Source organism: Rhamphochromis sp. 'chilingali', assembly GCF_963969265.1.
Source record: "Rhamphochromis sp. 'chilingali' genome assembly, chromosome: 14".
Lineage (NCBI taxonomy): Eukaryota > Metazoa > Chordata > Actinopteri > Cichliformes > Cichlidae > Rhamphochromis > Rhamphochromis sp. 'chilingali'.
Genome location: NC_137941.1, coordinates 28,124,224 through 28,412,581, shown reverse-complemented (window position 1 = coordinate 28,412,581; position 288,358 = coordinate 28,124,224). Strand labels below are relative to the sequence as shown.

At 39.9% G+C, this 288,358-nt stretch overlaps 6 protein-coding genes across 8 annotated transcripts; 1 reads left to right on the top strand and 5 right to left on the bottom strand.

The window, feature by feature from the left end:
* Positions 1 to 56,212: 56,212 nt before the first annotated feature.
* On the bottom strand, positions 56,213 to 57,885 carry LOC308410415 (ADP-ribosylation factor-like protein 4C). Its single transcript, XM_080903736.1, has one exon. The coding sequence runs from the start codon at positions 57,436 to 57,438 to the stop codon at positions 56,860 to 56,862; it is 579 nt and encodes a 192-aa protein (XP_080759862.1). The 5' UTR covers positions 57,439 to 57,885; the 3' UTR covers positions 56,213 to 56,859.
* Positions 57,886 to 98,999: 41,114 nt separating this feature from the next.
* Positions 99,000 to 145,030, bottom strand: LOC308410382 (SH3 domain-binding protein 4). The gene is made up of 5 exons (XM_080903676.1): positions 144,890 to 145,030; positions 121,708 to 121,929; positions 118,588 to 120,944; positions 99,809 to 99,997; positions 99,000 to 99,394 (listed from the first exon to the last, which is right to left on the bottom strand). The coding sequence occupies exons 2-5, from the start codon at positions 121,829 to 121,831 to the stop codon at positions 99,170 to 99,172; spliced, it is 2,895 nt and encodes a 964-aa protein (XP_080759802.1). The 5' UTR covers positions 121,832 to 121,929; positions 144,890 to 145,030; the 3' UTR covers positions 99,000 to 99,169.
* A 24,682-nt stretch (positions 145,031 to 169,712) lies between these two features.
* Positions 169,713 to 213,646, bottom strand: LOC308410567 (dual specificity calcium/calmodulin-dependent 3',5'-cyclic nucleotide phosphodiesterase 1A-like). Of its 2 annotated transcripts, XM_080903971.1 has the most exons (16): positions 212,611 to 213,646; positions 196,521 to 196,547; positions 189,175 to 189,288; positions 188,902 to 189,084; positions 182,904 to 182,970; positions 181,414 to 181,530; positions 181,174 to 181,314; positions 180,753 to 180,853; positions 180,137 to 180,262; positions 179,375 to 179,476; positions 177,053 to 177,173; positions 176,172 to 176,253; positions 175,449 to 175,569; positions 174,250 to 174,434; positions 172,878 to 173,042; positions 169,713 to 172,801 (listed from the first exon to the last, which is right to left on the bottom strand). In XM_080903971.1, exons 1-16 carry the CDS (start codon positions 213,339 to 213,341, stop codon positions 172,749 to 172,751), a joined length of 2,436 nt encoding a protein of 811 aa, XP_080760097.1. In that variant the 5' UTR covers positions 213,342 to 213,646; the 3' UTR covers positions 169,713 to 172,748. The 2 variants fall into 2 exon arrangements, with proteins under 2 accessions (XP_080760097.1, XP_080760098.1); XM_080903972.1 differs by lacking the exons at positions 169,713 to 172,801; positions 172,878 to 173,042; positions 174,250 to 174,434 and adding an exon at positions 174,611 to 174,676.
* A 7,414-nt stretch (positions 213,647 to 221,060) lies between these two features.
* On the bottom strand, positions 221,061 to 229,508 carry dusp19a (dual specificity phosphatase 19a). Of its 2 annotated transcripts, XM_080902314.1 has the most exons (5): positions 229,357 to 229,508; positions 226,119 to 226,367; positions 225,061 to 225,107; positions 224,754 to 224,906; positions 221,061 to 221,607 (listed from the first exon to the last, which is right to left on the bottom strand). In XM_080902314.1, the coding sequence occupies exons 2-5, from the start codon at positions 226,342 to 226,344 to the stop codon at positions 221,407 to 221,409; spliced, it is 627 nt and encodes a 208-aa protein (XP_080758440.1). In that variant the 5' UTR covers positions 226,345 to 226,367; positions 229,357 to 229,508; the 3' UTR covers positions 221,061 to 221,406. The 2 variants fall into 2 exon arrangements, with proteins under 2 accessions (XP_080758440.1, XP_080758439.1); XM_080902313.1 differs by lacking the exon at positions 229,357 to 229,508 and having other exon boundaries at positions 226,119 to 226,368.
* A 9,269-nt stretch (positions 229,509 to 238,777) lies between these two features.
* On the top strand, positions 238,778 to 265,977 carry frzb (frizzled related protein). The gene is made up of 8 exons (XM_080902715.1): positions 238,778 to 239,177; positions 247,584 to 247,832; positions 255,316 to 255,351; positions 256,122 to 256,172; positions 259,510 to 259,575; positions 261,846 to 262,050; positions 262,366 to 262,429; positions 263,182 to 265,977. The coding sequence occupies exons 1-8, from the start codon at positions 238,973 to 238,975 to the stop codon at positions 263,224 to 263,226; spliced, it is 921 nt and encodes a 306-aa protein (XP_080758841.1). The 5' UTR covers positions 238,778 to 238,972; the 3' UTR covers positions 263,227 to 265,977.
* A 6,880-nt stretch (positions 265,978 to 272,857) lies between these two features.
* dnajc10 (DnaJ (Hsp40) homolog, subfamily C, member 10) lies at positions 272,858 to 288,153 on the bottom strand. The gene is made up of 25 exons (XM_080902541.1): positions 288,049 to 288,153; positions 286,831 to 287,087; positions 286,551 to 286,713; positions 286,349 to 286,399; positions 285,111 to 285,193; positions 284,743 to 284,874; positions 283,988 to 284,081; positions 283,760 to 283,837; positions 283,516 to 283,559; positions 282,092 to 282,157; positions 281,575 to 281,640; positions 281,405 to 281,494; positions 281,163 to 281,273; positions 280,966 to 281,080; positions 279,363 to 279,490; positions 277,835 to 277,951; positions 277,642 to 277,743; positions 276,169 to 276,229; positions 275,583 to 275,677; positions 274,756 to 274,889; positions 274,520 to 274,573; positions 274,242 to 274,389; positions 273,931 to 274,053; positions 273,306 to 273,413; positions 272,858 to 273,231 (listed from the first exon to the last, which is right to left on the bottom strand). Exons 2-25 carry the CDS (start codon positions 287,038 to 287,040, stop codon positions 273,220 to 273,222), a joined length of 2,385 nt encoding a protein of 794 aa, XP_080758667.1. The 5' UTR covers positions 287,041 to 287,087; positions 288,049 to 288,153; the 3' UTR covers positions 272,858 to 273,219.
* Positions 288,154 to 288,358: the final 205 nt, after the last annotated feature.

Genomic DNA, 288,358 nt, shown 5'->3' with positions numbered 1-288,358 from the left:
ATTAATGTTTTGTTTAGATTACATGTCTACAAACTGTATGTACGTATAGAAAATTGTGTATGTTTGATTTTTTTTCATTTATTTACAATTTCATACAATATAATTTGCTTCATAGTTTTATTTTTATCACACTGCTCCCATTGACACTGGGAAAGTCTTTCACCAGATTACATCAGCACAGCAGCACTGCAATGCAATTAATGCAAATCTTAGATCTAAGGGTCGAAAGCTATAACAGTCACGCAAAACAATCACAGCTAACACATTATGGTTGTGTATTATCATTTATTATTAGGTTTAATGCCAGCAAAGGTTAATATCTCAATTAACATGACATAATTCATGAATAGATCACTAAACACACAGTCAGCCGAAATTAATTTTCTTTTTCCAGAGACTTTTTACAGGCAATTGACTATAAATCAAAGCATTGTGTTATGACTGTTGTCGTAATTTTAATATGTAAATTTGAGTGTGCAGGTGCTCCTCCATGATTGGTGCATCTAGGGTGGACGGATCGTACCGATAGGCAGCGCATAAGACGACACCGCCAGGGACTGCCAGGTCATTCATCCTCGGCCCAACCCAACCGGCAGACCGTGTGTTCACTGTTTAACTATATTGGTTTAATGTAGGAGCATGTAGGGGTGGACCGCTTTTTTTGTGTGATTTTGACTAGGTAAGTTTTATTTACTCCTGAGATAGGCTACCTTTTGTTTGTTGTTTTGGCCTTGGGTTCACCCCGAAGTTGTAATTCGCTCCCTTCCTTTGTTTTTAAATTCACTCATTGTCAATAAATCACCGTCACCAAGTGTTAATTGCGTGATGTGCTGCTTGGGGTTGGACGGGGATGGATCATCCTTTATGTTGTGGTCTGGCCGTGCCTAGATGGGCCCTAACAATTGGATAATGAATTGTTACGACGCATTCTGATGCAATGAATGTATGGCTCAATCGTCAAATAAAGACAAAAATAGTATGTGCATTCTTTTTGTCTGACTTATAAATCCATTTGCATGCACAGGCTTTATTTATAAATGTCAGTCATCATGAAATTATGCAGTCACACACGAGCCTAATTTCCACTCCCATCTCATGACACTTCCTCCTTACTGCACATTCTTTCTTCCATATATATATATATATATATATATATATATTAGGGGTGCAACGATACACAAAATTCACGGTTCGGTTCGGTTCGATACTTTGGTGTCACGGTTCGATATTTTTTCGATACAAAAAAATGTTCATGCATTTTTAATTTGTCATTTATTAAAATTATAAATATATATTTTAACTCAAAAGTACAGTTTTTAAATTTAACCCTAACCCTTGTGCGTGTTTTTTATTTTGACAGCGAATGCGCATCTGCGGACCACTTATGTGCAGCCCTGGTTATTTAGCTCATCATATTGCAGCCACAGAAATTATTTTGTCCATGAAACCATAAAGCTGCACTTTCTTTTTGCCTTATAGTCTGATTTGTCATAACTTCTCCGTTTTGTGGTAAGCTTTTCTTTGGCTGTCACTTCTTCACCCCGACCTGTCTTATTTGGCTCAGCAGAACTAAAATATATATACTGCTGCTTTTACACACGCACTCACATAAGCTCAGCGATTCTCTGCGCGATCAACCTCTCACATGTTTAAGCTTGCTGCGGGAGATTTCACTTGTCATGTTTGCATAGTAAGCTAACAATTAATAAGACGATGTCAGAGGAATTGGTGCACAAATTATCATCACTCACAGATCAGTGCTGTCGCTCTCTATACACAGTTCGCACGATTGCAAAGTGAAAGCAAAAAAACAAGCGCAAATTCAAACGCGACTTCAATATGTCACATATTGACAGTGGCTCACCGATGCCAATGACATAATTACCCAGCTACATTTCTGAAAGAATGCAAAAGCATTGACATATATTTTTCCTACAATAGCCCGACGGGCAGGGAAGAGATAGATTTTGGTAGCCCGACTGAAAAAAATCGCTAGCTCCGGGACGTCGGGCTAGCGATATTGCGAGCCCTGTATCTGATTGAGGAATCACTCATCTTTGGAAAAGAGAGTTTATTACAGAGAAATGGCTCTTTCCAAAATAAAAGCTATACTATCCGCTTCTTCTGGGCTATATTCTCAACAGCATAAGGAGAATCATGTGCTAACAGCTGTCTAAATGACTCGGCTAAAGTTAGTAGCATGCTTGCTTTTTTTTGTCTGCTTCCACTTGTCTTTGCACTAGGATGATGTCGGCGTAAATGTGCAGTCATATTCGTTGTGTTCCCACTAGTGCTTTCAGGTTAATCTCGTTGAAATGACCTTAACGCCACAACACGGCAAATCTCCGTTAACGAGCTACTGCCGATCGCTCCGTGCATGGGGCTAGACAGCCAACACGTTAACGAGCTAACTGCGCTAACACACTAGTTCACACCAATGTAATTGAGCATTGCATGGCACATCCAACATACTGTTTTACTTTAGTCCATGACTCGCTTACCTTCAGGGTCATACGTCACATGAAAACCAAAATAATTCCAAACGCCAGATCTGAATGAGGTTCAATTTGCCTGTTGCAAGGAGAGCTTAACTTCTGTCTCGCTAGCTTGCCCTGCGCTCTTCCTTCTGACTATGCTGTCTGTGTTGAGCGCTCAGTGGATCTGCGCTCGACAGTGCAGCCTAGGCGGAGTAGTCGAACACAGATTCACTGAGCGCTCAACACAGACAGCATCGTCAGAAGGAAAATTGATAAAATAAATTACAAATGTTGTATTGTTCGATACATATGCGTACCGAACCGAAAGCACTGTATCGAACGGTTCAATATCGATACGAATATCGTTGCACCCCTAATATATATATAATTATAATTCCCATCTCGCCCCTGCGGGTGGTCTATCCTAGAGGCCTGGGAGCTTGAGGGTCCCGTGCAGTATCTTTACTGTTCCTTGGACTGCGCTCTTCTGGACAGAGATCTCGGTGCTGTTCCTGCTGGAGCCACTCACCTAGCTTTGGAGTCACTGCACCTAGTGCTCCGATTACCACTGGGACCGCTGTTAGGTATTTCTGAAGTTTCTTGTGTTCCTTCTTCCTGATGTTGCTGTAATTCAGCATCACTACATCTATCACTACGGTCGTCGTCTTCTGCTTGTCTACCACCACTATGTCTGATTGGTCCCACAGGACCTTAGCTCGGCCATTCTCGACCACCCTAGGGAGTGTCTCCCATTTTAAACTTCCAGGCCATACTCGGCACAGATCTATGCCGGCCACTTGGTTTTGGCGTTCCATGTATGCCTTGCCTGCTAGCATTTTGCACCCTCCTGTTATGTGCTGGATTGTCTCTGGGGCATCTTTACACAGTCTGCACTGGGGTCTTGCCTGGTGTGATAGACCCCAGCCTCAATGGATCTTGTGCTCAGAGCTTGTTCTTGTGCTGCCATGATTAGTGCCTCTGTGCTTTGTCCAGCCACTGGTAGTACTTCTAGATGTCAGCCACCTTCTCTATCTGCCAGTGGTACATACCTTGCAGGGGCCTATCCTTCCAAGATGGTTCCTCCTCTTGCTCCTCCTTCTTGGGTTTCTGCTGGACGTGCATGCGTGGTTGGAGTTACTTCCTGATGTATTCGTGGATGCTTGTTGTAGCCCGGATCTTGTTCATTCTATCTATCTATCTATCTATCTATCTATCTATCTATCACCTGTACATGTCTGTGAGAACTGTCATGGATCGCTGTGTGGCAAGCAGGAGGAGGACCCAAATGCAAAACTCACAGACACGGGGATGAACTTGAGAAACACAGCTTTAATGCTGGCACGGCAGAACACAGGAAATACAAAACTAAACTGGGGAAAAGTAAACTAACACTCGCAGGTAGACACAGGAAGATCCACACAACATGAGGGAGAACGCGACGCCGAACAGAGGGAGACGCAGACAGAAATACACAGAGGGTTAACGAGGAAAGTGGGAACACACGGGGAACACAGCTGACACAGATAACCATAACGAGACAGGGCGGGTTGAACATAACACTGACGGGAGACGGGCAGAGTCAAACAGAAAGTACACAGAGGTTCAGACAGGAGGAGAGAGAGCACGGGGAAAACACAGACATAACGGGCTGGGGAAACATGGAACAACCACAACGGGAGACGAGGGCTCATAAATACACAGAGGGCACACAGGGGGGAGAGAGAGCACGGGGAGAACTTAGACATAACGGGCAGGGGAAACATGGAATAAAACATAAGGAGAGACGAGGGCTCACAGATACACAGAGGGGCACACAGGGGGTAAAAGCCACGAAGGGAAAACACTTAGGGAACAACACAACAGGGCAACTCAGGAAACATGGCCTAAATAGGGAACAAAATACAAACATACAAGAAAACTAAGAACACTGGGCCAACATGGCCCAGGACCATGACAGAGAACAATATTACAGTGGACTGTGCAAAGCTTTACAGGCTGATAATGAGTGTGTTTGTCAACAAAGGCAGCATCAATGAGGTAGAGAGTTTCACATGTGTGAAACTGTGGCGTCAGAATCTACTTCACCACAGCTTACTGTGTAGTCATGACACAGCAAACTACAAAGATTAAATACACAATGTATTTCACTGCAGATGAACACTGGGATCAGTATCTGATGTTCTGATGGTCACATAAACACTGTTTATGTCACTAGTGAGTCATAATGCCAATCATTTCATTTATTTTAGGCTTCAAGATGATGCTAGTTGGGTATTGGATACCAGCATTCTGTTGTGTAGAGGCTCAACAGCAGACCCAAAGACACATGTTTTGCTTGTTGGCAGTCTAGGACTAGTAGAGTGACAGCTATTACCATTACCAACTGGAGTTTTCCTAAATATGAAAAGAGCCACAGTGCTGTACAGTAAGGAATCACAGGATCCATTAAAAAAAGAGAGAAAAAGAATCATGACACAGTCATTAGAGTATGTAGTCATAGGATCAACATTATGGCCTTCATCTTTCTTTCTTTGAGTACGATATGGACTTGCCAGTAAGATATACTGACAAGTTGACACATAGAAGATCCATTTCATGTGCTTAACTGCTTCATAAAAACACATGACATCACGGAGATCATATTTCAGAGCCTGTCCACAATGCAGCAAATTTCTATTGATAATCAATGCCATATGGTCGTCTGGTGTTGTCTCTAGTTACAAGAAGCATTTGAAGTCATCAAACAGGAGGATCACTTTCACGACACACGCTTATTACAGACAGATTGAATCAAGTGCTCAAATTTTAATCTCAACGCTTTTTGCTAAATATTCAGTTCAGAAATCAAAATATACTGAGAATCTAAACAGGGATTGTAGTACACCAAACTCTGGACTTGGGGATGGGATGATTTAGCTTTTTAGTAGTGCTGTCACAAAAGTCAGGGAGTGATTAAAATGTAAACAGTTCCTCCTCCAGGGACCAGACATGTGATCTGGAAATGTGCTTGATCTCACAATGAATATCTCACATTGCTCAAATCAGTTTTATCACAGATGTTTGATGAAAAAAATCAATATCAGCCCACTTAAAAGAACCAGAAATGGACTTAAGGCACAACAACTGATCATTTTATATCATTTACTGGATAGTGGCTTGTAACAAATCAAGTTTCTCATAACATAACAATTATGGTTCCACACATGTGTTACACATGTGTTTGACTGGGAAGAAATCACTACAGAAGATTCAACATCTCCTGGAAAATACTAAAAACGGAATAGAGGTGACTGATTTCAGAAATACACGCTCATGCTTGTGTTTTTTTTTGCCTGTGTATGACACAGACTGATCAAGGACCTAAGTATGATTTAGACTTCTGCAGGAGATCCACCTACGATGTAACCATAAACCCCTTTTAACCCTAAACCGTAACCTTCCAAGCTATTCAGTCGCCGCAAGCTGTGCCAAGCCAATGTGTTGTTGCATTTCTCAGGATCTGCATGTCAGTTTACGTGGAAGGTTACAGCATAGGGTTAAACAGTGTTTTCGATTATGTCCCAAGTTATGGCATAGATTTCACAGATTGCACAAGTCTAAGTCAGACATCAGTTGAAAAAATGCTCCGTAGCATCTCTAGATGTCAAAAATAACGATGGGCACCTTTAATATACAGAATGTTATATGAACATCAGTATCCCTTCTGTGTAGTCAGGTTGGGCTTGCAAACAGACTCTTCTGGTTTGTTAGTTGTTGTGGGAGTGGATGATAGTCAGTCCAATTGACATCAATAGATTAAAAAAACAATTTCTTTGGAAGTATTACCTGCCCATCAAGGGCAGGTATCTCCATGACTGGTCGTTCAGGAACAGGAACTCATTGTTAATGGAAGCGTAAATAATACCATAGAAACAAAGTAATTATGCTTAGACACAGAGCCCATAGAACCAGAAGAAATTGCTTAACTGGTTTTTAGTTAACACAAGATTATCTGCTGAATGAGAGCTCAAGCCTAACATACTACAACACTGTAGAAAAGCTGCATTTCTTAAAAAAGATTCTTATTAATTTCTTAGAAATGTTTTCAAATAAAGCAATAACAGAACCCCTGCATTCTTGTAGGTTTACAGAATGCACACAACAAAAGTGTGCATATGCCCACTTTCCTGCAGTCTGGGTTAGAGACATGTCATACCTCTGTGGTTTACATTTTCAACATTGGCTCTTTAGTCATATTTTGCTTATACAATCAAACCAGCCTGTGATCATCTCTAGCCACCACCTGTGACCCTGAACTAGACGAGCTGTTAAGAAAACAAAAGGATCTGATATGCAAATTCATGACCGTTTCACATTTGACCCCTTTATCATGGTGTGGATTGACTTTGTGAGAATATGAATCAAATCGTGCTTAAATCACTAGTATATGATCTGGTTTATGTGAATGGTGCTGAAGAAAAATAATTATTGTATTCCCAAATATGGTTTTGTAGTTTTTCTGAGACATTTTTTGTCAAACTATGTTCACTTCGTCCTGCACAGGTTTGAGGTTTGTCCTTTTATTTCTGCACTCTTCTAATCATGGATTTGAGAGCTGCTTTTTTGTTGACTGTAGCTGGTGAGAACCAAGAAGCAACCTACAGAGCTGAAAAATTAAGTCCACTTCCTTTAAGGGCCACTTGAGTCGGGCTTTTATTCAAGTCCTACAAACCCCTAAAATGCCGACTTAACAGCTTTAGAGAACATGCAGACAGCCTGGTACAGAAAATGATTTGGGGCTGTGTAGAAAATTTTAAGATGCACAGTAGGTTACATCCTTTGCTAATGCACTGGACTGGATCACTCAGCCTCTCTGCTTTCTAACAAACTAAATGTCTAAATATTCTTTGGTTGTTTTTTTGTTTTTTTCAGTTTCTTTTTTTTGTTTGTGTTTGTTTTTTGCTTCTTCTTGCAGATGTGAAAAATGGATGCAATTACCACTGTATCCTCATGGGGATGCTAGTGAGGGTTGGGCCTCATTGCATATCTGCAATACTGCAAAAAACAATAATTATATTTTTAATTATGAAACTTATTTGTAGGAAAATGAAACTATAAGAACCTGCAGTAAGTTCACAGTGTTTATTATACAGTGTTGTGAAAATGTTAACGCTTGATTGCACTTCTTTTTGCCAAGGATACTACAATCAGTTATAAGGTACAAGTCTGAATAACCTTTTTCCCTCTTTTTTGTTTGTTTTTTGATCTATGTGTTATTTGATGATCTGAAACACAATTATGCCAAAAAATAAATAAATAATTAAAAACATTCAGAAAGGGGCAAATACTTTTTCACAGCACCAAAAATATTATTTAATCGTATAATTGTAGTTATAATTGTAGTGGACGACTGTTGATACTTTTAGTTTATGTTTAAATATATATACCAACACAGGGGTTCTAGGTTACACGGCACATGACATTCTTTGAATCAAATGTGTACACACTACTGTATGTCTTACAAAATCCTCACACAAACTTAAAAGGCAGGCAAAACTAGAACTCAACCAAACCATGTAAAATGGCAAATTTCTGGTGTTTACTGAGATGTACTTTTCTGGGTGCAAAAACCCTCCTAGCACTTTGAAATCCCTCACTGTAAAAAAAAAGAGTAAACAGCCAATGCATTCAGCTTTATGCTTCACTAAATAGACTCTTGGGCCTCCACATCGGGAATTCTGCCTGGAATGCAAAATGAGTGTCTGCTGCTGAGATACAGGTAAACGCATCGCATACAAACATGCGCACCTCCTACTCTGCACTGAGAGATAAATCAAAATAGAAATTCTGTTCATACTTAACATGCAAATTCTCACTGAGGTTTTAAATCTTCCCACCTGCATGGGTTCTGCATGTGCATGTATATACAGACCGTAAAATCTGCGTCTTGTGTTGAATTACCAGACTGCTGGTTGAACAGACGGGGTTGCCTGGCAACACAGTTTGCACGCGAGGCAGCGAGTTATGGGATCACGGCGCGTTCGGTCAGGAAAGACCAGCCTGTTTTGGTCGAGAGAAGATGAGGGGAAACCCTGAGTTCATGCTGGCTGCAGATAAGAGCACATAAGCTGAGAAATTTAAGTGGACTGACAAGCATGAAACAAACAGACCATCTTAATATGCTGACATGTAGTCAGTATGCAGTACAACAGATTTCTATGTGCGGAGAACAAAAATGCATTTTGATGCAACCATCTGCCCATCGCTGATAACAAGTCAGAGTGTTTGTCATTAAGCACTCAAGGGGAAAATAATGAAGCCAGAATTTTATAAATACAGAATGTTGATAATTAGGTTACGTGTTGTATGTGAGTGTGATTTGGTTTTGTTTAGTTTTTTTAATGATGTCTTTGAACCGGTCTTTCTCCAGAGTGGAATGGTTGTACAGCATGCAGCATCTTTAATCACTTTAAAAAGCAAAAAGTTCTCATATTCAACCTGAAACTAAACCACCTTGTTGAAATTTACATACTACACTTGTACATACATAGTATGCATAGTGTGCTAAATGAACGTCTACTAATATTCATTGCTAAAAGGAGACATAACAACTGCCTTGATTACAGTCCACAAGTGATAAAGTTAAAAAAGACACAATTTACACAAGGTCTCACAACAGGTGCTGCAGGTCCCAACAAAGACCAAGCCATGAAGTCTGAGAACTGTCTGTAGATCACTGTGATAAAATTGTTTTGCACCACAGATGAAGGTGAGTTATGAAAACATTTGTCAAGCTTTGTCAAGTAGAGCCAGAAAACAGTCACATGATTACATCTAAAATAAGAAAAACTGTTTTTTTTCTGTAAACAAGATATTTTGTATATGATGATTCTAAAATTAGCACAGAAAATCTTTGATCCAGACGATGTTTTTTGCTTTGGTTACTGAATAACCAAAGGAAAAAAGTAGCACTTCAGGAAACACTGAGAAATTAACTATACACACGTTAACAAATGTCTTTTAATCTAGTGCTTCCTGGAATAAACTGGTTACAGTTTTTCCTTATTTTTTGCTATTTTCTAGTTACTAAAGTCAAATTATGCGCACAATTCTAAAAACATGACATTCATAAATCAACAGCATGACTCCAAACTGCTAAAGTCTGAGTGCAGTTCCATTGGCCTCACTCATTCTAAATCACAGTTTTGCAAATGAATACAAATTGCATCATTTAGCACACTTTGTTCACCTCGAACGTTGGTCTACAACTGTGTATAAAAGAGGCCTTGAGTGACTCATGCAGGAGTTAGGCAAGAAAACTGAGCAGCAAGAACACAGAGGAAGCATGAGGGGAAGAGTAAGAGGAGGCCTAGGTGGCAGCAGAAGACAATTTGCAATTTGATTTATTTATTTCCTTATTTATTCATCTTTTATTTATTAGTTCATGTGGTTCTGTAAATGCTTCAGAACAGAAATCCCTACTACTATTCACCAAAATCAGAAAAACTAAACTAAACCTTCCACTTACTTGTATGCGTTTGAATATGTAACATAGCTTCTGTCATGGTCCGCGGCCCGGCGTCCGAGGTGCTGATGGGATGCCCACTCCCGTGGGCGTGGCTGCTAACTCCACACCTGCATCCCATCCCAGGCGATCACCAGGTGGACTATTTAATCCTGCCCAGCCTGCTGCTCCACGCCAGTCCGTAGTCGTCCTTCAGCGGTAACGTACACCTGCGGGAAAGCCCTTATGCAAACCTATCCGTGTGAACTAACACTAACTCTGCCTTGTATACTCAGATCACAGCTCGGCGTGTTTGAGCCACCAGCCTGTCCACCTGCCTGTCCGAATTTGGATCACGATCAGCCCCAGCCGCCTCGACCTTTCTGAAGCTTCTCCCCACGGACCCTCACCCCTCCCTCCGGTTCCCTCGGCCCCGCTATCATCGTAAGACGCGTACTCTACTTCCCTTCGTATGCTGCCGTTTTCCCCGCACCCCAATAATCCTTTTTTCCTTTTTCTGTTTCAGCCTCCCACAGTCCCGCTCTCGGCGTTCCTGCGCGATTCACCTCCCGGTCCCTCAGTTTTTCTGGTTCCGTGCGTTTTTTTCCCTTCTACCCTCCCGGGACACCCTCAGTTATAATAAAGTTTATTTTTTGTTCTCTCGTACCGCTGTGTGTGTGTTCTGCTCCTGGGTCCAACTTGTGCGTGGAACTTCGGTTCATGACAGCTTCGCAAAGCCAAAATACTCATGCCCTCATACTTCTGATGACTGTACACAGTTTCTGTTTGTAGCGTTTTGATTTTATCACATATATCTGATGTTTTGGGAGATATAAGTGTTTCGGTGGAGGTTTCGAAAAGACAGAAAATTGTTTGCGATGTCTGATGTTGCAAGAGATGTGGCAAGGGGTTTGGACAAAACTCTTTTGAATTTGAGGGATTCCAACGATTCTGGAAATGCTTTTAAAACACATTAGGAAAAACTGTAAGTGTGAGTGCCGTCTTTTTACTTCTTAGCTTTCAACAATCGTGACTTAATGAATAACACCACAAATAACAGTGAGTGTCCAGCCCCCTCACATTAGTGATCACATAAGATAAATTTATTACAATAGCTATAGCTACATTATTCATAGGAAGTTACTGTCCTGCACAGCTTCGGTCTTCATTGGCAGAAAACCTCCTGCTCTAATCAAAACAAGACAAAGGTAGAAAAGGATGGGGAACAACAGAGACAGCCTACAGGGAGGTGGAGGTATTGTTGTGCTAACAATGTGGGATGTGGAAGAGAATTACCCAGGCTTATGTAAGTGATAAAAAGGGGAACTCCTACCCTGTTCATCACCCTGCAGCCAAATATACCCCTCCCCAACTGCAGTTACCACCCTCAGTGCTGGCAGGGTGGTGGGAGCTGGATGTGGAGCTGAAAAGATTGACATTGTGGGAAACACTCACTCACAACACCCACTGAATCTGCGAAACTTGGCAGGACTTAGCACAGGGAAACACAGCACATGTGTTCAACTTTTCAAAAGTTTTTTTTTTTTTTTATCAAACACAACTCTAAAAGAAGGTAAACAGTTTAATTATCTGATGTTAAAGTTATGCTGGAAATGTAGTTCTGTAACAATGGTGGTTGAGTAAAGGTCTAGGCATCACTTGAGGCAATAGTCTTGGGATCATGACTGTCTGTTTAAAGTTTATTGGCAGTAGCTGTTGCAATATTTCTATCCAGATCAGAGTACCAGACTAACAGTGTTACCCCTCGTGCTGGGTTGCTGAAGTTTCTATTAAGGTGATCAAAGAGAGGTTTATCCACTTAACACACTGTTTGCTGCTACAACTACACATGTTTCTTTTCCAAATATTTATTTATAAGTGACTTATGTATGTATGTATGTATATATATGTATATATTGTACTATTCTTAGTTAGTGTATTGTCTGTCTTGTCTTAATGTTGGTTTAAAATGGAGCACTGTAACAAAAAATAATTTCCCCCAGGGATCAATAAAGTATTCTGATTCTGATTCTGATTCTGATCCTTTGTGGAAAAGGAATATAACTAGATTTTCAAATTTGCATGCAAGACAACAGTGTTGTCAATGTTGTTACACATTAGTTTCTTGCAATTTATGCCTAAAGACTCATGGTGACAGGTTTCTTCCTACTTCTTTTCTAATACTAACATATCTGATGGTTTAAGTCTGCAGTTCAATTTCTTTATACTGACAGAAAGGGCTGTTCCACTGGTCTTATCCATTCAAGATCAAAGGTGGTCCACAATGCACAATCAGTTCAATCTCCGTACTTTACACTAATGTTGTTTTATGCTAGAAAATATCCGTTTTATGCATGGCAATATCTGGGAATATTTATAGGTACAGTACTTGGAGCTGCTGTCGATGAGCACTCAAAAGTCCAGTCCATACTAAAAGTTATAATTGTTTAAAAAACTCACAGCCTGTCCAATTTCATGACTGCTTATCAGACAAACACATACGCACAGATATAACCACCAGTTCTGTGGCAGTTATTTGAGCAGTTTCAAATATACTTCTTGAACCTGAGACTGGTTTCACTCCCTTTTGTTTCCAGACAGGTTTGGTTGCTTTGAAAAGCAGAAATGGTACACTTTTTTTTTTTATTATTGAGAAACGTTAAAGGGTTGAGTTAGGATATTTATAGTTTCTACTCACGTGACTATGGAACGCCAGGACTGCCATAATGAATTAATTAAATACACCATTAAATAATTAATTAAATGTGGCAATAATTAATTAAAATTGGAATTAATTAATTAAATAGTTATGACACATGTAATTAATTAATTATTGACACATTTAATTAATTATTTATGTATTTCACATTTTAATTAATTATTGACACATGTAATTAATTAATTATTGACACATTTAATTATTTATGTATTTCACATTTTAATTAATTATTGACACATTTAATTAATTATTGACACATTTAATTAATTATTTAATGATATATTTATTTATTTCATTTTGGCAGTCCTGACGCCTGGCTCTCGTCATGAAATAATTTTATCTGTCAGCCTCACCCATCAAACTCAGGGGGCGGGGTTAACGCTGATCGAGTCAAAACCATTGCTTTGGCCTGGTGGCCATTGTTTCTAGCACACAACAACCGGCATGTGGAAGCTAACAGAACTGAGCTTTGAAAAACCCTGTTTGTGTGTTACCAAATACCGTTTTAATATTTTTTTAGCCGAGAATGTAGTGGTTTAATCTTCATGTGTCTGGTCGGTTTGTCAAGATACAGCCTCTTTGCAAAAGTGTTTCGATGATTTCGGAGATGTCTGCCCAGTCTCACGGCAAAGCGTGGGATAGACCCGCTCGCCTCGCAAGCAATCCCACCGACAAAGCGCAGGCCCCGGTACACAGCTGTAGTAACCCCCGCTGACTTCTTTTACTGAGGTTATATTTATCGATGTTTTATTTCCTGATGTTCTTATGTGTCCTACGTGTTTCAGTCGCCAATTCTGAATTATAACTAACATTAAAAACATGTTTAAGGAGGAGAGAGAGCAAATAAATCTGTTTAACATCTGATCTTTGGGTTTTTGTTCAGTAATCAGCGTGACCTGTGTATAAACACATAAAAGAGATAACGTTGGTGTTTCCGTCATGTAGTAACTGCTGGCTTTAACTGTACAAAGGTTGTTCGACACTATGAAACACATACAGACTTCATGATGTTCGGCTAATATTTTTATTGTGAATATTAATCATGCTGACCTCGCTCTGTACACCACGCAGCGAGGTCAGCATATCCACGATATCCTCAGCTCCATGAGTTAACACAAAGTTTCCCAGCTGACTATCTAACTGCCAACTATTCCAGAGACGTGAAAATATACAGCATAAAGAAAAGTGTAAGAGACTCAGCAGCAGATTAGAATAACAGTTATACATTTAATAAATCACCAAATGAATCCAAGAAACGAGCAAACCTGTTCCGACAATTTGAATTTGTATTCCCTCAGCTGCAGACTCGCTGCTGTTTAAATGTTTGAAAAGGAAGATTAGATATAAAAAACGTCAAACATAGACTCAGTCTGCCTTCACATTTGATATGAGGCCAGCACGTATAGTGGCCTCAGCAGGCTATTACTGAAATACACGTGCTATATCATAAACTATGATATAAACAGGGAGGTCCTATTAACATGTTTAGTTTTAAAGGACACCTTCCTGCCTTTAGTCTCATTCATGAGCAGTATTAGTTTTCTTCTAACATCCAGAAGTCTGCACAATGTGTTTCATAGTTTGTAACAAGCCTTTGACAGGTAAACATAACATGACCGAAAAAGCAAAAAAAAAGAAAAAAAAAAAGAGAGAGAGTGTTGACATAAGAAGAGAAAATTCTCTCAATTATGGAGACAGACAAATGGTTCATTTATGTTTGATGTGTGTTTATTCCTCCCTAAATATCGTCGGTGAAGTTCGCCATGCATGTCAGATTTTCCTGCGCATTTTTATACGTCTGCCAACAGAGAGAGAAAAAAAATCACATTCTAACAGACAGCTGGTGCTTAGAATACAGTTGAATAACTATTAAAAAACAGATGATATTTAGATGATAGTTCAGTCTAACACATGTGCCAGTGAACCACTAAACGTCTGTGAAACTATGCAGTTATGAAACGTAACTTTAACCTCAGCCAAACCGATTTGCTCAGTTGTAAATAAAACAGCGAAGTAAACGTGACCCGACAGACAGAACCTGAGTGAATGAAGTCCAGCGTTTAACCACTGAGAGCTAAAACTCAGCTGAGGTTTGAAAGCTGTGTGCCGGTGATTGGACATCAGCCGCTGATAAAGCTATTCGCCTATAAAGTGCTCTGTAAGGAAACGAGCTCCAGCAGCTCTGCGCTCGGGGAAAATACTATATTTACTTATCTTGTGCAGAAAAATGCGCTGACATTGCTTTATATCGAGCACCGGCTGCCCAGTTAAACTGTGACTATCACCAGGTAACTAGGCGTGTTTCTTGAATTAGCAGCAGGTGTTAAACAGCTGACAGATGAGGAGGAGGATGCATGCAGGTAAACTGAGGGTCTGTTGAGCTGATCGCTGGTTTCGTGAGAAAAATGTCAGCTCGTTCTTTATGTTACAGAAGCACAGAGACACAAGACCAGGCGGAAAGAGACGATCGTTCGGTGAAAATGAGAATCTGCGAATGCAACATGTGGAACACGGAGAGTGGAATATGTAAACAAACCGGTTAACGTAACCCCCTCGGTGCACTCTGCATGCTAACTGTTAGCAGAGCTAGTGAAATCTCTGAAAACATCTGAGCACTTTTGCAAACATGTTCTATGTTGACAACCTGACCAGACATACGTCGCGACATTCGCGGCTAAAACACTGTTAAAAGTGTAGCTGGTGACAGAAAAACGGGGTATTTTAAAACTACACCACCACCATTGCTGCTTGTGATTTGATCTGCATTCTGGGATAACTGGCTGCCCCAAGTCTACACAAGCAATCGATTTTCTAGGATCGACCTGTTTTGACTTACTTTGCACGGCAACCAATCAAATGTTAGAGAAGCTGCATGGGCAGCGTTAACCCCGCCCCCTGAGTTTGATGGGTGAGGCTGACAGATAAAATTATTTCATGACGAGAGCCAGGCGTCAGGACTGCCAAAATGAAATAAATAAATATATCATTAAATAATTAATTAAATGTGTCAATAATTAATTAATTACATGTGTCAATAATTAATTAAAATGTGAAATACATAAATAATTAATTAAATGTGTCAATAATTAATTAATTACATGTGTCATAACTATTTATTTAATTAATTAATTCCAATTTTAATTAATTATTGCCACATTTAATTAATTATTTAATGGTGTATTTAATTAATTCATTATGGCAGTCCTGGCGTTCCATACGTGACAGCATTCAGCTGCTTTTTTCAAATTCACAAGTTAATCTGATAAAATCCTAAGAAAACAAAAAATAAAACACCACCCAGTCCTCATACCTGAGAGACTGTCATACACAGCTGGATCCAGCTGGTTCCTTCAGGCAGGTACACATAAGCCCTGTGTTTACACACCTGGAGAGCCTGCTGTTTCAGAGACAAACATGTAGAAACATGCAGGGATGCAAAGAAATCCCACTGTTTGTACTCTCACTGAACCACTTCACACTTCTCACCAAACCCAGCAAGAACACACAGCGAGTCTTCAAACACAACATTTTTTTATTAATTAAAAAAGACTTGGATGCACAAACTTTACCAGACATTTTTTTGTGACTCACCTCATGAAAAATGTTTCAATTAAGTATTGCTGCTGTTGGGTTTATTAGTTTTATGACCCATATGACCCATTGTTTAACAAATGCTTGATGCTTGATGGGTCTAAAAAGACCTGAATTCAGATATTAAGAACCTCATTACTTTTGTCCATACAGAGTATTTAGTGCAAAGCTATCAGCTAATGGTAGCATACATAGATACAGATAGTTGTTAATCAGTATTAAGTAACATAAAAATAAAAATGTTAGCAAAAATAAAATAAAATATTAATACTATAAACAAAATTGGAGCACTCTTGGTGTCAGAGCAGTCAACCCCACTGCAAGATCTACAATCACTGGTGTTATTTGCATGTGCGCAAGCTGCTAGTTCAGTGCAAGTCCTTTATGCAAAGAGTCTTTCTCAGACCTGGGACAGTTTTTCCAGGAAACTTGTTTTGCCAGGGAGGAGGTGCTGCCTCGCAGGCTAACGTCAGGAAACAAAAACTGTGTCTCGTGAACAACACATTACATAAGACTGCAGCACGTCTGAGTACAGCACCAACATAGATATGTGACTAATGACATTGTGAATATTACTTTTTTAAAAATTTCAAATAAAGAGTAAAAATTTAATTTTTCAGTTTGGCCAATCAGACCCTCTTAGTGGTGCAAATACGTAGTTTTTAAAGCTTGGAAACATATGTTATCACCCGGTGAAAAAGTACATACAATAGGGGAAAGATTTGTGCAGACAGCATGTTCGGGAACATTGACTTTTAGTCTGAAGCTATTTCTGAGTATACATGTACCGGTGGGAAAGACGCAACAATGGTTGATGTCAAAACTGCATCGTCATGACAGCTGTAGGGTTTTTTTTCTTTTGAAGTCAGCAATTTCATATGCCTAGTTTACACCTTATCATAAGTTTCATTTTCCTGTGTGAAGATTTACCAGCAGTGTCAACCCCAAAGTTTCATCTGTGTGATTCATGTGATGGTTCCCCATTTGATATTCATCAGACTCTTTGTGATGTTAAAATGTGACTGTCTGATCAGTGTAAACTATATTTTTTTCTTAGTGTTCACTGAAGCTCTAAACAAAAGAAAAACAACTTGTTTGTTCTTGCACAAGTTTGCTATAAACCACACGTGTAAATCTGTGATCAAGGGAGGAGAAAGAGAGAACTAACAGCAAACTGAAGGATTCAGAGGAGGCTGGCTCAGCTCAGCTCTTCATGTTTGACACAGTTCAGCTATCCAAGTGGTGGGATTTCCAGCCCTGCAGCTGCTCTGTGTCCCCAGGAGGCTGTAGGGAGTTTTGGAAGGAAATCAAACATTACTGCCAGTGATTCATTTAACACCAACCCTCCCCCAAATCCTCGACTATCATGCAGTTTCTCTCTCTTTCCCTGCCATCAACCTCTTGACCTCTGTGTCCATCCTGCCCTCGTTCCTTAGCCTCTCTTACTGTAATCCAGTGCAATAATGGATTCTGGTTTTAGGTTACCATGGAGTTTAGTTACATTGATGCTACTTGTTCTGTTTGCCTTAATTATATTTAGACTCTTCACACATCTAATTTTTATTGGTTTTAGTTGCACATTTACACCACATATTACACATTTAATTTTGTTTTAAATTGTTCACCAATGCAGACAAGCATGGTTTTATTTGCTGCTGAAGTTTCAAAATATTGACTTGCTCTTAAGACTTGACTTTCATTGTCTTAATTAATGCACTCGATATTATCTTTGCATTTGACAAACACGAGTTTGATTTGAATGTTTGTGACTCAGACTGAGGGGTTTGATGATAGCTGTAGTATTAACCTTGTTATACAGTGCTGTGTTTGGGTTTTTGTGTAGGTATTTTTCTATGCAGAGACTGCGCAAAGACCTACACAACCTATTATAATGTGTTTGCATGCAGTCCTCCAGAAACCAACAGCACATAACTCAACACAGATGACATGTTGGGTCAGAATGAAAAAACATTAAAGATATAAACCACTAGCTAATGGACCAAGAACACCACAAGCCCACAGGCCACTTGTATGTTACACTGTTACTTATGTTATTAAACAGCTACAACATGTAAATGACGGTCTGCATAGGACCAGTGCAAAGGCATAAAGAGCCATTAAACAAATGAGCTGAAGGGAGAATGGCACAGGAAGTATTCCATGTATTCAACAAGCATCCATCATGGATGCCCTCTCTTGCATGTGCTATCCATTTATTTCTAGTAGTGCTGAAGTGGATTATTTCCTGATGTGTGCTGCACGTGTTAAATCACAGCTGTAAAAAAATATCCTGAGCTGATTCTTCCTAAATTGGAAAGAAGTGAATGTACAGTGCTTTTCACTTTTTAATCAGAGTACAGCAGTCAATTAGAATTCTGCATTTTTTCTTTTCTCTTTTTCCCCTCTTGACTGCTAACTGGGAGACATTACATTTAATGTTAATAATGGCTGTAGCCTTAGACAGTTAAGGGAAACCTCTGGATGGTAGCAGCTCTGCCTGCACACTGAGCTAATCAGTATCTGATATTCAAAGGCTGACAGAGCTTTGACTCACCTTAGCAGACTATACATCTTTTATGCATTCACACAGTTATTCACTGCATGTCACATCCCATTTCATATACAGCCTGTGTTGGATGTGACATGTTGTTTGATACACACAGCCTGAAATGTTCAATCAAATCAAAGCAGTGTCTGACATGATTATTAACCCTTCCTTGAGTCTGGACATGCAGTGCATCCTGGGACAGCAGATACGGTCTCAGCAGAGCAGATGTGTGATTGGTGGCGACAGGAGGCTTGGTGTGGAAGAAAATGAGGGCTGGCAGCAAAAGTAGTAGCTCTTTTTTCATCTTGGTGCCATGTTCCTCGCTTTGCTCAGTGCTTATTATACAGATGTCCTCAGCAGCAAGTCTGCTGTGCGTGCAGAAAAATCACAGTGAAGTCATTAAAGTCAACACAGGGAGAGGAAATGTCATTAAGTAAGCAGGTCACAAGAAAAAAAATATGGGGATAAGTAATGAATTATGTTTTATTGAAAACTGTAAACAAATATACCATTTAGTTGTCAAAACTGTACTGTTAATAGAAATGATGCATTTGATGTCTATATTGACTTTTGGTCTTTGTAAAAAGAACTTGATCATTCGTTGATTTAATTCTTTTTTACACTTAAGATTAGCTTCATTAGAAGCATGGATGTTTTGGTTGGCAGGTGCTGGCCCCCCGTTTGGCTTCACCTGCACCTATATAAATCATTGTCTGTGATATTGGTACGTTTTTAAGTATTTTTATGCACTTATTTGACAAAGCCTAACCAAGTCTATCCAAGAAGGCCAGTCTCCAGTTTCCATGAGTGAAATTCTAGTATTTGATTAATGTCTTACTCAGCACTAATTTGGAGGATCTGATTCACGCCCCTGATTCACTCGACAGGAACACTTCACTAACCAAGACCGCTAACGTTACCTGACATTCTATCACTGCTCACTCATGTCTAAATATGGGCATTTCTAGCTCTAAAAACCATGAAGATGGCCATAGAGATAAAGTCAAGGTTTCAAAATAAACCAGTGGATAATGCCTAGGTTTATCTAGGTATGACTATGATCTTTGCATAATCCAAAAGGAAGAAAGCAAAAATCAATAAATATATACATAAATAAATAAAAAAGAATTACCTCTTCTTTAAATTGTTAATTAGCAGATGGCTTTAGATGACCTCAGCTTTATTGTGGGCTTATTACGACTATTAAGAATAAATGTATTCCTGCTGTAAAGTCCCCTTTGATCATTATTTTTATAGCCCATAGGAAACTTTGCATCAGTTGTCTGTAAATTAGGAAGGGCATTGTCTAAACCTTCACACATTGAGAGATTTCTTTAAGCTGTTTCAAGAATTGAATCAATGTTGTATCTTCTGTGAAGCCTGTGTACTGACAGCCCAAGCTATCAAAGTAACATGTGTTTTCACTTCTCTTCTTCCTTTGTTCTTGCTTTCATCAGCTGGAGCTGATTTGTCTAGGAGCACGACGTCACTATATCCTGGTAACACAAAAGCAACAGTGCTGTTTTGAAATGGAAATTATATTACACATCAAAGCATCACAATCAGATTTGAATAAAGTAATAACCATTTCAGTTGGAAGTAATGACAGAAAGAAATTATAATTTAATGATTATCGTGTGTAAGGAGTGTGCTGGTTATTAGATGCCCAGTTTAGTTTCACTAACTAAAAACATGGGGCTGGGACGTGACATTCTGGCTTCAATACAGCGACCATGATGTAAATGCTATAAAAATCAGTCAGCTCTCGACTAAATCTCAGTGCTTATGGAAGCTTTGTTGGTGTTTAAAAAGCAAAATCCATATGTCATGTCTACTCTGGGCATGATTCATGCTGATAAGTTTATCGCATTAGACAGTGGTTCACCTCTGATATCACTGGAGAAGTCACATGTCAAGCAAGAGATTGCACAGTATTATCGAAACTATAACATCATGTATAACTTTATAACTATAACCTTTTTTTCACTTAGATGTTTTCACTATGTATTTATACAACACTGTATTTAATCATTAGTTATTATTAATATCTGGATGTCTTCCAGATCAAGTCTTTTGTCTTGTTTTCATCTCCTCACCCCCAACCAGTCACAGCAGATGGCCATCCCTGCCTGAGCTTGGTTCTGCAGTTTCTTCCTGTTAAAAGAGAGTTTTTCCTTCCTACTGTTGCCATGTTCTTGCTCATAGGGGGTCTGTAGAGTCTTAAGGGTCTCTACCTTGAGATAGCTGTTGTTGTGATTTGGTGCTATACAAATAAAGTTGAATTGAATTGAACTGAGATTGAACTGAATGGCTCACAAAGAATATAACAGAATAGAAAAAAAGGCCAAAAACTGAGATGCCGCTATTTGAAATTAAAACTCCATGCTGCTCTTTATCCAGTTCCCACCAACATACCTGCAAAGTTTAAATGAAACAGGTTAAACAACACACACACACACACACACACACACACACACACACACACACACACACACACACACACACACACACACACACACACACACACACACACACACACACACACACGTCATTAGCTGCACATACTTGCCCTCTAACACCTGAGGTTTAATGGTTGCAGTGCCTAGTATGTTGATTTAGCATGCTAAGATGCACAAAGAATAGAATTTTAAAGGGAATAAGAAAGCATGCACAAAATTTCATGACAATCAGTCAAAATTCTGGTAAAAATATTTCATTTAAAACAACATTTAAAGGAGGTCCATCCCTTATTGTGATCTTTCATTTAGAATCAGTGTGATGAACAGTCTGATACTGTCATCTGCAAGTATAGCTAACAATCTGTACAGACTAAATTGTGGGTATTCGTGATTCCAAGAGGATAATTCCTCTTGGGGTTCTTGTTGGACAAATTGAGCTTGAACGCTTCCTTTCTGTAATGTTGGTAGTAGACGGAGGGCTGGCCCCAAAGGATGTCTTTGCAGCCAACACAAATATCACCAGGGCAGCTGCCTTCAAGTCAGTCCTTGAATGTTAATAAAGCGTGCTTTGTTGTCAGCATCGAACACTGCAACAATAAACAGGGCAGGTTTGGTTTTATGTTTCAGTATCTAGTTCACTTCCCCGAGGACACAAGAGAAGAAAATCTCCTTCTGAATTTTACAGAAAAAAATTGTAATCACTCAGTATAGACACTTTTTGACTCAATATTTGCTTCATTTTGTTATTTTATTCTTATAATAAAATGAAATGTAGCTTGTATGCATGGTTAAATGGGTTTAAGTAATCGTTGACTCAAAGGAGAAAGGCTTTTCTTCTCATTTTTGTGGATCTGAAAATTTTGTATGTTGTACAGATATATAATATAGTATTTTAAGTGTGTGGTATCTTGGAGAGTAGAAATAGACTTTATATTTTATGGTTAAACATCCAAAGAATTCTTGCAATTTCCCTCCTCATTAAATACCATTATATCTCTGCTCCAAACCTCCACAACAGTCTATCTATAGGATCAGAAGAATATTTCAGGCACGTAAAGGATCGTGAGCTTCTCTGGCCTCTTGAGTATGTGCTCGTCCATCATCATGACCACCTCTCCCATCCCAAATCAAAACATCGCACGACAGCTGGCAACAACCACTGCTGCTGCGTTTGTCAAGGCTGCACCCTGGAGGAGGGTGTTTCTTTCAGACAGTGATGGTCGGTGATTTCAGAGGGTAGGAAGGATGAGACAACTCGACACTGCTTCAGTCCACAAGTCAAAGCGTGCATTGATGTCTGACTTTGTTTCATCATTTCTCTTTGAATCCACCATGGGCCCTGATTCAAGACACGAGTCCCAGGATACAGAAGAAGGCTAGTCCTGGATTAGGAATTAGACCAGTGGATCTCTGTTATCCTGTCTATGATGACCCACAGCGTTTCAGTGCAGCAGAGCCTGTCCTCAGGCTCCACAGGACTGCTGGCCATGTCAGCTAATATTAATTCTATCCCTGTATATCTCCAAATTACTTCCTTATAGGCAACTATAGAACTCGTGTTTAAGAGCAGCTCTCAGATTAATCATGTTTGCTCACAGAGGGAGTCATGAAAGATCCTGATTAATCCCATAGTGGATATATAGTAAAACTGAATAGTATGCTACTCTGCAAGAGCACAATTCAATTTTTAATTTCAATTTAGTAATGTTTTGTTTATTTTTGTGAAATACTTGTAACAATTGGGATAATCAACAATGAAACTGATTTCAAATGTAACATACTCTATTTAGAAGAGATACATTTACAAGGCATCAATACATAATAATAATAATAATAATAATAATAATAATAATAATGGATACTTTATTGATCCCCATGGGGAAATTACTTGTTTTTCTCTGCATTTGACCCATTCACTCAGTGAAGCAGTGGGCAGCCCACTAAGCAGGCGCCCGGGGAGCAGTGTGTAGGGACGGTACCTTGCTCAGGGGTACCTCAGGGTAGCCGTTAAGTGGATTCGAACCGCCGACCTTCCGACAATAGGCTTCAAGATCATCTCCTTTTCCTCCTCTGCTTCACTTTCAGAGCTCCTGTCAGTCCAGTATGTGCACTTGTGACACACTCACAGTCTCCTCTGCTTCGTCTCTGAACGTAAAATTCATTTTGAACAAGATTGAAATTTGCCAGATTTAAATCACAAACAAATCTGGGAAGTAGGACACTAGATTGTGTTGATTTGGTCAGAAAACTCTGCCCTTTCACTGTGAGCAATGCAACAAGGTGCAAGCCACAAGTCAAATACATTCACTGTAGTAGTCCTGCACTGGTTTGGTTTTGTTTCTGTGTTCCCGAAACAAAAACCGATTGGGTTGGGCAGATTGTGGACCCACCTCTGGGTGGACTCTGGGGTACATGTCCATTGCCCATCTCACCTGCTGCTCACCAGCCTCATCAACAGCCAGTATTTACCAGCTTCAGCACACAGTCCCTGCTAGATTGTCTTCCACTCTTGATGGTAATTAGGGTGCTTTATAGCGCTCCTTCGGTCTTGAGGACACTTGGCTCTAAAATCCTTGTTTTCCAGTGCGTCCAAAGAGCAGTTTACTTACCAAAGTCCTTTACCTGTTTCCAGCGAGCTGGTCCATTTCTCTTGGAGCACTCATCGCAGCTACCACCACAGAGCAAACCATAGCCCATCCCCCCACACTTGCGTATCCTCCCCAGCATATCCACAAGTAAGCAGTCTCTCGTACAAACAAACCTCAGAATAGCTCTTTGAAACCACTGCTAAAGGACTTACCTAAACTAACCACCTCTCCTCTTTCCCAGAGAAACCAGTCGCGGTGCCCAGATCTGTCTCCCACAGCTACCCTTGTTGTAACCTTTATCCTGTATCAGTAAGCTGATGTTCTCTCTCTGCTCTGGTTTGAACTTAATATCCCAAATGCATGAGTGCAAATGTCCAGGGCAGGATTGCCATTAAGCATTCTAAAGTTAGCAGTAACACTGTAAATAGTCTACATATACATAATAATGTACATCATAAGATGACTTAGAATGTGACTTTACCACATTTGCTTTTCTTTTTATGAGTACTGTCAGTTTTCATCACGTGTTTTAAGATGTTAGGTTATAGGCTAAGAATACAGATTTTACACGTTTGCACTGATACGCCTTCCTTAGCTTGTGAATATCACCAGAAACAAAAACAGAAGGCTTTACCAATGAAGCCATGTAGTAATGTATGTAAAGAGAATTGACTTTCAGCTGCTCCGTTATTCCCAAGGGGTCACCACAGGGGATGGATCTACATATTTGGATTTTATTTCAGCTGCTCTTCCTGATGAAACTCTCCCATTAATCTGGATTTGGGACTCCAGCTAGGAATACACTAGCTTGTGGCCCCATGAGGCTGTACAGTGTGACAATGGAAGTGTTACTTTACATACAGTCACATTACATCTTATTCAGTGAAAACATGAAACCCGCTTTAACACTGAAAAAACACCTTTAGCTGTAACAAATAAGACTTCCACTCTGACAATACCACTCACAAGATAGAGAGAGATGCCTGAATAATAGAGGCATGATACAATACCAGCGGCGTTTAATATTTCATGTAGGTGATTATGATCAAAATTGACTCTTCTGGAGCACAAAAATGAACAACTAAAAATGGATTTTAAAAATATATATAAAACATAAAAAAACTAAACATAAAACATAAACAAGACTTCAAAATATTTTTTCTTAATGTGATATATGAAGATATGGAAATTAAAGATGGAAACCGCAGATTATCTTAGCAGATATTTACATAACAAAACTCATTTTTCTGTCTTTCTGATGTCATAGAGATGATGTATCTTTGGTGCCTCAAACTGCTTTAACAACCATCGGTACAACCATTTTTAAAAACTAAGAATTTACTGCAGCTGTCTGAGAAATAACAGTGAACAGCTTTCTTGTTTGAAAGCAGTGCTTCACTGTCGTTTTGTGGTTGCCCCTTCCAGTAAGCAGTGCCGATGTGTAAAGCAGGAAGCAGTGAGCTGTTATGTGTGGGCTGCAAGAGTGAGTTCTCAAGAACAGGCCTAGCTTCTCTTAAGCACTGTTTATCACGGTGACAGCTCCCTCCCCAGATCTTAACTCACACCCTCTTTCCCAAACGTTCTGCTAAAAAAACACATTTTATGGACTGGGTAAGATTTGAGTGTTGACAGACAAACAAGTCAGGACAGGAGCGTGTTCCAGCACATGCGTGCACACGCCTCACGTGACGTGGCTGCAGCTCACTGCCGCGTCATCACTTCTTTCCTTCCCGCAGCACTCGGCTGTGTCGCAACTACTAATTTCCTGTAACATCAGCATCATCCTCAGAAGAGATGTGAGAAAAAAAAAGAGTAAAAGAGAAGCCTGCTTGCTGTGAGTTCCAAAAAACACTGCCTCACCTGATTTCTACAAGCTGTCACAAAGCAGAAAACCCACTGTGAGTGACGGGAAGTTGTACATACGTGATTCATTCCCCTGTGATCGTGCAACTTAATATTTTAAGCTGATATTCAAAGTGGATATTGATGTGTTTCCAAGATCACAACAAAACATTCAACATGTGGAAAACCTAGACTAAGCAGCTCTGAAGCACCTGTACATCGTGTCTTTTAGTATTAAAATAAAGGGTACTTAAATTACCCTTTAAGTCTTTTGTTTTTAGCTAATTTCTCCTTCAATTAATAAATTAGCTAAAACCCCACCTGCAAGTGTTGGTGCTGCTCAACTCACTGACTACTCAACTGCTGTTTTTTCTTTAAAAACTGGCTATTTAATTGCACGTCTTTGTCCTGTGTCCCTGCCCTCACCCCCAACCAGTCACGGCTCTGCTGGAGGTTTCTTCCTGTTAAAAGGAAGTTTTTCATCCCACTGTGTCCGACGTGCTTGCTCATAGAAGTAATCTGATTTACGAGGTTTCTCTGTTTTCTCTGTATTACTGTAGGGTCTTTACCTTCCAATATAAAGTGCCCTGAAGCAACTCTTGTTGTGATTTGCTGCTTTATAAATAAAATTGAACTGAAAATTGAACTGAATTGGTGAAAGCAGTACTTAGATCACCTGATATTGTATTGTTCTCTTGATGAAGCATTTCTGTTGTGTGCTTGTCCCATTTCAGGGACAAGTTCTAGTGCATTAAGTAGCTGACATAAAAGTCACAATGTTACTATTATAGTGTTATTTCATTTCCACTATGACAGCTGAAATCCAAAGAGTCAAAAAAGTTAGATTTACTTTTAAATAATCTCATCTTCTATTGATGTAGTAGTTATAATGAGATAAAAGGATATAGTGGCTTTATGCCACAGTCAGCCAGTTTCTTTGTACCACGGCTGTTTCATGTCCCTATTTGGTTCTTTGTTATTTTAACCATGATTATGAAGGTTACAACTTGACAACTTATTTTTTCTCCAAGACATTATCTTCTGTGGACATTACAAAGTTTTTTGGTGCCTCTCTTTAACGTCTATCATTCATTCTCCCATGGGTGATGGATTACAGGCACAAACAAGCTAGTTATATGATTAGGCTGGAAGACTTGCTGTTTTCAGTAGAAAAATAGCCCCGATTTGCCAGTAGTAAACTTTTCATGTACTTGTAATTGGTAACATTAAATAACATCCTTAATGATGACAAAGGCTTTCCCTTTAAGTAAAAAAGCAGGAGTCATTCATAGATGGTTTAGTCTGGCAGTGAATTTATATCCTCCATCTGGAGACAGCTCCTCCTCCCACCTTCTCCCTCCCCCTGAGCTCTCTTGACCTCTCGACAGCCACGCCACAAAGGGAGGGGATTCTCTTATCTAGGGCCTGGGTCTGAATAGCAGTGCTTTCCTGGGAAACCTCTACTCCAGTGGGAAAGGACAACAGATCTTTTGTGTTGTTTCTCTTCCACTGTTCAGCCCTTCAACTAACCCCCAACCCCACCCCCCATAATGTCAGGTCTACAGGGACTACTGCCATTACTTGACCACCCTCCTCCTCCCCCTCATCTCATTATCTGCTCTCTTAAAATTCTTCCATCTTCCACCTGTAGCGGCCACCGATCCAGCAGACTGATGGTGCTACTGTATACTTGATAAATGTTATTTGAATCCAGAGTGAACCAACCTCTGCAGTCCCCCCACCCACCCCCATGCTTGTTTGGGAAACAAAGACAGGTCCACCTGTCCCAGTTCATACAATAGCTGAAAGAGGCAACCTCATAGCAAAGCATGTTTGTTCAGCAGCTCTACTGTAACACTAGCTGCCCCACATTCAGCATACCCTAAATTACTCACACAGTGCACTGTTAAAAAACTGAGATCACATAGAACACGTAGAATGTGACCTGGAAACACGGGTTTAGCTCAGTGAAAAAGCCTCAGTAAACAGAAGAGACTAGATTTACTCACCACAGATTTGACTTTTAACCGAAAGCACTTTTTAAACTAGCACAATGTCAGTCTGGATCCTATATGATAGGAAAAAATGTTAAACGTAAATTCTTTCCAATTTAGCCTGGCTCCCGTTTCTTGTATGGTGTTCACTTTGGTGTCCCAGATGGAAGTTTCTCAACAACTGATGGATAAATAACCTTCACTGTTTGTGCAAGTATTTGTGATGCAAAGAGGATGATGAGAGGGATGGTAGCTTTAGAGGTCCTTGGTCTTATTTCCAGTGCCAGCTAACATTTCCACTAATGATAAATACCTCTACAAGATGGATCACAGATCATTTTGGTTCATTCATAGTTTTAACAAAAGGTGGCCCTAGTTGCTATTGCTATCCACTAGTTTTGGACTCTGTATTTTAGAGTCTCAGCTTTAGTGCTTTGTCCATTGTCATATTGGTTTCATGGAGCCAGTGACCTGAGTTGTACATGAGGGAGTCGAATGCTAATTTATCTGCTAAGGCCAACAGGCTAACTACTTTGTCTATTCAGGAATGCATCTTAGCAAAAATGTAATAATGTAATTTAGTATTTTTTTTTGTTGTTTTTTTGTAAAACACTAAATTGATAATTAATAGATAACAACAACAATAATATCTTAGCATTAACAATATTGTTTTGGTTAAAGAGTTAGCAGTAGAGCGAAGATGAAAGAACACAGTTTTTTACTGTATATAAAAATGGCTTTAATTCTTCAGCAGTTAATCCAATGTGTGTCTTCAACCCAGCAAATTCGCACTAAAAGTCGGCATTTTAAGCCAAGTCATAACCTTTAACTTTAATATGTTTTAATATATAGCTACAATGACAAGAATTGAACCCAAAAACATGAATCTAACTATCTTCTTTAGTCAGGGAACACTCTATGTTTTTAAACCAATCTACAAACCACTTGGAAAGTGAAACTAACCCTTCCACAATAAGTGGAACAGTGGAAGATTTTCACGTGACAAGCAATCCCACAAAACTCCAAGGAGAGTGTGTTATCAAAGGGCCATCTCCATGTTAATGTTTATTGCTACCCATCTCCTCTGTCACTTCGGGTTATATTTAGCTCCTGCAGACTTTTTACCCATTTGGGTCAGGGCTGTCTCTGAGGCTGGAGCACTTGTGCCTGGGCTTTTTGCTCTCAGACTACAGGCATCATGTGAATTTTAGAAGGTCTTCAGCCTGCTCTTCCATTTATCTAATGGCTGCTGGACTTCACTCAGTCTCCAACCGAGTGTAACACCAACACTTCTCTTTAAAGGTTGCCATCATTTTTTAAAAGCTAAGAAGGGTAGATAGAATATGGACCTTCTATGTCTGGTTTTATTGTAATGTTCAAATGGAAAGATGAATTTCAACTTGAAATAAATTTTTAAGATTGGCTCACGGTATGCTGCATGAGACTGGATCAAGGTTAAAATGAAAACTTTGTTGGTGATATATATATGACAATAAAGGCTGCAATGGAGTAATATTTCACATTTACAAATATTTCGGTCAGGTTTCCTGCTCAGTGCCACCAAGAAGTTTAAATTCACTTTCTAAATGAAGTGAACCATGACATATATCTGATATCCTGTTTGAGCAGAACTAAAACCTCACATTACTGATAATTCATGATTATTCTGTCAGTTATGTATACAAAGAGCTGTCGACTCTGAGCTTGCTTATATAATATAGAGTATAAATTATTATTCTGGAAGACACCATCATTTTAGTAACCCTACTAAACTTATTGAATTTTCATATGATTTCTCCTGCCATGACCAGCATGGTAGGATGACGATAAGTTAGCCAAACCAAATATTTCTTTTAACAATTGTCTCTTCTATGGTAATAAAAATGTTTTCTGTATGAGTATTTTTAATAATAGGACTATAAAATAAATCTGAGAGTCGGAGTAAAGAAGATCAGTTTCAGTAATCAGATTAGGGATTAAAGCAGCAAAAGGCAGGAAGAGGAAGCTGAGCTGAAGACTTGTAATTTCCCCTCACTGAATCAGCGAAGGGGCTTTCAAGCACGACAAGTCTCAGTGTGCATTTTTTTACAGGCTCAGCCCTCCTTACATGCACACAAATTTTAATACCCACACATAGTTGGGATGGTAAGCAGGGTTTTCGACAGAGTACATTCATGGCTTGAAGGCTATCCTTGTGAAATGTCTCAATGATTCATGGAAAACAGCTCATTCTATAATTTAGAGGTTGAGGGTTTACATGTTAAATGAGGAGAGCTTTATTTTGAACACTTTAAAGCTTTGCTCAATCTCCAGTATAAGTGTAATTTTAAATTATAACAAGCTCACTTTGTAACATGTGCTAGCAAACAGTTCAAAAATCATACATTCCTATCAACAAGGTCAAGGAGAACTGAATTCATGCTTTTCTATAACTATCTCAATAGTAACTCTACATGTTCTTCCAAATTGCATTTGATCTTTTGTTTTTGTCCTTTTATCCTTTTAGAAGCATTGCTAAAAAAAAAAAAGAAAGAAAGAAAGAAAGAAAGAAAGAAAGAAAGAAAGAAAGAAAGAAAGAAAGAAAGAAAGAAAGAAAGAAAGAAAGAAAGAAAGAAAGAAAGAAAGAAAGAAAGAAAGAAAGAAAGAAAGAAAGGCTTTCTGCTCATATGTCAGAATACACAATTGTTTATCTAGAGAAAAATTCCATGGGAGATGGGATACACCCTTGACAGGTTGCCAGTCTGTTGCAAAGCTAACATGGAAAGAAAGATCGCCATTCATGCTCACATTTACAGCTAATTTGGACTTTGGAGGGCAGCTGGGACAATCAAAGAGAACTCATGCAGGCACATGCATGCACCACACAGGGAGCCTCAGCTGGCTAGCAGATTCAACCCCAGGAACTTTTTACTATTAGGCAACAGTACTAACCACAGTACACACCAACATGACAACTCAGACAATGCAAGTTCCAGTTTTGCATAAATCAGTTTTAATGGAGTTAAACTAGAAAAAGCTCCTGATGCAGAAAGGATGTTTAAGTAGAGGTTCAAAAGCAAGTCTGTTAACATGGCTATTGACAAAGATTCAGTGGTATATGTGCTCTGTGACATCTATGTCTTTGGTAGCTGTTGCACCCTCATCTCTAATTGAATTATATCACGGCTCCAGAGGCACCAAGACATCTTTCTTCATTATTATACGGTGCTTAGGCTGAGGTTACACTTGCTTGTGGACTCACAGACAAGCAGGGGTTTTTTTTTGTTATGACATTTTCTGTGAATTATGGAGACCTTTTAGTTTTAGCACAGTCTTTGTAATGAGCTACCTGCCATTTTTCTAAAAGTTCATACGTTTATTTATTGATGCTGACTTCTTTCATTTTAACTACAGCAACATCTATCATGTAAAAAGAACATATTGTTGAAGCTGCGTTCTTTTTCTTATCACAAATGTGTAATTAAATGTTTTACTAACAGAGCAATTTATTAGTTCAGCCCGTTTAATATAAAAGTGAGCTGTATGTGACCAATGACATAAAATAAGTTTGGCATCCCCGCCTTAGATGATGACATGTGATGTCACTGGGGCCAAAATGGACCCTCACATATTTGCAGACATGGAAATTTATAATGCACATTTATTGTTTAAGAATTGAAATTTAAAAACTATCCTCAACACATAACTTTAGTTATAACCTCTGAAAAAGTGATAATTTGCTACTTTTTGTTTCAAAAGTGTTTTAAATTCCCCTCCTATAGATCTGCAATGCAGCTAATGTTCAGGACCAGCTAACAGTATCAAACCCCAGATTAAAGTGCTGATAAAAGTGATCTGCTGGCTTCACATCTGTTCCGCCATACCCTGTATGGTTTCACATTTCAGGACAGAACACAAATAAAAAAAAAATAAACTTATTGAGGATTTTTACATCCAGCTTCTTGTTATTAAACCGAGAATCAGACTTTTTAAAACTTCTTAAGATGATCATTTCACAGCAGAGTGCATTATTATTTAAAAGGTCACATATCTGGAACGTTGTTATTGTAATAATGTAAATCAGCAGTAGAAATATGTGTTTAAGTAATTGCATTCTCCTCCAGGACTTGAATTACCAGCAGTGATATTAAAACCAAGCAGACACTGAACACAGCAGCTGGCATTCCCATTTCTTCACCCAGCATGCTTCTAACGTGCACATCACATCATCATTTAAACGAAACCACATGCTCCACTGCCAAAGGTCTGTGACTTTTTTTACCACGCACCATATAATGCAACTCCATAGCAGCTCCTTACTGTTGCTGTTTTCTAAATCTGATTGTAGCTCGAGCTTCAGTGGAACTGTTTTTGTGTTGCATCATTTTCAGAAATGAGTCACTGTCTCAAAGCCACGACTTCAAATACAAGTTTTGATTACAGTTTTAAAATGAACTGTGCAACCATTTCCCAAACGTCTTATCCAAACACTCCTGATGGGCGTTTTGTGCAAAGGCTTTGGCTCAGGATCAGTTCTGACAAAGCGACCTCAAACAGATGACTCAGTGAATCAGCTGCTCACAGCAGTAAAACTTATGATTGTCTTAAGTGGGATATTGTGATACAGTAATTCCTAAACAATGTCTGAGTAACTGACAGTCCTTTATCTTAACACTGCATTACTTCACCCAGTAACATTACTTCTGGTTAAATATCGCCAATTCATTCTATACTTTCACTTTATACTTCTATGTAACGACATGTCAGAAGAAAATAATGTTTACCTTACAAAATATATCGACCCCTAAGAATGGGTGAATTAGGCAAGTTGTGTAAAGTGCTTTGAGTGCTCAGTTAAAGTAGAACAGCACTATACAAGAATCAGTCCATTTACCATTTACTGCCTGAATCCATTCAATTTCTTCCACTGGAGCCGTCTCCAGCTGTCATAGGGCAGCTTTTTCTATTAAAGCCAACACTGCGTGTTAAGAAGTGACTTGAGACGAGTGATGCAACAGAAAGAAAAAACAGTGCTGGCAGTGTTTCATGGTTGTGTCACTGTTCTTGGAAAAGTGGGCACACAATAGAGACTGGCAGGTGTGTTACCCTAAAGTCCCAAAGTGGGAACTACAACGTGGAACTGGAGTAACTTATGATAGTTACAGACAAGCAAAACACTCACTTAAATCTGAGGGAGAAAATCCAGTTTTAAAAACACCTACTTCACAAGGTCCTAACCTTCAAAAACAATCAGGAAAAGATTGTGTTTTTACTTGAGACTGTGACTGTTTGATTTTCAGAGAATTTAGTCTTTGGAACAAGCAAAAGTACTTCGTTAGAAAAAGGACAAAAAAATAAAAACTTACAGGAAATTGATGAATGGATCAGCAGAACCAGATTTCTCTGTTATCAGTTAAATGTCATAAACAGAATAGTATTTAAAAACAAGGGCAAGCTTCAAAGCTGTCATGTAACCAAACTTAGATAGAATCCGGTTTGACTTTTAAGTCAGTACCTCTCTCCTTGAGAAAACTGGCCTGGATAAACAGGTTTCTTTAATCTGCTTGGCTCTGATAACGGAAACAAAAACAGTTTCCTTACAGTGATCACTGCAAACACCCAACACTAGCACACACAGTGTTTGTAACATGTTTTCATATTGCAAGCTTCTTTTTTTTTTAGAACTTAGCAAGCCTAGCCTAAATTTTCAGACCATTTTATCAGCAGTGCTTTAAGGACTCAATCCATATCCAGAATGAACTGTGTATTCTAAGAAAGCAAAGAGCTATTTTACCCTGAAGGCAAAGGTTTCAGCAGTAGGAGACATGCAGAGAACATGGGGTCACTCAGCTGGACAAAACCAAAGGTTATAAAAACACTAATTCACCCACTTCTGTCTCTGGATGGAGCTCACCTTTGCATGACCTCTTTCAACATGTCACTGCTTAAAGTACAAATGAGTTTTCCATACAGTTTTCCTTCTGCCCCTGCTTGTATTCTCTTTTTAAAACCTCCCATTAATTAGCTTACAGAGCTTAGTGTGTGATATCAGTGTCAGTGAGTTCAGTCAGATCAGCTGCTCATGTTATTAAATTCCTAATGAGTCGCCCAAGAGGCCCTGATATCACACAAGGACACTTCAACAACACCGAGTACCACACAGATATCAACCCACTCAAGATTTTGTGGCGTGCTGTCATGACCTTGCATATTTACGGCAAGTTTGAGCTTTTGTGTCTATTTGTGTGATATTTTTTATGAATGTTGTGATGATTTTAGGTATTTCATGGTCAGGTCTGGCTTGAAGACATAACCCCTGAGAAACAGTAAAACTGAAGATCAATCTTAAATCATTTAATGGTTTCAAGAAACAGAAAGAGCAGATAAGATATTTTCTGTGTGTTGTCTTCATACAGGGGTCGGAATTTTTTTTTTTTTTTTTAACCCTTCTGAGGCCCTGGGACCATTTTTGTACATTTTAGTTTTTCAGTTACAAGCCATTTGCACTGTGTTGAATGGAATATAGCCAAATTCTCTAAAAAAAAGTTTGGTATAAACAATAAAAGGCATCAGTAAACCAATCAGAAGCCTGTTAGGAAGTCTTATATTGTTTACTAGCTGAATTAAGGATTTTTTTTATGTGTAAACTCCCCAACAGCAAAAGGGTCAAATTTACTAAATGGGGCAAAATAGTTTGTGAGCACAAACCCGTAACTGGCACTCATAGGTGTAATTTACAAAAGATTGTGCCGTTTTCTGAACACAGATGCAGTCAGTTTGGGGGCAATTAGCAGTAAGCTGTGTATGGCAAATATTAATAAATCAGTAAATATTGTCTTATATTTTGTGCCTTGAGACAGGAGCTCCCAGAAATACATATGCAACAGGCTCAGTTGCAAAAATCTCTGAGCTCCCATCGCTTACACACAATCTTGTCACGGCACACTGTGCTCTCTTTGTAAATACCAATAGCACTTTTATTTCAAGCCAGTGTGAGCTGGCACAACTTTACTTAATCTCAAACACTCTTTAAAACTACTACAAAGAAGAACAAATAGCTAAACAATTTTTAAACAGAAACAATGGTGTGTGGAAGACCCTGCTATCTTACCGAAATGTTTGCACTGACTTTTAATGTGGCAGGGACACACACCCACCACACAAGCGCACACATACTTCAGTGCTTGCTGCACATGCCCCAGGAAATCCAGCAAACTGCCAGTTTTTACATTCACCCCAAAGAAGTCTGTTGACCACACAAATCTACATCAAAGCTTATAGCAAAAAATTACTTCCGCACTAATGAATAATTTGTTAAAATGATGGGGTGCAAACACAGTTTATGCTTTCATTAGATATGATTTAACATTATTTTGACAGAACCCAGACGAGCAGGGAAAGCAAGCCTCTCCTGACACAAATGAACAAATAGTCTCTAAACAGTTTGCCCTCAGTTGCTCCTCTTGCAGTCCATCTTTGTGTGTGAATGCATTGGGGGGATGGCCGCCTGCCAAACAAGTGCAGTCCCTATGATGTTTTGAAGGGGGGTTGACATTCCTGTATTTCTGAAGCAATCCAACGAAAAGCCAAAGACAGCTGGACAGGAACCACCTGACCGGTTGCTATGTGAACGCCTTTCTTTGCTTTCATCCTAAAACAATTGATAGTGACCAAGTCAGTAGCCAATCCACATCTGCTCTGGCTGATCAGCAAAGTCGCAATCTGACTTCAGGTCTGTGTTCTTGTTTGAGCTGAAGGTGTCTGCTAAACTTCACTACAGTTCCTGTCAGCTACTCTTTGCTGCCATTGGAGAGAACTTCTTACCTTAAGAAGTGGCTTTCTGAATTTTTCATTAACTAGTCATTTCTTTTCACTACAGCTTTAATATAACAGAAACTGGTGGTTACTGTGGTGATAAACGTTAATTTAGAGTTGAATAGAAACTTGAGAATATTAACATAAAATGATCCATCCAACCATTAATTTTCTATATTATATTAAGGTCCAGTCCAATCCTGGGTCTGCCCTGTGGGTCTCCTCGCAGTTGGAAAGGCTTGTTACACTTCTTTTCAATGTGGAGGGCTAACAGTCACAATCTTATTCTTTCAAGTACTACCAACAGCCCATGGCTGTAGGTGAGATGTCTTAAGACAAATCATTTCTGAAGGCATAAACACTGTGGCCCTGTCTGCATCAATTTATAGTTGAGAGCTGTTAGCTAGAAAACATTGTTCTGGTTGCATAACCCACTAATGTGATTTCCACACTGCCAGTATGCAGTATCTGTGGTCACTTTTAACAGAGTTACCTCAAAGTTGAGATCAGTCCACCTCACGGTACCATTTGATCTGTTAATCCTGTTGATTTCACAAAGAACTTTCTGTGCATACTGGATTTTTGCCATACAATCCAACAGTCTGGTACAAAACCAACTCAATTAGCACAACACTACAAGCTCTTATATATTATCTTGAATGTGTACATGTTGTGCCATGATTAATATCTGTTTTCAGTTTTGGTGAAATAAACAGCAGCTTTGTTCAATATGCAAAGATGCCATAAAAGGTGTGCAGAGACCAGGAAATAGTGGACATTGTAGGCAATTCATCCTACAGTGACACAAATGTAAAAAGCAAAAAAAAAAAAAAAAGAGACCATTCATTGGACTTTACCCTTTTATCCAGCTAACAGTCTGCGTATGATTATCACTGTATACATATTTGAAGCAGAAATCCTCTATGATCATGCAGAAGGAAATAATCTCTTTCTCTCCACGGACTCTCCTCCTTCCTACTGAGAGGTGATAATGACTACTTGATATCATCGGTGAGGTGTGAAGCTTGGAGTCACATGTCTGAATGGTTTAATGTGCTTTTCCTCCTTCACATGCCAGTTTCTTCTTCTACATGCAGAACGTTACCATGGTAATGGCCTAAACTGTCAGCATACAGACAAAGACTTAAATGAGATTAGGGATGTGCAGATCCAGAGAAAAGACTTGGGGATGAAATGTGGGTATTTAGCATTCCAAGTGTAAACTGCAAGCCAGTGTGCTGCTTGAATGAGTACGCACTCACCATTCCCATCTCAGTAAAGATGTGTGTAAACACTTCTGATGAGCATCTTTGCTCCCATTTTCACCTCAGCGGGATGGGCAAGAGTGGAAATTTCTATCTACAGTGAGCATCAGCTGCTCACAGCATGGCACTTTTTCATAACCACAAATCTCTTCCTCCCATAAACTGCTTGTTTTTCCATAAAGCTTTGTTCAAATAAGTTTTTAATTCATTAGCATTTAGCACTGGAACAACTTCAGCAGAATCACAGTGATCAGTGGATTTGTTTGGAGCTAGCAGGACAAATACAGGTAAATAGTTTTTTGGATTTATTGTTTGATTTATCAATTGTCGACCACTAGCAAAGACAGATTCTAAACCAGAGGGTACTCGTTTTGTCAAACTTTTTTTTTGCTATAAAAAACAAAGAGTCATGGTTTGCAGACACAACACGCAAGGTTTGCCATGTCTGAGAAGCTCTAACCTACTCATATGGAAAAAATCTAGTGCTCATGTTGACTATAGTTATGTCAATGTTCCAGTAAAGTACTGCAGTGTGTTTTCTTTGCCTCCAAATTACAAAGCCCAGATTTTGTACCCAGAGTGTGGACAGGCCTAATCAGGATTGTTGTTTTTTTTAATGTTATCCTTAATGCAGTTCATATTCTTTCTCCAGCTCTGTAACCATTGGGATAATGGTCAATTAAAATTTTATGTGTTATCTCATGTGCCCAAATTGCCTGATGTCATCAAATCCTCCTCTCTTACATTTAAGTAAGTAAGTAAGTAAGTAAGTAAAATTTATTTATGTAGCACATTTCACAGATAAAAATCACAAAGTTAAGGTTAGAGATACGCTCTTATTGTCTTTTTTTACACGCCTTGTGTTCCAGTGTAAAGCGCTTTGAGCACTCAGATAGAGTAGAAAAGCATTATATAAGAACCAGTCCATTTAACAGTGTAAGGAAAAACAAAACCAATGAGCAGAAATAGGTGAAGTAGTAGGTTTTACAATCACATGGTGTGATTCAATAGTTTGAATCCAGGTTTGCATGCTGCATGCACTGCAATATTTGCAATTTCGTTTTACCTTTCTAAGACACAGTTTGATTAGGTTTAGGTTTTAATAATAGAATAGAATAGCCCTATATTGTCAATGTACATACATAGCAAAATTGTGTAGTTTTATTAAACTACACAATTAAAACTACCCAGATTAGATTTAGGTGGTGAATCGTGTTAATCAGGTCAGCTCTAAATTGTGATGATCACAATCATATTCTGTGCTATCAGATTATAAAATTTTAATTTTTCTTCTCATTTTTCTCCATATTCTTGGCAACTGGAGGACAAAGTAATCATTTAAACTGAATTATCTCCATTTTTTTCCAACAAAAAATTTATTTTTTTTGTCCAAAGCAAGAATTAGCAATAGGCTTCAGAGGTAGGCTTGGGTTCATCAACAATGATAACTTAGACCTCGGAGGAGGTGGTTTAAAACATAACATGTAAAACATATGTAAAACAAACATATAAATAATGCAAAGTTTTCCCGTCTGCAGCCAGCTTCTGCAACATTTCCTTGGTTACCATGGGTATATGTCTTTGGTTACCATGGTTATGTGTCGCGCAACAGTAACAACACTAGCAGAGCACTTTTAACCACAATGTCTCCATGCCAATTTTACAAATGAAGAGTGTCCGAAGAAACTCTGTGAGTCAGCACTGCACATTTAAAAAAGACCCTACAGATGTCCACAGTGCACTAAGATATGAAGCTGGACTCACCAATCAGCGCGTTTGAAATTCACATTTTTGGAAAAATAATCATTTAGAGCATTGGATAAAGGTTCTGTCCAAGCCAAATTGGAACAATTAAATCCTTGTTCGTTTGTTTTTTGCTAGTTTTGCTTTGCCCGATCCATGTGGATCGTCTGTCTGTGGTTTTACTGTTCTAGTTTCACTGCCCTCGAAGCATGAGTGAGGAGGTTAAATAACTGTGAGCAGATGACATTTGATGAATCATTGTTAAAAAGGCATTTTACCTAACAATAACTAAGTAATTTAAGTTTCCTAAAATGAATCAGACTTTAACCATGGGCTAGTGAGAGACTGGAACACTCACAAGAGTCATTTTTTTGAAAGAGTCATTGTTGCTATAACAACACTGTGTTTGGATAGCAGCTGAGTTTAGTTTCTCCACAGATAAACTGACCCAGAGATACACACAGCAACTCAGTCAGTGTGAGACCAAACAAAGACTCAGTTGTTTCCATGTGTCAGCTGCTGACCAGCAAGTCTTCAGACAGCATAAACACATTTCTTGTAAAAGCTTTGCCTCCACTCGTGAGTACATTAGGTCATCAAGGAAATCACAGTTTGTCACACTGGTAGGCCTATAAAAGCAGAGGGATTTTCATCTACTTTCATTTCCACTTCTGACATTCTTCTCAAAGGAAGAAACATAAAGGTTACAGATAAAGAAAGCACTGACAGCATTTACACAGGTCAGCTTTTGGGTTACAAACATCATAGGGTAAAAAACGTTGTTTGTTTTTTTTCTGGTCAGTTTCCACTGTGATATAAGGAACTGCTAGCTGCCAGATAGAATATGGTAAAGGTCTACTGATGCTATCCCTAGTTTTTCCCTGACCTCGGTCACAGTCATGTTTTGCAAGAAGGGCTTAATACAATAAAATTGTCTTTATTCTGGCTAAGGTTAATTAGCATTAGCTTACTTGCTACCAGGGTAGCAGCTAGTTTGCTAATCTTGCTTGTTATTTCTTGTTGTACTGACGTTACCAGTAGGAAAATATTATCTAAAGCCTCATCAGTTTTTGTCCTTATGTGGGGTTTCTGTTATAGTCTGTGTTGTGCTTGGAGCTGGTCACTTGTTGACCTAAGTGATTAGTGTACCCATTTGGCTAATGTTCGCAATTGTTGAGAGAGGTATTGAGACAAGGTGCTTGGGAACTGGCATGAACATAACAATATTTGAATTTTCATGAAAAATCCATCAAGCAGCCTTCACATAGAATTCAGTCTAGACTCTCAGAGGCAAAAAAGAAAAACTGCATTTAGCCTGATCTAAGGCCAATACGAGGTAAATAAAGTTAATTTTGTAAAGGTTCTGTAGCAGAGTCCTAAAACTATATACCAGGCAATTTGAGAATAATAGTCCATCTTTAACAACCCGTTCAGAGCAGAAAAAAACTTCAGAAAAATGATTACTCTTTTGGTGCCATCATCATGGATAAAATGTGATGTTCAAATCTATCTTCTAATTCTTTTGTTTTATCATCAAGATGAGAAGCTGCTGCTCTGCTGCGAAGACTTTCTTCTGGTTTTTAGCTTTGATGTTGGTCAATGAAATTAAGTTCAAAACGGCCCCACTCATTTAGCTTTTAATAGATCCCAGCTCTGCTTGTTACATAAGAACATGACAGGGTCATGATTAGACGATACTGAACCAGCTCCTCTTGCTGCATTTCATTAAGTCAATAACCAGCTGCTGACATTTTATGGATTTTACAAGAGAGCAGACCTTTTTGAAGGGCACGTGGAAATCGTCCTGGAACTTATTAGCCTGAATCATCAATTAGTCCAAACAGTTTGTTGTTAATTTTCAAACAGCCCACAGCAGTACAGAAGTGTTTTTGTCCTTGCGCTTGTTTGCTCTTCACTCCTTGATGGCGAGCTCACAATCTGCTGAAACATTTAACGGTTAATGTTCAACGCTTCTCCAGAGCTGCAAACAGAAAGACGAGTGGCTGTGAGTTAGCAGTAAAAGTCAGCTCGTGTTTACTCTGCCAGGCTGAGCCCTGGTGTGCATTGACATTTGACCTCACCCATCCCCCACTTGGCCAGCAGGCGTTAGTGTTTCTGGGAACTACTCTCAGTAGCACAATGAACTTCTGCCGTGGGTGTTTTTTTTTTCTTAATTTTCATAATTTCTGAAATTTTTAATCTGCAACAGGGTTTCATCAATATTTGCTGATAGGTTGCAAATACTAAATACCAGTTGATCTGTAGGAAATATGGAGAATTTCCAGGAAAACAGCAGGTCTTTGAAATAAAACGTTACCAAAATAGCATGAATAAATCTTTAAATAGGTAGCTAGTGAGAATGAGGGCTCATGATTCAAGATAACATGAACCTTAATGGGTCACCAGAATAGTAAATAGAGTTTTTCTTTTTACCATGAAGCCTGTATTCTGACACAAGGTGAGTCAGTTTACTTTGTTTCCTTTTGGTTGTTTTTCCCTGCTTGAAAAAGATCTTCAAAGAAGGTTGTTGGGTTTCACCAATTATCAAAGGTTTACAAGTGTTTAATTTGGCAATGGGAATGCTGAGGCAGCGGTGGGATTGCGACAAGGATTCCTCTGTGAAGTGATTTTGCACATGTCAGACAGTAACAGAATTTCATATACTGCTGTCAAAGCCACTTTACACAGGAGCCATCTCATCTGTTAAGCAACAGAGAATGAAGTGGTAAAGTGGAAATGTAAAAATATAAATAGCAATCCAGTTTTGAAACACTGTGGTAAATAAAGAAATAAAAATTTAAGGAAAGAAGATTTCCAAGTGAAAAAAGGGCAGATGCACTCTTGTAGCATCACAATAGGACCAGCACTTTAAATATCATATCTCACAGCCAAACAGCACAATGGTTCAAAGGATAGATTCAGGGTTTATGAAGCTTTTAAAAGCAGACCTTCCCAGGCTTTGTGGTAGCCATTAGTAGGACACGCCTCCTGTTGTAAAGCGGACACCTGGAAAGGTCTTTTTTATAACTGGGGCACAAAGCCAGTTGTACCACAAAAACAAGCAATAAACACATTAGGCAGCCTCCACCCAAACCTGCAGGACTTCATCCAAACAGAGCAGTCAGTGTACAAAAACAGATTTAGATACAGTTTAAAGACTTTCTGGTGGTATGAAAGCATATTTAGAGAAGTGCTGTGTCCTAAGTTCTTGGTGCTAGAGGCGCCAAGCGGTGCAGTCACAGTTATCTCCCTTAGGCCATTGATTAACCATTATTTGTTGATATTAATTTAACAATTGTTTGCTTATTTTGTGGTGGTCATGTAGCCTTGATTAACAGAAATATGGGTGTTTTCTCCCTAATGTAGCAACAAAACCCTAAGTAAGGTGAAAAGGGGGTTTAGCAATAACTTGAGATACTATTTTTGAATCTTTTCACTTCCTCTTTTACTCTGTAAAAGTTAGATTAAGGCAATAAAGCTACTTGGTTAGGAAACGATCATTTAAGTCAGTTTATGGATGATAACACATCATGTTGATCCAGGGGTGCCCATTGATGAGTAGCTCAGAGTAGAGTTTCTGTCTCTTCATATCAGAAACAACCAGAAGGTTCTGGTTCTGCCATGGGAAACAAACCCCAGCATGTGCTGGAGAGATTTTATATATATATGTCATTTTTTTTGGGAATGCCTCAGAATCTTCAAGAAGGAACTGAAAATGTGGATGGCCATCTGGAATATCTTGTTTGTTTGTCTGCTACAGAATAACCCAATAGATGGAAGAAAATGCATGCATGAAGAGAATCCTTCCAAAGAGCCATTATGTTGGTTGAGTTGACATTAAGTAAAGGAGAAGCTCCTCTTAACCATCTATCATGGCACACCCTGCCACAACAGATGTTGTGCCCTACCAGTAAGATCCCTCAGGTCAGATCTATGGTTTTCTTTCATTTGTTTTCACAATTCCTCAATAAATAAATGAGTTTGGGTCTAAAGATGTAGAAACCAGCAGTTGCCTTTCTTTCTTTCGTTCTTTCTTTCAGAGCAAGGCTGGCTAAGTGCCACAGATTCAAAAACAGATTGAACAAACAGAAATGACAGATAATGTGAGAGTCTCTGGAAATGGATGGGGATGGAGCTGGACTCCCTCAAGGTGGTGTCGGAGAGGCAGATGCTGTCCAAGATAAAGACAATGTTGGATAACACCTCCCACCCACTCCATGACATGTTGGTCAGTCACAGGAGCTCGTTCAGTGAGAGACTGAGATTACCGAAAAGCACCACTGAACGACACAGGAAATCATTCCTGCCTGTGGCCATCTCCCTGTACAACGCATCCACTTAACACACTGTTTGCTGCTACAACTACACATGTTTCTTTTCCAAATATTTATTTATAAGTGACTTATGTATGTATGTATGTATATATATGTATATATTGTACTATTCTTAGTTAGCGTATTGTCTGTCTTGTCTTAATGTTGGTTTAAAATGGAGCACTGTAACAAAAAATAATTTCCCCCAGGGATCAATAAAGTATTCTGATTCTGATTCTGATTCTGATTCTGAAAGCAGCAGGATGACAGAAATGAGAGCAGGAGAAAAAGAGAGGGTGCGTGGGAGGAGGTTCAGAAAGTGAATAAAAATGGGGGCAACAAAAAGTCTGCTGCATTTCCATCTGAAAGACGTTTCCCGTGGAAGAAGGATGTCCTTTCAAGGTGTCTGCTGAGGGCAGCCTAAGCAGGGAAGCTAGAAGATCCCTCCATATATGCACACTCTGACTTCCAGATAACCCCAGCACCCCTCCACACACTCCAACATCAAAGTCACCACCTCAAAGCTAAAGAAACTTATTCCTACACAAAACAAATCTTCCATTCATCTTGCACTTTTCAGGCCCTGTAGGCATGTTAAAAATTGTGATGACATTATATAGAAGTCTGAGATCATTATCGAGCATCTGTTATGTATGATGAATGACCTCATTCTGTTCACCAGAAAAAAATAGAAAACATTTAACTCAAATTCAAACCAACCACAGTGTGTAACAGCATCATTACACAAGCAGACATGAGCGCTGGTTTTTAACCAACAACCCAATGTGGCTCCTTCACTCAACTCGCCAATTATATCACAACCTTTTTCACTGGAAGGCTGAATTTCTACAAGCAAAAGAACTTCAAAGGAACTGCACAAAAAAGGGCACCAACAGGTCAACAGATGAACTTTTCACTGGCTTGGGAAAAATACTGATCATTGTTGGGATCAAAAATTCCTCATTGAAAATTAACAATATGAGGGTGGTGGTGGGAAACTGGGACACACTCCGGTCTTTAAAGCATTAAAAGCATTGCCACTGCCCAAGAAACAGTTACAGTTATTGATATTTAACAGATAATTTTGGATCCTCCTATAACTTATAGTTTACCATTTGTGTGACCACAGGGAGCTGTAGCTGATTGTTGCCTAGCTTCACCTTCACTCGAGTCACTTGAGAACCAGACACGTTAACTGTGTTTGAGGTTTCGGTGCCTGTTAATAGAATGACTAACAAATTGCACAGCCTGCTGTGTGGTACAGCCCTTCCCAAAATAACTATAGCATTTTAATAGTCTGTTACCAAACATCAATTGACACCTTTCCCTGTCTTTGCAATGCACCCATACACTTTATGGATGCATGACCAAGGCTTGCTAGCCCTACCTGACAATTGAACATTTGACCATTTTGTCCAGATGTGATCTTTTCTGGTTAAAAAAAAAAACCCAACATGGCAGCAGCCAAACAAATTAATATTTAGGCTTTAAAATGAGTCCGAAATTGAATGGGTGATGTTACGCTGGCTGCTGTATATTCTATGTACAGTCTGTTGTCACGATGAAAAGCAAATTAACACAAAGGTCGATACTAGAGATGGCACGATACCACTTTTTTATGTCCGATACCGATACCGATATCATAAATTTGGTTATCTGCCGATACCGATATGAATCCGATATAGTGTTTTTTAATCAACAAAACTGTTTTTTAAATATCTTGCCGCATTTTGTATAAGTTCATACTCAAGTTTAAAACAACAACTACACTAAAGCTATTCTGTTATACCTGTATGCAAAAAAAATTATTTCATAGTTCAGCAATACTGATCAATCTAATAAACTTAAACCTACACCATCCTCCCTATTCTGGTATTTGAAAGAGTACTTAGCATAAATATTAAGCAACCTAACTAATAGGGTTCCAACTCCCAGCAACAACAAAAATAAATAAATAAAAAATGGGGAACCACCCCTCACGCTCCACCTCATGATGCTTAATCGACGTAATCAACCTTAATTTGATGCAGTGTGAAAAAAATGCACAGAAATCAATTATTTTTCAAGAAATATTAAATAGATTCAACATCTTTCTTCAACAGAATTGCAGACTGCACAGATGGTACCTTCACAAAGGAAAAAGTACTATAGCTTACTAGGGTATATATATTAGACTTAATAGTTACTATATACAGTAATGGACTTCTATTCATTTTGCATCAAATTAAAACTTTGGGTGTCAGATAATTATTTATTAAAAGCGAGACATTTTAAATGAGAATAAGAAAGAAAAGTATGTCTTTGTGCCCCCTTTTCCCTGTTCATGCCCTATCGGCCCCCCTGGCTAAACTTTGCTAGATCCGCCCCTGCACAGTTACCAGCGTCAGCTATGTAGAAAAAGATCCTCGAGTAGAAAGTAATATTAAATAAATTCTAACAACAGCTTATCAAGCTTAAACGTGCTTCTGTTGTTCAGCCGCTGGTTTCCTCTTTCTGGTGCAAAGTGGGCCAAAAACAAACCAGAGAGACGGACTCGCGACAGAAAAGCCGATCAGCTGATCATTAAGCAGTTTCATGATTGAAGTAGCAGCAAGAAGAGGCAGTCGCTTGTTAAGCTTAACGCAGGAATGCTTTACAAACATTCAGAGATGGACTTACACACTTGCTTTACTTCTCTCGGGATAACTTTGTCGGAGATGAAATGCCGGGTTGCTAGCAAAGCTCCAAATGCTATCCAGACCACCGACAGGTCCCGCATGCCACAGCCGCTCTATCACGTGATGCACACTGCTCCGACGTGCTAACGTTCTGAGGCGAGTTACGGCGTGTTGCAAGTTTTGTGAGGTGCTTTCGTGATATTTAATGGATCGGATTACATTTTTTATTTTTCTCCGATATCCGATCCAGTAATTTAGGTCAGTATCGGACCGATACCGATACGTAATATCGGATCGGTCCATCTCTAGTCGATACATCTGCTCAGAAACTGCCTGAGTATCTGCACATCTGTACGTTTTTATGCACTATCGCAGTAATGCAGCGACATGTCAGTAGATTCATTATAAAACAAAAAGGAATTGATCATGACACACATTCAGTGGCACTCTTTTTTTGACAAACTGTAAGCTGACACAGCTCACAGCCTACAGCACTAGCTTTTGTAGCTACTGCACCTTTTTGGTGGATTGAATTTATGTGAACATTTTTCCACCAAACTTGAGAAATAATTTGACTTTTGTCTTTCAGGTGAAGCTGATAAATTGCAAAAGATTATGTTTTTTTAAAGTTACAAATGCACTTGTCACTGGACACAATTTAAAGATCTCATAAAGGGGAAAAAATCAGGCTGACACTGGGTTTCATTCAAATTGTAGCTCTTGAAACTCAACAGTTTATAAATCTCTATCTCCAATTCCTTTTTAATCTATTCTAATGTAGTAAAAATGAAAATGTAGTCTACATCATTCTACAGCATACTCTGAATGATTCATTTGGTCACCCGATTGCTTACCACTGATTGTCCAGTCTTGCTGTTTTGATCAAGAGCTCCTCCCAGCATATCTGAACCCCTCCTTTCAAATGTAGTCTGACTGTTACCTGTGGCATGTGTTGTCTGGGTGTTGGTGCATTCTTTTCCTGTGTGCAAGAGTACCTTAAGTCTCTTTTCGTTTAGCATCAGCAGTGTTTCAATGAAGTGTCTAAATATAAAAATGCACATACAAATCCATACAGTTCAACATGATCAGAAAACTTGACCAATGTATGTGTGATGTTTCTTGCTGGTGATAGATTACTGGCAGCATCACTGAGCTGCTGTTTGATTATGCAAAGTCTGACAGGCCTCTTTTGTCATTGGATAAAATGCATAATTTATCTTCACTTTACTAGGCAGGAAGCAAAAAGAATAGATTACCATTTCCCTTTGTGTGTATGTGTGTGTGGTACTGGGGGAAGATGAGTCTTGGTGCCAAGATTAATGGTCTGGACTGGTAGCGTCAGCGGCTGGAGGAGCTTTTGTGTCCCTGAAGGCCTCGTCTCCTTATAGAGGCATGTTTCTGCTCTCAGACTAAACTGCAGCAGCACGACGACACATTCATCAGTCTGCTGCTGAACACATCACAGGAACAAGGGAATAAAAGCAACACACAGCACAGCGCAATGTGTGGAAAACCTCCCATATCTCACTCATTGTCTCACTGCCTTTAATCTCTCATGTCAGCAATGGTACATTATTGATCAAATACAACCTAACACACATCTACTGCATACATTCATATCTTAATTTAGCCCAAATAAATACAACATCATAATAAATAAATATAGCTGGGAAAGATTAAAAAACAACTAAACCAAAACAGAAGAAGAAGAAACTGAAACAGAAAAAGTGAGTTTAGGAAATGAAAATTTGAAATAAACCCAGTGGTCCAGAGTCCGCACCTATTTACTGTACGCAGACATTTCCCATATTAATTTGATGACCTCTGCCTCCACCAATGGGAACATCCAACCAGTGTATTGATTCACTGGATTTGAACAGCAACACCATTACTTGAAAAAAATTCCTTCAGCATCACACTACTTTGGTAGTGTTACTACTAGTAACTAAAAAAACCTCTTCCACACTTTTCCACATTATTCCACATAATTCTTCCACATTTCTTTTTGATGTTGAGATCAATGTCTCTGTCTGTTCTCAAAAAATCTTGGCACAGTTCCTCTGTGTTCTGGAAAATGTGAGTGTGGCAACTGCTCATGAAATGCATCAAACTACACACACATTATTCCCTCTGGTTCTTTGTCAGCTTGCTGAGCTCATCAGTCTTATTCTTTAAGCAGCTCACATTCCTCATGATGATACCTGATTTATCAGAGAACCAAGAAGATGCAAGTCTGAATGAAATACATGCAATATGATTAAACCTAAACAACAATATTACAATAGTAACCAATTTGTTTAACCAATTAGCTAGCTAGTTGTGGACTGTTTCCTTGTTTTTCTTGGAACCAGACAATACAAGGACAGCTTTTTCAATGGATACTAAATCTGAATCATCCAATTTCAAAGCGCCCGTGAATGGCAAGTTTTTTGAACACTAGCCGTTCATGGTAGTGTTCAAAACTTTAGTGTTAGACAGAAGGGATATGTGAGTTTCACATTGTCGGTAGGTAGAATAACAATGAGTGTAATAAGCTGATCTGCCAGGATTACAGTGAGCTTGGCTGAATTAATGCTAAGATTCATTTTGTTCAGGTACTTACACTGTAAGTTAGGTACAATAATTTTCTTTTGGTTGTGTGTGTGCACTTTGTCTTGTTTGGAGACTGTAGGGGTTGGTACCTTGTGACAGCAGCTTCATTCCCTCTGTGTTGTATATTGTTGTGAAAACAGTACTCACACATGCTTTACATATAGCATGGGGAGGGGGAAGAACAACAAAGAGCATGACCTATATATGCCCAGGACATCTGAACAATGCACAGCTTATCAGTCCCCCGAGCACACAACAACAGCTGCAGGAGCTAGAAAGAGATGATCCACCAGAGACAGAAGCTTTCTGTTCGAATCCTCCTACACCGTCCAAGTCTCGACATGTTTCATGAAACCAGAGCAGTGATTTAACCAAGTCCTCACACTTAGTTCAAGACCACTTATGGTCTTTCTTTTGTTCCTTCAATATTTCCATTTCAAGAGGTTTTTGGTTTTACATTTCAGATGGATGTGGGGTCTGACCAAAAAGATAAAAGGGCATTTTTTAACCTCACAGTCTGACTTTAATTACAAACTGGACTCGGAAATATGAAATTAGTTTAGTGTCAAAAGATTTTCCCATCACAGTACAATTATAATATTATCTATATCATATTTAACATTAGTTAAATTGCCCACATTAGGTTTACTGTGTGTATTCATGGTGCCGCCAGGAGACAAAGACAAGTCAAGAAGGCTGTTGTTGAAAGCATACAGTGTCAGCTTATTATCTTTTAATTTTCTGTAGCGACTGAAGCTGCACAAAGACACGATTCTCTGTAATCAGCAGTTTGTTTTGCACCAGCAGACAGCTCTGCTCCTGCTTTAAGTACATAATTGGAGAGCTGAGGGAGACACCAACAAAGACCAAAGAGGGAGGAAAGAGAAATTAAAGGAGGTGGTGGGGAGTGAAAAAATGCAGACTGCAACTAAAATGCTGCTCGGACATGAAAGGTGTGAAAAATATAACTGCCTAGTGCTTTGTTTTTTTGTTTTGTTTTTGTTTTTGTTTGTTTGTATTTTGTTTTTTTGGGGGGGCGGCGGCGGGGGGGGGTTAGTTTATCTGACTGCTTAGAAACTATCTGATCTCACCACTGACAGCAATTCTGACTTCTAACTGCACTTTCCTTAAATGCAACTCTAAAGAAGATATATTGATATTATATCATGTGATATATAAGTTTTTTAATTGCTTTAGAAACTGTAGGATTAACCTTCTGTCTTTGGATAAACATTGGTTTGCCCTTTTGATCTGCACACAGGAGAAGTTTCCCTTCAAGTCGTTTTGCTAAACATGTTCTTCTAGAAAGGTTGTATTTAATACCAAGCCCTGATCTTTCCCAACCAAGTTTGTTTCCTTTTTTTAAATTTTGTTTACTATTTTTAAGGTCATGCAAAGCTACAAGCTTTGCATGATGTTAAAGAACAGAGAGAGGTTGGCCAGAAAGCCCTGAAGGTATAACTTCTATGTGCTATGTTGATCCCAATCATGCATGTGCCGTCTCACTTCACAAGACAACACCCAACAAGCACTCCAAAGCAGATTTGACAAAACTAATGGAATATCACTGGAGAAATATTTGGCAACATTTGGAGGTTCCAAGTTCTCAGATGTGAAGATTTGCTCAATTTCTGTTTTTCTGTAATAGAAAATATAGATGATAATGGTAAGTTGGTCAAAGACAGTTTGGATTTTTAGAATTTTTCTGCCACATTATACTTTTAATTAAAAAATGACTGAAAATCTGTTTCCAGTTATATACTGTTGTTCAGTGATGGAATAATGAAATGAAATGTTACCGTTTGAAGGAGCATAGAACAACAATTAGAAACCAAAGGAATTCAAGTACTCTTGCAAAACCCAGGTCTCAAAATGAATGATGGAGGACATCAGAGCTGAAATTCTACATCAGAGGTTCCAGGTTTTAAAAAAGAAAGTAGAATGAATTAAATTATGTCGTCCATTGGGGCAAGCTTTTGGAACAATGGTGTTGGTGGATATTCAAGCAAAGCAGCTGCCTCCTTTGTGCGTAAAGTTTTTCCACACGACTGTTTCTGCAAAAGTAATGATGACCAGTATAACAATATCATAAGATGTAGCATGGTGGCACACAATAAAAGTAATATATTTCATACCTAAAACAAAACTTTAGCACTCATTTTTTTTGGTTGATTGAGGTATTGGGCTTCAATGAGGCACTAAGAAGTCAGATTGATAAATCATGTCAGCAATTGGTTAGTTGGTCAATCTAAAACTGTAAAAGATGACACACTTTGTGTTCTCCAACTACTGTGTACAGTTAACCAAAGGTCTGGTTTCTGTAGACAATAAAGCCATCCCTTCAACATAAACAAAGACAGCCTCCTCTGGGGGTTGTGCTTATTTGGAGGAGCCTGGTTTTACAGACCACTCGTGTAGCTAAATGTGTTGTACACATGTGGCCTTGAGAGATGTTTCCAGCTGCAGCTTCAGCATGTCTCAATCTGACAAATGGGTCAGATGAAAAGAGGCTCTACTGTCAGTGAACTGACATCAAGTAGAAGGAGACAAGTACATTTTTTGGGCTTCCTGGCATCACTTTTGGCTTTGCTTTAAATGCTTGGCTCCCTGCTGATTACTTACCACTAATCATTTACATCAGCTGAAATATAAAGATATTTTATGTGTTTATTTGTGGAGAAAAGTGTGAGCCTTTGTTAGCGTCATTCAGAATATAATATCAGAGGTAACGCACTGATTTTCACACCACAGCATTCTGAAAGCTGAACTTGAGCCAAACCCTGCTGGCAAAGAGCAAACAGAGACTGTAGGTAAATGCAGACTGCTGTAATGATTAACTAAACCTGGAAGCCAACCAGACATGTGTCTCACTGAAATGAAAGAAAAAAAAACACATGTCACAAATCCTCACAGAACCTCACAGTGTTATTCCCACTAACTGCCCACGTGTCTTTTCAATTTCAGATTGGTTTTCTTGAAGTCTTTCTTATTGTTGGCTTCTTAATGTATAAAGTACTGCAGTCAAGAGTCTGAACAACTGTCAGCTCAATAAGCTGTAATTATTATTTGAGCACAAGCTATTAAAATTTGGGCCCCAACTATGTTCAAAGTATTTAGAGTACTTGGTAGAATACTGCAGCTTTTAAATATTTTACTCAGTGTAAACATTGTATAGCTTCAAAGAAGAGCTGCAACAAGATGATCCAGAATATAAAAATGTTATCAAAAGGACTGAATGTTTTGGGGGTTTTGTCTGGGTTTGAACGAATTTCAGGGCACATTAAAGGAATAACACAGCATTATGCCATTTTGTCATGATAAACAAATGTTAACCCCAAACACAAGACAGGAAATCTGTTGTGTTTGTGAATCGCTGTAGATGGACTGGGTTCTTTGTGGTATACTGTTGCTATGGTGAAGGGTAATCCTGAGATGACAAGACTGCCTGTTTCCTTTTTTTGTGGGAAACCACTCGATGTTTTCCTGAACATCAAAAAAGAATCAAACACATTTCTCTCAAAGTGAACTTTATAATGAGGATGTTCGTGAAACTCTAACATGCTAGCTTTTGTTTTTATCTATTTTAAGCCCAAAAGTCTTAGAAAAGACTTTAATTTGAAAGCGCAGAACACATGAATTCTTTTTTTGACAATTATAATATTAATAACAGAGATTTTCCTGCTGCTGTGACATTTCATTTTGTCTCAAACTATATATATATTAGTGTGAGATTCCTTGGTCTAAAATATGTAAAGAGAGAAAAAAAACTTTCATTAGAAAATATCAGTGGCCACGGGTACTACTGCATTCTGATTGGCTGGTGGCTCTTCATTATATATAGATAACCTTGCAGTTCTTGTGTATCATCATCTTTCCTTACATGAATCCTCACAGCTGGAAGCTTTTAGTTTCAGCTGTTACTAGGCAACATCTGCTGATGGCAGAAACACAGATGTTTATTTTAGGCCTGACATAGATAGTGCCAATAAAATATTTATTTTTTGCCAGTGCCGCCTCAGTATAAAATCAAGTCTGTAGCCATGTTTAGTTCTGAAGTTATTGTCAGCTCTGAGTGCCACAGTCATAATGATAACATGGTGAAAATGAGAAGGGTGCAGTGTTCACTGTGTTTAGCATCTTAGTATATCATGTTAGCTAGCCAACACAAAACCAAGATTTTACACTTCAGTTTGTGCTGTGTAATCCTTTAAAAAAAAATGTGCTGCCGTTTCTGTGGACTTTTATGTTCTCACTGTGTGTGAGCTGATTCTCTCTGGCTTCGTCCTGCAGTCCACAGACATGCAGTTAGTGTCCTATGTTAGCTAGGATAGACTAGGCCATCCACCTCTTGAATTGGATAACCAGTGGATGGATGAATGGATGGATGGATGGATGGATGAATGGATGGATGGACCATATAAACACTGGTGGCTTTAAAAATCTGATTTTAAAATTTTGCTTTTTAAAATCTAATTTTAGCTTTGAAAGTTTGATGTGTATTATTTCTTTAATTGTAAATTCAATGTGTTGCTAAAAGATGGAAACCACAGCTTTAAAAAAAATTAATAATACAGGAAATGCTCAATTTTACAGAACACAATTTTGTTTTATTCATGTGCAGAAGCACAACACAAACATACTGATATGTTTGTGCTTAATAAATGAGCACCAACAACTGCAGTTCCTCTAACATTCATTTGGACGTTGCTCAAAAAGCAGGTCAGTGCTCAGAGATTCTTTAGTTAAAATGCAGCTTTATAGCAGTAAGATATTTACCTCCTGTTACAAGGGATGATTTTGGCGTCTACAGTACATTTTTCCATTTCTTTTTGTTGCTTCTTTGTTTTAATTCGGTCTTTTAAACTCCACTCCACTGTTATGAGCGACAGGTGTACCAACACAGGACGTTATAGTCACTAGCTGTCTGCTAGATCTCCTCTTCACTAATCTGAGTCACTGAACTGTCTCTCTACTGTTTTTGAGAGGCACAGTTCAGTAGTAACTTATGTGGCCTTTTCAGCCTACATCTTAAAACAGGATCCATTCTGTTAATGCAAATGAGGACGTTTAGCACATCTACGTACTGCTCTCTCTCTCTATTTATAGACAATCAGAGATTTGCCGGGAAGAGAAGAAAAAGGACAAAACAACTCAGGAAAGCCACAGTTTGGAGTTTAGATCAGGACGTCACATTGGCTACTGCCAAAAGAAGGAAACGTGAGAACAGTAACCTCCTCGAGGCTGTAAATGAAGTAATCACACAGTAACTAGTAAAAATAATTCAATGAATAAAAACTCTCCATACACAAAAGATCAGAAGCAGATCAGTGTAAAAGCAATGTGTGGAGGATTTGTTGACTAGCAGTGGTACAGCAGAGCCATGTTTTCACAAACGCTGGTCCATGGTGTTTGCTTTGATGCAAATGCACGAGGAACCTTATGCATATGGGCAGCGTCACATCACATCCTATCACTGGTCTCACACTATTCCATCGACAGACAGCTGTTTGCGTGAATTTTACGGAAGAGGATTAGGGCCACTGGAAAAAAACAAAAAGTGGGCACGTCTTTTTTTTTTTCTTTTCCAAAATTCTGAGAGAAAAAGTCAGTTATCAGCAAGCCAAGAACTTTGTGCTTGAAGTTTGTGTTTTTGTGACTGTTTCAGCCTATGAAGAGATACTTTGTCTTAGTTTTGACTTAGCTCAGCTACAACAGAGATACCCACACAATGACTTAAGGCCACATAAGTGTACATGTAGTTGCTCTTAAACCTTCACCAGACTCCCCATCTTTACAGCAGACAGTCATTATTCTCTATTTACTACATAGCGCTTTATAGTTACTGTCTGCCACTTTATGAGTGTCTGGATTCATGGAGAAACATTTTACTGAGCCATGAATTTTCAGTTTTTGAAAAAGAAAAGAGCAGACAGTGCAGTGCAGTCAGGAAATACACCTATTATCCAGTTTGTCAAATAAATATTCAATACAAATACTATGTAGTTATGAGTCTTATGTGGCTACTTATTACATTCTAGGTAGCTTCTTTGGGCTCGAATGGAATTAAAAGAAAGCAGAAATATCACACAAAAAAGAAAAAGTCACTAAATCGTTTAGGTGTTGATTCATATTATCAGGCAATCGAAGGAGGGATGTAAGTCTGCATCAACCACAGATTCAGTTCCTCCAGTTTTAACTGGAAAAATCTGTACAGTAAAATGTCCTGTTAGGCTCAACGAGTGTTTTGGGGATGTTTTTGGCTCATTCACTCTAAAAGCTCTGTGTCCCTGAGGCTGTTCAAAGGCTGCCTGTAGTTTAAGGGTTTTCCATTTCAGCCTGTGTTAGAGAATCCATCACAGTGAATCACAATGTCTGTAATTATTGCTGTTAAATCTATATTGTTTCTCTGGTCCAGGACTGCACTGTAACACACTGTAACTGTAACTAACACACACAAACACCTCTGCACACACTACTTTCCAAAACACAGTTTGAATGTACTTTAGGTATTTCAACAATGATTAAACGTTATATTTTCTGCATGCACTCCACAGTATTTTGGAAGCAAATATTGTCCTTCCTGCTCCAAATTTTGCAGATTTCCAAATATTAATATTCTCTAATGCACTTAAAAAGAAATATAAAGTATGCATATGCATTATTGTTCTTAAAGCTACCCAGAATTATTTAAAGATTTAGGATTAGAACGTTTATCATCTAACACAGAGTAAAATAGTTAGTCAGTACAAAACAGCATTTAAACTCTTCATCGGCGCCATGTTTGATGCAGTGCTATCAGTGTTATAACACAGGGCTTCAAATGAGTCTTAAAACGATATCCAGTGTTTTCGACAGCAGCTTCCTACCCTGTATGAATTTCTGATCAAACATTCTGCTCTCTTATGAACCCTCCCTGTCTTGTTTTTGGTCCTGGAAATGCTGCTGCTTAAAACATAACAAGAACACAGTCAATGTACAGTGTGATGCATTTAGAAGCTACCATGCAGCTTGGATAGATTCAGGTAAGACATGTGTTTTGTGTTTAAAGTGAAAAAGCACGCGGTACAAAGAATATTCGCACGTTTTCTCATTATTCTCACAGAGTCCTCAGTTTGCTTCTGCCTTATTTAGTAATGAAGTTCTTGTTCTGCAGAGATGGAAGGTGATTAACTTTGGAGTAATTTACTCACACAAAACGAACAGAAAACCTCTAAACACACAAGACTGACTCACGGTGGATTCAGATATTTTACTCAAGTACACTCACTCACTTACATACTTCTCTAGTTTACCTCAATGGTTTCCAGTTTGAAACTGAAGCCCCTCATATCTTCCTCAGGGTTTGTTTACATGATTTATGCATCTCTTTGCATCACAGTGCACAGCACTGTAAAAAGGTGGCCTGGTCTTCAGAACGTTTCTCTGCAAAAAGCACCTCTTCTCCTGTGTGCTCTGCTCTTCTTTACACTCAGTACTTCCGGTTACCGATCACAGGTGTTCAAACATGAGTTTTTCTACAGCAGCTATTAGATATATCCAGAAGAATTACACATATATGAAGATATTTCTTTGAATGTGGTGGACATTTTATGAGCAAAGTATTTTTATAATGAGCAGATTAATCAGTTATATAAACAGTTACTTTCAAACAGTTTAGCCCAAATACCTCACATCCACCCACAATTTGTGACTTGTATGATGAGGAAATATTTAAATAAACTACAAGATAAATGCCCATATTAGTTACAGAGTGATGTGAAATATTTGGGACAGAAATCTATACCGTCCTAGGGCACATTAGCCTAATTTGATCACCGCTTGCTGCTGTAAACAGAGCACCGCAATGCAGATCCATAAATTTCACAAACGAGCTCCGGCTTTCCTCCAAACATTTATTTCATGTGCAGATGATTAAAACAAAGATCTGAGGTCAGGCTGTTATTAGCTTCTGCCTGAACTCTGTGACCCCGGACTTATCGTTGACCCCCACCTGTGATTGTATCTTGATGAAGAAATCACTATCTCTGACTTACTGTCAGCAGTCATGTCCGCCTTTTTTTCTCCCCACCACACATCCTGCTGCCACCGTAACCTCCACATCACCTCTACTTCTCAGCAGTGTGTAAATGAAGAACGTGACCCAAAACTTTGATTTAAAATCTTTTTAATATACAAAATACTTCAATTTTGGCTTCTTAGTACATGAATCACCTGAAACTGCTCCTCTAATAATACAGTGTAGTTCTCTACTGTCTGTTAGCAAATGAAAAGTGCAAAGTAGTGGACTCTGTCTTCTGTCCACCACGCAGAGGAAAGGCTACTTCAATGCTCCAAAAGCAGTCAAGATCAAACCTTGATCCTACAGATGTCTGTGTTCAAGACAGAAAGAGCAGGGGCACGAGTGACCCGAGCCACGTGCAAAATCAAACTCGTTTCCACAAAGATGTCCTGTGGGTGGAAATAATAATAATAAAAAAAAGAGTCCAGGGTGAGCCAAAGCTTCAGTTAAAGCGTGTTCAAAGTCTGAGATAAAGCCACAGATAAATGGGCCAGCCTGTTTATCTGTTCCTCTCTCTCTCTGTCAGTGCTGCAGCTCCAAACAGCCCAGTCAAGTTTCCTGTTTTGATTTTGGTTATCCTTGTGTGTTTTCTGTCCTACATACTCTTGCCCGCAAAAGCATCTGAGCAGGACTTCAGTGGCTGAACAGCTTTATTCCAAAAATGAAAAAAAAAAAGTCACTGTTAAGGGCAATACTGGTAAAACCCGAACTCCTTGCAGTAATGTCCGGCGGCTGTTACCGCTTCTTTTTCTGCTTTAAGGATTTCCTTCTTTTCAGAATCATCTCATACAGCTTGTCCATGCCCTCGTGAAGCCCCTCGCCTATTATAGCGCAGGCAGGTTGGATGTGGTAAGTGGTGGAGGGGGTGAGCTCGTGCAGGGCCAGCTGCTTCTCGATATCCGCCACCGGGAGGGATTTGGGCAGGTCCTGCTTGTTGGCGATGACCAGCAGCGGCGTGCCCTGGTTCTCCGCAAACTTGGTGACTTTGTGCAGTTCAGTCTTGGCCTCCTCCAACCTGTCCACATCTACCGAGTCCACGACGTATATGATTCCGTCAGTGCAGCGGCTGTAGGACTTCCACAGGGGCCTCAGCTTCTCCTGCCCCCCCACGTCCCAGAAATGACAACTGATGCCCTTCGCAGTGCAGTTGCTCAGCTTGATCTTCTCCGTGTTGAAGCCGATCGTGGGGACCGTGTTGACAAATTCATTAAATTTAAGTCTGTAAAGAACCGTGGTCTTCCCAGCAGAGTCCAAACCCAGCATGACGATGTGAAGAGACTGGAAGGCAGAGATGCTGGAAACGCTGTTGCCCATTATGGCATTTATTCTGCAGCTGCTGGTTTTATCTCCCGATTCAAGGGGAAGAAAACAGTCCTAAAGCTCAGAGCCTTCCACTTCACGGGTAAAAAAAATCCTTAGGTTGGGATAGTGGAGAGCGGAGAAGCCCCGGTGCGCTGTGGATGACCGATGAGCTCTGCTGTGGCCCTCAGCAGCAGCAGCAGAGGACGCAGAGCTCCGTTCATTAGTATTCTCCTCACACACTCGCATCCATTTGGCGACGAAGGAAAGCTGCGCTGTAAGAACACTCCAGAGACAACAAGGATGACACCGAACAGCCCAACGATCTCTCTGGAAATTGCGCACAAACAGCTCCGCGGTCCGCACCTGTGCGGAAGAAAATAACATCCACCGTTTAATTCACTCACTCCTGGAGAACACTCCTACACCCGCAACGCTCTCCGTGGCCGTGGTTTTGTGAGGCTGTGTGAGGCGGACAAATCAGAAGCGCCCCGCTACGCTCCACCCACCCGGGACATGCGCCAATGAGAGGGCGAGCCTCTGCGGCGATCGGGTTACTATAGACACGCGAGACTGACAAACATGCACAGCCAGCGTTCATAGAGCCGTGGAGGAGTGTTTGTGCATGAAGCTTTGTTTTATTTGAATTATCAGGCTGACTGAAAGAAACACAAACAGGCAGAAATGGATGGAATGAAACAGGAAGGTGTGCAGATCAACGGCGTTAACATGTTAAAGAAACTGGGCGTAGTTTAGTAATCGCATGGAAACAGTCATAGTCAGGTGCGCCACCTTCTGGTGAAACACAGGAGGCACAGGAGGCATGCAAAAGCTGAAAGGAAACCTTTCAGTCTCACGTTAATAAAGATTTCCTGTTGTGTAAAATAAATAAATAAATAATAAAGGTTGCCCGTATTTAAGCTCGTGTAAATGACTTGTTGGCTCTAATATGTGAAACATACTCCATACAAGTCATGTTGAGCCACAAACAGCTTTCCCATCACAAAGTAGAAGCTGCTAGAAGTTTTTGGAAAGGTCACTTTTATATAGAATTTATTTATTTGTCCAGCTAAAAAGTCTCACTGACATTAAAAATGTCTTCTTTAAACGTGATCTTGAAAAAATAAACAATACAACAGTAGTTATTAATCTGTCATCTGTTCATTTCTTGAAATTTGATGATGTTCCATGACATCAGAGGTGTAAGTGAGTGAACATAGTTATAGTCTGCTGCATTGCTTTCAGAAAACAGAATAAGAACACATTTTCTTACACCTGGTCTCAAACACTGGCCTCCATAAGGCTCCACCCTAAAAGGAGGAAGTCTTACTCACACAGAGACCTAGGTCACCTCTGTGTCACTTACAGGACTAGACTGCTCACAGGAAGCCCTTTTATCATCACTTGTACTTGAACCTTTGGGTTAAGAGTGTGAGCACAAACGAGCTGTGCTGTTTGCTGTTATGCACATCAGTTTGAAATGACTTTGACCCTCCTTTGAAGGATCTGTGCCATGGTTTCGTGGAAAATTATAGTTTTTTCTTTGTTTGTTTACTTAAAATGACAAAATCGCAAATTGAAGTATTGCATATTTACACTTAATGACCTGCCATTTAATGCCATTATCACTTAACATGAACAAAAGTATTATAACATGTGTTATTGCTTTCAGTCTCCCTGGTTTCGTGGGTGCAGTTTGATTTCTGCATAATCTCATGTTCATCACTGACCTCTCCAGGCCCTCCTTCTGTGCTGTAGAGGTTTGTGCAGGCCAGTCAATAACGTTCCCTTTGGTCTTCTGGAGGTAGTTCTTCACCAGGAGAAATGTATTTCAGGTCGCTGTCGAGCCAGACCCAGTTTTGCTGCTGACTGCTTGAGGTCTTCTTTTAAAATCTTCACATAGTCCTCTCTTTATGATCCTTCCACCTTGACGAGATTCCCAGTTCCAGACACACTGAAGAATCCTCACAGCATAATACTCAACTCAGCATCACAGCAAAGTATAGACCTGTCGGTCCACTGTGTCCATTTCCTGCTTTGCTTCTTCAAAGCAGGAAATGGAGATTACATAAACGATTAAGGTTAATATGTGCTAATATGTGCATACGTGTAAATATTTTAATAATGTTTGCTTTAACACCTTCCTGTGATTATTTTCATGCTGGTTTGAAATAAAGTATCTCCCTCTTGTCATGATTCGGCTGTGTGGCAGGCAGGATGGACCCAAACGACCCAAAAGCAGATCATACAAACAACACTAAACTAAACTGGGAAAAACTAATTACAATGTGCACCAGGAGACACAGGGTGAATCACGCACAGTGATCAAGGAGAACGCAACATAGAACTGAGGGAGACGCGGGACATAAATACGCAGAGGGTTAACGAGGGAACACACAGCTGACACAGATAATCATAACATGACAGGGCAGGAGCAAACACAACATGACGCATACTGACGGGAGACTGTCAAAGTAAAACAGAAAGTACACAGAGGCGCAGACAGGAGGGGAGGAGAGAACATGGGGAGAACACAGACAAAACGGGCTGGGGAAAACATGGAATAAAACACAAGGAGGAGAAACGAGGCACGGGAACTCAGATACGTGGAGGGGGACACGGGATAAAAAAATGAGGGGAATTCTAATAAACTAAACAACCTAGGAACCATAGAATAAATAGAGAACAAAATACAAAAACACAAGAAAACTAAGAACGCTGGGTCAAAATGACCCAGGACCATGACACCTCTGCTGTTACTGCAGCCTACTGCAACTTACATTTAAGGTTTTTGAGAGGCAAAGCATGAAATGGACACAGTGGACCGGCATGTGTATTACAAGCTTTGCTGTGATATCTTGTAATACTCCCTCCACCGTGCTTTAGTGTAGGGACGGTGTTCTTTGGGTTGTACTCCTCTCCTTGCTTTTTCCAAATATAAGCAGTGTGACCAGTAAGCTCTACTTTCAGCTCATCTGACCAAAGGGAGAACTTCCAGTATAAGTGATCTTTCTCCAGGTTGTCCTTACCATACTTCAGTCTGGCTTGAAGGTCTCTCTTCTGCAGAAATTTAGATTTTCTTGGTCGGGAACAGGGCGATTTTGAATAAGATAAGATAAGATAAGATAAGATAGAACTTTATTAATCCCTCAGGTGGGTTCCTCTGGGAAATTCGACTTCCAAAAAGCACAGCACCGACCGAAGTTACAGTTACAGAATTGTTATATATATATATATATACATACACACACACACACACACACACACACACACACACACACACACACACACACACACACACACACACATATAAATACAGAGACAAATATAAATAAAATATACAAAGGGGATAAATAGAATAAATAGGAATAAAAAATAAAAATACAAGTGAATTGCACATTTCAAGTATTGAGTCTATTGCACTGTTGACTATTTACAAAAAGTATTGCACAAGGTATTGTACAGTGAGGTGAAGAGGCACTACAGCTTAGTTGTTCCCCCCTCCTTTGTCCTCCTGTTTCCTGTTTCCCCTCCCTCTCCCCTCCAGAGAGGGGAGAGGGAGGGGAAAAGCACCCCCAAAAGTTTTCTTACTTTCTTACAAAAAAGTTTTCTTACTTTTTTGACAATATTTGCTGTTTGTGTGACACACTACTAAAAATATAAAAAGCATACAGTACTGTACTTGTTTGAGACGTAACATTTTAACAACAACAGTATAGATAACCCTCGCTCCCAAAATGCTTTGTTCCAGCTCGGCTCTCCCCTGCTCTGGCTCTAGCGCTCTTGCTGCTACAGCAATGGTGGCTGAGACTCAGCAGAGTGGAGGTGTAAGTGCCTGGCTTAAAACAGGACATATTAGCTACATTTAACCTTCAGTTACTCTTTATATAATTAGGTAGGAGTCAGGCCATGTTTCTTTTTAGCTGAAAAACATTACACCCAGGTAACCTGCAGTGTTGAAAATTTTCCGACAATGTTTGCTACCCTACAATCCGTCCTGCTCTGTAGTAAATTCAGCGACATTTGACCGTCCTGTTGCTCCCATTGAAATGTATACAGCCTATTTAAAATCTAAAACTTTAAATTGTCCTGTTTGAAATGGATACTAACTAACTGACTGACTGAATGCCCATTAACCTTATAACTCCGGTTGTGTGTGTGTGTGTGTGTGTGTGTGTGTGTGTGTGTGTGTGTGTGTGTGTGTGTGTACACAGAGAGACAGCCAGGTTCATAATGGATATGAGGACGTTTTTTCAAAAAAAGGAGCCACATTCAGGTAAAAGTGTAAAATCAAATGATCCGTCAATCAAGAATAATGTTGGATCAATGTTTCAATATTTATATCTTGTATTAGATGTTCATGTGCTTTGGTTATCTGCCTTTTGGTTGAAAGTACACTGAGAGGGGACTTTTTGTTAGTGATCTTAATATAATTTTTTTCATATTAATGTAATTTTTCATCTAATTGAATACAATCTATTTGTGTATGATTGTCAGTCCAAAGAGGGAGAGAGGAAAGAGGGGAACATGAGGAGAAAGGGCAAGGTCAGGAAGAACCAGGTAAGAAAACAGACAGGGAACAGTGACAGGCACAACACAAACTGTTAAACTGACAAAGAGAAAAAAACTCATATAATCTGGAAGCTGTGTTCTCCCTATATTAAAGCTGCTGTACAGAATCTGCTAAACAAACTGGGTTGAAACATTTTTGACCCTCTTTAACAACATTCCAACATAACATTATCATTGGGGAGATTACAATTAATGATATATTTTTATGTGGTTCAGCCACAACTCTACTGAAACCTCAGTCAGTAATAGGTAGGCCAACTTTTGGACCGTCCAGTTGTCTGTATGACTGCCGCAGTACATACGTCACATTTGTGCAATCAGAAAGTGCCAAACAGCCCTGGTGGAGTGAGGAGCTGTAAAGAGAAGCAGATGCTCTGTTTATATTCTAAACATGTTTTAAGCTTGTTTCAAAGATTCTGTACTGCAGCTTTAAACGTTTTCCAAAAGCACACATACACTTATCAGTGTTTCTCAAACTTTTTACAGTGTGTACCACCTGATAAAAATGTCAAGCTCTCCCAAGCACCACTATGAATACATGAAAGTCATAAATCTTACAACACAAAATTATTATTATTAAATTAGTAAAATTAGTATCTGCAATAAAGATTTTTTCATACATTGTTCACATTCTACGACAGGCAAAGTTGCCTCCATTTTTATAGTTTTTATTAATATTTTGTAATAATTTATTTGTAATAATTTATTCTGTTTTGGGAGTGTTTTTTTATGTATCTGTATTATATTATAGATACACATTAAAAGTGAATCTGTCCAAAAAATGCACTCAGTTTTTACTCACTATGAGCATCATTCATTATTCTCCTCCAGTAATTAAGGTTAGGAAATGTATTTTTTCTATTCCAATCCATTCTTCTTTGGCAGCATTTAAATAATCTTTATCAGATTTGATGGTTTTGTTACAGACTTTTTGAAAAAGTGTTTTGCTTTTCTTTCACAATTGTGGGATTAAATTGTGTTAAAATGCACAAAACAGTGATGTCATGTTTTGTGCCGAGGACCCAGGCACAGAGAGACTTGATGAATTTAAGAATCTTATGATTTAATAAAGAAATTTGCAGACGTGCACAGAGATGGTAAAATTCTGATGACTGATAACGGAGTTGAAGACAACAGATGATGAGGACAGGGAGGAACAGGGGTTTAAATGCACCAAGGAGACAGTCAGAGAGAACTTGGGACAACATTTAAGGATGCAGGGACTGACAGAGACAGGTTTAGCTTGCCTGGCTGGGCAGCTCTCTGGGTGCTCACCACCCCCAAAGCTCTGATCCTAGAATCGCCCCTGGTCGGGAACCCCACAGTTCATTCCTGTGCAGAGTTCTAGTAATTAACTTCTTTTAGACTAAAATTCCTGACTCAGCTACGTCATTCACTCATGACACATCTCTCACTAGTTTTCCCACAGTCAATTTTTGCCAGAACACCAGAAACCCCTCCTGTATACGTTACATTGTAGGGTTTCAGGGGGGCATAACCTGCCGTGCACCTCTTAGAAACGTAACCACTCCAACTATTGTTATATAGCACTTTGACACAACCACAAGGTACTTAACATATAATGCACCAGCACAAGTATAAATGTAATGACGCTGGCCACTTGTATGCATGTTGGCTACCCTGCTTTGTGTCCCGGCAGACACATATGTGGCCCATGATGCATTACCGCCACCGTGTGGTAAGGAGTGTCACTACAGTGCAAAAAAAAAAAAAACCCAACAAAAAAACAATTGTGATATCCTGTGCAATAAGGAAGACCTCAGTCATTTCTTTATTTGCCGATGTTACGTCCCCACATAAAAGCTAGGCGAAGAAGGTGGGGGACAGTAACAATTGGATCCGGATTGGAATGAATAGGATGCCAGGCAGAGGTGTTTAATACAAAATAAATCTTTATTATAATCTCTCTCTCACTCACTCACTCACTCACTCACTCACTCACACACACACACACACACACACACACACCCACCCACCAGGCCTTTTCCACACCTAGACCAGAATCACACACTGACCAGCACAGAGGAAATCCACCAGAATCCTCACCCACACCCGCACTGCGCTCCTCCAGCTTATATCACCTCTGGAGGGTAATTGGTGGTAAACGAGGGCGGATGAGCAGCAGGTGCGTCCTAAAGGAGAAGGCAGGGGCACAGAGAAGGAGGAAGAGAGGGAGAGGACAACACCATGCCCACAGCCTCACAGGATGTAACAACCGAACTTGGGCATGTGCAAAAAAACACTGACACTGCTCTCCAAAAACTGTTTCCCCCCTGTGGACAAAACCCTGCCCACCCCCGTTACATCTTAACAACAATTTTCAGCTGCTCCCTTGATTTACAGTAGCTTGTCACATCAGTTTTATTGACATAGCATCTTTCAAGAAATATCACAAAGTGCTCTACAACAAGAAATTCTAAAGAAGAATTATTACAATTATCATTGCAATTGTTACATCAAAACAAGTTTTAAAAGATGTGTTTTTCACTATGTGGTCCACAGATCTCAGGCTCAAATGGGGAAAGTTCCAGAATCTGGACAAAACCTCTGTTCTCCTTAATTTTCAGCCTTGTAAGATACACAGCCAGCCGACCCTGATCACAAGACCTCAAGGACCTGCGTCTGGATGTTCAAGGGTGTGACATGAGAGTACTTAGAAGACTTTGTTAAAAGTCTTGCATTTTCGTTCTGAACAATTTGCTGATGTTCCAAGGAGGGTTAGTCAAGACAAGAGAACAAGGAATTACAGTAATCCAGACAAGATGAAATAAAGGCATGAACAGCAATTTCTAATTCAGAGTGTGATATGTGTTACACACACTCTTAACAGATGTGTTAAGAGAAAAAAGCAAGAGTGAGCCAGAGATTTAACACGATCATCTAAAAGGAACGCTGCTTAAAAAGTTGCCCCCAACGGTTTCTGATAGAAGATTTAGTAAATGTGGCAAAGGGGGGCCTACAGTGTCCATTACCTTTGGCACAAATCTGTCTGGGGACACAAACAAGGACCTCTGTTTTTTCTTCATTAAGCTGAAGAAGACTGTCAGTCATCCAATTTTTAATAGAATCTGAGCACTTATGTAAGACCTGTAGCTATGCTTACTGTAACTCATATGTGTACAGGCCTGTAATAGCCTGTGTAAACATGCTGTAGCAAAAAGGTTCTCTGATAAATCTATATGTATACCAATATGCCTAACAGGTAGTTTAAAAAAATCTTAAAAGAAACAGAATGCCGCTTTTTATAATATACTATTTTATAACAATGTGCAGTACAGACTTCTTCCACTAGATGGCAAAGTCCAACAATAAAACTTGTGAAGAGGTTTCCTTCTATAGTCAGCTGTCATATATCTATATTTCATATGAAACATATTTGACTCAAGAGATGTGACATGAATATCAAGTAAAATGTTGCCTAATCTTTATTTTAGTGCATTTTCACCAATTTATTAGCCTGGATGTAACATAGCTGGACTACAGAATGGGTAAATTTGTCATAGGTCAGAGAGGCTCTGGTGGTCAGAGCAACTTAGTGATTGTGGAAGAGTAAATAGTTCATATTTAAAAGTCACCAAAATAAAGTGTCCTCTTGCCCAGGGTACTCATAATCAGCAGCTTTAAATAAAGGTGGCTCAAAACACGGACACACACATCACACAGTTCCACGAAACGGACATTAAATGTTAGAAGAGCCAGGGAACATGTGCATACACGTTTTCCAGCCCCTTCATTTTGTATTCTAGAGAGGATACCTGCAGGAGAAGCGCTCCGCCCTCCACCTCTCCTCTTCTCTCTAAATGCACACACATTACTCACACATACACAAATCATACACACAAGCTTTGTCATTTTACTGTATGTGGTAGAGCCCTCTGCTGACTGCATGTGTTCCCTGAAGCCTGATTTATTTCCTGGGACATTATCACCAGGAGTATACTGGAGGTAAATAAACTCTATTTTGCAGCCTCTCAAAAAACTGAAATGACAGTCAGGATATATCTGCTCTCCTGTTGCTGGATATCGTTATCTTCACAGGAGCACAGTGGAGCCATTAAACCAGCACCCACACATGAGAAAACAAAGTCACCCTGCTGTGCAGGAGCACTGACCATTGTTAGTGTTTACATACAGATAATACACCCACATTGTTTCTATTCTTTTAAACTAAGGGCACAAAATACACATCTTTATCTGACACACACACACACACACACACACACACACACACACACACACACACACACACACACACACACACGTGTGTGTGTGTGTGTGTGTTAGATAGATAGATAGATAGATAGATAGATAGATAGATAGATAGATAGATAGATAGATAGATAGATAGATAGATATCAAAGATATAAAAAATTTAAAAATATTACTATTTAAAATCTAAGTAAAAACTAATAAAATACATAACATCAAATTGTTTCTAAATAGCTGTTGTGTTAAAATGTTTTTCTTTGAATATTGTTGTAGAAAGCTCCAGTGTAGTATAAATGACAGTGAAGCAGTAAGTTGGTATTGTGGGTTGAACTCTTATAGCCAGCTAAGCTAGCTGGACTTCTCTCATGTTGTTTCTGTTTCCAGACATGATTTTATTCAGTAGACTCTCTGAGCCAGCTGCCTTTCACACTCTCAGCGGACCCTGACAGGAATCTATTGATCACATTGGAATTTATAGCACATACTTACTTGTTTTTAAGTAAAAGAGGATTTTCATCCAAAGGGCCCACATGTGTATGCACCAAATGTTAAAAATCATGATTTTTTTCACTTCATTAGAAATGTTTTTCAGAAACACTTTCATGTTCTCGGTGGGAGTTGATGGGCTACTTTGTATCTATCTTGGTATGTTTATCTAGTGTTTCATGGGTGTGTCAAAATTCTCCTGCAGACCGGCTACAGCTCCGCAGAGTTATGTTAATTTGATGCTTGTGTTTCTACTAAACATAACTTTGATTTGCGAGAGGATATTAAACATTCGCATAAAAGGCTCAAAGTGGGTCACATGGGTAGAAGCAGCATACAGAGAATGAATGTTTTCAAATGAATGATGTGGAGCTGCCTCACAGTTATAACTACCACTTTGCAAACAGACGCGTAGTAACGAACTTATGAAAGAATAATAAAGATAAAATGAATGTTGGACTTTTTCTCAAGGACAAACATGAAACAGGATCCGTGTCCATGAAGACATGGTAAAACATGTCAGATCAGCTTCAAAGGCTATGGCTATCACTTCCAGCCATTTTTAATGACGCTGGTGTTTGAAACGTTTCTTCTTTGTCTGGTTTTGTCAGAAAGGCTGTAGACAATCAGACTGCAGCTGCCATAAAAGATGACTGATGTAAGAGAGGTGTTTGACTGCGAAATCGTGCTAAATGACTCGTGGGCATGTCAGGTTTTATTCAAAGCTCTGCCAAGGGAGCATATCAGGAAATGTCTCTACACTCATGTGTATGATATGAGCTCCCTTTTAAATTTAGTGAAACTCTCCACTGTAAAACCAAACTCTGAGAATATTTAGGACTTTTGCACCTCCCAAGCTAGTCACAGCTCACCAAACAGCAGTTAAAAAAAAAGTTGCACTAGCTAAAAAATGTTGAACATTTCTACTTTTGCCGACTTAAATATTTTTCCCACTTTAATGAAATGCACTTCTCCATTAATATAACACATTCCAGAGTGGGTATGTGAAGTTCCCAGTTTGAAATGAAAAACAGTGGGTTCCTCTTCTTTTAAGTACTACCTTTAAGGGTCACCACAGCACATTCATCTGCCTCCATCTAACCTTATTTCCTAATATGTTAGCTAAAATATTACACATGTTCTGTCACACTGGCTTGTATATTTAATCTGTTTTCATTTTGACTAGAAAAGCTGCAACCCTGTGAGCAAACTGGGTAGCTCTGTTAATGTTACAGAGACTGTATAGTTAAAGGTAGGAGAGTGCTAAGAGATGTTTTTTTCTGATTATAAAAATGATAATATTCTAAGAATATGAGGCTCCATAAACACAAGATGTAATGAGTAATGGTTCCAATGAAACAGAAGTAGCTGCGGTACTTAATTTGAGAAGTTATAGTTAGACTACTAATATTTGCTTAAAAGTATTTGTGATCATTTTCTTACAAAACATAACTGAGCTTCCCAGCAAAGCAGGATCAGAAATCCGAATGTTTGCCTTTTAAATTTAGCAGCTTGAATGAATCACCTTTTTAAATGTAGATCATCTTGCCAATTTTTTAAAGACCCAAGCAGAAAACTTTCATTATTCATAGGTAAGGCTTTTTATATCCAGAAGTGGTGCTACATGTTGTTTTCCAGCTGAATGGAAACATTGTAAACTGTAGGCGGTTGTCGGTGGAGCAGGTTGATTGCTGCTGTAGCTGCAAGGTGCACTGCATGTCTTCTGTTACCCAACGTGAGACAAGTGTGCTCTGTATTAGCAGCTCCTTCAACCTGCTGTGGGGAGATAAAGCCAGAAGCTCTCGATATCAAATGTGCCTCCAGCAGAATGGAATAATGGAAGCCGACAAGACGGGTTCACCTCCCTGAAGAGAGCATCTGGACTCTAGCAGCCATTCAGATAAAAAGACAGAGAAAGTGGAGAGAGGGCCTGAATTCGACTTTCATGCTTCACATCTCAACTCGAGTGCTTTTGTTAGAAGTGGAGTGTTGTTTTTCCTCTCTCTCTCTACCCAGAGGAAAATTCTGCTGCTCGTAACAGCCCTTTCTCAGTCTCCAAAGAAATAAATAACCTCTTTTTTTATTCAAGAATACAGCAGAAATAAAATACACAGTTCAGAGGGAATGTAACCGATTTCTCATTTTGTGTCTGGTCATTTATAAAGCAATCATTTTTTTCCCTGAATCTCACTGTTATCTCATGAGCCGTTTATTTCAGACAAATAAAGATCAATGTGGGAAGAGAAAAAAGCAGAGCATTTTAAATTGGGACTGGGCTGAAATGAGATGAAGGGTTTCCTCAGGACTTTGCTTGAAGCAGTTTGAGAGAGTGGTCAAAATTGATTATGTTTAGAGGAAAGAGGCTGCAGTAAAAAGATATCTGACTTTGAATTTGCCTGTTTTTAACACAGGGTTGACATAAACAAAAATACCTGATTATGACTCTGCAGGTCCACATGACCTCTGGGGTTGTCCTGTGCTGTTTGATACTCTCTGCTTTTAAGATTAGGCTTAAAACGTCCTGTTCTGATAGGGCATATAGTTAGGGATGGATCAGGTGATCCTAATTTCTCCTTAAATTGTGCTGCAATAAGTCTATGCTGCGGGAGCTTCCCATGATGCACTGAGTGTTTTTGTTTCACTCCCCTCATTTCAGTCTGTCCTCTATTCTTCCTGTGAAAAGGTAGATTGTGTTTCCCACTGTCACAGAGGGCTTGCTCATAGGTCAGAGGTGTCAAACATGAAGTATGAGGGCCAGAATCAGGCCGACAAAGACTGGACAGCCTTTGAAAATCTGAATGAGCGCATACATTTTGGACGTTTAACTGTATGTGCGTTGGGTTTTTAAAGCTTTTAGTATTGAATAGCTGGGTCCAGAGTGAGCTTTAGAGCTGTTGGTACGTGGGCTTTAAAGCCAATTACCTCCTGTCTGCTGCTGTAAGTGGATTTTCTCTGTGTAAGGGGGGGAAGGGGGTATGTTTATTTATGAATGCATTACATAATGTTTTACAAGAAAAAATTAAATCACCAACAAATGTAAACTTTTATCAGGGATCTTTACCTTACAATGTAAAGTGATTTGAAGCAACTGTTGTTGTGATTTGGCACTAGATAAATAAAGCTGAATTAAATGTTAGATTTTACTGATTAAAGACTAGAGCCTCTGAGTATTGTTCCTGAACAATGGAGAGTTTTCAGATCCAGGCTCTTTATTGTGCTGTTCGAGCCATTCCTTAGCAATTTTGTGGTTTTGATGTGTCAAAATGTTCTCCTAAGATAAGGTGCTGCTGTCAGTGAGTGTGGTTAGTAAAATGGGCTGTACTTACGTAGCACTTTTCTACTCTAATTTAACACTCAACGCGCTTTTTACCACAAGCATCACTGACCCAGTCACACGGTGCTTTAGTCTAAAAGTACTTTGCCTAACATTCATGCACATACTGGGGACAATTGGAGTTCACCGTTCTGCCAAAGGGCAAATGAACCTGCTTTGCCAAGCTGTGCTTGGTCTGCAGTGTTTAAATAAGTAATGGTGACCAGTGTTACAGTTTGAACAGCCATTCAATGTGATAGCCATATCGGAGACCTGGATAACTCCTGGAAAAGAAGAAGACTTTAAAATAAATGGATATGAATTCCTTCATGTAGACAGGATCAACAAGAAAGGAGGTGGGGTGGCACTTTACATTGATAAAAACCTAAAGTACAAAAGAATGGGAAGAATGACAACTGTTATTGATGGAGTGATGGAATGTTTATCAGTGGAAATAATTATAGAAAAAAGGAAAAACCTAATTGTCAGTTGTATATATAGAACACCAGGATCTAAGATTGAGATATTTAAGGATAATATGGAGGACTTATTTACAAATATAAATCAGAAAAGAATGTTTATTTGTGGGGACTTTAATATTGACTTATTGAATCCAAATCATAATAAGAGTACAGAAGAATTTATTGATTCCATGTACAGCATAGGTTTATTTCCACTGATAACAAGACCGACCAGAATAACATCTCATTGTGCAACTCTATTAGATAATATATTTACAAATATAATAGAAGGAAAGATAAAAAGTGGGCTGTTAATCAATGATATAAGTGACCATTTACCAGTCTTTGCATCGTATAATTGCCATTATAAAGTGAACAACGATGGACATAAGATTATTTACAAAAGAATAAGAACAGAGAAGACCTTAAATTGTCTTAGAAATGAACTTTTAAAGCAAGATTGGAATATTGTATATGAACAAACAGAAGTTAATAAAGCTTACGAAGGATTTTTAAGAACATTTAACACATTACTTGATAAAAACTGCCCAGTAATTGAAATCAATAGGAAACACAACTATGCAGGAAGACCATGGATGACAAAAGGACTACAAAATGCCAGCAAAAAAAAGAATACCTTATATCGAGAATTCATAAAAAAGAGAACAATAGAAACTGAAATGAAGTATAAAACTTACAAAAATAAATTAACTAATATAATGAGATCCTGTAAAAGAGAGTATTACATTAAAAGGTTAGAACACAATAAAGATAACACAAGAGATATATGGAATGTATTAAACAGAATAATCAAAAATGAATCAAGGAATAATGATTACCCTGGGTACTTTATAGAAGGGACAAGAAGTATTAATAACATGGAGGAGATAGTAAATGGCTTTAATGACTTCTTCGTAAACATAGGGCCAAAACTGGCAGAAGAAATAAAGGTTGATGGAATAGAAAGGGACACTGGTGAAAATATTGAAAGGAATAGTAGCTCAATGTTTTTAAGAGCAGTGGAAGAGAAAGAGATTTATGACATGGTTAGAGGACTTAAGAACAAAACCAGTACAGACTGGAATGATATTGATATGGTAACGCTAAAGACAGTTACTGATGGTATCGTAAAACCATTAAAATATATATTCAACTTGTCGTTTCAAAAAGGAGTTTTTCCACAAAAAATGAAAGTTGCTAAAGTTATTCCCATTTACAAAACCGGTGAAAGACATAATTTTACAAACTATAGACCAGTGTCAATACTCTCCCAGTTCTCTAAGATACTGGAAAAACTCTTCATAAAAAGATTTGACAGTTTTGTGGAAAAATATGAATTAATGACAGATAGTCAGTATGGGTTCAGAAACAACAGATCAACAGCTTTGGCACTGATAGATTTAATGGAAAAGATAACGGAATGTATGGATAATAAGAGGTATGCGCTCGGAGTTTTCTTAGATCTAAAGAAGGCGTTTGATACTGTTAATCATGAAATTCTATTAAAAAAACTGGAAAAGTACGGGTTTAGGGGAGTGGTTTTGGAATGGTTAAAAAGCTATGTAGGGAATAGGCAACAATATGTACAAATAAATGAATATAAATCTAATTTGATGGATATAGCTTGTGGAGTACCTCAAGGTTCAGTACTGGGTCCAAAAATGTTTATTATGTACTTAAATGATATCTGCAGAGTATCGGAGATTTTAAAGTTTGTAATATTTGCAGATGGCACAAATATACTGTGTGCAGGTGGGGAATTGCCACAGGTTTTGGAAATGATCACACAGGAATTAATTAATTAATTATTAAAGAAGTGGTTTGATATAAATAAATTATCATTGAATCTCAATAAAACCAAATTTATGTTGTTTGGAAACCAAAAGAAAAACATCGAAGTAGAAATATGTGTTGACAATGTATATTTAGAAAGAGTAAATGAAATAAAATTTCTTGGGGTGATCATTGACCACAAGCTCTGTTGGAAGCCACACATTACTTATGTTCGGGGGAAATTGGCACGGGGCATTGCCGTCCTGGGAAAAGCAAAGCATATGTTGGATCAGAAAGCACTGCACATTTTATACTGTGCTTTACTACTGCCATATATGAGCTACTGTGTAGAGGTCTGGGGAAACACATACAAAAGTAACACACAAACAATAACTATAATACAGAAAAGGGCCATTAGATTAATAAATAATGTAGGGTACAGGGACCATACAAATGCACTCTTTGTCAAAATGCAAGCTATTAAATTCCAAGACTTGGTGAAGCTTAAAACAGCGCAAATAATGTATAAAGTCAGAAATAAATTGCTTCCCAAAGAAATCTGTAAATTGTTCATAGAAAGAGAAGGTGGGTATAACTTAAGAGGGAAATGGAATTTAAAAATACAAAGTGCTAGAACAACTTTAAGAACTATGTCAATCTCAATTGCAGGAGTTAAATTATGGAACAGTCTAACAGAAGAAATAAAAGACAGTCAAAACATAAAACAGTTTAAAGTAAAATATAAAAACCTAATTTTAAATAAGTATAAGAATGAAGAAAACGGGGTTAACCCAGGACGGTAATGTTGCTGGTAATGGTGTTGCGGTTCTTTTTTGGTTGTTTTTTTGTTTTTTTTGTTTTGTTTTGTTTTGTTGTTTTTCCATAACTTGTGTATCTGCAAATATACACATTCTGTATTTTTCATATGAAAGAAACTATACTGTGGTGGGGCTTGCTAATTTCTTGTTTTTGATTTATGTATGTTATGTTTTGTTTTACTTCATATGTTTATATGTTTCATATGTTGTTTGTTTAATTTAAGACAAAAAAAAATTAAATGAATGAGAGGTAAAACTTGAGGGGGTAGGGACAAATAAGTAAATACTTCAGCCTACTCCTTTTCAAACAAATAATGGAATGATATTTTGTAATGATTGTGAAGGCACATGTTTGAAATGTTTGAAATAAAAATGAACTGAACTGAACTGAACTGAATAAATGTCATCATTCATAATTAAAACTGTCACATCCACACATTTATTAATTCTGTTTCAGTCACAAATATTCAGATTTCTACTGGTAGTTGTTTTCCTTATGCCAATTTAGGCTACTTTGTCTCTATACATAAAAATAAGAAAAGCTAGTGTACTGTTCTGGCAGACTGAGGGAAATAGCTTCCTCCCTCCAGATATTTCCTACACAGTGTATATGTAGTAATGACAAGATTGCATTTAATCAAATAAGCTGCTGTGGGCAGGTCATTATCATCAATCAACCACCATTTCTAACTATGTAAAATGACCACATAAATCTGATTTTATCTAGTGGACATGTGCAGTATATTTCCTCTCCATCCATTACTGACTGAAGCCACACACTTGTTTCCTCAGTTAATTTTTAACAGAGTGAGAGGCAACAAGCAGGAAAACAGGTAAATGGATCTTTGTTCCTAGTTTTCCATCTGTGATAAGAGTACAAGACCTTGTGGTGCAAATGTACAAGTATATTTTTGTACCAGGCAGGCAGACTGCTGCTCAAACTCAGACAAGCCTACACTCGTTCATTTTAATGTTCTCTGTTTTGTTTCATTTAAAGATTGTTGATACATTTAATTGTTGCCAATTTGATTCATTTATCTGCTTTATCCACTTTCTACTTGCTTAATATAATTTAGAGGATATTATCTAATTCCTTCACTGTATGCCTCTCTGCTTTAATAAATTTCAGACTGCATGTGTTTTAAAGGCACTTCTATGTAAATATATGTCCAGTATTCAGGCTCTTTTAGATCTGTTTTTGGTTTTTACTACCACTGGCTCTGCTTAATAATCTTGCTGTTTTCTGCTCAGTCTCTAGCATATTGTCTCTCTAATAAGAGACTTTTGGTGCAGCAAAAAAAATGACACTGCAGAAGGAGGCCATTTCAGAGGAGCTCCAGATTTAACTAAAAATTCTCTGTAGGTTCAATAATTTATGACATTGTTATTGCACTATATTGTTTTAAGTTGCTTTACCTAAATGATTTTCCATTTAAGCCAAACTAGCAGTTATTGTGTCATTTGTATCCATATCTGTTGGGGAGAAAACCTGGTGACACAGTTAGCATTGTTCCCTTCACTAAAAAGGTCCTGGGTTCAAAACCACCTGCTGGCCTGTGTGAAGTTTTTATGTTCTCCCTGTGCTTGCAGGGGTTCTCTACATGATCTCTGGCTTACTCAGTTGTTTGTAGGTGCACTTTTTCTTCTGGCAGTCTGCTGGCTTGTAAGTCCCTGCAGTAACACTAACTGATGCAAATGATGTAACAGTGAATTTACAAGCTGCAGGTCACAGCCTCTGGAAACCTGCAGGCAATTACGAACATCCCTTCCCTGTAGTAAAACTGTGTGTTGTTGCATGTTGTATATTTCCCCCTGTTTTTCATAGACAAAAGTCAACAATGAGTTGAACCATCTGTTGAGGCTTTATTAAACTGCCTACACTGCCTGCAGCCCTCAGCTGTCACGGTTTACCTGCAACAGGATGATTTAACTTTTAACAAAAAGCAGGAAGTTGGTGATGTTTTTTCCACAGTGAATGAATCATTTGGTAGTGAATATCTGGGGGGAAACGAAGGTGTGTTTGGGATTTGGTCAAAATATATTTATGTATATTTGGGTGTTTGGGCTAATAAAGGAACAGTCACCACATCCACTCAAATTATCCAGAGAAAGTAGGGCTGCTTAAACATCCATCTATCCATTTTCTTACTTATCCAGTTCAGGGTGGAGGTGGCCTATCCCAGCTGTCAACTTAAACAAGTTAAACATAAATGAATAACAGATTTCAAAATATTATGAGAAAAATATATTTTAAAAATTGGAAGAATTTGGTATTACCTTTTATATTACTTTGCAAAAAGTTATGCATTACTGTCCAAAACTTTGGATGAACTGACAATTTGCACTGGCTTAGAGTAACATTTGCATTTCCTCTTACTCGTGGAGAAGTGTCAGCGACAGCAGACGGTGGCTGGTTGTAACTACAGCAAGTGTCAGTGCACCCAAGTTGTGGTTCCACATGAATAGGTCTGCACCATCTCATTAAAGAAGAAATTTAGACCACTGGTACCGGTCCGTGAGTTGTTTGGTACCGCGAGAGTTGAGGCTCGGGTGTGAAATTTATTGTTTTCAGGGACTTCAAGGTTCCCTGGGTCTTTTCCCATGTGTTATGAATAAATCCTTCCTTTTTTGGTTGCTGTACTTGTTTTATTTTGTTGTATTTTTCCGCAGCACCTTAAAAAAGGCCGGTCCGTGAAAATATTGTCAGATATGGCGCCAAAAAGGTTAGGGGACTGCTGATCTAGAGGAACTAACTCTGAGAACTGGTGAGCTAGTTAATTCAAGACTACTTGAATTAACTATATATATGTGCAAAGGTCCACAATTAACTAAAGAAGTGACAGTTTCTTACAAAGTGACACACGCTCCACAACAGTGAGAACGTCATGGATTCTTTCTTCTTCATTTTGGTTGGATTTCTACTGTGCTGGCTTGTTTCCAATGAGGTGGGCGAGGCCGTGAGTCAGCTGAGGATTGTTTACTCCCGAGACGAACTGTTACAACTTAACTTACCGTATGATGGTAAGGACCTCACCTCATGTATACCGGATTTTATACATAAAGACTCTAACAGAACGAGTGAGAAGAGGAAGAGGAAAAGAGGGAGACGTGGAGGTGTTAAATTGCGTATGAGGAGACAACAGGTCAGTCGGTTTCCCCTGCCGTCTGTTATCCTTGGAAATGTTCAGTCTCTTAGGAACAAACTAGATGAACTCCAGGGAAACGTCAGGTTCCAGAAAGACTTCAGGGACAGCTGTGTAATGGCTTTTTCCGAGACATGGCTGACGGAGCTGGATCAGGACGCCGATTTTTCAATCGACGGTTTTGGAGCTCCCTTCCGCCGGGATCGAGATGCACGGGTAACAGGGAAATCTCAAGGAGGGGGAGTATGCTTGTATGTGAACAAACGTTACTGTAGCGCTGTGACTGTTAGAGAATGTATTTGTACACCAGATGTTGAACTTTTATCTGTGTCACTGCGCCCTTTTTATCTCCCTCGTGAGTTTCCACAACTTTTTATAACCGTAGTTTACATTCACCCGAAGGCTCACCCCGCCTCCACTTGCAGCATCATTTCAGACGTAGTGCAGAAGCTGCAGGCGCTCTCTCCTGATGCACCAAACTTTATAATGGGGGACTTTAACCATGTCTCCCTTAAATCAACTTTGGGCAATCTGTATCAATATGTATCCTGTCCTACCAGACGGGATAAAATGTTGGACCTCTGTTACGGATCGGTGAAGAATGCTTATAAATCCCTCCCGCTTCCTCCTCTGGGATCTTCTGACCATAACTGTGTGCATCTTCTGCCCATCTATAAAACTGTCTTAAAACGAGAGAAGACAAAGACTAAGGATGTTGACATATGGTCAGAAGAATCTGTGCTTACCTTGCAGGAATGTTTTAAGTGTACAGATTGGGAAGTTTTTATTCAGTCTTGTGGAGATGATCTCGACACTTTGGTGGATGTTACTAGCTCTTATGCAGTATTTTGTAAAGACATGATTATACCCCGTAAGCGCGTTAAAATTTACGCTAACAATAAGCCATGGGTCACTAAAAGTGTCAAATCCTGTTTAAGGAAAAAGAGACAGGCCTTTAAAGAGGGGGCTGTTACCGATTTTCAGACAGCCACCAAGGAAATGAAAATTGAGATCTTGAAAGCAAAACAGAGCTACAAAAACCTTCTTGAAAGCAAATTTGCTGCAAAAAATTTGGGGTCTGCCTGGACTTGTATGAAAACCATAGCAGGGTTTCAAAACCCCCAGAGCAGCAGTCAGGTCATTTTAGATGGTTTTAATTCAGACAGAGATTTTGCAAATGCTTTAAACATGTTTTATGCTCGTTTTAGTTCTTCTGATTTTAGCGAGGATATTTTGGAACTGAAACAGAAACTGAGAGATACTCAGCACTTTATCATTGAACTCAGCGATGTTAAAAAGGCCTTTCATACAGTCAATGTGAATAAGAGCCAGGGTCCTGATAATATTAGTGGCCGCCTAATTAAATCTTGTGCTGATGAACTCAGTCCTATATTTCAGGTTATTTTTAACAAATCCTTGCAAACACAACATGTGCCCTCTCTTTGGAAAGAAGCAGTCGTGGTTCCTGTCCCCAAATCTAGTCGTCCAAAAATTCTAAACGACTTCAGGCCTGTTGCCCTCACTTCAGTTGTCATGAAAGTCTTTGAAAAAATCATCAGAAATGTGATTATGAAAGAGACTGAAGGTCAACTGGATCCAATGCAGTTTGCATACAGGCCCAACAGAGGAGTGGAGGACGCACTTTTGACTTTACTAAATCTAATTCTTAAACATGTAGAGAGTAAAGGGACTTTTGCAAGACTTCTTTTCATTGATTTTTCTTCGGCTTTTAATACAATACAGCCCCATATTTTAATTAAAAGACTTTTAGAACAGTTTGAAATCAGGAAAAACCTGGTGGGCTGGATTTTAGATTTTTTAACTGACAGGTCACAAAGAGTGAGAATAAATGGGGTTCTGTCTGACCCAGTGTTCTCCTCCACAGGTTCTCCTCAAGGGTGCGTCCTATCGCCCTTATTATTCACTCTCTATACAAATATGTGTCAGAGCAGACATGAAAACAGGGCCATCATTAAATATGTGGATGACTCTGTTATTGTCAGCTTACTGAAAGAGGGTGAAACTAACCACGGTCCAGTCATTGATGACTTTGTTCAGTGGTGTGAGGAGTCTTATCTCCAGCTGAACATATCTAAAACAAAAGACATGGTTGTTGATTTTAGGAAACAACAAAATGGGCAAGCAGTCACTTTAATTAAAGGTCAGAAAATAGAGCAAGTACAATCATATAAATATCTTGGGACCATAATAAATGAAAAACTGAACTTTGATCAAAATTGCAAATCAGTTTGTAAAAAGGGTCACCAGCACCTTTATTGCCTTAGGAAACTTGTTCATTTCCACATTGACCAAAAAATTTTAACTTTGTTTTATCGTTCTTTTATTGAGTCTGTTTTATCCTTTTGTTTGGTGGCATGGTTTGGTCAGACCTCTGTCACAGAGAAAAACTCTCTAAATCAGATAGTGAGATGGTCCAGTCGTCTGATAGGTGAGCCACAGTCTTGTTTAGCCTCCCTGTACTCTAAGCAGGTACAGAGGATGGCTTTATCAATCCTTAATAATGGTTCCCATCCTCTAAGGGGTGAATTTCAGCTTCTTCCCTCAGGACGGAGGTTTCTATTTCCGAGATGCAGGACAAAGCGTTATAAAAATAGCTTTGTCCCCGTTGCTGTCACTGAATTAAATAAGAACTGTTTTTGATTCGAAATATTAAAGTATGTGTCACAGTGAGTTTTATATATTTACTAGGTATGTGTGTTTTTAAAGGGATGTCAAATGCTGTCATTTTTCTGTAAAGCAAATTTACCTTGCCTTTAGGTATAAATAAAGTTACCTTACCTTACCTTACCTTACCTTACTTTTCATATGTTAAAATAATTTGTTTCTTCTTTGTTTCTTCTTTTAAAACAGAAATGATATTGTACATTTCACTGCCCTTTCTGTGGTGTAGTGGGAGGAGAAACTGCCAAGAAGGTGTTGTGTATCATCTGGACAGAGGAAATGGGAGACTTGGTCGTGGAATGACAAAATGCAGGAAAGCATTCAAAGGAGAAGGAGGCTAGGCTTGGAGGCTGGGCATACAACAAAGATAGAGGTGGCAAATCTAAAGAAAAAGACATGATGAATTACATGGGAGGCTAGATACTTAAGACAAAGAAAAGTACTTGTATCAATTTTTCAAATAGAGATATTAAGCTGGAAAGGATGTGCAACAGGTTAGGGTGATTTAGGAGTTGGAAATATGTAAACAAGTGAAGAGAGCGTACTGGGAAGATGGAAGGAGTATTTTGAGGAGTTCATGAGTGAATGAGGGAGAAAGGAGGACAGATGGAGGAAAGTTAGTGAATCATGAAATACAGAGGATTGTGGAAAGGCAGATGGTTCAGATGACATACCTGAGATGTCCAGGAGAGAGGGCAGCGGACTTTTTGGTCAGACTGTTTAACACAATCTCGTAGAGTCAGAGGATCCCTGAGAATCAGTATACTGACACCAATTTTTAAGGACAAAGATGATGTGCAGAACTGTAGTAACTATATGACATGAAGATAAAAAAAAAAGAGTTGTTGAAGCCAAGCTAAGAAGAGAGGTGGTGATCAGCGAGCAGCAGTATGGTTTCATGCTGAGAAAGAGAACTACAGATGCAGTATTTACTTTCAGTTTGTTAATAGAGAAGTATAGAGAACAGGTTGAACTGTGTTACAGAGATAATACAAGGTATAGTAACAAGAGAGGAACTGTGATAGTGCATGATGAAGTTCAGTGGCAGAGAAGTATGTCAGGGTGAGGACAGGGAGACAGTGGTGAGGTGCACAGCAAGATAACAGATGGAAGACAATGTGATGTGTATTTAGAGCAGGTAGAAGAGAGCCTGGAGAGGTGGAGATGGAGTCAGAGAGACTGGGGTATTGTGAGAGCGATTTCACACCTGTACTTTGTTTCCTCTGGTCCAAATCAGTTGATGAGTTTGTAAACTTGCAGCTTTTTCCCATGATTCGGTTTCTTTTCACACAGAGAAAAATCCAAGTGAACATTTTTTAATCCGTTGACTCTGTGAAGGCAACTTCTGTGACAATAATTAAGTCCACAACAAATTTTCCAAAGGGGACAATGAAGTATATTTATCATATCCAAGCGAACCAAAATGTGTCGCTACAAACCACGACGTGGGAATATTCAGTCTGCTTATTAGCCAGGCAAAAGTAAATACAGGAAGAAGGAGCTGTTTTATGGACTATTGGAGAACACAGAGAATTTATGGCTAGTAGCCCATACAGACCTTTGCACATATATATAGTACCTTGCTGCATCCCAGAAGACAAAGCACAACTGACTACACAAAGTTATTTAGCTCTAATTTGCAACATTTTTCAGAATATTAAGCAGCATCCCAGGTCATAACCAAAAACACCTTTAATATTTTCTTACAACTAGATTACCTATTGTGATCCGGGCATCCGATTCCATTCGATCTTTTAAATCACGGTTAAAAACCTATTTGTTTAATCTCGCCTTTCCTGCCTGTTAATGCTCGCACCTGACTCTTAGACTTACTCTATTTTTCCTTATACATATTTTTTATGGCTTGTGCTTTTATTATGTTTTTATTTTAATATGCATTTTATATTACCCCTGTGTATTAGTGGCATTGACCTGTGAGTATATTTGATACTTTGCTAAGGCCTTATAATACTCGTGTTACTTCTCTGTCTCTTATGTTAAGCACTTTGGTATACCGCTGGTTTTTAAATGTGCTCTATAAATAAAGATTGTTGTTGTTGATTGTAGATTACAACAACATGGTACAGAAGCAGCTCCCTGATCTTGATCCAATTCCAGGCATTCCCACTGAAAAGAAAGAAAATAGGTCCAGCAAATTTTGAATTTCTTTTGGCATTAACAAGAAAGTGTCAATCACTGTCATCAGTGACCATGTGACGGACCAATGCAAGCAATAACCAAGTGATTTGCAGATGCAACCTTCAGATTCTATCCAGCATGATTTCCTCCCAAAATAATTACTCGAACTTTCCCCCAGACAATGTTCAGTTTCCAAACCAGTCTAATTATAGACTGGTTCTCAAAAAGCACCAAGGAAGAACTGGCTCTGCAGAGGCGCCAGTGTTCTGAATCCGACCCTGGCTGTGCCCACTCAAGGCAATACTTGAGATTCTGCATCTCAGAAGCAGGGTACTAAGAATAGTGTTGGGCTATATTTTTAAGAATACCGCAAAACGCTGCACAGAGCAGATAAGGGGGGCTAGAAGTCAGACATAGGAAGAGAATCTAGTAAAAGAACCCACACAGAATAATCTGTCTTCACAATGAAGACTGTGGGAGAACTCTCAAATTAAATACACACACCAAGGGCGATGGATAGTAAGGTCCAGGTGAATCAGGAAAATAATGGGGATGGGGAAAAGGAACAAAAGTGGGAAGTAAAAACACAGAAGGCTGCAGGAGGAGTTAACGTTAACTACAAGATGGTCTAAGAACAGATCCAGATACATGATACAGACAACAACAGGAAAAGACTATGGAACTGATGGCAATACCAAAAACACTGGCAGCCATCAGTGCTACCCCACAGTCTTCTAGTAGATCCTTCTCTCAACCCATCCGGTCACGGCAGATAGCCACCCCTCCATGAGCCTGGTTCTGCCAAGGTTTCTTCCTGTTAAAAGGGAGTTTTTCCTTCCCACTGTCCCAGAGTGCTTGTTCTTCGGGGGTCATATGATTCAAATGAATTCAATTGAATTTATACAGCACCAAATCACAACCACAGTCACATCAAGGCTATTGTAGGGTCTACCTTACAACAACAGTGAATAAAACTGAAATGAGTTGAATAGATGCACTAATGGTATAAGTGTGAAAATCCTAGGTGGCTTTCTTCTTGATTTCACAAAGAGTCACAAGATACTAGACCTCTGACCTTAACCATGATTTAAATCATCTGAGACTTTTTGTAGATGCACCTATAATTTGAAAATCCAACATCATCATGTTCAAAAAGTTGTGTATCCACACCACCCACCTGGCAGGGTGATGACAAAAGCCTGTCAGCCTTTCATGGCTGATGGGTAAAAAGTAAAGTTGAATTTCTTCAGTCATTTTCCTATGAAGCATAAAGTCCTTACGAAATTGAGTTCTGTGCTTTGGCTGTAGTCCTTTATTACCTCGTAAACCTCACAGTGGATGAAAAGTGATGCGGCGATTAGATCTGTCAGAGATGTTTTCCATCAGGGAATTGTGTTGCGGTTGTTGTTTACCCCTCGTTGCCCTGAGGTTCTCACATTATTCATCTCCTGGATATTGCAGTCAGAGTTGTAGCATTAGCACATTGATAAATATATTTTCTGTTTGCTGACAATATAATCATTCGTCTTGACGTCTTTCAATCATTGGCTCCATCTCCCCCTTGCACACACACAAAGGTTGCCATGGAGATTTGCGCCCTGCACTCTGGAGGTTGTCATGGCACCAATGTTTACCGGTGTTTTGTTGGCACGGTGATCTCTCTGCCCCCACCAGAATGAAGCAGTTTAAGTTTGCGGCTGTTGAACACTGCTGGATGTTTACAGACTCCTGAAATGGATCGCAATGACTGACATCGAAAGAGAGGAGGACGCGGGTGAGACTGATAGTGAGGGGAGAAAGGCGTGGGTTTATGGATATGATCTGCCTGTTGAAAGCATCATTGAAGTGGCTATGAGCGCCAATGAGGATACTCAAAGGAAAAGAGCAGCATTGTGCTGAGCTATAGCTGCATAATAAGGAATATATGATTTTTCAGTTTTATCACAACATCTTACCATTGGTCTCCCTTTTCAAAGCTGTATATTAAAAATTCTGCCCTCTGTGGTGCACATTAAAGGAGAGTCTGAAGAAGGGACACAGAGAACAGGCTAGTCATCCGAATCTATTTTAACACTCAACATGACTTCACATTTTTAGATAATAGCACCAAAAGATTTCCTCCCTGTTTCGGTGTAAGTTCAAAGAATAGTTTATTCTGTTTGCCGAGAGCCTGACTGTTCTTCATCCTGGTTTAAATACAAACAATCAGATACTAGAAACACACTCCCGACTCAAAGACTGGAGGGAAAAATAAGGTTAATATATGAAGACTGAGAAATGTTCAGCTCAGTTGCTGTCTGCTGATAAAAGGTAGTTTCTTGAACCTGGTCTCCGGTGCAATGTGATGAAATGCCTTTATCTCTGGCAAACGTATCCTCCTTGAAACCAAGTAGGTTTTTACACAGATGAGGTTTCCTAGGAGACGAGAAAAGAGAAAGTAAATGGCAAGAGAAAAAGGCAGGCTCCACTGAGCTGCTATAGTACACTGTCTGACACAGAGGTGATGCCTTTAACGAGTGATATTCTGACCATTATGTCAGAACTTTGACCTCTTTTACATTTTACCCTCACGAGTTTTAACAGCAAATCCTACCCCAAAAACAACAAGGGTTCAAACCTGTGGGTGAGACCTCCATCCAGTCAATACCCTCCAGCTCTGCAAAGCATTTCATGGACATAATTATCAGAAGTGATGTCAGTGTAATTTAATTAACGTGCTAAAGGCGAGAAGGAATAATAGCATGTAACATAATACAAACTTAACTCATTTTGTATTCTGTTTAAGTCAATTTTTCTGTATACTGTAGCAGCAAATCACAACAACAGAGCCTTCAGTAATTAAGAGAAAACCCAAAGAATCAGACAAAGCCCTATAAGCAAGCATTTGGTGACAGAGGGAAAGAAAAACTCCCTTTTAACAAGAAGAATTTATTCAACAGCGCCAGGCTCAGCGAGAGGCAGCCATCTAATGTGGGAGGGAGACCAGATAGACTGAAATGAGGTGAATGAAGAAGAAACACTCAGTGCATCGTGGGAATCGTCCAGCATCGTATCTAGGAGAGGCTAGCTGGTTCCACAGAAGAGGTGTCTGAAAGCTGAAGGCTCTGCCTCCCATTCTACCGTTAAACGTTCCCAGGATGTTTAAAAGTAGAATGGGAGGCTGCACTTCACAGCCAGCAGTCTGAGTGAAGTGCTGTATTGGGGTGATACGGTACTATGAGGTGTTTAAGATAAGGTGGTTTTAGTCAAAAGGAGATGGATTTGAAATTTGATTCTGGATTTAACAAGGAGCCAATGTGGGAGAAATATGTTCTGTGTTTCCGATCCCTATCAGTGATCTCATTACATCAACTTTTGAATTACAATAGTCCATCCTAGAAGTCTTAATTCTACCACCACTTCCCCTGCCAGTGGCGGACTCCCTCAGGTGTCGGTGCGTTGGTGGTTCTTTGTGTCCGGGGGTGGGCGTCCAGGTACACACCGGCTCACTCCTTGGCGGCCGCTTATCGGGGCCTGGAGCCTGGGGCTCGCTCGGGCCACTTTGGAGGTGGGGTGCCCCCGGCCTCTCGGCCTGGGGCTCGGTCACTCAGGCACGGCTGGCTGCCGGCGGAGCTCACGGGTGCGTCACTGCAACTCCCCCTGGCTTCTGCTCCGCGGCTGCTGAGTGAGCCCTCATCTGGGACTCTCCTCAGCTCTTTCTGGGACAGTGGCGCGGCTGCCCCTCTGTTGGTCTTCCTTGGTCTCTTGTGTTCTGGGGGCCTCTGGATGTCTGGAGTTTTGATCTCCTCCATACCTGCTTCATGCCCTGGAGGACGGGGCTGTGGCCCCCCCACACCCTCTAGCAGATCATTACATGAAGGAACCTTTTAAAAAAACAAGCGCGTCCATGCTCACAGGTGTACACACGGGTGATCACACACACAACCTACACCCTTTTTGGCTCCTACCTCAAAGCACACTGTGTTCTGTTGATCTTATGTGCTGCACAATAATGTTTAATATTTAGTATTTACTGTCATATTCCCATATATCATTGTGATGCTGTTTATTCTATTACTCTTGTTCTCTTCTGCTTGTTTTCTTTTTTCTTTCTCAGCAGGTGATCCAGGTGATTGATATATGCATTTTTTATTTCTTTTTTTTTTTCTGCTCATTCTGTTGGTTTATGTTTTTTGCCCTTCTCCCCCGTCCCTCTTCTCAGCTGTTTCTCTTTCCCTCTTTCTTTCTCCCCTTCTTTCCCCCAGTCAAGTCTGTCCCGTATTCAGTAAGTGAAAATAAAATAAACAATAAAAGGTGAATCAAATGGACCATCACGGCAAGGCTGGGATGGTCAATTTGGTAAAGTAAATCCGTTGGGCATCTTTCTTTGCCTTTAGACAACAATTCTGATGGCAAAAGAGCCAAACGGGACAGGAAAAAAAAAAGAAAAAGAAAAAAAAAAGACTCAAATGAGGTGAATGAAGAAGAAACACTCAGTGCATCGTGGGAATCGTCCAGCATCGTATCTAGGAGAGGCTAGCTGGTTCCACAGAAGAGGTGTCTGAAAGCTGAAGGCTCTGCCTCCCATTCTACCGTTAAACGTTCCCAGGATGTTTAAAAGTAGAATGGGAGGCTGCACTTCACAGCCAGCAGTCTGAGTGAAGTGCTGTATTGGGGTGATACGGTACTATGAGGTGTTTAAGATAAGGTGGTTTTAGTCAAAAGGAGATGGATTTGAAATTTGATTCTGGATTTAACAAGGAGCCAATGTGGGAGAAATATGTTCTGTGTTTCCGATCCCTATCAGTGATCTCATTACATCAACTTTTGAATTACAATAGTCCACCCTAGAAGTCTTAATTCTTCTTATTATTTTTTTTATTTTTTAGAGTGATAAACTGTTTCTATATTAAATGGCTGTTCCTCTGAATACACAGACTTTCAAAGATTTGTAGACTGGAGTAGTTCCAATAAACTTTCTTATGGAAACCAAACCCTGTAAGTGCGGCTGTAAATATATTTAAGTTGCTGTAAAGCTGGGCTTAGCATAGCGTTGCCCTGAGGTAACAAACCACATTTTCATGCCTTACACTGGCCCTTCAAAAAAAAAACTTTTTTTTTCAAATAATGCTACCAGACACATCTCTTTCCAATAAAATGATGAGTTGAAGGTGGTGTGCCTTTCATTTGGGGGGGGGGGGGGACCCCTTTCTGCAAGCTGCACTACATGAGGGACATCTCCATTAGGAGGCAAGATAAAGATCACTATTTTACATGTTTATAGTGAAATAAATGTATATTAAAAATACTTGTATGTGCATGAATATGTTAAGAAGCATATTTGCTTTTTGCTTTCAAAGTAAAACAGGAAACATGGAGATTAGACATGACACATGACCCGGGGAGACGTAGTACAGGGGAGATGACATAACGGACAGCATGACCTTGACAATACAAGACACACTGACATAAACACACGAAGGGCAAGGGAGACTTAATATATACAACTGGCTGGACTACCTAGTGAACCTAAACAAACCATAAACGATAATCATCAAAATTAGGTTAAACACAAAACACTGGGTCACACCACCCAGGCTCATGACATGTAGTTAGGAAGCACTCAGTTAAGCAAAAGTGGCATGTTGTATAGAGCAGTTTGAGTAATCTGGGAGAGTAGAAAAGCGCTATATAAAAATCAGTCCATTCACTGTCTGAACAGAGTTTCGGCATGTTACTTTTGCACTATTATGTTCCGGCGCATGTTGTTATTACATGGCTTGATTAAGGTACACATTAGGCTGACATCTGGGGCCAGAGCTGAAACCGTTCTGGGCCAGCACAGGGCCAGCAGTGTGTCTGCAACTGGCCCATGGCTGCACACCACCTACAGATGGCCCACATACGGCAATGAATGACGGCCCTTTGGTGGCCCAGATCAGGTTTGCCAGATGTAATCCACACATGGGCCAGCACAGGACCACCAGTGTGTCTGAAACTGGCCTTGTACTGGCCCATGTGTGGGCCACCACTGGCAAACTAGGTCTGGGCCACCAAGGGGCTGTCATTCTTTGCGGTATGCGGGCTATGTGTAAGCACATTGTGTGGGCCAGATCCGTTCCATACCAGTTTTGCTGTGTGTGTGTGGACGTGTATTACTTATTGTTGTGGGGACACAAATTTGTTTACACATTCCCATTGTGAGGTCTCGCCTACTTTATAGGGACAAATTGCAAGGTAAATCATTTAATTTTAGGGTGAAGGCTTGAGTCAGGGTTAGGGTAAGGTTCAGGCAGGGACTTGTGATGGGTAGAGTCAGGATAAGTCTCCAGGAAATGAATGTAAGTTAATGTAATGTCCCCAAAAGTGATTGAAACACAACGTGTGTGTGTGTGTGTGTGTGTGTGTGTGTGTGTGTGTGTGTGTGTGTGTGTGTGTGTGTGTGTGTGTGTGTGTGTGTGTGTGTGTGTGTGCGTGTGGGGTTAGGGTCAAATGTTGGATGTATTTTGGTGTTTTATTGTTCTGTGAAATGTTTACATTGTTTATTTGTTGTTTATTTATTTGTTCATCCTTGTTGTACTAATACAACTTATTATAGGATAACTTGGCATTTTACTACCCTTGTCGCACAGTGTTGCCTTGAAGCAACAAACCAATATCTGTTTGTTTTTTTTGGGGGGGGGGGGGCCCTAAAGCTCCCCCAAAATAGGGAGAAATATTTTTTTCCCAAAAAATTAAAAAGTCATGCAGTAGAGGGTTAACAAAGAGCTCAATCTGTTCAAAATCAATAGGTGGACCCCACAATAACAGTAGTATATTCAGGGAAGACAATGCTTGGGTTTTGACTTCTGATAAGTAGCAGAGATAGTCACATGAAATTTAAGGGTTGAAGAGCCCATTTAAATTGTTTTAAAACTGCAAACAAATCAGTTTGAGATGTTTCTTGCTTTTGTCCAGCATAATAATTTTCTATAGCAGTACCAGTATTGCAGGATAGTTATATCATAGCTGCACCAATTTAATGTCCATAATGTAGAGTAACAGAAATGATACCCTGTATGTTTTATGTATCACACAGGAATATAATTTTTAAAAACTTACCCAAAATATATTTGGGGCACATAATAAAAAAAACCGTAAAAAGAAGTGACTTACCTTTAATTCTAAACTCTGATGCAGTCTAATCTGTCAGCATCTTTCTCTTTGCTCTCTTCCCTGTTTGTTGCTGCTCCCAATCTCCCTTCAAACTATAAAACCTGATTGTGTTTAGCGAGCACACACACACACACACAAACACATAAGGATTGGGAGTGAACAGAAGAGGCTTTGGTTTGTGGAAGGGGCTGACGGGTGCCGAGCAAACAGAGCCTCGGCCTCCCTTCCAGGTTTCGATCTTACTCACCTTTCTCATCAGAGAGCTACTATGAGAACAAACAGACTTCTGTTCTGTTCCTGCTGGCAAAGACACAAACTCCTGCTGCGGTACCGACGCTTGTGAACATGCTGGCCAACCTTTTATTTACGTATGAACCCTGAAATCTCCACCAAAAAACAGGGAAAAGTAGAGCAGGAAAAAGCAGTCCATGAGTGCACAACTTCAAGTCACATTTTGAAATCAGAATACTTTATTAATCCCTAAGGAAGTTATGTAATCAATTTAGTAAATGATTTTTCAGCTGTACTGGATTGTACCACCACAGGCCAGTGCTAATAAAAAGGAAAAATGACTTTTATTTTCCTAAAAAAGCCTTCATCCCTATCTGAGTGATATAAAGGCAGAGCATTAGGTCTCTGAAGTCAGAAATGATTTTCTCTACTTCAAGTTTGTTATCATAATAATAATAACAATCTAACTATGATGATCATAAAATATATCTGAATGGCTTTTCCCTAAATCCTCCTAGACACATTAATCTGGATGAAACTTAATTATATAAACTATTTTGGGTACCAGGACAACATCTGTATAGCTTTTGGGAAATATTTTATAACACTGAAATCCTTTCTTATTAAATATATTATGTCTGGTAAGTGATGTCAGAACGAACAGTGACGTTACATCTAAGTTACGTGTTCATGTGTAAAGAACAAGTCAGGGTGACTACATGTGTAAAAATCACAGTATACTAAATTATTTTTTCTTCTCAGTTTTTCACGTCCAGATAACCAAAATAGGCACGTCATTTTGTGGCATTCAATGTTCATGTCCTGACAACATCATAGATTATAGGTCCACATAGCATGTCTAAGCTTCTGTGGCATCAAATGTGTTTTCAAATGCTTTTAGATGGAAACCATTTTTTTTGTTTTGTTTTGGTTGAAGGAAAAGAAAATGGATTCATCCTCAGGGCTAAAACGTGGGTACTGAACTGGTTGTGCAGATTTTAGTACTTCTTGCATGTATTTTTGTCAGTGATGGCAGCACGTGAGGAGGAAAAACAGGAGGCCATCATTATAGTTAGATGTAACTTATTCTGAACTAAGCTGACAATTAAAACCTAATTCATTGAATCTATTAGGACCTTGCATAGGCAAACAACCTAAATTTTCAGTAAACATACCTTTTTTGCCATTTTTACCTTTTTTGTACCATTTTTTAATCCATTATGATTTAAAATCTTGATTGATGTTTGCTATAACAGAGTCCCCCATAACCCACCCAGGACCCTAGGCCCGATGGTACAACTTTAATAAATCATGTAAGTAATTTTTTAGTTAAAATGACTGTGACACATCAAAACACTGAAACTAAAGTGGTGAAAGTATCAGTTCTGTACAGTCACTTTCTTATGTACAGATCTGAGACAGCAGAACGTATCTAATCTCTATTCCCAGTATATTCACACGATTGTCACAATGAAATGCAAGAGGTTATACATCTGTCATTTGCTTTGGTATTTATTGCAAGATGGTAAAGGAAAGCGGAAAATCTAAACAAACAGTCTTTTACTTTGCATTGCGTGAAGGTTTGTCAGTTTAAGAAGCGTAGACAAACTTACCTCTAAAATAAGAGAAGAGAACTGTGGTTCATACAGCAGGACAAAACTAAAAGCTAACTCCTCATTTTCATGACTCAGTATTTAGATACACAAGAACAGAGATCCATCAAGCTTCTGTGAGAGCCTTGTTTGAGTGGCTCATTCAGACCTTGACCTTTCCTTGATGCTCTTGATAGCTGCCACAGCAAAATGACAGCACAATGATAAAAAATGACTCGAATTACACTGAGCTCCTCTTCAACTGGCAGGAACGTCAAAGCCTTTGTCACAGACTCAGCTGTAGTTAAACTGACATTTGGCCGCTGCTGTTGACAGAAGGAGCCGTCGCACTTTATGGAAAGGCGAGGGGGAAAAAAGCACAATCGCTGTAGTCAGAGATGGCTGGACTCAGTCTTTGACTTCTTTGTTTACATTCAGCTGAGGAAAAAAAATTGTGACCGGTTAGAGAATCTAATGAAAATGTTTCTAAAGATTCAAAGGAAAACCCACCAACTGTCAAGTCTATCAAGAACTAGTAAGTCTCGACTGAGCTGTCTTGGTGCATTAGTAAGGGCAGGGCAGGGATAGCTCAGTAGGTAGAGTGGTGGCCCCATGATCGGAAGGTCGGGGGTTCGATTCCCCTGAACAGCTACCCTGAGGCACCCCTGAGCAAGGTACCGTCCCTACACACTGCTCCCCGGGCGCCCAATGGCTGCCCACTGCTTCACTGAGTGAATGGGTTAAATGCAGAGAGGGATTTCCCCACGGGGACCAATAAAGTACACTTTCTTTCTTTCTTCTAGTAAATAGGTGTTTCATGCTGTCTGAATTTCAATGTGCATTTTAAGAACATTCTCATTTCTTAAATAAGGCTGCAGTGTAAAGCTTTGGCATTAGGTTCATGTTATTAACTGGCTTTTCTAATGTTATATATGTTCCCTTTAGAAATACTTTGCAGAGAACAATACCTTGTGACAGATAGGCTGTTACATACCACTGAACACTGTATTTGGTATACCTTGCTGGTACTGGGCTGGACCCTCTTTTGCCTCCAACACTGCTTTGTTCTTGGCTTAGTTTCAACAAGGTGCTGGAAACATTGCTCAGAAATTTTGGTCCATATTGACTTGATAGCATCACATTGTTGCTGCACATCCATGAACAATTCTTCCATCACAACCTAAAAGTGCTCTATTTGATTGAGATCTGGTGAGTGTTGAGGCCATTTTGCCATTTTGTCATGTTCACAAAACTAGTTTGAGATGATTTCAGACATGTTATCCTGCTGGAAGAAGCCATCAAAAGATGGGTACACTGTGGTCACAAAGGGATGGACACAGGCTGCAACAATACCCAGGTACTCTGTTGCATTTAAACAATACTCAGCTGGTAATAAGTGGCCCAAAGTGAGCAAAGATAATATGACCAAGAAAGTTACAGCACCACTACCTGTCTGAGCAATGGATACAAGGCAGGATGGATCCAGGTTTCCATGTTGTTTGTGCCTAATTCTAACCCTACCACCCAAATTCTGCAGTGGAAATAGAGAGTCATAAGACAAGGCAATGGTTTTCCATCTTCTATTGTCCAGTGTTGGTGAGCCTTTGTGAATTATAGCCTTAGTTTCCTGTTCTTCACGAGAATGGCACATGGTGTGGTCTTCTGCTCCTGTAACAAGTGGCTATTTTAAGTTACTGTTGCCTTCCTATCAGCTCAAAGCCGTCTTTCCATTCTCCTCTGACCTCTGACATCAACAAGGCATTTTTGCCTGGAGAACTGCTGCTCTGTGGATATTTTCTCCCTTTCAGACAATTCTCTCTAAATCCTAAGGATGGTTTTGTAAAAAAAAGGATGTGTAGTAGATCAGCAGTTCTTGAAACACTTGGACCAGCCCATCTGGCACCAACAAACATACCATGTTCAAAGTCACTTAAATCATCTTTCTTCCTTCAGTTTGAACTTCAGGTCATTTTGACCTGCATGGCTAAACTAACTGAGTTGATACCATATGATTTGCTGATTCGATATTTAGGTTAACAATCGGTTGGCCAGGAACAGCTAATAAAATGTCTGAGGAGTGTGGTTTGGATGGACTTGAACTTGTTGGATTCATTCATTGGATTTTTAAATTAGTGTGTATTAGTGTATCATTCCTTTATGTGTGACAAATTCCATAATGTTATAATTATAGTTTTCAGTCTTTATTGTATAAGAAGGGGTTTAGAGATCACAGTTATGTCTTACTTTGTATAGAAGGAATGTATTGCCTGAAACTGAACCTGCCTCTGAATGCTACCAACTGTTCTTTCACATAGTTATGAGGCTGTTTGTCTATTTTCTGCCAATAAGTTGACCTTTAAGACCTTGGTGGACGTACACCAAATTGTAATAGATTGTTAACATGAGCCCACTCTACACAAAGTTTTATCAGTATTATCTCAAAACTTTTTGATCTATCATGTTTACAGACCGAATGGCATAATCTCATTCCATTCATAGTAGTACACAGGAAACATATCAAATGATTAAGCTGAGAAAACGTACCATTTTAAGAATATTAGAAAGACTTCAAATTATTTAAATCTGCCTGTCTAATATACAAAGTTATACATGGTCTGGTGCCTCCACCAATGAGTGATTTTATTAAACAAAAGTCTAGCAGTGTTGCCGGGTCTCGACTGACTCGAGCCACTGTTAGATATACTGTCCTCTGTGTCCACTCTCCTTGTCATTGTTTGTTCTAGTATAATGTGATCACTGGTTTTGTCCTTGTCACATGACCTGTAAATAGTGTCTCTGTATGTTTTTACTAACTTGTGTTTAACACCAACCTGCCAGAGGGTCTGCAGATGGAAATTAGCCCAAGGCTATAATGTGGCATATTTACATTTGTTAAAATGTTCATTAATATGTATTGCCCCTCTTTCTAAAAAATAAATAAATAAAATAAAAGAATTCTAAAATATTATCTGACTGAAAGATCATTAGCCCATTTTATGAATTTTGTGGCAGCCACATGTCTGAATAAAGTTAGGACCAAGAATTGTCCAATTCCTTTCTGATATGGGATTCTAACTGCTTAACAGTTCTGGGTCACCTATGTTATATGTTTGGTGTCATGATGCTCCCAATATTATGATGAGACTCTTCTGCTATGAAGCCATGCTTTTGAAATAGATGCAGTAATCAGTTTAACATGGTCTTGTTGAAATACACAAGACAAAACAAAGTGTGGATAGGAGCACATGCTTCTCTGAAACCTGTACATACCTTTGGCGCTTTTAGACAAATGCAAGCCGCCCATTCGAAAAGCTGTATTGAACTGGCAGCTTATAATCAGAGATGCAGGCTTTTGAAATAAGAGCTGATAGCGAGCCGCAAGTTTGTTAAAAGCTTTGCTCTGTAATCCGAAGAGCACAGATTCCATCTAAGTGTCAATTTGTCTGACCACAGAACAATTTTCCAGTTTGCTGCAGTCTATTTTAACTAACTAAGCTTTATCCGAGAGAACACAGCGTTGTTCCTGGATCATGTTCAAATATGGCTTCATCTTCATAGCTTTACGTCTCTGTTCGTGGCCAGTTACTTCAGATTTTTGGAACGTTTCCTGATTCCATGCAGTGATTTCCAATACAGAATCACGTCTGTTTTTAATGCAGTGCTGCCTGAAGACCTAAAAGATCTCAAACATCCACCACTGATTTCAGAAGACAGAGATTTCTCCAGCTTCTCAGAATCTTTTGATGACATTATGTTCTGTAGATCAGCGGTCCCCAACCTTTTTTGCGCCACGGACCGGTTTATGTCCAACAATATTTTCACGAAAAAAAAGAAGATTTATTCATAACACACGTGAAAAGACCCAGGAAAACCGAGTTAACGATAAAAACGATAACAAAATAACGCTGGAAACCGATAAAAACCCTGAAAACCATACATTTCACACCTGAGCCTCAACTCTTGCGGCCCGGTACCAAACGACTCACGGACTCCGAGGCCCGGTGGTTGGGGACCGCTGCTGTAGATGATGAGATACTCAGTCTTTGTATATTTACATTGCTTTTTTTTTTTTTTTTAATACCACTAACTTTTCCAGCTGTTTCTTTCCCTGCCTTCCAACCTGCATGAGATGTGTTGCTGGCCATCAAATTCAAAATGAGTTTTTTATGTTCTACTGTGTATAAGTTAATTAAATTTTTCACAGTGTCCCAACTTTTTGGTGGTAAAAAAAGGGTTAGAGATTTCTGATTTTAGGCAATGGATGGCTTCTCTACATTTTTAGAGAACGTTGAGTTCCTGCATCATGCGCCACACCACAATGGGTCCAAATTTAGAAGCAGCATTATGGAAATGGAAATATCATTCAGCAAGCATGAGCAGAAAGAGAGGCAAGGACATAAAGACTCAAACCCCAGTGAAAATGTACAAAGTGTGCAAAAATTGAGCAGATCATTGCTTTTAACATGTCTTTTCTGGTTCGTACCTGTGCATACTGTGGAACCTGTAGGCATTTATGAGGCTTAGACTATAATCCACTTATTCAACAGTAGAATGTTTCTCTGGAAACCAAAGCTTTATGCCTATTGCCTGCAATGATTAAAAATGTTAAACCCCAGCGAACGAACATCTCGGACACGTCGGAAAAGACAATAAAAAAAGTCAACATGTCGAGTGAGTCGTCTCTTCGTACAGATTATCCCTGGATTTTGAAGCTAAGTACAGAGCTGTGTGCTGTTCTGTAAGCCCTGTCACCCTGGGGAGCTCATTACTGGCACTCCAGGCAGGGATTTGAAGCCTGTCAGCCCATACCCTACTGTAATTAATTCTACTCCTTTTGGCTCTTTTTTATCCTCCATTAATTTGTGTATTTAATTAATGTCTGCTTGCTTTTACGGCACAGAGAGTGAGAGACAGAGAAAGGGGTAGAGAAAGGAATGGAAAGAGAAAATGAGATACAAAGTTACAGACCTTTTTTTTATATGGAAATCCTCTCAATTATCTGAGTAAAGAAGCAGAGACACTCATTTTTGCTTAGTCAAGATCTGGTGGCTCTTTGCTTATTTGCTCTATAATTAGCTGTCTTAACTCAACATAACACTACTATACTACTATATATGACAAGTGATTAGTAACATATGACCTGTGAATTTTGGAGACACAGAAGCTGGTTGTCTAGAAAAGTATAGTGCCCAAGGCACATGATGTGCTTTGAAACTAAAACTAAAAGGCACTGCTTTATTTCTGTCTAATATTCTGCATAACATTATATTTTTGACAGCACATTTATGGCATCTGGGTCTAGCAAGGCAGCTGCAATTTCTTTGTCACCAATTCACAGAATTGATCAAACACCTTGGCACAATCACTCTTGCTGTTTCTGGGTTAAAGTCCATAAAGTTTCTCTCAAAGGAGATGCCAGTTTCCAAGAGACTCTTTAAGCCCAATCACACAGGCCTAGAGACTGGTTGGCAACTGCCTCGCTACCACCAGTTGCAAGGCAAAATTAAGTATTGCCTGAACAGATGTAGTGGTTGCTGATGGTTGCTATGAAATTAATTGCTAATTGAGTCATGCACCGATCAGTGACACTCCCCATATTCACCACGAGTTGCTAGGGGGGAAAAACTGCATTCCTCCAACTGGTTTGCAAGTGGTTTTGGAGGTTGTGTGCTGTCGCTGAATGAGATTGGTAACACAAAGATCTAGGCCTGACTGACTGAGAACTTAGCTTTGCCATGCACCATTTTAGCATTAGCCATCTTCTCCCAACTTTTTGCACACATGCTGTCAGGCCTGTCAGTTTTCTTCAAGACAAGAATCTTACCATTCTTGGAAGACTGAGCAGTTTATCAAAATGAGCTTAAGTTTCAGATGTCAAAGAGACGTAAAACAGCAAAAGGCAGAAAAATCAAAAAACTTTACCTTTACCACCAAAGTAACTTTCCAGGAAGTTATACTTATAAAGTCTGTGCCGTCCGTTCCAAAATTCCAGTATTCTCCAGTACATTTATGTTGAGGAATTTTTGAGTTCTATATGCCTCTCCTTTAAAGTCTCTAGTTAAAATCCTCAGTCCAGATAGTCTTTTATTTGGTGGGGACTACACTTGATTACCAAGACGGGCATGTCACTGCAGACTATGGTCTTTTCACAGATGGCTGCTAAAACTCACTCATCAACTGATGACAAAATTCATTTCATACTGACCCAAGTGGACCCCAGTAAATTTGCAGTTGTGGAAACTATAAAAGCCTTCCTGGTCATCTACACTGGTGATTTGCTCTATGCACGTGATCAAGAACCTCCAGCCCCCATCTTTAAGAAAATGGACAGTATAATGAGAGCAGTTCAACAATGAGAACAGGGACTGGTACATATCATCGACCCTTTTTCATGCTACCTGAGCCTCCCTTCTAGTTTCTCTTGGTCTTGCAATGTATAGCCAGAAACTACCCAGAATCTCTCCTGCATCCCCACCACCTTCAACTGCACACTTTCTCAGCCATTGTTTTTTTTTCCACAAACAGAGCACTGATAACACCTGAAACATGACAGCCTGTCTCCCATGCTTCAGATAAGGAGTTTCCTGACTGTGGTGCCGTTTGTTGGTGATGGTGGTGGGGGTGAGGGGGTTGTTTGCGCAGCCAGCAGCAAGTCAATTCTCACGAATGTCGTGTACAAATATTTACATTTTATTTAGAGTCTCTTCCGTAAAAGTATGCAGTCACAAAAAAGGTTTTCAACTCAACACTGGCTGTGTCACTAGCACATTATACAGTATGCAGCACTGGGACGAAAGCTAGAGAAGCTTTGATAGACAGTGTCATTACAACAGTGGTCTCAACATTGTACATGGTTATTTGTGTGGAGCTCTACTTATTTTTGGCAAGCTTTATAAAAAACACAGAAAGAAAAAAAAACAGATTTTGCATAACAAAGATGAGAGAGTTCAGAACTAAGAGGTGCGAGTTTGGTTACTATATGGAGGTACAGGCTCAAGGTAATCGTTAATCAAGACATAAATCCTTGATGGACCAATCCTAACACTCAGTCAGTGTTCTTGATTGTTTAGTTTACTGTGACCCATATTTCAGCCAGTCAGTTTAAGGTCCGCATTACGCAGGACACAGTGAATCATGCCCCATCTCCACTGTCCCCCTTCCATCTCTCTACTTTGTGCTTTTAGGGCTAAACATGCTTCACTTTTCTCCCCATAATTTCGCCAGTGCTCTTCTCCTCAACTTTACTTTATCCTGAAATAAAATTAGCATCTAAACCCCACTTGCAGAACCACACACTTCATCATGATACTACCGTTTAGTAGAACAAAAGCACTCTCCCAAAGCACAATGCAATGCAGCTCATTAAATTTATTCTGTTTTGAGTCATTCTGGAGCAAAGTTACAAAGTTTGCTCTCACAAACCTAGCAGTTATTTAAGGTGAACCAATTATACTATTCCCTTTTTTTTCTTTGAAAGTGGTCGTTACTAACAATGAACACGGCCAAGGTTTCAGATAATGAGGTCAGCATATGTAGAAGGAATCCCTGTGTGTCAAAAGCTCAGGCGTCATGCTACTCTAAATACTCTTTCAGACATTTTATTTTTACTTTTGGTGCTTTTTTAATGTCATATGCTCACATCTCAGGCTATGAGGATAGAAGCTCCACCTATCTGCTGTTCATGCTTTCTTTATGAGGGGCAGCCAATCAGAGGAAAGTTGGCTTAAAGAGGTGAACAGAGAGCAAAAGTAGCTTGTTTCAGACAGAGGAGGAACTGAGGGGCTGCAGAAAGGCCATGTATGAACTCACGAAATGCTACTTGAAATTAAATGAGGTCCACTCTGAAACAGAGATTTTCAGATGCAAGTCACATGCATCCTGTCAAAGTTCCTTTAAAAGAGAGTCTCATAACTTAACAATTCATTTGAAATGCCTCCAGGCACTTATTTGGGTGAGATAGAGGCAAAAGACCTGCTGTGGTGATCCATAAGATTTGAGTGGATTATCTAAATTAACTTAGATTTCAATGATCTGCAGGGAATAAACACTACACTACCCACTTGATTTAAAAAATGATTCTGTCTGATTCTGTCCGAAAATAATGTTTTAAACAGCCCGCCACAGTTTGACTTCTACTACCATCTTGTCTGCTGCACAATTTTTGCACAGATTTTAATTCAGGACTCTTTGAGAGACCTTTCTCTCCCACAGGCGGGCACGATGCATTCACACTCCTCACACAAACTGGACTGTGGCGGGTTAAGCATGCTCAAATTGCCTAACGGGAGTGCATTCTAAGTCAAACATGGACTGTGGATGTCCATGTCTGACATTCTGAGTTTTGGAAAGGTTGGGACAAGTTGAGTGAACTAGAACAAAGTGAGTATGGCTCAGGTCGAGGGTGATTTATCAATTGATGTTTAGAAGGTCAAGTTTGTTACAATAAATTTAATCAGAAAACAATATAACATTTTTTAGGAGGCCAAAACTCAAAAGATGATTTAAAACTAACACAAGGGTTTTAAATTTTGCTGAAACTAAATTATCAGTTTAAATCTAATAAATCCATTGATTCATGTTCTACAAAAACACTGCGCGTTTCAGTGTAAAACTGAGTGTAGAATCTTCAGTCTCAGATCTTCGAAAATAGAGGACACCAAAATATTTGGATCACTGAAATTTGAAGGACTGCAGTGAGGGAGAAGCTGAAGACAGACCAAAGGTGATGCTTCTTCTTCTTAATGTATAAATAAATAGAACAGATCTGACACGTGAGGATACGAGGATACAATATCTAAAAATGTCTTTTCTTAATAAAAATGTCTGTCTTGGCATTCAATCCACAGATCTTAACCAAATGGTTGCTTAAAAAACTGCTGTGCCATAATAAGACTACAAAAATACATAACTGTGCAAGACTGAAGCTATTAAAAGAGTCTCTGTGAATACTGCAAGCTCCATAGAGCACTGTATTGTTTGCTGGGGACGTGGGGCCTGTCTGGTGATGTTGCCCTGGGCACGAAGAGCTGAAGGCAACGCTGCAGGAACGACAGCAGTAGTGGCATTCAGAGTGAGCAAACAGCTGATATGCAGCATTTCAAACGTTGCAATTTCAAAAAAAAAAAATTGCTCCTGAAGAGCAAGGTGTGCTGGTGTGGGGCAATGCTTGGGTTCAGATGGCATAGTCATCCTGAGCAGAGGGGCTGAAGGCGGAGCTCCGCAGGACATCCAAGCAGTTGACCAGGATGAGCGTGCCGGTCAGGTGCTTCCAGCGTTTGGTGATGGGGTTCTTCATCTTGTCCAGGCCCATGTGAAGCTCTTGGATCACATCCCTGTAGCTATCGCCAATCTGAGCTGCCCACGTGACCAGGAAGTCGTATGCCGGCTTCCACATGGCCTGCAGACAAGAAGAGAAACAAACGTGTCATGATCTCCTGGGACACTGACATGTCGGAAAACTGTCACCGGCTGACAGAATGATACAGATGCACTCGGTCCACTTGTGATTTTGACAGAAGGGAAAAGTGAAACATTTGTATTTCTCAAGATGTGTCACTGTTCCTTTAAAACACAATAATCAGGTCAGGAATCACCTACACTTTCAGCTGCTTAGGTCAGCTGATTTCATCCTCTGAGAAACATGAATGTCTTAATGTTACAGATTCAAACAGACAAGCAAATAACTGAATGTTCAGTCCTAAAACATAATAAAGCTGATCAGGCTTGTACAGAATGGATTTGTTGTTTTTGCCAGTTGCAACTGAAGTTGTTGTTGTGTGAAATTTTTTTTGGGATGTTAGGACACGCATACCTCGCTGTCCACCACCCCGTTCTTGTCACGGTGTGGTGCCTCGTAAGCATCCATTTGTTGGCGCGAAATCTTGACGAGCCTCTCGGCCATCTCCCTCCAGCGGCCGGCTACCTCCACGGCAGTGGTGAGCAGGACAAAGTCCATCACCAGTCGGGCTACAAGACCCTGACAGTCCATCTTCAACAGGGCCTGCAGAGAAAGGAGAGGGAGAAGATTTCAGATGTGGGTTCTAAATAAATTATTCACCTTTGAGTGATGGAGGTCGATTCAGAATCAATTCCTGATTCTGAAGAATTCTGGTTTGGAATCAGTGTTTAATTTCATTTCATTTCATTTCAATTCAATTCAATTTTATTTATATAGTGCCAAATCACAACAACAGTTGCCTTAAGGCGCTTTATATTGTAAGGTAGACCCTACAATAATACACACAACATGAACATACATACAGTGTGTTCACAAAAAGTCTGTTTAAGGTGCAAAGTGACCAGACGCCAGACAGAAGTCACCCTTTACAAAGATACAATTAATAAATAAATGCACATCTAGAGGTTTCAGTTTTTTCCACAGCTGGCCTCTCTAAACCACTGCAAATCTCAGCTTTGTGCAATTTTTACGAACTTCGTGTTGGATGTAGAAGTAAGAACCCTGTGTTGCTTCAGTAGCATATTTATGACATGAGGAATGCAGCAGCTCAACACTGATACACACAGGATCCAATATGAGATCCAGTACACAACAATGTCTGATGTCCAAAGTGTCCCAACATTTTCTTACAAAATTCCCCAGTCTGGTCAAAAATGTCTCTGGTCTTTTACCACGTTCATGATGTAGTTGGGTCTAAATGAACAGTAATTATCTGACTTTCTTCTAACCAAAAATAGGACAACTGAGGACAGAGAGAATACAAACTAGGAAAGAAAAATGCATGATGCTAAAGTGACTCCTGTTTGTTTGAATTTAACTGGTTTGGACAGGAGCCCGGCCCCTCCCATCAGCCCCTGCAACCTCTCTGTCTCTGTCAATTCTGCCCAGATGACTGGTGATTGTGGGAAAACTAAAGACTGCGGAGACTCGCTGTGTTCCTACGGCGGAGAGGACCTGCAGCACGTCAGAGCAGATTTGCAAATCCAAATGAATCTCATGCAAATAAGTGCATTTCCACTAATGTGTGCTGACTTTATGAGTACACTTGTGAAGACAGTGTATTCTAGAGGCTTATATCCATTTATGGAGAAATTTTCATAAAATGAGTTGCAAAGTGTTTTTTCAGCTTTATTTTGATAGATACAGTGAAGAAGGGTCAGGAAAGCAGGGGAAGACATGTGGTAGAAGGCCACGGGTTGGACTCGAACCCGGGCCGCTCTCAGCAGTGTGGCATGTGGTCGCCACATGGGGGGGGGGGGGGGGGGGGGGGGGGGGTTTACACCTGGAGTGCTAATCTTCAAGCAGTGCAAGTTAAGAACTAAGTCTGAATCCTGCCCTTTACAGAAGCTAGAGGGCCCAACAGCACTGATATTAACTTTAGGCCCAACAGTTTGATGTTGCCGTGCTGGTTCCAGGTTTGTGCCAACAACACTGATCTCTTTTTGATAGAAATGCATGGAAACTGTTTCAGACTATATCACCAAATGAGGAACGAAAACTTTCTATTCTGAGTGTCCTCACAAAGACAGAAGTGTCAGCACACACTCGGATGCAGCCTTTGACTTGCAGGCTCAACAGAGCGTAGGTGAGTTTAAAGCTCCACTTTGGACCTCAGCTGGATGTGCAGGAATGTGTGGAACGACAGGATATTGGGGGGGGGGGGGGGGGGGGGGGGGGGGGGGAGACGGGAGACTGGGGGAGGGGGTAAGGAATGCAGATGTCATGCTCCAGCAGCCTCTCTCGCTCTGAGAGAAGACCAGAGGATGAGATAGCGGCAGCTGGGGGCCAATCAGACGGCGTTTTGCTGTTCTGCTGGAATGCTGATCTGTCGCCACATTACATCAAAGACAGAGAAGCAAACTGAGTCGATCAGACACTTCTGGACAAAATCTGCAGCTAAAGTTTGATTTGGACTTTGAGTGACAGACAGAATCACGCAATGTTTGTTTGGTATTTTTCTGGATATCTTTGTGAATGTTAAGGGGAAGAGGATTTTAGCAATACAAGCACCTGTTTCCTTGCTAGATAACAACAGGAAATTCCTGCCAAAATAAAGGAGAACACTTCCTGTCTCAACACAACTTTAAGTCTCTAACAATATTAGAATTTGTTTACTGAGGCAGAAACTGTTGGACTGACAAAGTCCAGCAAACATTAGGAAAATAAACACATATTTATTGTATTTCGTAGGTTCAGAGTTTTTAATTTTATTAACAAGGCGAGTTTAACTGAGATGTTATTATTTTGCTGTATACTGGTATTTTAATGTTTAACTTTTTAACGTATTTCCAATAAAAGAGAATAAGCATTCCCACTCTGGACAAGGAACTTTATGAAAGCACACAAGAACAGAAAATAAACACATGACACAATAAATATAAAAAGAAGTGAGTGGTCACTAAAAAGATAAAAATGCAACAGCACAAAATCCAAGAACAATGAGCTAACACACCACCCTGTGTCCTGCCGCAGAGCACACAGCCATGCGGTGACCAGGGACCGAGGAATTCCAATGAAGGCTCACAAGTTAGACGAATCTCAGCTTTGAGGTTGCAAGCTTGAAGCAACTACCAGTACAACAGGGTCACCAACAGCCACTTTATTACCAAATATAAGCTACACAGCAATGGCTAATAAGAAAATGACTTTACTTGTGGAGAAAGGGTTAAAGGGGCGCTCACACAGGATGACTTGATGCAGTGACGTGGTGACCACACACCATACAAGTCAGCGACATTTAAGCCCCTTTTCAATTAGAACCTACTCAGATCAACTCGCCACGGTTTTCAGGGTTTTCCATTAGGTTACAGTACCTGGGATGAGGTCGTTTTTAGTACCTGCTCAGCTAGGGTTCCAAGCAATCCAAATAGGTACTAAATTCTGACGTCATCAGACTGCATGGCACTGATTGGCTGGTCAGCAGTGTTGGTCAAATTACTTGAAAAAGTAATCAGTAACTAATTACTGATTACTTCCCCCAAAAAGTAATCCCGTTACTTTACTGATTACTTATTTTCAAAAGTAATTAATTACTTAGTTACTTAATTACTTTTTAAAAACACGATTTACAACCTGAATAGGTGATAAAGCGATAGATCTTTCAGCCCAATTCTACTTTTTCTACATAATCAATCATACAAAATGTAATCAAATGGAAAAGTCTCTTTTTTTAACTTGTTTTATCAGTTTTAATCTTTTAACTTTATGCATCAAGCAAAAATTTAATTATATGCAACATTCTCTGACTTGAATAAATTAGTTTAACATTTAAACCTATTTTCTGCACATTCCAGCACATAAAATAAAAAATTTTTTGTGTTTACACTCAGTCTTGCAAATAGATGCAAGTAAAACACAGCAGAAAATAAATAAAGTCAAAGACTCAGCGGTCCTGTTGCTCTATTTTCACCTGTAAAGCAGGACTGCGGTAGGCGGAGGTTTACCCTGGTGCAGGTGTGCCGCGGTCAGTTGAAGAATCCGCGAGTTTCTCTGTGAGTTTCCCATTACGTCGTTGCGCACTTTTTATGGAATCAAACTCAAAGTAAGGTCAGTACTTCCACGCTTTAAACGCTGCACGCTCATACTCTCTCCCACAATCGATATGTGATCCATTGTTGATCTGCACACAGCTGTTGTCACTAACGGCGCACTCGCTTACGTCACTGTCATGAGACATTCTCGCAAAAAAATCACGGTTTTAGTAACGCAGTAACGCAGCGTTCCTACGGGAAAGTAACGGTAATCTAATTACAGTTTTTGCAATAGTAATCCCTTACTTTACTCGTTACTTGAAAAAAGTAATCAGATTACAGTAACACGTTACAAGTAACGCGTTACTGCCCATCTCTGCTGGTCAGTAGTGTCACTCGATGAGTCATGAGAGCGTCTCGTTGACGAAAACCAATTTTGAAACTCGACAAGGGAAATGGCTACAAAAAACAACGCTGTGGTCCCTGAGTCTGACGAAAAGCAACAGACTGAGCAGCAGGTATATATTCGCTTCGATATCCACCTTTGTTGTAGCGTTCATCTTGCACATTTATTGTGTCGCGGGACGCACAGACAAGCATGCAAACAAGGTACTCCTGGGTTGTAATGGAAAACCAGTCGATCCGAGTCGAGTAGGTACTAATGGAAAAGAGGCTTTCGCAACTTCAGGGAATGAAATAACTGCTGTCAGCGCAAAGTGGGCGGCTCCAGAATTAATGTTTTCATAGCTTGAAGTCAAGTAATTGAAGCAACTACCAACAAGAGTAAAGGATACTGCTGATTGACATATGAAAGGTTGGTATATAGATTAGGGGGTTACCTAGGCTGCTTACTGTATGTCTGGATTGTCCCCTAGCAACCACATATCAGCTACAAAGCAATGCTGAGTGAGCTAATCACTTGCTGTTCCACAGGGGCATCTGAACTGAATGTGAATGACTGAAGCAGCCTACCTGCTGGTGCTACCTTCCCTACCATTGGCGACCCAGTATGTGTTAGGGTTGGAGGTAGGGTTTCTTTAACAACCACCCCTTTTTAAAAGTCCGAAACTTAATTCAAAATGCAACATCTTCTAGTTTCTGAAAATGTGCCTATTTAGCATGTTGCTAAAACAATAAAACCCAATAAAACTGTGTCTGGAGCTGCTCCAGCATTACAATAAAACCCTTAATCTAACACTAGACAGGTTACTGGCCACCTGATAGACCTTATCACACTTTTCTAGAGTAGTAGCACAGTGGTGTAATAACTGTCGGCTGTAGCAATGGTCCTTATAATGACCACCCGGTCCATTACAGGCATTATCATGCCTATAATGGACTGAGTGGTCAGTAATCCTTCAGTCTGTGAGGATTTTCTGCTTTACATTTTAAACTTTAAGTGTTATTTTAAGTAAAACTTGAATGTTGCTGCTTCAAAGTTTTATGTTGGTAAGCCAAAAACCAGCATTTTAAGTAAACATGCTACAAACCCTATCTTACATGTGATCTGTAATGCTGGAGCAGCTCCAGACACAGTACAGGTTCTATGAATGTTTTTTCCCTGCAGTAATGAGGTCTATTTCACTGTTTGAGTTTAAAGAAGATGTTCAAAGAAGATGTTCTGTGGATCCGCACTTTGGTCTCTTTTTGGAGCGTCTTGGTGGTTGGAAATCTTCTCCTTGCTGTAAATTTTTGATGGCGTGTTGTAAAGTATTTATCACAGAGCGTGGCTCCCTCACGAGTCACCGAGTCTGATTCTAAACTAATAATTGCACTGCAGAAGGCCGAGCTGGGCACACTGTCATTATTGCCATTTAAAAAGCTTCTATGTAGTGGGATAATACTCTGCCTCTATAGAGGAATCAACTACTGTACTGCGTTTTTCCAAAATGTCAGCTGCTTTATGTGTTATAGGACTCTCTGAATGTTTGTGTGTGTGTTTGTTAAATGCCACCGAGTTTGTTTCACTAGCTCAGCAATCAGTGCTCTGAAGCCCTGCAGCTCTCCCTGCTGCATAAATCATCTGCTTGTCAAAATGAGAAGAAAATTCCTCCAGACATATTTTCAGAGATAACGGCGGTGTGGAAATGAACGAAGCGGGTGGTTTCGGTGTCTGTTGTTACACACCAAAACACACACACAAACACACAGAGAGAGAGAGGGTGCCTTTAGACCTGTAGAAAACAACCAAACTAAAGCAATGACAATTTTGATAAATGATTTGTTTCTTCCATTGTCCTGTTGCAGTTCTTTTCCCCTCACCTAGAAAACTGACAGTCAATCTCTCCACTTCAATCTCCTCCTTATTATTTTTCTATCCCATCTTCATTTTCCATCTGACTTCCTCCACCTCACCCATTTGCAGCCTCTGTGCTCTATCTTTGGCACACTTCTGTCTTTCTTGTCTGTTCTTTCTCATCTCTTTACCACTTTGCGAGCAGTGGTATCAGCCTCAAAAACTAAAACATTGGAGAGATTGGAGAGCCCAGCTGCTGGTTTTTACCCTGCATCTGAACTCTCCTAATTCTTAAGTAACTCCCCCCAAAAAGGCAGAATCTCCTGAGAGTAAGCGAGCTGTTGTTCAGACAGTTATTCCAGAAGCAGCAACTCACCACACCCAACCACTGAAGGAGGGGGAGGAAGAGGAAGTGGAGGGAGGAAAAAAAAGAGGAAGGAGGCCAGGGATGGGGGAAAAAAACCCTAGATTGATCTGTGTACAAAAATGGCATAGCAGAGCGCAAATTGCATATAATGGGCCTCGCCATTTTTCAGAGCCTTCCTCCAGAAATAGGATGTTATTATTATTCCCAAGCTCGATTTGCTCCACTGATCTCACTGCAAGTAATTCAGTGGGGTCAGATGTTCAGCTGCAGAACTGAGTGAGAGCTTTGAAATGAAAATCCCCTTTTAGCTCTGAGATACAACAGAGGTCCCCCGCCCCCCATGTGGTCCCACGCCTCAAGATCTTGTGGAATTTCTACACCGGCATCTGACTGAAAGGAAGAACAGGACGTGGGGTTTCTTTGGTGCTGAACAGAAGACATTCAGCTGAAAGAGCAAAGCTCACAGTCTTTTTTTAAGGGTGACAGAAGGAAATGTGTTTATTACATACTAAACTTAGTGAGCCAATACAAAATTCTCTTTGTATTTGATGCTTTATGTTGAAACAATGGAAACTTTTCTTTTGATTTTCCTGTTGTTGGGTCAGAATTAGAGCTTAAACGATTAATCCTATGACCTCTAAGTGACCGTAACCCTCATGGTCTTCCAAAGTCTGGAAATCAGGGGGCAAGCAAAGTAATCATTCAAACTGACATGCATCATAATTTAATTATTTTACAAAAGTCCTTGTTGCTTTACATAGAGTTTCAGAGATCAGGTTGATCAGTGATTACTTGCACAGCAGACGGTTCATCTAGTCCAGGGGTCCCCAACTCCAGGCCTTGAGGGCAGGTGTCCTGCAGTTATTAGATGTGTCTGTGATCCAACACAGCTGATTCAAATGGCTACGTTACCTCCTCAACATGTCTTGCAGTTCTCCAGAGGCCTAGTAATGAACTAATCATTTGATTCAGGTGTGTAGACCCAGGGTGAGATCTAAAACCTGCAGGACACCGGCCCTCGAGGCCTGGAGTTGGGGACCCCTGATCTAGTCCTTTGACTTTTTGGGGACTTACCTAAGCTGTACTTGGCCTTTTACCAAGAGTCAGGTGGGACAGACTTCATCCCCACTGGACTAGTTAACAATAGAGACTGATGGATGTTTAGAATATTAATATTATGAGTGACATAATAATAATAATAATGGATTGGATTTATATAGCGCTTTTCAAGGCACCCAAAGCGCTTTACAATACCACTATTCATTCACTCTCACATTCATACACTGGTGGAGGCAAGCTACGGTTGTAGCCACAGCTGCCCTGGGGCAGACTGACAGAAGCGAGGCTGCCATATCGCGCCATCGGCCCCTCTGGCCAACATATGAAATCATAAAGGACTGATTGTGGTGGGAATTCAGTATTTTTGTGTACTGTGTGAAAGGATTGAAAGCTAGAAGATGTGTGTGGCATCAAAGACCTTTCGCATACCATAAATTGTTTTGAGCAACCACCTATCCCACATACTCTCATAAGCCATGAAATTCAGAATCAGAATACTTAAATTTTCGACTTTTTGATCATTTCTCACACCACAGTACGGACATTGGTTTCTGTTACTCTATGTCAAACAGTAATAGAAACCAGTGTCATGTTTTTGTTATTGAAACTATGATATATCTCTTGACAATGTTGCTGTGAATGGATGTAGAAAAAAAAGACCTGAAAAAATCTCTAGATTACCGATAATATTACCATATTGTGATACTTGAATTTTTGTCAATACTTGAATTTTTTACTTGAATTCAAAACTTATTTGGTTGTACAGCTTTAATATGTTTTTCAGCCATTATAATTTTACAGTATTAAGAATAACATTTTGCATGGCTTCGTTAAATATACTGAAGCCACTTCACTATAACTGATTCTGAATAGTTTTGTACTCTTTCCATTTTTAGATTTGCCTGAGTTTGTATGGAAGTACCCTACTCATCTATGAGGCATTTATCTTGACCAGACTGATATGGTCCAGAGACCTCAATTACTTTGAGCAGGCACAGAGCAACCCTGAATCCTAATATCAGAGATGCATTTGAAAGTCCTGCATATCCACTGACAAGAAAAGAAAACTAACATCAGTGTTACTGAGGAAGCCAGCACTGACCTGCCACCATCGAGATGGAACCACAGAGATCGAAACACAAAAGCCTAATCAGACTTAAATGATGCTCAGAGGATATCTGGAGAAACCTCAAAAAATGTTACACATCATACTGGGAATACCTCACAAAGTTGCAAGGAGATTTTTTTTTTTCACTCTTTCAATGAAAATGAACAAGCTGCCACAGAAAAGCCACAGCACACTCACATCAGTGTCCACACTGAAAAAGTCTGTGGAGTTGGTCTTTTCAGTCATTTAAAGACCCATTTTAAGAGCACCACAGGAGGTCCATCACACTCCACTACTTTCTTCAAAGTGATCACTGATGATAACGGCATGTAACACTGTTACATTTACTCTTGCATTACTACTGCAAATGACCATCAACAGAAGGTACTTTCAGCTGATCCCCTATTTCCCAAGAGGCCACCACAGTGGATGTATCCACATGTTGATTTGCCACATGTTTTTGCTCTTCCTCACATTTTACTCAGGCTTGGGAGAAGGACTAGGACTACAGCAATGTGAGACCCAGTCAGGCTGGGTTTGTTTGTACCCCTCGGAATCAAGCCAGGGGTCTTTCAGACGTAAGGTTAATGTGTTTAAGTAATAGACTTAGGTGTCTATACATTTCCCTTTAACCATCCAATCCTTGTCATAACATAAAATGACTGCATTTGCAAAAGAATTTTAATAGTTGTAATAATACATGTTTTGTCATTGTCATTTATATTTCTAACACAAATGCTGGCAAATTATCATAAAAATTGGATTTAATCAGTTTCCACCTCTGTGTGGAAGAGAAAGACAGAAAGGTTATGACACTGACTTGTCAGAAAAACATTAAACATTTACAAGTTTATTCCCTCAGACTTTTATGCTTTAGCTGCAGAGAGATTTTCCTAATATTTCTACTGCTTTAGCTATTTTCCATTAAAATGCACACTATTACTGCAAAGGCAAATCAATGTTGGCGAGTGAGTAAGCATCTAGCAGGCAGGTTTACAGTTTAGTGTAAAAACCTGAACGTGCCCAAACATCATGTTGAGGCTACAACAGGCCATGAGCAGATAAGGGGAGAGGAATGGAGTGAGTTAAAAAGAAACTTCAGGGGGAGTGCAGGACCGAGAGAGCCTGTTAAAACTTGTCCAGAATTTCTCAATCACACAGCACTCGGTTTAGGGCAACATAGTGTTGAAATCATGTAATTTTCTTATAACATCAATAAATATTGTTCAATTTTTTGACATGGGTGGGTCTCTACTAACCCCTGAGGGAGATGTCTCGCTCTTTGATATAAGTGTACTGTTATCAGGAAACCTTAATGTGTCTGAAGTATGTGAATCCCTTGCAACGCCCTAGAAAAGTAGCATTGCAACTTTAAAAAATAAAATGATTTAGGTTATATGTCAAAATTCAACTTTTCTGCTCTTTTTCTTAGGCTCACAGCAGTAGTATCTCCCAAAACATTAAATCTGAATGCTTGCATGGCATCTACAGCATTTTATTGAACATTAAGAAGTGCTGCTTGATAATAGCTTTGTACAATTTGAAACAAAGCATGAAAAATTAATAGAAACAACTACAGTTTATGACAAGACTGAAACTCTCAAGCTGCTGAAATTCCTTTTTAATCTAATTTCTTCATGAACAGAATGCAACCAAATGACACTGAATGAATTTGGTGTCCAGCCCGACACTATGAAATCGTCTGCTGAGGTTTTCCTGCTGCTGTGGGTGAAGCACAGGAAAACACCAGCAGAATCAACACTGAGCTGAAAATGAAACCACATCACATCATTTTCTCTCTTTGCTTTTCCATAACAGTTTCACAGGGAGGGTCTCACATGCACCGACATGCACACACAGATTAGCTACCAAAACATATAATAAAAAAATCTCAGATTACAACACACACACACAGAGGGAGAGTGACTTCATTCTCTGCTCCTGTATATATTTTCATAGGAAAAAACTAGCTGCCGCTACATTATATCAGGCTTCTAATTCTCACTTATAGAACCTTTAACAGAAACTTGATTATACTTGGACCTAATTGCAGATTTCATGAAAAAAAATCAGAAAAGTTAGAAATCTGTGATTTTACACTGTGTCAGACATTTTTCATTCTACATCTCAATCTTTCCCCCCGACATATCTTTGTCACAAAACCCTTAGTGTCACGCTCTCTTGCTCTGGAGAGTGTTCTCGTGTGTGTGCAGGTTGCCGCCCTGGTGCATGGAAGTTAATAAGATTGTGAAGCAGCTGGATGCACACACCTAATGCCCATTCTTTATCACACTTCTGTGCTTTTAAAGGCAGGTTTCTCCCATCCACCTTCCCCAGCAAGTTCAGCTTCAGTAGCTGTAACATTAGACTCTTCTTTTCATGCTTTGGTTTTTTCACAAATACATACCCGCTGTTTTCATCTTTAGGAAACTCTTAGTGTGTGCTTCATACCCATGTGGCCCCCAAGAAGAATTCACAACTGACTTCCAAGCTAAACTGGAATTGGACTTTGATTATCAACCTACCTGCCTGCTTATCAGTTAGTTACCCTGCTTTCCTGCAGCAGAACAACAGCAGAACTCTGGCTCCTCTAGCTATGCTCACCACACCAACTCTCTCCTTTCTCTGGTCTCCAGAAGCCGATACAGACTTCCAAACCTGTCTATTCCCCCAGGTTTTTAGATTATTGATGTAGATGCCTCCCTTACTCAATCAATCTCCCAGAACATTGGCTCAGATGGTAAGCTACATCCTGTCTATCTTCATCTGAAAAGAACAACGATGTTGCCATTAAGCTAGCCCCAGAGGGAGTGGAAACATTGGTTCCTTCTTATTGGCAAAGCACACCTGATCCAGGTAACCAGCAGCAGGTAGGGCAGGGATATCTTAAAAACAAGCAGGATGCTGGCCTTCGAGGACTGGAGCTTGACACCCCAGCTCTAAGAGGTCGAGTCCTTGTCATGCTGTGTAGGGACTGTTTGTGGGTGTTCTAAATTTCCTTTTACCTATTGCTTGAAATCCAGGGATGTAATACCAGACACAGATTCCCAAAGAATGTCCCGATGCTCCTCCCATAAATATGGGTGAACTAACATGGAGAGACTGACATGAAGCCACAGTCAACCAAGACCAGACAACATGATCCAGACATAGGAGGAGGCCCTCCCAACTGTCTTTATGTTCCCTCCTCCATACACTCTCAAGTAATCCAATGGGCTCAATGCTGTGAGATTTGCATGCCAGCCTCGAGTGAGTTGAACCAGAAACTTTATTAAACAAACATTCTGATGGTCTGCTCTGGAAAGGGAGGTTTATTCTTATGTGTCAGCCTGCTCGGTCTATGCCTTAAATAAATCTTTCCTACAACCCCCATCAGATCAATTATAACCTCTGGACCCTACTAGAGCAGGGCAATATGACCAAAAATATTTATTACGATATACATTTGAAAATTTGCGATAACGATATAACTGACAATATACACTCAACAAAAATATAAACGCAACACTTTTGTTTTTGCTCCCATTCCCCATGGGATGGATGTAGAGACCTAAAATTCATTCCAGATACACAATATAACCATCCCTCCCAAACAGTGGTCACAAATCAGTCCAAATGTGTGGTAGTGGGCACATCTGCTATATTGAGATAATCCATCCCACCTCACAGGTGTGCCACATCAGGATGCTGATCTGACATCATGAGTAGTGCACAGGTGTACCTCAGACTGCCCACAACAAAAGGCCACCCTGGAATGTGCAGTTTTTTGTGCTATTGGGGGTCTGGGGACCCAGAACCGGTCAGTATCTGGTGTGACCACCATTTGCCTCATGCAGTGCAACACATCGTCGCATGGAGTCTCTCAGATTGTCAATTGTGGCCTGTGGAATGTTGGTCCACTCCACTTCAATGGCTGTGCGAGGTTGTTGGATATTCGTGGGAACTGGTACACGCTGTCGTATACGCCGGTCAAGCACATCCCGAACATGCTCAATGGGTGACATGTCCGGTGAGTATGCTGGCCATGCAAGAACTGGGACATTCTCAGCTGCCATCTGCCCTGAACAATGTGAACCATGATCCATCCGTGAAGCGCACACCTCTCCAACGTGCCAGACGCCATCAAATGTGAGCATTTGCCCACACAAGTCTGTTACGGCGACGAGCTGGAGTCAGGTCAAGACCCCGATGAGGACGACGGGCATGCAGTTGAGCGTCCCTGAGACGGTTTCTGACAGTTTGTGCAGAAATTGTTTGGTTGTGCAAACCAATTGTTCCAGCAGCTGTCTGGGTGGCTGGTCTCAGACGATCTTGGAGGTGAACCTGCTGGATGTGGAGGTCCTGGGCTGGTGTGGTTACACGAGGTCTGCGGTTGTGAGGCCGGTTGGATGTGCTGCCATATTCTCTGAAACGCCTGTGGAGACGGCTTATGGTTGAGAAATCAACATTCAATGCACGGGCGACAGATCTGGTTGACATTCCTGCTGTCAGCATGCCAATTGCACGCTCCCTCATTGCTTGTGACATCTGTGGCATTTTGCTGTGAGACAAAACTGCACATTCCAGGGTGGCCTTTTGTTGTGGGCAGTCTGAGGTACACCTGTGCACTACTCATGATGTCAGATCAGCATCCTGATGTGGCACACCTGTGAGGTGGGATGGATTATCTCAATATAGCAGATGTGCCCACTACCACACATTTGGACTGATTTGTGACCACTGTTTGGGAGGGATGGTTATATTGTGTATCTGGAATGAATTTTAGGTCTCTACGTCCATCCCATGGGGAATGGGAGCAAAAACAAAAGTGTTGCGTTTATATTTTTGTTCAGTGTAATTGACACTAGACAAAATGCTTTACAACTCCACAATTTTATCAGTGCAAAAAAAAATCACTGCATTTTCACTTAAACAAGCAGCTGTTTTTTACGTGCATTAAAGTTATATAAAAAATTTAACAGTGCAAATGCAAATTCCTTGCTGACAGTTTAACCAAAAGGCATTTCCAGTGGAAATTAGCCGACATATCCTCAGCATAACCACGTATAATATCCACAAAACTTAAAAATACGGTAATATTATGTTGTATCACTCCGCGAGGTTCCTGCCTACGATACACTTTCGAGCACCGTGTACCACATAAAATAGTTTCGAGGTCAGTAAACACAACCAGAATTCATACATAAGGCACACGGGATTATAAGGGGCACTGTCTATTTTCAGAAAAATCTAAATATTGATTTTAAGTGTGCCGTATTTTCCAAAAAACACGGTAATAACCACGGCCCGCTAGCATGCTCTACCAAAAATAGTGCTTTGTTCTGTATCTGACGGACGAAAGCTAACCCAGTTCCACACCACTGAAGTTGCAGCATTTTTACAAACCAATTCTGGTTCATCCGTTTCATTCAACGATCCGCTTTCGCCCTTCTCATTCTGCGTCGCCGCCATGCTTTTTCCGCCATTTGCGCATGAAAACAAAGGCACTGCGCATGCACGTTTTACCCATATTCTATCGCAATATTTCATTTTCTTATCATTGCTCAACATTATACCAGTATTACCATGAACGGTATGATATGGCCCAGCCTCCCTACCAACAAACCCTTACATTGGAATAGGTTTTGTTACTGTCCTTCTGAAGGGAATACAGTAATCCTTGAAGTCTAAGATTTCCTAAATCTTTCCACTTCAAAGCACCTTCTAAATTGCTCACCAGCTTAGAGATAGGTAATTTATTGATCCACCATGATTTTCACCTTCCCAGCATTCCTAATGACACCAATTCAGACTGTGAGGGTCAGTCATTTAAGGTGTGCAAGGATTTTTGTAAAATGCCGGGTGCTTAGGTTAGCCTTTCCTTTTGGTTTCACCCCAAAGAAATATATATATATACATATTAGGGGTGCAAAGATACTCGTATCGATATTGAACCGCTCGATACAGTGCTTTCGGTTCGGTACACATTTGTATCGAACAATACAAAATTTTGAATTTATTTTATCAACTGCTGTCTGTGTTGAGAGCTCAGTGGATCTGCGTTCGACTACTCCGCCTAGGCTGCACTGTCGAGCGCAGATCCACTGAGCGCAGGGCAAGCTAGCAAGACAGAAGCTAAGCTCATTGCAACATGGCAAATTGAACCTCCCCCACCCGCATTCAGATCTGGCCTTTGGAACTATTTTGGTCTTCATGTGACGTATGACCCTGAAGGTAAGCGCGTCATGGACAAAAGTAAAACAGTATGTCGGATGTGCCACGCAATGCTCAATTACATGGTGGGAACTACTGCGTTAGCGCAGTTAGCTCGTTAACGTGTTGGCCGTCCAGCCCCACGCACGGGGCGATCCGCGGTAGCTCGTTAACGGAGATTTGCCGTGTTGTGGCGTTAACATCATTTCAGATTAATGCTGACAGCACTAGTGGGAACACAACGAATATGATTTCACATTTACGCCGACATCATCCTAGTGCAAAGACAAGTGGAAGCAGACAAAAACAACAATCATGCATGCTACAAACTTTACCCGAGTCATTTAGACAGCCGTTAGCACATGATTCTCCTTATGGGGACCTGATATGTTTAATATGCTGCTGAGAATATAGCCCAGAAGAAGCGTATAGTATAGCTTTTATTTTGGAAAGAGCCATTTCTCTGTAATAAACTCTCTTTTCCAAAGATGAGTGATTTCTCATAGTTGCTCATTTTTACTGTTAAAATATTAATCTGTTCATAGACATCATCCACCTGCCTCAGACAAGTTCAAATTGGTCCTATGTGCAGGGTCTGGGTCAAGGAAGACAATGGGGTCGCATGGATTGCAGGCGCCTACTAGTCCACAACTGCATCTTCTGTTTAGTTTGGGAACAATGAGGCAGGAAACATCTGCAGGTTTGAGATCCAACAGACATAACTTGGATCATTTCCATTATCCACAACAACAACAAAACTCTCTTTACATACCAACAAAACTCACATCTGACTGTCCTGCAGGGCCAAACTATTACGTGTGCGATGGAAGCTATATTCACACCACTATTTGTATTTACGCACTGAAACAATTCCACAAAAGATGTATTAAATGAAATAACAGTCTAGCACTTTTTAGAATTTAAAACTTCCCTAAAGCTCAAAGCAGCATCTAAAAGGGTGAAATTGAGCATAATAATAAACACACCCCATTAACATCAAGTTTAAGTGTGTTGAGATTTAACCTGTGAGTTTGCCTCATGATGGTGTTTTTACCGTCTACTGGTGGAGTATAAACTGCTCCACAAATAAATGGTTTGTAGACAAAGTAAAGGGAAAGTACATTAATGGTGTAAATGCTTTTCTTTCTTTCTTTTTAACATAATGCCACTTTATTTTTCTGTTGCCAACTGAGCTGTCCATAAATCTGAAATCACTCCCCATTTATTACACTGTTTAGGATGCTAAATGTTCATGTAGTCCACAGCATGTCTCCCCTTTACTTCCTTTAAAACATCTACCATCTATGGCTGTGTTATTATGAGAAAGAAAATGCTTATTTTGTTTAGATGAGACATTTTTACAGCATTATAACACAGATTTTTTTTTCATAATGACTGAAAAAAAATCACAGACTCCAGTTAGTCACACAGAGACAGCTGAAATAAATCTCCAGCTGTACTCCCAAGGTATCGACAGAGAAGTCAAGCTTGTCCCTGCCTGTTGATATAAACAAACCTTGTGGGAAAAAAACGCTAGAATGCACTGTATTGCTCTTTGAAAATCACTCTCAGCAAACCAAAAAAAATTCACTTTAATCCTAGTTTAGTATTCTGACTACTGTTAAAAAAACAACAACAACGAAAAACTTAGCTACACTAAGTTAGTTAGTGTAAGAACACCCTGACCTGATGGTGGCGCCAGAAAATACCCGCGGTTGTCGTAATATTAGAAATAATATTTTAAATTGAAACCAGCTAATTGGTTTGAAGTGTAATAAACACTCCAACATGTTGTGGAAATTAAAAAATGTAAGAAAAGAATTGATGGATTTATATGAATATGAGCACAGCAGTACAGCCCTACTGATTTTACTCCTGAATAAAACATCATGCAGATGTATGGGGAATTAGTCTGAGTGACAGACTTCCCTGCTGTTCTGCCTTCCTGTTACGGTTTATAAAAGATCTGCAAGTTACTCACATGGCAGAAGTAAGTCTCAAATTGTTGTCTTGTTTCTGCCTCTCCAGTGTGAAGATTTGCTCAGTTTCTGTTCTAAACTACAGAAAATTTGTTCTGGACGGTTGGTGGACCAAAACATGGCTTATAAAGATGTCACCTTAAGCACAGACTCTGGAACACAGCATACATCAGTGGCCAAGTTACAATATAAGCACATAACATAATCATCTCATAACATAATACCTTTTGTGCCTCTGCAATACAGGTGCAGCTTAAACTGAATCTCATAATCGTTGCGAAGGAAGATGTATTGCAGGACTGGATGTGTGCATATATACATACAATGTTCCTTTTCTCTACTAATAATCAAAGCACACTAAAAAAGCATCATACATTTTAACACAAAGACTGCTCTTTGGTGCAGCCACAGTGCTTTTGATTTGGTTCTCTTTCGTCTAAAAATAGATTTCAAAATGGCACGTCAAATGGCACACAGGCGAATCGTTGGAGAATGTCCCCCCGACACAGAAAATAGCTCAATTTCCAGAGGAGGGAAGATTTGATCACGCAAATGATTCTGCTTTCGGGGGTGGGGGGGGAGCAGTGTTTGCACATCGGTCAAACGAGAATATGTACGCTGGTAAAACAACCGTTCGTGATACTGAATCTGAGTGATCATTGCGTGCTTTGATTGTCCTGAGAGTAACCAGTAGTTTATGTGTAATCCAGACAGGAATAACATAAAAACAGGCCTATGTTCAAACTACCAAGCAGGGCATATTTTCAGTCACCACCTTTTATTATGTTCTTTTCCATTCTGCAGTTTCTCTGTCTATAAATGTTTCTAACTAGTGTTTACAACCCTGTGCAAATTACAGTGTTTCTGCTCGGCATTACTTCAGCTGTAAGATGTCTGTGACCTCCGAGAAACTCTCAGGAGGATAATGTACTGATACAGAAACAAAGCGTAGAAACAGTGCCTCAAGTCAAAAGGGAAGACAGCCCACTAAAAAGTAATATTTCAGGGGCACACAGACATGTAAAATGTAAGTCGTAAAATGAAAAATGCCAAATTTTACGGAGCACAGTTCCACAAACAGTGTGTTTAGGCATGTAAGGATGAGGCTCGATATCCAGACAGCCTGAGGCGCTGAGGCGAAAATCCACATTTCCATGACAGAAGATGTGTAACTGAGTGCCAGACAGAGCTGGTTTGCACATTTACAGTGAGCACAGCTCAGCATTTTGGCCTTTCCCCCTCCGAGAAAAAAAAAAAGGCTGAATGCACTGAAAAGAAAAAAACACAATACATAAGCATAATGACCAGGCTTCAGACACATCTGTTCACTTTAGAAGAAAAGCCCCAGTAAAATCCCTAAAAATGTTAAACTTCGCTAAAGCGTTCCACATTTGATATTCTACTTAAAGCCCAACTGAAAAAAGAGACGTAAAGAAAAGGGTTTTTGTTATGAGCTGACAAGCACCTGTGTTTCTTACTAACTGGCTGAGCTGTATCGCTAACCCTAACCCCTAATGATAACCTAAGAATACGGGATTTGTTTCCCAAGTTGTCACAACCACTGGTCAAAATCATAGTAATTGGAACTGACACAAATGAAAAACATGCATTTTTCACCAAAAAATAGAGTTTGGGTTACTTCTCATCATCAATCACACGTTAGCCTCACAGAATTAATTAATTCAGTATCATTGTTTCCATTCCTGAAATGTCTTAGTGTACATACCAGAGTAAGAGCCAGTTTCATTAAGCTCTCAACACTTTTTTTTCTTTCCTGGTATTTGATTTATTTGCACATAAAGTAAAAAAATTACAAGTGCAGTCTATGTTATCTATTGGATTTGTAGGATCAGCATACTCATGGGGACAAAGTATTCTGCTGCTCTGCATAGCTCCTCGGTCCTGATTAGACCCCGATGCCTACACAGCAGTTATTGACTGCACTCCCAGCAGAATCAGTAGACTGGACCACAGCCTAAATCCTAAGGCAGCTGTGGGAAGATAACACAGCAGAGGGATAATTATGCTTTAAGAAACAAGTGTCCAACCAAGGGGATAAAGAACAAATAATGCCTCTAATTGGACCAATGAAGGCCATAATGTATCGAAATGAAACTGAAAAGTTAAAACAGAAAAGAACAATTTTCATTTCTTCAAATCGGTTGCTCAAAGAAAACGCTATGTCACTGCTACAGAGGAGGATGCCAAGGTAGTAACTTACTGTCAGGAGTTCTTTCTGGAAGGACTTCCTCTCTTTGCTCTCGGCATTGTTGCAGTCTTCCTTCAGCCTCTCCAACACTGATGCAACCCTCTCTGGTTCGCTGTCCAGCTCAGCGCGGCAAAAATGCGTTAAGGGTAGGTTGACATATCCAAGTGCATCTGCGAATGCTCGCCAGTTGCCAATGTTCTCCATCAATATAGTTCTTACAGAGGCGTAAATATATGTGAGGAACTTGCAGGGCTTCAGTATCTGCTCAAGTAACAATGAGGTTGTGAGGTCAGGCCCAGTGAAGTAAATTGGCTTAACTTTGCCGACCACTAGCACATTCTTACAATGAACAAGTCCCATTCTGCCCTGATAATATCCAATGTACCATTCTTTTGTCCACAACTGGCCCTTCAGCTTGATCTTCTCCTCACTTAACAGAGCTACAAAATCTCCTTTCCTATATTCAAGCAAGTACTGATTTTTTGTTTGTCGTATGACAGTTTTGATTAACTTTCCAAACTTCAGGTTGTTTATTCTCCTGTCCTGAAAAACAGGATACTTAGTGGCAATGGCAAGAGGAGACAAGACAATCTTACCAACTTCCTTCTTCTTCAGGAATCGCCGTTGCGCTGATGTCTTTGGGCCTGCTTTGGGTGGCGGTGTTGGTGTCTGGACACAAAACTGGGCCAGTATACAATCTTGGTCATCTTTGACCTGGATTCTTAGGGTGAAATCCGACACATCGTCTGCGCGTGATGCAATGACATAGACAAGCCTGCTGACTTTGCCTAGCTTAACTTGGAATCCTCGAACTACCCTGGCCTGCTCACTAGCCTTTACCTCATAATTGGCCATGTTGGAATAAACTCCTACACGAAGGTCCTGCGGTCGGGACAGGATAAACTGGTGTTTGCCCCAGAGCTGGAGAGCAACTGGTGGTGCAGACTGGGCCTGCTTGCCAACCTCACTCACCAACAGTGTCTTTGGCGCACAATCATGGCCGAACATAGCCACCACTGTTTTGAAGGATGGATGGATGTGTTTGGGACCATACACTCCCAAAGTTATCTTCTTAACCACATGCTCCCAAACTGTGGAATTTGGAGATAAGGATTGAGCCTGAGCCACGACACACACGTACATACATGGCTCAAGGTTATCCAGGCACACCTGGACTGTGTCTCCATACATGTATGCCTGAGGAACAGGAGTGTAAGGTCCCTCTTTACAATCACTTCGTACACACAAGACTTCAGTAGTCTGCCTGCTCTCCATTTTTACCACAACAGACACTTTCATCTCCAGGGTAACAGTGGTTTTGGTTTCCATGTTGCTGAGTTTAATCTCCACCACAGGGCTGACAGTGGTACAGCGGTCACTGTTGAGCTCTAGCGGCGGGTCTAGCAGAGCTTTAATTGAGATCTGCTGTGTATCCCCAGGGGCGACATGGCCCTCTGGTACATGGATGCTGATGCTGGTTTCCGGAAGCTGGACAGCTCCGCCTGAGCTGTCTAGTCGACATACGATGTTAGTCTCCACCGGCTGCGTTTGGCCCCAGCCTGGGTTCTGGCCAAGGGAATCCAAATCATGGCAGGACCTGGCCAACTTGCGGTGTGTAAGCCATGCAGTCCGGAAATCCTCCCTGCTCTGAAACTGCTCTGGTGCTGGTGCTTTAAGGCCTCCAAAGAAACTAGCAGAGGCCTGAGGAGCATCGGACTGTGCCTGCAGGATGGATAACTCCGACAGACTGTAGGAACGTTTGCTTCTAAAAAACGGGTTGTCTCTGCGCATAACCTGACCGACCCCCACAGGACTTACAGGGTTCAAACTGATAACACCGCTGCCAAAACCATTAATGTCAACAGTGCTGCTGGTGGACTTGGGCAACGATGGAGTGACGGTATCAAACAGAAGAAGATCAACTGATTTTTCATTACTGTTTTGATCAAGTGAGCTCTGGGGACCCCCGTTTAGAAAGGGATTTGTAGAGGTATGGTTAGTTGCAAAAGGATTTCCATTTTGGAAGGTGGTTGGTTTAAGAATCACTCCTGCCCACTCGCCTAGAAGGTCCATTTCTTTGGCTGCCTCCTCATTGCAGTCTCCCACAGTGTCAATCATCCCACTGTCGCTGAAGGACGAGTCTCTGTAGTTAATGGGCTCCACATATGCTGCAGGAATGTAACCCATCTCTTTGTTATTGTGGGCATACCACCACTCTCCTCCTGACGAGTCCAGAACATAGAGGCGATCTCCTTTAGAGAACTTCAGGGTGGTGAAGCTAGACGGGCAGTAGTCCTTAATGGCAACAACCTCCCTGGCAGTGCCAAAGGAGGCAGTTGTGTCCAGTCGTAAGGCACTGGGAGAAGGCACTGGAAAAAAATAAATAAATAAAACATGAAAGTGTGATATTTTTGTGGTGAAATACATCATTATGTATATAAGGCAAGTGCTAGTCATCAACTTTTCAGTGTTTCTATAGAGAAGTAGGGTTAACTTCTAAAATTCTAGAAATAGGGCTTTAACAAATTTTTATTTATTACAAATTATTTCAAGAACTAAATATTTTTTGTCTACATATGCAGAACCTGGGCCATTTATATTCAGCTATGGAGTGTCACTACCAGATGTGCAGACATGGAAGGAAAGCTCTCTCACTATTTCATGCCCCTATTTTGTTTTTTTTTGTTGTTGTTGTTTTCTTTGGGGGGGGGGGTTTGGTTCCTGTGTATCTTACCTACACTTAACAACAATATGTATGGCAGAATGATGGCTCAATGCGGAATGAGTTAGAATGTTCTATGTGGAGTTGTTTACACAGGATTTTACAGAGAGCTCTACAATTATCAAAGATAGTACCTATAATCCCCATAAACACAACTACAAAACAGAGTCTGCATCTAAAGAAGTTCACTGCTGAGTCTGGGGTTTATTTAAACTTTATTCCTAGTTTTAACAATACTGAAAAATTTACCCTAAAAAGCACTTAAAAGTAGTATTTATCAAAGTTTATCTCTGAAAAATAGTAATCAGCTTATTTAAAGTAAAGTACTTCAAACCTGAGAGAAAAACAGAAAAAAAGAAATAAATGACTCTTGTGTCATTAATTTCAATACGCTTTTCAGGCCTGCTGACCTTTGACATCGGTGAGACTGGCTTCTGACACTCCTTCGGTGAGATCGATGAGCGTTCCCTCTGATTTGCAGCGAGGCAGGGAAGCGTTGTTGTTCGTCGTGGCTCTGATTCGATGGGCAGCCATGTTTGGACCAGTGACTGCACACCCGGCGGTGTTTTCGAGCTACTCTAGCGTCCTCTGAGCTAACGGGGAGATCAGATGTCAACAGCCTCCCATGATCACTGTAAGACAGAGAATATATTGAGTCAGCAGTTATTAATTATTATTTAGAATATACCAATGCGTCCTCTCAAAGTAAGATTTTTAATCTTTTAATCTGAATGTTTTTGGTTTTCTGTCTTCTTTAAGACAAACTAAACACCAGTGTGTATAGCTATAGTGGATGTTCAAAATTATTTGGATGATTAAAGTCTCCTAAACTCTTTGATGCTCCTTCAGGAGTTCAGGATATTCATGTACAGATTCAGCCCAGAAAATAAACATCAGTAGAATACAAAATTAAGCACACGCATGAGTTTTGGCTGCCTGGGCGATGATAGCAATTAATCTTCATAAATGTTATCTTATTTATTCAGACTAATCTTCTCCCTAGTGATAAGACTATTTCTGTAATAATTAACATACTCGAAAGAAAAAAGAGATTATCTTGTTTTTGAGCTTCTAAAATCTAAAACGCAGAAGGGTTATATTCAGGGGACAAGTCAGCTGCCAGATATGATCAAGTTAAAACACAAAATATTCCCACATCTTTGGTCAACAGAAGGCAAACTCACACTGCTGTCCACTCTTAGCTGTTGGATTCAAATTAACTAAAAGACATAAATATAACACAGGATCAGTGTTTCCTCCAAAGTGATTACTATCACACTGATAAAGGTTAAGATTAGTAGTCTGTATTTTTTCCTTCTATTAATAAATCCTCCAAAAATACCAAAACAAATAAATGTTAGTTTCTCAGCCCCAGGCTGTCTGGTTCCTGCTGAAGACACAAATCTTTAAAAAATTGTTACAAATATAGTTTCATCTTAAAACTGAAACTATTCTGTAAACAGCATTTCTATACAGGTGGAAACAACAGAAACTGATTCATTCACCTTTGATGCTCCAGCTTGTCTGTGGTGCTTCAAAAAAAAAAGACGTTTTAAGAGCTCAGTTGCTGTAGTAACTGTGTGTCTGCCTGTGAAGCAGTTTATACTTTCACACAGGAAAATGTGAACGATACAACATAGCTTGTGTTCAACATCCTTTAGTGCAATACCAAATATTGAATGAAATGTCTCTTGATATAGTTTTAGGATAGAATAATTGGACTTTTATCTTCTCTTTGTGAGTTACACGTGGCACATATTTCCACACATTGTAATATTTCTTGTTTTTTGTAGATGCATCATGCGACGTTTAGTATAACTTTCTGTCTGCTCTTGCAGTCCTTGCCAGGAATCAGACTAGACTTTAAACCCACTGCAGTCAATATAAACACAAGGCTTAAAGAACAGGAGCGTGAAGAAATGCAAACAGCAGATATGGGTCAGTGGAACATAGCAGTTTGAGAGACACCAGGCATTTCACTGTAATCCATAATTTATAACACAGTCAGCTCAAAGATGGCATAAAGCGCAAGGAGGAAGAGGCCGAGGAAGACTTGCAGCTGTACTGCACTATACAAGCAAACATCCAGTCTTTCACTGGGCTGTAGCTCAGGAGTTTTAGCAGGTCATCTACTAATCTGAAGGTTAGTGGTTCAATCCATGGCTGCTCCTGTCTGTATGCCAAAGAATCCTGATACTGAACTTGCTCTGATGTGTTCATCTGTGTGACAATGTTAAATAGAAAGCACTTAGGTGTAGCTTGTGTAAAGTGCTTCGATTGCTCAAGTACAAAAGCACCATATATGAACCATTTCAGTATTCTGGCTTCAGCTAACTTTGGCAGATGTCAGACACACTTTGTCTATCATTAACATCAATACGATGTTAATATTCACCTTCATAAAATCTGGTAAAGCCAATTTCCTGTTCTCTGCTTTGTTAACAGTTATCTTAGTTTGAACTATTTTGATTGATCTACTGAATTAAATCAGAATTTCTAATGGAAAACAAATACAGTTTATGGAAACCTATACAATGTGCAATGAAAAAGGTGACTGAGGGTATTTCATCACATAACAGCAAGAGATCCTCTTAGACAGCTGCATGCAACCCTGGTGTGCTTCTAACTCACACACGTACACCAAACATTAGATCAAAAACACTGCAGCCAAAGTTTTACAGGCTTCTTTGAATCTTATGTGCACCACGTGTGTAACTGCTTAATTAAACTGGGACTCTAAAGTTTGAGCGCTCCAGTTTAAATTTGTTCAATCAGGACATGTATGTTCTTTGCTTTACATCACACTCATTGAAGCATTTAAAGATTCAAGTTCAGTTCATTCTGTTGCTTCACATAAAACATAGATATACAGACTGTTTCAGACACAAAGGGGATAGGAAGAGGTTCAAACAAACAGCTGTTCTGCTTTAGGTTCTGCTTTTAAAGTTTGATTTTAGCTCCAAAACAAGAAGTCACAGCTTTACAGCTTCCCACTGTCAGCTGTTGACATTTAGAACATCAGGGGAAATTACTGTCTTATGCTTTGGAAACCATTAACAGCCCATTCACTGAAGCAAAATTATTAATTTGGTATATAAAAGCTGCAGCATCAGCTACTTTATAGTATCCCCATAAAACCACATGCAGGGTTTCTGAGTCCTAACAGGCTCAACAAATACCAGCTTATGATTAATCTCTATCCTGCTGGGAGACAAAGATTCACTTTATAGCTGTAGCAATGCATAAAGGTGTGCGTGATTAACCTTCATTACTCTCTAGCACATTAAGTATGGTTTTGTTTTGTGCTATAACCCTTAAAACTGTATCTGTGTGCCATGTTCTCAGTATTAGCACAGGCTGGGCAATGGAATCTAAGGCACATTAGCAACAAAGGCCATTATCACTACTGTCATAAAAATTACTTTATTGTCTTTAGTTTAAACACTGACACGTTCTTGTGGGGCGACTGTTTAGTTAGTGTTTTCAACAAGATAAATTACTTGTCAAAGAATATGGCCAGTTTGCTGTGGGAAGGTTGTACATGGAAATTATGTGCATATAGAGCTGCAAATACAGGTAAGCATATCTACTGACTGTAAGTTAATTTAGGATAGATTTTTTAACTTTTCTTTTTTTTAACTAGAATTTTTAGCCTCTTTTAGTTGTCTGGCCCACAAATGTTATATTCTTTGTTAGCTTGGGCCTCATTTACAATGGTTGGAAACTCCCTAGCAGTCTCTGGAAAAAATGTGCATTCTCCAACCAGTTGGTGAGTGGTTGCTAGAAGCTGTTGGTCATCGCTGAGTCACAATCAGAATTAAAATGCTGCACCAAAACCCTCCCTGAGATTGTTTAAGTCACTAGCAGACTGCATGGAAGATATTGACTTGTTTGCAAACACTCGCTACATACCTAACCTAAGTGAAACTCGAAAAAGTGTGACACATACTAGAAACAGAGACACTTCACTGGTGCAGCAGATACATTTTAAATGTGCAACTTTTAATGAACGGTCTCTGTTCAAACCAGTATTAAGGTCAAGCATATAATAGATACATCAGTCCACTGTGCCTATTTATAACACAGTCACGCATGCAGAAGCTGAGTAAGCTCAGTAACAGCAGAGGGAAATATTTCATTTCAAACCAAAATGAAAATTATCAAGGGAAAGCGCTTAAACAGACATTATTAACACATTTACATATAAATACATATTAGCCGCCTAGCTTAATCGTTACTAGCATAGAAGGATTGTACTTCATACTATCTTTGGTCGCTAGGAGCTTCTTGGCTTTAAATATATGATCTCCCCTGCTGGTACTGCAGCTTATACATGCATGTTCACTTCATGATTCAGAGAGGCACAGCACGAAATGGAGTGTTTGGAGATATCTTCCATCTAAAGAAATGGCCTCCAACTAAAGATTATTTTGGTAGTTGACTAATCTGCCAATTTTTCTTCAATTAGTCAATTAGTCAACGATCATTTCAATAACTCTCATCCTGCGGGCAAACCTCCTGTTCTAGGCTCCAGTGCCTCACATGTTCAGGTCTGCCCACCTGTGAATATCACCCTGTTGTCTCGTCTCACAGCAAATTAAATTAATGACTTAGGAAACATATGAATGTGAAAATAATCAAATGTGTTTTTAACAATACTCAATAGGATCATCAGAAAAAAAAATATTAACTACTATATACTAATACATTTACGTGGTAATAGTATATGACGTGTCGCCAGTAAAATTTCACGTCGACTAATTTTCATAGTCGACATCATCGATATTGGCAACGAACTGCTGCAGCCCTACTGGTGACCACTTCACCAAGTGACAGCAAGCAACATCCCACAAACATTTACCGAGGAATACACATTTTTCACTAATGAATGGTAGTTACTGGGGGATTGACTAGTTTCTAGTGCTGTGTGACTGGAACTTAACAACTGATTTCACGGCAACTGCCAGCAAGCAGTTGAGGAATACTTACGACCCTACCAGGTACACGCCAGCCAGTCTCTAGAATTGTGTGAATGGAGCCTTACGCAGGTCTAGCACATTCATTTTTGGCCTCTGCTGGCCAGAATTTTTTAAAAGACATTTTTCAGGTGAACTGCCAGTAGACCAGCTAAACACTTCAGTATTTTCTCTGGTATTGGAGGTAACCAAATGAAGTGAGTATCAGATTCCCATTCATGAGCATTTTTGCCACCAGTAAAGGTGATATAATATTGCTATCATAATTCACTTCTGCTGCCCACAAGTGGCCAAAATAACAGCTCTGAGGCAATTTTAATTAAGATGATTACTCATGTACATTACACCAATATTAAAGCTGTAGCACTGGTTGTAATTGTATCGGCTATAAGAATGCCTCTTATGACTTTACACAAGACTACATGCTCATGTGCCAAAATATAGTCCATGTCTGAGTTTTTTGCTGGATGAAGCGAGTGGGTCCCTTGGGTCATCTGCACGAGCCGTTTTTAGGTTTTCCAACGTTCAGGCCAAAATCCTCTGGTGGGGCACATTTTTGCTTGGCAGCTCTGAGCTGCTGAAACAGCCTGATGAGGCTCTGAGAGGAGTAGAGTGTAGTGACAGCTTTATACATATTTTAAATCCACTCTTTTTAGTACAGCTTCATGTTTTTGACCATTAATTTGATTATTTTTTTAACTTGTGTCCCCATTTATTGTTTTATCTAATGTCCTATTGGATTTCCAGCCATCCTTAAAGCTCCTTTCTGAATATAAACCGCTGCACAAACAGGTTCATGAAGAAAAAAATTAGCTTTAATCCAAAAATATCACTATAATCCACATTAGTCCAGCCCTAAAGACAGTTTTCTCACTATTAACTCAAAACCAATGTTAGTATGTTCTGCTCAATGGCATATTGTCTGGATCTCATCTGAAATGAGTGGGAAGACCTGGGTGAGGTGAGGTCAGATGTAAACTTTGGGTGGTCTGCAGCAGCAGCTATCCAAACCTCAGCCGGACCACCCTGCACTGTTTAACACTGTAAAACAATGGTGGGCGAGGTCCTTCTGGCATGTATATCTGAGAAAGCGCAACAAGAAGACTCTATTCATGCAAATCACAACATGCTGCCTGGTAATAAGGCGCTTGGAGAGGCCATAATGAGGCTCAGACAGCTTCTTTGCTAACAACATGTCAAAAACTCTCCCTCCAGACTTTTTCTAATAACATTTCTGCAAAGTGTAACTGCTTTAACTGACTTCCATAACAGTTTCACACAATTTCATGTTTCTCATTGGGAGGATTGTGTCAAAAAGGAAAGCTGTGGCTGGTATTCTCCTCTAAGCCACAGTAGAACAAACACAGATGAATGCAGAACAAGTGACCAGAGAACACACAGTAACAGTCTTTTATTTTCATCGATTGTGAAGAATTTTATGTAAAGACCTAAAGCCTGACTGTGGAGGCAGTTCAGCTAAATAAGGCTCTCTGAAAAGAGTAATGCACACAAACCAAGTGTGTGGACAGAAACACTTGAGCAAATAAAGACTTGATGAAGATGTACAGTATATGAGCAGAAAGCTGCATGAGTGCAAGCTAATAGAGTTAGTAGATCCGAAATAGGAAAAAGTGGGAGACAGTTTCCAAGAAAATATCAAGAGTATCTGGATCCAGGGACTAATTCATGCTTAGAGTGGAGGTTATTTCCAGCCTTGGTGGGGGTATACAGTCTCAGGCTGTTCTTGACTTTCAACAAATTTGGCAGCTTTGTTCATCTAATTGACATTTAAAAATACATTTTCTATTATTGTCTAAAGTTACAGCAAGTATTACATCATCTATGAAATACATGTGAGAATATTCAGTTTTCAATGTATTTTCTAATTTCTGGAACCTTTTTTAACTTTCATTTACCTGAAAAGTTTAAACTCCTGACATGAACTTCAGATTGTGTCCTGGGACAAGACAGACAGCATTAACTTACCATGTTTTTAAAGGTGAAAGAAACCGGAGCTCCCTGAGAAAAAACATGCTAAAAACCCATACTCCACACACAGAAGGACCCTGCAAGGGTTTAAAAAAACTCTAGCTTTTTGGAATTTAAGAAATTGTGATTGCACAGACCAAATGACCAAAAGAAAGGTTTATCAGGAATACAATGAAACTTTAGTAGCAACTCCAGTTTGGAGTTGAAGAACCTCCTTCATTCTGCTAGAACACTTAAGATAGGTCATTGGGGGATCTTCCAGTATGACAATGACCCAAAATATATTTCCGAGCTACCATATGAAGCTACCATAAAAATAAGAGACTATTCGTTTCTTTGAAAGTGAGCAGACTTACAAACTCAGCAAGGGATCAACTAATTATTTCCCCCAGTGTAAATGTCCAAAAAGAGACTTCTTGTCGCCTTTAACTACTGTTTAGCTTCTAGCTTTAAAATGTACATCCTTAAAATACATCTTTACAGAGCAACAAGCAATAAACTCTAAATTATTTACACATCCCATTTAACAGGTTCAAAATCGTCCAATAAACTCTGGTGTAGTGGACTGTACTGCAGGCAGCGAGGAGAGATAATTTGGTCATATCTTTTGTTTTGCTGTCTTTCTCTGCGTACTTGTTTAATGGTACTGATCCACTGTCAGCCCAGTTAAAGCCCAGCCGCCCTCAGGCTGTCTGCTGCTCTGTCTTTTAAACTGTCTGCAGAAGGAGGGCTAAGAGGAGGAGAAGGGGGAGTGGGAGAAGGGGGAGTGGGAGAAGGAAGTGTTAACTGCGTTGCAGCGTGAGACGATTTCTTCCGATGCAAACCAAGGCCATGAATATAGAATAATAATCACATCCGTCATTCTCCAACCTCTGCTCTCATTTCCTGTCAGGGCAGTGAGGTGGTCAATTTAGGCAGGCAGCAGGAACGGCAGATAGTTGACCCTGCTGAGGCGCCTTAAGCCGATTTCCACACTTCAGTTCACTGCAGCGGCCGTGGGAGAACATCTCAGCTTGAAGAAAAAGTCAAGTCACTCAGCCTTTCCTTCACGGTCCCTGCAGAGGAAGTGCTCTGCAAAGCTGTCAACCATGCCACTCCTTTTATTCAGCCGTTCACTTCCTGTAGGGTGGATGTCCCTCAGGAAAATGCTGGTGCCAACTGGTTTTTATTACAGATTCACAGGGAAATCACAAAGAGCCTTTGAACAGCTTATAAGGCACAGTGGGCATCTTCATTATAGATAAAACCCACAGTTTAGAAATAATGTGCTCTCCCTGTGACTCTTAGTTATGAAATGTTTTGTTTTTCCCAGACTCTCTAACTTTAATGTCCATATGACATTTGTAGCATACAGAAATGTTATTAAACCTATAAAAAAACAACAACACAACAACTTTTTTAGTGTCAGCATCCATTTCCTGCACAGCAGTTGGGGTGGAGTTATCATATGCTGTTAAGCAAGCGTCTGTACTGCAACATAAACTAATTTCAATCCTGTACAGTTTGCCTTTATAAATGACCATGCCAGTATGCTAATTATGCGTGTGTAATTTTAAATTAGTTTCCTAGATTAGTAGAGCTGTCAGAAATGACAAAGAAATGCAGCAAGTGTTAATGATAACAGACGAATCAACCACTGGATAAGAGGACAGGTACATTAACTAATATCAACTCCAACACTGCCTGTTTTACTTGGAAACATATAAGTTGGTTCCAAAGGCACCTTCACGTTCACTATCAACAACATATCTGCTTCAAAACCATGACAACAAGTGCGTGAGTGACTTTATGAGTGGACTCAACCTTAAGTAGGCTGATGTTTGTTAATTAGCACTAAATGTTAAGCAGAACCAAGGCTAAAGAGACAGGGCTGATTATTGCTTTGATGTTTACTGTCACAAAATATGAATATTTCAGAACGTCTGGGTGCACATATTTACAAGTACCACTGGTAACAGGATCTTCTGTGTTGGGTTTTAAAATCCCAACACCAGCCTGTGCACGGTGAGCTAATTAAACACGACTTCGCCTTGGGCACAAAGCCTGCTAATAAATTAAACTTATGACAGATTGTGATTTTACATTAATGACACATTTATTTTATTTTTCAAGTACAAAACCGTAGGAAATTATTTTTCTGGCCCCACGTTTTTGGGTGGATTTGAACAGTTACCAATCAATTCATATTACAGATGAAATGTCCCATTGGACTGGTGAAATGTCTGTATTGTGTACTACTCTGTGACTCTTTAATTCCAGCTTCATAAAACAAATCAAATCCGGTTTTGCTGTTACTAACAGTGAGATTGGATTTAGCATTTTGAATATACTTGGATCACAGATTGTGGCTTGAAACAGACCCTGCCTTCCTGCTTGCTCATCATTTTTTTTCCTTTTATGCTGTTACTTTAAAAAGGAGAGTACACCATTTGTAAAGAACAGGACTGCAGTGGATAGCCACTAATGATGCTTTGGGCTATAAAACCACCTACTGTACAAGGTTAAAGATGTTTTCCTCACAGCAATAAAAGGAGCCCGATGACCAAATGACAGGCCTCATATTGACCGTCAGCGTAGCCTGGGCCTCTGCTGTGATTTTAAGGGCGACTGCTCCTTAGCAGGAAGTGGCTGAGGAGGAAATGCCTTTGTGATGAGAGGCGGCCAGATCTCTGCTTACTCTCCCTGCCTGTTGCATTTCCTTCAAAGAGCCGCCTTCAATACATTGATAGCATCTGCTCACTTGCAATCATAGATCCTCAGGACACACCAACAAAGAAGATGGCAGAAAAAAGGGCATCATATTATGGTTTTCCTAACACAAAGCTTTTTCTTATTTCGAAATGTTAACAAAACATTCTTGTATAAGTTACTTTCTGACTAAAGACGGACTGAACAGAAACAACAGTGACTCCACCATTGCGTCACATTTAAACCCACTAACACGCACAGCCATCTGAGTGTGTCTCCAGCAAGGGAGGATGAGGCAGCTGACGAGCGCTGGCTGTTAAACAAGCTCTCAGACCTTGAATTAACTTGTGAATTCATGAGATAATGAGAGAAACCCAGCTGCTGTGTTTGCAGGCAGCAGCCCTGCGAGAGATGCAAGAACACAAACACTCTCATACTGAGTCAACACTGCCGAGGCCTTGAGTGTGCGGAAACAAAGTTCCGGTATTTCATGTCCCGCAGCGAGGCAGAGCTCTGGCGCAGGGTATACACAACTGTCAGGGAGACCTGTTTCTGTGCATTTGGAGAGTCATGCTTCGCTGTCACAACTACACCTTAAAAATATTCAAACTAGGTACTGGAAAACAATTGCAAAAAAAAAGGGGGGGGGGCTGAAAAGCGATAAATATAGTGGAGGACATGGGATGCTCTGGTATGGAGTTAACACCAGTGTTTGCCACCATGGGACATCATACACACACAACAATAAAAAGCAGAGAGTCAAACAACAACTCAACCCTAATTTGTGGCGATTGCATTGGTTGTGTCTCGAGATACTCATGACATCACTATAGCCCATTTATGCTGGCATTTGAAGGCATGCATGACTCATCAAAACAGGAGGCAAAGAAATCGCTGAGTTTGTTTCTCTGAGATTTTCTCCAGAAAAGTCTCCAGAAAAGTGAGCATACAAAACCAGAACCAGTGGGAGATGCTCATTAATCCCAAGACAAAAGAAAGGGCATCTTGGTTCCAGCTGAAATAAACACTGTGTAGCTCTCAATCAACACAGAAGCTAAGAAGCGTTGTCCATTGAGTCGAATGTTGAATGGTGAGTGGTTAAAAACATTTCTTTAACAGAAAAGGGAAAATAATAATAATAATAATACTTTATTGATCCCCATGGGGAAATTACTCTCTCTGCATTTAACCCATTAACTCAGTTAAGCAGTGGGCAGCCACTAATCAGGCACCCGGGGAGCAGTGTGTAGGGACGGTACCTTGCTCAGGGGTACCTCAGAGTAGGGCTGGGCTATATCATACCGTTCACGGTAATACCGGAGTAATTTTGGGCAATGAAAGGAAAATGAAATATCGCAATAGAATATGGGTAAAATGCGCATGCGCAGTGCCTTTGTTTACATAAGCACATGGCGGCAAATCAGAATGAGAAGGGCGAAAGCGGATCGTTGAATGAAACGGATGAACCAGAATTGGTTTGTAAAAATGCTGCAACTTCAGTGGTGTGGAACTGGTTTAGCTTTCGTCCGTCAGATACACAACAAAGCACAATTTTTGGTAGAGCGCCCCTTATAATCCCGTGTGCCTTATATATGAATTCTGGTTGTGTTTACTGACCTCGAAACGATTTTATGTGGAACACGGCGCTGGAAAATCTGTCCAATGTTTTAGTACAACTTTGCTAAGCTACGAAGCCACACCGCTTGATGGATTGTCGGAGCATTACAGCTATCGTAGGCAGGAGCCTCGTGGAGTGATACGTACTGTGCTTCAACATAATATTAACGTATTGTGTGTGTATAACCTTTTTTTAAGTTTTGTGGATATTACACATGGTTATGCTGAGGATATGTCGGCCAGTTTCCACTGGAAATGCCTTTTGGTTAAACTGTCAGCAAAGAATTTACACTGTTACATTTTTATATAACTTTAATGCACATAAAAAAACAGCTTCTTGTTTAAGTGAAAATACATTGATGGGTTTTTTTGCACTAATAAAGTTGTGGAGTTGTAAAGTATTTTGTCTAGTGTCAATTATATCGTCAGTTATATCATTGTCGCAAATTTTCAAATGTATATCGTAATAAATATTTTTGGTCATATTGCCCTGCTCTACCTCAGAGTAGCCATTCAGTGGATTCGGACCCCCGACCTTCCCATCATGGGGCCACCATGCTACCTACTGAGCTATCCCTGCCCAAAAAAAAAAAAAGAGGAACGCTTCACAAATTTGCGTGTCATCCTTGCGCAGGGACCATGCTAATCTTCTCTGTATCGTACGAATAAGGACACGTGCTACAGAAGTAACATGTGTCCTTATTTTTTGTCCTTATTTTTAACACAGTTTTACTCAAGTACAGTTCTTTGTAGATATGTTATAATTTCCATACTCTCTGAAGAAGAGAAAAAAGAAAAAGAAAAATATGTGCGACATTGTTCACAAGTGGCAATAGATAGTAGCCACAAGGTGATAAAATGTCCAGGCAACCAACCATCAACAATTAAAACAGGATTAAATTCACTCTGAATGAAAACAAATGCAGTTGTCAAATGAATGAAAGAGTAATGCTAAATAGAAAATAGAAACAAGTAAAAAAAGGACAGTTGTTACAAAAACTTTTTTCTCTAATGATTGGCGACCTGTGCAATTAACATTTTACACCTCAATGACAGGCAAAAGTTGCTGACATGGGAAGGCCCAAAGCAAGAGAAAACATCCAGATAGGTGTGGACACCTAGGACAGATGTTTGTTCATGTACAACTTTTTAGTCCATTATGTGTCACCGTTGCATTGGTACCTTTCAGTATAGTAGTAAAAAAGTAAATGACTGTTACGTTTCGGTGTTGTCAGTGTTTTGTTTTTGCGTGACTGTCATGTGTTTCCTGTTTTACTTTGAAGGTCTGTTGTTATCTTAGAGTGTTCAGTTTACGTTTCCTTGTCTCGTCAGGTCTAATTTGCCCCAGCTGTGTTTCCCTCCTGTGGTCCATTCCCTGATTGCTCCTTCTATGTATTTAAGCCCTGTGTGTCAGTTGGTCATGGTCGTGATCTCCCCCGTGTTGTAAATAGTTTGGTGTTTTGTTGTAAATAAATAGTCTGTTGTAAATAGCTGTGAATGGGTTTGTTAATATTTTCGTTTGAGACACCTTCGTTTTGGGATTTTGGTGGAGAGCTTTAGTTTTTTTCTCATGTGTTTTTTTTCTTATTTTTATTTTCATACGTTGCACGCCGGTTGCCTAGGCCGGGGTGTAACAATGACCACTAGAATTTACATCACACCAAGAAATCTGCTTAAAGATACAGTAATAACACTAGTGTAAGCAGTGCTCTGTGCTATTGAAATTAGGACAAAGTGCTGCTATATAGGTAGGGATGGGTTCTGACATAAACAGTAGTAACCAGACCGAAAAGCAGCGTACATTTCGGTGCTTTATTTTGGTGCTTTTTTTTTTCCTGAGATGTCGTACACTTTGGATTCTAGCCAATCATTTTACCTTTCCAAAGATAGTAGGCGGGCCCAGGTACGTACGTTCTTTTAGAGCAGAGCTACAGATTAAAAATGCCCAAGGCGAAGTGGTCAAAAGTCTGGCTGTACTTCACAGCAAAAGATGCCAACTCAGCAGCCTGCAACAAGTGCTTTAAGCTGATACTGTGCAAAGGAGGTAACACCTCGATTCTGATGAAACACCTGGCAACGCATAGCGTTTTTAAAAAAGCTGAGAAATGCACCGTATTTGATAGCTTGCTGCAAGACCTCACACCGAGCACATCTACTGCGGGTGTGGTGCCTGTTATCGGACCCGGAGTTAGCAACATCCCCCAAGAACCCGAAGAGGAGAGTCCTGGCCCCTAGCCCTGCCAGTGTAGCAGAAATGATGACGGATGATGATGGCAGCAGCAGCCGTTCTTCTTTGGGTGAGTAGCTTAATGTCGTCCCTGTGTAATTTACGTTGAGTAGGCTAACCACGTTATTACATTAATGCAGGTAAGGTGAACTAGCAAACATCATCATAGCTACATGCGGCTGTCTTCTTGTTTGATGGCAGATACTCCCTTCACCCTGGCCAAAAAGGCTAAAACGACCAAAGGAAAAGTGGAAAACAGCTAAATATGAGAGGTTTGTGTTTATTCCATTGTTTAAGCACTGCTTCCAGCCAGGAGTGATACCTTATATGCCCTATAGCTACAGAAAAGGCTAACATTGTTATCTTTTTACAAAAAAACAGCTGAACATGAGAGGTTTTTGGACAAAGTTTGTGTTTTCCATTCTTTAAGCACCGGTTCGAGCACCATTTCAAAAGTACCGGCTTCGCTCCGGTAATGGATAAAGCCTAAATGATACCCATTCCTATATATAGGGCTGTGCGATATGACCAAAATCTAATATCCCGATATAAGACATTTCCCCACAACGATATATATCACAAAAATTTTACATTTTCGGTAAATTCTGTGAATCTCAGGCAACTCAACTTGCGTGAAGTGTTTTAAGCTGGGCGTTGTGTACCTAGAGTCGAGTGTTACATAAGTTGAAATGGCCGCAAATTTCTTTGTGAGTATTTATTACATGCCGTGCTGTGGGGAAAAGCCTGTTCTAAGGTTTATTTTTTAGCACCTGACGGCTCTTTTTAGCGTCTCATCCGTAAACACTCTGCATACTATTTCACGTGATTCCGTTTATTTTGAAAAATCTCAACAGGCTCTTCAGCTTTATTGTGAAAGGTTTATGTGGAAAATAAACAAGTGGACGGTGGAGCCACACGATGGTTTTATCGTCGCTGCTGCTAACAACAATGCATAAAAACATGTGTGAATGTGTGAAAGCTGCATCATATGGCTTGTCAGTCCGTAGTGTGGTTATATAAAATAAGAGAAAGAGAGAACTTTAAGGAATTCTACAGTGACCATCAAAACGATGAAAAAATATTGCCAGAAACAGTTTATTTTACAACACCACGAAACAAACGATAGCATAATATGAAGTAATAAGACTTTTTTCATATCGTCATCCAATATATATTGTTGTATCGAACAGCCGTACTGCTATCTATAGCAATAGTTATACAAAAAAATTAATGTATGCTGAAAAGGAGAAAAAGGAAAGCATGAGCAACAAGGAAAAAGAAGGGGTGAAGTTAAAGCATTGAAAAGAGGAAATAAGTTATGTTCCATTGCGGTAATGTTCATTAGCAGATACTGCACAAGCCAAGAGTAAACAGTCTGCTTTTGTTTTATTCATTATTCAAAGGCATCAGACACCACAGAGGAAAAACCATGATAATTCTGGCTCCTGATGTGAAAATTGCTGGTATCTAATTTGCCTACGGATTTTCAGGTGGAGCAGAAATGGAAACGGAAATGGAAATACCTGACATTCACTTGTTTTAGTTTAAATTTGTATACGCAATTCCTGGAACCAGGAAGATGACCAAATTACTAGTAAATAAATAGCTGTCAATGGATTTCCTGTTAACCAACGGCTTAATGATCTAATCAGCACTCAGACTTTAGAACCATCCCTGGTTCAGACTTCTCATCTTGCCGATGCTCCACCACTCCACCAGGTTGAAAGAAATTCAGCCTGGTAGTTTTCTTTCAATCTTGCTGATTAACAGACAAACTGCAGTAAAGCGTTTGTCTGGAAACAGTTTTAGCTATCACCTAAAAACCAAAGAAGGAATCTGCTCAACTCATTGAGCCTGCACTGAGTTAGGTGTCTCATACCGTCATTACTCTTGTTTTATGAACTCTATTTGTTATTTCTGTTTTTTGACTAACAGAACTCTCCAAGCCAGAACTCCTGATTGCCTGATTGTGCTGGCTCACAGACTTTCCTTAGAGTACTGCGATGATGACCAGGGGCAATAAACCGTGCATGTTTGAATATTTTGACTCCAAACTCCTCTGTCTCTGGCAGTCCCGGGTGCATTCTCTTAAGCACATATTTACGGATAAAGATTAGTTGTAGATACCAGTTCAGTTTTCTTCTGACACCACAAAAGTATTCTGTGTGATGTGTCACTGCTGCAGCAGATGCCTCTATCATCCAGTCTTTCACTTCACTATATAAACACACCAAGGTGGAATGGAGCTGCAGGAAAGAAAAGTATGGAGGAATGCGAGGAATGCCAAGCTTCAAATGAAATCATGCACTATTCTAGTGAAGGAGGAGGGAGGAAAAGAGGAAAATGTATTCTTCTGACGACAAAGACGAGGTTAGAGATCACGCTTTAACTGTCACTCTCTGCCTTTACCAGCAAATTCACTGGGCTGTTTTCAGTGTTACCAGTCTTGTCACGATCCTGAATACAATGGCAGCACACACACAGACACAAACCCATATACCCTAGCCCCAACACACACCCCCACACACACACACTTCATTCCCTTTTGCTTTCTTTAACAAGTCCACAGACTGAAGCCAATGATATGTAAGCTGTGAAGCTTGAATCTATATTACACATCCTAAAAATCACACTGATGGACACGTCAAACAGTCCTTCAGTCCACCATGATCGTTTATTAGTTTGGTCATGTTTCCCACTCACAGTATTAATTGATGAACTGAACAGATCGATCACAATACTAGCAGGCTGCGACAGTTACATTCTACACTGTAGGTTGTGTTGTAGGGTTTCATAGGGGGTTGTGGTTATGATGGAGCTAAAGTGTAGATTTCCCACTTATTCCATGGTCCCTGGAGAGGTGATACTTTAAGAATTTCAGCTAGAAAACAATGACAAGGAAACTTGCTATTTTCTAACTCTGTTAACTGGCCAGACTGTGTAAAACAGCAGGCTAAGGTAATACAATTACTAATGTTATGGATGTAGCTTAAAAATAGTTGTAAAAGTGCATGTTAAATAAAAAGTGCTGCTTAGCTGTAGCAGGGTCCACTTGTAAACTGCAAAATGGGTGGCTATTAGAATTTCCTTTAACTAAAAAGGAATTCAACCAAAATATTGCAAATACTGTATGGTAATTTCAATTTTTTTTACAGTATTTGTACTATAAATACAAACAGTATAAATACTAAATGTATATATGGTCATTTGATATTAAAAGATACAGTGGGGCAAAAAAGTATTTAGTCAGCCACCGATTGTGCAAGTTCCCCCACCTAAAATGATGACAGAGGTCAGTAATTTGCACCAGAGGTACACTTCAACTGTGAGAGACAGAATGTGAAAAAAAAATCCATGAATCCACATGGTAGGATTTGTAAAGAATTTATTCGTAAATCAGGGTGGAAAATAAGTATTTGGTCACCTCAAACAAGGAAAATCTCTGGCTCTCACAGACCTGTAACGTCTTCTGTAAGAAGCTTTTCTGTCCCCCACTCGTTACCTGTATGAATGGCACCTGTTTGAACTCATCATCTGTATAAAAGACACCTGTCCACAGCCTCAAACAGTCAGACTCCAAACTCCGCCATGGAGCTTTTTTGCTGTATATATGTGTAAATACAATATATACACATACAAATGAAAACAATATGTGGTCATGATGAGGGACAGTGGCGTGCCCTCATTATGAGGCGTTTCTGACCATCTAGCCCACCTCACGTGTCCCTGCAGGTCTGCAAGTGTATATCGGGAAGAAAAGAGGACATACCAGGGAAGCTCTGCCATAGGGCCATAGGTCTCTGGTCACTAAATCGCTGCTAGTCAATTCTTGTGTGAAGTCCCATTAAGCCAACAGCAAATGTTTATTGTGAAAAACATTTGTTCATGTTATCTCCTACAAAAAAGAACAGTTTCCAAAACTTTTACAGTCTTAATAACCACTCAGGAAGGCTAGAAAATCAACAAGCCACACAGAGTTTGTCACTCTAATGAGGCCCAATTAGCATCTCATCAGACAAAGTACTGTGTAATCTAAACAGATTTACAGGGTGTTTTAGATCTCTGTACACTCGCCATGTACCTCACATGTTGTTGAATTCCTGTCAGAAATGTCACACTCCTCTCAGAACTAACACAAATGTCTGACCATCAGACACTGCCATCCTTGGAGTCACCTCTAATGTGCTGCAGTTCTGAATACCAAACAATATTGCAGGGACACTGATGTTCACACAGACTGTCATACAGCACGGTTTAAAAACCTTGAAGAAAATCAATCTGATAAACACTGTGTTTCCTTCTTGATAACAGGTGGCGATGACTCTCGTGCAGCAGTGGAACACTCACTCTAAGCGCCAGCTGATGCTGAGCGTGAAAAGAGGGGAGGTAGTTAGGAAAAGACCGAGCTCCAGTATGACTCACCCCTGATATAAAGGCTGGCTTCAATCCCTGACAAGTAAAGCTGATGATGGTGGCCCTGTGCTGCTGGGTGGGGGATGGAGGTGAGGACCAGCTGCCTGTCTGATGCCAACAGCAGCAGTGCCCATGCTGTCATAACTCATGCTGTAATCAGCTGGAACTGAGCTAGAGCAACACCAGGACACGCATGTTCACCCCTGGAGGGGAGAGGGAAGGAGGGGAGGGGTGGGGGTGACGCTTATCTGGAATCACATGTATTCATTCACACAATGAAGTCCGTACAAGTCCAGCTGAAACACAAGACCGGGCCTCCCAGTGACAGAAAGATGAAGTAAGTTTTGCTCCGGGTGAAATGTCCAGAACAAACAAAACGACATTGAGCCACGTCAACCTCAGTCACGCACCACAAATCAAATTTACACTGCAATCAGCCATATGACTGTTGGTGTATCTGCAGTGTGGCTCACAGAAATGTCTGAGACAAGGAAGGGTAGCCTGGAATGAAATAATAACACACGTGGTATGGTCGCTTCGGATTCAGAAGCTGCTGTAGAGGATGCTGTTTACTTAGTTTTGCGTAAGCCGCACACTTCAAATACATTACAGAAATATTTAGTTTTTCAGTAATGTCCTTTTTAATTCATAGATTTGTTTTCCACCTCTCAAACTTCTGGTAATATTCTAAATGTCTCTTTTTATACTTAAATATTGTGCATGCATATCTTATTTCTCTGTGTAACAGACCTCCACTATCATCCAAAAACTATTAAAAATACATTAGTGAGCCATAATGTTGCACTGGGTGACAAGTTCATTAATTACGATAAACACACACACACACAGAGTAGTTATTCTGACTTAATCACACATACCCCATCGTGTTGTCACAAAGATGCATTAATCCCTCACTCAAAATAGTCCCCAGTAAAATGGTAGATATTCTCATCAAAGCAACAAAGATCATTTGGCTTTATATATTTATAAAGGTTTTATATTGTGCTCTGAGAAATGTGTATAAGGGGAAAGTGGTATGCTTGGAGTGGAAAGTTACAGACAGGGCAGTGTAGTCAGTGACTATTTAAAGATGGACTGATACGCTGTTGGATTCTGTGCTTTCATTGTACTTGTTAACTATGGAGAAAAAAAAAAGAAAACTTCAAACATTGTAGCAGTCTGAATAATTCAATTCAATTTTATTTATATAGCACCAAATCACAACAACAGCTGCCTCAAAGCACTTTATTTTGTAACATAAAGAGCCTACAATAATACAGAGAAACCCATAACAATGAAACAATCCACTGTGAGCAACCACTTTGGCGACCGTGGGGAAGAAAAAAACCCTTTTAGCAGGAAGAAACCTCCAGCAGATCCCAGTTCAGGGAGGGGCACCCATCTGCCCCAATGAACACTGTCTCGTAAACTAACAGCAGTCCTAAAAAAAGTTCATATTTTTGGGCAATTTTTGTTTTAATGCAATATGTAATGCACTTGTAAATAGGGCTGCCACAAATGATTATTTTGATAGTTGACTAGTCACCGATTACTTTTGCGATTAGTCGACTAATCAGATCATGCATCCATTGGACGTAAAACGTACAGCTTATTGCACCAGCAGCATCTGCTCTTATATAACTATCATTAGCTTACAGCTTTAAGTGTTTAAGGTATGTGCTAACTAAAAATAAAGACAAGATGATAGTTTATTAAATTTTAATGAAATTTGCAGATTGTTTCGGTTTAATAAACTCCTTGCTATCTAAAATATAACAGGACACCGGAGTATATTCTCGAGCATCTCACACTTCTGATAATCAGTTGTCTGCTTGACGTTTATTCAGCTGTGTAAAAACTATAACTTGTAACCTTACTTGTAAATAAACTTACCCTCTTCCCTTCCTTACACAGAGAACATTACAGCAGGAGACAGGAGGCAACTGGCTTTAAAATCCATGTACCAGCAGCTCACAGATTAACCAAATATGTAAAAAAGAAAACAAGCTTTCGTAACAGAGCTATTCTGCGGACTTCTTTTAATCTGTTGATCTTTTCATGCTCTATTTTTATATCAACTTATCAGCAGGTATGACGCTCAAAGCAATAGAGATGTGAATGAAATTTGACTATATTTTCATGATGTCAACAGATGACAAGGAAATCACACTCAGAGTAAAACACTATTTGCGCTTTGAGACGTGACGTACAAGTGATTACAAAAGAACATTAGAAAGACTGCTCTGAAGTGTTATTTAAATCCAAAGTGGGCGTTAATTCATTTGTAGCGATTTTTCAACCCAGTAAAAGAATCATCTGATTTCATTTGAAACATGACTCACTGACAAAAAAAACAGCCTTCCTATTGACAAAAAGGGAAAAGCACTAAAGATGCAAAAAAAAAAAAGAGAGTGATTCTACAAAGTGGCATTTGTTAAGAACGTCAAGGAGCCACCACCAGTACACCACACAGACAAAGTGACTCTGGAAATGTAAATAGCTGATCGGACTCTCAGCACAGAGAACTAAATAGCACACTGTGCCACATCAACCCATTACACACCAGGTGTGCTTAAATAATCAGCTCAGAGAGCTCAATATTTACACACTCAGTGCATTTATATATGTACACATCACACACCATGCCACCTTATATGCTCTCATATACTGTGTATACACGGAGAAAATGACAAAAACAAAAATAATTCTCTACAGAGACTTTTGGGATGCATATTTGCCAAAGTTTAATTATTTTATTAACTATTAAAGTATGAGCTAGTAAACTGTAGTTGCTTATTTTTTAGCGCTGAATCTATTTTTCATGTAATTGTCTAAGCTGTCAGAAACAGATCTCTTATTTTTGTGACAATTAAGTCTGTTCAGCTGTCTTGAGTGAGTGTTGATCAGTCTTTCACTAATACTATACAGATTCAAGATCAGAAAAAGCTAGCATGCTGTTTTTGTTGGCATATTAAATTATCTCAAGATTCTTTACATATTTCTCAAGATTAAGATTAGGCTACTTTTACCTGGGGTGGTAAGGGCTGGGTTCCAGATAACAAATGCCCCAATGTAGCAAAGAGATCATAAAATATGTGTAAAGTTAGCAATTATTCTACCAGTTATGATCACAAAGTCACCTGTGATGCTAAATAACTTAAGCTAACCTTGGACTCCCCGAGAAGCATTTTATTCGAACTGCATTTTTGAAAGAACAAGATGACTCCCAAACAGCTTCGAAGTGATGCTCAACAAGTGTTGACACATTTTATTTAAGATGATCGGAAATAATGGTGACCACAAAAAATGAGGTTACGCTAGTCAGGGCTGAGGTCCATCATAGAGACGCATAGAGAACTAAAACAACCACAGCCCATGGCCCGGCTGGCAATTAAAAAGGCACTTTCATATTGTTTTTACTTTTAATACCCAGAAACTACACCCATCCTTTATACTGTACATATATGAATGAACTCCAGTTATTTTCTGTTTTGTTATTACTGCTGTAATACTTCAGTCAAACTGTTTTTACTTGTGTAGGATCCACTGCAGGATGGACTTGCATTACTGTATAAATAAAGTACTTTATGAAACACACAAGTGGGGAATTCAGCACTATGTTATCTAAATTCTGTTGGAATTCAGATAACATAACTCTGCTTTTCACCTAATGTTTTTGTGGGTTGTTCATTTTTGTTCCATTGGACATCAGACTGAGATTTGCACAGGACATATTTTGCCTGTATGTGTCCTAGAACCTACTGGCTTCACTAGATGCAGATAACAAAAGGGTGACAACATTGAGCAAGTATCTAGAAACTGCCATAGCTTTAAAACCTGTACAAATGCTACAAAAGAGCATTGAAAATATTAGATAAAAAACCTTTTTCATATCACCATTGTCAAATTTTAGAAAAATACAAGTTTTTAAATTTTACTAATTTCAAATTATTTAAATCTGCCTGTCTAATATACAAAGTTATACATGGTCTGGCGCCTCCACCAATGAGTGATTTTATTAAACAAAAGTCTAGCAGTGTTGCCGGGTCTCGACTGACTCGAGCCACTGTTAGAGGTGATTGTGAACTGGCATTCAGGCGGACCACCTTTTCACAGAATGCTCTGTCATATCAGGGAGTGAGCTTCTGGAATAGTCTTCCACTGTCAGTGAGGGAAAGTACAAGTCTACCCATCTTTAAGAGTCACTTAAAAGGGCGGCTGAGGGACACACAAACATGTAATCATGTTTAATAATCATGTTTTATATTGGAAGGGAAAAAGAGTTAGTGTATTACAAAAAGGGAAACAACTGTTAGTGCAATGGGTGAACGCAATATCACGATGGTCAGGGCATGTACAATACTGGGGTTTGTGCAATATAATTGATGTGTTTCCGTTATTGTTATCTATACTGTCCTATGCGTCCACTCTCCTTGTCATTGTTTGTTCTAGTATAATGTGATCACTGTTTTTGTCCTTGTCACATGACCTGTAAATAGTGTCTCTGTATGTTTTTACTAACTTGTGTTTAACACCAACCTGCCAGAGGGTCTGCAGATGGAAATTAGCCCAAGGCTATAATGTGGCATATTTACATTTGTTAAAATGTTCATTAATATGTATTGCCCCTCTTTCTAAAAATTAAATAAATAAATAAAATGAATCCTACTGGTGATGAGCTTTTCTTAAACGCAGCATTTTTACATTTTATACAACAAAATTATACAAACAAAAGAGTTTCTAATGACCCATGGGAGCTCTAGAGTGGGGCTAGTGCTAGGACTGCATTACAGTCAAATGTTTTCTGTAGTGATGGGGTGGATTTTTCTCCCCTTGGGCCAGTGAAAATTAAGGGGGCCAGTAAAGCTCTGATCTACTGGTCCAGGTGGTGAGTAGGTGGAGGAATGATACATGGGGCACGTAGGGCCCTGGAGGTCAGGGACGCCAATGCAGGAGCAAGGCTGATGACCCAGTGTGCATTGTGTGAAAGCTCTGACCCAGAAAACTGCAACTTGTAGTTATTGTGAGGATGATGATTGTGGTGGAGGTGCTGGTGTCAAATCTTCAGTCGCAATCAGTGTTGTGGTTAATGTGTTGTCATGGAAACCAGTGTGACCCCCTCACCACCACCACCACCCACAGTACACGCACCCACAGCCCTATTTGAGCTAGGAACTAAACATTAGCATACAGTGAGACTATCAGGTTGTAACACTGCTACAGCTCACTATCCGACAGTTATTACAGCTTACCGAGGCTTTAGCTGTGTTTCAGACGGATTTACACTTGAAGACGAGTCACACATGACTTTTAGCAGCGCAAACGAGGCAAAAGAACCGCTACATGAACGGCGGAAAGACCCGTTACTGTAGTTATTAGGCAGGTATGATAGAGTTGCACTCACAGATAGGAAACAGCGAGACGGGGAGAACAAGCCAAATAAAGCCGTGTAACTGTTTAAGTGAGAACATTTTGGAATTAAAACCCAGCTAGAAAGTGCCGTTTTCTCCCCTAACAGCCCAAATGTAAGCACCACTCTCCACGCTGAGGTTCATAAAAAAAAGAAGAAGAAAAAGTTGCTGCTTTTAAACTGCCGCCCTCAGGTAGAGCATAATTGTCTCTTAAAAATCATTTCTAACTGACGCGGAGGCAAACGAAGACGAAAGAAAGATGGAAGCTTACCTGGCAGGGGAGTATTAATATTGTTTTGTCCCATGAAGAAAAGCGGTTAGAAAAGCCGAGCAGGCGCCCTTTCCGTCGAGCTCTCCCGGTGGCAGCGCTGGATGTGTATGTGCGGTTACACCGAGGACTCCTGGAGGAAAGCAGCCGAGCTCCGGCTGATGTCACCCGGACAGGGAGGGGCCTCACCGGGAGACATTTCCATAAGGACATGATGTCACGATGTTGCTGCTTTAAATGACTCTTCTAGAGCAGCAAGAAGCAACAATGACATCTACAGCCACATTCAGCATTCAGTGTTAGAGTCAATAAACGGCTAAGCCCAAGTGCTTTTTTAACTGTTGTTAAAAAACTGTTGTGACTGTTGTTGTGTCACTTTATGCTTTTATCTTCATGTATATGTAGTGTTGATATTATATGCTTGTTGCTTACTTTTAGCGTCACTGATGCTGTCTTTAACTCGGAGTTAGTATTGTTACATCAAACTATGACGTTGTCTGTCTTTGAATATTTTAAAAGGACTTTTAGGTTATTATAGCTGACTTAAGCCAAACTTAACACATAAAAATACTCAGTGTCTTCATCACCTGGAAAAATTCCTGCCTCTTTATTATTCACTGACAATATCTGTGGTTTCCCCCATTTTCAGATGGAGGTGATAAATATAATGTGTGAAGAGGACTGGAAGAGTAGTTTGATGCACTAGAACATTTGTCTGATTATGGCTGCAATGATACATCGTGACCAGGAAATATTTTGCATATCTAAGAATTGTGTGATATTCACATTGTGACTAATATACTCTTCTGTCTGTGACATTTCAGAGTATTACTGTTCAGCAACAGCATTGAATTTGATTTCTTGCTGTTCTGAATTTAAAACTGTGCCCACAAAAAATGTTTGATTTATACACAGGTGTTTATTTTTTTCTGCTTAAGTGTTTGGCCAGTTTTTTACAAAGTGCTGTTGCCAAAAACATCCTAAATGAAAAACGAAAAGCTGCATCTCTAGATGTGGATTCCAACCACAAAAGCTTCTAAGCCAGTTAGAGTTGAAGGATCACTATTAAATCCAAAGTTGCACTGAGGATTTTTGGGACAACTTCTCTCAGTTTGGGTCACAAACATTCTCTTTTACATCGCAGACACTGTTTTTCTTTTTTCCCTAGTTTGATGTGCTTTGCTACTGTGGCAACAAGTGCCTCAGTTTCATCTCTTGGGTGTGATCTCTGCTGTCTCTCTGCGTAGCTTTGCCTCTCTTCTTTGCAGTATTGTCTTTCTCTGCAACATCCAAAACAAAACAAACCAAAACAGATTGCCGTTAACGACAGCACAATCAAATTTATGCAACAGTTTCTGATAATGTATCAATACTCTTATTAGTTACAGTATTCAGATTAGTTTTGGCGTTCACACAGTCGATATGGCGAAAAAAGAATTATAACTCTTGAGCTTTGACTTCCTGTTTACTTTCTTTCAATTAAGTGTGTGTCCAGCCACCTCTGGTCAGCCACACATAGACTGTATTAAACCAGATTGTAACATGCAATCTGATAATAAATAAAGCAAACAAGTATTTGTGTATTGAAAGCAAAAGTACAGTGGCTTGCAAAAGTATTCGGCCCCCTTGAACTTTTCCACATTTTGTCACATTACAGCCACAAACATGAATCAATTTTATTGGAATTCCACGTGAAAGACCAACACAAAGTGGTGCACACGTGAGAAGTGGAACGACAATCATACATGATTCCAAAATTATTTTACAAATAAATAACTGCAAAGTGGGGTGTGCGTAATTATTCAGTCCCCTGAGTCAATACTTTGTAGAACCACCTTTTGCTGCAATTACAGCTGCCAGTGTTTTAGGATATGTCTCTACCAGCCTTGCACATCTAGGGACTGAAGTCCTTGCCCATTCTTCTTTGCTGTTTACAAACGCTGTCCATCTAATCTGACTGAGCTGGAGCTGTTTTGCAGTTTTCAGATCTTGCCACAGACTCTCGATTGGATTTAGATCTGGACTTTGACTGGGTCATTCTAACACATGGATATGTTTTGTTTTAAACTACTCCATTGTTGCCCTGGCTTTATGTTTAGGGTTGTTGTCCTGCTGGAACGTGAACCTCCATCCCAGTCTCAAGTCTTTTGCAGACTCCAAGAGGTTTTCTTCCAAGATTGCCTCGTATTTGGCTCCATCCATCTTCCCATGAACTCTGACCAGCTTCCCTGTCCCTGCTGAAGAGAAGCACCCCCAGAGCATGATGCTGCCACCACCATATTTGACAGTAGGGATGGTGTGTTCAGAGTGATGTGCAGTGTTAGTTTTCCGCCACACATAGCGTTTTGCATTTTGGTCTCATCTGACCAGAGCACCTTCTTCCACATGTTTGCTGTGTCCCCCACATGGCTTGTGGCAAACTGCAAATGGGACTTCTTATGGTTTTCTGTTAACAATGGCTTTCTTGTTGCCACTCTTCCATAAAGGCCAACTTTGTGCAGTGCACGACTAATAGTTGTCCCATGGACAGATTCGCCCACCTTGGGAAATCTTTTTGTAGCCTAAGCCTGCTTTATATTTCTCAATAACTTTATCCCTGACCTGTCTGCTGTGTTCTTTGGACTTCATGGTGTTGTTGGTCCCATTATTCTATTAGACAACCTCTGAGGCCGTCACAGAGCAGCTGTATTTGTACTGACATTAGATTACACACAGGTGCACTCTATTTAGTCATTAGCACTCATCAGGCAATGTCTATGTGCAACTGACTGCACTCAGACTAAATGGGACTGAATAATTACGCACACACCACTTTGCAGTTATTTATTTGTAAATATTGTTGGAATCATGTATGATTTCGTTCCACTTCTCACGTGTACACCACTTTGTGTTGGTCTTTCACGTGAAATTCCAATAAAATTGATTCATGTTTGTGGCTGTAATGTGACAAAATGTGGAAAAGTTCAAGGGGGTCGAACACTTGCAAACCACTGTAAGAGGAAGCTGGAGATCCATCCATGTGTGATCTGGCCTCTTTCTCTCCTATTCTCTCTATCCATCCCTCCTCCTCACTTGCAGGTTCTTTACTATTATTGCCTTGAGGTGACTGTTGTTGTGATTGGAATTGAATTGACCTCATTTGAATTCCTCTTTGTGCTTTTGCCAAAAGGCAAGCAGAGAAGCTAGACTCAAACAAGACTCAAACTGATCACCTATAACCTATTCAGAGGTTTAAATTAATTCAGATCAATTAAAAAGATTAGAAAAAAAATTATATGCATCTAAACGTGATAGTAGCAATTAATTGTTGTTCTTTAACTCTGTCAGGGACCTGGATCTGAGCAACCCAGGGTCACTGAGCACTTATGGACTTGTGTCACATTACATGTGTTTTTGCTGCTCTGTGCTGCTGTCCCTGTTGTTCACGCTTGTGTGTATATAGGCAGGTGTGTGTGCTTGTGTGGGTGCGGCTGTGACAGGCACCTTCAGGCCTGGTGGGTGTGGCCCTGCCAGGTGGTTGGTCACACCTGAAGATCATCACACACCACAGCTGATCAAGCCTCATCGGAGGAGCTACTTAGGAGTGTGGTGGAGCTCTCGCCAACGCTAGATCATTATGTGACTACCCGTCAGTGTTTTCAACATATCAGTAAGTGCAATCCTGCCGCAGTTGGAAAGTGTCTAACGTCTGCCTCTGTTATTTCCCAGGAGGAGACTGGAAACGAAAGGGCAGCAAGCACGGGGTGCATGGACACTTGGAAACGAGGACACAGGGCACGGACACTGGGAGGAAGACACAGCATGGGAGTCTGGGGCGCACGGGGATTTATTGTTGTGTATTATTTACGTCACTGTAAATAAATGTACTGCTTGCATTGAAGAGTCCTGCATTTGGGTGCTCCTTTCCCTCATCTGCATGGGCTGCCAGCGCAGCCGTGACAAATTCACCGTCCATAATTGCACTCAAATATGATTTTCACCCTCAATAAACATGAAATAATCATTTTAAGTAGGACACAGCTAAAATGTATATACAGACTACCGGTCAAATGTTTTAGAAAACCCCAATTTTCCCAGTTATTTATTCCAATTCAAGTCATTTAAGTCCAATGAATAGCTTGAAATGGTAAAAAAGGTAAATGGTGAACTGCCAGAGGTTGAAAAAGGGTAAGGTTACCTAAAACAGAAAAATAACGTACATTTCAGAATGAACAAGAAGGCCTTTGTCAGGGACCACAAAATGGGTTAACAATTTAAAACTGTTCTGCAGCAATGGAGGTCTTTCCTACAAAGAAATTTGAAAGAAAGTCAAGGTGTCAGTGAGTACAGTTTCCTTCACTATATCACAAGGCACTCAGAAACTGGACTAAACTCTGACAGGAAGAGGTTTGGCAGGTCCAAAGCCACAACTGAATCAGAGGTCAAGTTTCTGAGAGTTAACAACTTGCCTGATAGGCGGCTCACAGGACAACAGCAATCACTGCTTAATAGTGGTCTTAGTAAGAAAGTCTAAGCTTCGACTGTGAAGAGAAGACTTCGAGCTGCAAGTTTGACAGGACTAGTTGCAGCAAGAAAGTCATTACTAAGACATCAGAATAAGACAAAGAGGCTTGCCGGACCATGAAACACCACCATTGGACTACTGAAGACTAGTATTATGGACTGATGAATCAAAATTTGAAATCTTTGGTTCAGGATCTTTTTACACAGTTGAGTAGGCGAAAGGATGGTTCCAGAGTGTGTGCCATCAACTGTCAAACATGGAGGAAAGTGTGGTGGTCTGTGTCTGTTTTACTGGATCCGGGATCAGTGACTTGTACAGAGTGAGAGGCACCCTGAACCAAAATGGCTACCACATTATTCTGCAGCGCCATGCAATACCCTCTAGTATGCGCCTAGTTGGTCAGGGGTTCATCCTACAGCAGGATAATGACCTAAAACACAAGTCCCAGCTATGCCAGAACTGCATCAGGAAAAAAGAACAAGATGGTAAGCTTGAAAACATGGAATGACCAGCACAGATTCAAATAAAAATCAAAAGTTGATCAGTCCCATGGTTTAAAAACGTATTGGCATCATGTTTCGTACAGTGTGCCAGTCCACAGATCACAGTCTAGACTGTAAGGTGCACTGCAGCTTCTATCTTAAGTTCAATTGCATCAGCATCTATGACTTTAATTGACATAATGCACAAAGCAGACAAGCCTGAATGTTAGCCATATACTGTAGTACCATCACATTGTACAGAATTGTAAGGAAGTCTGACATTGACACTAAGTACAGATACAGATTCCAAAAGCCTGAAAGAATAATTTATGATTGGAGGAGAAAAGGTGAGAAATCTTTACTTTAGCTTCGACAGAGGTTTCTGTCTGGACCAACAGCAGACCAACACTGCCATCCCTAAAATAGTGCTATTATTATGCTTTAAAAAATAACGTATTTATTGTCAATATAAGTCTTTCAATTAATGCGATTAAAGACAAAGTGGAAATGTAAGGCTCCTGTCTGCAATATATCAAAGTCTGGGTTCCTATCTGTCGCCACATCCTGACAAAAGCAGGCAGCCAAAGCATGCCTATGAAAGTAGATTACATTACACTCAGCTGATCTACATAATCGCTAACAACACCTGACAAATTGTGTTATGTTTCACAGACCTGAAAATAAGCGGACTTCTATCTCTGCAAACACACAAACAGCTTCACTATGAGTGAGCAGCAAGAGTAAAACCAAAAAAATCCCTTTAATTATATTCAGTGGTAGAACTGAAAAAATGCATTAGCTTTTATTATATACAGAACTTGCTGTGCAAAAGTTTTGGGCACTTTGGATGTTTAAATTCATAGCCGTTACTAATACCATAGAGGAGGCGTCTGATCATTTATTCATTTTATATTGCAAAGTGCACTGAGGTGAAGTAGTGCACTTTCAAAGATACAGGGTGCAATATAACTATTTATTTTCTGATTATTGCAAGTTTGGTTACAAGACCTGTTTGAGGTTTATCCATAAACTCATTTATCCTGAACCACACGACACAATATGAGTTTTATCTTGTGGTATGTAGAGGTAACTATCCTTGGTCTAAATGTAATACCAAAAGTAAGGAAAACTGTGTTTGGTGGTTTATTTCTTTGTTGTAACAGTGCTTCTTGGCAATAAATCTCATACTGTTGGAAAGCCTGTTTGTTTCCTCTTGGTGTCTCATGGCTCCATTTAGGGTTAGGGGTCTTAAACGTCTGGAGTCTGACTATTACTAAGAGATGAACATTAAACTAAGTAAGTCATTTAACCCGGTCATTACTAGCAAATTAATCTGCGGTTCGCCAGAGTGCAGCACAGCTCCTACTCTCCATGAGATGTTAATTCCAGCTGTCGCTCTAGAAGAAATGCTGGAAGTAGCTGAACAAAAGAAGGAAAACCAACCTCTGAGCAACTATTGACATGTAACAAACTTTGTTTACCTCCACTTCCCACCAAACCTGAATTAGAGCTCATTTCCTAACATGTGTCTGCTGTTCAAATGGTGTCACCAATAGAGATTGTTAAGCCATCCTTCGGCTTCTTGACAAACTACAACATCCGTTTGTATTTACTCTTGGCTTCATGTGGGTCAGCTTTTGTCCAGGAAATGAACACTGGGCTGATGGATGGATATGAAAGAGTTGCAGCTCCACATCCTGTCTCATTATACTGGGCTGTGTAGCCCTACCATAAGGAAACCTGACTTTAGAGAGTTGTTATTATATTGTTGTGAGATAAAGAGTGCTTTTCTTTTTCTTGACATTTATAATTATTTCCTCTATGTCCCTTCCAGGGCTCTGTGGTTTTCTTCAGTCCCTGTCCAGGAAGAAGATTTTGCCTCGGGCTCACCAGCTCTTCACCTGTCAGAACAGTTTCCTGCACAGTAAATAGGGCACAGCAAAGATCCTTTATGTGAAATTTACTCTATCAGAGAATTCTGATACAACTTTTAAGCTGTAAAGTCAAAAAGTAATCTGCCATCTACATCTAATGTTGAAGGCACCTTGTTGTACGTAAGACTGCAATTTCTTCTGACTATAAAGGAGAAATTCTTCTCTTCAGCTCAATTAGAAAAAAATGACTCTGAAATACTAATATCAGCTGACTTGATGGTAGCATTGGGTTTAAATCCTCACACTAAGTTAAGAGACAAACTAGCACAGCTGTAGGACAGACAAGTACATACTCTGGATCAAAGCAGTGATTCCTGTGAGGAAAAACTTAGACTGTAATAACCCTGCAGTTGGGAGGCTGTGTAAAAACTTTAATTGAGACAGGACTCCACAGATGAACTTCTCATCACAGCGGCAAGTACAGCCGGCATGTCTGCATGAAAGGGAACGTTCTGAAAACAGCATCAAATATTTAACGAATCATCTTTGAGCCATCAGTCTTGCTGTTGTCGGGTAAAGGAAGTGTAAACATACTCTGAGACTCCCGTTCACTCACAGCGTGGGTGAAGAACAGGCCTAAAGACTCTTTTTTTTTTTTCTCTCTAAAGATCCGATTAATGTTTTGATTGAAGTCGACCACTCACTGTTGTCAAAACAGAAAGTCTGACTAATTATTAATGTTTGTATTTTTGACAAATTAAGAAAAAAACACCAGCAGATTAGGCTCGAATTTACGAATCTCTTATTGGGTTGACCGACACGAAGAGTCAGGTTGATTTTTATAAAGAGTGTCTGACTTTACCAGTTTTGTTCTGTTGTCACCTATGATCATAAGATCTGGGTAGACACAGAAAGAAAGAGCAACACGTGGATGACTTACATACATTTTTGTTATGTTTCTCTAATTTTGCATCTGTACACTAACACAGCAGATCTTAAACCAGACAAGCAAGATGTGACTGGCATGCCGATGTTCAGTTTAACAGCAGTATTGCATTAATTGTTTATGAATTACCCACAGGTTTACATAGTCAGTCACTGTCAGAGGCTCCAAATTAATGTGTTAGATGTTTTCTGGTTCAATCTCACCAGGCCTTTCTGGGCTTGAGCGTAACCTTTTGTTTGGACCTTGTTGCATTCGTGAAGACATCTCTTGATTGCAGACCTTGAAAAGGATGTGCGCACCTACACAAGATTGTTCTTCAAACTTGAGTTGTCGTCTGTGAGCTGGTCAGTGCATTCATTCTTTTTAACAAAGTATCAGACTATTGATTTGGTCGCTTCTAAAGTTTTCCTGTCTGATAGGTTTATTCTGGTCTTTCAGTATTACGGTGCTCTCCTTCACTTGCACTGACATCTCTTATTGAGAGCTCCAGTGAACAACTACCAACAAATACAACTTAATGATTCACTTGGAATCAGCTCCAGATCTTAGAATTGCTTAATTTGCCATGAAATAATGAGGGGGCAGGCCCTACTTTTGAGCCTCTGACAGTGGGGGCTATGTATAAAAATGTGGGTATTTCATAAAAAATAAAAAATGCTTTTGTTAATCCCTTTCAATTAAAACTGATCATCTGCAATCACATCCTGCATGCTGGTTAAAAATCCTTTGTGTTGGTGAGCAGAGGCAAAAATTATTATTAAAAAATGTCATTTTACAAATAAATAAAAAAGCCTATGGACCGACCTGTAGGTAAATTCTTCTCCTGGTCCACTGTTGGTTTGCAGTTGTATAATGGCTACTTATGCAAATATAAATACTGACAACAGTCATTCTTCAATAACAAAGTTAAAACACCTTCTTTGGGTCACCTTTGGTGAAAACAGCGATTTCATTATTCATTGTCCCGTTGTCCAATGTGTGCAATGAAAACTGAAAAAGCATAATGCAAGCTGGAAATAGACACAGTGTGCTTTCAGAGACAAAAGCTGCGAAAGAAAACAAGCTGTTTGGATGCAAAGTCCTCTTTGGTGCGCTGATGCTAAACATTGGCTCTGACTGCTGAACAAACTTTCGAATTGAATCATTTTTCCTGGAAATCGCTAAAATTGCCATGAATTCTCACAGCACACATGCTGACTTACCCCAGCAGCTGAAGCACAGGTGTAAGCAGTGATAACACTGAGCCAGCTGGTACAATGCAATGTCCTTGAAAGCGTAAGGTGAAAAGAGAAAGCAGTCATTGATAGTGTTAGTTATACCTGTGCGTGACAAATCCAAATGTGTGCTGTGACAAAAAAAACCCAAAAAACTTCTGTGTCTCATACCAAAGTGTTCAAAGCATGTAGTCTAGCTGACCACGCTGCTGTTTACTCTGAACTGTACTGCACCAAATTAGATGGTCTCTCAAAGGTCAACCGGCACAAGCAATCATCCCCGTGGTGTCAGAGAGCAAAATTACAGCCCTGCTTTCATATTGTCTCTTCTTGTAATGCATGCAGTCATGCTTAAGATTTATGTAGCTTCCAGAAAAAAATGCTTGCACAGCAGTTACTGTATGACATCAAAAAATACCAGTTATAAGTGTACACGGAGCTGCAGCGCTTGTGAAAGTTGGAGATAAGAGCCAAGTTGGTATTTTAAAACCGCTGATAATGGGCCTAAAAGACAGTGAAATCAGCCTGACTTGAAGGTCGATCAGTCTCAGCCTTTGGTTTTAAGTTAGGGAGAGATAATGATGAATAGCAATGTAAATTTCTTCCCTTACGGGGACTGATGCTGCACAAATGCAGTACATTCTGTGGAACATTTAAGTGTTTTCTTGCTGAACACACATCCACTGTGCCTCAGTAATTAGTCCCAGTGAATGTGTTACTCTAAAAGGACAAAAAACATCTTTAAAATGCCCCTCTGGCAGATTTGTCCCAGTGGTGGTTCACTTCACTGCAACAAAAAAAGCCCTTGCCCTCGCCACCTTGTTTGGACAAAAGTGTGGGTCTCATGAGTAGAACTCCAAAGCTGATTTGGGAAACCTCTATTTGAATACTAATATTTAATTGGTGGGGCTTTCTTTTCAAAAACGAACCCTAGCCCGATCTCTCATCAGGCTAGGAAACAATCTTAAAAACTTATTTTCCTGAGAGAAGCAGATGCTGTTTGAATATGAAACCACAGCAGCCAGGACCTTAGTGGTACTGTTCCGGCTTCACTGTTCCATCTTCGTGGATACATCCATCTATACCATAAACTATATGTGTCAAAACAAAGGCCTGATAGCCAAACAATATTTGGGAGATAAAAAGCTTCAAATAATTATTTGGATAAATGAGCTAGTTGGGCTGTTGTGTCTTTAGGCATCTCGTGCAAAGAACTCTGTCAGCTTTAAACAAGCTCAGCTGAATCTATCATTTAAACACTGGCCGAGTAAGGGCATCACTTGGTGCTGTATTATATCCTCAGCTTATCTTTAGAGAAACGAAAGTTCTTAAGATACGTCGTATTAGTATAAAGTATAGTTAGAGGGTTTTTTTTAATATATGTGTATACACTACATGAGTGGCATTAATTTCATTGTTTAAATCTTTAGTAATAATTATAAAGTGAACATTTTTCTTTGCTATAAATGGTCATAGCCTCTTAATGTACATAATAAAGGCATAATGCAAAGATATTTAGAGTCCACACATATCATTCCCTATGTGTTATCAATACAATACAATCAATGGTAGTAAGTAACATAGTTTTGAATATCTCTATATCGCATTATCACTTTGGCCTTCAGATCAATTTATTAATGTTTAAGGAGAGGTCAGAGGTCAAATATGGCATGATATTTTAAATCTTTATAAGTACTTTCTATATGTTGACAGTACACGCCACACTTCTATGGCTTTTTGCCATTTTTTATCCAATAAATTGTAAAGTGGACCTTAAAGACTTTGATGGATTTAAGGCAAATTTGAATGGATTGTTAACATGACCCCACTCCACACCCCTACAGTTTTATTAGAATTCATTCAACATTTCTCAAGCTATCATGCTTACAGCCTGAACAACACAAATGTAAACACTACCAGAAGCATCAGCTCTTTGATCAATGTAGAAATCTCAAAAGCAGAGAAGACAATGTTACATTTCTAAAACATGCCTGAAGGTGGTTTTCCAGAACAAACACTTGGAAAAAGAACTCTAACCATAAACTATCATAATATGTAATTTATGTTTTTTAGATTATTCATTAAGAATAAAATTAAATAATAAATAAATAAAAAGAAGAAAATAAAATAAATAAATAAATAAAAAGAAGAAAATTATTATAACTGAAATAGATCAAAAACTCTTTCCCATGGCCATTTTCCCCTTCTCCAAAATATACGGTTAGAGTGAAGGTTAGGAGGTTAGGGCCATCGCCAACTCAGAGGATTAAGGCATTTAGTTATTTATTTATTTTTAATGAGGAAGAACTAACAGAGTAAATGTGAGTTATCTGGGTATAAATTTGTGGCGGAGGTGTGGTCCCTGACTCAGCTGCAGGGGAGGGGTGGTGCAATGAGCTCAAGGGGGCTTTTGCTGTTTTATAGTGAAGCCGGAGACCAGATAGGAGGAGTGCGTACAGTCAGCTGGAACATTGGTGGACGAGGTGCCATGAACATGAAACGTGAGCATGAACATGAAAACTATATGTGTGCAGCGTTAATAAACACTCCTAAAACTGCGTGTTGGGTCCCAGTCTTTGTAAAATTATTATTAGATTCTCAATTTTTTACTTTTTAGTTCTTTTTGCTATTTGTTTTATTGTTTAAATGAGAATGTCATAAATAAAAATATCACAAAAATAAAGTTTAATAAAGAAACCTGCTGAACATTTCAGGACTTTTCCCACTTATTTCACAGCTATGTTATACACTTGTAAAGCAGAGATGAAACTCTCCTTCTCTTCTCTGTATATTCTAGCTGCTGGTTTCACCTTTTTTTGCATTTCATACATCAGCTTTTCTGTAGCTTATCAAACACGCTGCTTCACTCCTCAACCAAATGATTGATATTCTGTCCTCGCCATCAGACAGGAGACAGAAAACACCCGCTGCTTACAACCAAACACCACCTGAGGAAACAGCAGGCATGTGTCTTGTTGAGCATTCAGTTTAAGGTCTCCTTATTCAGCAGTGGCCCACGTCTGCACACAGAAAACAGGCAGAGAAATCACTGTTTGATTAGTTTAAAGTGCAGTTGACTTGCACTTCTCCGCAATTAACCCCTCACTGTTGTATTCAGGTACTTTCTTTAATTCCTTCTTATGCAGCTTGAAGATGAGAAAAATCATCATGTGCAATAACATCAGTGCACAGTATCATCCTGTTGCCCCCTGAGATTTGTTTTATGGCTGCATCATTCATTTTCTGAATGCCTTGTCGTGTTTTGCGCACTGCCCTAAAATCCAACCTGACAGTGTGTAATTTTTGAAAACTTTAGGGTATTTATTTCTGTCGTAGCTCTCCCCATGCTTCAGGAGAAAACATCATCTTTCTTTTCTGTCCGCTGCCAGCTTCTGTCGGTTTTGTCCCTCTCGTGCATGTGTGGAATAATTCTGTGCCAGCTCTCAAAAACGCACTAAAAATCTGTTTGTTCGCACAGGTGTGTGTGTAAAGTTTTATTCTGCTTGGACTTGTAAACCTACACAGGTTTTTATGTTTACATTTTCTATTGTAAGCACACTGAGTTTACATATAATGAAATACACTGTAGATGTAAAAACTGCCACTTCTGTAATCCTGACCCTTGTCTGTGGTCATCACCACATTGCTGACCTCTCAGCGAGATTGTTACAGTTAACTAAAACTTAACTACCCAGCAGCCTCCCAGTAGATCTACCCATGGTATAAATGTGAAAAGAACCTATGTAAGTTTCTACTTGAGATATAACATTCACAAGATTTTAAGAAAACTTGACCTCTGACCTTGACCTTGTCCAAGATTTTGAGTATGGTATCAATTTCAAAATCCTACGTCGGCTCGTTCTCGAGTTATTGCATTTACAAAGTTGTGTATCCGATACCTCATTAGCCTGTTAAACAGGGTGAAAAACATTTGGTTAACTTGTAGCTAAAAAGGAATTGATGGATGCTTTTTTGAGACCTGGATGTCTACAAGTTTGTGAGTCAAAGTTATGAAAATAAAAAATGTTAAAACTAACACTAAAGCTAACAAAAACTAAAGTAAAACTAAACTGAAACAAGAGAACTCACTGTGGAAAGTAAATGAAACTTAACTAAGAAAAAGTCAGAATGAAATAAAAAATAATAACTGGTGAGAAAATAAACGTTTTTAATTAGAAAATAAAAACTTGCAATCATTCTATGGCACATTAAAAACTGTTGACGTTTTTCGAGAAAAAAAATGTTTGCATTTCTTTAAAATTTCTTTAAAGTATACTATAGGGTTAAATGTGTAAATAACAGGACTTATGCTGGTCACTTGGGCTGGGTGGCTGCTCAAACCTGTTCTGAAGGGTGCAAAGATGCAAGGCAAGGAAGCATGCTACTGTCCTACACAGTGCAGATAAGTAAGTAGCAAACACTAGGTTGACTTTTCTCTTGATTTGATTCATTACCCAAATCCTTGTCTGGGTTTAACCCTAACCCTTAAGGTGAAAAGAAATTGTCAGGAAACCTACCGAAATTGAACTCTTTTTAAACTTTTTTCACCCATAAATGTTGGGAAAAAGTATTGATTTATGATCAGCATAAGAACACGAAACAGGGAATCAGAAAATCTAAAGAAATAGCAGGTTTGACGACCACATCTTGCCCTGTCACCATAAAGATGTATTCAGTTATTTTGTCCACACATGCACGGCAGAAACAAACAGATCATCTATTAGGAGAACTTGCAAACACTCTGGGGGAGATGCTGCATATTTTCATTGCATTAACACAGTCCGAAATACTGCACAGGCGTATCAAATTTTCAAGATAGAAACTAAATTACAAATTCAATCAGCTGCTTATGACTCCTTCTCTCCATTTCGCGAGGGACTTGAGCAAGTAAGAGAAAGATAATAAATATTTGATTAAGGAGATTAATGAGAAAATCCACTGTATTCTTGGAGCATAAAACAGATGGGCTTTGCAGCATGTTAATGTCAGACTTCTCTGTCATGAAGGTGTCATCTATTCCCATCAGAAATGCAATTCAACATGACCCTCAATATAAAATCTCAGTCTGTCTGTAAATGCACATATCTTCTGTATCCACCATATACCCATTACAGCCACTACTCCCACAAGAATCTCTTCATTCTAAACTTATAAGCATGCTGAATGGTGATATGACACATGCCTGGGAGCTTAGCACCAGACTGCAAGGCATTAAAATTCAGCTCACAGGTGAATCTGAAGAGCAACAGAAAGCACCGGAGTTCAAGTGCTCTCAGCGGAGACAGAGACAGATTCTTTTTCTTTCTCTCCTCTGAACACAACAGGTATGCTCAGACACACGTGTGTGCACAAATGCATTTCTGCTTGCATGCTGTGCACATTCAATCACAAACATGGCAACATATTCTCACAGACATGCTGATGTTTCTGTTTCTCTTAAAAGACAACAAGACATTTGTAGCCCAGGTAGCCAAAAGGCACTACTCTAAATGCACCTCAAAATAAAGGAGGACACTATGACACACATTTGAGTTAAGGTCTCGATTTGGTACGACTGAATGTGTCTTTACAAATTCTTTGCATAAGATAATAAGATAAAATACTCTAATGGAACCTTATATTGAGGCACATTGCTCGAAAGTTGTCTGCCATAGTGGAAGTGATACAACCACCAGCTGCTAGACAAAATTTGTGTCTTTCCCCACTGGTTGGCAATGGTTCTTGGAGGTTGCTAACTCTTGCTGGATGAAATCAGCAAATACTCCCTACCTACTACTGAGCACTAATACATCTTGATTAAAGTATGATGTAAACCAGAAATGATTCACCTTCATAGAAAGACTGGTACCTCAGCTTTGCATCCCACAGGTTTCAAAGGGCACAATTGTTACTTTGAAGGCAAACGGTCTCCATTTCCAGTGTGTGTCACACTGGAACGTAGCTGGCCAGTGTTTGTAGACAAGTCCATCACTTCCATTCAAACTATGACAACATATGCTGGTGACCAAAGCAGTCACAAGGAGTCTTTTTCCAACCAGCAGGTGGTTACAATGGGCCAGTGACTAGTCTGCAGGTGGTTTTATGGGCTTTGAAAATGATTTTCTCAGTGACCACGATTAACCTGCAGCAACCAATCGCAACAGGTTGGGGAGCACTCATTTTCCACTCATGTGGTTTCCACAGATCAGTCCATAGGTCTGCATGACTGGGGCTTTATTCACTTGATCCTACAATGTCACCACGATTGTCACTCATCCAAAATGGCAGACAAATTAACGTCACATGATTAGCGGTAACATGTGTGCAAAAGCTCAGTATAAACAGACTGAAACTAATTAAATAACAACCACATCAGGCTACTAACTTTGCAGAAAAGGCTTCTTGTTCTGATTAACGTTAGGGTGGCAGGCAGACAATTAGCCTAGCTTTGATATGTCATCACTGCTGCCAGTGTCATAATACTTACTGATGGCTTACCAGTGTTGGGGAGTAACGGAATACATGTACCGCCGTTACGTATTTAAAATACAAAATATGAGTAACTGTATTCCGTTACAGTTACCGTTTAAAAAGGTGGTATTTAGAATACAGTTACTTTGTTGAGATAAATGGATTACACGGCGGTATTTTCCTGTTTCATATTGTCGCGGGTCAGGACTGTTTGGGTTTTGTTTGACAGCTACGTTCTGTTGTTCCAGGTGGCAGCGTTACGGTTGCCATGGTTACAGGGTGACGCTCTTTCTCTGCGTGTTTCCTGGGTGAGAGAGCGCCTTTTTGTTGTTGTTGTGCTAAGCTAATAGGCAGAATGCTACTCTAAAGAATGTAGCCTCATGGGCAGTGTAGTCCGTGCTGCAGGGAGAATGGACTGCCATACCCGTTATGTGTCTGTGACCGTGAGGAGGGAGAAAAAGGCGAGTGGAAAGGTACGAGTTGTCATCGAGCAAAAACGGGAGCTGGAAGCATGTAAATATAATAATAACCACTGCAGCCAAGAAGAGTGCCTGACGAGCCCAGTTGTAAGTAAGCTATTAAGACTCGACTGTACACTGTGTTTGTGTTTTCCTCCGAAACAATAAGTTCCGTTGGAGCAGCCTTTCAACGCCTCTCTCTGTCTCTCGCAAGCAAAGTTGACCCAGACAACAAAGTAAAGCTATTTTTCGACTACGAGCCCGACACAGACCCGAGGTATTAGTCAGAGGTCCCTTTACTACGGGTTCGGAGCCCTTCATAAATCACAGCAATAGTGCATTCACGTAGTTGTAAAAAGCATGATAATATATTAAGTAATCCAAAGTATTCAGAATACGTTACTGTCATTGAGTAACGTAACGGAATACGTTACAGAATACATTTTGGGGCATGTATTCTGTAATGGAATACATTTTAAAAGTAACCTTCCCAACACTGTGGCTTACTTTCCTACAAATCTTCTGTTGAGCTTCTGATTTGACATCAACTATGATCCAGTCTGATTAATACCCCGGCACCCACACTCTATATTACTGGTAAACAGCATCTTTCCCAGCCACAGACAGTAAAGATGTAGCAATCTGTTGCTTATGTCCCATTATGAAGCCTTGCAATAAGAATTTTTACACACACTATCTTGGTATTTTGAAACAGAGTATGATGAGCATAGACAGTATAAAAGATGAATATAACTTACAGGTCTGAAATGTGAAGACAAGGCAGCATTCTCTTTAGTAGCCACCAGGGGGTGATGGCTGTAGTTGCAATAAGACATCTATGAAATAGAAATCTATGGGGAAACAACTGTCAGCCCTGAATTCAGCAAACACTTTCTTTAGAGTTTCAAATAGTTTCATTAGTTTTTGGGCTAGATCACTCATTTTGGGTCAAGTCGAATTAAAAAAATTAACCAATTTTGTAAATTTTAATGATTTTAAGTGTCAGAAAAGGGAATACTCATTTGTGGTTTCCCTACTCTTATTAGATACTGGATCCACCAGTTGGTTATTTCTGTATTGGCATTGTTGTCTTTCTTGTTTGTTTGAAACACCAGTATAGCTGATGTCAAAAGAAAAGAGTGTCATGCCAGAAGATAATAAAACAGGCTGGAGGACAAGGAATATAAATCAGCCCAGTGCCCATTCTATGTAACCTAGTTGTGCTTACTGTGCAGGACATAAATAAATGTATCAATACAAGAATATGTACGGGAGTCTTTCTTGTAGTACAGCTCATTCTGGCTGAGGTCCCTAAATCTTCATTAGGTAGATTTTCCACTGAGAGGTGATGAAAAATACACAATTTGTTTTTGAGCAAAAGTACATTAATTTTCTATGAATTCCAGTTCAACGCTTTCCTATTCCCATTTTACCCTGATGAGCGTAATTTCTGTGCAGGTGCACCACTTTGTTCGTGAGCAATGAGGATTAAGTATGGGTGATGAAACAGTGAATAACATTCTCTTTCAGCAACAAACCAGAAGACTCTATTCAAAATCCAATTATTATGAACCTCAGTGTGGCAGGCCCTTTTCCTCCCTCTCAGTTTGATGGCATTAGTCACACCATTAGCCCATATAAAGAACAGAAATGGTGAGCGTCAACAGTGAGACAGGCCCTTCATTCACATAACCAGCAGGAGTCATTCTCTGATAGCTCCTGATGATCTTTTTAAACTACTTTCTTCTTGCATAGTTGTTTCCACAATGGCCATCCAGCATTAGCACAGTCATAACACCGGATGTGAGAATGTGTTGCATATGTATACATGTCTTCATTTGGAGGCTGTAAAAACTGTTATGTGGAAGGAACCGGAGCCAGTTTTTACCCCGAGTTTCATTCTCAAGGCCAGCTCACTTAAATAATTGAAGCAACAGTTAAGATCTTACTATCCCAGTTTGCCATGTCTCAGCATCACACACTGTGTAGGACGTCTAAGAAGGTCCATTTAATGGAAACAGACAGAGTCAACATCTTTCATCTGTTAATATGATTTTTTTTAATGTGCACATTCAATAGAACTAACTTGACCATATATCCATGAGTTTGATTTGATTTGTTCAGTACTTATCCCTTTGAGTCTACATGTAAACATAAGAAGATTCTGAATATCTGGATTTCATGCAGAATTTATTTATCACTTACATGCAGAAGATCCCTGGTTCAGAGACACAAAGCCAGCCTTGGGGGGGTCATAAGCTAGTGTGTTCCCAGTACTGACCCCAAGCTCAGAGAAACGTGAGGGTAACATCAGGAAATGCATCCAGCATAAAATCTGTGCCACATCAACTGCCTGCATCCATCTACCGTGAAAACCTGTGGGGAAATAAGAGCACAGCCAAAAGTACTTGTGTAAATACCCTACCACTCCGCCCAGCAACTGTAATCTCTTCATGGCCAGTTTCATTGCTTTTTCGATCAAAGAAATTTTAATATTTGCTGTTCAAATGGAATCAAACCTAAAAATGAGAAGAGTGACTAATATGCCGGTTTGGACACACTGGTTAATCTACTTCTGGGGAAAAGAAAACAGAAATGGCAAATCATACTCACTGTGATACAGATCAATACAACACGTTAAACTCCAAATAGGAAAAAGCAACAGAGCGTTATAGGTTAGCAGTGTGTTACCCTGCGAGAAACAAATTTCACAGAAATCCATCAGGTCATTGTTAAAATATTTTCTGGATCAATATGATGTTTAACTCAAAAATTCATGAAGGAACAATGAATCCAGCATTGCTGAAATATTTATAAGTTTTATTGTATGGAGTGAGGAGTGATAGTTCTCTTTTAGACGAAGGATGTTTGCGCAGTGGAGCTGAATGTTTTTGAGGTTTTTTCTTAGCTGTTTCTCAGACCGTTCAGAGGTACCTCAGTCGATATTCCAGCTCAATGAATGTGAGTTTGAGGGCATTAGTCTTTAATTGTACACTATAAACTGGACTCACTGTGGACTTTTTTGTTTTCTCCCCTTTTGATGGTAAAGTCCCTTTGGGTTTAATCAAGTTTTCTACCAGGCTTTCTACCAAGTTCCTACCACTCAGATGTCATTTGTCCGTCCTCAGCTGTCAAGTTTTAACTACATCAAGAGGTTTCATTTGGACAAGTGACCTCCAAGGTTAGCAGACGAAAGCTAAACATGAATAAGAGCCTGTGTGAAATACCCAAGTTGACATTATCCACGTCCCACTGAAGGACAGCCATTTGTAGGCATGTGTTCCCCCAACGTCACTTGAGTCATGTAAAGGACATAAAGTGACAGAAAGATAATCCTGCAAACAAAGAACTGAGAGATATCTTAAATCCTTTAAATGTTTTCAGTTTTCAGTCTTGCAAAACAATCTAATGACCTATGACACATTTTATAACTCAAAGGTGGCCTTTAATATACTGGCCTGTTATTAAATGCATAAAACAAAATACACAGCAAATAAGCGCTAGAAAATATATGTTTCCTAACAGACCGAGAGGCAGTACACCCTGGCTGCCAATCTGCCGCAGGGCTAACACATAGAGACAGAAAGCCATTTGCATTCACATTCACACTTATGGGCAATTTAGAGTTACCAATTAACCTGTCCCCACTGACTGCATGTCTTTGAATTTTGATCATTATTTACACAAAAAATAATAATTGGAGATCGCAAATGAGGAAAAAGTTGCCTGTGGATGAAAGTCTTTGTCACCACTTTCCTCCTTATGTCTGGGTGATATCCCACTGTGTATGATTGCCCAATAAATGCTGGAGGTCTCTCATTTATGTCTGACACATCAGATGGCCCTTGTACTCTAGCTGTGTCTGTTTTGAATTGGCTTTAACGTTAAACCATTTCTTTTTAACTTGAGCCACAGTCTGCGTCTCAGAGGATACAATGGTAACTGTCTCTGTTATTGTAGCCCAAGCTTCATTTTTCTTTACCATCGTCACACCTGCAGAAACACTTTTGAAAAGTATGGAAAACTTTTTTTGCTTCCACCTCAGAGACGATTGTTTCGATTTCTTCAGTAGTAAAGGTGTTTAAAACTTTGCTTTCTTTTACTCGCCACATTTTTGTAACTTCACCACTTTTTCTCACTCACCTGGAGGTAAACTTGTTTCCTTATACAGAGAAATGGATGTATGGAGGTGGTGATATTCGAACTGCAGGCAGCAAGCATGAGCCTGCTGATTTAAAATGAGTCTGAGTTGCCAACGTATGCACTGCGGTAAGAACAAAATTGCCTGGTGCATACGTCATAAATCTGACAGTAATTTTTCATGAAAACTCATTTTTTGCACAGACTAAAAATGTTTCCACACACATATTGGTAAACGAGGGATGGCTGTAGCTCGGGAGGCAGAGCAGGTGATCAAAAGGTTGATGGCTCAATCCCCATCTGCTCCAGTCTGCATGGCAAATATCGCTGAGCAAGATACTAACCCCAAGTTGTTCTTTAATGCATCATTGGAGTATAAATGCTTGTGAATGGTAAATGGAAAACACTTACATAGAAAAAGCTCAGAAAAAGTGCTTGTATGAATTAGTGTGAATGGGTGAGACAATGAAGTGTTTTAAGTGCTAAGATTAGCTAAGAACCGCTCCATTTACCATTTACCATGTCCTTTGGACAAATGAGACCAAAATGGAGATGTTTGGACATAATCCATAACACTACATGTGGAGAAAACCAAACCAACATCAGCACCTCATACCAGCTGTCAGGCACAGTAGTTTAATTTGGGTTCTTTTTATTTTGCAGCCTCGTGGCCTGGGAACCTCACAGTTACTGTGTCAACAACAAACTCCTCTTTATTTCAATGCAATATTTAGCTGTTTAACAGCTGAAGTTTGGCCTAAGCTGGCTCACGTAGCAGAACAAAGATCCCAAGCACAGCAACAAGTTGAAAAAGAGAAGAGCCAAGGTGCTGCAATGGCCCAAAGTACAGACCTCATGAGTTCTTCAAGACTAGTCAAAAAATAATAACCAAATAGTGTTCTGTACTTCTCCTCCAGCCCATCACTAATACATCCAAGCATGCAGATGATTACATCATCCACTTAAAAGATGAGGTTGGTATTTTCACCTGTGGTCCTGCCATGGCATCACATGTGATGTGATGAAGGTACTGGTTTTCACTCCCATGTGTTTATGCTCCACTACAACATTCATTAACTTTTGTCTCCTCTCTCTTAAAGTTTGAGTTTTGTTGTTTCTCCCCATGTTCTCATTTTTTCTCTTCTCTTTCCCCAAACCTCCCCAACTAGTCATTATAGATGGCTGCCCTGGGCAACAGTGGGGAAAAAGGAAGTTTTTCCCCACTGTTGCCCAGTTATTGTTGAGGTTTTTCCTCTAATATGGTTGTTCACTTCACTAAATAAAGCACCTTGAGGCACCTTGAGGTAACTGTTATATGAACTGGTGCTAAGTGAAGCGATGTGAAACAGAGTCAGGTTGTCAGGAACACACACACCTGGCTAGCACAGGTCCTGAGAAGCTCGAGGTCAGTCCTTGCATTTCCTCAGCTTCACCTTTGCTACACACTGAATTAAAACTCATCCAAAATCAGTGGAGCTAAATTTCCCATCAGTTTTCAATTGGTTTAGTTTGCTACATGTTTCTAATAGAAGTTTCTGATTTTGAAATGATTCTTGATCAAGCCAAACCAACATACTGAGTTTGCTGAGGAGAGAGAAGTGAAATAGGATAAATACAAAACGACTAAATGTAGGGTGATATTGAGAACACGTGCTAGAACACAGAAACAGTGATATTTTTTCAGCTTCTTCTTCTTTTGCATCTTCTGCTTTTTTCCTCTTCTCATTCCTGCCATGGCAGTGATGGAACTGATTACTCTTTCAGCAGAGGAACTGCTGCTTTATGTCATTAGGTGAGGTGAAGTGAACTGGACCCAATGATCTGGATATAGGGAAATAGACAGTGGTAAAAGTGACTGCAATTTAAACCTGTGTCCTATTAAATAGCACACTTACTTTGGTTAATGAGGTTCACTGAAATTTCAGCTACTACCTGTGCTGTTTCGGACAGTTGTACAAAATTAGTAGTTAAAAAACAAACAAACATACGCACTATTGCTTCAACACATATACACAACACATAACACAGATGTACATTACTATCTACAGAGATTAGATAGCAAGTATATTTTATTATGCGTCTTTTTTCATCACTCTTATTTTTGACTTTGTCACAAACTACATCCCTGCATGTTGGATGCTGCAGTAACCTAATTTCCACTCTGGGATCAGTAAAACCAGTCAACGCATCAGTGCAAGTCTGCCAAAACATACAGTAGATTTAGGAATTTCAAAAAGCGATCTGAGACCCTGATAGACCCTATGCCACTTGCTTAAATTAAGTTGGCAAAAGTATGGTCTGACACAGGCCCCTCTGCTGGCAACCGCTGCCATCAGAATTGTACTCCCAATTAGAATGAACTTGGCCAGACTTCAAAGGCTGTTGTAAACCATTAAATTGACCCTTTGAACTCAGAAAGTGAAACTTACTTATTCACAGAAGCTTTTTGGGGAAATTCTGCTGATTCAGGTCGACATTTATTACACCACCAAATAACTAACAGACTCTAACGGTGCAGTTATTATAAATAGGCTAACTATCAGCTTTGATCATGCCAGAGTCTCAATGTGAATCATCTTTGACTATGACAGTCGTGTGTTCTTACACCTATCTGCTGTAAATTCTGTGAACCTACAAAAAAAAAAAAGAAAGAAAAGTTGCAAGCAGTCTTATCAGGTCAGGGGTGGGGAACTCCAGGCCTCAAGGGCCGGTGTAGATCTCACCCTGAGTCAACACACCTGAATCAAATGATTAGTTCATTACTAGGCCTCTGGAGAACTTCAAGACATGTTGAGCTGTGTTGGATCCAGGACACACCTAAAACCTGCAGGACACCAGCCTGTGTGGCCTGGAGTTCCCCCACCCCTGTATTAGGTGATATGAAAAGCAGAATGGCATTACTAAATCTATTTTAGCTCTGAAAAATGTCAGTCTCTTCTGCGAAATGTTTACCATGTTGTCTCTATCTGTCTCCTGTTGGATGCCATATTGCTGTCTACAATCCAACTAACAAGAGCTGCAAGTGTTCAAAATAAATTCTAACATTTTGTGGTGCTGAGAGTGCAATTTGCAGATTGTTAGCTTACATTTTAAGGCATCCGTTAGTCATACATTACCTTGAAACACAATGTATTGTTACGGTTTAGTCGTGCCACTTTTTGTGCAAGAATAGCATGTTCTGTAGCTTCTTGTGGTGCTGTTAGTCAGAGAGCTGATTGGATGTGATTGAAGACACCTTAAGTGTCTCTACACAACACTAATCAATGAATAAAGAGCGGTAAGTGTTAGTGTGACTGCTTGTTAATGACAGTGGTTCTCTGCTACCCTCTGGTGGCCGGTATTTGTTGTGCAACAATAGAATGAGATCCCCACAACATCACAAATTTGGTTTAGTCACAGTGCTCTCTGCTGGCAGCACAAATTTAGTGCATCAAATTGAAAGATTGCATTGCGACATTTTCGGCAATATTTACCTGAGTAAGGTCATGAGTGCTGCTTTCTAATAAATGCTATCAAATTCAAGTTCTTAAAAGGTTTCTGGACTGATCCAAAACTTTGTGTTCAAGGCAAAGGTGCACACTTTTTACAAAAGAAGATTAGGTAATAAATGCATTTCATTATAGTGTACATCTGTTTTAATTTTTATGTATGGAGTCTTAGTACAGGGGCACTGTTGTTGTCCCGGGAGCTATGCTGCCCTAGATGAGAGCAAATCCCAGTAGCTCTATGAAGAATACACTATGGTACATGATTAACCTATACCCTGAAAAGGGTTACCGCAGCCACTCCCCTGAAGAGGCCCCTCACCTCATAGGAGAACACTTGTTGGCCAGGTCTTACCCTATTGGGCCAAGCCAGGTACAGCCATCCTGTGGTCCCACACCCACAGAAGATGCTGTAGGGGTTGGGTGCAACGTGACTCAGACAGCAACCAGTGGTCTGATGGTCCAGTCCTCATTTACTGAAATTAGGTCCTGGATCGTGGAATGTCACCTCTCTGGCATCTCGATACAGGGGGACGGCCTGTTTAAGGGCATGGCAAAGAAGTCCACACTTTGGCTAGGCCACTCCAAAAACCCTCATTTTACTTTATTTTTTGACCCATTTTTTAACCAGTGGACTCACTGCTGTGTTTCACATTATTGTCCTGCAATAACATCCAACTGTACCTGAAATTCAGGACACAAATTGGTGGCTGGATGGTCTCCATAAGGTTTTTCTTTTAGCTAGTTGTCCAGGTCCTGGAGCAGCAAACCAACCACAGACCATCACACTACCACATCATGTTAGACTCTTGTATGATGGTGAAATTGTAGTTTTACACCAGATGATTTTTTTTTTTACTTTTTAACTTTCTATTTACTCGGGTTATCTTTGTCTAATGTTAAAATTTGGTTTTAACATTTAAGTTTGACAAAAGACTAAGAAATGAGACTGGTGAAAAATTTCACAGCACATTAGAAAATAAGGGAAAGTATAATAGGTTGATTTAGTGGATCTTTAGTTTAAAATCTTTTTTTACTTTAGTATTATGTTTTGTTTTTGTCTTTGAAGTCACTTAATATGCATGCACTGGACAGAAATGGCATTCCTGTAGAATGTCCATATAGTGAAAGCAGATACCAGAAGTTCAGATACAGGTCTGTTGACCACCAAATGTAAACAACAAGACTGAATAAAATCAAAGACAGAGCCAGATTTGTGAATGTTTAATACAATAATACAGAAAACAGCTGTACAGTATACAGTGCACACTCTTACACTTTCTCTCACACAAACTCACACTCAAAATCTCATCCACACACAGAGTCAAAGAGCACACAATAACTATAGCACACATTGCATTAACAAACACAGTGCTCACAGAATCTAAAGAGCTTTGACTTTCGGCCATTTTGGCTCCGGCCTTTGACTCATTGTCCATTGCTATAGAAACTGGTGTTTCTCTTGTCACCATGTTGATTCTATGGCACTTTTCTTTATTCACAGCCAGGTGGAGCAACAGGGGCCCAGCACAGGAACAACAAGAGCTGCCTGAACTCTGGGCTCCTGTCGATTTAAAGGTAAATCTTATTTATTTACTCATGATCACACTTCCTTGGACTCAGTGTTCATTATCATTTTCCATCATCTCCACAATCTCTACAATGATGGAGAGTACAGTGTAATGCTATCCTATGGGTATATTGGCCCAGAATACGATAAGATGGCCCATGTTTTGTTTTTAAAAAAAAGGTCACATGTAAACATGTAAAGAAATTCACACCGATTTACTGCTGCTGCTCTGCTCTCTGTGCGTTCAAACTGCCACTGTGTTATGTTTGGATTTTTACTGCTATTAGCCATGGAAAAGGTAAAGCCAGCTGAATGGCAGTCATAGCTTTTTAGCTCCCGTATGTAACATTTTTCAAGTGAAACAGACTCTTCGGTCAGGGCTCAGATACAGATTTGGGATCAACCGTTTATTACAATCAGTTGTAACACAGAACTGACTCTGATTTGATCCTACAGATGAGCTCTGATGTCTTTTTTGGAGATTGCAAAGTACTTGGTTAGGCTTAGCAGCCAGAAAATCCCTCATTAAATCTTTGTTAATCTTTAGTTACCAAGCCTCTTGCCTTGGAGCTAATCCTTTCTATTAGCTTTCTTATGTACAGCTCCCCCCTTCACCTTCTACCTAACCAGTAAACATTTAAAAAGATACTAATTAAATAAGCAAATTCAATATCAGCCTCATGTCAAAAGTGGAAAAGAAATAATAAATTACATGCCGTTTCCATGTAGTGTATTAATAGCATATTGTTTCATGTTAAACTAGAATTTGTTGAAATGTATACTGTCAAATGTGAAAGCAAGAACATGTGATATTTTAGATTATTCGAGTGTTGAGCAGCAGCTCATGACAGCTGTCAAACCATATTCTGTGATCTGTGAGATCTGTGAACTGCAGCAGAGCAGCAACTAGGTCACCTGCAGGTAATGTTCACTACATTGTGCACGCAAACATTAGTTATGCATATAATACAAAGTTTAATTTAATTTGTATTACTTTGAGGAGGCATGTTAGACAGCAGCAGAAAAAGTCAGGGCGGGGTTAATGAATATTATATCATAATATTCATCACGTTGTAATTGAGATTTGATAAGAAAATGAATTGAGTGATTCGGTTTCAATAAAATGCTCTTGAATCAAATACATCACTGATGGTGTAAACAAGCTGTGAATAACATCCACACTCTGTCCTTCTACACAAGGGCTATATGGTTTTTTGCTTAGCTACATTTAACACTAAGCTAATTAAGCTTGTGGTACGATTTCTATAACCAAACTGAGCTTGACAAAACATAAATAACTGACATTTGAGATTACATTTTTATACTGTGCATTTAAAAAGCATCGTGACTGACAACACTTCCTGTCTCTGTCGCATGTTAGTATTTAGGACAAATATTACAGTGTAACCAGGACTGCAAATATTCACTATATCCAGGTCTGTAGATGCCTCCTTTTATGTTACGTTAAAAGACTGCATACAGGAGACCTCCATTTGGTATATATTGCTAACTTGTTAGCACTGTAAATTGACCAATGCAAGTAGGTCCATGGATTTTTCCTTTGCAAATAAACTGAAAAATTTCATAACTTGTACATCACTTTCTACAATGTAACATTTGTAATGTCTTCTGTACAAAGTGCTGGGATATTTTACACACCTGGTAGTCTACAGCTTCTCTAATAGCCATCAGCTATGCTATCAGAATGCTAATATGCTGTCAGTGATAGTGGTAATATACATAAGTTTTGTTTGTGTAATGCTTAAGGTTTATGGCATTTATGGTTTATCTTAGTTTCGCTCTCTAACATTTGCTAATTAGCACTAAGCACAACTTGCAGAGGGGTACTGGGCATCAACCACCTGGCACACATTTTGGAAAGTTTCTCGGCCGATGCTAGTGCAAGACCAAAAGTTAGAGGTTCCAGTTTGCTGAATAACTGCTAACATTTTTGCCCCAAAAGCGTTCGTAATGGCCAGGTATGGTTTAGCCCCAAAAAATAGCCTAAGTCGTGCATGCCAGAAGAAATAATTCTGTATGGTATTAATAATTTCAGCATAGTCAATTATGCCAATATGCAATTGGCCCCATTTAGCTTGCTACTTAGGCGGTACGATAAACAACTGCTGCAACATCATCCAACATGTTTTTGTTTGACATCATGGGTAGAAGTGTGAGATAAAAAGGAGTAGGAACAAAGAACAGAGCAGCAATCACTTTTCACGCTCATATTATAAGTTTAAAACATCACACCTGTTGTTGTGCTCAGCTGCATTAACAAAACCTCGACAACTGCTTCTTAACAGCTCAGTTAATTATTATTCCTAACAGACATTCAGTCTCCCAACTCCCTGAATAGGGTTTTTAAGCCGCTCCACACTCTTTGGTTTTGACCTGCCTGCCTCTGTTTTTATTTAAATGATGACATCTATTTCACAGACAGCATTCCTCCGAATCTCTAATAAAATCACAACACATTTTCACCACTGTTAATGGGCCATGAAGCTGCTAAGAAGCTGTTATCTAATGAATCTTTTCACTCTGAATGTGATATTTTCATGGTCAGTTGTAAAAAAAAATCCCCAAAAAAACAAAGGTCTAGTGGCCCTTTTCAGTCACTGAAGGACCACTTAGTCAGCTGCTGTGTTTAAACAGAGAGTGTGAACTCTGCACGGCAACGCCCTGTTGCCAGGGTCGTCTGCCACAGTCAAATACAGTGGTACGTTTGGCAGAGGGCAGTCAGGCGTTTTCAGGCACTTCATCTTCCTCTTTCTCCTCCTCTGGGGCCTCCCCTGTAAAGGTTACCACAGCTAAAGGTGAGTTTGAGGGTTAAATGTCAGGAAGTTATGTTTGTTGTCAAGTTCATACCATTCAACATTTGGTCTGGTGACTTGTCATGAGATTCACCAGGAGGTGAGCAGTCAGAGTTCTGTGGCTGATCGGCAGCGGGTCCATCAGGAGTACGATGGCTGGTTGAGGCATGTGATTGGAGGTCCACACTTTCTTTTTCTTCTTGCGCCTTGCTGGCTAGCTCTGTTCACAATAGGCAAACACAGGAAAATACACAAATTTTCAACTGAAAAAAAAATTGTTCCATCAAATCTGGGGATCTTCTTCAAGCCTGGGCCCTTGATGGTTTGAGACTCTTAGCTGTTTCTAGGACTAGTGTTGGAGAAGTTTACACTCAGTTCAGTGTTTTTTGCATCTGATATTTGGTGGATATTTACATTAATGGCAAAGCTTGTGTGTAGATACATCACCACAACAACCTGACTGGCAAATGTTTCCAATATCAGAATCTATCTCAGAAGATGAGACACTTTCCCACTATATTACATTCCCAGTATATTAGATATGATATGTGGTGCTAAGCCAAAAATCACACCTAACTCAAATGTTGACTACCCAAAGGTAAACAGGTGGCACTTGCACAAAACTTTAGAAAAAGGTGGACAAATCTCAGTTCAACAATTTAACCTCTCACTGTATTGTGATCATGTCAACAAGGAAAAAATGACTTCGCAGTGGAAAAATATCGATTTTGTTGGGATATTTATCGGCAGCACCGTTATTAAATTTTTTTGTCTTACAAATTACAGCAGTCCACAGCTGAGTGTGTGAAACAAGCACAACAAGGCTAAAAGCACAAAGATGGTAGCTTATATTAAAATAAGGGTACAATTTTCTCAAGAGCATGTTTTATAAAAATGCAGACAAACATTTTCTCCAAAGAGTGTGAGATTATTATATTATCTGCCACGTTAGACCCCTAATTAAAGATTGTGAAATCATTATGTAGTTTTAGTTTGCATTATTCTCCTGACTTAGAAGAAGGTGATAACTATTACAGTTATTAAACTGATTTGTATTACATTAGACTGCTGATTTATTGTGAATGAATGATATTGTTTTATGATGCATTATACTGCTGAGGTATAAGAATTGTATGGAATAAAAGATTGTTGATTGAGCATTTATACACCGAGTATTGTCTTTCCTTCAGCCCAAAGATCAAAAGAATTGGGAGAATTGAACAATTGACATTTGTTACACTGAAAAACATCTCGTTTTTTGAGAAATCACTTATAGATTGTTGGAAGCTTTGTCTTATAATGTCCAAAAGCGCAAAACAAAATAATAACACTCCAAATAAAACAATTTTTTTCTAAATTTGGTTGTAGAAACTTTACCTCGAATGATTCTGAGTTTCTTGAATATTTGTTTGTGACTGTATGTGTACCGTGCACAGATAGTTCTTTCCATCTGTCCTTGTTGCTGGTAATGACACCAGAGAGGTGCAGCTTCAGTGCCAGCAGATCAATGGCTGTCAGGGAAAAGTCCATCTGTCCATCATCACTGTTCCCATGGCGAACACTACTGTGTCTCTGCACTGACTCCACGGTAACTGAACCGCTTCCTGTTAGACTGAAACAGAGAGAGAGGTGTAAAGCGATGAGAGGGACTGCCTTTTCCACCTTGGATGTATTAATGTATTAAGGAAAATTCCATATTGCATTGATTGAATAAAACCTGGTGAATGAGCAATACTTTTTTTCTACATGGCCAAAAACTTTATATTTCTATGAGAAAAACAATGTTACTTGATTTTGTGCAGTGATGACCTGCCCTCACACACCGATCAACATATGCTGTAGTCGAGGCATTTCCTGTGGACATTTAGCTGATTTAAGGTTGGGACTGTTACTGGTTCTTGTACCAACAAGTTATATTTTACCCTCTTTGCCCACTATGTGGTCTTGAAGAACACCAATTACTATTTGTGTCATGTATCTGTACATCGTGCTATGTACAGGTGTGCATCCATGTCCTGCATGCAACTCTCTCCATAGTTTCCTGTCAGTTCTCTGTACTAATAAAGATTGTATAATAAAGACAAAACAAAAAAAACCCCAAATAAATCTTTTTTTTTTTAAGAAAAGAATAAGTAGTTGTACAATTGAGTGATTAGACTGGGTTTCACAGTTTCTGGTCTAAGACCAGCCTATTTTCAATGATTTTTCATCCAAAATCATCAAGTATGAATAAAAATGACTTTATGCAGTGTTGTAAAAACAATTACAAGTTTGTACAACCAGCTTCTGCAGCAGTAACTTACAGTAATAATTATCTGTATGACTTTATCAGTTTCTCACATTGCTGTTAATGTATTTGAGTCCACTATACTTTATAACATTGCTTTAGTTGACTGAGGTTTGTGGGCATCTGTTTATGCACAGTGCCACCACAGATTTCAATCGGGCTGAGGTCTGGACTTCCAAAGACTTGTTCTGATGTGGATTAAGAGTTTCAGCTGTTATCAAGTCTGTTGCTTTTCTTTTGTTGTGGTTATTCACTGAGGAATCGTTCATGTTAAAAACCTTGTGTCTAATACACATGTTGAATAAGTCACTGAACTTACAGCAGTAATAGCAGCAGTACCTGGATCTCCTGTTTCCAGTCTCTCTGGCCTTCCTGTCCTCCTCTATTAGAGGACCAATCACTTTCTCTGTCGTGTCAATCAGTACACTGAAGGTTGGCTCCACAATGAAGTCTATGAAACCTGAATCCCAAGAGAAATGTTAGGATAATAGAAGAAGAGAGAGCAAAATATATAACAAGCGCATCTGTTACGTGTCTGCAGGCTGCATGTTGTCTTTCCCTCTCCTTTTGTTTGCCACTCCCTTAGGTACGCAGACTGCAGGCTGATGTCTTTTTGTTAGAAACACTAGGTAAGTAGGTTGATGCCACCCATGTAATTTTGAGCTTGTTTTGAGTTGAGGTTTAGGGTCTTTCCCCCCTGTTTTTGTTTTTCTAGGATAATAGCTCAGCTAAGTTTTGGTTTTGCCTTTTTGGTGGTTTTTTTGGCACAACCTAACTGTCCCTTTCTCCCCCACATTTGTTGTTTGAATTTGGGTTACTTATTTTGTGAGAGCGCTGCCATTAAACTTTTTTTATAACACCTGTACCAGGTTTCCAGAGTCGTTGTGTCATCCTCTCCTGCCCTCGAGGAGACGTAACAGCATCATTACTAATAATAACTTAATACTGGTTCTTTTTCTTATAATAAATCACTACCAGATAGTAAACATGAGAATAAAGTTTCAACAGCTGTTTGCAAATCCAGCACAAGTTTATGAAGTCCTTTCTCATTGTGACTCTTACCTATCTGAGACTGGGCAATCATCGTAGCTTTACGGTCACAGAGAGGAGAAAAGGGGAGCCCAAGTTCAACCTCTTTATCTCCCTGGAAACAATGTAGAAAGTGGGACAATATAACACTGTGTCTTCAAGTACTCAAGTTAACTTTATGGGATTTGCATTCAGTTTCTGCTTGAGCCTTAAACAATAAAACACAATGGAGACATCCTCCTCATGGAAATAAGCTAAAATATCTTCATCATTACAACATGGGCAATAGAGTCTTTCAGTGTTTCAGAGTGCTTCAGTGATAACACAAAAATGTATTCTTACCGATACAAGTTGACTGGAATTCGTTGGGTGGACTCAAAAAAGTTAAGTGTTGTATAACAAAACAAACAGATCTGCAGCACCCAGGTCATCACCTGTAACTGTTACAGAGCTCATACAGTTTCTAGTAATAATGTCAATTATGTCGGCTATGACAACTGAAAAAGATTTTATTAATTCTAAATGGCTAATTAGGCTAACGTTGCCTTTATTTGTTAATGCAGCAACAATTAGCTAATTTTTCTTTACTGGTTGATTTATTTTTAACATGGCACCAAATTAATTTTGCAGTAGGCATTACAAAGAGAAGGGTATCAGAATTCTGTGTTATTATATGGAGAAATCCTGTTTTAAAGAACCTTCTAAATTGTTGCTAAGCCATGATGGGAAATGGCAGTCAAGGGTTTACTAAAACACTTTTACAAAGTATACAACCAGTGACAGTGCCTGTGTTACACTGATTTTTAGTGTTTTATTGATTTACAGAGGATGATTCCTTGGCTTGATTTGATAGTTGATTTTAAAGTCCACGAGCATCCTCACAAATGAGAACCCTCACTGACAGATGTTTGTACCTGTCTAAAAAATTCCTCCATCAGACTGTGGGTCCAGCGGTAGTGCAGTGGCCATGCTTTGGCTGGATGGCTGATGTCTGCAGCATGAAGCATCAGAGACAAAACCTTCACTTTGTCTATACTGGAAAGGAAAAGGAAACAAAATCATTTCATTAATATCCATCAATCAAAAAGAAACTATATTACCTTGACTAAAAACTGAGCATCTACATTTTTGGACCTGTAGAAGATCAGCAAAAATGTCTTTTGAGAATGACTTGTGAAGGAAAGAAACTGCTCTGCTACAGCTTCCCATATGTTATGTGAACAGTGCTGTGCCTTTTTGTATTTTGATCATATTGTGCAGACTGTACAGTTCTGCCCGCTGCTGCAGCAACAAAAGCAGAACCAGCGTGTTGACAGGCTGATGACAGCGTCTTCCCCCAAAATCCATCCAAGCGTGAGCTGAGAATCACGACAGCTGCCAGCACCCCCTCCATACACACTCAGACACGCTTACACACAGAGACACACAGATACACATGGACACACCTCCGCAGGTCCAGCAGGACTGACAAACATAGAGGAGATACTGGACTCTGGTACTATTCCTGTGATAGCTCCTACAGGAACGCACAGGGCAATCTGGTCCAGCAGCCTGCAGGAGCTTATGTTGGGCCTTTTCACCACACTCCCACAGATGATCTGGTCGTCTCTGTCAGATAGACTAGCCTTGCACAGTCTGCCGGAAAATCTTTTATGAAACTGCAGAGGAATCTAATTTTACATGTTTGAGTGGGAAAAGTCATTTTTGTGTGAAGAATGAAAAGTATTTGTAGTTCAGAGTATCAGCGGGTTTAGAAATGGTAAATATTAGATTTTTAAGATGAAATTGAAGAAGTCTATTTACGTAAGAAAGACAGAAAGACATGTTTTCACTTAGAGAATTTTATTTACCTAAAAGGTTCTTAGAAGTCTTACAAAGTTCAGGGTTAAATTAGCCACAGGCTCAATATAAAACAATGTGGTGACCTGAGACAATGGAAAGCGAACGACAACTTCAAGAGACAACAGCCGAAACAACCATCAGTGTACAAGAAGTGGGCCTACTGGAGAAAAACCTTTTCTACACCTCTATAGTGAGCCACTAAAGTGACTACCAGTGAGAGTGAAAAATATTGTTGACTGACATACATCAGCCGGAGCATCTGCAGGCGACCAGCTGTCAGCTTCAAAGCAATGTGCAACAAGCCTTACTTAATCTTTCTAATCTCCAGCTCAGGGCATAAATCTGGTCACAAAAGGAAATCTGAGAAAAAGATGAGTTCTCTTATTCACTTTATCAGTCTACAGTCTCAGCTTGATAGTTTAGCAACATATTGAATACAACATGATGTTCATTTTGTAAATTATCAACTTCATCAGAGGGGAAAGGGGGATGAAGGAGAGTATGCCTTACTTCCCAGTGTGACTTCCCAGTGATTGACTGGTAATAGCTACTACACCATGTGTGCCCAGTATGTCTTGGTTACTATGCTCAGCTGGAGGTTTTAAGACAGGACCTCACTAACAAATGGGTGACATGATGGTGGCACCTGTTTGCTAACACAGGAACTAATTTCATGCCATCGACACAGCACCATCTTAAACATAATTAGCTGCTACATCTGTTGCAGTGTTAGCTTTCACAGCTGTAAGCCGACCGTTATCGTGCGCTTTCCTCCACCAAACCTAAGCCAACAAATAAGTGATATTTTTCACGGCACGATTTTATAACTAAAGGCTTTCAGGTTTATCGTTTCTTCCAATGACAGACTGCAGACATTCCAAAGTGATATGAGCCAACATTATCTGGAGTCACCAATATGTTGTACAAACTAACCAAAAACATTATCTATAATATCTTATCTGCTAGCAGGACCCTCTCCTGAATCAATTTTATTGGCAATCAAGGCCTCAATTTTGCATGTGGTAGAAATTAAGGATCTGCAAATATCCTGTTTAATAATACAATAAATTGACTTTTTCCAGTTTGCCAGTTACACAACATTTGTGGCCACAGCAGGACATGACGTTATTTTCATGTGGTGGAAATAAACTGATAGAATGAATCCGTTTCTTTTTACTTTTCCATCTGAACTGGAAAAGTTTGGTCACAATGATACATTTATGCAAAATAATATATTTATTTATTAAATAAAGCTGTGGAAAATATGAAAAGTACACAAAGGCATGGATACATTATGTTTTGTTAACAAAACATAATGTATCATTGGCTATCACTGATCTAATGATAGCCAGTTACAAAGGTCAAAGGTCACTAATAATGGCTAGAGTTCTGACCTGTGTGTCTGTGTTAGGGCATTCCTCATGGTCTTGATCTGCTGGAAATGACAGGACATGTCTGTTGACATCACCATCTCTATCACCAGAGACCTCAGCTCCCTATGAAAAATAAATAAACAAACACATCCAGTAATCACCCATCAGTTCTCATCAAAGAGCCCACACCTCTGAAAGTTTGTCAACTTGACATTGTCGAGACGCTGTGGGAACTCAACTTCTTTTGGGTTCAAAAAACAAGTAAATAATTAAAGTTTAGGATTAGGCATTGATTTTTGGTTAGGGTTGGGTAAACGGCTAGGGAAAGCATTATGTCAATGAGATGTCCCCACAAGGATATGAGTACACACAGTGTGTGCGTGTGTGTGTGCGTGTGTGTGTGTTCACATATATCATGCCAGGTTGGGGCACTAACCAGACTTCACACTAACACATGAGGACTGTGTCATCATGTGATGAAAACTCTGTTTCTGAAAACAATACTAGCTGTATAGAAAACACTTTAACCAAGGAAACATATTTAAAATATTTTCAGTCACCTGATTTTTACAGAATCTGCTGGGAATTCTGTAAATGTCATCAGAACAGTAAGTATTTTAAAATAGCCCTTTCTTTGTCTCTTAGAGAAGGAGTTCTGTACATCAACACAAAGGACACAAGGTGGAGTTTTGTATGTAGTTGTGATGTCAAAGCTCAGGGTAAGGGCATTTAGGTGCATTGAGATGGAAGCACAAACATCAAGAATTGGCAGTAAGGGCAAACCTCCAGTCATCTTTGTTCAGGTTGACCAGGATATTCATGTCTTCTTCAGCCATCAGCCTGTAGGCAGCGCTGACATGATAGTTCTCCAGCACTGACCTGTCATTGTACAGAATGGCCACTTCCGACCTGACAGACAGACACAACATCCAATCAGATATCTTCTGCAGTTTGTATACAGAAGCCGCAACATCAGCAGGTTTCCTGTTGTTCCCCTACTTAAGATTCACCACACTTGCTGAAATTTTTGAAAAAAAAGAAGGGTGGGGGGACTCCAGATGAATCCCACTGTGTTATTCCTAGCGCCTCCTTAAACCTGTCACCATGCTTTTGAATCAAGCATCTGGAACTCTGTTGGATGAATTCACAACTCACCCAGTGAACTGGCAGATTCCCATTGTTTTATTATGTAAGATAAAGATGTTTTTCATGAGTCTTTAAACACAGGCCTAATTCATATGTTATGTACTATGTGACAAACTTTATATTGTTAACTTTATATTGTGTTTAGTGTTAAATGTCAAATATCAATTACCTTAAGTTAATTATCTTGAGAAAAACTGTCCCTGTCAAATCAGATCCCCTGATAACCTACATGAAGTGTTACCATCTACATTACCTGGTGTGGATGTGGAAGTTGTTGGTGGTTCCTGTGTGTTCAAAGTCGTGAATTGCTGCAGCAAAAACCATTGCAAGAATTTCCAACTCGCTCAGCCAGTGCTGCACACACACACACACATCATTAGTTAGCTTCTATAGACAACTGTCTTTGCAAGCCATGTGCAGGCAAGCACAGTTGCACAACAAGATTGTGACAAAATGATATCCACATAGGTGTTTTTGAAAATCTACTTCTGTCTTTGTGTGGGCTAATTTAAGGTTTGGACATCAGCAACGTTTTGGAAAATGAGGACATGCTGCGTGGTCCTAGGAAAGACTGTTTGAGGATTCAGCTTTTAAGAATCTGGTTTATTTTAACAGCAGTGTAAAGGGATGCCAGAGGTTCCCCACAAAAAGATGTGCACGTGTGTGTGTGTTACCATCAGTCCAGTGTGTAGCATCAGAAAGTGGGCAGTCTGAGTGACATCAGCGGCATGAATAAGGTTGTGGTAGGGGTTCCTGTGTTTGCTGTAACCGTTCTCAAGCGCTTCAACAAACTGCACCAGAGCCTGCACAGGAATCTGAACACAAAACTGTAAGTTAGCACAAAGACTAAATGTACTTTCCCCAGTATTAAGTTCGCCCACCACCAGATTTGAACAAAATTAAACTGCGAGTACCCTGAACCTGTTGATGAGGTCATAGCGGGTCAGAAGGTCGTAGACTAGGAACTTGAGGGCGTGCTCTCCTGTGGCCTCGTGGAAGGCAAAGACATCAAAGGACCACTGATCCACCTCCTGAGAAATGCATCAACAAATACCATCTCACATGTAAGGTATGATTACAGCAGGGGGGTGTGACATAAAGCTGGTGAGACCTTAGTGAAATGAAGATTTCTGCCAGTAGAGGGCACTGTCCTGATAATGTTTGCTCAAACAGGAAGGATCTAAAACTCAGATTAATTATCACATTTACTTACACAATTACATTTAAAGCCTCTCATTGGGTCGTGCTTTGCATCATGCAAGAAGCGTGGACTAGAATAATTCAATTTTTTTCTAAGTTTGTAGACAAAAGGAAGTGCAGAGGAGGAAACATATATCATTAATGTACTAAATCTACATTGTCCTTCACCACAGTGTCTTGCCTTTCTCCGCTTCCTTCATTTATTGTTTATCTCCTCTTTTCCTTCTCTGCTTCATTTTTTTGTCTACATTTCATTTTCATGCCTTCCTTCCTAATAACCTCTTACTATCCAAAGCACTTCTGTTTCCTGCTTTCAGTCACTGTTTTTGGTTTTTCCACCCTTCTTTTCTTTATCTTACTTTCTTTTTTCCCTGGTAAGCTATCCAGGCTGTACCTCGCCTTTTGTCCTTTGACAGCTAGGACATAGACTCCAACACCCTCCCCCAATCCTGACTTGGACAAGGGTTTAAAAAGGCTGGTTGGCTGGCTGGTTGGCTAGCTGGCGGGATGGATGGATGTTTTATTAGCTCCTTTTATTTCCACCTTCCCTTTACAGCTTTACCTTTTTCTTGTGCTTACCCTCATACTCTTCCCAAATCCCACTTTTTCTTCTCTTCCAAATGTCCTCTCTTATCTCCTTTCATTGCTATATCTTTACTTCATTCCTTTCCTCCCAACCAGGTCCTCACTTCCTTCTCTGTCTCCTTTATCATTACCCCTCTCAGTCTCTCTCTAGCGTCTCCTTTCCTTTTTGCAATTTGTATTTCTTTCCTACTTCCTGTTCTTCCTCTTGTTTTCCTCTCACTTTCTTCCCCTTTTTGTCTATTTCTTATTTCCCATTCCCAAGTCCTCCCTGACTCATTCACTCATTCATTCCTCTTTTCTTTTCACATTGCCTCCTTTCCATTTCAACTACCTTACTTTTTTACCCTCCTTGTCATTCTCACGTTCCTCTTTTCATCATCCTGAATTGCTTTTCCCTGCGTTTCCTACCTTCTTACACACTTTCTTACCTCTTCCAGTCTTTTTGTCATTCTTTATTTTGTTTCATTTTTTGTTTTTCTCTCCCTTCATTTCCTTTTAAGGCTCTGAACTCAGAACTCTTACTGAAAAGGTTTTGTTTTTTTTCAATTGCTAATCAAACGCAGGTTTAATACAATAAAATGTCACCTGCTGCCAGTGGGAACGCAGCAGTAATTTTTACCTTCAGAGCTGTCAAAGCTGTGGGAGGATAGGTCAGACCAGCCATGTTGGACGTCCGTCTGTACATCCTGTTGTCACACACACAGATAAAAATATCACGCACTAATTTCACACATTGATACAGGCAGTGGCATGCATATAAACACTCCCCGCACAGACCCCCTCCAGCCACCCTCCTCCACAGTTTGTGACCAGGATGGATTGTTTGTTGTCATGGTAACCGTATTCTAAACACACACACAGACACACAATGAGCGCTGCTTCGGTGCAGCAGATATTTTTTGATTTCATGCGTCATTAAGCTGCAGCAGATGAACTGATACCGTTCTATCACTGCGAGTCATTTACAATATAATAATAGTGGACTTCACAGTTTCCCTATATGATCTCCATCCCCAGCTCTCTTGCAGGCTAACATTGTTACACTTCATGTTGGACCCTTTAATCACATCTGCGGTGGAGTCAGCCGGATGTTCTGCCGTTTATTTTGAAGAAAATCTATGACTGTTCTCTGTTCTGTCTGCAGGTGTTCCAGATTTCTGCTGCAGATAAAAATAACTGAAATGACTAAACATCTGAAAGTGTTCTTTTGAAACAATCATTTGACAGAATTCTGCGATGCCTCACTGCTTTTCTGCACATGTATAACAAGTTTTAAGATAAATTAACATATAGAGCACTAGGCTCAGAGGTTAAGAGAAACCTCTGCATGTCAGTGAAGTGGCAGGGAATACATTTATGACGTTACTGTAAAGATAAGATACAGTTACATTAAAAAGTATACTTTTCATGTTGTTTATGGCTCTTCAACATCATATAAAAACAATTCACATATCCAAGAAAACTCTTTTGCAGGTGCTGGACTATGGAAGAAAAATGTCAATAGCAATAAAAGGCTAAAGTCTGCACAGCACTGTTTTCTCAGCAGTCCTTTATCAATAAAGGTCTGTCATGGTAAGCTTGGGTTCCTGTTTTTAGTTCATTTAAGGGCTGAAAAATGAAGTAAATTCAACGTGTCATAAACTGCAGATCTTCTAAATAACCAAAAGTGAGTCAATCCTCATAGGCTCACATGTTTAGCTGTAATTGCAAGCACTCTGAAACCCTGCACTGTAACCTATGGCATAACTTGGCATGCACCTCCCTAGAAATGTAACTAAATATTGTGATTGGCCTGTTCAAATTCCTAATGCGCATTTCCTGCTACTTTTTCACAGAAGTTTGTTAATTTATCAGTGACAGAATAAAAATCATTGACTAAATATTGTCATGATCTGAGTGATGTCTGGTGTTTTTCTGTTTGGGTCCTGTGTTCTCCTGTGTCCACCTATGTGCCCTGATTGCTCACCTCCTTCTCTCATCTTCAATCTAACATCTATGGAAAGAGATGTTAGGGATTATGTAGCCAACTGTTCCATCTCTGCACGCAGTCAGAGTAACTCCCAGCAACCCTCAGGTTTACTCAAACCGCTAGTTACACCTCACAGGCCCAAGTTACTTTGGACTTCATTACCAGGCTACCCATCTCCTCTCCATAATAGGCCGGTTCTCAAAGTTCGCTCATTTTGTTGCTCTTCAGAAATTACCCACTGCTACCAAAACCACCCAACTGCTCATTGATCATGTTTCAGGCTCCATGGCATTCCGCTGAAGATCATTTTGGACAGGGGTCCTCAGTTCACCTCCCAGGTCTGGAAGATCTTCACTGCAGTGGGAGCCAACATCAGCCTCAGTTCCAGGTTTCACCTGCGGACCGACGGCCTGACCAAGAGGCTCAATCAAGAGTTGGAATTGGCTCCGTTTTGTTATGACACAAAACTCAGCCATCTGGTCCTCAGAGTTCCCATGAGTAGAGTACAGAACAACTCACTCACCTTATCTGCTACTGTCTCTCACCTTTCAACGTATCCTTAGGTTACCACCTGCCTGTCTGTAGAAGCAGATCTGTTCTTTCCATCTAGCACCACCTGCAGATAGCGCATTTAGGCCCAGAGGCCGTACTCCGAACAGTCGATCAGCACTGCCACTATGCAGATTGCCTCCAAACACCCACTCTCAGATATGAACTAGGACAAAAGGTTTGATTAGCCACTAAAGATATTCATCTTAAGGCCATCTCTCTTGCAAGCTCGCTCCCTGTTTTATTGGATGATATGAGATCGAGATTGTCATCAGCCTTTCAGTGGTTAAACTCAAGCTTCAAGCATCCATGCACATCCATCCCACATTCCACATCTCCCAGGTCATGCCCGTCAACTACAGTCCATTGTGGCTCTTGTTCTCCTGCCAAGTCTCTGATTAAACTTACCCGCAGTGCAATCTCCTAGGGGTAGGCAACTCCAGGCCTCGAGGGCCGGTGTCCTGCAGGTTTTAGATGTGTCCTTGATGCAACACAGCTGATTTAAATGGCTAAATGACCTCCTCAACATGTCTTGAAGTTCTCCTGGTAATGAACTAATCATTTGATTAAGTTAACCCGGGTGATATCTAAAACCTGCAGGACACCGGCACTCGAGGCCTGAAGTTGCCTACCCCTGCCCTAGACGCTGGCTCATGGTAAAATCCACCAAGTCCTCTTGCAAACTCTTTCCCCAGAAATGCAACTACTCACTGTTCTCAATTGCCTGACCTCCTGCTCACATCATAAACTTGTCTTGTAAAGTATGTGCACACCAATGTGCTGCGCTTTTGTGAAAAATTCATTCTACAGACTTGGAACTACAAGCACACTTGTTGCCAAATAATGATCTGAATGGTCAGATCTGTCAATGCTGGCTGTGTGGCAGGCAGGAGTAGGACCTAAACGCAGGACTCAAACACAAAGGGATAACTAGAAGAGGCAGCTTTTATGTGTTGTATCAAAATACTCAGATACTAAATTCACAAAAACAAAACCTAACGCTGGAAAATGAAAACACGAAACTGGAAGAAAACTCGAGGAAGTGATGGACACGAGGAGCCCAGGAGAACACACAGCAACATGGACAACACAACAACAAGTAGAGGAAGACAGGGGACTTAAATGCACAAAGACTAATGAGGGGCTAGGAAACAGGAGGAAACACGGCTGGTAGTAATCAGGCACAATGAGACAGGGAGAAGGGAAACTGAACTCACTGAACACAGGACGAGAGACTGTCAAAATAAAACAGGAAAGACACTGAGACACAGACTAAGAGACAAGGGCTTGACACTGGGACCAGGGGAGAAACAGAAGCAGAGAACAAGACAGAATGAGGACACAGAGAGGATGAGAGACATGACGGACTGGGGAGAACACAGACAAGACCAAGATGACCACAGCATGAAAGGGAGGAGACTAAATGAACACAAATCTAAGAACTAGAAATAGAAATGACAAAACTAGGAAGATATGTAATATTTGAATGTAATATGTCCAAATGTTACACACTGAAAGTGTTAAATTTTGAGGAAGAAAACAAAGAAAGAAAGATTCTGGGTTCATCCAAGTCTCACAAGAAGGCAGCAAGAGGGAGAATTTAATGGTTTGATCCAGGATTTGAAGCTGTATCACCACCGCATTCACACATATTTCAGGATGTGAGTGGGGAAGTTTTAACTCTTGTTGGCAGAGTTGGAAACAACTTCTGAGGAGGCAGAGAAATCATTTCAGAGAGCCGACTGGCCAGAGTAGTGTCTAGCTGTGTGTCTGGGGTTAGTATTATTTTACTATTACCATATAATTGTACCTGTGCCTACTTTGAGCGACGAGCACACTTGTTACCACATACAGTGGTCTGATTGGGTCAGATCTGTTATTTTGGAGCTGAGAAATAGCAAGAATCAAGCTTGGTTTGAAAAAATAAATGCTAAAATACTCTATATTCAGTGAAATGATACGGTGAGTGTGAAAGGTTGCAGTAAGTACAGGTGAGTACAAAAAATATTTTCATGCACAAAATATTTGTGCAAAAGTACAAAAGTCTTTAGAGTCAAACAGCAGGATAAATTGTCATTTGACTGTTTTATCTTCCTTTACCACCTTACTGTTTTTCTTCTCAGATTGCTCTTTCCCTGCCTTTGTTACCTGTGTACTTTTCTACAGCCTTTTTTCAATTTTTCTTTTGTTTTTGTTTTTTTCTCAATTTCTGTTTAAGGTTCTGAGCTGTGAAAAAAATGAGCTCTGACTGAAAAGGTTTTTATTTGTTTTAACTTCTGATCAAATGTCGGTTTAATACAATAAAATGTCACCTCCTGCCAGCGAGACAGCCGCAATCGTTTCTACCTTCAGGGTCAGAATATTCCAGAAAACTCTCTCCAAGTGCTGGACTACAAAAGAAAAATGTCAATAGCAAGAGAAAGGCAAAGTGTGCACAGTTCTGTGCTCCTACAATTATTAATAATTACCTGTCATGGTAAGCTGTTTTTAGTTCATTTAGCTCTATGGATAGTTTCCGCCTGCACAATATTATGGTCCCCATTAGAGTCACACAGCAGGATAAAATGGGGTATGCTTTACTGTGTGATTGACGAGTTGCTGCAGTATGACGGTGAGTGTAGAATTCCTCAGTTTCTAAGTCAGACCCAACTTTTATGAAATGTAATCATATGAATCCCTCAACATTGAATCTGGTCCACATGTACCTGCAAGAGCATTCACAAGGTCCAGCTGTGGAACTGGATTTGAGTCACAGTCAGTGCTGGAACTCATCCCCTGGTGTTCAGGACCTATAAACCAAACTAGGAAAGCCACTTCACTTTGGAGCTGGCTTTGTGTGCAAAAAGATGATCAGGTTCTAGCGAGGGGCGAGTGCAATTAGAAGATCAGTATTGTCTACAGTGTGGTTGTATGTTGAAGTCTTAACCCTCTCGAGGCAGGCATTGCTGATTTGCAACAATTAAAAACTAACAACCTGATTACCCCACATACATATTTTATGAGGTTTTTTTTACTCAAAAGTACCACTGCAGGACTGCAGAAAAAGTTTAATTTGAGCCTGAGAGGGTTAAGAGTAAAGTAAGGTCATTTTAAAAAACAAGCAAACACACAAAAACACCCAAAGTGGAGAGTATAGTTATCGGAAGTTCATTTGCGGAGTGTGGCATACTGTTCATCGTAATTATTTTTCTGGAAATCAGGGAGAAGGTAAGGGTGGACTGATGGGTCAACCAAATGTGAAAGCCTGAGTCCCTTGCACTTCACGTTGCTAATGGTGAGTTTTAATGGCAGCATTGACATTCCAGACTCTTTTCACATTGCTAGTCTCTTCCTGAGTAAGTATAAAACTTATAGTTATTTACAATTCAACATTCATTTTTGACTCTGAATTGACTCACTCCTCCCCTGTGACCCTAAATTGGATAAGTGGATGAAAACCGATGAATGAATGGGTGGATTGTGGGTTGTTATGCTTACATAAAACTCGAACATCAGTTGAGAAGTTGCAGCAAATTATTAATATTGTAAAGGTTTGTGAATTGTCCTGCAGGACTCAGTTCATGTTCATAATATGTTTTTTGTTTGTTTGTTTTTTGTAACAGTCTTATTATATAAGGAGATAATGGGCGATGTCAAAGTTACTTCATTATTTTCTAGGTCAGAGCACCTGGGAGGACATAAAGGAAGAAAGTGAGTCAGTATATAAATTCGTTCCAAGCTCTTCAGCCATTTTAATCCTTGAATAGGTCTGTTAACAGCTAATGGAGTGTGAAGCAGAGGTACTTAAAGTTTTCTGCAGTTTTATACACACTGAACAATGATTTAAAATGAGATTTACAAAGCTTAACTAATGCCTGCTATGTTTAATGGCCATTAGCAGCAGTTAGAGTGAGAATCTCATTGCTGGTGCAGTTGCGAAGACACTTTCTCTATTCATGAGCATTTATTTTGAATTCACAAAACCTGAATGCAGGCTTTTGGAGAAATTATGGGACTGAAACAATTTGTGAATTTCTTTTCTTCACACTCCGTGCAGTATTTCTAGCATGCTTATTAGTGAATACAAGCTTTCTGTTTAGCTGATCAGAGCAACATTTACCTCTCTACAAATATCCCAGCCTGCACTGCATGAACAATGCTCCTGAATCTTGGCTTCTCTTCAGGGCGACGCTTGGCCACACCCATCTTCCTGCTGAAGGTGCACGCCAGCCAGTCACGCACCTCGCTTGGCACCGACTCTGCCTGCAAGTCACTGAGCTCATCTTCAGTGTCCAGCAGGCGCCTGCAGAGAGAAACAGTCACATTTTTGGCAACTGCTGATAAAGCTTTATTTTCTATACAGCCATTCATTCAACAGCCTGCTCAGGCTCACCTGGTCTCATCAGTGTAAACAGCATCCAGCATGGCAGCTGCAAGCTCCAAGTGCCTCCGGAGTTCCTGCAGGTCCACCATACCACGGTCCATCTGCTCCAAGACCGCCTTCAGCCTGACAGCACAAACAAATATACAGTGCATTATACTAATTGAGCAAACAGTAGAAGAACAAGTAAATGATGCAAAGTTATTCAGAAGTTGGACGCCCAGTGTTAAAGGGCTAGGTAACATTTAAAATCCTGTCAGGACCACTTTATTTGAAAGGAGATTGTTGTCTATATCTGCAGTAACTCATATTTGTCTGTACAGTTCTGTTCTGTATGTCCATGTGCATACACTGAAAGCTAAGAGGTAAAAAGAATGCAACAAAGGCCCCTAACACAGCAGAGCAGGCATCAGTTAGAAAACATATGGCATTAATTAACGGCATGTAACGCTTTAGCTGGAGGGAATCTGGGTTGCGAAGCAGCTTGCAGAGGCAGCAGTATCTGTATGGAAGGTGAAGCATCTTAAATATTAGTGAGTAGAATAAATTGAAGAATGTCAGCCTGGGCATCAGCTGATCTGATGGAACTGCAGGCTGAGCTTTACTGTCCAGCCTGACAGAACTAATGTTATGCTCAATTTTCTGTTAGATGCAGTTTAGTCACAAACACAATAAGCACTTTTAATTCGGTTATATGGCATTGATTTTATACTTTAATATAGTCAGGTATCTTCTTTTTCTTCATGGCTGCTGTGGATATCATTCCTCATATTTACAGCATATTTACATTTCTAAACATTCCGGAACTTTGGCGCATTCCGGAATTCCGAACATTCCGGAACTTTGGCGCATCCCGGAATTCCGAACATTCCGGAACTTTGGCGCATTCCGGAATTCCGAACATTCCGGAACTTTGGCGCATTCCGGAAATCCGAACATTCCGGAACTTTGGCGTATTCCGGAATTCCGAACATTCCGGAACCATGGCGCATTCCGGAATTCCGAACATTCCGGAACTTTTGCGCATTCCGGAATTCCGAACATTCCGGAATTCCGAACATTCCGGAACTTTGGCGCATTCCGGAATTCCGAACATTCCGGAACTTTGGCGCATTCCGGAATTCCGAGCATTCCGGAACTTTGGCGCATGCCGGAATTCTGAACATTCCGAAACCATGGTGCATTCTGGAATTCCGAACATTCCGGAACTTTGGCGCATTCCGGAATTCCGAACATTCTGGAATTCTGAACATTCCGGAACTATGTAGTTTGTGCTGCAGAACTGTCAAAGTACTCTTGCCTCTTTTCAAGTATTTTTGCTTTTTTGTTTCTCTCAGTGTCAACTTGAGTTATTTTTATCACTGTGGAGCTAAATTTATCAGCTAGGAGGTAGCTTTCGGTATGTCTGTTCTCAGCTGAAATCAGAAATTATGTGTCATCATGACTCTTTTTTTTTTTTTAATTACCCGATCATTCAGGCCTAGTTCCAAAGTGTCTCAGTGAAAGGTGTGGTACTTCTCTTTGTTCAGGGTGCAGATGTCCAGCTGCAATTACCATGTTTCTCTATATGTTTGATTCTGGAATTGTTTCCCCTTCTCCTCCCTGAGTCTGGTTCTACTAGTGATTTCTTATTATCAGGATGTCCTGAAAACTCCCTGAAAAGAACTTAAGTTAATCCAAAATGCTGCAGCAAGAGTACTGACAGGGACTAGAAAGAGAGAGCAGATTTCTTCTATATTGGCTTCTCTTCATAGGCTCCCTATTAAATCCAGAATCAAATTGAAAATCCTGTTCAAGGTCTTAAATAATCAGGCCCCATCTTATCTTAATGACCTTATAGTACCATATCACCCCATTACAGCACTTCACTCTCGCACTGCAGGCCTACTTGTTGTTCCTAGAGTATTTATAAGTAGTATGCAAGGCAGAGCCTCTAGCTTTCAGGCCCCTCTTTTGTGGAAACAGCTTGGGAGTTTGGATTCAGGAGACAGACACTATCTCTACTTTTAAGATTTGGTTTAAAAAAATGTTGATATGTCCTTTTTGATAAAGTTTATAGTTATTGTTGGACCAGGTGACCCTAAATCCTCCCTTAGTTATGCTACAATAAGTTTAGGCTGCTGAGGGATTCCTGTGAAGCACTGAGCGTTTCTTCTTCAGAATCAGAATCAGAATACTTTATTAATCTTAGATGACGGCTGTGTGCGGACAGGGATAGGACCCAAGATGCAGACTCCAGAGACAAATTTAAACCAAAACAGCTTTAATGCTGAACGCAAACATAACATAACATAACTTGGAAAAACTCAAAATAAACTAACACCGGTGGACTGGCAAAACACAGCAAAATAAACGGTAGATCGCGACATGGACACAGAGAAACACAGGGCTTAAATACACAGAGGGAGCAATCAGGGAATGAGTAACAGGAGGGAAAAACAGCTGGGGCAAATCAGGCCTAACGAGACCAGGGGAAGCAAAACCAGACACATTAACATCAGACATAGACTTCCAAAGTAAAACCGGAAACATAAGACAGACTCACAGGCAAGCACTAAAACAAAGGGAACAGAGACGTGGGACCAGGGCAGACACAGACACTGACTGGACGTGGAAATACAGCAGACAGGGAAGACAGCAACAAAGGAACACAGACAGAAAACCAAAACACTAAAACTCTAACCAAACCCCACCCAGAGGACCTTAACTTAAGAAAAACCCGTAAAGCAAAGCTAGAATATAAAGAAATAACAAAATCAAATAACCAAAAACACAAAACACTGGGTCACCGACCCAGAAACCCTAACAATTAATCCCGAAGGAAATTATAGGTTACAGCAGGCAGCACACTTACAAAGTGCTTCCTTCACCTTTTTCACTCACCATGTGTTTTATATATGAAGGGCCAGGAGTGACACTAGTCTGTATTTGATTATCAGTTAGTATTAATCTCTGGTTTCTTCCACAGCATATCTTTAATCATCACCCCCAATTGGTTGCAGCAGATGGCCGCCCCTCCTTGAGCCTGGGTCTGCTGGAGGTTTCTTTCTGTTAAAAGGGAATTTTTCCTTCCTGCTGTCACCAAGGGCATGAACATAGCGGGCTGTGTGATAGTTAGGGTTCTTTCTAAAACTATAGGATCTTAACCTTACAATATAAAGCCCCTGGAGGTGATTGTAGTTGTAAATTGGTGTCATTTAAACAAAACTTAATCAAAATGAATTGAACTGTATGCCATAAATCAGGGTGAATTTTGTTTGTGTTGTCAGATATGTAGTTCCTACATTATAACAGTATTGTGAATGATACAGAATGACTATCGCTAATAAACTGTCTGTTAACGTGAAGTGCATCACTCAAAACCCGTGTAACGCTCCGTCTGCTTTACTATACTAAATACTGTACTTCACTGGATTTAAATGTACATATAATGTATATGTGTATGATATCCTGCACCTCACGACATCAGTGATATGCTTTTAGTCTGCCTGCAGTCTTCACACACCTGCTAACTGGTGGATTTTCATTCTTAGCACCCACACAGCTGCTGTCCTGTTCACACCACAGAACCAGAACATGAAAATCTGCTTCCTCCAGATGGACACATGACACGCTGCCTCCTGTCAGTCAGCTGACACCCACAGAAAACGACTGGAGTCTCCTCCAGGAAATAAACACGCTGCCTTGTAGAGTGCATCTTCCTTGCGTCTTTGCCAGCCAACAGCGCCCTTATGCCAGTTTGAAAAGTTCTCAGATGGGATGACCTATGACTTACTTTTAAATGATGAAATCAGATTAAGTTACATATCACAAACTAATGGCTTCATTGAAACAGAATTTGTGCAAACTGTTTGAAAGTCATTAGAGGTTAATTATAAGCATTTAAAAGCACTTATAAGCTCTCCAGGCTTCATGAAAGACAATTAGTGCTCTTGTTTGGATGTTGTCTGCCTTTTCTTCTATTTTCTGTCAAGAGAAGTGGTTCAGTAATGTTGACGTCCTGTCTCTGGGGAGGCCAATCCATGACTGATACTGTTCTAATGTGTGGTTTTCTATCCAGTTATGCTTTTACTCCACTGGCAGTAGTTGATACTATTCATCAAGTTTTCCAGATGGTATTGCCTGGTGGATCAAAATCTACTATTCTGCATTCATAATTCCAGGTTTTGACAGCCACCCTTCCACTGAGATCTGATGAGCCTTTGGCAATCAGTAGATCAACTGAAAGGCCAGGCCAGATGCATCTGTCGGGTCCTGTATTAGGTCTTTGCCCAAGGACATGACTCTCAGATACAGTTCATTTGCTGTAGATTTGCTGTAGTTTTTTAGGCCTGCTACTTCAAATCAAATCAATTTATTTATATGGCACTTTTCACAGAATAAAAACCACAAAGTGCTTCACAGTAATATAAAACAGAAATACATAAAATACATTAATAATCAAACATACAGCACAAATCTAATTAAAAGCCAATCTAAATAAATGAGTCTTAAGCTTCTTTTTAAAAGAATAAATACAATCAAGGCAACGTAATGATGGAGGGAGAGCATTCCACAACCTGGGGGCCACCGCTCTAAAAGATCTATCACCTGGTCTTAAAATGAGTTTGTGGGACTAACAACACCTTTGATTAGATGATCTCAGACTGCGCAAGGGAACGTGGGGTTCTAAAAGATCAGAAATGTAGGCAGGGGCATCACAATTCAAAGCTTTAAAAGTCAGTATCAAGATTTTTAAATGAATTCTAAAATGTACTGGAAGCCAGTGTAATGAATGTAACACTGGTGTAATGTGCTCTCTTTTTCGTGTCTTAGTTAAAAGCCTTGCAGCAGCATTCTGGACTAACTGGAGACGGTCAAGATTCCTTTTGCTCAAACAAAGAAAAAGACTGTTACAATAATCTAAGCGAGATGAAGTAAAAGCATGAATAACCATTTCTAACTCAGATTTAGACAGCAAAGTTCGCAGTTTGGAGATGTTTCTTAGCTGAAAAAGGCCATTTCTAATCAAGTGGGGACAGTGTTGTTCTAGGGACATGGCAGAATCAAAGATCACACCAAGGTACCTGAGGCTCAGGATGACAGATGAGCCAAGAGAACCAGGATGCTGTTTGTGATATTTTGTATGTAGCGGACTGTCGACAGGGTGATTTAAAGACTCTGCTGTGTCCAAGCCTTTTAACATTGCCATGGTGACCTACCACCACCCTGTAAACTGGATGAAATTTGTTTTAGTTGCCATGGTAACAGCTGAAGTCAGAGTAGGAGATGGTGAGAAAGATAACTTCAAGACTAGAGAGATTGTGATTCAGGTGCGTCATTTTCAGGTGTCAACAAAACACCATCTGTTTTCTTTTTTAATAACTTGAAATATTCCATGTTATTATTAGTTATTAGTAGTAGTAGCTGCTGAGTTTTACAAATGTCACTGTAGGTTAGAGGTTTCTAATGCAGTGCGTTTAGAACTGTTTCAGTAAAAGACACAACCCCAACCACAAAGGTGAAGTCCCTGTATTCAGTAAGACTTGAAAATAGCCGGAGGCCTTTCTGTGTGGAGTTTGCATGTTCTCCCCATGTTTTCCATGGGTTCTCTCCAGGTACTCCGGCTTCCTCCCACAGATAAAAGACAGGTAATTAGTGGTGTTATGTTAGGTTAACTGGTGGTCTCTAAATTGCTCATGCGAATGGTTGTCTGTCTGCTTGTTCACACTACAAATAAAATAGTGTGAACTCTCAAAGCGGCCCGCATGCGCAAAAGAAGATGTCACACACAACGCGCTCTGTTTAGACCCAGAGCAAACAATATTTGACTGATGGCCCTTAATATAAAGACTTCGGACTTTACGTTTCCCAATTATTGCTTTAAGTTATTTTGTTATTTACATAATAATGTAAATAACCTAATAATTATCCTTATTGCTGTTTTAGAGGAGCGGTGCTTCAAAGGATAGTAGCAGATTTCTGTCAGAATCTGCAGATTATACAGTACAAATAAAATGTTGTCCAACGTTGTCTTCCCAACAGTTTCACTGACATCTACGCTGGATGGCCAGGAAGCGTTCGCGATGTCTTATCGGGCGCTTCTCCGGCGCTGATAATTGGCGTCTGTCTTGTGTCAGTGACGTAAAAGACGGATTTAATGCGACATGACCGTTCAAACAGCAGTCGCTTTCTAAAACATCGGATATGTATCGGATTCAGCACCACATACGAAAGTGACCCAGATCGGATTTGAAAATATCGGATTTGTGCCGTTCACACTGTCACACTATGATCGGATATGGGTCGCATAGGGTCAAAAAAATCGGATTTGACGCGCTTTCGCCTGCAGTGTGAATGTAGCCTAAGTTTACAGTCTACAGTCTCAAAGCTAAAAGCAATATCCCCTGAGAACACACACATTTACAGTCAGATTTGTTTTAAAATTACACAAAATACGTAAAGAAATAGGGAGGGTCTTTTTAAAGAGCTGAAACATGTTTTAGTGTTGCACGTCAAACAAGGCCTCCCTCTGGGAGTGTATCTGTTTTAGACAAAGACAAAGTTATTTTTTCTTTTAAATTTCAGGGTAAAGCAAGTAGTACCTTTTATGTGTCGATGATGGTTTCCACAATTCTAAAATAACATGCTAATTCATTTTCATATTTTTATGATGCATAATGAGCTCAGTGTGCTTTTATGGTGAAAAAAATCTTTGTGCACTTAATTATCAAAGACTTACTCAAAACAACTGCAGAAAGGATTTAATCATGAATCAGAAAATATAGACTGCCAGTCAAAAGTTTGGAAACATCTTCTCATTTAATATTTTTTCTTTATTTTTTACTACTTTCAACATACATAGATACATGCTGAAGAAGAAGAAGGAGAGTGATGGAGTGCTGCGCCAGATAGCTTGGCTTTCACAGTCATCTGACCTAAAGCAAAGGGTGGCTATTTTGAAGAATCTAAAATATAAAACTTGTTTTGAGTTAATTCACACACATTCATAGTCCTGATGCCTTCAATGAGAATCTACAATCTAAATAGTCATGAAAATAAAGAAAAACCTATAAAATAGAAGATGTGTCCAAGCTTTTGACTGGTAGTGTAAGTTTCATAGACCAAAAGACCAAGGGAATGTTATTAAATATCTACACTTTTCACTTCTACACTTTTATAAAGAAGAAAAAAGCAAAAACATCTGCAGTTTAGAGAAGCTGATTTTTTTTCTCTATTTTGTATTTTTCATTTTTCATTCATGCTTGTCAGTTGTCACAATGATTTTCCGCTAAACAAATACACAAGAATACAACTAATTGTTTCAACTCTCCATAAAAACAATTGTGCGTGTATGTGTGTGCCAGTGCGTGCCTTACCTTTGCGATGTACTTTTATATTTCTGCCTGTAAACAAACAAGAACAAACAAGAGTTAATCAAATCGGCCACTCACATGGTGAGTTTCAGGCTAGGTTAGAAGGCACACCTTGAAACAAACATGCAGACTAACAAAGATATTTCTTCTCTGAATAAAGTCTTATCTTCATCAACAAAAACACATCTTCACATTGGAACTAATAAATAAACCACAGAGTATTCAGAAGCTTGAATAAATGTCTATATCGGTATATACAGATATATTTCATTTGTACTGAACTACTCATTAAATTAACAACATGATGTATTTTAAAAGACTTTTTACGAGACCAGATTGCTCCTATAGTGGCCATCAGAAGGTACTTAAGGTACTTTGGCACATTGGATTCACGTTTTAGACCTTGATGGCACGTCCATCATTTATATACAGTTTATGAGTGCACACCAAAGCTACCTGCACTAATGTCAGTGCGTTAGGTGGAAATGCTGCTTGGATTTACTGAAGTGAGTCAGGGGGCTGCATAACAGAGAGCAAACTCAAACACTGCATGCGAAAAGCAAACTGTCATTTCCATTAACCTCGAGACAGATGAGAATGACATGCAACCACGGGAGCGTTACACAACAAAAATGGCAACTGCTGTTGCCTCGAAAGGCTTAGAAGACACAAAGCTAAACCATACATACATGATACATGGCCAACATACTCAAAAACTGTTTGTCCTCTGTGTTAAGTCTTTTAAAATGTCCCTCATTCCAATAAAATCTGAAAAGTCTGAAAGAGACCGGTTAGCAAATCATGTTTTCTACCCATTTTGTGTGCAAGGGTGGCTCAGACAAGCACTCCAAAGCACTGGAGCAAAGGTTTTCGTTCTGGGAATTGAGCCGTCCCAGCAGGGTGTCAAAGAGTTGAACATGGAGAGCGGAGGTGAAAGGAACCCAGCCAAATATGAACACATAGATATGATACACCTCCTTTTAGATTCAGTGTACGGAGGATAGTAGCATATTCTGCAGGCATCATAAATGAATATGTCATCTTGATAAGCAGCCTGAGAATCCTCACATTTCTATGTTTCCTTTTGTAATAGGCACATGCCAAAGAAGAACTGCAGATAGACTGCTAACAATGAAAAAAACTACAGCAGTTTAAGTGAATGACTGACTCTGTGTTACAACACAATTCATGTTTATATCACCAAAAAACCCCAAATTATTAGAACCCTACACAAAGAATAATCATGACTTAAAAGGGATTCAGGGGTTTACTGTCAGCTTTTTCTGTCCTACATCAACCAGGGATCGCACATACCCTATCAAGTTGTTTTTTCTTTGAATATATTTCTAGTGTCACACTCCATTTCAGACTCCATTTTTCTCATTCATTTCTCTGAGCGTGATGGCTGACAATGATGTCACTGCCTCCAGCTCAACATTTGAATTCACTGAGGTTGATTCCTGTCTTACGCCAAAGGGGGCGGGAATATTTTCCCAAAAAGTTGCATCAATAAAGTGGTTGGAAGCTTCTAAATGTGCTAGTGCAGACAACCTTTCCCTTTCCCTCTAAAACACAGATGCCTCATAGTAAGGTCCAATCTGGGGAAGCAGCACCTGTTAAATGATTTATTGTTAATTTTGTGAAACTGTGAAGCACATGATTACATTTTACCGCTGTTATGTGGTGAAGGATGCAAAGCAAAGCCAGTCCATGCAGACTGTTCTCTGATAAAGACAGAGGCCAAGTTAATGAACAGGGTGCCTAAATATAACTTTGTACTGACAAATGATTTGCTGGATGAAATATTAGTCTGCAGATTTTTGTAGCGATGAAAGGTTAAAGAATCTAACATTCCAATCGTGATATTGGGCGTGCAGGTTAAAGCTGTGTCACATGTAAAGAAACATATGATATGTTGTATGTGTGTTTGGGATGGATTTTCAAGTAAATGACCAAATTCCTATAAATGCTGACATCTGACAGATACACACATTTCTGGCAATAATGAAAAAGCTCTCTTACAACTAATGTGTCATGTATGGAAGATCACCTTTGTTACATTTTCACCACACAAGGTCAATGATGTATAGGGGACAAATTTTAAGTTTTTTTGCTGCCTAAATTAAACCAAGTACGTGTTGCTGACTAAAGCACACGGAGCAGGGAGAGAAACCAGAACACAAGCAGTATTTGACATGATGGGATGGAAACACATTAAATAAATATTGACTTTTTAAAAAGAAGTTTAAGGTCCCTTTTCTTTCTTTTTCGCCTCTCTTAGCTATTTTGCTGTTTGTTTGTTGTCATTTTTCTACTTATTTTGTGTCTTTTTGCAGTCATTTTGTGTCTCATTTTTTATTTTATATCTCTTTGTGCTCGGTTCCCTTCTCTTTAAAGTTTGTCTTTGATGTCTCGTGAGTCTGCAGATATTTTTTGCCACCATTTTAACCCTCTCAGGCTCAAATTAAACTTTTTGTTACTAATGCACAACCAAGTCCTGCAGTGGTACTTCTGAGTAAAAGAAAACTCATAAAATATGTATGTGGGGTAATCAGGTTGTTAGTTTTTAACTGTTGCAAATCGGCAACGCCTGCCTTGAGAGGGTTAAGTCATATTACATATTTGTGTCTCCTTCAAAGAATTATTTTGTGTCTTTATGATGTTGTTTTTTGCCACTTTTTAGTCATTTTATGTCTCCTAGAAGTTGTTTTGTGCTACTTTGCAGTAAATTTTTGTCCCTTTGTAGACATTTTATGTCTTTTTGAAGTGTTTTTGTGTCACTTTTTAGTTTTTTCCCACTATACATTGGACGTTGGATAGACATGCAGATCTGATCTATATTGGGTCCATTGGTCCATAGCCAATTCCGTCCAAATTAAGTCCACAATTTGGGCGTCCAGCCATGACCCACTTTGGCCATCAATATGACATTCAATGTTTGAACTTTGGACTGAGGACATCTATAACAGGTACAGGAAATTTACATGATTAATAAATCTAAAGGTGTCCATACATCCTTCATCTGCTGATCAGAAGGTTTGTGGTTCGATCCCTGGCTCCCCCAGTCTGCATGCCAAATATCCTTGGGCTTTTTACACAACATCACTCTTTCCAAATCAGGCCAAAGAGGTGGTACTGGTGAAGTAGTAAGATTTTAATGTTAATTTACATGTTTTCTCACCTTTGATAAATATGCCCAAATCCAATTTGGAAAGTGTTACCACTTCATTACATGTTATGAGGTCAGAAAAAAGGGGACAAAATAGACCTGATTTTACTACTATTAAAACCATGCAAAACAAAGTCAATGTCACCAAAATGCAAGCATTAAATCATGCGTCACCGAACCGAAACACCTATTGGAATGTAAATTTGAACAGCAGATTACCCCACGAGTAGATGACGACGATCTAAACGCTCCATTTGGTCTGAAATTAGCCAGTCACAGCTCTGGAATCTGACCCCAGCAGCTAATCACAGCTCTGACACGTCTCAGCTTTGAAATGCGACTGTAGAGACCTGTTATTTCATGGTCGAATGGTAATTGTACGCCGGCCTGCGTGGGCAGATCAGAGCTGAATTACAAAGCTGTATAAGGCACGCTGATCAGTGCCAGGTCGCTGCATTCTTTTCTTAGTCAGAGAAAACTCTCCAGCACGCGGCAGCAGCAATAGTGACAGGTGAGGACAGAGAGTTTCTGGAGAATGACTCACCTCCCTATCATGACTTTTACAGGGTGACGCCTTCAGCGAAAGAATTTGCATTTTGCGTCTTTACCTCTTTTTTTTTCTTTGTCCTTGTACCAATTGTTTTGTGATTTCACCTACACATTTTCTTCTCTGCATCATTAACACTGAGCTTGTGGAATGTATTTTATTTCGTGCACTGTTCTGTTTGCAATGCATCACTGCAGGGTGTGTGTGTGTGTGTGTGTGTGTGTGTGTGTGTGTGTGTGTGTGTGTGTGTGTGTGTGTGTGTGTGTGTGTTGGTTAACTCCATCTAACCCGCCCACGTCTAGACCAAGTGTCCTGGAGAAAAAAGCTGAACCTCCATTAAATTGAAGCAGTGCACACACACTACACAGTATCAGCCTTTTGTTGTTTAGTTTCTTAACCACCTCATCAGGGTGGCTTCAGATTGGTCCTAAATTTAATTTTTGAAGCATGACAACAAGCCAGACATGCAAAAACCATTATAAAGATTAGTTTCTGCTTAATCTGACCTGGACAGTCTGGTACTTCTTTTAATACATCCTCAGATGGCAGAACGTTTTTTTCATAGCTGAGCTTTCTCAGCTGATTTCTGCTCTTTAATGTGTCAAAAAAGTTATTTTTTGCTTTTGTTTTTACACTTTACACTTCCTCTGTAATTCCACTCAGCTTCTCACCAAAGCCTACTGATAATAAAAATTATGCATCTCAATGTGTAAAAAAACAAAAGTAAATGAAAAGCTGTTCTATTCTCTTTTTGTCCTTTTCTAGTTTACTGCATCGAAATGTTCTGCTGTTACCACGGAAACTGGGGGAAATTTTCAAAAATAAACGAATAAATAAATATCTCCACACTTTTTTGTTTTCTTGTCAAACAGCTTTAAGCTCTGTGATTAATTTATGGATGAACTTTATGTCTGCCAGGAAGAAATAATATTGTAATGAACACAAAGACACAATCGCTCACACAAAGAAACAGCTGGTTTTGTGACCACTTGAATGGGTCTTAATCTTGTATTCATTCATGCTTGCTCTATTTAATTTGGACAAAGTTTATGATAATTTGTACATTTCAGAAACTTGCTTTAACAGGTGTCACAGGTTATAATAGAGAAGTCAATGTCACAAGGCCCTTCTAAATACAGAGTCCCCAAACTTAGGGAGGATTGTGCCTGGAAAGGTCAACAGTGGCAGGCAGAATGTCTATAAATGGAACAGCAGCTCTGCTCTGCTCTGATGATAGCGATACAAATGTACCTGGCAGTAACATGATGAAGTAACCTTAATACTTTTTTTTTTTTAATCAAACAAAAATTTGCAGTCTATGAAAAAGAAATGTAACAACAAGGCTTCTCTTTATATTATTTTTTCTTTTCATTTTTGGTAACTGCACATATGAAGAGACTCAAAGTCAGAACGACTATATTCAAAAGCAGATTGTCTTTTCGTTTGTTTATATTCGGTTGCATGGCTCTTGTCTGAGAACCTCACCACCCTTCCTATAGCATATGGATTGCAGGTAAGCTTGGCTTTGTGGTCTGTCTGAACTAAGTCAAACTTAATTTAATTATATATATATATATATATATATATATATATATATATATATATATATATATATATACATACATATATATATATATACATACATATATATATATATACATACATATATATATACACATATATATATACACATATATATACACATATATACATATATACACATATATACATATATACACATATATATATACATATATACACATATATATATACATATATACATATATATATATATATATATATATATATACATATATATATATATATATATATATACATATATATATATATATATATAAAAGACAATCTGCTTTTGAATATAGTCGTTCTGACTTATATATATATATATATATATATATATATATATATATATATATATATATATATATATATATATATACATATATATATATATATATATATATATATATGCAACATGCTTTATATTGTAAGGTAAAGAGAAAACCCCAACAATCACATGACCCCCTATGAGCAAGCACTTAGTGACAGTGGGAGGAAAAATTCCATTTTAGCAGGAAGAAAACCTCCAGGAGAATCAGACTTAGTGAGGGGCATCCATCTGCCATGACTGTTTAGGGCTGAGGGGAGGGAGACAGGAGGTTCAGAGATACTGTTATTCAGGGAGGAATGTGACGTGAATGTCCATAGAGTTTTTCACAACCTCTCAGCCCATACTTATTGAGATATTTCCATTTGTGGTGCACCACTCAACAGACTGAAACATATAATAATGATTATGCTAATTTCAATGGGGAAGCTCCATATCCACTCGTCTGCCTGCATCCCTCGGGGTTTGGCGCTGCTAGTCTATTCTTCACATTACTTCCACTTTCCTGTGGCGTCAAACTTAATTTTGTTGTCATCACTTTGGCCCAAACATTTTCTTGCTTGTCTTCTGCGAGCTCTGTCCTGTGTGCTTTAAATCTTACTACTTTTCTGCCTTTCAGATCCTCATTCGTGCAACCAGCCTCCTCCAAATCTCCACCTCATCCTCGCCAGAATAGAGATCCTCCAAGTCTTCACCTGCTTCACCTCGCTGCCATCCTTCCTACCAGCGTTGGACTCTGTTCTACTACAAAGACTGATCGGAGTCTAATTGCCAAACAATTATTAATCAAGCTCCATATTGAGAACTGTTCATTCAAATGGTCTCTCCTTAGTCACTGCTACTTTGCAACCCAGAGTGTTACTTTATTTACAACTATGCCTCACAAGTTGTTAGGTCAGAGGTGCCAACAATTCTTGAGTGTGATTAGCATTCAGGTGCAGCAGGGGATCTATTTACTAGGTGCACAGGCACTGAGGGGGGACACATAGGCATGCAGGCATGCAGAGCTTCTGCTTACGCACAAGCAGCATTACTGTCAAACTACAGATGCCTGTTGCCATTACTCACTACCCAAAATAAAACCAGCTTTGTTGTTTTATCTAAGACCTTTTCTCACTGAGCAGAAGAATCCTCCGGAAAACTAAACAAACCTCGGAGTGTGTTCACTCCCCGTGACGGAGTTCCCCTAACCTCGGAGTTCAGTCTTGTCAGGTTAGTAGACAAGCTGAATTCTGCATCTTTATTTTTACACCTCTAGCGTTTCTCATTCTCTCACTGTTGACAGAGAACACATTCACTTGCCAATGTTTATTAGAGGATTTGGCAAAAACGAAACACTTGTCTTGGCGTCAGTTTCTTCAACCAACATACCAACTTCTGCTGATAAATTTCTGTTTCTTTTTTTTTCTGTTATATTTTCCTCTGTTGCCAGCCGGTTACCAACACAAGATGCTGTATAGCAAGCAGGGTCTGTTAAACAGAGCAAGAGTAGCCAAGGGGCATAAATTAAATGTGTGTGTTTAATGGTAATGATGCCGTGCACATTTCATTTAACTGCTGATGAGAGATACTGTCAGTAAACCAAATACTGGTGGTGGCCTGGTCTTCCATAAGATAGTGAATTAGAAGAAGTATCACAGACATACACAATACACTGGGAATCTTGTTATTAAATGTTTTTGTGAACAGAAGCTGATAAAATAAAGGAGAGTTTAACTTTAGCTGTCAAAAAAATACTATGGCAAACGTACTCTTAACATCATTAAATCTATTAATTTTATTTCTGGACATAATTTTCCCATTTGAAACAAACACTAACGGCAGATGAAAAGTCAGCTGTTTCAAAATATGCCAGTATGGCTTCACTAATGCTACGATAGCATTACAGAATGCTAAGTTAGCGTTCTGTAACTATCACCATATGTGAGAAGCTGGAAAAACAGACCAGTCAAATGCATCAGTCTGTATTTGCCCATTAGCTATAATGGGCTGTTAAATTTTGAATGAAGCAGCTACCATGGTTATTATCAAAGGTGGAAAGTAACGAATTACATTTACTTGCGTTACTGTAATTGAGTAGTTTTTTTGTGTATTTGTACTTTTTAAAGTCATTTTTCAAGTCGGTAATTTTACTTTTACTTAAGTATATTTTTTAAAAAGTATTGTACTTCGCTACATTTTCAATCACACCCGTTACTGAGTAAATTAAAAGAACAAACAAAAAAAAACCAACATTGCGCTTCGGAAATACTGCAGGGAATGATGGGTAGTAGAACAAATTGGCGTTGGGTCACGATAAAGATGAGTCTGACATCGGTGGTACGGATCCAGCGAAAAAAGAAACCCTGTCGAATTATGCTGACCCTGAACTCGAGGAAACCGATGTGAACCCCTGGCCTTATTTAAGGGACCATTTCGGCTTCAAGTGCAAGTAAGGCAACAGCTTTATTATGCAGTGTAAGCTGTGTTTGCCCAGAGAGACCGAGTTAGCAGCTTTTAAAAATTCCTCATCAAACCTGCACAAGCATGTAGAGGTAAGTTAAATGAAACCTGTACATTTATTTTAGCAAAAAGGCTGTGCTCAAGTTAATCACATTAAGACATAAGCTGTTATTGGGCACGTTGTTGTCCACGCAATTTAATTTTTTTACAGGATCGGTAAATTGCCAAAAGAAAATACATTTTTCCTGTTTGTTAATAACAATAATTTATTTTAAAGAAATAGTTAAATTAGACAGAAGACAGAAGCGGCTACTTTCTTACTTAACCCACATATGTTCACACTGCAGGCAAAAGAATAACGTGCTGTGCAGAGGTGTTTTTTTTCTGATCTCAAACTGATCTCCCTGTTGGAGCTCAGTCTGTGGGGAGTTATTTTTTTCTCCTTATCTTTCCTCATGTTGTGCATTTTCCATTGTTATGCCTCTCTGACCTGTCTTCCCCATGTGATGTTTGTGTAATGTACAGGGAGTGCAGAATTGCAAGTTGTATTTTTGAGGAATAATTTTATTATTGAACAACAACCATGTTCTCAATGAACCCAAAAAACTCATTAATATCAAAGCTGAATGTTTTTGGAAGTAGTTTTTAGTTTGTTTTTAGTTTTAGCTATTTTAGGGGGATATCTGTGTGTGCAGGTGACTATTACTGTGCATAATTATTAGGCAACTTAACAAAAAACAAATATATACCCATTTCAATTATTTATTTTTACCAGTGACACCAATATAACATCTCCACATTCACAAATATACATTTCTGACATTCAAAAACAAAACAAAAACAAATCAGCGACCAATATAGCCACCTTTCTTTGCAAGGACACTCAAAAGCCTGCCATCCATGGATTCTGTCAGTGTTTTGATCTGTTCACCATCAACATTGCGTGCAGCAGCAACCACAGCCTCCCAGACACTGTTCAGAGAGGTGTACTGTTTTCCCTCCTTGTAAATCTCACATTTGATGATGGACCACAGGTTCTCAATGGGGTTCAGATCAGGTGAACAAGGTGGCCATGTCATTAGTTTTTCTTCTTTTATACCCTTTCTTGCCAGCCACGCTGTGGAGTACTTGGACGCGTGTGATGGAGCATTGTCCTGCATGAAAATCATGTTTTTCTTGAAGGATGCAGACTTCTTCCTGTACCACTACTTGAAGAAGGTGTCTTCCAGAAACTGGCAGTAGGACTGGGAGTTGAGCTTGACTCCATCCTCAACCCGAAAAGGCCCCACAAGCTCATCTTTGATGATACCAGCCCAAACCAGTACTCCACCTCCACCTTGCTGGCGTCTGAGTCGGACTGGAGCTCTCTGCCCTTTACCAATCCAGCCACGGGCCCATCCATCTGGCCCATCAAGACTCACTCTCATTTCATCAGTCCATAAAACCTTAGAAAAATCAGTCTTGAGATATTTTTTGGCCCAGTCTTGACGTTTCAGCTTGTGTGTCTTGTTCAGTGGTGGTCGTCTTTCAGCCTTTCTTACCTTGGCCATGTCTCTGAGTATTGCACACCTTGTGCTTTTGGGCACTCCAGTGATGTTGCAGCTCTGAAATATGGCCAAACTGGTGGCAAGTGGCATCTTGGCAGCTGCACGCTTGACTTTTCTCAGTTCATGGGCAGTTATTTTGCGCCTTGGTTTTTCCACACGCTTCTTGCGACCCTGTTGACTATTTTGAATGAAACGCTTGATTGTTCGATGATCACGCTTCAGAAGCTTTGCAATTTTGAGACTGCTGCATCCCTCTGCAAGATATCTCACTATTTTTGACTTTTCTGAGCCTGTCAAGTCCTTCTTTTGACCCATTTTGCCAAAGGAAAGGACGTTGCCTAATAATTATGCACACCTGATATAGGGTGTTGATGTCATTAGACCACACCCCTTCTCATTACAGAGATGCACATCACCTAATATGCTTAATTGGTAGTAGGCTTTCGAGCCTATACAGCTTGGAGTAAGACAACATGCATGAAGAGGATGATGTGGACAAAATACTCATTTGCCTAATAATTCTCCACTCCCTGTACTGTATGTATGGTCAGAAGGGTAAGTCGGCGCTGGCAAAGGTCGGCAGCCTTAACCCAATTTCCTTCGGGGTCAACCTTCAGGATCAATAAAGTTTTATTGAATTGAATTGCTCCTCAAAATTAACAGAGCAGGGCCAAGTTTAAAAAATGAAAACACATTTTTATAGCAGCTGCCGTACAGCTCAATTCAGTACTTGTTCTCTTATTTGACAGTTTAGAACACATTCTCATGTAAAAGAATTATATGGTTTTGACAGTTTGGTTGGTTTGGTGACCATTATCCATTTTGATGTATAGACTTGCAGTTTAACTGCCACTGAGCTTTAATTTGTAAAGTTTTTCTTTTAATTAAAAAACAACTACTTTGAGATTTATCCCATTGTCTTTTTTGCACTACTCAGAAGAGGCTGTCCTCCTGCTGACAAAAAAGTAACTATGTAACTTTTACTCTGAGTACATTTTGAGACAGGTAATTTTACTTGTACTTGAGTAAAATTTCAGCAAAGTAATAGTACTTTTACTTGAGTAAAATATTTTAGTACTCTTTCCACCTCTGGTTATTATGTAATGTCCTCTTTGCTGGGTTTGAATGATGACATATTACAATGTATTTCCTTGATATATATTCAGTGTTGGGAAAGTTACTTTTAAAATGTATTCCATTACAGATTACAGAATGCATGCCCCAAAATGTATTCTGTAACGTATTCCGTTACGTTACTCAATGACAGTAACGTATTCTGAATACTTTGGATTACTTAATATATTATCATGCTTTTTACAACTATTGCTGTGATTTATGACTATTACTGAAGGTCCGCGGCTCCGAACCATATTAAAGGGACCTCTGGCTAATATGTCGGGCTCCCTGTCGGCTCGTAGCCGAAAAATAGCTTTACTTTGTTGTCTGGGTCAACTCTGCTAGCGAGAGACAGAGAGAGGCGTTGAAAGACTGCTCCAACCAAACTTATTGTTTTCGGAGGAAAACACGAACAAAGTGTACAGTCGAGTCTTAATAGCTTACTTACAACTGGGCTCGTCAGGCACTCTTCTTGGCTGCAGTGGTTATTATTATATTTACATGCTTCCAGCTCCCGTTTCTGCTCGATGACAACTCGGAGTTTTCCACTCGCCTTTTTCTCCCTCCTCGCGCTCACAGACCCATAACGTGTATGGCAGTCCATTCTCCCTGCAGCACGGACTACACTGCCCATGATGCTACATTCTTTACAGCATTTAGCATTCTGCCTATTAGCTCAGCACAACAACAACAACAAAAAGGTGCTCTCTCACCCAGGAAACACGCAGAGAAAGAGCGTCACCCTGTAACCATGGCAACCGTAACGCTGCCACCTGGAACAACAGAACGTAGCTGTCAAACAAACCCAAACAGTCCTGACCCGCGACAATATGAAACAGGAAAGTACCGCCGTGTAATCCATTTATCTCAACAAAGTAACTGTATTCTGAATACCACCTTTTTAAACGGTAACTGTAACGGAATACAGTTACTCATATTTTGTATTTTAAATACGTAACGGCGGTACATGTATTCCGTTACTCCCCAACACTGTATATATTTTCCATTTTTGTTGTTAAATCTTTTTTGTCTAATCTAATTTGCGAACAGAATGGAAAAGTCAGAAAGAAACAGACCTAAGTGTAAAATGTTCTTGTTTTTTACCTTGTGTTCCTTACAATTTCAAAATTGTTAGATTACTATTTATTAAACTGAAGATGTCAAACAGTGTCTGTTAATGTGAGGTTTTGTGATTTAATAATGATTCAAATGTCATCTGTGCAATATTTCACCACTGTATATGTGTAAAATGTGTATATATTCTGTTTCCTTCTTTATATAATCTCTTGATAATAATCTCTATTGTTACTGTTCTATATATTTATTCTGTTGAATAGATGTAGCAAATTCCTTGGCACCACGTTATCTTATCTTATCTTTTAAATGCTCACTTGTAGCATGTTCGTAAATGATTCAACTTTTGATCAAAGCACCACTGCTCAGTCACAATCCACACTGTTACTGCCAGAGGCTAAAGACAGAAGAGTCACCAGCATTGCTCAGGGGGGCAGGACGCTGCTGATGGAACAGACAGTCCATCTCCCTGGTCGATGTGCTATTTATTTGCTGAAATTATTTAATAAACTACATTTTCCAGACATGCATAGGTATTTGCACGCAGTGAAGTTAAGACAACCAATGCAGGAAATATTGGAAGTCTGGTTGTTCTTGATTGCATCACTGCTTGGATGTTTTTGTGGATACTTGGATCATAAGTTAGCTAGCTTTTCCTAACAAATCCCTATTTTAATTTCCAAACCTCTTTGACAAATATCAGAAAGCCTCTGGAAAAAAAACAAACTGACATTTTCAGTTTTAGTAATTCTTAGAAAGAATGACCATGGCTGTGCTTCAGGAAGTATAGCTGGTCATCTACTAATCAGTTCAATCCCTGACTGCTCCAGTCTGCAAGTCAAAGTGCACTTGGGCAAGATACTGAACCCTGAGTTGCATCCGCTGTGTTCACTGGGGTTGAATGTGTGTGAATGTTAGATAGAAAGCACTTAGACATAGAAAAAAGTGATTTTGTGTGTGACTGGGTGAGAGAGACATGCTGTATAAAGTGCTTTGAGTGCTCAGGTACTATATAAGAAAATTTCCATTTACCATTTAGACTAAAGGAAGATCTGAAACTGAAACGATTTAGAATTTTAACTAGCTTAAGGTGGAAAAAGTGACCTGGTTGAAAAAGATCTGACTGCCTGTCATGGGCATGTCATGCAACCAAGACAAAGGGACAAACCACTTCAATCAGACATACAGACTTGTCACAACAGGGAGATGTAAAGGTATGCTTTAATACAACGGGTCCATCAATTCTTTTCCTACTGTGACAAGTCAGCATCTCTGCTGGGAAACGGATTTGTTGACTAAAACATCAGTGTATGCTTTAGAGTACCACACTGACCTTATACATGACCAGTTTAAACAAAAAAAAAAACAGAGCTATCATTTCCTCATTCCTCCTTATTTCTTATTTATTCCTCCTTGGGGACCTACGTTATTGGAATGAAACCTCACAGAGGATAGCACAACGCACCTGGGTTTTTTTTTCCACTTGTAGCCATGCCATGCCATTCTGGAGATACAGCAGCTTTTAAAACATAATGCATTAGTACTCTTTTTAGTCTATACTATTACATTAAATGTGTAAAAAGTTCTTAGATTTAAGTGGACCAAACCAGACGAAGAGCTATAACTAAACTGAACACAGCACTGTCCAGATATTTTGTATGTGACAAATGTTTCTGGTGAAACTGCAGTCGAAGACTGAACGTGTGAGCTGCGAGTCACTGAAAAAATCAAGAAGAACACTTGTCTTAGACACATTTATGTGCTGCTTTCTTCCTTTAAAGACGGCAGGCAAACAAACACAAAAGACTGGGAAAGTTATGTAAAAAAAACAAAAAAAAACACCCAAACTAATTCTTGACGGAGCATGTCACAACTAAACTGCAAAGAATTTGACGACTTCTTTTGTAATCTGCCGTCAATAAATCATTAAGTTTCTGAAGCTTGAGGAGTTTCTGTGTGGGAGTTACAAAATTGGAAAGTAATGCTGAATGGATGTGAATACTTATGATTTTTTGGCCATCTATTCAACTAAAAAAAACATTTTGGATGAATTAAGCAGAAAATTATGTCCTTCTGTGTTTTTGGAAAAGGTAGGAGCAGCATACTTCAGGCTGAAGAGGAGCAGGATTATCCAGAGCATGCATCAGAGCCTGATCTGACGGTACGATTATGCATCAGTGGTAACAGTCACGGATATTTGGATGTCTGTGAAGGCACCGTGAATGCTGATCAAGACACGTTCAAGGTAAAAAGAAAGTAAACACATATCAAGAAAACAATAAAAATAATCTGGTCTCCAGCAGATCTTAAAATTAGGCAAATAAAACCCCAGATGAGCTACAAAACATGACAGTAGTTTGCTGGTCTGGAGCATCGGGGCAGAACACAGCATATCAGCATAAACAGCTCGTACCACTGGTCAAGCAAGGTGGTGGTGGTGGTGCAGCTACAGGACCTGAGCACCTTACAGTTACTGAGTCAGTTACTCTATAAACTCCTCTGTTTACCAAAGTATTCTAGAGTCAAATGTGAAGTCCTCGGTCCAACAGCTAAGACTTGTCCTACACTGGATCATGCTGCGTGACAATCATCCCATGCACAGCAGCAAATGTACAATAAAATGACTGAAAACGAAAAGCATCAAAGTGTTGCAAAGACTCCGTCAAAGTCCAGAACTCAGCCTGATTGAAATCATGCAGCTGAAGCGTTGAGCTTTGATTATACTTTCCGCATCCGTGAGCCTACAAGGGTCCGTTCAGGTCAGAGTGACGGAAATTCCATCATCAGATAATCAGTTTGAAGGTCTGTGCCGATGTCTGAATGCCTGCCACTGTTTTTGAGACCATGTGTACCCATCCACATAGACTTTACAATACAGTGCGACAACTGCACATGGGCCTGTGGAGGCAGACTTCAAAAAAAGTATAACAGCAATGGCTACTCAGCCACCGTCTGCAGAAGGGTTATAATCAAAACTGTGCCAGCAAACTTCAGTGAACTGAAAGAGTATGGTAAAGAAGAGTAATTCTAAAAGCTACTGAATTTTGGCTTTTGTTAAAACAGCAGCGACACTGTGTGACATGTTTTGTGCTGCTGTTCATTTGAGCTTGAATTTACCTCATTTTAACATCTAGTAAGAAGTAGAAAATTTATCTTATGTTGTAATACATAAAAACAGACTGACAGATAACTGCCAACTCTTATGTTCATACCAAGGGGTGCAATTTACAGTCACCAGTTAGCCTAACATGCTTGTCTATATACTCTAGGAGGAAAAGCCACACAGGGAGAACATACAAACTCATCACAGCTCAACAGGAGGCTCAAACCAGCAGTTGCGAGTTGCAGTTCTTGCCATAGCAAAGATGTGTTTAAACACATAGCTTTTTTTTATATATTACAATAATAAAAATGTTTATTGTGTGTTATATGGACGATTTACACATCTAAAACAAAAGTGTACATATTTCAATTTGGCAACTTTAAACAGCAGTCACTTAAAATCCTTACTTGGACTACTAGGATTCATTGCTTCATGCCTACAGGGCATTCACTGGTTTGAAATGCTCAGTTTAGGAGCATTTCAAAGTGTGTTGTCAGATTTGTCAAAGAAAGGATCCGCGAGTGATGATGAGCGTAGTGTGATGAATGAGGCTGTAATTCACAGACTGAAGCATCAACAGGACATTCAAACATTTTGTGTTCGCATGCCCTGCCTTCATCTCTGTCTCTGTTTTCGTCCATCTCCCTGCTGATGTGTCTTTCTTTGCTGAGAGTTTGCTGCATCGCAACGCTCAGTTGTTACCATGGCAACAATGGAGAATAAAAAAAAAACACACTGGGCTCTTTTTTTGTTGTTGTTGTTGCTGCTTTTGATTTGTTTTTTGTGTGTGATCGCCTCAAATTCAAACAGATGTGGCGAGGCTGTTCCGCTGCAGCGTAGGAGTCAGCTGCTAAGAAAGAATCTGACAGACAGACAGACGAGAAGCTGTGACTTCATCAAACACACACACACACACACACACACGCTCTCTCTCCCGTGTTAAGTGATGTTGCACGCCCACCGTTGCCCGCTCATTTTCTGTCATTTGTCTTCCCCTCCATCGTCGGTCCGTGCCAGCATCACCAAGGCAACCGGTCAACCGCACTGATGCCGTCCCCGAGGCTGTCAGTCTTACAGCAGCTCACGGATCCTCACAGCGTGATCACCAATTATCGATAGTGCTATTGCATCAACACACTGACATTACATCATCAGCCAGCTGACTGCGTGATCTGTGTTTACTCACATTCCTCTGAGCCGGATCAGGACCTGGTTGTTGTGATTCTGCTCCAGAGCGTCCCCAAAGTCCTGCACCTCCTCAGACTGCTGTTGCTCCTTCTGCTCTTCCTCAGTCCGTGACATCTCCTCACGCTGCACCTCCTCCTGCTCCTCCTCCTCCTCCTCCTGCTCTCGAGGTTGCTGCTGTTGCTGCAGCTCCTCAGTCTGCTTTACCTCCTCCTCCTTTTGTTGTAACACCTCACTTTGCTGCACCTCCTTTTCTTGTTGCATCTCCTCAGTCTCTTCCTCCTCCTCCTTTTCAAGGTGCTGTAGCTCACTTTCCTGCACCTCTTTGATCTCTACCTCCTCCTCCTCCTTCTCTTCTTCCTGTACCTGCTCCTCTTGATGGCCCTGTTCCCCTTCTGGCTTTAGCATCTGCTCAGACAGCTCGTCCTCCTGCTGCTTCAGAACCTCCTCCACCTTCTCTTGTATTTCCCACTCATGCGCTGCAACCTCCTCTTGTTCTAGCTCTTCCTCCTGCCCATACACATCTTCAGTATCTCCATCCTGTTGCTGCACTTTCTCTTCCTCCAGGTCTTCCTCCAGCGGATGGACCTCCTCCTGCTCCTTCTCTCCCTCTCCCTCCTGGTCCTTCACTTCATCTTCCATCTCATGTTCTCCCTCCTGTTGCTGCAACTCCTGCTCCTCAGCCTCCAGCAACTTCTCAGGCAGCTGCGCCTCCTCCGCGTCCTCGTTCATCTCGGTTTGTGGCAGAGCTCACCGAGCAGAGTTCAGTCTCTGTGAAGTGTCCGGACGTCTCTCAGTCCAACAGAGTCGTGAAAACATCAACACTGATCGGAGCCTTCAGTTCAGCGAAACTTCATCCAACTTTCTGTGGTGTCACCTGATGAGCCCGGCCAGTCCAAAGCGCTGATTTCGGACTGATTGGTAAGGGAAGTGGAGGGGTTAAAGGTCACGAGAATTTGGAAGGAGACAAAACAGGGAGCATAAAAACAGCAAAACACGTCTCACAGAGATCTCGGAGCGCAGTGCCAGCTCTGTGCGCCGACACTGCAGTGACAAAATGATCCCACTGAATGTCCCAGAGCATCGCCGTAGCAACGCAAGGAGGAAGCCGACCAGCAATAAAGATGGGATAGAGTAAGGGAGAGAGAGAGAGAGAGAGAGGAGTGATGGAGGAGTACAAAAGAGAAGCAGAGAACATTGCAGTGCGTTTCCGTGGTAACCCAACAACGGTTGCCAAGAGTGATGGAATTCTGCAGCCGACAGACTGCCCTCCTCCTCCTCCTCCTCCTTCTCCTCCACCTCACCCCCTCCCAAATTCAAATGCACATAACTTTACGCTCTATTCAGATACAAACAGCAAAGAGGCACATTAATCTGTCCTCCCCTCACTCACCCGCAGTGCCTGCCAGAAAGACTGTACAGTGAGATGTGTGTGTGTGTGTGTGTGTGTGTGTGTGTGTGTGTGTGTGTGTGTGTGTGTGTGTGTGTGTGTGTGTGTGTGTGTGTGTGTGTGTGTGTGTGTGTGTTGTTGGTTTTTTTGAAACAGTGATGATGTAATGGTCCTGAAAATGAGAGTCACAAATCCTCTCCAGTCAAGTGGTACAATCTCACAGTCGGTGTAAAGTGCTAATGGCTCCCTCTAGAGGCTGAAAAGATTATTACAGCCATAATTTCCTCATGGATGTAAGATTTTAAAGCTTTAAAAACAGCAATCTTTCCTCTGTCTTTAGCCACACAAATGTAAGGACATGTTTCTGAGTGGCCCTTAAGCTATGTGTCCAGTATATATAATATCTCTAACAGAGGTTCCCAAACAGTTTCCTGGAGGAGGAGGCCAAAATCCAATGGCCAGATGTGACATGGGATTTTGCAATAACTGTATAGCATTAGTGTAATTAGATCAAATATTATGAATTCACGTTTAATTTGTTATCCAAATCAATTTTCCTAAAAAAGTGTTCCAGTGGCAATTTGGTGGGAATTATGTGATCACGATAGATCAAAGTTTCTGGTCATGGTCAAATAATCGGCAAAATACCCTCATAATGTGACATAATTAACCATATAATCAAGCAGAAGTCTAGCCACAATGGTAAATTGACTGATTTTCTACTCTACTATACAACATGCCACATTCACCCAATCACACAAGCACTGACTCTAAACTGAGTGCTTTTCTGACGACATTCACACAAATTCACTGATGTTTCTTGCACAAGGAGGAGCCAGAGGTTCGAACCACCAACCTTCCGATCAGTAGGTGACCTGCTCTACCTCCTGAGCTACAGCCACCCCATGGCTGTACAATGTATGTTAAATCAAGTTGGAAATTTCACCAACCCTTATGGCTGCTTCTTGGTCTTAACGTGCCAAGCAAGTTAAAGAGCTACTTAGAAAGCAAACATTGATCACCTCAATTGAGCACTAGTCTCCACCACAGGCACCAAAACTGCTTGGTGGATTGTGTAATAGTGTGCAGCAGGGGTGGCAAAAATACAGAAATTCTGTACTTAAGTAGAAGTACAGATACCTATGTTAAAAATAAAGAAAGTAAAAAGTAGCTCCTTGAAGGACGTTTCTACCAGCTATTTTTGTGTAAAGCTAACCGAAACTTGTGTTATATTAATGTAATAATAAAATAATATTAGTAGATAGGAATACAAATTTTAATTTAAACTAATTTTTATTTCTAATTGTACTGAGCTTGAACTTGTTAAATAGAACATGAGCAAAGAAAAAGACGGAAAATAAAAGTAACTCTATTTTCTGTTGCCTACGCTGTAGAGAGTGACTTTGTGTCTAAACAGCAAAATGACGGTGGGGGTGGAGGAACCCTAAAATCAGTTGTAATGGCTCATTATGGTGAAAAGAATCACAGCTCACGATCATTTCTATTCAGCACTCCAGTAGATTTTCTTAATGCACAGACTGAGATCAGCTGACCTGCTGCTGCTGCTGCTGGTCTGAGGTTTACTGCTCTTTGTAGGTTTACACTAAACTGAATTCAAGGAGATGTAAGTTATAAGTTGTCCACTAACAGAATTTTTTTTAACATTATACTGAATAAAGCTGGTCTGAAGATGGAATTCAGTGAACGAATCTAAGCAACGTGATGTAACCTAACTCTGACCATGAAACCACAGCCACTGTGCACCAATTGCACACTTTAAATCCATCACAGTACAGCAAACTAACCTGTTTATCCTGCACTGACCTGCAGAGTATAACTACCTTCATATAACACAGTCAGTCTACCTCAGTTTGATTTACAGCATGTTTCGCAATATGAAAAAACTTAATGTGACACATACAGACCCAATATCTGATTTAAAAACATGAGGACTTACATGTAAGCTTTAAATTTCCAATTTATCAAGTCTTTCTCCTTCCTCTCCTGTCCTGTCTTTCTTATCTTTCTCCATCGCTGACTGAAATGAGCTCACTCTCTTTTCTCTCCCTGTGAAATGCATCAGCTGGACTTTTACCTAGCAACACACTGTATGACAACTGCACACAAATTTGTTTGTGTTTTTGCTGATGTTTGTTGAATTTAGAAATGCTGAATCTAAAATTACCTGCTAAAAAATGTTATTCCCTTAATGTTTGCCCCTCTTCTGTAGCGCTAGCTAGATGCTGAAGTACTGTGACCTTCAGTCGTTTATGGGAATTTTTTACTATTCTTCCAGATGTTGGACGTGGACGAGAAGTCTCCACTCTAATTTATCCCAGAGATTTTCTTTCAGGTTGACGTCAGGACTCTGTGCAGGTTAATCTTCCACACCACGTCTTCTACACTAAATTCACTCTATGTCTTTATGACATAGAATTTAAAAAATCATAAAGATATTTATTACATCTATTAATTTGAGTCTTTTAACATGGGAGTTTGTTGGGAATGGGGTAGGGTTAGGGTTAGGATGACAGTCTCAAGTGGCCAATAGAAGAACTGCAATAGCTATAGCTTTGTTTCTAGAGCCAGAATTTGTCACTGAAGTCACTATGTTTGTTAAGTAGGATTTCTTCTCCCCCAAATGTCTGCAACAGGTTCATTTTTCATCCCTGCATGCATCTTACACAGCAGCAACAACATTCTTACCAGGTGTTGTGGGTTTTCAAAATGCAGAGGTTGGTGGGTCCATAGACAGGGTTTTCAACACTGCACCCGCTCCTCATTTGATTCTGCAGCCGATTCACAGCTGAGTGACCTGATGAGGGGGAGAAAGGAGAAGTTTGCTTTAAAAGCCATTGGTGATATTGAAAATACTGAGTTTGACAGATTTTTTTATACTTTAAAAATGTGTTAAACAGAGAGTTTCTAAGTGGAATCCTGTTGTTTTAGAGTCTGTCCATGCTTGTGAGGTGAAGGGTAGGATTATAATAACTGTGTCCATGTTCTCCAAATGAGCTGCTCTTGTGGTTGTAAACAAGCCCTCAGGGTAACAGTTTTCCCTCTGATTGGCCAGCTGGCTAATTGACTGTTAATGGTTTCTTCACTATAAGCACCAACGCTAAACAGACAATTAAAGATGACCATGTGGGCGACTGGAGGAGTGTGTGTGTGTGTGTGTGTGTGTGTGTGTGTGTGTGTGTGTGTGTGTGTGTGTGTGTGTGTGTGTGTGTGTGTGTGTGTGTGTGTGTGTGTGTGTGTGTGTTTCAGTAATATATTCAGCTTTTTGTTTGTCAAAAGGCTTTTTAGGCAACAAGTAGCTCATGAACAGAGCTGAGCAACATGTTAATTAACTGTCAGACAGACACTTTGACAAATAAACCATCTGAATTTTATTAAGTGGACCTTAAAGGTCACTTTCAGATTTTAAAAATAGATTCTGTTTATCAAAACTTTATGTTTTTTATAAAAAAATATTTTAAGAAAGATAAAGCTGGAGCAAAGATGTGGAGTCACTAAAGGTTACATAAGATCTTTTTACAATCACATCAATATGCATTTGGACAATAAAGTAATTTTTATAGCTTTGCCTCTGTACATCACCACAAGGGATTTCAAATCAAACAATCAAGATGTGGCTGAAGCGCAGACTTCAGTTTTTCTGTCAGCAGCTTTTATAACAGTATTTTTATAACTGTTAGAATTACAGACATTTTATACAGAGTCCATTTTCAGAAGTTCAAAACCATTTAGACAACTAACTGATCTGCAGTTTAATTGCCAGATGAAGCATTTTTCCCAGTTATTCCATGTCAAACTAAGAAGATGAAAGCTGTTGATTCAAAATATTGAACTCTTATGTGGTATGCATTCACTGTAACTCTCATTGTGAGGTTCAAATAGATGTCCATGCAAGTGGAAAAGACTGTTTAATAAATGCAAATACACCACTGATTACACTCAAGAACAAGAAACCCAGATTAAACCATATCTATGTATGTAATAGGTGGATGGAATGGTTCCTATATAGTGCTTTCTACTCGAGCACACAAGAACATCTCATTCACACATTTATACAAGAGCTTTCTATCTGGCATTCCCACTCACTCATGAACACATCGGGATCAACTCAGTGTTCAGTACCTTGCCCAAGGATACTTTGGCATGCAGAATGAAGCAGTCAGGGATCAAACCACAAGCCTTTAACCTCTGCTCTACCTCCTGAGCCACAGCCATAGGAAGTGTGGAGAAGGAAAGAAAATAATCTGAAATATAACACATCATCTGTAAAACATGAGGCAGGCAAGGTTATAATATGGACATGTATGCAGCTGCCAGTAGAATTTGATAACTTGCTGTTTGCTGATGATGTGATAGCTGTACTCTCTGCTGTAAACTGATCAGATGGCACTTCACAGTAAAAATGGATGATGAGCCAAAGAAAACTGCAACATCGCCCAAGACTCAACCCAGGTGAACAGCTTTTCTTGAACACAAAACTAGATGCAGGGACCCACAAACAAGCAGCACCTGAAGATGGCTGCAGTAAAGGCCTAGCAGAGTATCTCAGAGGAAACACAGTATTTGGTTAGTTTGTCCAGATAATGTTGAGCCTCTAAAAAGGGGATTATGGGGATACATATAAAAATGGCAACAATTAATAAAATAAAATGTTAACACAATACTTTTGTTAATACCCTCGAATCAAAGCTGAAAGTCTGCACTTCAGTCACACTTTGATTCTTTGATTTAAAATCGACTGTGTTGGTCTACAGAGGCAAACCAAACAACAACTGTCTCACTATCCAAAAACCTATGAACCCAACTGCACTGTGTTGACTTTCCTTTGCTCTATTAGTAGAAAATTATGAGAGATAACTGATTTCATGTAGCACACTTAAGTTTGTTAGTAATTTTTAGTTCTTTTCTTTTTGAACATTATTTAGTTCAGTTCAATTCAGTGTTAGCACCAACTCACAACTAACGTTGCCTCAGTGTATTTTGTACTGAGGCTGAGAAAACCCGGCAATCAGACAACCCAGCAAGCCGTTGGCAACAATGGGAAGGAAAAACAGCCTTTTAACAGGAAGAAAGCTCTGGCAGCTATCTTTTTAGCACTTATCTTATAAAGTCACACCAAACATACAAAAGACTAAATATGACAAGTCTTACTAACACTCTGTTTTAAAGAAATACTTAAATATCAAGTTTATCTAATTACACTCAGCAGCATAGTTTGTGACCCAAACATTTTATCAGTAGTCTATCCAAAGAAGTCTATGTTTAAAGGATTTTCTGTTTGACATATAAAAGTTTTTCATACTCATCACATAGATAATTAAAAAGATCTATAATTTAGTTTTTTAAAGAGGATGGTATGGAGGAGGTATGGAGAACTAGAAAATGACTGTCTGACCTGAAGCTTGCTGAACAAGCGAGCCATCACGAGGCATCACTGTCACAGCCGTCCTTCTGTCCAGGACCGAGCAGAAGGAGCCCATTGTCAGAAGTAACCACAGAAGCAGCAGGAGGAGGGAGGAGGCTCCAAACACACGGATGCTGTGTATATATTTTTACCTGTTGTAGATACATCTTCCTTTTGCTTTCATCCACATGCTGCTCAGTGTTGCTCTGTAGCTCTTCCCAGATGTTGTTAAGCTCACTGACTCTCTCGGGGGAGTGGAGATCGTTTACCCTTTCAAGCAAGTGGGTCCTTGGTGTGTGTGTGTGCTTATGTGTGCATGTTTTTGTATTACTCAAGCTCTGGGGGTATAAATCTGTATACACAGTGACAAGCTGGCGTCAGGTCAGGGCAAGCAAGGCAAGCAGTACTTGTCTAATGAAATCTAAAAATAAGCATCGTTTAAGACATAAAATGAAACCAATCCCTCTCCTTTCATCTAAAACTGTGTTCTGTCATAAAAATTCTTAAAACCTCTTGAAGCCACTGAAAGCTGCATGTCATTGATTTGTCACTGTAACAAATTAGTTGCCTCTTACTTTATATCTTGGCCAACATGTATGACGTTGCGGAGTTAAAGGCTCCGCAACGTCATACATGTTGGAGAATGGACTGCCATACTCATTATGTGTCTGTGAGCGCGAGGAGGGAGAAAAAGGAAAGTGGAAAAGCAGAAGTTGTCATCGAGCAGAAACGGGAGCTGGAAGCATGTAAATATAATAATAACCACTGCAGCCAAGAAGAGTGCCTGACGAGCCCAGTTGCAAGTAAGCTATTAAGACTCGACTGTACACCGTGTTCCTGTTTTCCTCTGAAACAATAAGTTCCGTTGGAGCAGCCTTTCAACGCCTCTCTGTCTGAAACTTGACCCAGACAACAAAGTAAAGCTATTTTTCAGCTATGAGTCCAACACAGAACCGATGTATTAGCCAGAGGTCCCTTTACTACGGTTCGGAGCCGCGGACCTCCAGCAATAGTAATAAATCACACAGCAGTGGTACATTCATGTAGTTGTAAAAAGCATGATAATATATTAAGTAATCCAAAGTATTCAGAATACGTTACTCTCATTGCATAACGTAACTGAATACGTTACAAAATACATTTTGGGGCATGTATTCTGTAATCTGTTGAAGAAGTAATCTTCCCAACACTGACTACTTTTAAGATTAGGCTTTAAACTTTCCTTTTTGCTAAAGCATATAGTCAGGGCTGGATCAGGTGACCCTGAATCCTCCTTTAGTTATGCTGCAGTAGACAAAGGCTACTGTTTGCCTCCCAGCTTCCGTGTCATCTGTCTAGTGTGCGCCATGTTCAGTTTTGTTTCCCCATCTCGTTAGTTAGATCACGTTCAGCTGTGTTCCCTCGTTTGCCCTTGTGTGTATTTATGTCTGCAATCTCCCTCGTACTCAGCTGTGTGCTCTGTTAATTGGTTTAGTTTCCTGTATTCTCTAGTTCAGTTTTGTTTTCTACAGGTATGACAAAAAAATTGTTACTGTTGCTTCCATATTCAAAGCCATAACTGCAAAAAAGTTACAACAAGCATTTCTGTTTCAGTCATTGACATCTGTATTCACTTATTTATTTATTTTCAATTCTGGTTAGAAATAACACTCTGGAGTTTGTGGCTGCCCACCACTCCGAAACAATAAGGATGGGTCAAAATAAATTTCCCCCAGAGATACAAATCTAAATGACAGCATTCAAGCACAAAGACATCGCCCTCAAAAATAAAACACAAAGACGTAAATCATGCCTCAATGAAGAGGAAAGAGAGAAAACATGCTGGAAATTTTGATGAATAATGAGTTTATAAGTTTAATTGGATGGTACCTCTGTATAAGCCACCCCTCTTCTCCTTAAAAAAAAACAGACCATACATTGTAATTATCCCAAATATATTTTTATACTAAAGTATTGTAATTAAAGTAACATTTTGTCTTTGTACTTCAGGACCCATTCATTGCTGGTGTTTTGTAATTCCGCAGTTGTTCCAGGAAGCCGGGGTTTGGTGAGGAGGTGGGCCGAGCTGATTTGACCAATGAGAGGGCAGCATCAAAAGACTGGCCATCGCATGACATCAGGTAGCCAGTGACCACAGCGGGTGCACGTGACACCCCAGCGTTGCAGTGGACCAACACCACGCCTTTCTAATGGAGATACGCACAAAAATAATAATATTAAAACCACATCATTTATAAAAGATCAATATTCCATTCTTTGCCACTTGGGGCAAAATATCCTAATAAGGTCATGTTGTGCGTTTCTTATTTCGTAACAGTCCTCCTCCATAGGCATGTGGGGTGATGAAGGCACAGCTCCTGTTTGACACTCTTTCATCTTTGCCCACAGCTTGGTTAAGTTTAGCTTCTAAAAACTACTTGATTAGTATCTAATTGTGAAAAAGTAGTTCTCATAATCCCTAGGTAACAGACAGACCTTTACAGGCCAACATCCACATGTTGTTGCTGTCTACTTTCACTTGGGACAGTGAAACAATCTTTATTGTGTGTTCCTCTTTCAACTTTGTGGTGTTGTTGGTTCTTTGCCCCTACCACAAAGAACATTATAGACTATTTATAAAAGATCAATATTACATTCGTCCTTTCATTTTCTTCAGCTTATTAAGGCCAGCGAGGCGTTACCAAGCCAGCCGATAGATGTAATCTCTCCAACATCTTCTGGGTTTACCCCAGGCCCTGCTCCTGGTGGAACATGCTTGAAAAAAGTCACACAGGAGTGGTCCAGGAGGGGTCCCAAATCGCTCAATCAGGAAAAGATCAAGCTTGAGGTCTAAAAAAATAAAACCGGTGTAAAATTGTCTTATGCTGTAATGCTTTTACCTTTGGAAGTGAAGTCACACCTGAGTTGAGCACTTTCTAGTAGCAGTAGGAGAAATAGGCTTTGTTTGGGCCATTGCCCCAATACTAATAATGCCTGTAGTGCAACCCAGTGTCTGATTTTTCCCTTAATCCTTAGTTTGTATGTTTGTTTGTCTGTTGCACTTAAAAACACCAGTGAATCATGTTCACAGACAGATCCCTGGTCAGTTTTCTCCTTATAACTTCTTCTAAAAGCTTTTGTATTGTAAACTTGGACATGGTGGCAACAAAAAGGGCCACGATAACAGTTTCATTACCACAGACCCCCGTCTTGTTTCATGATCTCATGTTCTTAAAGTATTTAATGTAACATGCTGTAAACTAAAGTGAGATGTAATTTTTCTGTCATTAACTTTAACGAACAGAATTTAAATTTTATGTCATTGTTTTTTTTATTTAAATCTATTCATTTGAAAGAAAGAACTTAATCTTGGCACCTTATTCTTTGCATTAGAGACAAGAAAATTAATATTAAATTATATTCACTGACAGAATATAATTCTAATTAAACATCTCTCTCTGCCTGTTCTTTCGCTGTTTTGTTGTTGTTGTTGTTGTTTTTAATAATATTTAATTTTGACTTTTCCTGATTGACCACATTCAAAACAGCGGATCAGAGCCTTTGCTTTGACGTCAGGATGTCCAGGCTGATCTTCACGCTCCAACGAGCGCTTTAGTTAATAGGCTTGTTTGTTTGTTTGTGTCTGTGGATGCACATTAGCTTCTCTTTTGCAGTCTGTATCTTCCTTCGCGTGAAAGGTGTACACCATAAGCTGTGTCTCAGTTACCAGGCTGAGCACTCACTGGTCAAATCAGCTGATTTGACCAACGTGCAGAGAAACAATAAGAGCTATGGAGAAAAAGTTGCAGTTCTCCATTAAGATTATTTCAGTTTTTTTACACATTCAACAATGTTGTAAAAAGCTGACCTCTTTATCAACCAAATTTGAACAAAGATTTCTAAACAGGTACAAAATTACAAAAACAGTCATTAAAGTCTGATTTGATGACCCAGTGGTGCGTTATGTGGATTATTATTCTAATATAAATCATCAGAATATGTGATATTTTATATTGTCTCCAAATTATTAGCAATCAGGGGAGAAAGAAAGTACTCACTCTGGCATGCAAAAAAAATATTTTCTTTCTCCGGGTTGGGGTTTGGGATCATCATAGATGATGAATTTGAGATAATTTTGAAAAGGAATTTCTCAGAAAATAAAGGTCATAATGCAAACTCTAAAGTAAAGTTGGTATCAATTAAGTTACATTAATTTATATATTTGTCCTGCAGTCATGAACCCCGTCACATGATGCCTTTGTGGCTGTTGCTGTCGTCATGACAGTGTCCATAATCGAGCGTCGGCCCACCGAGTAATTTGAGTCTGCATTTCAAAGTAAAAGCATCAGTTTGATTATCAGAGCTGGAATTACCACACACAGAAACATATCATTATGAGGATACGCATACACACAGACACGCGCACACACACATAGACTTCCTGTAATCAAACACCTCTAATGACTTTGTAATGACTCTATGTGTGTGTATGTGTGAGTGTGTGTGTGGGGTGTCATGTTAAGGTGAGTCGTGAGCTTCGCTGCTAAAAGCTTGTATGACACTGAGATCTGATCTGAGAGCAGTTGAATAAAACATGACCAAAACTAACCATCTATTATTTAAAACCAAGGATGAGGCGACAAGGAGAGGAAACACAACGAGGTGACAAGGAGAGGAAGAAGTGTTGAAACATTTGTAGCATGTTAATGCATCCCTCAGTTTAAAACCCTTACATCTGACTGCTTGTTGCCATAAGCTAGTTAGTTTGCTAAGTACTTCATTCGGCAAAAGTACCCAGCTCTGCTGTTAATATTGCTTAATAGACAATTAATATAAATATTCATTTATTATGTAGACCATGCCTATTCGTCAATATTTCTTTTTAAAATTTATTTCTCTCTATTTAATCATCTGTAATAGTTTTCAAAACATGCAGTGTAAAAGCCACAGACAGACAGCATGTAGTTAGCAATGAGATCACATGTTAGTTATGTCCTTTAGCATTTATGTTTATCATACTAATGTCTATAGCAGCCATTCCCAAAGTCAAGAGAGCTGCAGCCCCCTTAAAAAACAGAAACTCCCATGGGGCCCATGCAATCTTAAATCTTGCTAACGCTACCCAGTCATATGAGTGTTAAGGCCAATGTGTGACCCAGCTGGGAGAAATTATAGGAGAAATAAATTTCAGAGTAGAAATAAATGTAATCAATATTACTAATCACCTCTTAATACTAGTTTTAATTCACCTTTTATATAGATACATTTATTTATGGATTTATCCTTTAGATAAATCCACATGTAACTTAACATTAACATTAATAATAAACACATGCATAAGAAATTATGTCACCTCAGTCTGAGCCTGCTGGATGAAGTCACAGCATTCCTGGAGGTGAGGGAGGAGATCGGTGTCGGGGTGATCCAGAATACTGACAGTCTTATAGATGAACAGGTCCGGGAAGACATTCTCCACCCCAAAGGCCACATTCAGGATGTGAGACACCTGAGGAGGATAATGTTTCACTATCACAATACTGATATTCATAAAATGAAGCTTACCTATGACTACACAGTCAGAGAAACAGGAACAGAAACATAATTTTGCTTTGATAGTAGTGACTGAAACGAACTCCTTGCTTGTAGGAAAAGAAGCTCACCTTGTGTTTTCTCAGCGTGCCAAAGTCATGTGCAGCATCCTGAGAACCTGCACACACACATACATAAAACTAGTTAGTGTGTGGTTTGACTCTCTCCAGGGTGCCGAATGAAAAACCTGCTGTGTGTATGCCCCAGCATCTACTGCAGGTCATGGGGTCATCAATGGTCTCCCACTAAATCAGTGAGCTCCGGGGTCACGTCTCCTCCCGTCCCTCACATGTAGGGGCTCATGTTACGAGCTCAGTGGTTATCGGCACTGCTGGGCTGAAGGGGACATCCAGGACAGGACAGGGAGACACAGGGAGAGGAGATGGGCTCATCTGCTTATTTTTTTGTACTTCCTAAATTCATATCTAGGTGTTTGTTCTGCAAGTGCTAAAAACTAATAATAAATATTGAGGATATTTGTATTTATACATTGTAATTTTCAGTCAAAGCAAAGCCTCTAAAAGGGGAGCACTTCCCCCTAGTACCTTTGTATTTTTTTTCCAAATTATTTGGCCTTTGTGTTGCTCCAGTCTCCAGGAGTTCCTATGTGGATTTAGTCTTTCTTGGTGTCTGTTATTGTAATCCAAAATTGGCTCTACAATGTTGAAACAGGGCTCGCCGGAGGCCACATTATCCATTACCAGACTTTTGTCTTTCATGTGGCTGAAGCTCTTTATGACTCAGGTGTAGTTGTATAGGAACAGCTTAAATTAGCTGCTGTTTCTGTCCTCTAAACCTCTCTCTGTGTGTAGAGTCACTGATGGTTGATTCATCTAAAATTGTTTTGTTTTTTTAATTTCCTCACTTTTTTGGCACAAGCTGAATAATCACATGTTTCCAAAGAGACACAAAATCTCTGTCTGTTTCCATATCCTCCAAACACATCCTCCTCTATCACCATGTTTTCCACTCACCTCAGCTTTTCACTTGGCTGTCCAACAGAGGAAAATGCCAGTAAAATGCTGAACCCCTTTTAACCAAATGAAATCACAGCCTAGTGGTTGACAGTGGTCATACTCTTCAATATTTCCAGGTATTCAGACAAGCGTTATTTGTTTGGGTTACTCACCCAGTAGAAGGAAGGGCTTGACAATGCCAACCTGCAGGTCCCAGGAAGTGTCAGGGACATATCCCAGCATCTTCTCTGAAGGGGGGGCGGGGTCTTCGACCACAGTGATTGTTGAACCCTTCCAAGTCTCGATAATGCGACGGCCACTCAGTGAGGTCACACGGGTGCACTGCTTCCTCAGCCGCGTCCGAGAGAAATTGTGGATCTCCTCGGTCAAGGACTGCATGCTCAGACTGACCTGGACTGCACCTGAAAGATAAATGTAAATGAATATTTCAAATAACTCCATGTCATCTGTTTAGAGAACCGGATGTGTACGAACGGGCTTACAGTTTCCTGCGATCTGAGGCAAGCTGTCATGTAAAATTCCTGCATCATTTTAGAAGAATAGAAAGCACATTTTTCCAAGCCATTTAAAGGGTTTACATCTTTGATGACACGGAATGGGAGCGCAGAGAGGATAGCAAGATCAGAAAGTACTGACACAGACTAGCTGAATAAGAAAGCACCTCCCCTTAAGTTTGCTCGTGTCTTTTGAGCTAAGGATCATAAATAAGCTCTTTGAATTTTAATTTTTAATGAATGTAACACTGTGGCTTAACAAGAAACCCCTGGATCACTTACAAGTGGTCTTAATAGCTGCTGTAAAGCTTTTTAATTAGGTCCTCTATGAGGTTTCATGTGACACTGATCTTGATTTCTTTTCTGTCTCCCCATCAGGTTCAGAACTCAGTCTATAATCATGCTGACGGAGCACTGCACAATCATGCAATGATTCCCCAATACTCTTACATCACCACCAGTTTCTGATGTTTACTGAATAGAAAGAAGCAGCTGTTTTGCAGTTCATCTTTCATTTTATTTATTTTGTCTTCTAAATTATTTTATTTGGTTCATTATTTTGTCCATTTTGATCCTTATGCCCCAGAAAGGTCCAGTTTAAATTCAGTTGTGTACTTAAAACTCTGGACCATTTTGGTTCACATTGACATCATTGACTCTGGCTGTGATTGGATGGATCATCCTCCATCTTTGGATTTCAGGTTAACAATACTTTCACCAACTCACTTTGACTGTGTGGTGTGCCTCAAGGCTTTGTTATGGGTCCTATTTTGCTTCCTCTTCAGCACATAATTTGCAGAGGTACAGTTTGAGAGGTGTTATCACGTCTGTTTCACTTTCCAAATATGGCTAAACTATCTTTTCTATGCTGTCAAAAATCAGAAAGCTAGTAATTTCCTTTTTGTGTCCTTATGTGTGACCTTGCTGGTTTTGTCATTGCATCCTGTTCAATTTATCTTCACATGTTGAAGATGATTCAAAGCCATCTCTAGACCCAGCAGTCTTAGCTAATTATAGGCCAATCTCCAACCTTCCTTTCATATCAATTAACACACTGAGGTTAATTATGGAGTTCCACAGGGTTCAGTGCTAGGACCAGTTCTGTTCACATTATACATGCTTCCCTTAGGCAGCATCATTAGAAGACATAGTATACATTTTCACTGCTATGCAGATGATATTCAACTTTATCTATCCGTGAAGCCAGATAACACACACCAATTAGTTAAACTCAGGGGAGAATCCAAGCAAACCTGATGGTGGAATTGAACTCAGGACCTTCTTGCCTCACAGCAAGGCACTGTTGCTTAATGACCTTATAGTACCATATCACTCCATTAGAGCACTTTGCTTTCTGACTGCTGGGTTAGTTTTTCTTCCTAGAGAGTATTTAAAAGTAGAATGGGAGGGAGAGCCTTCAATTTTCAGGCCCCTCTTCTGTGGAACCAGCTTCCAGTTTGGATTCAGGAGACAGACACTATCTCTACTTTTAAGATTAGGCTTAAAACTTTCCTTTTTGCTAAAGCATACAGTTAGGGCTGGACCAGGTGACCCTGAATCCTCCCTTAGTTATGCTGCAAAAAGTATAGGCTGCTGGGGGATTCCCATGATGCACTATCAGTATTAGTATTTCTTCCCCAGTCACCTTTCTTGCTCACTATGTGTTAATAGACCCCTCTGCACTGAATCAAACTTGTTATTAATCTCTGTCTCTCTTCCACAGCATGTCTTTCATCCTGTCTTCCTTCTCTTAGGCCAACCGGTCCCAGCAGATGCCCGCCCCTCCCTGAGCCTGGTTCTGCTGGACATTTCTTCCTGTTAAAAGGGAGTTTTTCCTTCTCACTATTGCCAAAGTGCTTACTCATAGGGGGTCATATGATTGTTGGGTTTTTGATTTATTATTGTAGGGTCTGCCTTACAATTTAAAGCACATTGAATGCGACAGTTGTTGTGATTTGGCACTGTATAAATAAAATTGAATTGAATTGAATTGAATTGAATTTGCATCTTGATGCATGATCAATCATCCAGGTAATTAGATCTCCAAAAGTTGATTCTGGACGTAGCGTTTTGTGGAAGAAATGTTTCTTCCACAAACGCTACGTCCAAACGAACAGAATCATCTTTTGGAGAATTGAATTTTCACACATTAAATGGAAAATTCTTGTGATAACTTTTAGAATTAAGTGTGGCTGGACAGTTATAAGAGAGCTACTTCTAACATTATGTCTCCATCAGGACGTCGGGGCTATCATATCAAAATCTGCCAGTTGCTCTGCAGCCTAGACTCAAAGTTGTGACTGTGGCTTTGAAGTCCCTGAACTTTGTAAACCCAACTATGACTTTAGAATCACCATTTGCATTTCTGCATGACTTCTGATCTAAAAAAAAAAAAAAAAAAAATGCCCCGGATAGAACATATCATCTAACAGGAGCTGGTCAAAACTTTTGGTTAAGAAATAAATTTCCCTATCAGGCTGAACAAAAAAATGTTAGTTATCTTTTAAAGAGGATCCATTTCTTAATTTCCAGCTTTATTTTTAAAAACAGCCTGAGCTATGTGTCAGAGAAGACCAGGCAGGTCATGCAGACCTATTCTCACTCACATAAATGAGAGTGCTCAGATCCATCTGTGCTGTTGGCTCACAGGGACTACCTGCCCTTACCCTGACATCTTCATAAGCAAAATAACACATCTAATTTAAATATGCAAATTATTATCTAATTCAAATCATTTTTAAAAATCAACTATTTAGGTTCTGTCCACCTTGTTTTATTAGGTAGCTTAAATTTGTTTTGGATAACCTGACCTAATCATAATGTTAATTTCCTCACCTTGGAACAACAACCAGCACATACATGCTCTGTAATAACATGCACTATCTTTATACAGTACCTGTTTCCTGTGATTGTTGTAATTCAGTTCAGCTTGTATTAGTTTCTCTCAGGGAAGTCTAGCTTAAATGCCAGAAACCAGAGAAGGCGAAGGATCCGGTTCAGTTTGCAGAAGAAAAACAGATGCGTCCCTTCGTCATCTTTTTTTTCACAGTAGGCATGCAGTGTGGTTCAGATGCCTAATACCGACTAAACTTGGTTGCCGTTAGGTCAGGAACTCTGCTGGAGGTGAGCTGCTGCTGTGTAACATGAAACCTGCTGCCTGTCTGAATTTCACCTGTGCACTTTAACAATGACACATTTACCAAGTGCATAACAAACAAACAAACAAACAAAAAAACTTAGACTTTAGCGCAATCCTTTTCATTTTTCCTATGTACTAAATGAATAAATCCTCTTTCCTGTTTTGTTGCCTCACTTTAATATAGAGCACATGCAGCTAAAGCACAATGGCAAAATATATGCTTTTCTATATGATTATATGATAAAATTACAGAAGTAATGTCAGAATATTTTCAAGGAAATTAGTAAAGGACTGGTTGTGTTGGTGTTGGATGTTGTTTCTTACTTTTTCACTAGAGGGAGCCACATATTTGCTTTTCTTAAGCAGCATTAATGAAAAACTACTTCAAATCTGTTGCAGTGCCCAACGAACTGTTAAAATAAAGAGCTACAGTTAGAATGAATTATCAAATGAATAATACATAAAACACAAGTCTTTCAAGGCTTAGTATTTTATTTTATTTATTTATTTATTTTTGCCTGTCCCGTTTGGCTCTTTTGCCATCAGAATTATTGTCTAAAGGCGAAGAAAGATGTCCAATGGATTTACTTTAGCAAATTGACCATCCCAGCCTTGCCGTAATGGTCTATTTGATTCACCTTTTATTGTTTATTTTATTTTATTTTCACTTGCTAAATACGGGACAGACTTGAATGGGGGAAAGAAGGGGAGAAAGAAAGAGGGAAAGAAAAACAGCTGAGAAGAGGGACGGGGATAAAGGGAAAAAAACAAAAACCAACAAAATAAGCAGACATAAAATGCATATATCAATCACCTGGATCACCTGTTGAGAAAGAAAAAAGAAAACAAGCATTTAACAAGGGATAAACAACATCATGATGATATATGGGAATATAACAGTAAATACTAAATATTAAACATTATTGTGCAGCACGTAAGATCGACAGCACACAGTGTGCTTTGAGGTAGGAGCCAAAAAGGGTGTAGTTTGTGGGTGTGATCACCTGTGTGTACACCTGTGAGCATGGACGCGCTTGTTTTTAAAAGGTTCCTTCATGTAATGATCTGCTAGAGGGTGTGGGGAGCCACAGCCCCGTCCTCCAGGGCATGAAGCAGGTATGGAGGAGATCAAAACTCCAGACATCCAGAGGCCCCCAGAACACAAGAGACCAAGGAAGACCAACAGAGGGGCAGCCGCGCCACTGTCCCAGTTAGAGCTGAGGAGAGTCCCAGATGAGGGGTCACTCAGCAGCTGCGGAGCAGAAGCCAGGAGGAGTTGCAGTGACGTGCCCGTGAGCTCCGCCGGCAGCCAGCCGTGCCTGAGTGACCGAGCCCCAGGCCGAGAGGCCGGGGGCACCCCACCCCCGAAGTGGCCCCAGCGAGCCCCAGGCTCCAGGCCCCGATAAGCGGCCGCCAAGGAGTGAGCCGGTGTGTACCTGGACGCCCATCCCCGGACACAAAGAACCACCAACGCACTGATGTCTGAGGGGGTCCGCCACTGGCAGGGGAAGTGGTGGTAGGGGGAGATAGGCCTCCATACCTTGGAGGGCCTGAGATGTCCCCAGAGAGGTGGCGCCTGACACCCAACCTGACATATAGACACAGACATACAGGCACACACAGATACAAACATCCATTCCCACCCTCATGCTCTCATATGCACTTACTCCACACTCAACCAACGTGGAGACAGACATAAAGAGACACTGTACACACGATCACACTCCCCAAGCGTACTCTACAAACCGGGTCTAGGTACCCTTGTCCCTGGAGGGGGAAACTGCACCCAGACCCAGGTAGTGTTTCCGTTTTCTCTGGGGTGGAGAGAAGCAGACCGCCCCGACTCCGCAGCAGCAGGAAGGCCCCACATTCCAGACCCCAATCGGACGGCCAACTCCTCCTCCTAGCCCCCCCGCTCCAGCAGGCCGCAGAGAACGGGGGAGGGGGGGGGGGGGTTAAGACTCCAAACCTCCCTCCGCCCGCTCATTGTAGTGTTGATGCATGTGTGTTCTAAGGTGCATTTAAAACCCAGGAGGGCATGGAGCTACCTGCCAGAGAGCAGCAGGTAAGCGCATAGCCCCTCCTGATAGCCCTCAATGTCTACGTGTATTTAAAATTGAAAGGTGGGCAACAACTACCCCAAGGCCCTGCATGTGTGGGTGATTGTGGTGGAGCGGGAAGAGGGAGGCAGCTGGAGATGGGTAGGGAAGGAAGGGAGGGGCAAGTGACCCCTCCCTGGGGCCAGCTCCCCTGCTGACCCCAGTAGGCACCCCCATACTCTGCAACCCACCAGGGAAAGGGGGTCCAGGCCCATCCGGACCGGGGCACAGTTCAGCAGCGCCGCCTGGCCCCACAGAGCCCGGCACTCATCTTCCACACTACATAAGACAATAGATGACCAGGCTGAGATCTTCCTCCACCTCTCCTATATCTCCCCCTCCTGCAGAGTGAGTTCCTGAAGAGAGGAGACCTCCTGGCTTAGTATTTTTATGTTAATTATAGTGATGTGACAGAGCACATATTACACTATGATGGAAATAATATAGCTCCTGTCCGTCTCCAGCTCATTGTTGTCTTGCTTCACACAGCATGGCCTTGCATATTATAAAGACATCAGAATGCTTCTGATGTGTGGCAGCTGAACATACAAAACTCTGTCTGTGTACATTTTATCAAATTGTAGGCAGGTGTGTCAGTAAATCAACAATCTGACATTCACACGCACAGATGTGGCTTTTAAACTATTTCCATACTAAAATAACCTAAATCGGTGATGTCAAGTTCACCAGGGAAGACACAAAGGACAACTGTTTGCCTTTCCTGGACTGCGCCGTGCACATTGAAGAGAACGGCAAACTCAACATCAAAATTTACCGGAAGCCCACACACACGGACCAGTACCTCCTCTTTGACTCCCATCACCCTCTGGAACACAAACTTGGAGTAATTAGGACCCTACACCACCGGGCAGAACATGTTCCCTCTAAGCCTGAAGGAAAAAAGAAGGAACACACACAGGTAAAGGAAGCACTCAAAACGTGCGGCTATCCTAAATGGGCGTTTTTAAAGTCAGCAAAGAGACACAGAAAAGAAGACCAGACACCAGCGAGGGAGGATAAGAAAGACAGACGCAACAACATTGTCATCCCCTATGTAGCCGGTGTATCAGAAAAACTCAGGAGAGTTTTCTCCAAGCATGACATCCCAGTGTATTTCAGACCCAGCAACACACTCAGACAGAAACTGGTTCACCCGAAAGACAAAACGCCAAAACACAGACTTAACAATGTGGTATATGCTGTACAGTGCAGCGAGGAATGCCCAGACCTCTACATCGGAGAGACCAAACAGCCACTTCACAAGCGCATGGCACAACACAGAAGAGCCACCTCCACAGGACAAGACTCAGCAGTCCATCTGCATCTTAAGGATAAAGGACACTCTTTCTAGGATGCCAATGTTCACATTTTGGACAGAGAGGACAGATGGTTTGAAAGAGGAGTGAAAGAAGCCATCTATGTCCACTGTGAGCGACCATCTTTGAACAGAGGCGGGGGTTTACGACACCAACTCTCTGCCATCTATAATCCAGTTTTGAGATCCCTTCCCAGACGCCTTAACGCCCACTCACATCCTGGGCCATCTGACCTCAGGAATTCGCATGATAAGGTGGGGCCAGGTTTCACAATGAACACACCCGAAACTCTGGCTGATTGGGACCCACGCCCAGTTTCACACCTTGGCTCAGGCGATTAGAGGATCATCAGGGGGTCCTTTTGTCCCTCTGTGGGGGGAAACTCCCACTAGGTTTATATCTGGGACTCTCCACCATTTGACATATCTGTACCAGTGGCTGGGTACTCTTCCTTTGAAAGAGCCAAGAGCCTTCCTTTCCACTTCCTCCATGTAAAGGGACTCTCCACCATTTGACCTTAGAACTGAAGAAGCTTCTCGGATGAGAGGTGAAACGTCTTCAAGCAACTTAAAGAAGTCCAGACGCTTTTCTTTGCAAGCTCCTTTGACTACGATGACCTGGATGACTGAGAACCTTCACAGACATCTTTACCTATAGGACATCTCTAAAGTATATAAAAGTACGGATAAAATCCCAAAATGTGTGCCCTCCTTCACACTTACATTAAACATTAAACTGCTTTTTCAGCTTGTCTACCAGCCATAAAGAAGGTTTTTGGCTCTTTGGTGTTGCCTACACTTTCCAGCGAAAGAGACAGTTTACTGCAACTTTACTCTGATGTTAGTCTGTCATCTGTTAGCCGACTGCAGCTGGTCCAAAACGCTGCAGCACGGTTACTAACTGGCACACGCAAGCGAGACCACATATCTCCCATACTGTCATCCTTTCACTGGCTGCCAGTTAGTTTTCAAACTAATTTTAAGATTTTATTATTTGTTTTTAAGGCGTTGCATGGGTTAGCACGCTCATACCTTTCTGATGTTTTAAATTCGTATACTTCTGCAAGATCACTGAGGTCTGCGGATCGAATGCTCTTGGCTGTCCCGAGGTCCAGATTAAAGTAGAGAGGAGATCGGGCCTTTGCTGTGACTGCTTCTAAATTGTGGAACAAACTGCCCCTTCACATCAGGACCTCCCCAACAGTGGACACTTTCAAAACCTGTCTGAAAACCCACTTTTATTTTGTGGCTTGGATGTTTTTATATTTTTGATTGTCTTAAATGTACAGCACTTCGGTCAACAGTTGTAGTTTTACAATTTTTTACAGACGCTAGGACACATTTCCCAATACTTAGGTCACGTTTGCAAAACTCCTCACACAGTGAGCACAACAGAAGTCTATGTGGGCTAAACTGAGGACCAGTTATCATTGTCTTGGCTCAAAATGCATTCAATGACTACATCTCTCAAATTTCATGAATCATCTTCTCACTCAGACACAACAACTGCCAAAAAGCTTTGTACGGACAGGACATTTTGCATGTGCTTACATACTGTTTTCAAAACTGTTAAACTCATGGTCAAAACAATAACACAATGCAAAACTTGAAAAGACAGCAAAATCCAACAGCAATATTTTATTGAAACATATTTTAAATCTAACAATGCAGTTTAACCAGCCACAGCTGATTCTCATTGTAGATGAACATCTACACAGTTGTTACTCCTTCAATTTTTCAACTCCTTCAATTCTGGCATGCCAGAAGATTCTTTCCTAGGTGTATTACCCTAGATGACATAAGATGTGATGTGGATGAGAACCTGTGGCCAAATGGAGGAGACCGAGTAGATTAGCATTACTATTGTATGTGTATCAGTGGATGGTGTGTATACAAATTCTTGTATTTTGGGATTACTTAGTGCAAAAAAATAAAAATACATAAACATAAATACATGATGTCTGATTCATTCCAGTAACATATATTGAAATTATAAACAGAGATGTGTCCTTGTTTTACACAGGAAAACACTGTGTAATGCTACATGTTGTTAGTGTTTTTTAGGTCATTGTTTTGTGGGTGACAAAGTGTGTTTGTCGGCTGTCAACCTTTGCTAGTGTTCTGGAGGAATGTGTTCATTTGAGACCTGAATGAAGTGTTTTGGTAGTTGTAGTGCATTTTGAATGTGAAATGAACTGCTTTGCCAGGCTGAGGGTCAGTTAGGAGAATTGTGTGAAGAGTTTTGCAAAAGTGACCTAAGTATTGAGAAATGTGTCCTAGCGTCTGTAAAAAACTGTAAATCTGCTATATAAATAAATTTGACTTTGACTAAATCTCACTGATAGATGAAACTGCATTGTGGGTAATGTAGGCAATGCTGTCAACAAGGAAGAAGATCATATGAAAGCAAAAAGGACACTTTTTCTGATTCTGCTGCAGTTACTTTTTAAAACTATCCATCATGAAACTGACAGTGTCATGGGAGTGCGATGTGAAATCAGTTCTCCTTTAACGCCCCCGTGACTTCTCCTTAAACACCACCCTCAGGGCAATACTCACGTTTTTAGCTCCAATTTCAGGCTCTGTAGCAAAATCAGTAATCATTCCAGATTACTTTCAGTCCTTGTACTGTGTGTGTGTGTGTGTGTGTGTGTGTGTGTGTGTGTGTGTGTGTGTGTGTGTGTGTGTGTGTGTGTGTGTGTGTGTGTGTGTGTGGACAGCTGCAGTCTTATTTTTGTTGGAAAAGATTCTGGTAGTTTCCAAGAATATGTCCACATACAGAGAGAAAGAGTTTTCTTTTGGCTGAAATTTTCATTCCCTCAGCACACATGTTAGTGTGGCTATCTTTGTGAGGACCATCGGTGACAGCAGCGCATTCCCACGCACCTAAACTTCATTCTAACCTGAACCCCTTTGGAGGTCTGTCCCAAAACTTACACTGGATCCCACAAGGACAGAGGTGCAAACACACATTCACGCAACGGAGTCAGGTTGCGGGTTTGTTTTGCTTCTCAGACAGTGGAGAGGAGAGAAAATGAGCAGGGTTTTTTCACTTTCACTGGAATGTGCATTCACTGTGCAAGAAACAGTTAATGTGTGTGTGTGTGTGTGTGTGTGTGTGTGTGTGTGTGTGTGTGTGTGTGTGTGTGTGTGTGTGTGTGTGTGTGTGTGTGTGTGTGTGTGTGTGTGTGTGTGTTCATTCCTCTGATAAGATTTTCCTGCCAAATGCGAGAGGGGTTTTATGTCAGAAGAAAAAACACACTTCGGAGAGAAAGCAGAAGAAGGAAGCAATAGTGAGAGGAGGGTGGAAAGGAAGAAGGGAGGAAGGAAGGAATGAAGGAAGGATAGAAGGGAAAGGGCTGACTCAGTTATCTGCTTGTTGATCCATGAGTCACAAAACCCAGAGAGACCATGTCCGTGTGTGTGTGTCTGTGTGTGTGTGTGCATGTGTGTGCGTGCTGGCTGTAACTCAACCCTAACATGGGAAGCTCCTCCAACATCTGACAACCATTACTGCTGTCAACACATGCACACACACACACACTGCTGTAGTTTGCTGCGTCATTTTCAGCTTTATTGGACCAATAACAGAGCTGTTAATGCAACAAGCCTGCGGAGGTCAAAGGTCGACGGCCAGTGAACCACTGAACCAGTTACAGGTCCCCAGTACTTGCTGTTAGCAGGTCGTATCAAGTGCCTGATTGTCTTTGCAACAACTGTAAGAGCACAGTGTAAGACTACAACCACGTGAAAGAATGTGAAATTTTGTTTTATTCATTTTTTTTGCTAATTTCAGGTGTGGGTCCTACTTTTGCTCTCTGTTTCCTTTAGTTATTCCACAGGGAATCCCTATTTTTATTGGAAGCTTCTCTGTATTGTTGTTATTGTTTTCTCACACACTTCATTAACTCGCAGTACCAACCGTAGCTCCCCCAGGGCTGAAAAAAAGGTGCAGTGACCCGGGTGGTTCCTCAAACGACCACCTGGGTCTGGCTCCAAAAGCAAATCAGTCCCCAAAATCTCAAACTTTATAGCAGGCTGTTTGCAGGTCTCTATAGCTAACTTTCTCCTTCATAATAACTGTATGGGGGTTTTTTTCCTTTGGGATGTGGCCACTTTGCTTGACTTTGGTGCTGTCTGACAAATAATATGGCCTTTGGTACTACTTAACAGTGTCCATAGAGTCATAGAGCTTTCTAACTCAACCTGGTAGCCTTTAGATGATAACGTAGCACTCCACCCTCTGATCTACAACAAATGAGGGGATGTCACAGTTTAGCTCACACCAAAGAGCTGGATCAAACTCTATTCAGCTTTTCATTGTAAACATTTTGAATTTTCATAAAGATTATGCTTCTGTGCCCATGCACTGGTGACGATCTGTTCTGCATATGCAGATACAGAATCTGTTTTACAGAGACTTCTTCCAGTGGACAATTTGTAATCTAGTCTTGATCAGTTGTAGACTTTGTGATAAGATGTGTCTGTGTTTGTACTTTAAATGCATATTTTTTTTAATTTTTAATCATTTCAGCTTCTATTCCCCTTTACCTCAGAGGAAAACATTTTTGCTTCGCCTACATGATAGCTTTTGTCACAGGTTACTTTTCAAAAGAGAGCACTTTGAGACTTCTAAACTCCAAACATAGCAGGAAATGTAATGCCTGGGTTCAGAAAGTTATATCAGTATAGATTAGTTTGTGAAATTGTCTTTGTTTGTTCTTGTTTGAATTTGATATTGTTATAAATGACACTATTCAAATGTCTTGAGGCATTGCAGCAGTTTATTGAAGCATATGCAAACATACATGAACAGACAGTATGACAAAAATAAAGTTTGTTCATTTTTAACTATCCTAAAAGTCAACATTTGGTATGACCGCCTTTATTCTCTGACATAGCCTGAACTCTCTTCAGCAGCTTTCATTTCTTTAAGTAGTCTTTAGCACTGGTTCTCCAGGTTTCTTGAAAGACTTTCAAAGCTCTTCTTTGGACGTTTCCTGCCTTTTGTTCAGTTCTGTGAAGATGATCCACCACTGCTTCAATGATGTTGAGGTCTGGGTCCTGATAGCGTTCTGTTGTGTCTCTCTATTCCAATGTACCTTTACTATATTTACAGAGTGTTTGAGAAATGTGTATTTAAACAAGGTTTTACTGCAGTGTGTTTGGGGTCACTGACATGTTGAAAGGTGAAGCCACTGCCATTCACATGCTACATGGCATGTTGGATCAAAATCTGCATTCATAATATCATCAGTTGTGACAACACTATCAGCTGTAATGCAGTCCAAACCATGACAGAGCCTCCACCGTGTTTTACTGACAGCTGCACGCTGTATGCGTCCTCCCTACATACTGACAGCAATCTGAAGCACAAAATCCAAAGTTGGCGTTACCGTCTGAAAATGGTCAGGTACAAGGATTTTCCCATTTGTTAGGACATCACTTTCTGCAGTAGATGGCGTTGATAACACTTCAAGTGTTTTCTAATATTTAAAAAAAAGACAGATTTTACTTTTCTCACGCTCTTACCTTCTCTTAAAGTTAACTGTATGAGGTCTAGCCACTGATTTCGTAAAATGTAGGGACACACACACACATCTACGAGCTTTTCACGGCTTTACTCGTGTTTATTTTTCATCTAAAAGGAATCTATCTTTTAGTATGGAGGATAAGAAGGGGGAAAGGAGAGGAGGAGAGGTGAGACGAGTCCAGGAGGGGAGCTGGAGAGAGAAGGAGGGATAGAGGAAGAGGAGGACGTTGAAGTGTGCATAAGAAAGCAGCTCCTCCCTCCCGCTGTCTGCGGACCGGACGGCAGCAGCAGAAAAGCACCAATCAGCAGGAAAATCGCGTCTAATTTGGGATTTAACTCGAAGTGAATGAGCGAGTCTTCACCGGAGCACGGACCTGCGCTGCCCTCACTTCACTGTGCCCCCGTACCCTCTGTGAACCGACCGACATGCTCTCTCTGGGGCTCGCCGTGTCTCTGCTGGCCGTGTCCTGCGCGCTGTGGCCGGCTGCGGTCGGGGCGGCGTCCTGCGAGACTGTGCGGATCCCGCTGTGCCGGTCCATGCCCTGGAACATGACCAAGATGCCGAACCATCTCCACCACAGCACGCAGGACAACGCGGTGCTGGCCATCGAGCAGTTTGAGGGGCTGCTGGGTGAGTTACTGCCCCTCAGTGCCCTAATAAACTTTTTTTTAATTGGGCAGTTAATTAAGTCATTGAAGAACCTGGTGTGTAATTAACTGACCGTAGAAGCAATCGCACAGTGATTTTTCAGGTTCTCATGAAAACATGTAAACGTTTTCCCCACAACTTTATTTTTAACTTACTGTTCACGATTTTTGATTTTTGAAGTCGCTAATAAGCAGTTAAAGCGCTATTTTAGGGCACACAGATTAGTTAACAAGTCGGGCAAAGGCTGAAACAGCCTGGGATGACCTTTTTATCATCTGCACGTTGCCTTGACATTAACATAAACACCTGACCACTCATAACATCTCTGTAATGTTATTTGGCACATAACTCAGAAATGATGAAATTAAAGTAAGGAGGCTTTAATGTACATACAGAAAGTGGAGTGAAGAACAGACACTTGAATAGGTCACTTCTCTAAAATTACCAAGTGTTTTTTTTCCAGGGCCGTAATCATCATATATATTTGAGGGGACATATGCCCCCAATCAGATATATTCAAATTTCCAACCTTCCAATGTACTTATGGAAACCATAAATATTGTTTTTCTTCTGTGCAATAACAGATGATCACATCTCAAAATACTGATTAGTGAGTGTTATCATGAACTAAATTGATGTCTTTATAATAATAATAATGATTATTATTATTATTATTATTATATGCACAGCAGTGGGTAGGTATAATCAGTGTCAAATACTTTACTTTGCTTTATTTACCTTCTTTCTTCTTAAATATGCATGTAATTGGGATTCAGTAATATTTTTATATCAGCTGTTGACCACCTGACTCTCAGACTTAGATCTCTCACCCCCAGATGTTGACTAGTAATAAATGCTAATCAAATATAAACTAATAAAATACTAACTACTGCCAAGTATTTCCAGCAGATCTGCAGGAAAAATGTCAGGACGTTTTGTGGTGGAGCAGGGCTGGATCTGGTCTGATCACTGAAACCATCGCTTCACTTAGAGATTATGGAAACCTTTTTCTGCCTTTCTTTTTTGGCTGCTGTAGCAGTACTCTGTAATGGAGCAACCATATTTTGAACAGTTGGTCAGTGACAACCCACTTTCTGGTCTGACTGTAGCACTAATCCAAGACAGCACACATCAGAATTATAGCTGGCTACAGGAGGAGGAACCTGAGCATTTTCAGCCTCTTGGGTTCACATGAATTTGGTTACAAGAGCGTTCAAGATTCTGAAATGATCTCCGAGCTGTGGACGTTGTCCAGGAAAAACAGGAATTTCAATTGTTTCGCCGCAAGGGATGACATTCCATTTTTTTCTAATTAGCCAGCCAGTTGACTGTGAAGAATCATAGCATGAGTTGGTTTGAATACTGGAAATTGAATTCCTGGTATTTCCTAAAAAATTCTTGACAAAAATCTGTTTCCATTTTCTGGGGAAAATACCTGCGGTATAATAAAGTTTGAAAATGAGCCCGTTTGGCATCATTTTTAACTGGTTGAGAAGCTTGTAGTACAAAAGACTGATTTTTAAACCAGTGCGTTAGTGTTCAAACTTGTGTACATGTATCTGGCATTTCTGATGGAAACATCTTTGTAATTATGTATTATTTGCAGTTTTGAATAAGATGGTAGTCTAAATATTTTTATTCAACCAACAATACACCTGAGGCAAAAGTCATTTTTCTAGTAAAGCTGTCAAACACTCGTGGTTTTAACTAATCAGTCGGCTAAATTAATCCTTTTTCTGTCTTTCTTCCATATTCAGGGTATATAACCGAATGACCAAGGAGCACAAACAAAACAACACAACCACACTCATTCAAATAGTGCAAAAACAATTCGGCTCTTTCCATTTTCTGTTTTGTAACACTGTGAACAAAATGTCGGTCCATTTGCTTTGTAGGAAGAAACAAGACTTGTGAACATGTCACTTTAGACTGTGGGAACTTTTGATGGCCATGTTAGTTGTCTGGTAGTAAATTGTAGGCAAAAATAAAAAATCAATCAGGAACATAATCAGTGGAGTAATTGACAGCAAGTTCTGACCATGCTTAACCCTGCCGGGAGGCTTTCACTTTTCAAAAGTTTTAGCTTTGGCAGGCCGTGGAGTCTGCACACTTAGCAGGTAAGCTGACCTTAATGCCAGCAGACATCAGCTGGTCACCTATTGCATCCAATTGGCAAATTTTAGTCTTTAGACCTCTGACCTCATGTTTCTAAATATTAGAAGTATGGCCGTCTGTACCGATAACACTCATTTACACATAGTTTTGAAAGTGCTGCGTTTTCTGAGCAGAAATCTTTTTTCAGAACTAGAAATAATGAGAACCTTGGAAAATGGCACAGAAGTTATTCATTTATTTTAAATGACCACCTTCTCTTCATTTTAAGCGTGGCTTGTTGAGCTATAAATCCTGAGCAAAACTGTAAAAACTGTAGGATTATGGGATTGTTTTTTGTTTGTTTTTTTTAAGATAAAGGGGCCTGTTAATTTTACTTAGATATAATAGGAGGTATTCTTCCATTGAAGGGGACTGATATGCTCCTTTGTTATTATTTCCAGACTCCATGAGAGTAGCTTTGTGCGGCTCAAAGTACAAAATAATCCTTATTCATTTTACACTTGAATGTCGGTGCAGTGCTTAAGTTCACGTAAAAACGCGCCCTACTAGCTTGCATGCCTTTAAGGCTACTACTACTACTGCTGCTACTACTACTAATGATAATAATAGTGATAACTGGAATAATTTAGCCACACATAATAACAGTTCAACTCCAAATCTAAAAGTCTCCCATCAGGGAGACTGTTTGCCTGATAAGTTAGCCCCACAGTGGAAGTAAATAGGATTGGTTCCTTTCGCATATTAAAGAAAAAGTTATTCTTGATTCTTTGTCTTTTGAAATTGCCACGTCTCACTACTTATTTCACTCATATATATTCTAGCAAGTCAGGTTAACAAAAAACGTTATTTTTATTGCAGGTGACTTTACATCGGTTTTGCATTATATGATTTAAAAGTAGTTCAACCACATGAAATGTTACAGTTTTACTGTAGCTGCTAATCAAGGCTAGTTAGCTCCTTAAAAAAATAGCTTTAACTTTTTCCCCCTCATTATGATTTTATTTTCACTACCATTTGATGTATGTGGTAATTCAGTTAAGTAAAAGTTTCTAATCCATCAGACCAATACAATTAGGCAAATTAGATTTAGATAGTCTTTTCTCCTTCCACTCAAGTGGAATAGGTCATTATAGAGGACAGTGGAAGTAGAATCGCCTCAGTCAAAATGCATAAAATTTACATTTATTAAGTAAACTGTAACAGGAACTGCCTCGGAGCATATCTGCGGATATCAAATATTACTATCTCTCTGTAGGATTTGGCAAGTAACATTGCTTTTCAATCCTGCACGTTCTCTACACATGCCATCACTGTCTGGTTAAAAATAAACTAACTAAACTAAATATGAGTTCTGATTAAAGGTTTGGGCAGGCTGCCACAGTTAGGTTTGGTTTGGTTACTTTGGCTGATCTCCTCCATCCATACTAACAGCAGTTTGAACCATAAATTCCAAACTTTCAGAGGGTACCTCTCTCCTGACCTACTCCTTACATATTAACTCCATAATTAAAATGTTTTGCTTCAAAGAGTCTTCATTACTCTACTATACCTGTTGCCACTGATTTCCAGTCCAGGCCTTGGGTAATTTTCCGTGCCTCAGTTTGGTTTTTTTTTTTGCCCTGTTCCCTTTCCTTAAGGATGGGTTCTTGACAGCCACCCTTCTACTGAGACCGGTTATGATGATGCCTCAAAGAGCCAAACAGTAGATCAGAGGTCCCCAATCCCAGTCCACGAGGGCCGGTGTCCCTGCAGGTTTTAGATGTGTCCTTGATCCATCACAGCTGATTTAAATGGATAAATTACCTTCTCAACATGTCTTGAAGTTCTCCAGAGGCCTGGTAATGAACTAATCATGTGAATCAGGTGTGTTGACCCAGGGTGAGATCTAAAGCCTGCAGGGACACCGGCCCTCGTGGACTGGGATTGGGGACCCCTGAATTAGATGGATCAGTGGAAGGGCCAGATGCAGCTCTCAGGTTCTGTGTCAGGCTGGATTTCTTTTATTATTTATTTAAGAGATACTGTGTGTAAAATGTCACCACTAGATGTCAGTATATTGCAGTCAATTGAATTCTGTTTCAAGTGCTTAATTGAAGCTAAGGTAGCGGCTGTGGGACAGACAACTCGTGTGAGTGGTTGAGGATTTCCTGACCTTTTCTGTTAGTAAACGCTGCTTTCTTGCTGCTGTTAGTTGCTGTTAGCCTGTTGGATCCTTGCACACTTGGCGAATACACTGTCATCACGTGAGAATCCATTGAAATAACTGTGACAACATCAGAATAAATAAACCCGTTCATGCACATTTTCATGTGTTAGAGCCCCAACCACTGTGTAGGTAATGAGACATGAGGTGGAAAGAGGATAGAGCAGTGGTGGAAGAGAAAAAGGTAGCCAATGTGCAAAGAAAATCTTTCAAAATATACAGAAATATGCGCTGGCTCAAGACTTTTTGTTTTATGATAAATTGTGTGTGTGTGTGTGTGTGTGTGTGTGTGTGTGTGTGTGTGTGTGTGTGTGTGTGTGTGTGTGTGTGTGTTAGCATACTAAAATTTGCTAACTTAAAATGGTGAATAAGATACTTTAAAGTAGGGCTGTATAATAACGTCCTTGTTGTAAAAGCCAACCTTTTTCTTACTTCAAACCAGCAGTTTGACTTAAATTCATTTCTACAACCATATTTTGTATTCTTTGCTAAGGTAGATTTAAATTTGAAATATGTATAGGTGTTCATTCTTATTTTTTCTCTAATCGGATCATTTCTCCCAGTCGTTTAACTTGTAATAAGCGACCGTTTCACATTTCCATGTGAGACAAGCATTGATAACTGCATATGTGGTCACATTCATCAGTAATCTTCACTATTTGAGGTTTCTGCAGTCTCATTTCATGCCATATTAGTTCATAATTTATCCATGTCTGTCTTCAATAAATACATTTAGGTGCTGGCTGAACTTTGAGCTTGGCTGAGGTGGGCGGAATGAAGATTTTAAAAAGTGGTTAAAAAGGACTCTGCTTTAACCAGAAAAATGTCCTAATGAAAGAGCTCTGGGCCAACAACCAGGAAGCAGTTTGAGGTCACAAGTTCAAGCTATTTCTGTGACTTCACTGTGAAGTGGTACAGCCAAACCTCAGACCCACTCTGCAATAAAAGCACTGATCCATCCTCTACCCAGTGCTAAACTCTTTCTGGTCTCATCCTGTTTGAAACATGCAGCAGGATGGCAGATGGTAAAAGTCCAGTGTTTGTTCAGCCAGGGGTCCCTGAATGCACCATGTCTTCACTGACATGAAGAAGACATGAGTCTATCTAGAGGGCTCAAATTAAGTGAGCTGAGACTGAACAACCGTCCTTAAATATTTCTACAACAAGTGTGGATATGAAAGCTTCTTGGTCATAGCATGTAACGTCCCATATGGAAAAGAAATAGTAAAAACTTATAAGTGATTACTCATGAAAGTGGCCACTTTCTCATTACCTTCATATATTGTTTTAGTAAGTATCCAAAACATACAAGTTTCATTATATAATTTTTCAAGGGATCTTATATCTGTTTTCACTCTTATATGCTTTTCATACAAGTTTCACACAAGACAGATACAAACTTTATAAGATTTATATATATCTTTTCCATATGGGGTAATTCTGAAATACCATTTAAAAGGTGAAGAATTCCCAGTGGATGAGCACTTGGTGACAACCTCTCTGTCTTCCTTTTCTCACCCCAACCGGTCGTGCCCAGGGCTGGACTGGGACAAAAATCGGCCCGGGCATTTTAACTAGAGACCGGCCCACCAGGTATTATAGGAAAAGTCATAAAGCCTTTGAATGAAAACAAACGCTGTTGTGACAGTGATGTACAATCTTGTTGGTATATGTATGATTTCTATACATTTTACGTCAGATAAAAACTTTGGTTGAAAGATTCAGATAATTATTTAATAAAAGCTAGAAATTTTAAATGAGAATAAGAAATAAAAGTATTTCTTTGTGCCCCCCTCTCCCTGTTAATGCCCTACCTGCCCCCCTGGCAAAACTTTGCTAGACCCGCCCCTGCACAGTTACCAGCTGTCAGCTACTTAGAAAAGGATCCTGGTGTTATTTGTCTCTCAGAAACAGTTCATAACGTCCCTTCAACTCATTTATATCACCTAAAAGGTAAACCTGTTTCTCCATCACCTGTTCAGCTCTGATGATTCAGTAAGGACATCTCCTGGTTTCATCTTTATGTTTCCCTCTCACCACATATCCAAATCGACATCATGACCAGCAGCTTTACAGCTGTGGCTCCAGCAAACATCAGCTGATACTAGAAATTAATATGAAATAAATTCTAACAACAGCTGATCAAGCTTAAACGTGCTGCTGTTGTTTAACGCGACATCCGCTGGTTTCCTCTTTCTGGCGCAAAGTGGGCGATAAACAAACAAGAGAGCCGATCAGCTGATCATTGATCAGTTTCATGATTGAAGCAGCAAAAGGAGAGGGAGGGGGAGAGAATGAGAGAAGAAGAGGCAGCTGTACAACGTAAAGACGCAGAATAATCTTAATGACCTTGTAGTACCATATCACCCTATTAGAGCACTTCGCTCTCGCTCTGCAGGCCTACTTGTTGTTCCTAGAGTATTTAAAAGTAGAATGGGAGGGAGAGCCTTCAGTTTTCAGGCCCCTCTTCTGTGGAACCAGCTTCCAGTTTGGATTCAGGAGACAGACACTATCTCTACTTTCAAGATTAGGCTTAAAACTTTCCTTTTTGCTAAAGCATATAGTTAGGGCTGGATCAGGTGACCCTGAATCCTCCCTTAGTTTGGGAGGATTCAGGGTGCAATACACATAGGCTGCCGGGGGATTCCCATGATGCATTGAGTGTTTCCTTTCCAGTCATCTTTCTCACTCACTATGTATTAACAGACCTCTCTGCATTGAATCATATCTGTTATTAACCTCTGTCTCTCTTCCACAGTATGTCTTTATCCTGTCTTCCTTCTCTCACCCCAACCGGTCGCAGCAGATGGCCGCCCCTCCCTGAGCCTGGTTCTGCCGGAGGTTTCTTCCTGTTAAAAGGGAGTTTTTCCTTCCCACTGTTGCCAAAGTGCTTGCTCATAGGGGGTCATATGAATGTTGGGTTTTTCTCTGTATCTATGAAGCGCCTTGAGGCGACTTTTGTTGTGATTTGGCGCTATATAAATAAAATTGAATTGAATAACTCCAGCTATGTCTTTTTCTATTCTAGCTGAAGTCCGGGACAAACTGTGTTCCTTTTCAGCTCAATATGAAACTCATAATATTTTCTCTGAATACGGGACGATTCCGTTTTTTACAGGACAGTTGGCAACTCTACTAACTAACCTTATGAATAAAATAAAGTTCATTATCAGTAACATCATAGCACCCACCCAGCTGTATAGAAACTCCGTCATGCTAGCTAGTAGTACGAGTTATTGTACTAACTGACTCACTATTAGTGAAAAGTGTGGAAGGTCACTTTATTAATGGGTCTGTTTGAAATGGAGCAGCTAACTTTTGGATGCCCTCGTCTTTCTCCAGAGTAGGAGTCACAGGAGCTTCCAGTCAGCATCACCAATGACTTGTGTTGCTACCACATGGATTTAAAAAGAAAATAAAAAAGATATTTCCAGGATGGACACCATTTGCTAAAAATGTCTGTTTTTTAAATGCTTGCAGGTGTTCACAACATATTTTCCTAAGTGCTCCAATTTGTCCTCATTTATTTATTTTAACCATATAAGATATTGTGTAACTTTCTTGAGTAACATTGCATATTTACATGTGGGCTGTAATCCATAAATATTGTGACTACAGCTGCCTCTAGCAAAACATCTGTATTTAGAGCTATTTGCAGCTATTTTTATTGCAAAAAGACATCTTTCCACCGATTCTGCCTTTATATACGAATCCATGGAAAAATGTCTTTATACCGCTTGATTGCTTGGATGCTCAAAAGTACTGAGTTTATGGAGGGAGGGTGTTGGATGTACACGGAACTCATATACACAGAGTGAGAGTGGGAAACTACACTGACCTTATTTTACCTGGAAAAATCTCAAGTTCTACTTAAAACAGTACAATGGCATAAGAGTTCACACCAGGTGTACATGATACACCTGGTGTGGGCGGGGGAGTGACTCCAGGGCGGGTGGACTAAATTCAATAGCTGCCACCCCACTGATTTCTATTTTGTCATTTCAGCTGCTCATCATTTATGCCCTCTAATGAAATTGCACATATAACCTATGTTTCCCTTCTTCTTCAAGGTACTGGTTGCAGTCCGGATTTGCTCTTTTTCCTATGTGCCATGTACGCGCCAATCTGTACTATTGACTTCCAGCATGAGCCAATCAAGCCCTGTAAGGCAGTGTGCGAGCGGGCGAAGCTCGGCTGTGAGCCGGTGATGAAGCGTTACAACCACAGCTGGCCCGACAACCTGGCCTGCAGCGAGCTGCCACTCTATGACCGTGGAGTCTGCATCTCTCCTGAGGCCATCGTCAAGGCAGACGGACCAGGTACACTCATTCGTTTGTATTATTGCTGTTATATGTGTGGCTGCCAATTTTGACCCGAGACAGCCTAATTCTGGAAATTGTTCTTATGTTTCTGTTTTGTTTTGTATTTTTGTTTTTTGTTTTTTGTTTGTTTTTGTTTCACCATCACAAAAATGATGTTGACGTTGACAAAGATTATTAAAAAATCTTTTAAAAAAAGCACAAAATCCAAAGAGGGGGAAAAAATATTAAGCAAGTAATCACCATTTTTATAACTAATAAGACCTATTTCCAATGCTAATGTTCATGCTGGTACTTGAAGGATGTCCTTCATTTAAAAGTGCAAGAGACAGTAAAAGGATGGTAACAGGAAGCTGTTCAGTGACTCTGGCTGACGTGCAGAAACATTAAAAACATCATAAACAACATTATAAAAAAAACTTTAAAATCAGCTCCTTTTTAGAGGTCCTGAATGAAGGTGTGAGTGAGCATGACCAAATGATTGATTCGAATTTAAAATGTAATCTTTATTAAGCTTTTTGGACAGTGAACATCAGCTTGTGAATAAAAAGTTCATAAGATGATTATTTGAAGCCAGACACTGTTTAATTCATGTATTTGACCACTGAAGTAAAATGTAGCAGGCTCTAACCTCTTACTAATACCACATACCAGTGTCTGTCAGCATGACCAAAGACTGTGAAAGATGGATGTAGCTACAGTAACATGAGCCCCTGATTGCTTCTGCCATTGCCTTTTTAGTATTTTGAGACCAGATGTGATAAGAAAGGGGTGACTTTGATAATCCTGCCTTTCCAACACTTAGAATGACCAAAATTACAAAGTGGACATGACGTTTTATTCCATATCACTCAGAATGAGAGACTCAAACCATAAACTCAGAAAAGTGTTCATACAGGTCAGGGCTGATGCCAATTTTCCTGCAGATTTCTAAAACACCGACCCTTGTAGAAAAGAAGACAGATTTAAATTGCTTTGCATTGGTTTCTATTTTTCAGACCTGAAAGCTATGTCCGTCTTTCATAGTGTCTGTAGTAATGAAAGGACTATCTGCATTGGAAGGGTTAGCCTTTTCACCAAAGATATTCTGAGTGTCTCCTCAGAATACAGATATTGCTTCACTATTGAGATTTTTCTGAATCAAAAAGAGCAAATATTTTTCTTTGTGAAGACAAAGAGGGAGCTTGTTCACGTGATGGCCCTTCATTGCTATTAAACACAAGCGTTTTTCAGTCTCACAGATTTGTAGCATTTGAGTTTAATTTAAAACATTGGGTTTTCATTATTTAACATAGTTTCAGGATATTTTTAGGAATTCTGTCAATTTCAACACAACTTTTGATTTTGAATGTGTAATTAAGTAACAAAATGACTCTGCAGATTAGTGACATAAGTGCCATAAAGAGCAGCTATGTTCCATGACCAGCAGATGTGGCTGGTTCTGCTGGAGGTTTCTTCCTGATAAAAGGGAGTTTTGTCTTCTACTGTCACCAAAGTGTTTATTCATAAGGGGTTCATCTGATTGTTGGGGTTTCTCCATGTTATTGTAGGTTTACAATAGTACAATATATATACATTGGCAATAACCATAGCAAAGGTGATCCACATAAATAATACCATGTATGATATCTTTAAGAGTGAATTATGACAACATGAAAATGACTCGTACTCCAGTTCTTGCATAGTAAAACCAGTGACATCTTAAATGGTATGAACTGCACTCTTTCTTTTTTTCCTCCCGAGAGTCTCAACATGGAGGCTAACTCCGACGAGGATCGCTCACTGCAATTTTTAGTATATATCAGTGTTTTCTATCATGCTATACTACTCTCAGCAGTTTGTTTCTGCTCCCTCTCAGATAACATGAGTCATTCCCTGTCCAACTTCACTCCCACAGACTTTCTCAAAGAGCTCCTTGATACAGGAGGCCCACTCATTTTACACTCAATAAAACCCTCACTGTCCTCTGCTCCTTCAAACAGATCCAGGACCAGCAGGTCCAGAAAAAACCTTCATCTCAATCCCCTTGACCTCCATAACGATACACCCACATATCTCTGTTCTGCCCCAGCTTGGCTTGGCTCAGCGGGGCTTTGGGATTTTCCCTTGGTGTAATTTGTTGGTTTGCTGAGGTTCTGTCGGGGTGAATCATTTAAGTCATTCCAGTGATTTTCTGTGGGACTCTGGTCTGCATGTTGCTTTACAGAAGTATGTCTACAACTAGAAGCAGCTGCAGTTTTTCAGTGTATTGAAACACCAGCTCACAACCCCAGTTACCTTTGCACGCCTAGAGGTACATGGATGCAGGAGAACAGAGACTTGTACCATAAAGCTAATTCCCAGGTCATTATCAGTGTATTATGCTTTTCCCGTGATTGGATGCCACCCCACATAGCTCTTTTCCCTATCCTCTATTGATTTTTCGGTAGAGCTGCACATAAAGTGGTGTGGAAAGGTATTTGCCCCCTTCCAGATTTTTTTTGTATGTTTGTCACACTTAAATGTTTCAGATCATCAAACACATTTAGATATTAGACAATGATGACATAAGAAAGCACAAAATGCAGTTTCTAAATTAAGGTGTTTATTATTAATGTGAAAAAGTGTGCAGCAGCAGCAACTCATCCAATAGGTCACAGAAGACCCCAGAACAGCATCCAAAGACCTGCAGGCCTCACTTGTCTCAGTAAATGTCAGCGTTCATGATTCCACCATAAGATAGAGACTGGGCAAAAATTGCCTGTGTGGGAGAGTTCCAAGACGAAAGCCACTGCTGAGCAAAGGAGCTTGTCTCAGCTATGCCAGAAAACATCTTGAGAAATTCCTCTGTGGACTGACGAGACAAAAGTTTAACTTTTTGGAAGGTGTCTGTCCCATTACATCTGGCGTAAAAAAGTAACAGAGCATTTCAGAAAAAGAACAACATACCAAGAGTAAAATTTGGTGGTCATGGTGTGATGGTCTGAGGCTGTTTTGCTGCCTCAGGACTTGGTAGACTTGTTGTGGTAAATAAAACAATGCCGTCTACCAAAACATCCTAAAGGAGCAGAAGGTCCACCTCTGAATGGCTTAAGAAACACAAAACTAAGATTATGGAGTGGCCTAGTCAATGTCTTGACCTGAATCTGATTGAGATTCTGTGATGTGAGCTTAAAAAGGTGGTTCATATACAGGGAGTGCAGAATTATTAGGCAAATGAGTATTTTGTCCACATCATCCTCTTCATCAGAATCAGAATGGGGTTTATTGCCAAATGTTGAGCAGGTTTACAACATTAGGAAATTGCTGCGGTGCTTCAGTGCAAACATAGTGTCATAAATAGCACTTAAATAGACATGAAAAAATAAAAGTAGGGATAAGAATTAAAAGTGCTACGTGGAAAGATATGTGCATGAGATATACATGAGATATATACATGAGAATAAGAATTAAGAGTGCTACGTAGAAAGATATATACATGAGTGCAGGTGGTGATCAGTGCCAAACATGAAATGATGCAGTGACACAGCGTAGGGTCATGTGTTAGTGGTGGGAACAGTCATATGGTTATTGTTCATGTGTCCAACAGCAGAGGGGAAGAAACTGTTCTTATGGCGAGAGGTTTTGGTGCGAATGGACCGGAGCCTCCTGCCTGAGGGGAGCAGGTCAAACAGACTGTGTCCAGGGTGAGAAGGGTCAGCTGAGATCCGAGCTGCACGCCGCAATGTCCTGGAGGTGTACAGGTCCTGCAGAGATGGGAGTCTGCAGCCAATCACCTTCTCAGCAGAGCGCACAACACGCTGCAGTCTCTGTTTGTCCCTGATAGTGGCTCCAGCGTACCACACGGTGATGGAGGAGGTGAGGATGGACTCGATGATTGCAGTGTAGAACTGCATCATCGTCCGTGTTGGCAGGTTGAATTTCTTCAGCTGCCTCAGGAAGTACATCCTCTGCTGGGCTTTCTTGATGACGGAGGTGATGGTGGGCTCCCACTTCAGGTCCTGGGTGATGGTGGTACCCAGGAAGCGGAATGAGTCCACAGAGGTGATGGGGGTGTCAGTCAGGATGATGGGGGGGAGTGGGGCTGTGTGCTTCCTGAAGTCCACAATAATCTCCACTGTCTTCTGGGCATTCAGCACCAGGTTGTTGTGGCTGCACCAGGACACCAGACGTTCAACCTCCCTCCTGTAGGCAGACTCGTCCCCGTCCGAGATGAGTCCAATAACGGTGGTGTCATCTGCAAACTTGATTAGCTTGACAGACTGGTGGGTGGAGGTGCAGCAGTTGGTGTACAGGGAGAAGAGCAGAGGAGAAAGAACACAGCCCTGAGGGGAGCCGGTGCTGATGGTCCGGGAGTCCGAGACATTCTTTCCCAGCCTCACATGCTGCTTCCTGTCCGTCAGGAAGTCAGTGATCCACCGGCAGATGGGATCAGGCACATTCATCTGGGAAAGCTTGTCTCGGAGATGGTCTGGAAGGATGGTGTTGAAGGCAGAGCTGAAGTCCACAAACAGGATCCTGGCGTAGGTTCCTGGGGAGTCCAGATGCTGCAGGATGAAGTGTAGAGCCATGTTGATGGCGTCGTCTACATGCATGTTGTCTTACTCCAAGCTGTATAGGCTTGAAAGCCTACTACCAATTAAGCATATTAGGTGATGTGCATCGCTGTAATGAGAAGGGGTGTGGTCTAATGACATCAACACCCTATATCAGGTGTGCATAATTATTAGGCAACGTCCTTTCCTTTGGCAAAATGGGTCAAAAGAAGGACTTGACAGGCTCAGAAAAGTCAAAAATAGTGAGATATCTTGCAGAGGGATGCAGCAGTCTCAAAATTGCAAAGCTTCTGAAGCGTGATCATCGAACAATCAAGCGTTTCATTCAAAATAGTCAACAGGGTCGCAAGAAGCGTGTGGAAAAACCAAGGCGCAAAATAACTGCCCATGAACTGAGAAAAGTCAAGCGTGCAGCTGCCAAGATGCCACTTGCCACCAGTTTGGCCATATTTCAGAGCTGCAACATCACTGGAGTGCCCAAAAGCACAAGGTGTGCAATACTCAGAGACATGGCCAAGGTAAGAAAGGCTGAAAGACGACCACCACTGAACAAGACACACAAGCTGAAACGTCAAAACTGGGCCAAGAAATATCTCAAGACCGGTTTTTCTAAGGTTTTATGGACTGATGAAATGAGAGTGAGTCTTGATGGGCCAGATGGATGGGCCCGTGGCTGGATTGGTAAAGGGCAGAGAGCTCCAGTCCGACTCAGACGCCAGCAAGGTGGAGGTGGAGTACTGGTTTGGGCTGGTATCATCAAAGATGAGCTTGTGGGGCCTTTTCGGGTTGAGATTTACAAGGAGGGAAAACAGTACACCTCTCTGAACAGTGTCTGGGAGGCTGTGGTTGCTGCTGCACGCAATGTTGATGGTGAACAGATCAAAACACTGACAGAATCCATGGATGGCAGGCTTTTGAGTGTCCTTGCAAAGAAAGGTGGCTATATTGGTCACTGATTTGTTTTTGTTTTGTTTTTGCATGTCAGATATGTATATTTGTGAATGTGGAGATGTTATATTGGTTTCACTGGTAAAAATAAATAATTGAAATGGGTATACAGGTATATTTGTTTTTTGTTAAGTTGCCTAATAATTATGCACAGTAATAGTCACCTGCAAACACAGATATCCCCCTAAAATAGCTAAAACTAAAAACAAACTAAAAACTACTTCCAAAAACATTCAGCTTTGATATTAATGAGTTTTTTGGGTTCATTGAGAACATGGTTGTTGTTCAATAATAAAATTATTCCTCAAAAATACAACTTGCCTAATAATTCTGCACTCCCTGTAGACTTATATAGATGTAGCACAGCAGCCGCCAGGGTGGCATACTTTCTGTGCAGAACTGTAAACTGTAAAAAATTGGTAACTGCAATACATATCTCTGTATTGGCAGTTGTCTGGCCAATCTGGCTAAGGCATTCAGGCAGTTTTTAAGTCTGATCTCTTTAAGTTCACCTCCTCCAGAGCAGTTAAATGCCACACCACAGGCTAATGTGCTAATCTGCCATAATGATCTAGTTTTTACAATATCAGGGGGAAAAGGAGAAAAAAAAATGACTGGCCAAATAACCTTGTTGGTTTTTTTTGTTTGTTTGTTTGTTTGGGGGGGGTGCAGAAACCCTGCAGATAGAAAGTTATTGTAGCATCTCAGGTCTGTATTAAGAACCTGGCTTATCGATACAGATGCCAAGGCTAAAGCCTGTTTTTACAGAGCAACTTTGGAAGTTTCTGAAACATTGACGTTTTCCACAGTTGCTCTTTCTGATGAGATAGATGGATGAAAATGTTCAGTTTGGTTTATAGAAGGGTGCTGCCCGTATGTACCTTGCAGGAGGCAGCATTTATAAATAAAAAAATGATAATAATAAAGAAATCCAAAGTCCCACATATCTCCAAAGTTAATTTTCCCTCCTTCTGGACCTTTTCCCACAACCTCCAGGACAGTCTAACCATCCATTTTGCCCAGGTCCAGATCACAATGGTAACAGTGATCACAAGCTTCTTGTTGAAAATATTTTTCTGGTCAGGTGGGACGCAAATTTCCAGCCTCTTCTTCCAGTTGAATATCACTACAAAACCCCCTACTTGAAGCAACCTCTACTGGCTTCTTTCTGTGTAAAGGGAGGAAATTTCGCTTTACACATGTAACAGATGTCTGACTCAAAGGGTAAGCAAAACAAACTGAGGGCTATTCACTTTAGTCGACGGTGCCTTGGTTAAAAGGTTAAGGCTTGAGGATATATGCAATGCTGTTGGTATTCATACACTATAAATAATGTTGCTCTTGGAACTTTTATTGCAACTGACTAATCACATTGTGGTGATGTCATAGCTTTGCAACTAGGCAAAAAAGACCAAAATCTGCTCCCACAACAGCTTTAGAAAGTCGATGAGAGACGATAATGTGCAACAAAGTCGGTGTAGGAAGCGGACTGAGATGGACATTCAAACTGCAGTTCATGTCATGTGACAACCAATGGGGTAATGATGACTTAGGTTTAGGTATAAAGTTGTCATCGTCATAATAATAGTTGTTGTTATTGTCATTGTTTTTACAATTTCTATTTTTTTTTTTCAGTTTCATAAAAATATACTTTTGTGAAAAGGTTCATTAAAATCCAAACTGTCTTTCAGTGCTTTCTCAAAAGCTTTTGAAAGTAAACTTCCCCTGTTGGTTCTGAAGCAACATTAACAAAATTATGATGCTTCTAAAACACACACACAAAAGGAAAAACTCCCTTTTTAACAGAAAGAAACCTCTCTGCTTGGGGGTGAAGTAGTGAATATCAAAGTCATAATGACTGTTCTGTGCAGTTTGTGCATTACTGACACTGCTCAATGATCCACCTGTTTGAGTTGTATTCCGATAAGACCACCATTTTTAATAACGAACCAAAAGAACAAGTTTCTTTCATTTCTGACTGCCATCTTTCTGATCCATAGATCCATACCACCAGGACCCAGCCAGGTGTAACCCAGGTAAGGCTAAACCTTAACATTTCCATTTTCTTAACATGGTCTGTATGTAAAATATCTTCCAGGGCCTAAAAAGCAAAGCCTTAAGCCTACAGGATGGTCAGTATTGGGCAACACCTGAGGGTTGCAAAAAAACCCCAAAACATCTAGTCTTATGAAATCTGTGAAAATGACCCTTATATCTGTAAACACTTGGGTTTTGGGGCTCACAGTCTCATTCTGGGTCATTATTGAATAAAATCTTTACTAAATGTTATAAAAAAAAAAATTTCATTCATCATGTCAGTATTACATCCAGCATTATCCAGGATATGATCATTAGTCAATGACTGCTTGTGTTAAAGAGTTCAGCTGTCACCCTCGATTTCTGTCTGATCCACCCCTCGTTCATCACATCAAGTTTCAAAACCTCAAGTTGGCTAAAGTAGAAAATAAAACTGACCTTGAGGCCTCACAACCAGATTACACCAAACGGTGATGAATTGGTGTGTGTGTGTGTGTGTGTGTGTGTGTGTGTGTGTGTGTGTGTGTGTGTGTGTGTGTGTGTGTGTGTGTGTGTGTGTGGAAACGACTGCATTTTTTTTCTGACCACTGGAAAATCTGACACACCAATTTTAAAATTAGTTCAACATGGGTAAAAGGTCAGCACAATGGGATCTAGATCTCTGTGTCCCACCCCAAAAGTTTGAAAACCACTGGTATGAATTAACTATGAACCTGTTAAAATACTTTACTAAAAAGCGTGTCTTTCCTGGGTTTGATTCCCCTGACAGAATCCAGTCCAGACTTCTCAATGGACTTTCACTGCAGAGGACCAGATGGAGGTAACTTCTGTCTAATGTTATTTATTTATTTATTAACCTTTATTTAACCAGGAAGATCCCATTGAGATTAAAAACCTCTTTTTCAAGGGAGACCTGGCCAAGATAGGCAGCAGCAGGTGTCTCAGAATTACAGAAATTACTCAAACACAGGCAGCAACAACACACATGCAACAATAAGTGAAAGAATACAAATAAAATAAAAAATAAAATTCAAATAAAAATAAAAAAGTCAGTTAAAATGACAATCAATCTAATTGAAACAGTTGCATGTTATGGACTTGGCCTCAAGGATTCGTAGTTTAGACTTAAAAGCACTTAATGAAATGAATTCAGTCATTTTCCATTCCTTCTGCAGTTTGTTCCAGGCCAAGGGCGCTAAATGGACAAAAGCTCTTTTACCAAGTTCAGTTCGGGCAAATGGAACAGAAAGCAACAAGTAGCCATGCGGATGAAGAGAATACCGACCAGCATGTTTCATTACAAGCAGGGAACATAGATAAGAAGGCAGCAACCCAAGTATCGCCTTATATATAAAACTGTATAAATGAGAGTTCCTCCGACTTACCAAAGCAGGCCATCCTACCTGAGAGCATAACTCACAGTGGTGAGTCTGGTACAGTTAGTGATGAACCTCAGAGAAGCATGATACACAGAATCAACCATTCGAAGACATTGAGCAGAAGCATTCATATATACACTCAACAAAAATATAAACGCAACACCTTTGTTACTGCTCCCATTCCCCATGGGATGGACGTAGAGACCTAAAATTCATTCCAGATACACAATATAACCATCCCTCCCAAACAGTGGTCACAAATCAGTCCAAATGTGTGGTAGTGGGCACATCTGCCATATTGAGATAATCCATCCCACCTCACAGGTGTGCCACATCAGGATGCTGATCTGACATCATGAGTAGTGCACAGGTGTACCTCAGACTGCCCACAACAAAAGGCCACCCTGGAATGTGCAGTTTTTTGCGCTATTGGGGGTCTGGGGACCCAGAACCGGTCAGTATCTGGTGTGACCACCATTTGCCTCATGCAGTGCAACACATCGTCGCATGGAGTCTATCAGATTGTCAATTGTGGCCTGTGGAATGTTGGTCCACTCCACTTCAATGGCTGTGCGAGGTTGTTGGATATTCGTGGGAACTGGTACACGCTGTCGTATACGCTGGTCAAGCACATCCCGAACATGCTCAATGGGTGACATGTCCGGTGAGTATGCTGCCCATGCAAGAACTGGGACATTCTCAGCTGCCATCTGCCCTGAACAATGTGAACCATGATTCATCCGTGAAGCGCACACCTCTCCAACGTGCCAGACGCCATCGAATGTGAGCATTTGCCCACACAAGTCTGTTACGGCGACGAGCTGGAGTCAGGTCAAGACCCCGATGAGGACGACGGGCATGCAGTTGAGCGTCCCTGAGACGGTTTCTGACAGTTTTTGCAGAAATTGTTTGGTTGTGCAAACCAATTGTTCCAGCAGCTGTCTGGGTGGCTGGTCTCAGACGATCTTGGAGGTGAACCTGCTGGATGTGGAGGTCCTGGGCTGGTGTGGTTACACGAGGTCTGCGGTTGTGAGGCCGGTTGGATGTGCTGCCATATTCTCTGAAACGCCTGTGGAGACGGCTTATGGTTGAGAAATCAACATTCAATGCACGGGCGACAGATCTGGTTGACATTCCTGCTGTCAGCATGCCAGTTGCACGCTCCCTCATTGCTTGTGGCATCTGTGGCATTTTGCTGTGAGACAAAACTGCACATTCCAGGGTGGCCTTTTGTTGTGGGCAGTCTGAGGTACACCTGTGCACTACTCATGATGTCAGATCAGCATCCTGATGTGGCACACCTGTGAGGTGGGATGGATTATCTCAATATGGCAGATGTGCCCACTACCACACATTTGGACTGATTTGTGACCACTGTTTGGGAGGGATGGTTATATTGTGTATCTGGAATGAATTTTAGGTCTCTACATCCATCCCATGGGGAATGGGAGCAGTAACAAAGGTGTTGCGTTTATATTTTTGTTGAGTGTAGAATATCACCATAATCCAGCACAGGCAAGAATGTTGCAGCAACAAGCCGCTTCTTTGTATTAAAAGAGAAACACAACTTATTTTGAAAATAAAATCTCAATTTTAACTTCAGGTTTTTTACAAGATTCTCTACATGTGGTTTGAAGGTAAGCGAGTCATCAATTAAGATTCCCAGATATTTATAGGTGTGAACCAACTCTATTTTATTACCTTCAAGAGTGGTTACTGATGGGATTGTTTGGGCTCGTCTCCTTGATTTAGAAAACAACATGAGCTTTGTTTTGTCTGCGTTGAGAACAAGTTTAAGCTGAAGTAATGAGTGCTGGACAGCAGAAAAGGCTTTCTGCAAGGAGTCAATGGCTTGGACAAGAGTTGAACCACAGCTGTAAATAACTGTATCATCAGCATAGAAGTGCAAGTTTGCATCTGGCACATGTAGACTAAGATTGTTTACGTAAATGATAAATAGAAGGGGACCTAATACAGAACCCTGTGGCACACCATTGTGCACTGTAACAAAGTCAGAACATAGACCGTCAGATTTAATGCACTGAGTCCTGTTACTGAGGTAGTTTGAGAACCATGCCACTGCTCTCTCAGAGAGTCCTGACTGGAAGAGTCTAAGTTTTAAAATACAGTGATCAACAGTGTCAAATGCTTTTGACAAATCAATAAAAAGGGATGCACAGTGTTGTTTTTTATCAAGTGCAATAGTAATATCATTTACCACTCTAATTGCAGCTGTGATAGTACTGTGATTCTTCCTAAAGCCTGATTGATATTCAGATAAAATGGCATTGATGTGCAAAAACTCCTTTAACTGCTCACACACAAGAGCTTCAAGAACTTTGGCCAGCACAGATAGATTAGATATTGTCCAACCTTTGGTGTAGTTTACATCATTCTGCACCAGTGGTATTGATAATATTTATATTTGGCCCTGAGTGTAGCTTAATAGTTACAGTCAGACCACATTTGGCCAATTGGAAGTATAAAAATTGGTAACATGAGGCAACAGCTATGCTGGGTGCTGTCCAAATGGCCACGAAAGTAAACAAATTTGAATGTGTCATATCAGTCCATGTTTTAAGAACAACCAAATTCATAGATGCCCTCAGACAAGCAACAATCTTGAGTGGATTTAAACTTGCAACGATGATCTTTCTTGGCTCACTCAAATGTGGCATTGCAAATTTAACTGGGAAATGTGGATTTTTAAGATGGAGCTTGGAAGAAACTTTCCTTTGTCAGTGCTTATTTGAAAAGTTGTAATTTGTGTGTCCATAGATAGATGCAGATGTAAGTCAGTCAGAATGAATATGAGAACCTATGAGAAGAACAACTACAACTATGGTGAGTCATCTGAAGTTTTTGTTTAAAGTATTATTTTTATTTTCTTTTTTACACTTAATGTAAATGCATAATTTATTTGAGGTCACATTTTCATATATATGTGTGTGTATAATTTTACTGAGATACAAGTCAGATCGGATGCTCTGAGATGATTTTGGGATCTTGTTTTTCATGTTTAGTACCTGGAAAAGCCTATATTATGGAGAGAGAGTGTCATTTGTTGTTTAGCTTTCATCAGGTGGCTAATCTTGTATCATATTTGATGCTCAGATGCTATTGGTGACACTAATAATGAACCAGTGTCTTTAAAGTAATGTGATCTGAGTAATCCCATTGTTCCTTTTCACAAGTCTGTAAAATCAGTACTTGACTTGCTTTATACCTTAACCGCAAGAAGGTTTTTAACAACCTCGTACACAGATATTTTCTCCCTGAATATAAAAGTAAAACAATTCTGTGCTCCAACTAGAAATAAATTGGAGACAAAAATGCTTGAGGCCAGAAAGGCTTTTCCTGATGAATACAGCACGCAGGCTTGATTTGGCAAATCCAGCAGAGATTTCCATGTGGTCCTCACTAATGCTTTTGGCCACAAAATCCATTTGGGAAAGCTTTTAGATTTTTATTTTTTTCCAAGCAATCATTAAACAAGAGCCCACTTTCAAAACCGTCCGATATAATTGAAACAGAGAAGTTTAGTAAACCTGGTAGCATGCCAGAGTGCACAAGGTGGTCTTTATAAATCTTACTGCTTGCATTCTCCCTTTGCTAATTAACACTGATTCTGATATTACACTGGAATCCAACCTGCCGTGCTGGTTCTGCTTACTTCTCATCCATCTGTGTAGCTTCCATTTCCTCGTTTAGTGGCCTTTTTCTTTTTCTTCTTCTTTTTTTTTTTTTTTTTTTTTTTTTTGCTTTACAGTGATGTCTGTTTTTCTGCGTTAGTTGCATTCTTTGGTATGTTAACCCTGAGACTTCTGCATAGGTTTGTTTTTGTTAGGATGACAGTTTAGCAAATTCCGTGCTCTGGGCTGGTGCTGCTGGATGATTAATATATACATTTTTTATTTTACTTTTGAAGTGACGGGTTTGTAATCAGTAAGTCTAATAAACACGTTTTAATTGTGAAAAATAGGCCACAGGGCTTTTTGGAAGATCCGTTTCTTGACTGTCTCTCTATTAGCCTCATGTGTCAGCGCTTGAGATTTTCTAATGTGAGCATGTCAAGTCTTTTTTTTTTTTTTAAGTAAAATAAAATGCACAACAGAAAAGTTGGGAACTTGTATATCATCAACATGCAAACACCACATATGTTGCATACTACATGCCAGTTGGAGTCCTGGTCATGTTAGCCCCTGATATATAATATTAAATGTATCTTTAATAGTTTTGTAACATTTAGGTCAACTTACCCAAGTCATAGCTAGCTGTCTAACTGCCCTGAGCTGGTTATTTGTTTAGAAAGTGCAAATATCAGTTTTATATCTTTTGATTTGTACCATTATATGACTGTCTCCACTTGCATTTTGCTAGTGATAATGTTAGCAAAAATGATACAGTTAGCTAGCTAGCTATAACTTAGCCAGATTTGTACAGTGTAGCTATATTCCAATGTAAGATGGGTTGCAGTTGCTTTGATGCTAGTATTACAGTAGCTAACATTGGTAAAATGGCCTGTAAATGGCCTGTATTTATATAGAGCTTTACTAGTCCCGAAGTACCCCAAAGCGCTTTACATATCCAGTCATCCACCCATTCACACACACATTCACACACTGGTGATGGTACATTGTAGCCACAGCCACCCTGGGGCGCACTGACAGAGGCAAGGCTGCCGGACACTGGCGCCACATTAGCCAACATTAGGCAGAAAAACGATAGCTCAGCATTAGCATTGATATCCAAAGTCAAACTACCTTCCATAACTCAGGTTCCCCGGAGTTTAATTTTTTTTTTTTCAGGCAGACAGGCTTCATTAGTCAGTGTTTGAGTTTCTTGCTTGCTGACTTGGACAAATTGCTCAATGCCATTAGCTTCCTTACCCACGCTGTGCTGTCCAGTAAAGTTTTCACGAGTAAAATGTGGTATGCATGTGTTTAATAAGGTCTAGTACCAGGCCAAGAAAAATTAAATAATGATTCACACTTAAACCAGGAATTTAAAAAAACATAACAAAAGGGTGTGTTTTTATGGGTTGGTGCGCATTGGTAAGAGGAATTTCTGAATATCTCATATTCAGTTTCCATGCTGGTGCCTTTGTTCTGCAGTGATCAGAGCAAGGGTCAAGGACGTGAGGAATCGCGGTCTGGAGCCCACTGCTGTGGTGGACGTGAAGGAGGTGATCAAGTCTTCTCTGGTCAACATTCCCAAGATGACGCTGACACTCTACTACTCATCCTCCTGCCTGTGTCCTAAGCTGACTCCTGGAGAAGATTACATCATTATGGGCTACGAGGACGGTGAAACCTCAAAGTATGGGCAGTGGAAGATATAACTGATAATATAGTTATTGACAAGAAGAAGTTGGTAAGATAGAAGTCCAGAACTTGTTGAGACTGGGCCCGTGCTTTATCTAGAGAAAAATCTCACTCGTAGAACCAGTATGCTGTCAGACTTTCTGAGACAGCTTCCGATTGTCCCTTTGCTCTGCAGGGTGCTATTGTGATAAATTACTGATCACAGCCAAATGTTACTTTTTTCCTTTTTTTTCAAAAAAGTCATATTTTAGTTTCTTCTTTTGCTAGCTGTTAAACTATGCCAAACATTGTTAAAATTTTGTCTTTGCAGGTTGCTCCTGATTGACAGGTCCATTGCTCAGAAGTGGAAGGATAGAATTGGCAGGAAGGTCAAGGTGCGTAGTTAAATATACCTGATTTTGGTTTTGGGTTAAAATAGAAAGTCTCTAGTGCTGACTGGTTTCAGACCCTTTGCTCTCAACTCTTTTCTTTTTTTTTTTCCCCATCTTCTGCCAACTATGAGCAAATTACTACTCAGGCAAAACTGAGTCAGCAATTTAAAATAAATCATCAGTTTTCTTTGGAACAGGCTTGCAGCTCTTGTTTTCTCACACTCTGAAGATTTGGCATTGTGACTGTGGTGAAACACGCGCCCATCATTGTCATTGCACATGGCAGCATGCACCGAAACTGCTCAGCGCACTGTAGTGTTGTTAATGTTTGAAATGTACCAGAGCAGGAGCATCGGGATTCCCCAGAGACTTAGAGGGAGATTTCAACAGTTGGAAAAACTGAACAGCTCTGCTGAAACCTTTTAAAAACAAAGATTCATGTTTTGCTTTGTTTTCTGTTTTTACTACCTTTTTTGTTTTCTTTGAACGTGTATCATTTAGGGGAAGATTGCAGCAAGTCAGTCGCCATAGGCTTGAGCATAAATGATTACAATGCTGTCACACTTTGCGATCAGTGACTAATACATTGATTGTAGTACCCTCTCTAGAAAAGTAACATTGACAGCGATAGTGATCAATCCAATGGTGAAGAGCAGCAACCAAGAATCTTTATTAGGGATTGTATTTTTAGTTGCTTATTGTCTCCAAAGATGGGGCTGATCATCTTTCACTTTTCTGTCTTTCCTTCTGTCCAGAGATGGAACCAGATGCTGCACAGGAGAATTCAGAGTCGCCACTGAGATCTTCCGACTTTGTGTGCGTGTGACCGTGTGTGTGTAGATATTGCACTATTACAGGCTGTTGTAGCTGAATGTAGTTCATCTCTTCATCTGCCACTGTTTGAAGTCAGTTTTGTCATTTACTTCCTTTGCACAAACATCAATTAGAGTGTGTGTGTGTGTGTGTGTGTGTGTGTGTGTGTGTGTGTGTGTGTGTGTGTGTGTACGTGTGTGTGTATACGTGTGTGTGTATACGTGTGTGTGTGTGTTCGTGTGTATGTGTGTGTGTACACCTAAAGCACTCAGTTAAGAGGGAGGAGCTTAAAATTGCGTGCAGCCATGTACTTTTATTTTTTACTTTTTCCCCCTGCGGTGGCTGTGTTGGCTACACAGCTCCTCTTCATGGTTACAGTTTTTATCAATCCTGGATGTTGGCCATGTTACCATGGTGATGGGATGGACAACATTTGAATGATACGAAAGCCATTTGGACTTGGACATTTTGAATACATCTGTAGCCATGACCTGCCTTCCACTGAGCTCCTAAGAAAATGAAACGTGGATATCTGTGCTTTGTTCAGACAGCAGTGTGAGTAGAAAGCAGCAGAAACTTGTTTTCCTGAATATCATTAGATCCAGTTATCAATGGATTACTGAATGGGCCTCATGAGCACAGGTCACAGCCTTCTGTTTTGGCAAATTCCAACTTTAAAATCTGCAAAGAGCTTCAAAACAGTCACATAGATGTGTAAAAAGACAGTAAATGACTGCAAAGATATGGATAACAAGTTGAAGACTAACAACCATATAAAGAGATACAAATTATCAAAACTCTGTGTGGCACTGTTTTAAATAAAAGAAAAGCCCTTTTTAAAATTGCCTGTAAAATTCACATTTTGCAAATTTGTTAGACATGAATAACACATTTTTAAACATTTTGTAAAGCTTTTTATAACCATTTTTTTAAAGCAGTTGTACATAAAGAATAAAACCAAAAATCTTACTGCTTTGATATGGCATTCAGTATTATGATTTCTTGTTGGCTGATGGTTTACGTGGGCATTATGGGGGTGGGGGGCAGATGTAGGACATCAGTTCCATTATGCTTTTGTTTAACAAATGTTTATTCTCCCCTCAAATCTGACCAGCAAACATATTCTAACATGAATTTACTGTTTTGGTACCTGTTAAAAATTAGTACTATATTTGTGCGACCCACACCGTGACCAATAAAGACTTTTTTTTTTTCTAAGTAAAATTTTAAATAGAAGAGGAATGTGACCATAACTTAAAGAGAGAGTTCACCCCAAAATAAAATGTAATCCACCATATCACCGTGCATAAGGATGCCTGCGTCTGCTCGTGACAGGATGTAAACGCTGATGGCGTCACCCTCGTCAGAACTGTAGTGTTGGTAGTGTCAATGTTTCTATGTCTGATATATCCAAAACTGGACGTTCTGCACCAAAAATATTCATACATTTACATACACATCTCAGTACATGTGAAAGCCAACTGTGGGCCATAAAACCTTTTTTATATTTGCAAGGGGTCTTTCATCATTTGACTAAAAAAAATTATGAATATGTGATAAATTCATAAAATGACAGTCGCGAGTCAGAAAACACACACGATGGCAGACAAAAAGTCCTTAAATGTGTGCTTGTTGCATTTCTCTTAAATTCGGTAATATTAATCTGTATTACATGGATCCTGTATTGGTACATATCTCTTGTGGAGCACAAAAGCTCCACCAACATTATGTCCAAACCTATTTATGAAGGGCAGCCAATCAGAAGAAGGTGATCTTGAATGGCATGCGAAGGGAGCTAAAATAGACTGCACCAAGGCCAAGAAAAATAAGGATTATCTTGAGCTGAGAATCATCCAAAGCTAACTGAGTAGAATCCAAAAATATAATAAAAAAAAATCATGTTGGAAATGTTAGAAAACGGAATGGTTAACCAGTTTTAACATTTCTCGTTTAAAATTGTAGGTAGATATTAAAAAAGGGACTTTGTAACACGTTATTTTTGTTGCGACTAAACTCTAGGCTTTTATTGGAGTTCTCTGTGGACGCAGCCATTGACTTTGTGCAAGAGGCAAAGTAAAAACGTATTCCCATTATGATATTCACATACTATATACTGACATGTAGCACACATGAAGTGCATTACCTTGACATAATGTGCTGTTGGGTTGGCCACAAAATCTGGGGAATGGATATAATGATGATGAAGCATATAAAATAATGGCTTTTGCACAGATTGACAATAAAAATACTCTACTGTTGGTCGTGTGACCAAGGTAAGTTGGCGTCATTTGCCTTAAGCATTCCCTTTTGTGTGTGTGTTTTGTGGTTTTCTTCTCAGAGGAATGGCAGGCTTTGCAGACTTTTCCTTGGATGTTAATCTCTTACATCTGAAAAATGTATGAGCATCACCTCTACTTTTAAAGTCATTTGAAAAACTTTTTTTGTTGTTGTTGTCACAGCAGCCATCCAAACTGTTACCATTCCCACCTGTGCTGTCCCTACTCTGACAGATGTGATCAGTGAGCAAAGTCTTTTTCTTTTCTTTTTTTTTTTAATTGAACTGCAATTTGCTGCTGCTGCTGTCTGAACACAGCCTCAAATAAACAGTATTCTCATTATCGCACAGTAACTCTGTTCATGTAAACACACTAACACTCAGTGCCACACTACTCTGTACTAACACCCTGATATGTTGAATTCTGGACTTCTCGTAGCAGTGTGAACCATTAAACATTTAGACAAGATAAGCTGGAGTGTGTCTGTTTTTGGGGTTTTTTTGTTTTGTTTTAAAAATCGGCCTTAAAATTGAGGCTGATTCATACCATAAAGGCTCATATAGGGCTTCACCACCTTGAACTACACCAGATTAAAAGCAATAAAGCTGAACTCTCAGAATTTCAGTGTTTCTTATTGATGGGAGTAAAGTTTAACAAAGCAGACCAGTAGCCGCATGAACTAGCCACTGTGCGTGCGTGCGTGCGTGCGTGCGTGTGTGTGTGTGTGTTTGTACTGCTTCCAGTAGTTCCTGAGTACTAATTTCCAGCAGTGTTTTCTCAGCTGCAGTTTCCATGAGAGGGAAGAGAAAATGTTTTCATGGATTTACTGCCATTACACCTTATCCTCCTCCGCTTTAGTCCTCCACGCTCTTGTCCTCTCTGGTCTGTGCTCCGTGTTGACTTCAGCTGACTGCCTGACTGAAAACACACCTGGTGCTGGGATAAGGTGTAGTCTGTTTCTGGAGGCTGAGTGGTTCTATTCATGTTCCTGAGTGCTGACACAGCAGAGAGTTTGACACCGGCCGACCTTGTTGACAGAAGTTAAAGCTGCTTTAAATCCTTTTTTTTTCCCCCCCCAACATCTGTTCATCAAGTTCTTAAACACTCATTGAAATAAAACTAAAAAGCACAAGTAGAAATGTTTCTTTGGCTTTTCTCATGTGTCATCACATCTGGTGCTGTCAAATATTTGGTTGTATTTCAGCCCGTTTTGTAAGAGCACTTGACAACGTTTCAGTGCTAGCTTGGTCAATTTTCTCGTCAATGTTTTAACCCTTTTTCATTTTTTTTCTATGCAACATGAATCTGATGTAGTCTGGTATATTGCCATATCCTAGGGTGTTTTTGCCCTAGCTTTTCCTATAGCTTCACTGATACTGATACAATATTATCAACATTCAATATAATATAGTATTTATAATATTTATATAGTGCCAAATCACAAAAGTGGTTGCCTCGAGGTGATTGGTATGGTAAGGTAAAGACTCTACAGTAATACAAAGAAAACCCCAATAATTATATTATGAGCAAGAATTTGGTGACAGTGGGAAGGAAAAACTACCCTCTAACAGGAAGAAACCTCCAGCAGAATCAAGCTCAGGGAGGAGTGGCCATCTACTGGGACCGTTTGGGGTCTGGTTGTAAGGTAAAGACCCAACAATAATGGGTTAGGGTTTTATCAGACTCTCTGATGCACGGTGTCAAATATGAGGCCCGGTGGCCCGAATCGACCCAGCAAAGACTCCAATCCAGCCCGCTAGACAGCTTTGGAAAATATGATGGAGGACATACATTTTTGGACTTTAAGTTATATTATCAGACATTTTACAGCTTTTTTCTGCTAATAAAGACCCCCCCCCCCCCACAGCCATTCATATTACACCGAAACTGTAATAGACAGAAAATAATAGACAAACAATTAAATGTCAGAAAATTTCCTGTGTTTTACTTTCTAATTTAGATATTTCAGTTCAATCAACAAAAATTTTGTTTTGAAACTACAGGACAGTCTGGACAGTGAGCAACCAGAACTTTGTAATTTTACAAATTATCATGTAAAAAGACTGAGACGTGCTGTAGAAATTGCTTTTCTCTGTTTTATATTAGGATATCTCAGGGATTCAATATGTTAATTAAAGATTTTTATGATGACAGAAAGAACAGTTTCACTCGCCCGCATTAAGATCAAAGTGGGCTGAATGTGGCCCACATACAGTTTGACATCCCTGCTTAATGAGTCTCTGTAGCAGGTGTAATCCAATATTTTGGTTATGTTGTTTCACATGTTGGTCAGAATTACTCTGATGTCTTAGCCAGGGTTTAATCTATATATCTCTATCTATAAATCAATTTAATAATTTTGTAATGTGTTAGGAGTTTTATATGTTATCACCTTACATTTTAGCTCTAGTTTTTGGACTCGTGGTTTGAAACCATAGTCACCTAGCAGGGATTGATATCCCATTGATATCCTGACCTAGGTTTCTAGGCCAGGGCTTGGTATTAGTGTTTTGGGGGGTTTAAGCCCTAGTTTGGTCAGTTATGACATAATGTTTAGTCCTTTTTTCTGTTTTGCTGCCTTTATTAATTTTTCTTTCAATATTTTCCAATCTAATGTTTTTCCTAGTATAATTCAAACCCTGATTTGAGCCAGTATCCACTGATGCTTTGTCGCCAGTTCAGTCTGGTATTTGCCATATTTTGGTCTTCTAACCTTTTGATGTTGCAGTCCTGATTCAGATTAGTTATTATTTTTAGCCCTAGTGTGTTTCCATCTTGTGATGTTTTGGCATAGTTGGCTAAATATCTGTTTGTTAGCCACCTTCTCTGAATTTTTTTTGGCCACTATTTCTTGTTGGTGTTGGGGCACTAGTTTTAACAGGGTTTCATCCAGTACCAGTGCTTCAGTTATAGTTCATTCCAGTATTATACATATCCCTCATTTGGTCTGATATATGCCCTGTTTTTTCTGTCCAATCCTTTTTTCCTGTGTTTCAGATCATGATGTTGTCTTAAATTTAGTGGTCTTGGAGTTGTGCTAATAGGGGTTTCAGGGTCTTGTTTAACACTTGGTGGTGTTAAAGGTTAAATGAAATTTCTCCAGTGTTAACAACATCAACAAATGATTATGGAAATGTGGAATCTTTTTTCTCTTAATGATGTTATTTAATGCTAAAATTAAACAGCTTAAACGTACACAGAGCTACTCTGGCAGGATTTTCTCTTGTGTGTTAATCATTGTGATAAGGCATGTAAAAGTTTGTTCTATGCAGCACACAGCGTCACAGGAAGCGGTGCTCTCCAACTCAAATATGGCCAGCCAAATCTCCAAGCGTCCAACACGGAAAGTAATCTGACATCATCATCAAAACACACACGCACAGGACTACCAGGTCGGTTCCCACAATAACTCAGCGAGTGTTTGTCCAACTTGTTGCTCCATTTCACATAATGAAACAATAGAATGCACACGCAGTAAGTGATTCCAGTGGTTTATGGAGCAGTGCTGCGTCAATGCTGACCTCCAACTGCCCACAAAACGGAGAGAGAGAAAGAGGTAAAGGGGGGGACTACATAGAAATGTCCTCCTCTAATAATGTTCAAGTGGAAAGTATCTAAGGTCATTTAGGTAATTACAGTAATAGAGAACATTTTAACTATTGGTCTTTTCCAGACTGTGAGAATTTCTATGTCTGATGGTTACACTTGTATGTAATTATATACAGATTTATATAGAGAGGGACGTGATGCTGTCCAACAGTATAATGTGTAAGGTTTGTGTAACAGGTGAATTACTAAAGGTAGACCTGAAACACAAATGCCTAGCATTATATTTTTTATAGGTGTCACTGATCACATGGACACATAAAGTAATTTAATTTTCATGTCCCCCATAAAATGAACCACGCTAACCTCAGTGATCCTCTCACGTTTCATCTACCGCATAGGGTAAGTAGCAACCAGGTCCTGCTAATCAAAACAACTCTATAAAATCAGAAGTTTTGGCAGTTTGTAGGTGTGCAGCATTCTCAGGTGTCTTAACACATTTTCAGCATTCAGCGAAAACAAACACCTCATAGGAGCTGTCAGTGGCGATGGTAAAGGGGTGATGATTTGGGCTTGTTTTGCAGCTGCAGGGCTTGGGCACCATGCAGTCACTGAGTTGACCATGAACCAAACCAAAACCAAAGTGTTCTAGAGTCAAATGTGAGGCCATCTGTCTGACAGCTAAACTTGGCCCATATGAGGTAATGCAACAGGTCAGTTATCCCAAGCACATCTCAAATCTACAACACAATTGCTGAAAAATCAATGAATCGAGGTGTTGCAGTGGCCCAGTCAAAGTCCAGAGCTCAAATACTGTAGTGGGACCTTGTAAAGAAGAGCGGGCCAAAATTCCTCCTCAACAATGAGAGACTGATAAAGTCCTACAGAAGCAATTACTTCAACTTACTTATAATTACTGCTAAAGGTGGTTCTACAAACAATTGAATCATGGCATGCACTTTCACAGGGCCGCACAGAGCCCTGGGAAAATATTTTTTTCACAGGACTATGTTTGACCTTTTTTCTGTTTTCAACACCAACTGGATGGATTACTGCGAAATTCGCATTCCCACTGGGATGAGATTAATTGTTGGTTATGCCCAAGATGTGATTTGTTGCCAAACAAATAGGTTATCAGCAAAATCAAGAATAATCTTCACGAATCACATGGATTTAGATGGGTGTAGCTACTGTGACGTCACTGGTTTGTGAACTCCTTGAGAAGAAAGTTTTCACTGTCATCACATCACAGTGTTGGCGTTTTCAAACTGGAACCAGCAAGCACGTTTGTTAGCTAACAACTTAAAAATCATGAGTCATTAGCCAAGACGTATATCCAGTTAATCGTGCTTTCTGACTCTTAGAATGACCAAAATGTATAAAATGGAAATAATGTTATATTAGGTATGAACCAAAATGAGTGAGCCCATCAGGAAAGTGCTTACTGCAGTCAGAGCTGAGAGCCCTTTCCCCAAAGACTTCTACAGGGTTTTTCATGCAACAGGTATCCCCCCCTGGTGGCCATTAAAAGGCATTACCTGAATTGGCTTTGCTTCTCAGAGCCAGAGGCTACATTCATCTTTTACACTATGGTGCAAATTAGCCAGATATAAGCATCACTGCTGCTTAGTAGATTTTTACTTTTGAGGTAGACTCTCACCTACTGCTACAGAAGACAAAGAAGAGTTTCTCATTATCATCAAGAAATCTTTAATGTGAACCTGGCCAGTTTCCCAGTGTGATCATCAGAGACAGATTCGATGAAAATTATATGCACAGAAACATTAATATCACCACCTTTTTCTGTCTTACCGAAGGCATGGATGAACTTTAGGCTTCAGTTCACAAGGTTAGCAGACCAGCTGCTATCTACAGCTTAATTTATTGAGTATAGTATAGTCAGTGTCGGGAAGGTTACTTTTAAAATGTATTCCATTACAGATTACAGAATACATGCCCCAAAATGTATTCTGTAACGTATTCTGAATACTTTGGATTACTTAATATATTATCATGCTGTTTACAACTATGTGAATGTACTATTGCTGTGATTTATTATTGTTACTGAAGGTCCGCGGCTCCGAAGCGTAGTAAAGGGACCTCTGACTAATACGGCGGGTTCCGAGTTGGGCTCATAGCCGAAAAATAGCTTTACTTTGTTGTCTGGGTCAACTTTGCTTGCGAGAGACAGAGAGAGGCGTTGAAAGGCTGCTCCAACGGAAATTATTGTTTCGGAGGAAAACACGAACACAGCGTACAGTCGAGTCTTAATAGCTTACTTACAACTGGGCTCGTCAGGCACTCTTCTTGGCTGCAGTGGTTATTATTATATTTACATGCTTCCAGCTCCCGTTTCTGCTCGATGACAACTCGTACCTTTCTACTCGCCTTTTTCTCCCTCCTCGAGTTCACGGACACATAACGTGTATGGCAGTCCATTCTCCCTGCAGCACGGACTACACTGCCCATGATGCTACATTCTTTAGAGCTATACCTGTAGCATTCTGCCTGTTAGCTTAGCACAACAACAACAACAAAAAGGCGCTCTCTCACCCAGGAAACATGCAGAGAGAGAGTGTCACCCTGTAACCATGGCAACTGTAACGCTGCCACCTGGAACAACAGAACGTAGCTGTCAAAGAAAACCCAAACAGTCCTGACCCGCGACAATATGAAACAGGAAAGTACTGCCGAGTAATCCATTTAATTCAACAAAGTAACTGTATTCCAAATACCACCTTTTTAAACGGTAACTGTAACGGAATACAGTTACTCATATTTTGTATTTTAAATACGTAACGGCGGTACATGTATTCCGTTACTCCCCAACACTGAGTATAGTAGATTAGTTTTCTTCAGACCACATAATACAGAACCGTGACACAATGTAATGTTCTCATGGTAATGTAATGTGACTCAGGTCCGTTGTGGATAAGCCCGTGTTCCAAAAGTTGAATCAGTGCACAGGTTCTGTTTCCTGATCAACTCTTTTCTGGGGAAGTCACTGCACAGAGAAGCAACAGTGACACCTGCTGCCCTTCTTAAGATACACAGCCATTACAAACCATTAAAAAGCTCCAAATTATTTCAATACAGTTTGTTGCTTTTGTTTTGTTTTTTATTTGTGTAAAATTTCCAAGAGCATAAGATAAATGCATCAGTTTTATTTGTTTGTTTTTTCTGTGGGAATACATATTACATATAACAAGTAATTAATGATCTAATTAACTTTAACGCATTAACAGTATAAACCTTTTTTTTTTACTGAGGATTTCAGCGGGCACCCAATCCTTGATATATTCTGAGCTCTTTTCAGAGACTTTATAAACCCTGTCTGCACGTATTTATCTTGTCAATCCAACTTTTCTTAAGCTCCTGTCTCCTACAGTTTTCAGCCAGATGACACAGTGAGTGAACAGTGAGTGAACAGTGACACCTGCTGGTCAAAGTGTGAATAACTAAGAAAACATCTACAGCTGTGTGTTTACGTTCTGGGGTCCATACAGAGCATTGAGGTGGACGATCATGTTTTCAGCGGGGCTATTGCCACCTCATGTCCCTCTGGATGCACCCCTATCCAATCCCCAAAAACTCAGTTTGACACACAGAAAAGCAACAGTGTTGAGAAACCATGAGATTGAAATGCATGGCACTTTTGCTTGAGAAAAAAACAAAGTAATTGAAAGAGTTAATACTTTGTGATTATTTCTTTTTTCTGAATCTTGTCAACATCTTTGTATACTTTGAATTTAACCTGCAGGGATGGTTGTAAAACTCACAGGGATGCACACACATCTAACAGAAACGAACCGTTTTATTCTCAAACAGTTTTTACATGAGCAATAAAATACAACACTATGTCAACAATTGGATCGGTGAGTGTGTGTGGGTCAGTAACATGATCAATACACAGTGTCCCAAAGTTTTACTTCATAGAGTAAATAGAAACAATGGAGACAATTATAAACCAAACATAAACAAGGCAGAAGTGTTCAGTACATTCAGCACAGCAGGTAACAGTCGGTCCCAGTGTTCCAGCTGTAGCTTCTATAAAGGAGTGTTGACCGATTGATCATCTTGCTGGGCCAATCAAATTCACTTCTGTCTCTACCTGACCAATCAGGTGGCTCATCTTCCTCACAGTACCGCCCGCTTCCATCACAGCTCATCCTACAACATACAAACGTGTCAGACTCCAGTTCAGCGGCTGGGTTGATTTGTGCTTGAAGTTAACCGGCACTTACCTTTGGCTTATTGTGTAACCGTGGCAACAGCTGTTGTAGCCGCTGTCTGACGGTGTCAGCGATCACGTTAGCGTCTCGGCTATTGATATGCTCCCCACTCTGTTCATGCTGTCAGAACACACACATACACACACATTATAATCTTTTCCACTATTAAGTCAATCCATAACTGATTCTTTCCCATCAAATCTGATGATGAAGGCTGTGCTTTTTGCTTTTCTTTTGTTTTATAAAAGTAAACTGAGCTCTTTTTTTGGTGATGAATATAAAACATTAGATTATAAACCTTGCTTTTACTTTTTTTTAAATGGTATTTGATGGACAAAATGTTAGAATGGGGAAAAATCAGGAGTTGATTCCTAATTAACAAAAATATTTGGGAGAAGACAGATTCACCAAAACAAAATAAAAACAAACATAAAAAACTGAAGCATGGAGAAAAACATGGCAAGCAACACAACTTTTACAAAATAAAAAGAGGCTACAGCCATGAAGTCTAATCCTAGAACATTCTTACTCTGAAGTGACAGTGCTAGTCACGGTGTGTGTGTGTGTGTGTGTGTGTGTGTGTGTGTGTGTGTGTGTGTGTGTGTGTGTGTGTGTGTGTGTGTGTGTGTGTGCTTACCCTCTTTTTTCCCAGGTATGGGTACAATCTGACAGTTGGGTAGGCGGTGATTCCAGCTAACTGACAGGTCTGATAATGAGCCTGACAGTCAACCTTCCCTGCCCGGACCTCGCCTTTAAGCATCTGTCAATCGCACACACACAAAAAGCATGACTGCAGGACTCTTGACTACAAGAAAACCATACTTTTAAGAAACTCTTAATTTGTGCTTCGTCCCACAGTCTGTTGGAGAAGTTTACTTTCGGTTTGTCTCATCAGTCACTGCAGAAAAAAAGCAACAAGATTCATGCAGAGAAGCAAAGTTTTCACACCCGAGCTAGGACCTCAAACTCCGGGGCAAAGTGTTGACAGGGTCCGCACCAGGGGGCATAAAAGTCCAGGACCCAGTGATCCCGACCTGACAGAACCAGAGATCTGAAGGTCTCTGGAGTAAGGTCCACAGAGGCTCTGGGTAAAAAACTGTACACACAAGAGAATAACTCAACTATTAACACTGTACACGTCCCATTTCATTGGTTCTTTTACTGCAGAAAGAAAGAAAAACCCTAAAGAAATACAGAAAGACAAGAAAAGGCAACTTGCATCTCACCTCAGTGCCCATGTTCTCAGTGAATGGGCATCTCTGTGCCAACCATTATAACTCCTACAGAGACAGGCAGGCGAAAAGGAAATCAGTAATCAATAATCTAAGTAAAAAGAAGATGTAAGAAGGTAAAACAAATAATTCTGATCATCTGAGATGTTGTGATGAAACTCATATCCATATTCTCATCTCCTGGGAATATTCATTTCCCGACATCTGAGCATGTAAAGTGAGTTACATACGTATAGCGATCTGGCTGCCGGCTGTTTCCAGGGTACAGGCGGATTTCTGGGTATGCTCTCACACTCTGGCTCTGACAGAACGACTGAAAGCGCTGACAGTCGACCGAACCGACCAGGATCTGACCTGAAAGCAGCTGGATGGAAACCAAGACGGCGTCAGGTTAGAGGCTGCTCTCTCCTTCTGCTAGCTGAGTCCTGACCCTCTGTTTTCATCTGCTGATTTCTGTCACTTGCTTTAGGTTCATAAACAAAATCCCAATGTTCCTGGTTTTCTTCACAAATTCACTGTTTTGTGGAGTTGTGCAGATTCAGTCATAGGTATTAATTTTAAAACTGACATCTAAACTGAATTTCTTTCCTTTAAGGTTCATATATTTTTGGACCAGGGCACAATTTGGCTATTTTAACTGTTTAATAAATCGCATTCAAGCTTATGTTATACAATAAATATGGGTTTAAAGGAAAGAATCTCAGCTCAGTTTTTAGAAATATGCCATTAACTGTCAAGGACAGGTCATGCTGCAGAAACAAATCTATCAAAGAGAGAGCAGGAAAATTATGAATGGCAAATTGAGACCTTTGTACATTCTGAAAACAAAATACAAAAAGTGTCTACTAAGGTTCATCTAAAGCATACAACAGCAGAACAAGCTGGAGGCCGTGTCATGGCTCGAGCTTCCAGTGGCTCAGGGTTACTGAAGTTTACTGATCAGGTGACAGTAGAGTGAAGCAGCTAGATGACCTTTAAAGTTTATACAGCTCTCCTTCTTGTGTTCTTTCAGTTTGTGTCTATGGTCTATATATGGCACATGTAAAGTGAGTTATACCCGGGCCATGCGTCTCCATTCAGGCATCAGAGCCTGACAGGGACCACACCAGGGAGCGTAGAAATCTACCGCCCAGATCTGTCCTTCATCTCGACCTGCAGCAGAGAAACAGACCACTGTGTTAGACTTTAACTTTAATAATCCGGCCTCTATGGTGCTTTAAACTGAAAGATGGGAATGGGTAGTTTTCATAAAACAGCAATTGCAGCTGTCAAGTTCTTTTACAACAGTGCTGTTCAAAGTCTTTGCAACTAGCCCTTTGTGCAAGAAGCAGTTTATTGTCACGGCCGTGGTTCAGGGGGTTAGGAAGCTCATCTTGTAACCGGAAGGCTGCCGGTTCAATCCCCAGCTCTGTCTGTCTTGGTCGTTGTGTCCTTGGGCAAGACACTTCACCTACCGCCTACTGGTGATGGCCAGAGGGGCCGATGGTGCGGCAGTCTTGCTTCTGTCAGCCTGCCCCAGTGGTTTGCCTCCACCAGTGTGTGAATGTGAGAGTGAATGAATAGTGGAATTGTAAACCACTTTGAGGGTCTCGAAAAGCGCTATATAAATGCAATCCATTATTATTGTCAGGAGCAGGTTTTACCTTTAATTTTCTCTGTGAAGCTTGAAGGATCCAAAATCAGGACCGATGGATTAACCAGGTCCTGCAGAGATAGAAAGAAGCCCTTTGTGATCTCACTGTCTTTTAAATACTCCACTTTGAGACCAAAGGCAACCAAAGGAAAACAGCAATGAAAAAAAATTATACTATGCATCAAATGTTATTTTGTAATAATATTGACAGTGGTGATGAGCCCTTTAGCTGCAATGATTCACTGAGTAATAAAAAAAAATTGATCATAAAAAAATTCTCAACACAAACTTTGCTTCGATGCTTTGGTTAATGCACGGCTCTGTATTGCACTGATGTGTTAAACGATGTAAACGTGAGCGCTTAACACAGGTGTGACTAAAACAAACCTTCAGAATAAATGTGTTTAGGAGCAGCGTGTGAATAAAAAGTCGGACAACATTCAGCCCACTCAGGCCTCAGTTTTAAACAAAAACACTGATAACACAACAGCAGCAATGATGATGATGCTGGCAGTTTAACGTGGACCCGGAGTCTGTTTACACACCACAAAGAGCAAAGAGACGGAGCCGTTACTGAGACATTGAGCTCAGGTAGAATGAAAGAAAAATGTTTCTAGTGACGTAAACAGCAGGGCTGTTCCTGTGATCACCAATGGTAAAAGGCATTAATCTTTAGTGGGGGAAAGCGAGCGGGAGTCCTTCATCAAAACACCCGATCATCAAACTCTGACGTAAAGAAAAGCAAAGTTTGTAGCTGCTCCGTCCACCGCTGTTTGTTTTACACAGAAAAATCTGCAGTAAATCTCCAGAAGTTGTATTAAAATGTTCAGATGAACCGTTAACTTCGTCCGAACCCGTGTTCAGCTCTCTGAAGGCTGACAGCAGCCGTCCTATTTTAGATGGAAACAATACCTGCAGTAAACAGGGATCAGTCTAAAGGGGGACATGGGGTGTAAAAAACCATATAAACGTCAAGTGCTTTCATAAAACATTTCAGATTAAAGTGAAATAATATAAAATATTGTATCAATTAAATTGCACTAATATTTAAATATATAAAAATAAAAGCTTTTTTTCACAAGCCAATAAAAATGTGTTTAATATATATATATTTGCATTTAAGAAAGCGTTTTCTTAAAAAAAAATGAAATTAATATGGTATGCAAATACAGCTAAAGGGTTTAGCTGGGTTTCTTCTTTTACATGCAGTGAAACTTTAAAATATTGCAATTTCCAAAATGGAAACCAATGAGCAGTTCATTCTGAAAGACCTGTAATCTCTTTTGAGTTTTTATTATTGCTCATAAATGAAACTCAAGTATTTCTTATCCGATTACTTGATTAGATTACTGATTCATTTGAAAAAGATTACTCATTACAGCTGGAGCTGTAAATTTCTTAAAGGTACATTTTGACCAAACGGTGTACAGATGACAAAAATCCAGGCAAAGAGGAGCCATTTCAGTTGTATTTGATGTAGTACCTGTATAAACTCCAGGATGCCATCAGCTGAATGATGGCCTTCATATTCATGCACAGAAGAACCATTAAAGATCACTGTGGTGGGATAAGCCTGAATATTATACTGAAAAAAGAGAAAAGTAAATTACTAATTGGTCGGCACATTTTAGCCTTAAGCTTAAAAATCAACAATATACACGGATGTGTGTGCTTACTCTAGAACAGAGGTTGTGATGGATGGTACAGTCCAAAGTGCCAAACTTCATCTGCCCAGCTAGCTGGATTGAAGCTTTTCGCAGTTCCGGCAGTAAAGCTCGACACGGGGGGCACCACTGCAAGCAAGAGCCAAATGTTTGTGAGGTTAATAAGTAGCAACGACAATTCTTACCCAATGTTCAAATCTGAGCTACCAAGGATTTAGGCTGTCGGTGGTCGTTATCACGTCAGTAGTTTGGTTTTTAACTAGTGCTATTTACAAACTTCAGTTTTCACAAAGTGGTAATAGATTAAAACTGATTTTAAGTCCCATTTTCTCACTTTTGGTTTTTAATGTTTTTACTACGGTTGACAAAGCTTGATTAATTAGCCCTTGTTCACACAGCGTTCTCAGTGTTTCAGGGTCTTTCTTGCCTCTTACAAGCTCACAATGCTCCCAACAAAGTGGTCCATATCTGCCTCAGAGTTAGTGACTGTTTGTGTTGTAGGTGTAGCACCACCACCAGCCCTGAAGTTAAACAAGGACTCTGACTGGCTGCATCATCAGTGCCAAAAACATTTGGCGCAACCAGCAGATTACTCTTGTGCTACGTTTGGTCCCTTAGCTCATAGCTCAGTCACACTAGAATAAAGATAGTATTAAACTGTCAAACCCTGCAATTATAAAATAAATAAAAAATAACAGTGATTGCATTGAATATTGTTTGCAACTGAAGAATGCACAAATAGCTCGCCTGGTGGGAGACGTGTCTCCAAACGATCCCAGTCCAGCTCAGACTGGATGCAGTCACGTGAAGCTACATCAGGGTCAAAAGCTATTTCAAAGTGAAATTCTGATATTTTTTATATTTAAAAAATAAAAAAATACAATTTTTTTCTTTAATAATTATTTTATTTTAAATAATTTATTTGTTTTCATTAACTTCTTTTTTTGGGTTTCAAATTTATTTTTTTTCACTTTCAGACTCTTGATCCTGATTTTGTGTTGTGACAGATTTCCAAAGCTTTGCAAATAACTCCGTCTAAAAGACAATGCAATCAATGTGAGTCAATCTGGACTGATAAGAGTAACTTGCCTCATCGATTGGCTTTTATCAATGTTTTACAGTCAATTGTCACATTATCACAGCTGTGTGTAACTTCTCAATCGCATTCAGCCAAATATAACATAAATATCAACGCTTAGAAGAAAGAGAACAGTATGGATATATTTTACAATTTATTTACTGGTTGTTCCAAAGTGGTTTACACTTTGTATTTTAGTCACTGAAGCAACTTTAGGTTTAGTCTACTATAATCTCGTAATATTTAATCAACTAAAACTAAAAGATTTAGATGCAACAACTACAAACTCTTTTGTAGTGAATCAAATGTAAATAAATAAATAAAGGAAGAGTTTGTTGTTCACTTTTGAGGTCACAGCTTAATAAATCATTTTAACCACTAAAATAACCACCTACTTGAAAATCTGCCACCAAAAGATAAAGCACAACATCATAATTGTGATTAAAGTAGTCAAATACAAACCGGAGCGAAGAAGTCGACGAGCCACGGCTCCTTTCTGTCTGAAGGAAAGTTGTCCGGCCCCAGAGTGGTGACAAAAGCTCGAACGCTGTCCCTCGCAAAACCCACAATATTGTACAACACATCTTTGCCTACACAAAACACACGAGTTAATGCAGATGAGCAAACCTTCTCTGAACGGATTAACTTAATAAGCCATTGTTCAACCAACCTTAGCAAACTGGCTCCTCAAATAATAACATGAGCCCTTTTTTGGAACTCCTCTATCCTTGTAACCTTGTAACAAACTGCTAGTTGGACAAGACGTACATGTCCTCCTCAAACATGCAGAGATATTCAAACTAATTTAAACAAATAAAATGCAAGTGGAGAGCAACATGTATGGGCTCAAAATGTGGTCATAAATATTTTGTACTTGTAAATCGGTTTTGTACTTGTAAAAAAGATTTGTATGTGTAAAAAAGATTTGTGTGTGGACTTAGCCCAAAAAAACCCCTGCAAGTTACAAGTACGAATTTTGACCCTATTTTTCTTCCTTTAAGCTGATTGGTCAATGTCATGTCAATCACAAATTAAACAATCCAATCAGAGAACAGATGGGTTTGGCTGTTGGAGGGGCACTTTTTTGAACTGCAGGTCCTTGAAGGGTAATCTCTATATAAATATCCGATAGCAGTTAGGTCCCCTAACTTTCAGCAGCTGTTGAAAGGATAAAGTTGTGGTATGTCAGTGGTTAGAAATACCATTATTACTTTAGGATTAGTTTAGCACAAAGTCAGGGCTGACCCAGGACCATTGCTGTGAGTCACAGTGCGCAGCATAAAAGTCCTTTCACATCGGACGCAGGATGTGCTGCTAATGCTAATTGCTAACTAAAAGCAAAGGATCCAGAATTTGTTGCTGGCTGCTGGGCTCTGTGGGTTTTTGCAGCAGCTCTACCTGTACTAGATGCACCTGCTCCTTGTCTTTTCTATCTCTGACTTTATGTCCTCTACAAGAGTTTCTGGTTTTTTTGCTAGTTCTTCAAATGTTCAATAAAAACATGTATGCTAATTCATAACAAAGAAAGCTTTGTAATGAAGACTGTCATTTCCAAAACACTGCCCGCCCCCACCCCGCAGTCCGCAGCGCTGTTGAAAAGGCTGTGGAAGTCCCTGTATTAAACACGTAGTCCTGTGACACAAAAATCACCAAACTCGGACGACCACAGACTGTTTTCCTTCGTGGTGATGAAGGAAAACGCTGGGTTGGCATGTAAAAGGGCATTTATTCCCTTCAAAGACCTGCAGTTCAAAAAAAGCGCCCCTCCGACAGCCAAACCCATCTGTTCTCTGATTGGATTGTTACATTTGTGATTGACATGACATTCACCAATCAGATGAAAGGAAGAAAAATAGGGTCAAAATTCGTAGTTGTAACTTTCAGGGGTTTTTTTGGCTAAGTCCACACACAAATCTTTTTTACACACACACAAATCTTTTTTACGCACGCACAAATCTTTTTTACGCATGCACAAATTTTTTTTTACACATACAAATCTTTTTAACAAGTACAAAATATTTATGACCACATTTTGAGCCCAGTACAATGCAAATGTAGTACTGACCATGGTGGATCTCAAAGTCGTGGATTCCCAGTCCTTTAAAGACAGCCATACAGGGTTTATGAATGTAAAGAGACTGACACAGCTCTGAGTCCGCTATACAGTCCACTCTGCCAACCTGGAAGGACAAACAGTCAGTCAGACAGGCAGGCAGACAGATACATGCAGAGACACGCACAGACAGTCAGATAGACAGATACCTGTATGTGGTCATTTCGGAGGAAAGCTTGTAGCTTCTTGTACTCGTTGGAGGCAGAGTTTTTGTTACCAAATGTAAAACTGATTAACCAGCGATGATGGGCCAATTTACTCTGGACGAAACAAGTTACACTGCATCAGAACAATTTTACATTGTACTTCTGTATTATATTGAATTGCGCTGTAATACAATACAAGTAATTGTATTATGCACAGGTGGACTGTGCATCTGGAGTCAGAATACCTGGAAACTGTCGCTGGTGAGAAGTTCCAAATCAGGTAGATGGTTGATGACCTGATTATAAATTTCTTTACTGTCCAGAGTATTCAGCCACTGAAACACATACACATAGAGTCAGTATTCCAGTACTATACACAGTATTAGCACAGACAGTAGTGTGTTCTTCGTCTTACAAGTACACTGTCTGGTTTATTCAAAGCACTTCCAGGTGGGAATAAAGCAGTTGCTCCACTGGTCACCTGAAACACAACAGAAAGATTAGCCAAGCAGGCGATACTGCTGGAAATAACTAAATCAGTCTAAAGTCAGTTCTAAGCAGAGCACTATGTGTTGACAAAATATCATCCTCCCTCCTGGCTGTAGCTCAGGGGGTATTGCAGGTCATCTACTAATTTACTAATTGGAAGGTTTGGTTTGTTCCCTAGTTGCTCCAGTCTGCATGTCAAACTATTCTTGGGTAAAATACTGAACACCACGTTGTTGTCTCATTGGAGTGTGAATGTGTGGAAAAAAGGGTGAACGAGGCATGCTGTATAAAGTGCTTTGGGTGCTGAGGTAAAGTAGAAAAGCACTATGTAGAAACCATTTACCCCCATCTTTGCAGATGATACTCCCACTTACATTGTATATAAACCCAACTACACAGATATCTCATGCAAGTACCATTACTATAGTACTTCTGACCCTTACCTGGAAACTTGCACAGATCTGTTCATCTGCTGTGCAGTCCATCCATCCCACCTTAACCAGACCATCCTACATTCAGACACAAACACTTAGCAGTTATAAAGAGATCAAACAGGCGCTGTAGTATTTATTACAACACATACATCAGCATCACAGCTACTAATAAACTTGTCATGATAGAACTACAAATAAAAGTTAGATTTTTTTAAAAGATTTTTAACATTACACAATGTACGTTACAAATGAAACATAACTTGAGGATAGTGAGCTACCTTTATAGGATTCAATCAAATTGCCTAGACGACACTAACTGTCATAGGTCTGTCGGTCACACACAGACATCGTTTACAAGGCTGTTCCTCGCAGCTATTAGATTGGAATGACAAGCTGGAAATCCAAAGTACGTCCTCACTTCAAAAGGTTAGAGGACAAATGCATGAAGATGACACACAACCCCTCAGAGAAAACATTTGCCTGTCATTCATCAGCCCCAAATAAAGCTTATCATTTGAAAAATATAAAGAGCCACACAGCAACACTGTGGTTAGACACACGGTCTCTTTGGTGACACATTCACATAAGTAGAATTTAGCATTTAAGCCTTTTTTTTTGTCTTTGTCTTTCATGTAGGACAGTGTTAACATTATTAGTGACATATATCCTCAAGGCCCTTTCACATAGGACGCGACATGCGCTGCGCTGACCGCTAACTAGAGCGAAGGACCCAAATTTTGTGCTGTGCTGACCGTTGTGCTCTGCCTGTACATCTTTTTTTTGCAGCCGTTTTACGTGTAGTAAGATGCCCCTGCTCCTTGTCATTTCAAAATCTCTCTCTCTGACTTTTCTCTCTTCTCAAGTACTTTAGAGGAAAAAAATGACCTCTTCAAGTGTTTGAAAATTTCTAAATCCATCCAGGGCCAATTTAACCAATCCCATAAAACACACCTGCTGTGTGTCTGTGATATCACATCTCTAAAGCAGTTTTGTTCTGTTCTTCACACAGCTTCAAATGACATAAAATCTGAATGATCGTTAGAAGCAGAGCATGTGGTCTGCACCAGGCCTTATAATTTGACTAGATTCTCTCTATGCCTGATTTACTGTCCTCCTTATCTGCTCCGTGCAGCTTGAAGCAACTTCCATAAAAAATATTTTATGTAAGTGATGTGGCGCACAAAGCAGATTCAGGGATTCTTCTGAATCACACTGCAGTGTGTCTGGTGGGATTTAAGCATTTCTCTGAGTGGGTATTTCAGGTGTAAGAGTCATGGGTGTGGGAGACTGAAAACCAAAGCTGCGTGCCCCTCCCTGCATGGCTTTATAAAATGCTCTACTGGCTCAAATCTTTAAAGTGAATTCATTTATTCAGCAGACACAGCATGTCTCTGTGATAAACAGCTGTAAAAACATTACTGCTGTTGTCTCACCAACATTCCTGCCAGCTTCTGTCTCGTTCTTGGCTCCAGGCAATCTGAAAAAGAGACAAACACCATTTATTTTAAACAACAAGCTTGATAACACCAGTACACTCTGTGTGTCCACGTATCAGAGCACATGGTTATGTAGACTGATTTGTGACACATCTGCCTGTCTTTTCATAAAGAGTCTTGTATGTGTGTGTATGTGTGTGTTAGCATGCAAAAAAAAAAGCTGACTGTGCACATGTGTTACCTCCACTGTCAGAGCAGAAGGTGATCAGCCAGCCAAGCCCTGACGAGAACGCGCTCTCTATCTCGCTGAACACGTTACCTGGAAAAAAAACATTAGTACGTATAGGATGAGGAATAAACTCGAACAACAGAAAAACTCTCCACAGACTGTATTTCACTGAAAGTTTAGCCAGACTGCTCGCTAACACAAAGTTAGCTCATCTCAGTGTGGTCGCGGGTTGTAGTTCACCTTGCCAGAGCTGAGTGATGGTTGTAGTGATGAACTGCATGGAGAAGCGAACCAGGTTGTCTCTATTGCGCTCCCCATTGAATTTCTCTGGTCTCTACAGAAATGCAAAGAATTGATAAGAAATTATAAGAAACAAAACATGGAACATGTTAAATAAAGCTTTCAAACAGTGAGCGCAAACTTTTATGTCTGGGTTTTACTTTGTGAATGTGTGAATGCACAAACTCATCAGCGGAAAAGTGACATTACAATGCACCAACTAAACATGTGCCTCAAGCAGCAAACATCAAAGAGGTTTAACAGAAATAACCACTCGGCTGTCGGGTCTCCATCTGTCTGTCTCCGCATCCACAACAGAGTGCAATCAAAGCTATACACGGTTCTCCAACAGCATCAGTAGTTGAAGTAAATGTACCCTTGAATGAGAACGTACTCACTGATTTTCCTTAACATGCACTTTTTGCTTAGTGTAAACAAACAAAGGAGGCAAAGGATAAATAAGCTGTTTGCCTATCATAGGAAAAGTTCAATTATGGACTAACACTGGTAACTGTATACAACTGGTTTCAAGCTTTTGTCATTACTTTGATGAGTCTGTTAAACTCATTTATCGACGTTCGATTGAAACTTTTACTTGGTGCCTGCTCAGGTTTGTAGTGTTCAGGTGCTTGAGCTAACTCAGTATGTGCATGTACTACATTCATTTTTCAAAGTTGAGCTATATCCATTTTTGCTACAAAAAGCAGCAAACACACCTGTCCTGATCTGTATATGTACAGACTGGGGTAGCTGTTGATGCCCTTCCTCCTGCAGAGATGATTGTTGTCTCCACAGTTCACCGCTCCAATCCTGATCACACCATCCATCTCCTTGGCAAAATCCCTCCACTGTGACATGCAAAGGTCAAAGCAAACAGACACGTACATATTTTAGTAACTCACTCTGTCTGACACAGAGTCTAACTCTGTCTATGTGATTATTATCAAGTTACAACTTGAGCAAGAAACTAACAAAACCAGGAATGTTTTTCTAACAGATGCATATATAACACAGAAGAAAACAAAATCATAAAAGGGTGCAAGACTGAGGATGTGTGTTTAGTGTGTTTCTTGTGTAGTGTTACCGTCGGAGCCAGCTGGTGACAGTGGGAGCATCGTGGGAAATAGAAGTTGATGAACCAGATTTCTCCAGAGTTCACTGCTGCTTCTGAAGCAGACACACAGACACGTCAGTCACTACCTGTTTACGCTCTTGTTTCTCACACGGTGTTTGTGTCGTGGTGCCTTTGAAATCCTTTTACTGTTGCTCCCACTGATAAGAGTGGGGTAAAACTACAGTTTGGAGAAAGCTGCACAGCTGTTCTGCTTTATGCTAAGGTCTGAAGACTTACAGGAAAAAAGGTTTACGGCACATATATACACACACAAAAAAAACAGACAGCAAATAGCAGTTACTCTGGAGTTGGACCAGCCATTCCCAAACTTCAAAGTTTGAATTGTACCCTGCAGCTCACCCAAAACTAAAATCAAACAAGAAAACCATTAAACATTCCCTTTGTGTTTTCAATTTGATTTGCTGCTGACAGGTTTACTTCCAGATTAGGCTCTTTGTGTCTGATGACAAGATATGAAATAAGTTCAGGATAAAAAACATTTTAGAACCAATCCAGCATGCAAGACAAACAACTGAGAGCCTCTTCACTCATGAGCAGAGAATTTGAAATCAGAAGAAGACAAAGACATCCGTCATGAAAGAATGGAACCTGATGTCTATGTGACAGTGGGTAGGACTATTACAATTACAATGTGTGGAACCGCACATAGTAATTACAAGTGTATAAATGTGCGTCTGGGATGTCAAACATAAGACTGAGGGGCGAGAACTACAGATTAGATTTTGGACTTTGTACTGTGTTTTGTCTTTCAGACAAAATAATTTTTCTTCAGTCCTCTCAGACTGCTCATTGTGGATAACTAAATGTGAACATTTGAGAATGTGCTAAAATGTTTTTATACAAGAACAAACAAACAGTTTGTTTGTTTGGTGGGTTGATTGGTTGTTTGGGGCCATTGCACTGTTTTTCTGTTCCAGCACAATTAAGATTAGCTCAGGCTCTGTATGACAATGAACTAAAATGTGTTTGACACCTCTGAAGTTAATTATGCAATGTATGATGTCTGTCATTAAACAAGAACAACAAGATTTCAAAAGCCAATCAAAATAAATTTGAGAAATCTTTAAATTTACATAGTTCTTACGTGTTGGCTTTTTCTGAAAGGAAAACATCAAACAATCGAAAAAGGATGAAGGTTTTTCTCATTTGTACACTAAAGCAAAAACAGAATATGTTTTATATCTTACCAAAGTCTCCACTGTCCAGCGTGATGATCTCCAAATCATCGTCATATATACCTGGACAGAAAGACGAACTTAAATACTGAACAACTCTTTGTTCACAGCAGAGCTAGCTATTCTTTTCTTTTTACAATATCCTCATAAAACGATTTCTATACAAACAATTGTAAAAACATTCAAGTGTTGTAACATCCCATTGGTTACTTACCAAAGTCATATCTGTAGTAGTTCCAGCTCTCATAGCGTCCGCCCTGCTGCTCGTCCAGTCCTTTTTCTCCATATTTATCATATTTCTTTCTCAGGTCTTCATCCTTCAGAACTTCATAGGCACGATTGACCTGCAGGAACTTCTCGTGGGCTGAGGGGTCACCCTGAAATAGTCGATAAGCATCAGTTTTGTCAGGGTTTCATAGAGACGCGACAGATTTCAGAGAATTACTGTGTCATTTTTTTGTGTTTCTGGATTGTGGTTTGTCCGTGTAACTCACAGGGTTTTTGTCAGGGTGCATGGTGAGCGCCAGCTGCTTAAAGGCCCGTCGTATCTCTTTGGTCGTCGCTTCCCTGCTGACTCCCAGCAATTCATAGTAGTCCTGGCCCTCTGCCCAAACTGCCACCAAAAGGACGGTGAGGAGCATCGGCAGCACCATAAGCCAGATGGACCGAGGGTGTTGGGCCCTTAAGGCAACCCTGTGCGCCATCGGGAATGTTCCTTCAATGAGTCAACAAGCAGCCGCAAATAAAGGAACTGGGGCAGAAAGACACAAAGATCAGTTCTAAATACCCTGTCCACCCAACCCTGTAGCCATTACCATCCCCTTGCCTCACTAATATCACAGTAAGTGAGGCAAACAGCTTCTTTCCACAGCAAGAAAAAAAAAACAAATACAGTCACTACAGGAGAGCCAGCATGTCACCTTAGGAGTGTCGTTTACATATGTGGCCTGTTTGGATTGGCTTAAAGGATGGAAGCATTATCTCTACTTTTATATGGCCTCAGGCTTTGGAAGGACAAGTGGTCTGCAGATAAAAGAAAGAGGAGCATTTTTTTACACCGTTGTCTTTTGCATTGCAGTTTCCTGCACCTTGAACTATTCAAACAGTTGCTTTGATATCCGCAGATTTCTTCCCTGTTTTCAGGGTCACTCCAGGAGGATCGCCTATTTTTATGGTACAACAGTTTTCCTCGAGAAAAATGAACATACTACAACATATTTAATTTTACATCTTACACAAACAAAAATTTAAATGAAAGCTGCATCTGCTTCCACGAAGCTGCCTTTTAATTAAATGGTAATTACATTTGATAAACGGTAGCTTTCAAAGTAAAAGCCTCTATTTCTCTATTCTTGATCAGAAACAGAGCATCCATGTAGATTTGGGAACTGTTTACGAGATTAAGGGAGAAATAAATAGCAATAATAGCACTTAGATATTTTAATCAAAATTCCAGAAGATTCTGAAAAACAAGCCTAGTGAAAAATATTTTTCTTGATACAGTAGACGAAGCCAAAAAGGCGATACATCAAAGTACATGCATTGTTAACACGCCTGTGGTTATTCCTGTTACAACTTGCTCAGCTAACTAGCTCGTTAGCTTCACTGCGACACGGAGCTGTTTGCTGTCTTATTGGTGAAGCAAAAGCCAATATTCATGTAATATTTAGCAGACATTTCAATATTAATTTTTAATGCGTCGGCTTTGTTACCTTTAAAGAGTCCCAACTTCCAAAAGTCTGGAGATGAAGATCCGCATCAGCGTCCGGCTCGGACCCGGCATCAAGTTGCACACAACAGCCCAAGCTGCTTCCGCTTACTGTGCTTCACAATAAAGGTCGTGCAGCTAAACGGTACACTCTGAGTCTCACACAGACAAAACTAAAACTTTATGTATGTTCAGAAAGCCACTCGTTAATCTAATTTCATTGTGTTATTCTGTTTATGATGGCCTGTTCCCAGTGTTGGGAAGGTTACTTTTAAAATGTATTCCATTACAGATTACAGAATACATGCCCCAAA

Bases quoted from the DNA above. Each gene is read 5' to 3' on its own strand.
- LOC308410415 (XM_080903736.1), bottom strand. From the start codon at position 57,438: ATGGGCAACAGCGTTTCCAGCATCTCTGCCTTCCAGTCTCTTCACATC.
- LOC308410382 (XM_080903676.1), bottom strand. From the start codon at position 121,831: ATGGCTGCCCATCGAATCAGAGCCACGACGAACAACAACGCTTCCCTG. The intron at 99,998-118,587 runs GTAAGTTACTAC...CTTTCTCTGCAG, and splicing joins TCCAGAAAGAACTCCTGACA to GCCCTGTTGAAGATGGACTG. The intron at 99,395-99,808 runs GTATGCGTGTCC...TCTTGTCTGCAG, and splicing joins ACGGGGTGGTGGACAGCGAG to GCCATGTGGAAGCCGGCATA.
- LOC308410567 (XM_080903971.1), bottom strand. From the start codon at position 213,341: ATGAACGAGGACGCGGAGGAGGCGCAGCTGCCTGAGAAGTTGCTGGAG. The intron at 176,254-177,052 runs GTACAAACATCT...CATTGTTTCCAG, and splicing joins TGGAGGAATTTTTTAGACAG to GGAGATAAAGAGGTTGAACT. The intron at 174,435-175,448 runs GTACTGCTGCTA...TCTCTGTTTCAG, and splicing joins ACTGGAAACAGGAGATCCAG to TCTAACAGGAAGCGGTTCAG.
- dusp19a (XM_080902314.1), bottom strand. From the start codon at position 226,344: ATGCAGTCCTTGACCGAGGAGATCCACAATTTCTCTCGGACGCGGCTG. The intron at 225,108-226,118 runs GTGAGTAACCCA...GTGTGTGTGCAG, and splicing joins CAAGCCCTTCCTTCTACTGG to GTTCTCAGGATGCTGCACAT. The intron at 224,907-225,060 runs GTGAGCTTCTTT...TATCCTCCTCAG, and splicing joins GCACGCTGAGAAAACACAAG to GTGTCTCACATCCTGAATGT.
- frzb (XM_080902715.1), top strand. From the start codon at position 238,973: ATGCTCTCTCTGGGGCTCGCCGTGTCTCTGCTGGCCGTGTCCTGCGCG. The intron at 259,576-261,845 runs GTGAGTCATCTG...TTTGTTCTGCAG, and splicing joins GAAGAACAACTACAACTATG to TGATCAGAGCAAGGGTCAAG. The intron at 262,430-263,181 runs GTGCGTAGTTAA...CCTTCTGTCCAG, and splicing joins GAATTGGCAGGAAGGTCAAG to AGATGGAACCAGATGCTGCA.
- dnajc10 (XM_080902541.1), bottom strand. From the start codon at position 287,040: ATGGCGCACAGGGTTGCCTTAAGGGCCCAACACCCTCGGTCCATCTGG. The intron at 283,560-283,759 runs GTAACACATGTG...TCTCTTTTTCAG, and splicing joins CTTCTGCTCTGACAGTGGAG to ATTGCCTGGAGCCAAGAACG. The intron at 282,158-283,515 runs GTGAGACAACAG...GTCTGAATGTAG, and splicing joins AGAAGCTGGCAGGAATGTTG to GATGGTCTGGTTAAGGTGGG.